The sequence below is a fragment of the Oncorhynchus nerka genome, linkage group LG18 (genome assembly GCF_034236695.1).
Source record: "Oncorhynchus nerka isolate Pitt River linkage group LG18, Oner_Uvic_2.0, whole genome shotgun sequence".
Taxonomy (NCBI): domain Eukaryota; kingdom Metazoa; phylum Chordata; class Actinopteri; order Salmoniformes; family Salmonidae; genus Oncorhynchus; species Oncorhynchus nerka.
The window spans coordinates 37606877-37811290 of record NC_088413.1 but is presented as its reverse complement, the minus strand read 5'-3'; the positions used below and the strand labels follow the sequence as shown (position 1 = coordinate 37811290).

Genomic DNA, 204414 nt, shown 5'->3' with positions numbered 1-204414 from the left:
AGGGCTGTTTGCAGCATACTGTAAGAGGCAGAAGAAAGCTGTTGGGACCACCCCAGCTAAGTCACTACCTTGACATGTGCGAAGGACAGAATGCCCTCTTGTTCTGGGCAATGAACATGAAGGCTCTTTCTTCACTGTCCCGAGTGGCCATCAGGGTCTTGGTAGTGCCTGCCTCCAGTGCTCCAGTGGAGCGTGTCTGCAGCGATGGTGTCATTGTGCACAAATGACTGACAGACTTTTATCGATTTGGTCTTTTGCAAATGCAATGCATCATAGGGCGCGGAGATAAAGAGGAAAAAATGAAACGTAGTCTCCATGTTCAGGATTTATCTCCAATCTTTGGAATCTGTATTTCTCTGACATTCAGGCCAGTGTTCAAATTGTAGGCCTACTCAAAGTTCAGTAGCAGTTGTTTTGATGTACCTTTTAATAAATGTATGGCAGGATTGTTTTAGGTGCCTAGATTAAATCTGGAGAGGGAAAGCACTACAATATTTTGTTATATTGATGTCCTTCTCATGGCTACCCATGTATTTCCATGGAAAAGCATTCATGATTTGTATATACTAACTTACTCGTTACACATAGACTTCTTTAGGACTCGAAACTTGACTTGTCGGTTTTTACTTCAGACTTGACTTGGGACTTGAGTGCTAAGACTTGAGACTTACTTGACTTGTAAAACAGTCCCACCTCTGCCATTTACTGAGGTAAAAGGTATGAGACTTCAAGGATGGAATACTTTCAACTTGGCAGTAGAAGACTAGCCATTACGTTTACACCCAAGACACTTAAAATAATTGTGACAGTCACAGCACATAGATACCAATAGCAGAACATCTTGAGGCCTATTGAAAGTTTATTTACAGTTTGACTAATTCCCATGAAGAGTGGTAGAATTAAACCGATTAGAAAACTCTAGATCGTACAAATGGGGTAAATAACTTTTTCCATCGTCAGTTGAACATAAAGAAGTATGCCATACTACAGAAGATAGGATGATTCAGATGAAGAACCACAAGGCCAATGTGCATTTTATGAAATGGAGATGAACATGCATCATTACATCATTATTAAAAATGAATATAAACAAAATAGTGTAATATTTGGCAAGTATCTTTCAACTATGCTAATGTAGAATACAAAAACATTTCATTATTCTAAAATGGACCAATATGCACAAAGGCCTATATGGTTCTTCACTGCGAGGATTCAATTAGGCAACATGAATTATAGCTTCAAACTATCTTATTTCGTGACCTTTGGAAGCAAAAAAAAGCCAAGACAGCGGGTGTTCAAAACCTGCTAATATACAAACACTTTAAAAAAAAGTCAGTGACAGCATCCATAGCGCTTCCAAAATCTCAATCTAAGGGATTTAACCAGAATTGTATTTCATCCACTCAGGCACACGATCCAACTAAAAGGCAGCCAAGTCGCATTGGAACGTAGATCCAGGTATCGGGCCCAAAGGACCGCTTCAGCACCACAGTTAGCATTGTAAGTTAAGAGAATAAAAAATTAAAGATGCAGATTGTGCACGTTTCCGGAGGGGCCTGGGGTTAGAGGTTGGAGTGAGGTGAGGGGGTCTTATGAGGTCTGGCACTGGACCCCACCAGCAGACGGGTAGTCATCCTCCACCATGTAGTGGTATTGACTGCGTCTTACTCTGGCCGGGTCACAGTCTTCCAGGTCGGCGTAGATGTAGAGGTCGTCGTCCATACTCTCGGGCTGCTCCGCCTCACTCTTGGAAGGAAGGTAGTGCTCTAGCTCCTTCAGCTTGTGCTTGGGGAGGAAGTTGGCTGTGGGGAATACCACCTTTGTAAAAAACAAAAACAAAAAAGGAAAATGGTTTTAATTTCTACACCATAACTTTTTCTTTAAATGTCATGAAATTAAGAACCAACTGAAACATTCACAAAGCAACGCAAAACACAGCCCGAGTTACACAGGTTACAAAGTGCAGACTTTATAGTGTCAATTACATGATCAAAATAAAAGTGCTATGACAAAATGGCCACTGGCCAGTAGTTTTCCAGTGGTTTAATAAAACAACAATACTGTCTGTGGCAGTTTAAAACTGAGGGAGTGAATTAATATATATAAAAACCACCATCTGGGTCTCCAATCCCAGTATTGTCCAGACCCTGTGTTCTCCCCAAATTTGGTCCCTTGGCTCATCTCTGCAAGTTCTCAATGGGCTCGGGAGAAGCGAAGGTCGAGTCATGCGTCCTCCGAAACATGTCCCGCCTGGCCGCCTACTTCTTATCACACTGCTTGCTTGATCCGAATGTCATCCACACCAATGTGTTAGAGGAAACACCATTCGACTGCGACCGAGCGGAGTCAGATCGCAGGCGCCCATCACAAGGAGTGGCTAGAGCACGATGAGCCAAGGAAAGCCCACCGGCCAAACCCTCCCCAACCCTGGACGGCGCTGGGCCAATTGTGCGCCATCCTGTGGGTGTCACAGCTTAATTAGGACGCCATTTCAATAAGATAACCCAATATAAACTCAGCAAAAAAGATACGTCCAAAGAACGTCAAAGATAACTCGTAAAAATCCAAATAACTTCACAGATTTAAGCACTGTTTCCCATGCTTGTTCAATGAACCATAAACAATTAATGAAGACACAGCTTACAGACAGTAGGCAATTAAGGTCACAGTTATGAAAACTTAGGACACTAAAAGAGGCCTTTCTCCTGACTCTGAAAAACACCAAAAGAAAGATGCCCAGGGTCCCTGCTCATCAGCGTGAAAGTGCCTTAGGCATGCTGCAAGGAGGCATGAGGACTGCAGATGTGGCCAGGGCAATAAATTACAATGTCCTTACTGTGAGATGCCTAAAATAGCGCTACAGGGAGACAGGACGGACAGCTGATCGTCCTTGCATGGGCAGACCACGTGTAGCAACATCTGTACAGGATCGGTACATCTGAACATCACACCTGCGGGACAGGTACAGGATGGCAACAACAACTGCCCGAGTTACACCAGGAATGCACAATCCCTCCATCAATGCTCAGACTGTCCGCAATAGGCTGAGAGAGGCTGGACAGAGGGCATGTAGGCCTGTTGCAAGGCAGGTCCTCACCGGCAACAACGTCGCCTATGGGCACAAACCCACCGCCGCTTGACCAGACAGGACTGGCAAAAAGTGCTCCTCACTGACGAGTCGCGGTTTTGTCTCACCAGGGGCGATGGTCGGATTTGCGTTTATAGTTGAACGAATGAGCGTCACATCAAGGCCTGTACTCTGGAGCAGGATCGATTTGGAGGTGGAGGGTCCGTCATGGTCTGGGGCGGTGTGTCACAGCATCATCGGACTGAGCTTGTTGTCATACAGGCAATCTCAACTCTGTGCGTTACAAGGAAGACATCCTCCTGCCTCATGTGGTACCCTTCCTGCAGGCTCATCCTGACATGACACTCCAACATGACAATGCCACCAGCCATACTGCTCGTTCTGTGCGTGACAGAAATGTCAGTGTTCTGCCATGGCCAGTTTAGAGCCCGGATCTCAATCCCATTGAGCACCTCTGGGACCTGTTGGATCGAAGGGTGAAGGCTAGTGCCATTCCCCCCAGAAATGTCTGGGAACTAGCAGGTGCCTTGGTGGAAGAGTAGGGTAACATTTCAAAGCAAGAACTGGCTTATCTGGTGCAGTCCACGAGGAGGAGATTTAATGCAGCTGGTGGCCACACCAGATACTGACTGTTACTTTTGATTTTGACCCCCCGTTTGTTCAGGGACACATTATTCTATTTATGTTAGTCACATATCTGTGGAAATTGTTCAGTTTATGTCTCAGTTGTTGAAGCTTGTTATGTTCATACAAATATTTACACATGTTAAGTTTGCTGAAAATAAACGCAGTTGACAGTGAGAGGACGTTTCTTTTTTTGCTGAGTTTATATACACACACTGGTGAGGATGATGAGCATGCGGATGAGCTTCCCTGAGACAGTCTCTGACAGTTTGTGCAGAAATTCTTCAGTTGTGCAAACCCAGTTTCATCAGCTGTCCGGATGGCTGGTCTCAGACAATCCCGCATGTGAAGGTCCTGGGCTGGAGTGGTTACACCTGCGGTTGTGAAGGCCAGTTAGAAGTACTGCCACATTCTCTAATATGACTTTGGAGGTGGCTTATGGTAGAGAAATTAACATTCAATTCTCCGGCAACAGCTTTGGTGGACATTCCTGCAGTCACCATGCCAATTGCACACTCCCTCAAAACTTGAGACATCTGTGGCATTGTGTGGTGACAACTGCATATTTTAGTGGGCTTATAATGTCCCCAGCACATGGTGCACCTGTGTAAAGATCATGCTTCTTGATATGCCACACTTGTCAGGTGGATAGATTATCATGGCAAAGGAGAAATGTTCACTAACAGGAATGTAAACAAATTTGTGCACAAAATTTGTGAGAAACAAGCTGTGTGTGTATGGAACATTTCTGGGAACTTTTATTTCAGCTCATGAAACATGGGACCAACACTTTACATGTTATGTTTATATTTTGTTCAGAATAAATACTAAATAGTTCAACATCTACAGTATCAAGTCCTGAATGGTGTGTGTGTTTTACCGAAAAGAGGATAATGAGGCGTCCCTTTTCAAACGGCCGGCGGTGTATGGGCATCCCCTCATTCAGGACACACTTCTTGTCGCCAGGTTTGATCAATTCCCCTGCAAAGGTAAAAATGAGATAGAAACTATTTATAAAATAGAAACTATCAACTGGTGCGGTCACAATACCAACATTTTACTAAACCGAGTAAGTAGTATAGCGATACCATTGGGAAAACAGTTGAGTGGCCTAGCATCCTGTTCGCCCCCCCGGACACTTGTTCCCATTTTCTAAACATTATGCGCTACCCAAAAACCCTGTCACTGATATTCACACTTCTAATCAATACAACACATAAGGAATTGACTTCACACTGTTCACTGCATAATAGAATTCTGCGTAGAGTGTCTGATTATCTAATCTGTCTGGAGCAATGGGAGGAAGGAATATACTGTACATGCATAATGATGTGCATGTCAAATAAAATCTAATATTATGCAGTTCAAGAAATAGTTCAAACAAATATTTACTAAATAAAACAGAAAATAAATAAACAATAAAATGACATATCAGTAACGAGGCTATATACAGGGGGTACCGGTTCTGAGTCAATGTGCAGAGGTACAGGTTAGTCGCGGTAGTTTGTACATGTGGGTAGGGGTAAAGTGCCTATGCATAGATAATAAACAGCGAGTAGCAATAGTGTAAAACAAGGGGTGGCCAATGTAAATGATTCAGGTTAATTGTTTAATTGTTCAGCAATCTTATAGTTTGGGGGTATAAGCTGTTAAGCCTTTTGGACCTAGACTTGGTGCTCTGGTACAGCTTGCCATGCGGTAGCAGAGAGAACAGTCCGACTTGGGTAACTGGAGTCTTTGATAATTCTTTGGTCATTACTCTGACCCCGCCTCGTATATAGGTCCTGGATGACAGGAACCTTGTCCCCAGTGATGTATTGGTCTGTACGCACTACCCTCTGAAGCGCCTTACGGACGCCGAGCAGTTGCCATACCAGGCGGGGATGAAACTATTTGACTTTCATACTCTAGAACATTTGTATCTCTTGACTTCTGATTTCTGAACGAGACATACTGAGACAACTACTCTCCACACTCCCCGTGCTGAATACATCCACCTCCTAATCGAAGTGGATGAATAGCAACAGTGGCGTTATAATTTTTGTTGTTGTCTCGAACCGTTCTCTTCACTAATCAGTAAATCGGTACAAACTTAGTAGGAGAAACAGATACTAAGTGATTGGATAAGCCTCTGGAGGAATTGTGAGTGGAAGAACATACTCTTTGGGGACCAACCAGGTCAACCTGCGCGAAGGTAATTAACCGCTTGTTGTAATACATATATAAAGGCATTAATAGTAGTAAGTGTTTTGATGATTGTTGATGTTATAAATTAAGGACAAAGAAGAAACTGTAATAACGTGTAGAACTGTGTGACTTGCAAACATTGAGTAAAAAGTAGAAACTAGACCCAAAACCCTAGGGGAGAGAACGCCTCTGACACTGCCGTTCTAGGGGAACAAGTCTAGTTTCTACACAAAAGACAATTTAAAGGATTGGACAGCCAACTCATTTATATTGTAAAAAGCAAAGTTACTCTATATTAATATTCAAGCAGTATTAACCGACGGGTGTAGGAATTAAATTGTAAATTGTTTCTCTAGAGTGATTGGGAACCCTATAGAGCAATGGCGAGTTGAAGAGTCTACTCTTTGAGAACTAAAGATGGCTGGTAAAGGTACCACAGGGAAGAGGTCTGATTGATATTATCTAAGATCCCGAAACACGCCTAACGGCACCACATAAGGCTAATCTCAGAATAAAAGTGCAGGATACATAACCAGGCCAGTCCGGCGGGCCTGTGAGTCACCTGTTAGCCGGGTGACATAAGAACTTGAGTGAGACGACTTGTATCACTCTCGACAGGGGGTACCTTAACGGTCCTATAGCAAAATCCCCTACCGTGACAAGTCGTGGCCAAAAGTTTTGAGAATGAAACAAATATTAATTTTAAAAGTCTGCTGCTTCAGTGTCTTTAGATATTTTTTGTCAGATGTTACTATGGAATACTGAAGTATTTTTAATTTATATTTTATTTCATCTTTATTTAACAAGGTAGGCTAGTTGAGAACAAGTTCTCATTTGCAACTGCGACCTGGCCAAGATAAAGCAAAGCAGTGTGACACAGACAACAACACAGAGTTACACATGGAGTAAACAATAAACAAGCCAATAACACAAACAAGTCAATGACACAGTAGAGAAAATAAAGTCTATATACAGTGTGTGCAAAAGGCATGAGGAGGTTGGCAATAAATAGGCCATAGGAGCAAATAATTACAATTTAGCAGATTAACACTGGAGTGATAAATGAGCAGATGATGATGTGCAAGTAGAGATACTGGTGTGAAAAGTAAATAAAATAAAAACAGTATGGGGATGAGGTAGGTAGATTGGGTGGGCTATAATACAGCTGCAGTGATCGGTTAGCTGCTCAGATAGTCGATGAAGTCTCCAACTTCAGCGATTTTTGCAATTCGTTCCAGTCACAAGCAGCAGAGAACTGGAAGGAAAGGCGGCAAAATGAGGTGTTGGCTTTGGGGATGATCAGTGAGATATACCTGCTGGAATGTGTGCTACGGGTGGGCGGAGCTTTACCTAGCATAGACCTATAGATGACCTGGAGCCAGTGGGTCTGGCGACGAATATGTAGCGAGGGCCAGCCGACTAGAGCATACAGGTCGCAGTGGTGGGTGGTATAAGGTGATTTGGTAACAAAACGGATGGCAGTGTGATAGACTGCTCAGCAAACTGGATGCAGAGTGTTGGAAGCTATTTTGTAGAGGACATCGCCAAAGTCGAGGATCGGTAGAATAGTCCGTTTTACTAGGTTAAGTTTGGCGGCGTGAGTGAAGGAGGCTTTGTTGCGAAATAGAAAGCCGATTCTAGATTCGATTTTGGATTAGAGATGTTTAATATGAGTCTGGAAGGAGAGTTTACAGTCTAGCCAGACACCTAGGTATTTATAGTTGTCCACATATTCTAGGTCGGAACCGTCCAAGGTGGCGATGCTAGTCGGGTGGGCGGGTGCGGGCAGCGAATGGTTGAAAAGCATACATTTGGTTTTACTAGCGTTAAAGAGCAGTTGGAGGCCACGGAAGGAGTGTTGTATGGCATTGAAGCTCGTTTGGAGGTTAGTTAGCACAGTGTCCAAGGAAGGGCCAGAAGTATACAGAATGGTGTCATCTGCGTAGAGGTGGATCAGGGAATCGCCTGCAGCAAGAGCGACATCATTGATATATACAGAGAAAAGAGTCAGCCTGATAATTGAACCCTGTGGCACCCCCATAGAGACTGCCAGAGGACCGGACAACATGCCCTCCGATTTGACACACTGAACTCTGTCTGCAAAGTAGTTGGTGAACCAGGTGAGGCAGTCATCAGAAAAACCAAGGCTATTGAGTCTGCCGATAAGAATACGGTGATTGACAGAGTCGAAAGCCTTGGCCAGGTCGATGAAGACGGCTGCACAGTACTGTCTTTTATCGATGGCGGTTATGATATCGTTTAGTACCTTGAGAGTGGCTGAGGTGCACCCATGACCAGCTCGGAAGCCAGATTGCACAGCGGAGAAGGTACGGTGGGATTTGAAATGGTCAGTGATCTGTTTATTAACTTGGTTTTCGAAGACTTTAGATAGGCAGGGAAGGATGGATATAGGTCTGTAACAGTGTGGGTCTAGGGTGTCACCCCCTTTGAAGAGGGGGATGACCGCGGCAGCTTTCCAATCTTTAGGGATCTCGGACGATACGAAAGAGAGGTTGAACAGGCTGGTAATAGGGGTTGCAATAATGGCGGCGGATAGTTTTAGAAAGAGAGGGTCCAGATTGTCTAGCCCAGCTGATTTGTACTGATCCAGGTTTTGCAGCTCTTTCAGAACATCTGCTGTCTGGATATGAGTGAAGGAGAATCTGGGGAGGCTTTGGCGAGTAGCTGCGGGGGGAAGCTGTTGGCCGGGGTTTGAGTAGCCAGGAGGGAGGCATGGCCAGCCGTTGAGAAATGCTTATTGAAATGTTCGATTATCATGGATTTATCAGTGGTGACCATGTTACCTAGCCTCAGTCCAGTGGGCAGCTGGGAGGAGGTGCTCTTGTTCTCCATGGACTTTACAGTTTCCCAGAACTTTTTGGAGTTAGAGCTACAGGATGCAAATTTCTGCTTGAAAAAGCTAGCCTTTGCTTTCCTGACAGACTGTGTGTATTGGTTCCTGACTTCCATGAATATCGTGGGGACTATTCGATGCTATGGCAGTCCGCCACAGGATGTTTTGGTGCTGGTCATGGGCAGTCAGGTCTGGAGTGAACCAAGGGCTATATCTGTTCTTAGTTTTGCATTTCTTTTTGAACGGGGCATGCTTATCTAAGATGGTGAGGAAATTACTTTTAAAGAATGACCAGGCATCCTCAACTGACGGGATGAGGTCAATATCCTTCCAGGATACCCGGGCCACGTCGATTAGAAAGGCCTACTCACAGAAGTGTTTTTGGGAGCGTTTGACAGCGGACCCATAGCGGATACAGGCAATGAGGCAGTGATTGCTGAGATCCTGATTGAAAACAGCGGAGGTCTATTCCTTGATGATTTGTGTGAGATAGAGAGCATCTAGCTTAGATTGTAGGACTGCCGGGGTGTTAAGCATATCCCAGTTTAGGTCACCTAACAGAACGAACTCTGAAGCTAGATGGGGTGGCGATCAATTCACAAATGGTGTTCAGGGCACAGCTGGGAGCGGAGGGGAGGGGTCGTGGGAGCGGAGGGGAGGGGTCGATAGCCGACGGCAACAGTGAGAGACTTATATCTGGAGAGGTACATTTTTTAATTCGAAGTTCAAACTGTTTGGGTATAGACCTGGAAAGTATGACAGAACTTTGCAGGCTCTCTCTACAGTAGATTGCAACTCCTCCCCTTTTGGCAGTTCTATCTTGATGGAAAATGTTGTAGCTGGGTATGGAAATCTCAGAATTGTTGTTGGCCTTCCTAAGCCAGGATTCAGACACGGCAAGGACATCAGGGTTGGCGGAGTGTGCTAAAGCAGTGAGTAAAACAAGCTTAGGAAGGAGGCTTCTGATGTTGACATGCATGAAACCAAACCAATGCTTTTTCGATCACAGAAGTCAATAAATGAGGGTGCCTGGGGACACCCTGGGTCTGGGTTTACCTCCACATCACCCGAGTAACAGAAGGAGTAGGATGAGGGTACGGCTAAAGGCTATCAAAACTGGTCGCCTAGAGCGTTGGGGACAAAGAATAAAAGGAGCAGATTTCTGGGCGTGGTAGAATAGATTCAGGGCAAAATGTGCAGACATGGGTATGGTGGGGTGCGGGTACAGTGGGGGTAAGCCCAGGCACTGAGTGATGATAAGAGAGGTTGTATCTCTGGATAAGCTGGTTATAATGGGTGAGGTCAACGCATGTGTGGGAGGTGGGACAAAGGAGGTATCAAAGGTATAATGAGTGGAACTGGGGGCTCCATTGTAAACTAAAACAATGATAACTAACCTAAACAACAGTATACAAGACATATTGACATATGAGAGACATACAGCGAGGCATAAAGTAATCACAGGTGTTGATTTGGAGAGCTAGCTAAGACAACAACAACAGCTAATCAGCTAAAACAACAACAGGTAAAATGGCGATGAATGGGCAGAGGGTCGGTTAACTACACACAGAGCCTGAGTTCGCCGCTGGCGCCGGCAGATAAAAAATAAATAAAAGTAAATAAATATATAAACAGAATGGAGTACTGTGAATAATGGACAGTCCAGCGTGCATCAGCTATGTAGCCAAGTGATCATAGGGTCCAGGGGGCAGCAATAGATGGAACAGGGAGGCGGCGGAGTAGTCGTTACTACGCTAGCACGCGGGTGACGCAGCGTTTAAAGTTAGTAGCCCGGGGCTAGTAGAAGTGTCTGCTCCGACGGAGGCTGGTTGAAGGCACAGCGGATGGATTATTCGTCGGCAGACCTGTCGTGGCGGTACTAACGATCCAAGCCAGGTGGCGAAAGAGGTATTGTAGTAATTTAGTTCTGTCCAAGAGATGCGCCTGGCTCACGGCTAACTGGTAATAGCTTCTGCTCGATAGCAGGGGTGATCCGGTGCCACGGTCCAGAGCTTACGGCAAGGATCCGGTGGAGTAGTGTGTTCTAGCCGTGTTTGGGTAGAGCCCGGGTGAACAACTGAGTAGGCCGGGAGGTGGGCCTCAGGGATAGCTTCGGTACTGGGTAACTCGGTGGGTGCTAGCTAGCTGTGAAGATCAGGAGAATAGTCCAGGCATTACGGCAGGAATCCGGCGTTATATTGGAGAGACAGTCCGATACTGGTTGGCTGGCGAGTATTATCCAGGCTAAATATATATATATATTTTTTAAAGGGCTGGTACTTGTGCAGAAGGTAAAGGCCGCTAGCAGTGGCTAACAATGACTAAATAGCTTGTAGCTAATTAGCTGGTTAGCTTCTGATGGCTGTGGTTCCTGCTATAAGGTCTTAAAATGACATAATAGCGGTTCCGTATCACATTGGGTGAGGCAGGTTACTGGAAGGTATAAATGAACTAAAATGGAGAAGAGATTGAAAATAAAATTGAAATATATACCAAAAAATACAAAGTACACGAGAGGACGAACAAAACACGTCTGCACTGCTACGCCATCTTATAATTACAAGCATTTTTTAAGATGTCAAAGGCTTTTATTGACAATTACATTAAGTTGATGCAAAGAGTCAATATTTGCAGTGTTGACCCTTCTTTTTCAAGACCTCTGCAATCCGCCCTGGCATGCTGTCAATTAACTTCTGGGCCACATCCTGACTGATGGCAGCCCATTCTTGCATAATCAATGCTTGGAGTTCGTCAGAATTTGTCAGTTTTCGTTTGTCCACCCGCTTCTTGAGGAATGACCATAATTGTCCCTAGAATTTCTAAGCAAACAGCTGGAGGCAGGGCTTTCTCCTATAGAGCTCAATTTTTATGGAACGGTCTGCCTACCCATGTCAGAGACGCAAACTCTGTCTCAACCTTTAAGTCTTTACTGAAGACTCATCTCTTCAGTGGGTCATATGATTGAGTGTAGTCTGGCCCAGGAGTGGGAAGGTGAACGGAAAGGCTCTGGAGCAACGAACCGCCCTTGCTGTCTCTGCCTGGCCGGTTCCCCTCTTTCCACTGGGATTCTCTGCCTCTAACCCTATTACAGGGGCTGAGTCACTGGCTTACTGGGGCTCTCTCATGCTGTCCCTGGAAGGGGTGCGTCACCTGAGTGGGTTGATTCACTGATGTGGTCATCCTGTCTGGGTTGGCGCCCCCCCTTGGGTTGTGCCATGGCGGAGATCTTTGTGGGCTATACTCAGCCTTGTCTCAGGATGGTAAGTTGGAGGTTGAAGATATCCCTCTAGTGGCGTGGGGGCTGTGCTTTGGCAAAGTGGGTGAGGTTATATCCTTCCTGTTTGGCCCTGTCCGGGGGTGTCCTTGGATGGGTCCACAGTGTCTCAGCCTCCAGTATTTATGCTGCAGTACTTTATGTGTCGGGGGGCTAGGGTCAGTTTGTTATATCTGGAGTACTTCTCCTGTCCTATTCGGTGTCCTGTGTGAATCTAAGTGTGCGTTCTCTAATTCTCTCCTTCTTTCTCTCTCTCTCTCTCGGAGGACCTGAGCCCTAGGACCATGCCCCAGGACTACCTGACATGATGACTCCTTGCTGTCCCCAGTCCACCTGGCCGTGCTGCTGCTCCAGTTTCAACTGTTCTACCTTATTATTATTGACCGTGCTGGTCATTTATGAACATTTGAACATTTTGGCCATGTTCTGTTATAATCTCCACCCGGCACAGCCAGAAGAGGACTGGCCACCCCACATAGCCTGGTTCCTCTCTAGGTTTCTTCCTAGGTTTTGGCCTTTCTAGGGAGTTTTTCCTAGCCACCGTGCTTCTACACCTGCATTGCTTGCTGTTTGGGGTTTTAGGCTGGGTTTCTGTACAGCACTTTGAGATATCAGCTGATGTACGAAGGGCTATATAAATAAATTTGATTTGAAGTTCTCAATGATATTAAGGTCTGGGGGAGTTTCCTGGCCATGGACCCAAAATATCGATGTTTTGTTCCCCAAGCCACTTAGTTATCACTTTTGCCTTAGGGCAAGGTGCACCATCATGCTGGAAAAGGCATTGTTCATCACCAAACTGTTCCTGTATGGTTGGGAATAGTTGCTCTCGGAGGATGTGTTGGCACCATTCTTTATTCATGGATGTGTTCTTAGGCAAAATTGTGAGTGAGCCCACTCCCTTGGCTGAGAAGCAACCCCACACATGAATGGTCTCAGGATGCTTTACTGTTGGCATGACACAGGACTGATGGTAGCGCTCACCTGGTCTTCTCCGGACAAACTTTTTTCCGGATGCCCCAAACCATCGTAAAGGGGATTCATCAGAGAAAATGACTTTACCCCAGTCCTCAGTAGTCCAAACGCTGTACCTTTTGCAGAATATCAGTCTGTCCCTGAAGTTTTTCCCGAGAGAAGTGGCTTCTTTGCTGCACTCACACCTGCCTGCTGCCATCACTGAGCAAGCTCTGTACTGGTAGTGCCCCGATCCCGCAGCTGAATCAACTTTAGGAGACGGTCCTGGCACTTGCTGGACTTTCATGGGCGCCCTGAAGCCTTCTTCACAACAATTTAACCTCTCTCCTTGAAGTTCTTGATGATCTGATAAATGGTTGATTTAGGTGCAATCTTACTGGCAGCAATATCCTTGCCTGTGAAGCCCTTTTTGTGCAAAGCAATGATGACGGCACGTGTTTCCGTGCAGGTAACCATGATTGACAGAGGAAGAACAATGATTCCAAGCACCAACCTCCTTTTGAAGCTTCCAGTCTGTTATTCGAACTCAATCAGCATGACAGAGTGATCTCCAGCATTGTCCTCGTCAACACTCACACCTGTGTTAACGAGATAATCACTGACATGATGTCAGCTGGTCCTTTTGTGGCAGGGCTGAAATGCAGTGGAAATTTTTTTTTTTGATTCAGTTCATTTTCATGGCAATTAATTGCAATTCATCTGATCACTCGTCATAACATTCTGGAGTATATGCAAATTGCCATCATACAAACTGAGGCAGCAGACTTTGTGAAAATTTCTATTTGTGTCATTCTCAAAACTTTTGCCCACGACTGTACATATGGTCACTGTGGGGACGACATCATCAATGCACTTATTGATGAAGCCGGTGACTGAGGTGGTATACTCCTCAATGCCATTGGATGAATCACGGAACTGTACTGCAGTCTTGTGCAAGCAAAACAGTCCTGTAGAGTAGCATCCACATCATCAGACCACTTCCGTATTGAGCGAGTCACTGGCAGTTCCTGCTTTAGTTTTTGCTTGTAAGCAGGAATCAGGAGGATCGAATTATGGTCAGATTTGCCATATGGAGGCCAAAGGAGAGCTTTGTATGCATCTCTGTGTGTGGAGTAAAGGTGCATGTTTCCTTCTGTTTGCACGTGAAATGCTGGTAGAAATGAGGTAAAAAAGATTTAAGTTTTGCAATAAAGTCCCCGGCCACTAGGAGGGCAGCTTCTGGATGAACATTTTCCTGTTTTCTTATGGCCTTATATACAGCATTGGTTTGTGGCTACGGATAATATAGATGAGAACTCTTGGTAGATAAGGTCTACAGCTTATCGTGAGGTACTCTACCTAAGGCGAGCAATACCTTGAGACTTCTTTAATATGAGACATTGCGCACCTGCTGTTGTTGACAAATAGACACACACCCCACCACTCGTCTTACCAGATGCCGATGCACGGAAAATCCAGCCAGCTCTATATTACCGTGTCGTCGTCCAGCCTCGATATTGCAGTTAATGTCCCACTGGTAGGACAGTCTCAACCGTAGATCCTCAAGTTTTTTTCTCCAATGATGTTGCACGTAAGCCAATAGAACCGATGGTAATAGGGATTTACTCACTCGCCTACGAATCCTAACAAGGCATCCCAACCTTCTCCCTCTGTATCTACACCTTTTCTTCACGCAAATAACTTTGTCAGGTACAAGGTGAGTAATCGCCGTTCTGATGTCCAAAAGCTCTTTTCGGTCATGAGAGACGGTAGCAGAAACTTTGTGAAAAATAAGTTAAACAATGCGGGGGGAAAAAAATAACACAGTTGGTTAGAGGCCCGTAAAACGTCAGCCATCCCCTCCGGTGCCATTATAATGTCATTGTGGCAGTAAGGGGAAAACACTGCATGAAACCTTTACTCTTCAGTTAACACTCTCCCTCCCTCCATTTCCCTCTCTCCCCCAAGCGCTCCCTACTTTAAAAACATTAGGCACCAAACATAATTTAAGATGTAAAGTCCCCAGTTTAGGGGACCTGTGTGGTTCTGGTACCGGTTCTGACCAACATTTTCATTTAAATCGATCTGTGGACACCATAGATCGAAATGGCTTGCATTGAGCGTTCTTAAGGACACAGGAAGGAGTATGTCTCTTGCCTGTGTGAAGCAGGATGTGAAATCTGACATCACTTGAAGCTGGGATGTCCCTCCTACCATTTCATTCGCTCTTCAGACTGTCCATCAACTCCTGGCTGAACTCTATGTCACATTACATTTACATTTAAGTAATTTAGCAGACGCTCTTATCCAGAGCGACTTACAGCCACTAACAACATTAAACACTAACACCATATGCCTGAAATCCTTACATCATAACACAGGAGAGAGTGGTTTCATCGCTGTAGCACATTCAGAGAGATTTATAGTCAGTAATCAAAAATACTTCAGATTTTAAACAAAAAACACTCAGAGACAAGATTAATATGAGATGAAAGGCGAGTTCAGGAAGCAAGAGCTCTGAGAGATGTTCACAGCGATGGGGGCAGACATTTTGATCAAGAGAGACCTTTAGAAAATATGCACACTAACACTAAATATACAAATACGTATTTTACAGTTGTAAGGAAGGAGAAATCTTATAGTTGGTCGTTTTATGAATTGAATATACTATATTTAGAAAAAATGTAAGTAATTTCAAGCCTTATTCATAGAGTTGTCGAAATATTTCATATTTTCATACTTTTATCATTTGTACTGTACTTGAGCTTGTGTTCTCAAGTGACTACACCTAAGCAATTTATAGCAATTTTTTACCTGAAAGGTTAGATTTGAACCTTTTTTTGGAGTATGCAGCATTACTAGTTATTGTTTATGGCCCTTTCATGATAAATAATTACTTTTGGGGATTCCATTTATTTACATTTGAGGTTAATGAGCACCAGAAATATATATATTTTTATATATAGTTTAGGCTTACATTAGGCCTATATGAATCCTACCTTTGAAGCACATCTCATGAGTAGCAGAGTCTTTTCCTTTTTTCCTACACCTAGGGAATTTGCCTAGACTTACTGTAAAGTGAGCATGTTGTTAGCTAGGTAGGTAACTTGACAGAACGTTGTTTGTTATCAAACCAATAATTAACGACCCAGGATTAGTTTGAAACATCCCGCAACACGGTTGTGAAATTCTACCCAAATGCATGACCGCAAACTTGATATTGCATAGTATACTTAGACTGGCCTGTGCTCTTGATTATACCAGGCAATAAAATGCTCCAATGTATCAACTTTGCTCGCTCTGCTCCAATGTAACAGAAGAGTCATCAGGGTCTGCGTCCCCGCTCGCCATTAAATTATATATATTCTTAAACTGATGGAGGAATAGAGATGCGCAGGAAGAGTGGACAGAGACAAGCAGGTGATGTTGGTATAAGTATCATGACGTTTTGGTACCGTTATATTACGATGGCACCGGTATAACGTGCAATACGATCAACCAAAAAATAAAATGCATATTTATAAAAAATAATTGCCCAGTTTCTGTTAAGTGAAATAATCTAGGAAGTGTACCTGGGTGGCAGGTGATGAGGAGGCTTCGGTTGTCCAGAGTTTGAACAGGCTTCTGGAAACCACACAGGGCCTCCACCAGCTGCAGCTCCATAGTCATGGTCAGATTTTCCCCTTGCCTGGAAAATAGAGCACAGTCAATAGGGCTGCGATCGATTGCATTTCAATTCAGGAAGTGAAATTCAAGAACTGATTGGCTCTCAATTGGGATTTTTTGTTGTTGTTGAATTGGCCAAATTTTCATTTTGCTACATGCCTGGATGCATAGACCTTTTTTCCAGTACACGACACACTGACGTCACACAGATGCGTGCGACTCTTGGAGCATTAAGAAAGCCATCGCCATCTGTGCCCATTCAACAGCCTAGATTTATGTTTTTATTACTGCAAAACAAAATATCTTTTTGGGGTTCAAATGCGCTTACAATGATGTTTGGATCCTTGCTTGAACAGTTGCTAAGATTATATTTGGTTGTGATTTTTGCTAAATAACTTTAATCCACAGTTGTTAGCTAGAATGCCAACCCTCATTGATATAGGCTGAAGCAAAAGCTAGCCAGAGAGCCATTTTACTGGTTGACGTGTTTAAGTAAATCCTATTATAATCCAAGAGTAATGTGAAATGCACTCATAAGCAACATGTAAATAGAGGCTTTTTTGCTGGCATTCTATAAGAACTCCCCCTTGTTCTGCCACCAACTTCCGCGAATCCCCCTCATGCGGCAATGTTTGCAAACACAGAAAGAGTTCTATAGGCTAGTACAGAATACAGACCAATACAATACTGAAGAATATAAAAAGTATTGAGTAGAACAATGGAACTGCCAAATTTGTGCACAAACACATTTGTTGGTCCAATTAGACAATGTGATAATAGACATAGGGTTGAGGCTGGTAGTGAGTAAGGACTAGCATGAGAAGTTTCATATTTTACCTGGTGAAGACAGGATGGACTCTCTGATCCAGGACAATGATGATGTCACCAGGCTCTAGTTCTGGCTCCTGATCTCCCTCCCCATGGAAAACTAGCTTCTGTCCATCCTTCATACCTGCAACAAAAATGTAGGATTTATTTAACTCAACTGGCCCATATTTAACTGCATTAAGAGAAGACTGATCAGAATTATCTGGTAAACACCGTTGACACGCAACCATGCCTTGAAACATTTAGGGCACTTCCACATATCCCTAGATGATTTGGATCCTGGAGCGTTTGGTAACCAGATCCACACTATAAAGCAGATGTGGAAGTGCTAACCAAACCTGGCCCTGTAATGCAGTAGTGCTTGTCGCATGAAACTTAGTTACAGAAATGATATCCGGAATCTGTAAATTTCCATTATTGTCAAAGCAAACCTTTAGTTGAATTCTCAAAAATGCTCCAGGGTACCAAATTCATATGTGAAAAAGTCCTGACTGTTGCCTTGAACAACCAGCGCCATAGAGCCAAAGAGTAGGGGGACAACCAACCACAACAGAATTCACAGTACACACTACAGTTTGCTTCAGTATAGGGATGTCACTATGGCTATCCATTGGATAAATTCACAAAAGGTTTTAGTATCACAACTCAAGGATACACTAAGTGAACTTGCTGGATGAGCTTTCTTAAAAAGGGCAATTCCACCCCTTTTGATTATTTCCAGCACAATATCAGTGTCTACATGTGAAAACGTCACATTTCTACATTTTGTAGAAAAAAAAGTTAGTTCTACCGATGACATCAAAAGTTAACATTGATTTTCAAACAGGTTCGTGGGGAGCAAGAAAAGACCCTCCTTCTGGCTAGAAACTTGTTGCAGGTTTTGAAAATTAACATTTGAATGACTTTTAATCAAACCCTGCAATGTTATAGAAACATTTATTTTTACTTTTTAACTACAGATCATAGAAACACCATTTTCACATACAGGTAACTACCAAAATAAAAGAAAACGCAAACATAGTGTCTTAATAGGACGTTGGGCCACCCGAACCGCCAGAACAGCTTCAATGTACCTTGGCCTAGCTTCTACAAGTGACTGGAACTCTATTGGAGGGACAGTTCCAGACCATTCTTTCATAAGATATTCCATAATTTGTTGATGGTGGTGGTAACGCCGTCTCAAGCACCGCTCCAGAATCTCCAATAAGTGTTCAATTGGATTGAGATCTGGTGACTGACACACTTTAAACCCCCTATGCTCCTCTGAGAACCGTATTTTAAAATCACAGTTCTTTGCTAGCCATGGTAGGCAAAATAATGTGCAACTGGGCATTTTTATACATGACCCTAAGCATGATGGGATGCTTTAATTGTCTAACTCAGGAACCACACCCCGTGGAAGCACCTGCTTACACTTTGAATCCCTCATTTACTCAAGTGTTTCCTATATTTTGGCAGTTACCTGTATGTAGACACTGATATGGTGCTGGAGAAAAATGAAAAGGGAGGTTAAAAAGTGACCCTTTAAGCTGTGTGTGAACGTACAGTGCATTCGGAAAGTATTCAGAACCCTTGACCTTTTCCACATTTTGTTACATTAGTCTTTTTCTAAAATGAATTAAATAGTTTTTTCCCCCAACACACAATTCCCCAAAGCAAAAACAGTTTACATTTTTGGGAATGTATATAAAAAAAAATAGAAATATCACATTTACATAAGTATTCAGACCCTTTACACAGTACTTTGTTGAAGAACCTTTAGCAGCGATTACAGACAAGTCTTTTTGGGTATGACGCTACAAGCTTGGCACATCTGCATTTGGAGAGTTTCTCCCATTCTTCTATGCAGATCCTCAAGCTCTGTCATGTTGGATGGGGAACATTGCATTACCAAGGAGCGGCTTCCGTCTGGCCTCTCTACCATAAAGGCCTGATTGGCAGTGCTGCAGAAAGGGTTGTCCTTCCAGGAAGGTTCTCCCATCTCCACAGAGAAACTCTGGAGCTTTGTCAGAGTGGGGTTCTTGGACACCTCCCTGACCAAGGGAGGTCTCCCCCAATTGCTCAGTTTTGCCTGGCGGCCAGCTCTAGGAAGAGTCTTGGTGGTTCCAAACTTCTTCCATTTAAGATATGATGGAGGCCTCTGTGTTCTTGGGGACCTTCAATGCTGCAGACATTTTTTGGCACCCTTCCCCAGATTTGTGCCTCGACACAATCCTGTCTCGGAGCTCTGCAGACAATTCCTTCGACCACATGGTTTGGTTTTGTCTGACATGCACGGTCAACTGTGGGACCTTATATAGACAGGTGTGTGCCTTTCCAAATCATGTCTAATCAATTGAATTTACCACAGATGGACTCCAATCAAGTTGCAGAAACATCAAGGATGATCAATGGAAACAGGATGCACCTGAGCTCAATTGAGTCACATAGAAAGGGTCTGAATACTTGTGTAAATAAAGGTTTTGTTTATTTTTTTAAATACATTTACAAACCTTTCTAAAAACATGTTTTCGCTTTGTCATTGTGGGGTATTATTTGTAGATTGAGGAAACATTTTAATTTAATACATTTTAGAATAAGGCTGTAACGTAACAAAATGTGAAAAAAAGTCAAGGGGTCTGAATACTTTCCAAATGTCGTCACCTGTTAAATCCACTTCAAATCAGTGTAGATGAAGGGGATGAGACAGGTTTAAGAAGGATTTTTTAAGCATTGAGACAATCGAGACATGTATTGTGTGTGTGTTTGCCATTCAAAAGGTGAATAGGCAAAACAAAAGATTTAAGTGGTTTTGGACGGGGTACGCCAGGTGCACCAGTTTAAGTGTGTCAATAACTGCAATACTGCTGGGTTTTTCGTGTGTGTTTTCGTGTGTATCAAGAATGATCCACCACCCAAAGGACATCCACCCAAACTGTCAACTGTGGGAAGTCAACACGGACCAGCATCCCCTTTCGACACCTCAAGGCTGTTCTGAGAGCAAAAGGGGTACAACTCAATATTAGGAAGGTGTTCCTAATGTTTTGTACCCAAGTTGATATGTAGCCAGCATTTTGTCAATTGACTGCCATTCTACACTATAGGGTCAAACTGAGCTGTACGGGGCTGGCCTGGCTAAGGATCCGCCACACATCCTGGAAACGTTTTGGAAAGGACAATGTGAAAAGGAAATATGTGAGCCAACACACAGTATGTTTTCGTTGGCCCTGTATGGGGTAAATCAGGCACTGATATGTCACTCCCTATGTCATCTTATCACAATGCTCTTCATTCCTGGTCCTAGAAGACTGCAGTGTGTTGCATGCCTTTGTCTCTGCCCAGGGCTAGAAATACTGATCCAACTAATAATCAAGATTTTGACTTCATGAATCAGGTGTATTAGCCATGTAGCTCTCCAGGACCAGAAGTGAAGAAATGTAGGTTGTATCACATAACAGACATCAAAAACTCTGGTTAAATGGACAAACATCTAAAACCTCCTACATCCTCAAAATGGAGTAAGAAAATCTTCACAATTTTACCTGGAAAATTGGCAGTCGCTCTGCTAGCATTCCCATCCACAGGTAGCTTGGTCTGTCAACTAACGATGTCAACAGGGCCCAGGGCCATGGTGCATCCCGTGTCAACATGCTTAACCCCCCCCATTGCTAAACAGAAAATACATTGAAATAAGTATATGTAAATTGTAAGCTGTGGAAAGGCTTCTCTTGATGGACAACAACGAATCAACCGCCTCACCTTTATCAATGTGGACCTCCAGGATCTTCTTCTGCCGCAGGATCTTGCGTCCACTGCAGGCCTTGCAGCGGTCCTTGTGGCTGATGCGCTGGCCCTGGCAGCCCCCACACACAGTGGACACCTGCTGCACCATGCCCGGGCCCAGCTGGTGGAGGCGCACCTGAATGCCCGTGCCCCGACAGGACATGCACATCTCCACCGCGCCCTTCCTTCCCCCGCGACCTACCCCAAAACACAGCCATGTCAGTCCATATCACCCCGGTTGTTTGCAGCAATGACTCTATTATTACATCACATTTTACTATGCATGCATGTATGCGTTTTAAATGTATGCATTTTATATCAGAGCAACAAAAACAATGGAACCAAGCAATACAGTTTGGGCATCGTATGACGATGATCTTGGAAATGTTTTATCCTAGCAGAGGCATTTACCTCCCTCTAACAGTCAATTGTTTATAATGTGAGCTTGTAAAAACCTTAAATCACTACAACAAAGTAGAATGACATCCAATCCATGCACGATCACACAGGGCTATTGAATCCGATGACTTTAGGGTCACTACACTGGTCATTTTCATCCTTTTAATAAGGGACTGATCAAGACCTAGGTTAACCAACAATGTAACATGTGTAGTAATGTAGCACCTTCACATCGCTCGCAAATAACATTCTTCTGGACAGCAAGTTTCCTCGTGGCGCCATTGAAGAGGTCTTCCAAAGAGACAGTGAGCTGATGAACAACATTCTTTCCTAGGTTTGGAGAGCACATTGGGGCAAACCATTAGCTTTAGAGATGTTAAGAAGAACCACAGAAAACCAAAGGCCAGAATTTGGAGTCTGACTTCTGTGGAAGGTAATATTTGTCTCTGTACTATTCTGTCCTATTTTGTTTTACCTCTCCTCTCCCGGTGCATTCGGCCACCTCCTCCAAAGAACATGTCAAAGATGTCCATGGGGGATCCAAAACCCCCGCCACTGCCCCCTCCTTTTATGGCTTTCTCCCCACCCCGGTCGTACACCTCTCTCTTCTGGGAGTCCGATAGCACTTCATATGCCTGAGAGATCTGCTTAAACTGGGAAGAAAAAACGGAATTATCAATTCTCAGAGCACAAACTACTAATAGAAATCTCAACTAGTACTCAAAAATATTAATGTCTCACAGAACTGTAGAAACAATGTATGTATTTTCCATATTCATCTCATAAATTAACCTTGCACAACTGGTATCAGTGTGCTGGATTAGCATATAGCGGCCTCCCTGAACTTGCCTCCTTTACCTTGCCAACACACGTGACCACCCGCTCGATAATGTGCAAACCGTTTGAGCTATATAAAATTTACCAATTGGATAGTCTGCGACATTTCAAGCTAGCTGTGGAGTGAGTTTACTGTAAGTTCTTAATACCGCTACACTGGCATGCATAACTTTTCTCCACTCAACCACTGGTAATAAATCAGAACCTATTCACAGAAGCAGTCTGACATTGTTTATAACACATACACAGCTCAGAAAAGTTAAAGGTGGTATGGAAAAATTTACTCTGTGACTATGGTGGATGCAAAGTGGTTTTCTGAATACATCCACTCACTTTCTCCCCCTCCGTAGGGTTCTTGTCAGGGTGGTACTTCAAGGCCAGCTTACGATAAGCCTTTTTCAGCTCATCTGGAGTGGCATTGGGCTTAACACCCAACATTTCATAAAAGCCGGTTTCCTTCACCATTGTTGTTTGTTGCAGACTGCAGAGGGGGGAAAATGCTGTTAACACAAGTGTCCGTTTCTCTTCCTGTATGACATATAGTGCCGGGCCATGTACTTTGAGGTCGGTTCAGTTATGGCTCGATTACAAAGAAATAACGTTTTCGATAGAAGAAAAAAAAATGGGGAGGGGGGGGTCTGACGCAGTCTTATGAAATCACTATTTAGTAGGTCAAAGTAAATATGGCATACTTTTACGACTGCTGAATACCAACTATCAATCTCTATCCCTTTCGATCGTGCGTTCTTGTCTCTTCTCTCCGTCTCTTACCGGACAAGTAGGCGCGCAATTGGTTATGTTCATTGCAGTTAATTACCACCTGCTCTGTTCTAAACTATGTAGAATATTGGCCTGTTGGAAACATTGCACAGTTTGGGCTTGATCTGATCAAGAAAAACTGCAGATTGCACTCTCACAGAAAAACAAAACAAAATGGAAATCAAATAATTGAACCGAACTTAGACAATTAGTTGCTAAAAAAAAAGAAAAAATGGTTAATCGCTCAGAACTAATGACATTATTTGCATTTGAAACCACTTCTTGGTATGACAACTTCCTCCCCCACCACAGCAATTTGACAATAGAAACCAAAGTTGGTGAATAGCAACATGTATTTCAACATGAGGGGTTAGCTCTTAACATCTGATCTAACCAATACCACAAGAGTTTCTGAACCCAGAAGCGCAACATGGTGAGACTTCTGAGAACGCTTGTGAGACAGGTCAGAGGGGTGTCCTACAAAGCAAGCTAGATCTACTCAGGGTTTTCTAAAGCTAATCAGCTTCGGTTAGCTTCACATTCCACCCTCATCCGTCCTACAAAAGTGTTTATTGCTCGTCCACCTGCCACTACCTCTAGCAGGCATGTAAGTGCACATGGCTAGTCAAAACACTGACCTCTCCATTGAGACTATGCTGAAAAAAATCCAGGGGCAAGACCATGCCACATTCATTTGTGCCGAAATCAAAATGGGACAAATTATCTTGCAAATTTGGCAGGCTATGGTGTAAAATAGAAGTGCCGTCTTTATTTTTTCCCCTTTTACCTTTAATGCTGTCTTGCGCTTTTCAAAGCACAACAAGTATATTCCCCCCTCTCCTATCGATCAAATAATTGTATTGTCAAACAAAAATATTACTGTGTGTGAAGTTTAAAATGCATTCGGTCTTTGCTAAATGTGCAATGTGATTTTAACATGACTCTTTTTTTAACACAAACATTTGATGTTTCCCTACAGTTTTCAGTCGTCAGCTTCGCCCAGGACTGGTTCATGTGAACTACTACAATCCTGACGCTGTGTTTGAACCTCCATAATCATCCCTTGGGAAACGGCTTTCAAAACATATGACTTTCATCAGCAAGAAATAATCTTGAAATAAAGAGATACACTTACTGTATCAGTTATGCACAGATCCATACAGCTATGGTAGCCCAATATTGGACTAAAGGAGCCTAGCACTACTATTAAATAAAGGATCTTAAATGTTCTGTTTAAAGGGCGAATTGGCTTTCAGCCAAAACAGCCAAATATGCCATTTAAACGTGAATCGATTCTCAATTGCGGTATGCTTCTAGAAATATAAATAGCTTTACTTTCATATTAACAAAATAATTTCACAAATGCTAAAAACAATTACTGTACACTTTTAACACAATTGCAGAGGACAGTATTTTCAGTGACACATTTGGGGCCCCGAGAGGCATATCGGTCTAAGGCACTGCATCTCAGTGCAAGAGGCGTCACAACGGTCATTGGTTCGAATCCAGTCCGTATCACACCCAGCCGTGATTGGGAGTCCCATAGGGCGGCGCACAATTGGCCGTCATTGTAAATAAGATGTTGTTCTTAACTGACTTGCCTAGTTAAATTAAAGGTTAAATAAATACAGTTTTTTTTAAATGTGGCGTTTGTCTTCAGTTTACTCACAGGTAACACGTTAGGTGTTCAGAGACGAAGATAGCTAAGAAATTAGAACAGGTAGTCCACTGACTTGTGTCCGTAAACAAAAGCGCTATTATTTCTCTCTGATATCAAATACAAAATCCTCATGCTTCCAAAACCGTACCGCAAGCGATGCCTGTTAACGTTCAGAAAGGGCATTGGGGCTTAATAAAACATCCCTGTACAGAAGACGCATTCTTCCAATTACTCTTGTATGTTTATTGGAACTGTGTCATAATCAAGGGCTAGTAGTAATGGACTGGAACTGTGTCGTGATCAAGGGCTAGGAGGTGATCTCTCGTATTGGAGAAGCAGTTTCTGCCAATCTTCATACTGTAACGTTACTGTCTTTGCCAATACTCTAGAAGCGTTAACTAGCGTCGAGCGTTAGCTACATTAACGTTAGCGAACGCTGGCAAGCTACATTATTTTACAAAACGCTTAAAGGACAAGATACCAATCTAGCTAGTTTCCAGTATCCAATATAACATTAAGTTAGCTAGCTAGGTAACTTACCTAGGTTTGATAGCTAGCTAGCCTAACGTTAGCTGGCTAGCAATCCCCGACCTACTGAGAGTGATAGTAGTAGCTTAAGCTAGTAGTTTGTTACCAATTAGGAACACTACTTTTTTTGCAGAAAGAAAACACCATTATATTGCGATTAGCTACCTGTTACAATAGACGTCTGTAGAGAGAAATTATTATTATTATTTTTACTTAGACCCCTCCCTCTCGTCCTGGCGATGAACTTCCAGAACCTTCGACTTGCACCGCCTACTTTGATGCTGCTTTCAAGACAACTCGGGAAAAAACGAGGTCAAACCATGATGTTGGTAATCTTCAGGGCGGAAAGTCGGAGCTATAGAAAGATGCCCTAGTTTCCGCTTGGGATTTCCGAAGTTGATGGCCGTTCAAAACGATTTTTTCCAGTCGGAGCTCGTTTTTTTCTCTCCAGAGTTCCCAGTTGCCTGTAACTCACTAAAGTCGGAGATTTCCCAGTTCAGAGTTCCCAGTTGTTTTGATTTTCAAGGGAAGCCAGGCCTCACAAAAAAAAGGTGTTTCATAATTTTCCTTAAATTCACAAGAGGCTGAATGCATATCACCAGAAAAAGCATCCGAGCGGGTGAAACAGAGCCCCGCTGTCTCTATGTGTAGGCCATCTATCTGATGCTGGCTGGACCAAAAGAGTAATAGGCTGACCACACCGGTCGCGTCACGTGCAAAATATATTTAGAAATCAATGTTATTCAATTATTGCAACCACACTGCCCGCACGCACCAACGAGCATCTTCGTTACCAAGGGCTAAAATAGAAATCAGTTCTATTTCTGACGCAGATCACGCTGCAAGTCCTGCCTCTCCCATCTCCTCATTGGTTTGTAGAAGCAGGTACCCACGTGCCTTCTCCTCATTGGTTATACCCACGTGGGTGACCATCCTACCCTGCCTTTCTAAAGTCTTTCGAAAGCTAAGTTAACAAACAGATCACCGACCATTTAGAATCCCATCGTACCTTCTCCGCTATGCAATCTGGTTTCCGAGCTGGTCATGGGTACACCTCAGCCACGCTCAAGGTCCTAAAAGATATCATAACCGCCATCGATAAAAGACAATACTGTGCAGCCGTATTCATTAACCTGGCCAAGGCTTTCGACACTGTCAATCGCCGCATTCTTATCAGCAGACTCAACAACCTTGGTTTCTCAAATGACTGCCTCACCTGGTTCACAAACTACTTATCAGATAGAGTTCAACGTGTCAAATGCCTGTTGTCCGGGCCTCTGGCAGTCTCTATGGGGGTGCCACAGGGTTCAGTTCTCAGGCCGACACTTTTCTCTGTATACATCAATGATGTCGGTCATGCTGCTGGTGATTCTCTGATCAACCTCTACACAGACGACACCATTCTGTATACTCCTGGCCCTTCTTTGGACACGGTGTTAACAAACCTCCAGACGAGCTTCAATGCCATAAAACACTCCTTCCGTGGCCTCCAACTGCTCTTAAATGCAAGTAAAACTAAATGCATGGTCTTCAACCCATCGTTGCCCGCACCTGCCCCCTCGTCTAGCATCACTACTCTGGACGGTTCTGACTTAGAATATGTGGACAACTACAAATACCTAGATGTCTGGTTAGAATGTAAACTCTCCTTCCAGACTCACATTAAGCATCTCCAATCCAAAACGAAATCTAGAATCGGCTTCCTATTTTGCAACAAAGCATCCTTCACTCATGCTGCCAAACATACCCTCAAAAAATGGACTATCCTAACGATCTTTGACTTCGGCGATGTAATTTACAAAATAGCCTCCAACACTCTACTCAGCAAATTGGATGTAGTCTATCACAGTGCCATCTGTTTTGTCACCAAAGCCCCATATACTACCCACTACTGCGACCTGTATGCTCTCGTTGGCTGGCCCTCGCTTCATATTCGTCGACAAACCCACTGGCTCCAGGTCATCTATAAGTATTTGCTAGGTAAAGCCCCGCCTTATCTCAGCTCACTGGTCACCATAGCAGCACCAACCCGTAGCATGCGCTCCAGCAGGTATATTTCACTGGTCACCCCAAAGTCAACTCCTCCTTTGGACGTCTTTCCTTCCAGTTGTCTGCTGCCAATGACTGGAACAATTTTTTTTTTTTAAATCACTGAAGCTGGAGACTTATATTTCCCTCACTAACTTTAACTTTAAGCATCAGCTGTCAGAGCAGCTTACCGATCATTACACCTGTACATAGCCCATCTGTAACTAGCTCACCCAACTACCTCATCCCCATATTGTTATTTTTTTTGCTCCTTTGCACCCCAGTATCTCAACTCACATTCATCTTCTGCACATCTATCACTCCAGTGTTTAATTGCTAAATTGTAATTATTTCACCACTATGGCCTATTTATTGCTTTACCCCCCTAATCTTAAATTTGCACACACTGTATATAGACTTTGTGTTATTGACTGTACATTTGTATATCCCATGTGTAACTGTGTTGGTGTCACACTGCTTTGCTCTATCTTGGCCAGGTCGCAGTTTTAAATAAAGGTTCAATAAAAAATAAATATTATACAATCTCAATCGTACTCCACACTGCCCTTTCCCACGATGAGACAGCCTATAGGGAGGTGAGATACCTGGCTGTGTGGTGCCAGGACAACAACCTCTCCCTCAATGTGAGCTGATCGTGGACAACAGGAAAAGGAGGGCCGAACAGGCCTCCATTAACATTGACGGGGCTTTAGTGGAGTGGGTTGAGAGTTAAGTTCCTTGTTTGACAGTTCTGCAAACAATTTTACTTACAGAGTGCATCAACCATGATTCAGACCTTGTTTATGGAAAAGTGTTTATGTCTGTTTTTCATGGTTTCAACTTGCTGAAAATTGTCCACAGTGTTCCTATCATCTAATATAAACAGCACTATAAAAAGAATTACTTACAGTGCATCAAACATGATTTAGACCTTGTTTATGGAAAAGTGTTTATTTCTGTATTTCATAGTTTCAGCTTGCTGAAAATTGTCCACAGTGTTCCTATCATCTAGTTCAAACAGTTCTGCAAGCAAATTTACTCACAGAGTGCATCAAACATGATTTAGACCTTGTCTATTCAAAAGTGGTTATTTCTGTATTTCAATGTTGCAACTTGCCGAATATTGTCCATAGTGTTCCTATCATCTAGTTTCAACAGTTTTACAAAGAAAAATTACATCCAGAGTGCATCAAACATGATTTAGACCTTGTTTATGGAAAAGTGGTTATTTCTGTATTTCAATGTTGCAACTTGCTGAAAATTGTCCACATTGTTCCTATTATCTAGATTCAACAGTTCTGCAAGACTGTTGTTGTAGTCTTCATGGACTGTTGTCATTTTCATTGTCCATTTAATTATAGACCAATGCTATAATTTAGCGTTGTTGCCTTCCATTGAACAAGACTTGTATTCCCCAGTTAACAAAGACTAATCTCAAATCAAATGAATACTCACAGAAATGGCTGTTATTTAACCCAACACTATATCTGTGTCACAAATGACACCCAACTTCCTATGGTTGCACTCCTTTTGACCCTATGGGCCCTGGTTGAAGGTATTACACTATGTAGGGAATAGGGTGCCATTTGGGATGCACACTATCGTGGGAGGACTTTATTGTCAGTCATTAAGTCCATAATGTCCTTTGACATTATGGATCATCCAAATGCTCTCTAGCAAACTTCAGACGGGCCTGGACATGTACTGGCTTAAGCAGGGGGACACGTCTGGCACTGCAGGATTTGAGTCACTGGCGGCGTGGTGTGTTACTGATGGTAGGCTTTGTTACTTTGGTCTCAGCTCTCTGCAGATCATTCACTAGGTCCCCCCGTGTGGTTCTGGGATTTTTGCTTAACGTTCTTGTGATCATTTTGACCCCACGAGGTGAGATCTTGCGTGGAGCCCCAGATCGAGGGAGATTATCAGTGGTCTTGTATGTCTTCGATTTCCTAATAATTGCTCCCACAGTTGATTTCTTCAAACCAAGCTGCTTACCTATTGCAGATTAAGTCTGCCCAGCCTGGTGCAGGTCTACAATTTTGTTTCTGGTGTCCTTTGACAGCTCTTTGGTCTTGGCCATAGTGGAGTTTGGAGTGTGACTGTTTGAGGTTGTGGACAGGTGTCTTTTATACCGATAACAAGTTCAAACAGGTGCCATTAATACAGGTAACGAGTGGAGGACAGAGGAGCCTCTTAAAGAAGAAGTTACAGGTCTGTGAGAGCCAGAAATCTTGCTTGTTTGTAGGTGACCAAATACTTATTTTCCACCATAATTTGCAAATAAATTCATAAAAAATCCTACAATGTGATTTTCTGGATTCTTTTTCCTCATTTTGTCTGTCATAGTTGAAGTGTACCTATGATGAAAATTACAGGCCTCTCTCATATTTTTAAGTGGGAGAACTTGCCCAATTGGTGGCTGACTAAATACTTTTTTGCCCCACTGTATCTGCACTTTTTGAAAAGGAGACTGTGTTTCTTGGTGTGATGCATCTCAACTTGAAATTTGCAGGCAATGAATTCAATCTACACTTGTACAATTGCCCTTATTGGTACAGCTCACGCAATTCACTTCTATAAAAGCCTTCCCAGTCTGTCCATCCATCCATCACACATGACCTGATTCTAATTCCTCTAGATGTCTACTAGCCTCCCAAGCATCCTGGTAGTCATGCAGTACTGTCCAGAGCCGTGGTCAAGTGAGTAACACTCCTGGCCAGTACATGCCTCCTCACTGGAGACCAGGCTTCAATCTCGATCTACACTCTTCCTCCTGTGTCTCCTTTTTTAAAATCTCCCTATCGGTTTCATGCTATCTAAACATACTAAAGATAAGAGGTCAATTCTTGCCTGAGTACCAGTCTGTTTGTTCCATCATGCCACTCCTTGGCATGACAAGGAATTCCACTTTCCTTTTTAATCATAGTACTTAAGGACCTGCTCAATGAGGTGACAGTGTCACCCTAATAATGAATTAAGTGGAGAGTGGGATGAAACCTGGTGTTTCATTACGCAAGAGCAAAGAGGGTGGTTTGTCCCAAATGGCATCCTATTCTCTACATACAGTAGTGCACTCCTTTTGAACAGGAACCAGGGACTATAATAGAGAATGGGATGCAGCCCAAGTCTATGCAGAAGGCTTGAATTGTCATGTGCATACTGTCATTTTTCTGGATGCCATCTCAATATTTTGTAGCTCTTCACTGTAGGCTATGTTATCTAGGCAGAAGCCATCAGCTTTGACATATCTTAGTTTTTTTGTGATCAGATGAAGTGTCTTGTGATGTCTTCTAATGATCGTACTACATAGCGAGTTGCTGTTGCTGCTTAATTCCCTTCTGTCGCTGTTTAATGTTGACATTTGCATGCATGTGTGTGTGTGTGTGTGTCCGGCTGTGTCTGCGAGTCACAGTCTGTGTGCGTGTTTATCTATGCATGTGTGTCTATTTGTGTGTGCATGCATTGTGCCATTGAGGCTGCCTTTTTGATCTAGGCCGACTGGCAGCACACTTCTTCTCCATCTCTCTCTCTCGTCCAGTATTTCCCAAACTCGGTCCTCAGGACCCCAAGGGGTGAAAGTTTTGGTTTTTGCCCTAGCATTACTCTCATTAGTCAGCAATATGTGTATACACACGCACACTGCTGCTCCCTTTGATCATGTTAGTTTCTGCCTCATTGGTTGCCGAGCTGACCCACGCCGGCTACTCCCTGTCTCATTGGTCGCTCTTCAAGATGCCAGCCAATCTGCACGCTGCGGCTTACTGACGCTGCTGCATCCCTTTCCCAGGATCCCTTGCTAGCTCTTCTGCAGTGAGCCAGCATTAACTTGAGAGAGAGAGAGAGAGAGAGAGAGAGAGAGAGAGAGAGAGAGAGAGAGAGAGGGAGGGGAGGGGAGGGATGAGAGGGGGAGTGTGAGGGGGAAAAGAGGGGTAGAGGGTGAGTGGGAAACAGGGGAGGGAGACAGAAAGAGGGTGAGGGGAAAAAGAGGGGTAGAGGGTGAGTGGGAAACAGGGGAGGGATACAGAAAAAGGGTGAGGGGAAAAAGGAAAAGTGACAGTAAAGAGGGAGGAAGAGGGGAAGAGATGTAAGAAATTGATTGGCTACGAGTCCAGACATAGGTCCACACTGTTGGCTCTTGCAATTAATCCTGCTCTCTCACTCTCTCTCCTCTTGATATGTGCCGTCATCTCTTTTCAAGTTTAGCAGCTCTTTAAGCAGCTCATAATGTCTCTGCTTCCTGGACAGGAGCGTCTTTAGGGGGCAGAAGCATGCGCTGCGTTTTACTCAGAGGATGACTCAGCGATGGTAGGGCTCCTACAGAACGTGGTGGGTAAATGGCATGGTGGCACAGTCTTATGTTGGCAAGGGTAGCACTGGGTGGGTGACAGTGTCACTGACTATATCAGCTTGGTGGTGATGCCTGTTGATTGTTTCACAGATGCTGTGACTGTGTTTGGGATAGGGATTTTAGAGTGATTCATATAGTGTCTTTGCAATGTTGTCATATAGTCAGGGGATGCACTGTATATGCTTGAGTAATGGATTTGTGGTTTTGTTTATTGACTTGATTGATTAATATTGGGCATTTTCAAATAGGGTCATTGTTAATGCTGATAAGAACATTTAACAAATATGTTTGTTCATGTAAGTTGCACTCGGCTTCTCTGATTGGTCAAGATAATTTGACATCTTCAACAGAAATGTACCTTTGTCATCTGTCATCAGTCATCTTTTGCCCATGAGACTCTGCTCATGGTATGTTGATGGATTAATCAAGCAAGATTTATTTAGTTGCATTTCAAGCTGCCTTACATAAAGATTATGTAACAGCGAGACCTCCCTTTCTGAGACGACAGGAGTTTTGTATGTGTTCTGTATGTTGTTTTCGTTGTGTCCTTTGTCTGTTGTGTCTGACTTATTGTGCCCTTGTTGTGTCTGTGTGTCTCTGTTATGGCTGTGCTGTGTGTGTCTGAGAGAAGGATTTGTGGAATAGTTTCATAGATACATTCATGCGCTGCAAATCCACCTAGATATGCAGCTACATTTCATGGGAATTGATAAATTAGGGAAGGAGCTGGATTTTGATTCATCAAATCATCTATTTGATTGACAAGGAAATTGATGATAAAAAGCATGAGCTGATGCACACCCAAACATATTCCATATTCCTACATAACCTGGTTCAAGCATTCATTATGCAACCCTGAAGAAGGCACTGCGTTGCCAAAACATTGGTTATTAGGTTTACCCATTCAATTGTTGGGAGCATATAAGAGTGTGCGACTTTCTTTCTTTATGTTTGAGTGTTATGGTGTCATAAATAATCGGTGGTATCTCAATACACCATGAACCAGATTGTCATTCTCTGAAAGGTCCCCAGTACCCACATGTAGAGCGTTAACCCTTAGTTGACCCAGGAAGGATTGTGTAATGATGTCTTTCCAGATAAAGCTTTCCAGATAAATCTAGCTTGATTTGACCGCAAATCAGTTTTTTTCTAAATCTTTTTAAAATCTTTTTTACATCAATCCACCAATTTGGCTGAAACCCGCTAAGCTTCAAGGGCCGCACAACCAAAGTTATGTAAATATTGTAAGTTAGATAAACTAGCGACAGACACTATGAATGACTTGACCCCTGCTGTGTACTGTCGAGTAGTCAGCATTTAAGATTTAAACAAACTATACATAAAGGGTTAAACCAAGGGTCTCCATCCTGGTAGCTATGGCAATGGTATTTTTCCTGTCAAGCTATTTTCTGGCACATACTATACGAGACATCAGCAAGGGAAGGAGAGTCTCCCTCAGGGCCTTTTTCTACAAGCGGGCAGTGGCATCCTCTTTCTTTGCCTGTCTTAAATACATCCTGAGACCGCTGGCTAGCTGACACACATGCTTTGCTCACTCTGCTCACTCAGTCTTGTCTGACAAGTGTCCCCTATCCTCTAGCCAGCCTTGCAACATGTCAGAAAAATTATGCTTTTACTGACTGTGGTAAGAAACTACTATCCTTATGACTGGCACATATGAATCTGATGATTCATGATGACAGTCTACGAGAAAATGACAAACTGCACGTTGACAATGTAAAGTCCTATGGTGGTGGTAGCTGCATTACATTAATTTAATTTAATACACTTTATTAATAAAGGAATAAATTGGATTCTTCAAAAAACAGCAACAACATATACATGCATATAATACAGTAGGGTATTTCCATCGAAAAGGACCCATGAACACCAACATGTGAAGTTCATAGGAGCATGTCAAATTAAAGCATGCATACACTCAGTGGCCAGTTTATCTAGTACTAGGTCAGACCCCCCTTTGCCTCCAGAACATCCTGGATTCTTCGGGGCATGAGAACGTTGCTCAATTGGTATTAAGAGACATAATGTGTGCCAGGAAAACATTTCCCACTCCATTACGCCACCAACCTGTACCGTTGACACCAGGCAGGATGGGGCCATGGACTCATGCTTCTTACGCCAAATCGATGATCATACCACGTTCAAGGTTGCTACGGTCACTCGTTTTGCCCATTCTTATGTTGTCGAACAGTAACTGAATGTCTCAATGCCTGTCTGCCTGCTTTATACAGAAAACCACGGGCATGTGACTCACTGTCTGTAGGAGCAAACCTTTTTTGTTAACGGGGGGGTATACTGGTCAATGAGTCTATAATACTGCCATACCAAGCAAAATAGCAGTAACTCCACATTTGGTCAAAAAATAGGTTAACATTTTCTATCCATTAATGCATTTTTTTAAGGATCTGACCCTTTTTAAAATGTTCGCTTAAAATTACATAACCAAATCTAACTCCCTGTTGTCCACATGATAAAGCATGTACTTAACAGGATCGGTGTCCCTAAACCGGGATGGTTGTTGCTCAACATGCGATAATGTGACTAGAAAACATTTCCAGGACATAGACATGTCATATATGGGCAGAAAGCTTTAGAATTCTTGTTAATCTAACTTTATAACTCTCTCCACTGGCTTCCAGTTGAAGCTCGCATCCGCTACAAGACCATGGTGCTTGCCTACGGAGCTGTGAGGGGAACGGCACCTCAGTACCTCCAGGCTCTGATCAGGCCCTACACCCAAACAAGGGCACTGCGTTCATCCACCTCTGGCCTGCTCGCCTCCCTACCACTGAGGAAGTACAGTTCCCGCGCAGCCCAGTCAAAACTGTTCGCTGCTCTGGCCCCCCAATGGTGGAACAAACTCCCTCACAACGCCAGGACAGCGGAGTCAATCACCACCTTCCGGAGACACCTGAAACCCCACCTCTTTCAGGAATACCTAGGATAGGATAAAGTAATCCTTCTCACCCCCCTTAAAAGATTTAGATGCACTATTGTAAAGTGGCTGTTCCACTGGATGTCTTAAGGTGAACGCACCAATTTGTAAGTCGCTCTGGATAAGAGCGTCTGCTAAATGACTTAAATGTAAATGTATAACAGAATATTAGGATGGGCAGGGAAGGCTCCAGTAGCATCTCCAGCCCTGTGGTGCGACAGATCGACCAGCAGTTCCTGATCTGCAGCATATGCCTGGACCGCTACGACAACCCCAAAGTGCTGCCCTGCCTCCATACCTTCTGTGAGAGGTGAGTTGTGTGTGTGTGTGTGTGTGTGTGTGTGTGTGTGTGTGTGTGTGCGTGCGTGTGTGTGTGTGTGTGTGCGTGTGCTTGCTCCCACAAACATGTGAATATTCTGCCAATTAAGGGTGATGCTTGCTCATCCCACAGCCTTAGGTTAAAGGGATGGCTGGCCAAGTGGTTAGAGCATTGGGTCAGTAACCAAAAGGTTGCTGGATCAAATCCCCAAACTAGCAAGGTAAATGTCTGTCGTTCTGCCCCTGAGCAAGGCAGTTAACCCACTGTTCCCTGGGCACTGTGGATGTTGATTATGGCAGCCCCCTGCACCTCTCTGATTCAGAGGGGTTGGATTAAATGTGGAAGTCACATTTCAGTTGAACATATTCAACTGACAAGGTGTCCCCCTTTCCTTAAATATGACCTAACTGAACGTGTCTTTCCTTTTGTCATGGAACTCAGCTGAATATAGAAAGTAAATACTGTATCTTCACAAAATGTCTGTCTTTTCTGTGACTACGTTTGGTCTGTCCGTGTCACCCTCCTAGACCAGCTGTCTTTGTCCCTGAGAGAAGGGAGAGCTCAGTGCCTGTCTCATTGTTCTGTATAGCATCTAGAGCGTGTCAATACTCATTTAGATTGGATGACTCTGTTGTACCAAGATGTTCTCGCTCTTTCGCTTGTTCTCTCTCTCTCGTTCTCTCCCTATCGTTCGGTTTCTTTCTCCTTCTCTTTGTCTCGGATTGTCTCTCTCCCTTCTCTCCATCTTCTCTGTCTCTTAACTACCCTTCCTCTGTCTGTCTTCTCTCTCCCATCCTCAGTCTAGTCTCTCTCTGTTCATGTCTGACTCAGTGTGGTGCAGGCAACTGTGTGCTGAATATAAAAATTCAGTTTGTTTTTGAGGGGCGGAAAACTTGAACTTGATTGACATGTCAGGTTTTTCTTCCATTTTAATTCTGTGTTGACTTTGATAACCATCGGACAACTTAATTAATCAGTGAATTAAAGTGATTTAATTCATCAGCGTCTCTGAGTAAATTGTGTATGACTAAATTATATCAAACTAGCAATTCAGTAGACCATTTAAAGTGTTTATATATATATATATATATATATTTATATTTTGTGGGACCTTTTTCTGGGCTTTTGTTCTTTTGCCATGTATCAAGTACCCAAACGTATTGCAGGATGCTATCTAAGGCTAGGCAGTGTGTGACTGTGAATCCCACCCCTTCATAAAATGTGTTATAGAGTCACTCACTGGTATTATAAGTCAGTGTTGTTGCTGTATGGTGGAAATGACCCCATGTCTGCAACATTTTAGGATTTGATCTTGTAAAGCCATTGAATCTAATGAAAGCTATTTTTTTCCTGACTCAAGTAGGATTTACTAGACGAGAGTCATAAAAACATATGTATGATACAATGTCTGTTGTTGAATCCCACATGTCAACCTCTTCCTTAGTTAGGGCACTACTTTTGACCAGTTCCCATTGGTGCCAGTTGGGATGCAGGCATGTAGCCTGTATTTTCTGTCATGACAGGTATTAGGGCTGTGGCGGTATAAAAAAAGTCGAGAAACACTAGTAAGTATATCCACATCTCAGACATTTGACTCCACCCTTCTACCCTCCCTCTCCCCTATCCAGGTGCCTGCAGAACTACATCCCCGCCCACAGCCTGACGCTGTCGTGCCCTGTGTGCCGTCAGACATATATCCTGCCGGAGGAAGGCGTGGCGGCGCTGCAGAGCAACTTCTTCATAACCAACCTAATGGATGTGCTGCACCGGCCCCCCAGCGACAGCTGCAGCCAGGAGAGCGCAGTGTTGGGGACCATCAACTCTATGGCCACGGGACAACCGCTCTCTTGCCCCAACCACGTAGGATATAATGACAGACAGACAGACTCTCTCTCTCTCTCTCACACACACACACACACCTAATAATTTCCATCCATCACTGTCCATATAACGTTATTGCAGGAGTAAATTATTCTACCGATCGGTCACCTTGTTGAAATTACAGTGATGGTCGGGGGGGGGGGGGGGGGGTATTGATGGCAGGAGGTTCCATGACATTCAACTTTCTTGCTTATCGCTCTAGCTCATCACCATAGCAACGGGTTTATTTTTATGGGATACTGGCACGGGGCAATACCACATTGGCACTGAACTCCTAAGTGGTGATAATGACTTGCTTCAAAGCTTGACACAGAGTTTTAGTACAAGGAGTGATGTTTTGGGGAAATATTTATTTGAGATTAATTGTGGTGTTTTTTTCGTATATTTAATAGGAAATACATTTTAGGGTTAGTAGATATCTACAGTATTTTGTACCCTCATATAATCTGGGAATATTTGGGTAGTGCTTTCGCACACCTGCACAGTACGCATTTGTTAATCATGTCAGAGGAAAGGAAAAGGAGAGGAGAAAATGGATTCTCATACCGTTTCTTCACCTTGACCTTTAAACTCTTGCTTTGCTCTTGCCTAGGTGGTGGAGTTCTACTGTCCACCGTGTGAGCCAGCCATGTGCCAGGAGTGTACGAGTGCCGAGCACTCCACTGTGCCCCTCAAAGATGTGGTCGAGCAGCACAAGGCCTCGCTGCAGGACCAGCTTGATGCCGTCAAATACCGGTAGGGGCCAATACATACATACACCAAGACGTTATAAAACATATTTACATATTTACATATAACATATTTACAACAATAAAAACAAATTACAACCCCAAAAAATAAACATGTAATAATAATTATGACATCCAATTGCATTGGACAAAGTAAAAAAAAAGGTAATGGCCCAACACACACCCCTGGGAAAAGTGGGTTAATAGACTCAAAGTTCTTCATCTACCCAAGTATTCAGACCCCTTGACTTTTTACACATGTTCTTACGTTACAGCCTTATTCTCAAATGGATTAAATAAAACAAATTCCTCAGCAATCTACACACAATACCCCATAATGACAAAGCGAAAACCGTTTTTGGGAAATCTTTGCAAATGTATTAAAAATAAGTAAACCTTATTTACATAAGTATTCACACCCTTCGCTATGAGCCCAAAATTGAGATCAGATGCATCCTGTTTCCATTGATCCTCCTTGAGATTTTTCCAGAACTTGGAGTCCACCTGTGGTAAATTAAATTGATTGGACATGATTTGGAAAGGCACACACCTGTCTATATAAGGTCCCACAGTTGACAATGCATGTCAGAGAAAAAACCAAGCCATGAGATTGAAGGAATTATCCGGAGAGTGCCGAGACAGGTTTGTGTCGAGGCAAAGATCTGGGGAAGAGTACCAAAACATTTCTGCAGCATTGAAGGTCCCCAAGAACACAATGACCTCCATCATTCTTAAATGGAAGAAGCTTGGAACCACCAAGATTCTTCCAAAAGCTGGCTGCCTGGCCAAACTAAGCTATCGGGGGAGAAGGGCCTTGGTCAGGGAGGTGAGTTCCTCTGTGGAGATGGGAGAACCTTCCAGAAAGACAATCATCTCTGCAGCACTCCACCATCAGGCCTTTATGGTAGAGTGGCCAGACGGAAGCCACTCCTCAGTAAAAGACATGAAATCCCATTTGGAGTTTGCCAAAAGGCACCTAAAGACTCTCAGACCATGATAAATATCATCTCTGGTATTATGAAACCAATATTTAAGTATTTGACCTGAATGCCAAGTGTCACATCTGGAGGAAACCTGGATTGAGGTAAAGATGAACAGATCAAAGTACAGAGATCCTTAATGAAAACATGATCCAGAGCACTCAGGACAACGACCCTAAGCACACAGCCAAGACAATTTAGGAGTGGCTTCGGGACAAGTCTCCGAATGTCCTTGAATGGTCCAGCCAGAGCCCGGATTTGAAACTGACCGAACATCTCTGGAGAGACCTGAAAATAGCTGTGTAGTGACGCTCCCCATCCAACCTGACAGAGCTTGAGAAGATCTGCAGAGAAGAATGGGAGAATCTCCCCAAATAGAGGTGTGCCAAGCTTGTAGTGTCATACCAAGAAGACTCAAGGCTGTAATTGCTGCCAAAGGTGCTTCGACAAAGTACTGAGTAAAGGGTCTGAATACTTATGCAAATGTGATATGTTTTTTATTTTTAATAAATTAGCAAACATTTCTAAAAAAAAAAAATGTTTTGCTTTGTCATTATGGGGTATTGTGTGTACCGATTGATGAGGGACAATTTTAGAATAAGGCTGTAACCTAACAACATGTAAAAAGTGTAACCTAACAACATGTGTAAAATATGTGTCAGAGGCAACCTAAGAATTATCTCCAATGGCCCAATAGTTTGAGGGTCAAAACACTCCATCCTTCAGTCAGCTAATTTTGACCTATGACTGATCGCACCCACCCTCGGACTCCCTCCCTTCCTTCAGGCTGCCTGAAATCGACTCAGCTCTGCAGGTGCTGTCGGAAATCCTGCAGCAGCTGACCAATCAGAAGAGCTCCATCGAGGGGGACATCCACACAAGCAGAAGGCGAGGCCCCAATGTTTGATAAATGGGGGGGGGGGGGGGGGGGCGTCGTGTGAGTGGGACATTTACTAGAACCTTTTCTTGTGGGTTTCTGTTTCGTCAATTTGTTTGGTGCACACAGACAATATGATACGAAATTAGAGGCAGGTGGTCCATGAAAGTAAACAGATATATGATTAGGAGATATAGGAAAGACATTTCTAAACATGGGCATAGTTTTTAAACCAAGAATGAACGGCATTATACTCATGTGAACAAGAAAAATACTGAAAATAGATGCTACCCAATTTGAAAATGTAGTATATATTGAAAGTAATAGGTGGTAATTTTACAACAACTGAAACATTTTCTGATTCCAATGTGCCTTCCTAAAAGAGATTGTTTAATCTCAATTAAATTAAACCTGTACTAATAAAGGATAAATAACATAGAAATAAAGTTCTTAGTTAGTTCTACTATCCCACACAGCTGCAGAGGCTCTGTTTACAGTTTCTACTTTGCATGCCCGTGGTTCAGCTGTCGATCAGGCAGTTCTCTGATAAATTATTAAATAAAACATGGATTGGGGAGGGCTGGAGAGACGGACTGCCAGGGCAGAAAAGCTGATGCCTCACCCAGCCCAGAGAACCAATCATCATCAAGCCTAGCGCCCTCCCCCTTAGGGAGGAGAGCACCATCACATAAGAATGATTCACAAGTAGGACCGGCTGGCTAGAGCAGGCAGTGCTGCATAAAGGAAGGGAGGACTTTTATCTGTCTGCCCTTTCCTATAGGGTGTGGACACTTTCTACTTTTCTTTGGTGTTGTCATTATGTCTATGTAGTTGGTAATTTAGGCTTTGAAAGTGCTGTATCTTCTAGGTAGCTGAGCTGTTCATGTTTAAAGAGAGGGTGAGTCTTGGAAGCAGAGAGGGGTTATTCTGCCCTTGAGTTGCGTTCCCATGCAAAACTAGACCGATAGCTAACAACTAAGTCTTCAATAAAACTCCCAAGGCGTGACTTTTCTTGAAAGGATATATTGAAAACGTTTGTTGTGACACTGCAAATACAGAAAATAATATACTTTAGACATACTGTAGCTGTACATCATACATTTGAAGTTGCATAAATACAAAGCACGTGCTAAGGTACCATGCATATGGCATGATGTCAAACCATATAGCTAATTGTTACTCATATGGTAATTGGCTAACTCCTTTCATTACTCTAATGTACAACCATCTATGTAGAATAACAAAGCATGTTACACTAGAAACAGTAACAAAACTACAGTATTGTATATTTTACAATTCGTTTGCATGACGCACGAGCAAAGTAATACAGCTAACGACATACATGAAAGGCATTGCAATTTGTGTGAGTAAATGCAACCAACCAACATTGATATGTAAGCAACTCTATCAATAACAAGATTATCATCATTAGCTAAATGCTTGAATCGAATTTACAAACAAATATTTTCCAAGGCTGAAGTGTGACAAGAAATAACTACACTGAAAGACCTGCACCGTAGCGTTGTTTGTAGCTGCTTTATGCGTGCAGAACAAATTCTCTACTTCCTGTTTGCGTAGTCTTTCTAAGTACCAGAAAGCTCCACTAGGGGGGCGAATAACACCATGGAACACAATGAAAATACATTTGAACCATTGTGATAAAATAATCTGTTACCTTCTAACAGGATGACAGCACAGGGGTTGATAAAGTGGGTAGGTACAGTGGTGTAGGTTTCCACAGTCCACTGCATTAAGTGTGCACTGTATCTCCCTGCCTTTATGGCGTCCTCTTTCTCTATCTGGAATATATTTGTGTTAGTCTTTCAGAGTGTGAGTCTTATACAGTATGAAGCAAGGGTTGATATAGATAGTGGTGGAGAAAGTAGTTTTGGCTGGGGGCTTTGATAGCTCAATGGCCGCTCGTGTTGTTGAAGAGGATGAGTGTGGTAGCCAGATGCAGGTGAGTGTGTGTGTGCGATGCTCAGTGTTTTGACCCAACCCTGTAGCATTTTTGTGCTGTGGTGTTATGTTAACAAGTGATAACTATGATAGTTAGTCAACACTCTACCATATGCCTATACCAGTGGATGTGTCAAAAGTCCACTTAGCATATTCTGCACTTCTATGTTTATTCTTGTTAATGGAAAACGTAGCTTTATTCTCAATACAGCAAATTGACTGGTATTCATGTGGCATGTGGACAGCTGTCTAAAAGAAGATGTGTGTTTTAATTTGTTGTGTATGTTTCCAGTGCCCTGCTTACAGTATATATTTGCATGTCTGTGTCCGCACATTTGTTAGGTGAATGTGTTTGTTGATCAGATGTTTGTGTGTTTACATTGACAGATTGTGTGTGTACATTGACAGATTGTATACAATGTTTGCGTGTGTGTGTGTGTGTGTGTGTGTGTTGTCAGCCCCTCACACTGACAGATGTTTGCATGTCCACATGTGCATCTCCATTCACACCCACCTGACACCCTTCTACGCCCTCACCCTCTCTACTATCCCACCCCCTCACTCTTTTCCCCCTCTCTACATCGTGTTTCTCTCAGGTGCTCCAAGCCCAGCTGGACTCGTTATTCCAGGGCCAGGATGGCATCAACAGCAGCTGCAACTTCACCGAGCAGGCCCTGAGCCACGGCACCGAGGCCGAGGTCCTGCTCGTCAAGAAGCAGATGAGCTGGCCAGCCAAGGGCTCCCCCTCCAGCCCGGTGAGAATGACCAGCTGGACTTCCTGGTGGAGACAGAGGGCCTCAAGAAGTCCATCCACAACCTGGGTACTATAGTTACCACAAATGCCGTGGCGTCCGAGACGGTGGCCACAGGCGAGGGCCTGAGGCAGTGCGTGCCTGCCCACCTCTGTCACCATCATGACCAAGGACAAGGACCACATTTTCAGGATCGGTAATGGTTGCCTTATCATTGGTGTTTAACACATTTAAAAGGAACAGTTCACCTAAAACATTTAAAAGGATAGTTCACCTATGGTCTGGCAGACTCACTAAACACAAATGCATCTTTTGTAAATAATGTGTGAGTGTTGGAGTGTGCCCCTGGCTATCTGTACATTTTTAAAACAAGAAAATGGTGCCGTCTGCTTTGCTTATTATAAGTAATTCTAAGTTATTTATACTTTTACTTCTACTTTCAACACTTAAGCATATTTTAGCAACTTTTAATACTTTAAAACTTTTACTCAGGTAGTATTTTTCTGGTTGACTAACACTTTGACTTGAGTAACTTTCTATGAAGATATCGTCACTTTTACTCAAGTATGACTATTGGGTACTTTTTCCACCACTGCGGTATACCAAAACATCAGTACTTTTTCGATACTAGAACATGAGAATTGGTTTGGTACTTGAATTTTCGTTATGTTCAGTACTTCTGTCAAAATGTATCTCACGGATCAACTCTATCAGCTCAGCGATGTCCCGTTATAGTGTGAGGCGCGCACCGTGCCTGCTACACTTAGTCATTGCTAGCCTGCACTGGGAGTCTGGACTGCATCATGTTAGCTCCCCACTCTGCACAGAAGTTAACACACTTGAATAATGCGAAATGGCATGTTGAAATGTTGAAACTGTTAATTACTGTTCTCAAAACAATGTCCATACAGGCTGAACACTTTAAAATGCAAGAAGATACGGGTAGCATCAAGCTTTGTTGGCTAACTTTGCTAGTTTACAATGGAAGCAAACATCAATTTACTACCATAGGACTTTGTTTGTGATTTAATATGGAAACTATAATGCAAAATGTACTGATTTTAAAGCGGATTGCCACCAAAACTTTATTCATTCACTTTATTGGTCTCCTATTTATTATGCATTCACCTGTATTGTGAATAGGCCTAGGCTACATTTACATTTGAGTAATTTAGCAGATGCTCTTATCCAGAGCGACTTACAGAATGAGTACATACATTTTGGAACCAAACCCACAACCCTGGCATTGTAAGCTCCATGCTCTACCAACTGAGCTACACGGGGCCTAATTTTATCAATAGAGATTTACCATTTAAATTAATTATTACCATTTGTGTTATGTAGTTTAGATTGGTAAAAACAAAGTCAAATTGATTTTATGATTGTATAATTGATTCAAACATTTTGATGTAAAAAAACCCTCAAAAGATGCCAAATGATTGAACAGAGCACTAGCTGAGTTTCTCTGTCTGGATCAAGTGCTATTCAGTGGCTTCGGCTAATATACCTTTTTTTGTTGCTGTGGTATAATTCTGGTGTCGATTATTGTGATAGTATTGGGTATCATGATACTAAACCTGGTATTGGTATCGAAGTCAAAATTCTAGTATCATGACAACACGAATATGTTATGAGTTACTTGTCAAAGTTATACATGGGTGGAATTGGAAAAAAGTTTCTCCGGGAACTGACCAATGTAAGAAAAATACAGTTCACCTTAAAAAAAAATCATATGTCAAAATGTTTTCACTTTGGAAACTTAATCTACACTCATATGATGAATAAGCATTACGGGGGAATTTGACACTTGTTTATTTCATACCTTCCAGATACAAAGGGAAGAAACAAAGGGGAATTTACCAATCTACAGGGTGTGACTGCCTCCTCGGTAGGCAAGGTGTTGATAGCAGACAGCAATAACCAGTGTGTTCAGGTAAGGGAACTGGCTGGAGAATGCCAACTCTAGCTCCATTTCATAGATCATTTATTAAACCCATGTTATTGACGCGACTCAAGACCATGACTGAATCCCAAATAGCACCCTATTCCTTAGTGCACTGCTTTTGACCAAGGCCTGTTAAGCTAATGCTTTACTGTTAGAGCTAACAGAGGTCTCAAGGCAAGGTTACTTGTCACACAAATGTAGTTCAGCCAACTACCTCACTAAAATAATTTGGCTTCAAAAGATAACTAGCAGTCATATAATGGATTGCAATAATAGATTGAGTTTACATCTCAAAGTGGTTAACAATGTACAGTAGAATGTCTTATATTCGGATGATACCAGTTGTTCAGGGTAGGATCAACAAACACATTATGCTTCTTCTCTTGGCCTGAGGGAAATATCTGAAGGAATTGTGGGATGCTGGTAGGCTGAGCACAATGACTCATCATCGCTATTGATCATAATCAGCTTGGTGAGAGCTGCACTTTGTCATCATGGAGACCAAACATCAGCTGTCCGTCCTCCCTTTAATGCATTTGAGTTGAAAAGGGCTGAGAATATGTTCCATCAAATGAATGTAACAGTATAACTTTAGACCGTCCCCTCGCCCATACCCGGGCGCGAACCAGGGACCCTCTGCACACATCAACAACAGTCACCCACGAAGCATTGTTACCCATCGCTCCACAAAAGCCACGGCCCTTGCAGAGCAAGAGGAACTACTACTTCAAGGTCTCAGAGCAAGTGACGTCACTGATTGAAACGCTATTTAGCGCGCACCGCTAACTAAGCTAGCCGTTTCACATCTGTTACATGAACATACAGGCACTTTTGTCTTGAGTTTTTTGTTGTTGTAGATTTGCGATGTTGATCTGTGGATTTGCATGGCTTGAATACCAGATGAATAATAGAAATTGACAAAGGTTTTAATTTATTTATTTACTACAGCACACATTAATTTTGAGTGAGCACAATTTCTTATTTCATGTAATACAAGTTAGACATGGTAAAATACTTTTCTACTGTAGTTACTCTTTCATTCTAATATTTTATCCCATTTACAGTACCAGTCAAAAGTTGGGACACACCTTCTCATTGCAAGGTTTTTCTTTATTTTTTACTATTTTCAACATTGTAGAATAATAGTGAAGACATCAAAACTATGAAATAACACATGGAATTATGTAGTAACCAAAACAAATGTTAAACAAATTCTTCAAAGTAGCCACCCTTTGCCTTATTAATGACAGCTTTGCACACACTTGGCATTCTCTCAACCAGCTTCTTGAGGTAGTCACCTGGAAATCATTTCAATTAACAGGTGTGCCTTGTTAAAGTTAATTTGTGAAATTTCTTTCCTTCTTAATGCGTTTGAGCCAATCAGTTTTGTTGTACGGATGGTATACAGAAGATAGCCCTATTTGGTAAAAGACCAAGTCCATATTATGGCAAGAACAGCTCAAATAAGCAAAGAGAAACGACAGTCCGTCATTACTTTAAGACATGAAGGTCAGTCAATGCGGAAAATGTCAAGAACTTTGAAAGTTTCTTCAAGTGCAGTCACAAAAACCATTAAGCGCTATGATGAAACTGGCTCTCATGAGGACCGCCACAGGAAAGGAAGACCCAGCGTTACTTCTGCTGGCAGGAAGCTTGGCCCGGTGATGTACTGGGCCGTACGCACTACCCTCTGTAGTGCCTTGCAGTCGGAGGCCGAGCAGTTGCTATACCAGACAGTGATGAACCGCATCAGGATGCTCTTGATGGTGCAGCTGTAAAACCTTTTGAGGATCTGAAGGTGCAGCTGTAAAACCTTTTGAGGATCTGAGGATCCATGCCAAGTCTTTTCAGTCTCCTGAAAAGGGTTTTGTCGTGCCCTCTTCGCGCCTGTCTTGGTGTGCTTGGACCATGTTAGTTTGTTGGTGATGTGGACACCAAGGAACTTGAGGCTCTCAACCTGCTCCACTACAGCCCCATCGATGAGAATGGGGGCATGCTCTGTCCTCTTTTTCCTGCAGTCCACAATCATCTCCTTTGTCTTGATCATGTTGAGGGAGAGGTTGTTGTCCTTGCACCACACGGGCAGGGCTCTGACCTCCTCCCTATATGCTGTCGGTGATCAGGCCTATCACTGTTGTGTCATCGGCAGACTTAATGATGGTATTGGAGTCATGCCTGGCTGTGCAGTCATGAGTGAACAGGGAGTACGGGAAGGGGCTGAGCACGCACCCCTGAGGGGAGCCCGTGTTGAGGATCAGCGTGGCGGATGTGCTGTTACCTACCCTTACCACCTGGGGGTGGCCTGTCAGGAAGTCCAGGATTCAGTTGCAGAGGGAGGTGTTTAGTCCCAGGGTCCTTAGTTCAGGTGTGAAAGGGCATCATCTGTGGATCTGTTGGGGCGGTTTGCAAATTGGAGTGGGTCTAGGGTTTCTGTCACGCCTTGGTCTTAGTATTTTATGTTGTCTTTAATTATTTGTTCAGGCCAGGGTGTGACATGGGGTTATTGTATTGTCGTATTGGGGTTTTTGTAGGCATTGGGATTGTGGTTGATTAGGGGTGTGTCTAGTTAGGCTTGGCTGCCTGAGGCGGTTCTCAATCAGAGTCAGGTGATTCTTGTTGTCTCTGATGGGGAACCGTATTTAGGTAGCCTGGGTTTCACTTTGTATTTCGTGGGTGATTGTTCCTGTCTCTGTGTAGTTTCACCAGATAGGCTGTAATTAGGTTTCACGTTCCGTTTGTTGTTTTGTATAGTTATTTCATGTGTCACTTTGTTCATTAAAGTCATGAGTAACCACTAAAAAAAATATTTTAAAAAAGCCTGTTGCTTGCTTTTGTGTGCGTGTTCCAAAACAAGGACCAGTTGCAATCTAAGGTGGCTGATGTTGGTGGGTTTGGAGGATGATGGAGGCAACAGGGGAAAGAGCCTCAGATCCACAAAGTCCCTTCCACCAGGTGGCTGATGAGATGTGTTGGCATCTCCATCCCAAAGCCCTTGCTTGGAAGTGTACTTCACCAGACTGCCAAGAACCGAGACACGGTAGTGATGACACCATAGGCCTTGTTGATCTCTGCACCAGACAGGATTCTATTGTCAGCATACTTGGGGTTCAACATGTACGCTGCGGCATGTATGGGCTTCAAGCATTTACATACATTCAAGCAGACGTCTTCACGCTTTTTGATGTATTTCAGAACTGCAGTTTCCTCTGCTTGGAGCAACAATGAAGTGGGCTGGGCAGTACGGATTTATTTTTGTACATCTGCAAACAGAGTCTGAACATCAGAATAGATGGCATTGTTTCCCTCAATCCGTGCAATGGCTACTGCTATAGGTTTCAGGAGTTTCAGGCTGCTTACCGCTGTCTCCCAAAATACATCATCCAGGAGGATCCTCTTGATTGAGCTGTCCATATCGGCAGACTGTGATATGGCCATTGCTTGGAGAGACTCCTTCCCCTCCAGGAGACTGTCAAACATGATTGGGGCGGCAGGGTAGCCTAGTGGTTAGAGCGTTGGACTAGGAACCGGAAGGTTGCAAGTTCAAACCCCCGAGCTGACAAGGTACAAATCTGTCGTTCTGCCCCTGAACAGGCAGTTAACCCACTGTTCCTAGGCCGTCATTGAAAATAAGAATTTGTTCTTAAATGACTTGCCTGGTTAAATAAAGGTAAAAAAAATAAAAATGATGACAACACCACCCCAACAGGTGTTGCCAGGCAGCTTCAATGTGGTGCTCTTATTCTTCTCACTTTGCTTGGTGAGGTAGATTGCTGATTTAACTTGATGACCCTTCACATTTCCATGGCTCTCTTGTAGAGTGTATCCATTGTTTTCAGTGCCATGATGTCCTTGAGGAGCAGATACAATGCATGTGCAGCACAGCCAATTGGTGTGATGTGAGGGTAGTACTACTCCACTTGAGACCAAGCAGCCTTCATGTTTGCAGCATTGTCTGTCACCAGTGCAAATACCTTCTGTGGTCCAAGGTCATTGATGACTGCCTTCAGCTGATCTGCAATGTAGAGACCGGTGTGTCTGTTGTCCCTTGTGCCTGTGCTCTTAAAGAATACTGGTTGAGGGGTGGAGATTATGTAGTTATTTATTCCTTGTCCACGAATATTTGACCACCCATCAGAGATGATTGTAATACAGTCTGCTTTCTCTATGACTTGTTTGACCTTCACTTGAACTCTGTTGAACTGCATCCAGAAATTGAGTAGATGAAGCATGTCTGGTTGGAGGGGTGTATCATTGTTGCATTCTTTACATATTATTTGGCACAGTATTTGCAAATGTACACAGCTTTTACTTCTACATTAGCTGCAGTGAATTGTGAATTGTAAAAAAATAACCAAATACAATTCCATGTACAGATAAATAGTTAAGCAGTTAGATTAAACAACTCCTTTGTAAGATAAATGTTTTCAAATGAAACATGTATGGAAGCTAAAACCCACATGGTAGCAAAAACTAACTTGCAGAAATTGTTACGTTAGAAATGATTTAAACACACTTTGCTGTAGGCTACTATTTACTAGTTAACAAAAAATCATGTATGTCATAAAATATATTCACCCCGCCCAGTATTGTAATCAAAACTTACCAGAAAGCATGTAGTCCTTGGCTCATACAGTGTAGTAGTGTGGGTTCAATAGCATCTCATTAGTGTGCAAGATCTTGAGAATCAGCTGTACATGTGTACTGTGCATGCAGAGGGTTGCAATTCCATTGAATAGTTTAACCAAAATATGCCACAAGACCTAGAATTGCCTGCCTTGTGTATCCCACAAAAAAAGCTAACTTTTTAAAAATGAATTTAAGCAAAATTCCCAAAAGTTTACCAGAAAGTTTCCAACCCTACTTACATGTACATATTCTGATTCACCCCTTTAGATTTGTATGTATTAGGTAGTTGTTGGGGAATTGTTAGATGACTTGTTAGATATTAGAAGCTCAAGCATTTCGCTACACATTAACATCTGCTAACCATGTGTATGTGACAAATAAAATGTGATTTGATGTTTTTTTTTTTAAAGAAATGCTTTATTGAAGTTGCTTCATTTGTTTTCTTCTCCTGAAGTAATTGTCCTATATAATGTACTATTCTTAATTAATTCACATGACACAAATTTAAATGTCGAAATATTGTCGACATGAAATCCAATCATTTGGATTTACCTTAGTGGCAGCCATGAAATACCCAGCTGGAGCACCAATGGAAAGGGGAGGCCCTGGGGTTTCTGGGCCCATTTGGGAGCCATGTATGACAGAGCATACATTCTTGTGTTGTCCACATTGGTTTGCTGGCAAATCCTGCTGCTGATCATGTAAAGAAAAAAAAAGATATTGAAAAGTTTATGCTTTGGCTGTTGACTGATCGTTGCTCAAGATAACAATGCCTGGAAAATGAAAGAATCTCAGGTTTTGGAAACCCCAGAATGTCCTCGTTTGTTATGTCATAACGTAAGTCATGTTTGATACTCCAAGTCGATATTCGCGCCATAAGGAATTCCCCTCAACCACGCCCACAAATTGGAGAAAATAAAAATGATTTCCCATTGACCCCCATTGTAAAAGAGCCAACTTCATAGATTTTTTTTGTTATACTGAAATAACAAAACATGCCGAAAAGCTGCAATGTTTTTCAATGTACCCAGGTAAAAAATCCCAACCCACGGCTTCCTGAGTCACGCAGCAGTCTAAGGCACTGCATCGCAGAGTAGTCACTCCCGTCCCGGGTTCCATCCCAGGCTGTCGCAGCAGGCCACGAGGGGGCGCACATTCTGCCCATCGTCGTCTGGGTTAAGAGAGGGTTTGGCCGGCCGGGGATATCCTTATCCCATCGCGCTCTAGCGATTCCTTGTCGCGGGCTGGGTGCATGCACCTTTAATTCGGTCACCAGTTGTACTGCATTTCCTCTGACACATTGGTGCGGCTGGCTTCCGGGTTAAGCGAGCAGTGTGTTAAGAAGCAATATGGCTTGGCAGGGTCTCGTTTTGGAGGACGCATGGCTCTCGACCATCGCCTCTCCCGAGTCCGTACGGGAGTTGCGGTGATGGGACAAGATTGTAACTACCAATTGGATATCACGAAATTTGGGAGAACAAGCGGTAAAAAAAATCCTAACCTAAAGTAGGGAAATAGAACCTGCGAGAAGAGCTCGGTGGCTTCAGGCTATTCAGCGTGGGAGAGTGAAAAATGTGGTGACCCGGTGCTACAGCGTAGTTATGTGTAGAAAACATTTAATCACAGGTATGACATTAAACTTATTTAGTATAGTCCGTTTGTAACTCCACTCACTACATGTAGCAGTGTAGTCCGTTTGTTTGTGTTGTTGGTCTTGGCTAGCTTAATGTTCTTGTCGGTAGCTAGCTTGCACCATCATGAGGGAAGCCCTACAACATTACGTTTTTGTAAGTAGTCAGAACATTCAGGAGCAGGCAGTGTTGAAAAGTAATATTTAGGCATGTTGTACTTTTCTTCCATGTAGTTTTGTAATTGCTAAAACAAGCAGACAACAAGAACATTGCGTTTGAAAAAGGTGTGAGCTGTGAGCCAATGGGGGTAACCTAGGTAACCACAGGTTGTTTTCCCCGCTGGCGGCCTTGATGTTCTAGTACCAACTGGGACTATCAAATATAATATATACAATACTTTCTTTATTGCATCAAAATCAGAATTAATGATTTACATAATAAAATGTAAATTAAATTAAAAATAAAAAAAAATGAATGAAAAAAAACGAACAAACAAAAAAACACTGTAGGCCTAAGCATACACGTAAATAGCAAATAACCTGTCAAAACATCCAATACGGGAGAGTGGGGTAAATTGAGCCGGTACCCCCTGTATATAGCCTCGCTATTGTTATTTTACTGATCCTCTTTAATTGTTACTTTATTTTTGTATTTTTTTTGTATTTTTCTTAAAACTGCATTGTTGCTTAAGGGCTTGTAAGTCAGCATTTCACTTTAAGGTGAATTATTCGGCACATGTGACAAATAAAATTTGATTTGATTAGTTTTAAAAATATTTATCATCACTCCGTCAAGGGAAATATAGTATTCTTTCTACCAAAAATATCAACATATATTTCAGGATGTTGTGTATCCCTGGAAATAATCAGAATTAAAGTAAACATTACAGTTTTGAAAAGTAGTCTCTTGGCACTTGTTGAGCCGCGGGACAGGGTAAGTTACACATTTTCTCTACTGAATGAAATATGTGACCGACCGCCTTGATTCATTCAGTCTCATGTAGCAAAATTTAACATTTTTATTTTCATTTTTACATTGGATAAAAGCAGAGACAGAGCTAAAAAATGGTATATCATACACTGCATTTGAGGAACAATGGGAAAGTAATTCTGCTTTTAATGTTGATTGCTTTTGAATGTTTTGGTACCAACTGGAGAGCTCTTCTTTGTCTACACCCATTCAGCATCGTTCATACCCTCTTAAGCTATAGCCCAACCCATCTCTTTAAGGGTTGATCCGGGCGTTCTGTACTAACAACAGCAGTCATGCACCCAAGCTAACTGGCTAACTTGCTAGCTACTTCAAAATGAGAGAACAGCTCACTGAACATTACTCGCCCTAGCAGAGCTGGTTAAGCTGTTTTTATGTTATCCAGAGAGTTGGTGACTGCAACTGTTCTGTCAGATTGTTCATTCTTAAATTCAGAGCGTTTCGCTCTCGGAGCGTTCAGAGCGCACACTGGCCGATGAGAAGGGTTGATCTGAGCATTCTGACCTCACAATGGCAGTCAAGCATCCAAGCTAACTGGCTAACAATGTCTAGCTTGCTAGCTACTTCCAGACACAAATGAGAACACCCTACTCTGACCATTTTACTCGCCCTAGGAGAGCTGGTTAGGCTTTTTTCAACAATTTAACAGTACACTTTAACTTGAAATGAAAACGACTTTGTCAAAATTAGTAACATGTAATATATGAAAATTTAGCTAGCTAGACTATTTTACCCGTATACATCATGGTTGAACACTTTTCCCCGTCACGGATGCCATGTTTGCTCATAGTTTGAAGATGTAATCCGGAGCCAGGTGTTTTCTCCATCTCCTTAGCTATCATACTCTAATTCCACTGATTTCAAAACTCAGTCCTCCATAAAGTGGAGATCAACACTTATGCAGTTCTAAACAATATAATATATTGGGGCGGCAGCGTAGCCTAGTGGTTAGAGCGTTGGACTAGTAACCGAAAGGTTGCAAGAACGAATCGCCAGGGCTGACAAGGTACAAATCTGTTGTTCTGCCCCTGAACAAGGCAGTTAACTCACTGATCCTGGACCATCATTGAAAATAAGAATTTGTTCTTAACTGACTTGCCTAGTAAAATAAAAAATAAAAAGATTTTTAAAAGCCACATACCTACACATTCTAACCAGGTCAAATAGACAGAAGCTTGCTATATGGCAGACCAATCCAAACTAATCTCTCAAACTAAAAACTAATGTCCAGCCCACTCATTATCTTAGCCAATCATGGCTAGCAGGAAGGTTGCTAGCTTTTTCTGTGGCTAAACCAACTAGACTCGCCATTTTAACAATTTTATTTGTATTTACACATGGCATACACATTTGTTATTAAGGCACATGAAAGTTCACATGTCCCAGAAGGCATTTCTGCCAAAAAACGCATTTAGATAAAACGTTTTTAAAAATCCATTCAAATGGCTCCTGTGTGCAGCAGTGACCCGCAACATAGGCCTAGTTTCCTGAAATGGGTCACATATTACAATTACCTTTTTAAAACCATGTCTCTTTATTTCCCAAACACAATTTAACACAACTACTATCTCTTTTTTGTAAAATAATTAATACAAATTGTCACGAGTTCAACCGAGGGTGGCTCCCCTTCCCGTTCGGGTGGCGCTCGGTGGTCGTCGTCGCCGGCCTATTAGCTGCCACTGATTTTCTTGTCCTCCCCCTCCTTGTATGTTTATTGTTAGCACCTGTATGTTAGTAATTAGTTGGGCTTTATTAGACAGCCAGCAAGCCTGTTTCTTTGTTCAGGATTAATTATTGTAATCTTCGTGTATGTAGTAGACAAACGTGTTTGTTCCTGGTCGTGTATTCTGCTGTACTGTTTTCGTCCCCCGTGTTTGTTCCTGGTCGTGTATTCTGCTGTACTGTGTTCGTCCCCCGTGTTTGGGGCATTTGTTTTTGAGTACCCAGTGTTTCGTGAGTGCATTAAATAGCACAGTAGTGAACTCTCGGTTTCCTGCGTCTGACTCCACACCCACGACACCCGGAGCATTACACAAATAAAAAAATGGGACCACTTTTTCCATATGGTTTCTTCCTTTACAGACTCCATGAAATGAGAATCCTTCTTAAATATTTGGTCAAATTATGAATGTTGTTTATGGTTTCCTAGAAACAAGGGTGGCTCAACTTACCCTTTTTGCTCAATTTACCCCACTCTTTCTTATAGCTTTCCATTTCAGTTAAATACATGTCTTTTCATTTAAAAATGTGTTAATGATTGTAGTTTATTGTATTTGTTTACAGTTAAACATAATAAAATACAAACAGTCGAATCAGTTTCTACATGTGTTTTGGCATGTCTTTCATAAACATATCACATCAAATGATACATTGTTTTAAAGCAAGCCATTTTCAACTTTGTCAGCAGTGTCTTTAGTAGTAGTAGTTTTATTACATTTACATGTAGGACGTGGTATGCCAGCTTAAAGCTGAATTATGTATACAGCACAAATGTAATTAAACAAGGAAACAAAAACAGTAAATCAGGAAGTCCGGATGGGAGCTGAAGCAGTTGGTCTTGATTGTATCTTGAGCGATGGGAGGCAGCATCACAGGGATGTGGGTCAGGCCCAGACAGGTCCGGAGCAGTTTAGCAGCGCACCTCGACGTCCCCGATGTCCATAGCGTAGCCGCTTTACTTTTGTAGCCATTCCTCCATACAAAGAAGTAGCACCACTTGGGTGAATCCCTGGCGCCAAAAAGCTCACTACTCATTATTAGTCCAGAGTGGGCTATGACAATGCTCATGTCTCTGCCATCACCTCAAGCCATCTCTACTTTCCTCTGTTTTGTTGTTTACATTGCCATAGTACATGCATTTAACCTTGCTCCTATCTCTCTGTTTGATCCAGGTCCTCACTTTGCAGCAGTCAACCATAACAATGAGATAATTGTTACAGACTTCCATAATCATTCTGTGAAGGTAAGACCATCTCATCAATTACAAATTATTTGTACCCTTGTGGAAAAAGTATATATATTTTCCCATAAAATGTTTGTGTACCCTTCTGAAAAAAGGATGTGCACCTTTCTGAAAAAGGGATATAATAATGCATAATTTATTCAACTTCTATAGCGCTTTTCATTACACAAATTCTGAAAGCACTTGAAAAAGCTGTAAGATAGTGTATACACTTATTACTATGAGATTATTAATGAAGCACCAGTCCAGTATTGTATTCAAGAAGACCTGGATCATGAGTTATTTTACCAGTAACTCTATAAGACTAACATTTTAACAATAGTAATTATTGGCTTATATGAAGGTATGAATTCTCATGAGAATCAATTGGAGTTCTGTCATGACTCTCTCTCTCTCCCTTGGGTGAGGATCATAGGTGCCAGATCAGCTGGCACAGGGTGACAGCCAGACAACCCCCCTTCTCTCTCTTCCACAAGAGTTTTATGACTTAACAACCAGATCGTAAATACCTGGCAGAAACCCTCACTTCTTCTCTGTAGTATTGAGGTAAAAGTCCTTTGTGTGTAGAGAGAGACTCTGGCCTAAATACTTTAACATCGAAACAATATTTCTAACATAAATGTGGGAAATGGTCGGGAGGGACTTAAAGAACAATCATGTCAGATCAGTTATTGTTCTGTGATATCATTAAATAAACTTTAAGAGCTTTTACAATGTATATGTCAGAGTTGCATCTAAGTGTTGTAAAACTTATATGATTAAATATGATCCTATCTGTATGAAGATGAAATGTGATGTTAGCCTTCTAAATGAGAATTGTTTTCATGTAAAGTTTTACCGTCAGTAACCAAGCCCATGTGAGCACAGGCATTATGCAAAAAGGATGGATGGAACGCTTATAAAAGGACTCTTAATTAAATTTACATTGGACCAGTATACAGACGGTAAGCCGGACGTCACAAATGGTTTAAAACTACTAGACCAGAAAGCGTGGGGCTGTGGCTACACGTGTAAAACGGTTAGACACTACCAGAAAGTGAAAATGTAAAGATCCTCAAACTAAACAGAGAAGAAGACGAGACATGCACCGCCTGCAGCTCTGCATTTAACGTAGTCTAGGAAACTCGACCGAAGACGAGAAAATAAAATTTCCCTATCAAACTACCATTAGTACGTCTGATGTTTCCATTCTAACAGACACTTCCAGAACAAAGGAAACCTACTTACAACTACTAAGGAAATGGTGACCTCTGGTGGACAACCAGAGGCTTACACAACGAGACTTTCTGTCGAACTATTCACCACAGACTGATCGGCGAGTTCAACAGAGAGAGACAACAAAGACATACAAGCGTAAATATATACATTGCATTTCTAAATCCGAATGAGCGGTTGTTAGGGTGCCAAATATCCATATTTACGATGAGCGTATTATTCAACTGTATGTACGATAGTTGAATTATTTTGTCTCTCCTTCTCCCCTCACCACTTTCATTGGGTAACCAGCAATCATATCGGGGTTAGTCCACTAGGGACTTTTCATTGCATTATGTAATAATCAGTGTATAATCTATCCTGTGTATGTAATTCTGTGTGATTATTTAGTTAGTTAGTAAATAAATAATTCAGCCAATTTGTGTATCACTGAGTCATCATGTAGACTAGGGTTCGTGCAAATATAACGGATTATGCAACGTTCAGAATGAGACTGATATGAGGTAATAATAATTAATGAATGACTAAGAGATGATATATTCTGATATTCTTGAGTTTATTCGGGAAACAAAAACTCATTAAACTTTTTCCGTGGTGCCCCAAGATAGCTAATGAGTTAATTGTTACATGATTAATTTATTCATCGTAATAATTAAACATAGTTAATTGATTTGATAAAATAATCATCGCATTAATGGTAATCACGTCACGACAATTATTTACCAGAAAACCAAGACAAACACAATTCCTTTATACAATCAACATTTAATAATACTGATCAAAATATTTAAACATAATGAGAATGAAAAGGTAGTAAATAGATTTTTAAGACAACAAGTGAAGACCTTGAGATCCTGAACATTAAATGATGTACTCTGTCAGTGATCAAATTCTATTGTGGCTTCTTGATGGTTCAGGCTGCATGGAGGAGAACAAAGAAAGAAGATGGCTGTGTGTCCAGTCTTGCTGAATTGGGTTCCTCCATCAGGTTGCTCTTTTGGTCCTGAGTTGGTGTCCTTATGCTTGTTGCTCTTCTCTGTTGGCTCCTTGCTTGAGTTGCAGAAACTGTGCTCTAATTGTCTTCTCCTTCAAATCTGGCGTTCTGTCCTTGAGCAAGGCAGTTAACCCACTGTTCCCCGGGTGTCGAAGACGTGGATGTCGATTATGGCAGCCCCACGCACCTCTCCGATTCAGAGGGGTTGGGTTGAAGACTGTTAGCTTACGTGTACCGTTCAGGCTACGCTAGCTCTTTTAAGTCTTGTGTTTTCTTCTGAGACTAACTCTTCTTCTACGCCTATTTAGTGTGTGGGCACTTCCTTCCCAATGTCTGTACTGGATTACAGGTATTATTCTCTAAAATATACTTTCCCCCTAAATGATCAGTTACCAGTTCTGGCCATTAAAGGCAAAGGTCCAGGACCTATGGTCGGCCTGCTGGTGATGGAGGTCCAAAGAGAAGAGGGTAAGAGATAGGGGAGCAGAACTGTTATAGTCCTGCTAGGTCACATGGTATTACCCCTAGGTGTCGAGCCATTTGTACGACCCATTGTCTTGGGGGGAGAAAATCTAAAGTTGGTTAAGCTCAATTCAACATTGTTTTATACATTGTTCAACATATCAAATTCAAACGACATGGCTACAAAAAAATAAAAATAAATAAAACAGCTATAGGATAGAGTAGATCAGGAACAATAACTTTCAGACAGCGTTGAAAGTTGAGTGTTTCAAGCCTCCAACAGGTGGAGTAACAATCAAGATGGAACCACATGGCTTGAACAGAGAAAAGGAGGTCAATGGGGGATGAGCAGGTCCTCCGAAGGCTGGCAGGCAGACAGCACAGTTCACTCTCCATTGAAGGCATCTCACTGGCGTCTTGTCAGTGCTTGAAACACTCAACTTTCAACGCTGTCTGAAAATTATTGTTCCTGATCTACTCTATCCTATAGCTGTTTTATTTATTTTTATTTTTGGAACTCTGGGAACCACTGCTTCAAAGTCTACCGTTACCTGCAGTAGCCCTCGCACACTTAGTGCACACACACACACACACCATCCTCAGTACGGAGTAAATGGGTAGATTTGCACTTCCCCCACTAATTCAATCCCTCTCTCTAACCTTTCACCCTGACGTGTGCCTCTGTAGCCTCCTTCGTAACCTCTGACCTTTAAGCTTGTCCTCTACTGACCCGCTGGAGTTCACAAATACCCTGTATTTCCTCAGAAACCTTTTCAACTGTAGGCCATGGGGAAGAGGAAGAAGAGAAGGAGAATTGGTGATGTGATGTAGGTGGGAGGGAGGGACTATGATTGAGATCTCCGTGGATTGGAGGATGGAGATTTATTCGACTAGTTTCTGTCCCTGCCCCTAATGTGATATACAGAAGTAGTAGGGTGAAGTTGCCCCTAGAGATGCTGGTCTTGGGTCAGTTTAGCATTTTCCCCACCAATAGTTTAGGTTTCAGATTGGTGGTGTGGAAGCTGATCCTAGATCTGAACTTAGGGGAAACTTCACCCCAGAGCTGATATACATCCCTTGTGTTAAAGTTTCCCTTGTTGGGACGATGAGAAATGATAACTGGGTATCATGGTTAGGTTGGACCAATTCTTCCTTTCGTTATTTATTGTTGTGACGTGGCACTTGATGTAAAACTGGAAATGAAGGTTTATCATGCAAGTATGGAGGTTGTTGCTAATATTAGTCGACAGTCAATGTGTATGGAAGTGAGATTGAAAGGAAGTAAAAATTTAAAATAAAGTGCCCGGACATTTACATTTACATTTAAGTCATTTAGCAGACGCTCTTATCCAGAGCGACTTACAAATTGGTGCGTTCACCTTAAGACATCCAGTGGAACAGCCACTTTACAATAGTGCATCTAAATCTTAAGACATCCTATCCAGGTATTCCTGAAAGAACGGAAGGTGGTGATTGCCTGTCCTGATCAGAGCCTGGAGGTACAGTTTTGAGGCTGCGCGGGAACTGTACCCCTCACAGCAGGCCGTGGATGGCAAGGGCACAGAGCCATGAGGTCTTCACAGCTCCGTAGGCAAGCACCATGGTCTTGTAGCGGATGCGAGCTTCAACTGGAAGCCAGTGGAGAGAGCGGAGGAGCGGGGTGACGTGAGAGAACTTGGGAAGGTTGAACACCAGACGGGCTGCGGCGTTCTGGATGAGTTGTAGGGTTTAATGGCACAGGCAGGGAGCCCAGCCAACAGCGAGTTGCAGTAATCCAGACGGGAGATGACAAGTGCCTGGATTAGGACCTGCGCTGCTTCCTGTGTGAGGCAGGGTCGTACTCTGCGGATGTTGTAGAGCATGAACCTACAAGAACGGGCCACCGCCTTGATGTTAGTTGAGAACGACAGGGTGTTGTCCAGGATCACGCCAAGGTTCTTAGCGCTCTGGGAGGAGGACACAATGGAGTTGTCAACCGTGATGGCGAGATCATGGAATGGGCAGTCCTTCCCCGGGAGGAAGAGCAGCTCCGTCTTGCCGAGGTTCAGCTTGAGGTGGTGATCCGTCATCCACACTGATATGTCTGCCAGACATGCAGAGATGCGTTTCGCCACCTGGTCATCAGAAGGGGGAAAGGAGAAGATTAATTGTGTGTCGTCTGCATAGCAATGATAGGAGAGACCATGTGAGGTTATGACAGAGCCAAGTGACTTGGTGTATAGCGAGAATAGGAGAGGGCCTAGAACAGAGCCCTGGGGACGCCAGTGGTGAGAGCGCGTGGTGAGGAGACAGATTCTCGCCACGCCACCTGGTAGGAGCGACCTGTCAGGTAGGACGCAATCCAAGCGTGGGCCGCGCCGGAGATGCCCAACTCGGAGAGGGTGGAGAGGAGGATCTGATGGTTCACAGTATCGAAGGCAGCCGATAGGTCTAGAAGGATGAGAGCAGAGGAGAGAGAGTTAGCTTTAGCAGTGCGGAGGGCCTCCGTGATACAGAGAAGAGCAGTCTCAGTTGAATGACTAGTCTTGAAACCTGACTGATTTGGATCAAGAAGGTCATTCTGAGAGAGATAGCGGGAGAGCTGGCCAAGGACGGCACGTTCAAGAGTTTTGGAGAGAAAAGAAAGAAGGGATACTGGTCTGTAGTTGTTGACATCGGAGGGATCGAGTGTAGGTTTTTTCAGAAGGGGTGCAACTCTCGCTCTCTTGAAGACAGAAGGGACGTAGCCAGCGGTCAGGGATGAGTTGATGAGCGAGGTGAGGTAAGGGAGAAGGTCTCCGGAAATGGTCTGGAGAAGAGAGGAGGGAATAGGGTCAAGCGGGCAGGTTGTTGGGCGGCCGGCCGTCACAAGACGCGAGATTTCATCTGGAGAGAGAGGGGAGAAAGAGGTCAGAGCACAGGGTAGGGCAGTGTGAGCAGAACCAGCAGTGTCGTTTGACTTAGCAAACGAGGATCGGATGTCGTCGACCTTCTTTTCAAAATGGTTGACGAAGTCATCTGCAGAGAGGGAGGAGGGGGGGGGAGGGGGAGGAGGATTCAGGAGGGAGGAGAAGGTGGCAAAGAGCTTCCTAGGGTTAGAGGCAGATGCTTGGAATTTAGAGTGGTAGAAAGTGGCTTTAGCAGCAGAGACAGAAGAGGAAAATGTAGAGAGGAGGGAGTGAAAGGATGCCAGGTCCGCAGGGAGGCGAGTTTTCCTCCATTTCCGCTCGGCTGCCCGGAGCCCTGTTCTGGACAAAAATATGTCTCATTCCCCAATTTTAATGAATTAGATTGTTTCACTTTCTTGGCATCCATGATTATTATTTGGCATCAATGATCACCACAAAGTAATCTCTGGCTAAAGTAGCTTCTAGTCAAATGTTCTCAGTGAAAATGAGTTCTCTACCCACCTCACCTTCAATTTCATACATATAGGACCTCAAATATATCAGGGTATTTTTAAAGCATGGTATTTATAACAAGTGCATGCAACGCTGTCCAAAAACCTTTCCACAAACATTTGTAAATCATTCACCAACATCTGTTTGTCAAAGATTGCAGACATCTGCAGGAAGCTATCTAAGTTTGGTATCAGATGACACATTTTGTGACACTGCCCAATTGTTACATTCTGCTTAGGAGATAGTTCTTCGTGGGAGTGTTTTTTTCAATCTACACACCACCACTTGATATTTACATATATTAACAATAAGGAATTCACATACTGCTCAATGTATGATATAGTATCTTATCTCCTCTAGTGGTTTTACACTTCTTCTCTTCCACAATAATAACAGACTAGGTATTGTTGCTCAATGCAAAAGAGTGCGTGTGTGTGCGCACGTACGCGTGGTGTAAAATACAATAAGTGACAATTAACATTAAACTCTTTATGATACAACTTATGATGGCTCAAAGCATTCTGGGATGTTTAGTTCACTTTCAATGAGTCCTGGAAATTAAAAATGTAGTTATACAACGACGAGACGGCCTACAGGGAGGAGGTGAGGGCCCTCGGAGTGTGGTGTCAGGAAAATAACCTCACACTCAACGTCAACAAAACTAAGGAGATGATTGTGGACTTCAGGAAACAGCAGAGGGAACACCCCCCTATCCACATCGATTGAACAGTAGTGGAGAGGGTAGTAAGTTTTAAGTTCCTCGGCATACACATCACAGACAAACTGAATTGGTCCACTCACACAGACAGCATCGTGAAGAAGGCGCAGCAGCGCCTCTTCAACCTCAGGAGGCTGAAGAAATTCGGCTTGTCACCAAAAGCACTCACAAACTTCTACAGATGCACAATCGAGAGCATCCTGGCGGGCTGTATCACCGCCTGGTACGGCAACTGCTCCGCCCACAACCGTAAGGCTCTCCAGAGGGTAGTGAGGTCTGCACAACGCATCACCGGGGGCAAACTACCTATAGTCAATCACCATAATCCTGCCCCTCCAGGACACCTACACCACCCGATGTGACAGGAAGGCCATAAAGATCATCAAGGACAACAACCACCCGAGCCACTGCCTGTTCACCCCGCTATCATCCAGAAGGCGAGGTCAGTACAGGTGCATCAAACCTGGGACCGAGAGACTGAAAAACAGCTTCTATCTCAAGGCCATCAGACTGTTAAACAGCAACCACTAACATTGAGTGGCTGCTGCCAACACACTGACTCAACTCCAGCCACTTTAATAATGGGAATTGATGGGAAATGATGTAAAATATATCACTAGCCACTTTAAACAATGCTACCTAATATAATGTTTACATACCCTACATTATTCATCTCATATGTATACGTATATACTGTACTCTATATCATCTACTGCATCCTTATGTAATACATGTATCACTAGCCACTTTAACTATGCCACTTGGTTTACATACTCATCTCATATGTATATACTGTACTCGATACCATCTACTGTATCTTGCCTATGCTGCTCTGTACCATCACTCATTCATATATCTTTATGTACATATTCTTTATCCCCTTACACTGTGTATAAGACAGTAGTTTTGGAATTGTTAGTTAGATTACTTGTTGGTTATTACTGCATTGTCGGAACTAGAAGCACAAGCATTTCGCTACACTCGCATTAACATCTGCTAACCATGTGTAACATTTGATTTGGTATTCTTGCTACTCTGCACTGTAGGTCATTGTAGAGCTGTTAGAAACAATAACGACAATATTGAAACTGATATTACAAACCTGTCATCTCTTACCTCCCATCCTCAATTGTTGTGCCCTTTTGTCTGTTGCCACAACTATTGATAGTACTCAGGTGTAGTATTCTGAAACTGTAGCTGACACTGTAATAGTTTATCTAAAAAACATACAATAGCTTAATCTGTGTGAATAAATTGCGCTCTGTTCAAATGGGTAATTAGCCTACATCTTAATAGGTTCAGCCTTAAAAAATGCTCTCCTTATCTTTTTTTTCTTTCTTCATTCGTCTGTTTTGATCAATTTAGATTAGAAAGCACTTGAATCAATTCATTACTTTCAAGTACATAGTTTCAGGCAGCCATTTTGTATTTGTGCTTAAAAAAAAATGTGTCCTCGTGAATGTTGATACCCTGATGGCAAATGGAAGAATTGCCCAAATTCTGTATGTTTAGCTCTCAGTAATGCAGCAAGTGTGATATGCAATTTGAACATTTTTGTACAGAAACTACATTTTAGTGGCATTACAATGACTGTGCTGTTCCATTCCACCCCCAAAATGTGTATGTAAAACATTTTTGAAAATTGTGTATTGTTGCAAGTGTTATGAATGTCATACATTCCAACTTTACACAACACCCTGTTAAAAATTGCAGTGCTATGCCCTTTCACTGTATCTGAATATTCATATTTAAAGTCAGATTTCCCAAAGCCCTAATATGCTTGCAGTGTGTTAAAACATTTCCTCAAGTCTGACCATTCCATAATTTATGTTTATTTGCTCTTTGTGTACAGCACAGAAATAAAGTATTGCATTCCTGAACTAAGTGTTCTGTGAATCCACTTCTATGAATGAGAAAGAAATAGCCTGTAGATTAGAAACTTCAATGAAGAAACACTTATGTAATCAAGAAGGCATTAATAACCAACAAAGCTATTTCTGTAGACTTTTCTTGCAACCTCTGGTAAAATCTTGTCATTGGGGAATTGTCCAGTCGGAAGAATCCTAACCTTTTATTTATATTCCATTCACACACTCCTGGTACAAAGACACTTTGCTATTACTTTAGAGCAGTGGTTCCCAAACTTTTTATCGTCCCATACCCACTTCACACATTCAACCTCCAGTTCCAGCACCAGGGTCAGCGCACTCTCAAATGTTTTTTTTTTGCCATCATTGTAAGCCTGCGACACACACTATACATTTATTAAACATAAGGATGAGTGCGTTGTCGTCACAACCCGGCTCGTGGGAAGTGACAAAGAGCTCTTATAGGACCAGGGCACAAATAATAATAATCAATATTTTTTTATCTTTATTTAACCATCTTACATATAAAACCTTATTTCTTCATTGAAAATGGTGAACTCACCACATTGTTAGGGCGGAGACATGAGCATCTCAATTTTGTTCTTGAAAGATTTAATTAAGGACTGCTTCTTCTGGGGAGTACCAATATGGCCGAACGGTGGCTTCAAAGCCTATCATTGGCCAATACATAGCAACAGAAATCCAGGGTTATATACATCATTGGCAGTGGTGAAGTGCAGGGTGACCCAAACTTGGTCCTGGTGCACGTTTTGATTTTTGCCCTACCACAACACTATCTATCTGATTCAAATAATCAAAGCTTGATGATGAGTTTGTTATTTCAATCAGCTGTGTAGTGCAAGGGGAAAAAAGCTAAATGTGCACCCAGGGGGGACCCGGGACAGAGCTTGGGACAGAGCTTGGGAAACACTGGGTAGTGGAGGGTCAACTCACCTTTTTTAACACCATGCCATTTTTTAAACACCAAACCGGACAAGCCCGTGCGCATCGTATGCGCGAGCCTCGCAAAATATATTTACCCAGACACAGATCAACGAGCATCTGCGTTGCCAGGCGCTAATAGGCTGACCACACCGCCCGCGTTGCAAAATAAATTTAAAAATCTATGTTATTCAATTATTGCACCACACTGCTTGTGCACGTCAATGAGCGTCTGCGTTACCAAGGGCTAAAAATTGAAGTCCTTTCTATTTCTGACGCAGATCGCGGTGCAAGTTCTGCCTTTCCCCATCTCCTCATTGGTTTATAGAAGCAGGTACCCAAGTGCCATCTCCTCATTGGTTATACCCACATGGGTGATTGAAAGACAAACTGTGTTGCCGGTCGGTGTAGTAATACTATTAAAGTTTAGATGTCAATCACCATATATGTTGAAAGATGAAAAAGCCTGGAAGGAGAAGAGATGACTAGAAACGATTCAGTTGACAGTTTTATGTGCGGATTAGTTGTCGGAGTAGAGGACCTTGTGCATTCCAGGTAAAATAACAACTCAATGTTAATATCCCAGGACAGATTAGCTAGCAACAGCAAGCTAGCTAAATAGGACAAATTAGCTAGCAACTGCAAGCTTACTAGCTAAATTGCCAAAAATGTTTAATGCTTTTCGACCTGTTCCCGAATTAATTCAGAGTTTGTTTTGATATTTTATCCTGCATGTCATGATCGAGTTTGGTGTAGGGGGACCAAATAAATGTATGCACAAAGGCGCACGCCCGCAGTCGGTTTGGGTTCAGTGTAACATGCGTGCGCGAGCTTTGCAAAATAAATTTAGAAATCGGTTATTCAATTATTGCATCCACACTGCTGGAGCGTCTGGAGCGTGCCAACGAACGTCTGCGTTGCTAAGGGCTAACATAGAAATCAATTATATTTCTGACGCAGATAGCACTACAAGTCCTGCCTCTCCCATCTCCTCATTGGTTTATGCAGGTACCCACGTGCCATTTCCTCATTGGTTATACCCACGTGGGTGACTGAAAGACTAGGTCAGGGGCCGTAATGTGCCTAATTTATTAAATTTGCCAATCGCAATATAAAGTCAAGAGAAGAAAAAGCCTGGAAGGAAGAGAGATGACTACAAACGATTCGGTTGACAGTTTTATGTGTGGATTAATTGTCGGAGTAGAGCACCTTGTGCATTTCAGGTGAAATAACTCAATATGTATATCCCAGGACAAATTAGCAACAGCAAGCTGTCTATCTAAATAGGACAAATTAGCTAGCTAAATTGCCATAATGTTTAATGGTTTTCAACCTGTCCCCAAATTAATATAATTGGTTGAGTTTGTTTTGATATTTCAACATGTGTGATCGCGTTTGGTGTGGGGGACAAAATCAATTTGGCACTTGGGCATAGCACCCACCTTATGCAGAAAATGCATTGAAAGAATAGGGAGCGTTCACCGCGACCTGCGATCAGAGTTTACTCGCCACCTTTTTTCCCCACCACTACATCACTGATCATAACCATAGTCAGTCCCTCCAGGATTTTGCAACATTTTGGGAATTTCTGCAGCCAAAAATGCTTAATTTTTGCTGCAGTTTTTCTGAATTTAATTTAGCTTATTTTTTTAAATATTTTTTTTTCATGTTAATTTCACAAAGCAACAAAAGTCACATGTGATTTTAAGCAGAATACATCATACAAAAACAATTACAAACATCTAAAGTGCTCGATTCGGTTTATTTTCCTGAACAAACAGCTCTGTCATAATCCACTCACATACCTCTCCATCAGGCTTGGGGCTTGCTATCAACACGAGATGCATCTCCATTTCCTACTGACTCTCTCTCTCTTAAAAAACCCCAAATAGATTCAAAGCTGATCAATCACTTTCAATTTGAGGATCGATATTTCTTTCAAATAAGTTGTCTTCAAAATTCTTGATTGTGATTTTTCTTTTTTCTGAAAGGGTCGTAAGGGAGATAAAGAAGAGAACACGGAAAAATAGAGTTGTGGTTGATTGTTATTACATTTCTAAAAAATCCAGAAAGATTGTGCCTTCGTGATCCCTATTAAGTTTAAAACGGCAATGCTGACTAATTGCACTCAGCGCCTTGAGCAGCGCTCTCCATTGACAGACTGGGGAGAGCAGAGTGCCGACCACTCTACTAAAGCCAAGGTTAGCGGAGTAAAAGTTTGAGGAAAACACCACTCAACTTGATTCTTTCAGCGTTTGCCAGTCTTCCCTGCTACCACTTCAGTCATGGTGATCTGCCGCTGCTGTGGGAACTGTTCTAACATTCTCATATGCTTTGCTGATTTGAAGTGACTGTTGATTGTCGAGTTTCTATAGTTTCCAAAAACATTTGGAAATGGTTTTGCTCTGTCGTTTAGCTGTTATTTTTGTTGGTAAATGAGATTGATTTCTGTTCATTGTCAGCCAACAATAATCACCCATCTTCGCCGTGAATACGCTGACAGGCCAGGGGGAAAAACTTTGTTGACGTGTGGTTGGATTGGGCCATTTTCCACGGTAACAGTGCAGTAATTGGTCAAAATTACGAACTCGCTTTTGATTGGACCCTTTTATGCGCTGACAGTGCGGGAATTGGTCAAAATTGCAAGCTCTCGCATAATTTGCGCGGTTTGGTTGATTTTTGCTGTAGCTCTCCTAAAGTGACAACAGATGGCGCCAGGATATGAGAGGTGAGTTTAATATCCCGTTCCCCCTTCCCTTGTTGACAACCCTTGAACTACCGCGGGAAACTCATTGCTTGCACTGTATCACTGAAGCCGGAGAAACTCAGTCTGTGAAAGTTATTTACATTGCAAAATGGTAAGTTAGTTAGACCTTTTTACAGTCAACACCCTTGCTCCCAGTCAACTGCACACTGGCTAAATGGCATATCTAGATAGCCCGTTGAAGAAGCTTTGCTTGAACTCTAGCTAATGTCAACCCCACCTCTGTTTTGGTAAATGGCTGAGGGATGGGGATGGAGAGATAATTTATATTTATGTTTGATCCGAAATTGTGATCAGATGCTTCGTATGGAAGGTATGACGCAATTTGTGGAGGCTTGAAGAGGGCAAATCAAGCTCTGTACCACATCGCCGTGTACCCCTACATTTTTGTTATACTGTGTAGGGCTCAGAATTGACATGATTGGTTAACTGTAGGTGGGGACCGGAGGTCCAGTATAAACCAAACTCACTTCCTTAACAACTTCCTGTGCAATAGCTCGGCTCCGCTAAGCGCAAGAAGTATGAAAATCCTGAAATCTGCATAGGTAGCATCTCACTAAATGCTGAATGGCCGCTTCAGACGTCGGATGCAAGGACTGACCATTCATGAGATAAACATAGTTTTATCCATGTTTTAAGGCTAGACATTCTTTTTACAGTTATATTTGTGGTTATGATGGGGTATGACAGTTGAACTTAGATTATCAATTTTGAAAGTCAATGTATGTACCAATTACAGATTGCCACATTATAATTGACTTATTTTGTTTCTTCTGTATTTTTGTCTTGCAGTCCAAAAAAAAGGTCTCAGTCTTGAGGAGAAGAGGACTCGCATGATGGAGATTTTCTTCGAGACAGTGAGTTAAAAGGGTAGTTCACCAAAATTACATATTGGTGTCTTTGCTAATTGGTTCCATAATGTGAATGGGATTTGTACCACAAATTCTTAAACTTTAGCATGTGGAAACAGTACCAGGGAAACTAAACCAATGCATGAATTGCTAGGGACCCCAAGGGGTGCACGTTTCTGTTTTTCCCTAGCGCTACACAGCTGATTTAAATAATCAACCAATCATCAATCTTTGGTCATTTGAATTAGTTGTGTAGTGTTATGGCAAAATTGCTGGCCTGCAGGGTAAGGAAACCAATGTAACTTTGGTGAACTTTCCCTTTAATAATTTGACACTTACGTGTATTTCATAACACAAATGCCGTTTCACTTCAAGCTGGGTATGGAGGTCCAAGAGTGTCCATGGAGAGTAGCAAGATTGTGGGAGTTTTGAGTCAGTTGTTGAAACCGAGGACTGGTTCTGTGTCACAGTTAGAAAGCTGCCTCGGATGCCAGGATTGGCTATGACACCTGAGCTAAAGTAAACAGACCAAACATAGCACCTTGAGCGTGCCTCCATCTCTCTCTCACACACACACACACATTGGCTCTCCCTCTAGTGTGAAACAACCTCGGACATGTTGGGGCAGGGAACGTTTGATCATGAGTTATAGGCCTATACCGGTTTTTGATATCCTTTAACGTTTTCCATGCCCTCTTTGATTTGAAGCAAAACCAATAAATGTCGGTTTTCACTGTCTTTCCAAGAAACAACAAACTACAATCTAAGCTAGATGCCCTCAATCTCACACAAATTATCAAGGAACCTACCAGGTACAACCCCAAATCCGTAAACATGAACACCGTGATAGATATCATCCTGACCAAATTGCCCTCTAAATACACCTCTGCTGTTTTCAACCAGGATCTCAGCGATCACTGCCTCATTGCCTGCATCCGTTATGGGTCCGCTGTCAAACGACCACCCCTCATCACTGTCAAACGCTCCCTAAAACACTTCAGCGAGCAGGCCTTCCTAATCGACTTGGCCCAGGTATCCTGGAAGGATATTGACCTCATCCCGTCAGTAGAGGATGCCTGGTTGTACTTTTAAAAGTGCCTTCCTCACCATCTTAAATAAGCATGCCCCTTTTCAAAAAATGTTGAACTAAGAACAGATACAGCCCTTGGTTCACTCCAGACCTGACTGCCCTGACCAGCACAAAACATCCTGTGGCACAATCTACTAGCTTCGAATAGTCCCCGCGATATGACACTTTTCAGGGAAGTCAGGAATAAATATACACAGTCAGTTAGGAAAGCAAAGGCTAGCTTTTTCAAACAGAAATGTGCATCCTGCAGCACTAATTCCAAAACGTTTTGGGACACTAAAGTCCATGGCGAATAAGAGCACCTTCTCTCAGCTGCCCACTGCACTGAGGCTAGGAAACACTGTCACCACCGATAAATCCACTATAATCGAGAATTTCAATAAGTGTATCTCCACGGCTGGCCACGCTTTCCACCTGGCTACCCCAAACCCGGCCAACAGCTCTGCACCCCCCGCAGCAACTGGCCCAAGCCCCTCCCCCGCTTCTCCTTCACCCAAATCCAGACAGCTGATGTTCTGAAAGAGCTTCAAAATCTGGATCCCTACAAATCAGTTGGGCTAGACAATCTGGACCTTCTCTTCCTAAAATTATCCACTGCCATTGTCGCAACCCCTATTACTAGTCTGTTCAACCTCTCTTTCGTATCGTCTGAGATTCCTAAAGATTGGAAAGCGGTCGCGGTCAACCCCATCTTCAAATGGGGAGACATTCTAGACTCAAACTGTTAGACCTATATCCATCCTGCCCTGCCTTTCTAAAGTCTTCAAAAGCCAAGTGAACAAATAGATCACAGACCATTTCGAATCCCACCAAACCTTCTCCGGTTTCTGAGCTGGTCACGGGTGCACCTCAGCCACGCTCAAGGTCCTAAACGATATCATAACCACCATTGATAAAAAAAAAAAAAAAAAACAGTACTGCGAAGCCTTCTTCATCGACCTGGCCAAGGCTTTCGACTCTGTCAATCACCGCATTCTTATCGACAGACTCAACAGCCATGGTTTCTCTAATGAATGCCTCGCCTGGTTCACTAACTACTTCCCTGACAGAGTCCAGTGTGTCAAATCGGATTGCCTGTTTACGGACTTCTGGCAGTCTATGGGGGTGCCACAGGGTTCAATTCTCGGGCAGACTCTTTTCTCTGTATATATCAATGCTATCGCTCTTGCTGCGGGTGATTCTTTGATCCACCTCTACGCAGACGACACCATTCTGTATACATCTGGCCTTTCTTTGGACACTGGGTTAACAAACCTCCAAACGAGCTTCAATGCCATACAACACTCCTTCCGTGGCCTCCAACTGCTCTTAAGCGCTAGGAAAACTAAATGCATGCTTTTCAACCGAACCCTACCCGTACCCACCCACCCACCTAGCATCACTGCTCTGGACGGTTCTGACTTAGAATATGTGAACAACTACAAATACCTAGGTGTCTGGCTAGACTGTAAACCCTCCTTCCAGACTCATATTAAGCATCTCCAATCCAAAGTTAAAACTAGAATCACCTTCCTATTTCGGCACAAAGCCTCCTTCACTCATGCTGCTAAACATACCCTTGTAAAACGGACTATCCTACCGATCCTCGACTTCTTCGGCGATGTCATTTACAAAATAGCCTCCAACACTCTACTCAGCAAATTGGATGCAGTCTATCACAGTGCCATCTGTTTTGTCACCAAAGCCCCATATACTACCCACCATTGCGACCTGTTTTTCTCTTGTTGGCTGGTCTTCGCTACATTTTCGTTGCCAAACCCACTGGCTCCAGGTCATCTATAAGTCTTTGCTAGGTAAAGCCCCACCTTATCTCAGCACACTGGTCACCATAGGAGCACCCACCCGTAGCACGTGCTTCAGCAGGTATATTTCACTGGTTATCCCCAAAGTCAACACCTACTTTGGGCGCATTTCCTTCCAGTTCTCTGCTGCCAATGACTGGAACGAATTGCAAATATCACTGAAGTTGGAGACTTATATCTCCCTCACTATCTTCAAGCATCGGCTGTCAGAGCAGCTTACCGATCGCTGCAGCTGTACACAGCCCATCTGTAAATAGCCCATCCAACCAATTACCTACCTCATCCCCATATTTGTTTTCGTTTTTTTCATACTCTTTTGCACACCAGTATTTCTACTTGCACATCCTCATCTGCACATCTATCACTCGTGTTAATTGCTAAATTGTAATTACTTTGCCTCTATGGCCTATTTATTGCCTTACTACATTTGCACACACTGTATACAGACTTTCCATTGTGTTTTTGACTAGTTAAAAAAAAATCCAATGTGTAACTGTTGTTTTCGTCTCACTGCTTTGCTTTATCTTGGCCAGGTCGCAGTTGTAAATGAGAACTTGTTCTCAACTGGCCTACCTGTTTAAATAAAGGTGAAATAAATAAACAATTATTTAAAAAACAAAGAATGTTGACTCACTGAATGCATGCATTTGGCCTGTAGGGGTTATTTTCTCTTATGGCCCAGTTTCTAGAGTATTAGTTTAGGACAGGTTTGGCACCCTGTCTAACTTGCTCATACATAAAAAATTTAAAAATCTAATATATTACTATGGAGTTGTTTTTTTTGTCTCTCTCGCCAGAAAGAAGTGTTTCAGCTGAAGGACATAGATAAAATCGCCCCTAAGACTAAAGGAATAAGTGAGTAATGATTAATTGAGATGAACCAGATGGATCATTTTACAAGTGAAACCTGGGACTCGCAATTTATTTTCTATATAAAATAAAACTCAGCATTAAATAAAAAAATGTCCCTGCGGTGGCAAGGCATATGGATCCCAAATCTAAGACCAGTGTACTAAAATTTCCAGAGGTCTTTATTTCACCTCGTGAAGTTAAGTGTGTCCATGTTTTTGGGGCGAGCATTTTGCGTATGCCTGAAGTAGTTCTGTGTCATTTTCTGTGTCAACACTGAAAGTTGCCCTCATGCACCCATAACAACATAATGGTAAAATAGTCCCAACATCATCGTCTTGGAAACCGAGTCTAGCCCAAACCACTTTGATTCATCCCATATTTAGCCTGTAGTATGGAGTGGGACGACACTACTGCCAAAAGGCACTAACGTGTGTGTGTACAGGGAGAAAAACAATAGGGAAAAGCACATGTTTTAAGTGCTGGCCCCATAGAGAAACAGAGCTGTGCTGTTTTGGTACGTACCCAAACGGGACTTTATTTTCCTTTTCTTTTTTTACAGTGGACGTTACATTCATTTGGGGAAACTTGATCGGGCTGGCCGCAAATGATTAGAATCACATGTTTTTTAAAGGCCCTGCTCTGGCATCGTGATGTAGTTACGGGGGCTGGAGGGGGGGGGGTCTGTAAACTGCTGTGTTTAACAGTCACTTATCACACACAGCAGAGAGGGAAGGAGGGAGAGAATGAGAGGGGGACAGAGTGAGATCAGGAGCCCTCTTTGAATACGTTGAATATGCATCCATTCTTTTCTTTGATGTAGCCTGATCACTGATTTCAAATCATTGGATAAGCAAAACCAATGATTCAACTACATCGCTTTCCACCAATACAGCTATGTTATATCAGTGATTACTTGAGGGACAGGAGGGAATTATATACTTTCAAAAGGTCTCAGGAGAGAAATAGTGAGTGAGCGATGGAAGAGAGAAAGGCGGTGAGGCAAACGAGCAAGACCGAGACTAGCAAGTCCAGATGTGCCAGACTATCGAGAAATGTAAGCATGTTTGATACATGAGGCCCCTGAAATACTTGTTCCAGAGTTTGCTTAAACAGGGCCCATTAGCTTGATTCTCCCTGCTGCCCAACATCCTCCCAGTACTTAAAGGGGAAGTTCAGTGTTTTACATATACTGTACACAGTATATTGCTAAAGTTTGTAGTGGCTGTTTAGAGAAAACAAAACAATGGATTACAGTTTCTCCTGGCCATATACTACTTTCAGTATGTGGTGCCATCTACATTTTAAGTTGTAAAATACAGAATTTTTTCTATAACGCAGCTCGTTCCAAAACACACCAGATCAACTTTATTAGTGCTACGGCAGAGGAACAGAACAGTGCATGATGTGGGACTATCACATTTCACCAGCCGTCCTCGTTCCAGATGTTAGAACGTTCTATTACGCTTGGTGGTAAAGTTTCCCCTAGGTAGAGATCTAGGACCAGCTTGCCTTCCACAATCTATCCTTAACCATTGTGGGAAAAATGCTAAACTGACACAGAATCAGTTTCTAGGGGTAACTTCGTAAGCCCTCTATTACTCTCAGCTGATTTGGGACCAATTAAGAGAGGGAAGGAATACACAGGAGAGCCCTGGACTCTGTAAATTTAAATCAACGTTTTCCCTAATCGCTGTAAGAAATGTAAAGCGATTACGTGGCAGATGAGTGGACTAGGGCTGGTTCCTAAATTGCACCCTGTTCCTTATATAGTGTACTACTTTTAACCAGGGCCCATTAGCGCTTTGGTCTAAAGTAGTGCACTATATAGGTAATAGGATGCCAAATGGGATGCAGATTGATTCTGTTCTCGGTACATCTGGACCACAGAGTTGGAAGATTGAAGCTATATGAGCCTGGATAGTATAATGAGCTTTACTCGGTAATATGATGACTTGAAACAAATCCAGTTGTTTTGCTATGGAGTGTGAATGTACAGAGGCTTGCGAAAGTATTCACCCCCTTGGCATTTTTCCTATTTTGTTGCCTTACAACCTGGAATTAAAATAGATTTTTGGGGGGTTTGTGTCATTTGATTTATACAACATGCCTACCACTTTCAAGATGCAAAACATATTTTTTGTGAAACAAACAAATAAGACAAAAAAACATAACTATTCACCCCCCCCCCCCCCCCAAAGTCAATACTTTGTAGAGCCACCTTTTGCAGCAATTACAGCTGCAAGTCTCTTGGGGTATGTCTCTATAAGCTTGGCACATCTAGCCACTGGGATTTTTGCCCAAAACTGCTCCAACTTCTTCAAGTTGGATGGGTTCCGCTGGTGTACAGCAATCTTTAAGTCATACCACAGATGATCAATTGAATTGAGGTCTGGGCTTTGACTAGGCCATTCCAAGACATTTAAATGTTTCCCCTTAAACCACTCGAGTGTTGATTTAGCAGTATACTTAGGATCATTGTTCTGCTGGAAGGTGAACCTCTGTCCCAGTCTCAAATTTCTGGAAGACTGTAACAAGTTTCCCTCAAGAATTTCCCTGTATTTACCCCATCCATCATTCCTTCAATTCTGACCAGTTTTCCAGTCCCTACCGGTGAAAAAACATCCCCAGAGCATGATGCTGCCACCACCATGCTTCACTGTGGGGATGGTATTTTCGGGGTGAGGGGAGGTTTTGGGTTTGCGCCAGACATAGCGTTTTCCTTCATGGGCAAAACACTACATTTTAGTCTCATCTGACCCGAGTACCTTCTTCCATATGTTTGGGGAGTCTCCCACATGCCTTTTGGTGAACACCAAACGTGTTTGCTTATTTTTTTTCTTTAAGCAATGGCTTTTTCTGGCCACTCTTCCATAAAGCCCAGCTCTGTGGAGTGTGGTCCTTTGGGCAGATACTCCAATCTCCGCTGTGGAGCTTTGCAGCTCCTTCAGGGTTATTTTTGGTCTCTTTGTTGCCTCTCTGATTAATGTCCTCCTTGCCTGGTCTGTCAGTTTTGGTGGGCGGCCCTCTCTTGGCAGGTTTGTGGTGTCATATTCTTAAAACATTTTAATAATGGATTTAATGGTGCTCTGTAGGATGTTCAAAGTTTCTAATATTTTTTTATAACCCAACCCTGATCTGTACTTTTCCACAACTTTATCCCTGACCTGTTTGGAGAGCTCCTTGATCTTCATGGTGCCGCTTGCTTGGTGAACCCCTTACTTAGTGGTGTTGCAGACACTTTGGCCTTTCAGAACAGGTGTAAACAGTTTAAGTCGGAAGTTCACATACACCTTAGCCAAATACATTTAAACTCAGTTTTTCACAATTCCTGACATCTTAGGTCAGTTAGGATCCCTACTTTATTTTAAGAATGTGAAATGTCAGAATAATAGAGTGATTTATTTCAGCTTTTATTTCTTTCATCACAGTCCCAGTGGGTCAGAAGTTTACACTCAATTGGTATTTGATAGCGATGCCTTTAAATTGTTTAACTTATGTGTAACGTTTCGGGTAACTTTCCACAAGCTTCCCACAATAGGTTGGGTGAATTTTGGCCATTCCTCCTGACAGAGCTGGTGTAACTTAGTCAGGTTTGTAGGCCTCCTTGCTCGCACACGCTTTTTCAGTTCTGCCCATACATACATATAGAATTGAGGTCAGGGCTTTGTGATGGACAACAAAGTCAAGGTACTGGAATGGCCTTAAGCCATTTTGCCACAAGTTTGGAAGTATGCTTGGGGTCCATTTGGAAGACCCATTTGCGACCAAGCTTTAACTTCCATTTCTTGAAATGTTGCTTCAATATATCCACATTTTTTCTACCTCATGATGCCATCTATTTTGTGAAGTGCCCCAGACCCTCCTGCAGCAAAGCACCCCCACAACCTGATGCTGCCACCCCCGTGCTTCACGGTTGGGATGGTGTTCTTCAGTTTGCAAGCTTCCCCCCTTTTCCTCCAAACATAACAATGGTCATTATGGCCAAACAGTTCTATTTTTATTTCATCAGACCAGAGGATATTTCTCCAAAAAGTACGATCTTTGTCCCCATGTGCAGTTGCAAACTGTAGTCTGGCTTTTTTATGGTGATTTTTGAGCAGTGGCTTCTTCCTTGCTGAGCGGCCTTTCAGGTTATGTCGATATAGGACTCGTTTTTACTGTGGATATAGATACTTTTGTATATTCACAAGGTCCTTTGCTATTGTTCTGGGATTGATTTGCACTTTTCGCACCAAAGTACGTTCATCTCTATGAGACCGAGCGCGTCTCCTTCCTGAGCGGTATGACGGCTGCGTGGTCCCATGGTGTTTATACTGCCTGCTATTGTTTGTACAGGCATTTGGAAATTGCTCCCAAGGATGAACCAGACTTGTGGAGGTCAACAATTTGACCTGATTTGGCTGATTTCTTTTAATTCTCCCATGATGTCACGCAAAGAGGCACTGAGTTTGAAGGTAGGCCTTGAAATAGATCCACAGGTACACCTCCAATTGACTCAAATGATGTCAATTAGCCTATCAGAAGCTTCTAAAGCCATGACATCATTTCCTAGAATTTTCCAAGCTGTTTAAAGGCACAGTCAACTTAGTGTATGTAAACTTCTGACCAACTGGAATTGTGATATAGTGTCTAAGTGAAATAATCTGTCTGTAAACAATTGTTTGAACAATGACTTGTGTCATGCACAAAGTAGATGTCCTAACCGACTTGCCAAAACTATAGTTTGTTAAGAAGAAATTTGTGGAGTGGTTGAAAAATGAGTGTATGTAAACTTCCGACTTCAACTGTGTATACTGAGATCATGTGACAGATCATATGACACTTAAATTGCACACAGGTGGACTTTATTTGTGTAATTATGTGATTTCTGATGGTAATTGGTTGCACCAGATCTTGTTTAGGGGCTTCATAGCAAAGGGGGTGAGTACATATGCAAGCACCACTTTAGAATTTTTTGAAACAAGTAATTTTTTTCACCAATTTGGACTATTTTGTGTATGTCCATTACATGAAATCCAAATAAAAATCCATTTAAATTACAGGTTGTAATGCAACAAAATAGGAAAAACACCAAGGGGATGAATACTTTTGCAAAGCACTATCATTAGAATGTGCGAAATTGAGTCCCAGCTGGTGCACTTGACACTAGCAATGACAATGAGGTTACAAGAACCACATGTTTTGTTGTCCACTAATGACCAGGTTGAGAGAGGGGTACTGAGGTACAGTAACACATCCCCACTAAGTACACTTTCCTGCCACCCCAATCTCAATTCAGACATAGTGTACTTCCTAGGGAACAATTCACCTTTTTTTGTGATTCCTCACATCCTTTTCAATGTGTCATATTGGAGGAGATAGTCCAAGGTCCCTCCACTCTGACCTTTTTTCTAATGGGTTTTGAGAAGGTGAGGAGAGAGGATGCGACAAACCCAGGAAAGGTTAACTGAGAATGATCCCTTGCCTCTCTCCTGTCTGCAGCACCCATGTCAGTGAAGGAGGTTCCCCAGAGTCTGGTGGATGACAACATGGTGGACTGTGACAGAGTGGGCACCTCAGACTACTATTGGGCTTTCCCCAGCAAGGCCCTGCACGCCCGCAAGCGCAGGTTGGAGGAGCTGGACAAGCAGGTGATTTTAACGGGTGTATTGTGGCCTATGGCGGTCTAAGCCAATGCCTACAAAGCATACTGCTGCAGCAGGGGTTAGAATCTGACCCACTGCTACAGAAATTCTCTGTCTTCTATTTATCCTATCCAATAAACACAAAATATGTGTCTGGGACATCCCCCTCAATTGTGTGAGCTTCTCTGACACTGCGGGGTGGGGGATTTTCGTTTTCAATAGGGCAAAGTACACTGTCAACCCCCCCCCCCCATCTGACCTCTAACCTTAAGCTAATGCTGGGGGTCTACTGGCCTCTCCGCCCCTCCAGTTTTAACAGCTTGCTAGACTCTTTATCGAGTTCACGCTGGCGATTAATGTGGTTCTTATTACAGAAGATCACAGGCCTATAGACCTCACCACCTAGGTTGTCCCAAATGGCCCCCGATTCTCGATGTAGTGCAATATTTTTTACCAGGGCACGTAGGGTAATTTAGTTATGTGCCCTGGTAAAAAGTATTGCACTACATAGAGAATAGGGGGGGGGGGGCATTTGGGATGCTGCCCTTATCTGCATAGTCTCAAGCCCACAGACAGACCGGCGCATTTCCTGTCCCAAATGCGTTATCTGTTCTTAACTGTACTCTGATTTCTGTAGCTAGCACACCAAGCAGGCACACTTGTTTGCAGTAAAGCGTATGCTTTCACTGTAAGTGGGAGGTAAAGGAATTACTACAACATTCCCTGTGTAGTGCACTATTTTTGACCAGGACCCATAGGGAGACAGGGCCAATGTGTAAGAATACTAACCAGTGCAGAATAATTTTGGCTCATAGTTCTTTGCCATGACTTTTGATTGAGTGAGAAATATTATAGCTGCCTGCCTCTTGCCTTCTGTTACCATGGGGATGACCGAGTTGAGGAGTATCTAGATTTTCATACCGGCAACAGGTAGTTTGATCCAGGAGGGGATTGAATGTCGCTGCTGTAACCAAGAAGCTTGATCTTGACATCTAGCCTCTTAGTTAACAAACCAAATGCAAGCTGGAGCACTGAGCTCGATATAATTTATTTGACATATCTTAGCTTTCTTATAGTTCTACTTAACTGAGTAGTACGCACCCCCGCAGTTATTGAAAATCATACCGTTGGTATTTCAAAATATACATTATAAACGGTATACCGCCTAATGGCAGCTGTTTCATGCACACACGATTAAGAATTTGATAATGTGCTGTGTATGATTTAGTTATGTGCACGATTATTTAGTTCATATTTATGTGTGTGTGATGCATAGTTAAATGTGTGAAATTGAAGTTCAAGCCCACAAAACACAACATTGATGTGAAAATTAAATGTGTTAATTCTAAATATATTTTCTAGCCATAGCATACCGAGGAGAAACAAAGGAAGATGTCTCTGCAGCAGGCTGTCGACAAATCAAAAGTAGGACGTGAAGAAACCGTAAGTACATTTACGCACACATGCCAGCCTTAAAGGCCGGCCATTTTATTGTCCTTCATTTTATCACTGAATTTATCACTGTCTCACAGCAAGACTTAATGATGAGTGATTTGTTTATCTGCAATAATTTAGAGATTTTTTTTCTATTGTAAGATATAAGGACTAGAATCCACACCTAAGGGGGGTTGGGGTGTGTATTTTGTTGCATATACAGTGCATTTGGAAAGTATTCAGACCCCTTGACTTTTTCCACATTTACATGGCAGCCTTATTCTAAAATGTATTAAATTGTTGTTCCCCCTCATAAATCTACACTCAATACCAATAAGGACAAGGCAAAAACAGGTTTTTAGAAATGTTTGCTGATTTATTTAGAATAAAAAATGGATAGGGAGCGTTGCTGCACAGCTATTTTCAGGTCTCTCCAGAGATGTTCAAGTCCGTGCTCTGGCTGGGCCACTCAAGGACATTCTGAGACTTGTCTCGAAGCCACTCCTGCGTTGTCTTGGCTGTGTGCTTAGGGTCGTTGTCCTGTTGGAAGGTGAACCTTCGCCCCAGTATGAGGTCCTGAGCGACTGGAGCAGGTTTTCATCATGGATCTCTCTGTACTTTGCTCCGTTCATCTTTCCCTCGATCCTGACTAGTCTCCCAGTCCCCGCCGCTGAAAAACATCCCCACAGCATGATGCTGACACCACCAGGTTTCACAGTAGGGATGGTTTCCGGTTTCCTCCAGACGTGACGCTTGGCATTCAGAACAAAGAGTTCATTCTTTGTTTCATATCAGACCAGAGAATCTTGTTTCTCATGCTCTGAGAGTCTTTAGGTGCATTTTGGAAAACTCCAAGCGGGCTATCATGTGCCTTTTTTTACTGGTGGAGTGCTGCAGAGACTGTTGTCCTTCTGGAAGGTTCTCCCGTCTCCACAGAGGAATTCTGGAGCTCTGTCAGTGACCATCGGGTTCTTGGTCACCTCCCTGATCAAGACCCTTCTCCCCCGATTGCTCAGTTTGGCCGGGCGGCTAGCTCTAGGAAGAGTCTTGGTGGTTCTAAACTTCTTCCATTTAAGAATGATTGAGGCCGCTGTGTTCTTCGGGACCTTCAATGCTGTAGAAATGTTTTGGTCCTTCCCCAGATCTGTGCCTAGACACAATCATGTCTCGGAGCTCTACGAAAAAGTAATCTCTCCTCCTTCCAGGCTTTTTCTTCTTTGAACTTATATGGTGATTGGCATCTAAACATTCATAGTATTACCACGACGACTGACAACACAGTTCGTCTTTCAATCACCATAACCAATGAGGAGATGGCACGTGGGTACATGCTTCTATAAACCAACGAGGAGGCAAGACGCACCGCGATCTTTGTCAGAAATAGAAAGGATTTTTATTTTGTATTTTTTTTTAGCCCTTGACAACGCAGACGTTTGTTGATGCACACGAGCAGTGTGGGTGCAATAAATGAATAATATAGATTTCCACATTTATTTTACGACGCGAGCGCACCCAACGCGAGCGGTGTAGGCAGGGTATTAGTGATGTGGGAGATCAATAGTTACATTTTGGGATATTATTTTTGACCATGTATTATTTTTGACCATGTATTGTTTTGACTATCGCAATATTATTTTTGCGGTAGTTGGCTGTAACTCCTTCCTTCATAGCTTGTTCTCAATCTTTTTAAATGGGGAGCCAATTTTGTTTTCAACACATTTCCCTGACTGATCAAATATAATTTTCTTTTGTCTCTCTGTAGCAGACATGGTGAGCAGTATGTTTGGAACATCGAATCGCAAACAAATCAGTATCGAATCGCAATACATATTGAATTGTGAGAATTGCAATCCGTATCATATCGGCATCTAAGTATGGTGATAATATCGTATCGGGAGATCCCTGGCAATTCCCTGCCCTAATGTGTTTGCACACTTAGTGTGTGTGTGTCTGTCTTTTGGGTTTTCACCTCTGTGTGTGTGTGTCCACCTTCAAAGGAGGAGCGGGCCACTCTTCTAAAGGAACTGCAGGCTCTGAGGGAGAAGAGGAGTCATCTGAAGGCAAAGCTGGAGAAGTACAGGGAGTGTGACCCGGAAGTGATCGAGGAGATGAGTGAGTACCCTGTAACCAGCCTCTGAAAAACATGGAGGCTGCGTCTCAATAATCTGACCTTTTTCCTTAAGTGTGCACTCGTTCACTACTCACCACAAATTTACAAGCATTGGATTGGTGTAGGAATGAGCTAGAGGGAGTTAACACCATTTTCTTCTACCAGTCATTTCCATGAAGGGAAGTGAACACTTCAGGAACAATGATTAGGAGAATCATTGGGATACACCTGGAAATACACCCAGATGTCCCTCCAAATGTCAGGCGCTAACTTTAAAAAAAATCCATACTCCTTCTGGTTCTCGAGAAAGAGGCTATTTAGTATTTTATATGTCATATCAACAATGAGTCCTGCTTCAACCACAAGCTCATTTGACTGGATTTTGAACCTTGCCCTCATTTTGTCTATCTTCAAACCTTTGCCATTGTTGAAGCCTCCCCATTCAAATTCAGTTTGGATCTTATTAATAAAAGGAGGGAATCCAATGAAACACCAGGTGCCTAGTCTGGACAGATGGCTCAATCCACAGCTGTCCATCAGGCAGGTGGAAGCCTGGACAGCATCCAAGAGAGAAAGCAATCAAGCAGCCTCATTCATACAAGTAGCCTACTTGCTTACATTTCTAAAATCTGGATCTGCTCAAGTGGGTAGAAATATAATGGATAGATTGGACATGGACCCAGTCTAGCACAATGAAATAGGATCCATAGAACAGACACTCCTCATGATTAGTTATGGCTCATCCAAAATGGTGACGCCACCAGATTTGTGCAACTTGCAGTTGCGTGAAGCACGTAAAAAAGGCAAAGAAATGATGCACTGAGAATCTAGTCATCGAGCATTCCAAATATAGCAATTTTAAACAACTGCCGGTCCACCGCTACTGAACATGCCTTTAAATCGGAATGCCCGTTCTATCCCTCTACAAAACTAAGCTTCCCAGCTGTTCTAGTTCAGTGCCTTCCCCTCCTCGACTTCTCTGGTTTCACAACTTGCTCAGTTTAACCCATCTATTAAATCAGGAACTCCAACTAAGCCCATAGTTGTTATTGCATACACAACATGGCTGACCTCTTGGGCCTGCACAAAACTTAACCGGTCGGGATTGACAGCTTGTAACGGTCTGCCCGTGTCCTGATTTTATAGACTGTTTATTTTTACACACCTCTCAACTGGTATAGGCACGACAAACGATTGGCTATTTGGAGCCTAAAAAGGAATCGTTGTAGTGTGTGTGTGTGTCAAATCAAATTTTATTTGTCACATACACATGGTTAGCAGATGTTAATGCGAGTGTAGCGAAATGCTTGTGCTTCTAGTTCTGACAGTGATGTAATATCTAACAATTCCCGAACAACTACCTAATACACACAAAGCTAAAGGGGTGAATGAGAATATGTACATGTAAATATATGGATGAGCAAGGTGCAATAGATGGTATAAAATACAGTATATACAGTACATGTGATATGAATAATGTAAGATATGTAAACATATGTGGCATTATTTAGAGTGCATTGCATAAAGTGACTAGTGATCCATTTATTAGTGGCCTGTAATTGGGTCTCAATGTAGGCAGCAGTCTCTCAGAGTTAATGATTGCTGTTAACAGTCTGATGGCCTTGAGATAGAAGCTGTTTTTCAGTCTCTCGGTCCCAGCTTTGATGCACCTGTACTGACCTCGGGTTCTGGGTGGTAGCTGTGTGAACAGGCAGTGGCTCGGGTGGTTGTTGTCCTTGATGATCTTTTTGGCCTTCCTGTGACATCGGGTGCTGTAGGTGTCATGGAGGGCAGGTAGTTTGCCCCCGGTGATGCGTTGTGCAGACCGCACCACCCTCTGGAGGGCCTTGCGGTTGAGGGTGGTGCAGTTGCAAACACCAGGCTGTGATACAGCCCGACAGGATGCTCTCGATTGTGCTTCTGTAAAAGTTTGTTAGGGTTTTTGGTGACAAGCCACATTTCTTCAGCCTCCTGAGGTTGAAGAGGCGCTGTTGCGCCTTCTTCACCACACTGTCTCTGTGGGTGGACCATTTCAGTTTGTCTGATGTGTACGCCGAGGAACTTAACTTTTCACCTTTGCCACTGCTGGCCCTTCGACGTGGATAGGGGGGTGCTCCCTCTGCTGTTTCCTGAAGTCTATTATCATCTCCTTTTTTTTGTTGCCATTGAGTGAGAGGTTGTTTTCTTGACACCACACTCCGAGTGCCCTCACTACCTCCCTGTAGGCTGTCTCGTTGTTGTTGGTAATCAAGCCCACTACTGTCGTGTCGTCTGCAAACTTGATGATTGAGCTGTAGCCCCACCCGTAATCCTTGCGAGGGTTAACTCGGAGAAGGGGAGAGAGAGGGGGGGGGGGGCAAGTCCTTGTTAGCGGGCCGTGACGGTGTCACAGGGTGGGGTTGAGACCCAGGGCCTCCAGTTTGATGATGAGCTTGGAGGGTACTATGGTGTTGAATGCTGAGTTGTATTCAATGAACAGCATTTTTACATAGGTATTCCTTTTGTCCAGATGGGATGTGCCGTGTGACGGCGATTGTGGACCTGTTGTGGTGGTATGTGAACTGAAGTGGGTCTTGGGTGGACGTTAAAGGTGGAGGTGATATGTTCCTTGACTAGTCTCTCGAAGCACTTCATGATGATAGAAGTGAGTGCTACGGGACGGTACTCAGTTCAGTTATCTTTGCCTTCTTGAAGCATATGGGGACAACAGATTGGGATAGGGAGCGATTGAATCTGTCCGTAAACACACCAGCCAGCTGGGGTGCGCACGCTTGGAGGACTCGGCTAGGGATGCCGTCTGGGCCAGCAGCCTTGCGAGGGTTAACACGTTTAAATGTTTTACTCATGTCAGCCATGGAGAGGGAGAGAGTCCTTGTTAGCGGGCTGCGACGGTGGCACTGTATTATCCTCAAAGCAGGCAAAGAAGGCATTTTGCTTGTTTGCCTTGCGGCGGGAATAGCTGCGCTGTTTATATTCCCAGACCTCTTTCCATGGTAAATGTGGTGGTTCCCGCTTTCAGTTATGTGCGAATGCCGCCATCCATCCACGGTTTCTGGTTAGGGTAGGTTTTAATAGTCAGTGGGTACAACGTCTCCAAGTCGGCATATAGGTTGATGTTGACCGGAACATATTTCAGTCCGCGTGATCAAAACAATCTTGAAGCGTGGCTTCCGATTGGTCGGAGCAGCTTTGAATGGCTCTCGTCACTGGTTCATCCTGTTTGAGTTTCTGCCAATAAGACGGAAGGAGCGAGATGGCGTCGTGGTCGGATTTGCTGACGGGAGGGCGGGGGAGGGCTTTGTATGCATCGCGGGAGTTGGAGTAGCAGTGGTCGAGGGTATTCCGCATGCGCGTAGCTCAATCAATGTGTTGAAGGAATTTAGGGTAGACTTGTTCTCAAATTTACTTTGTTAAAATCCCCAGCTACAGTAAATGCAGCCTCAGGATATATGGTTTCCAGTTTGCATATAGTCGAGTGAAGTTCCTTGATGGCTGTCTTGGTGTCTGCTTGAGGGGGAATGTACACAGCTGTGACTATAACTGACGAGAATTCTCTTGGTAGGTAAAATGGCCAGCACTTGATTGTAAGTAGTTCTAGATCGGGTGAGCAGAAGGACTTGAGTTCCTGTATGTTATGATTACATCATGAGTCGTTAATCATAAAGCATATATTCCCGCCCTTCCTTTTCCTAGAGAGGTGTTTATCTCCGTCGGCCCAATGCATGGACAAGCAGAGTGCCCGTTTTTAGTCCATGCACCTTTGCGTACCCATGTGACTCTAATTTGTGACTTGATTCATCTAGTCATCCTCTCTCCCTCAATGCTACGAGGCCTCGCTATTGAGTTGTCATTTTTATAGCCCCAACACTGCGCTCCGCTAGTGTCACTGAAGAAGCCAAAACAGCCCATTTCCCAATGCTGTACTCACACGGCTAAACCACTACAACAGCTGTGGCTCCCGCGACAGGGAACTCTTTTAGTCTGTTCTTTTATGGGTTGAACGGGTTCGATTAATTTTGCCTGTGCAATTGCTCTGCGCATCAAAATAATAGGTGCAAGCGCACCAGTGAAGGCCCTTGCAGGTGTGTATTTAAGTTTCTATTAGTGGTATGTACGGGATACGGGACATATACTGTCCAACGAAATGCTTACATGCAGGTTCCTTCTTGACAATGCAACAACAATAACAAAGAATACGGACAAGGTAAAAGGCTCACTAGAATAGAATAAACATTTTAGCATGAGTGCCTTCTGAAAGTATTCACCCCCCTTAACGATCTGGCATTAATGGCTGTGTTCCTAGGTTCCCTTTCTAGGGAGTTTTTCTTAGCCACCTTGCTTCTACATCTGGATTGCTTGTTTGCTCTTTGGGGTTTTAGGCTGGGTTTCTGTATAAGCACTTTGTGACATCTGATGTAAAAAGGGCTTTATAAATACATTTGATTGACCCCTTGATTTTCTTCCCACATTTTGTTACAAAGTGGGATTCAAATGGTTGTGTTGTAATGTTTTGTCAACGATCTACACACGACACAAAGAACTATTAACATTTGTAAAAAGAAATATGAAAAATAAAATGCATAATGTCTTGATTTTAGATAATTATTTAAACCCCTGAGTCAATACATGTTAGAATCACCTTTTGGCAGCGATTACAGCTATGAGTCTTTCTGGTTAAGTCTCTAAGAGCTTTCCATACCTGGATTGTGCACCATATGCCCATTTATTTATTCAACCATTTTCAGGTTTTGCCATAGATTTTCACTTAAATCTGCTTGAAAATCTAACTTGGCCACTCGGGAACAGTCACCATCTTCTTGGTAAGTAACTCCAGTGTAGATCTGGCCTTGTGTTTTAGGTTATTGTCCTGCTGAAAGGTGAACTCATCTCCCAGCGTCTGGTGGAAACCAAATTTTGCTCTAGGATTTTGCCTGTGCTCAACTCCCTTCCGTTTTTTTATTTTATATCCTGAAAAACTCCCCAGTCCTTAAAAATTACAAGCATACCCATAACAAGATGCAGCCACCACTATGCTTGAAATGTGTTGTATTGGATTTGCCCGAAAGATAACACTTTGTATTCATAATTTCTTTGCCACATGTTTTGCATTATTACTTGTTGCAAACAGGATATATTTTTTATTCTGTAAAGTCTTCCTCCTTTTCACTCTGTCAATTAGGTTAGTATTGTGGAGTAACTACAATGTTGATCCATCCTAAGTTCCTTATCACAGCCATTAAACTCTAACTGTTTTAAAGTCACCATTGGCCTCACGGTGAAATCCCTGAGTGGTTTCCTTCCTCTCCGGCAACTGAGTTAGGAAGGACACCTGTATCTTTGTAGTGACTGGGTGTACCTGATGATCTTCTTGGCCTTCCTGCGACACCTGGTGTTGTCTGTGTCCTGTAGGGCAGGCAGTGTACACCCAATGGTGCATTCAGCTGCACGTATCACCCTCTGAAGAGCCTTGCGGTCCGTGAAGAGCCTTGCTGTACCAGGCTGTGATGCAGCCTGACCGTATGCTCTACATGGTGCTCCTGTCGAACACTGAGGGCCCTCGGGGACAGCATCCTGAGGTTGAAGAGTTGCTGTCGTGCCTTCACTACGGTGTCTGTGGGGTTAGACCATTTCAGCTTCTCTGACATGTGTACGAAGAAGAATTTGAAATTATTGACCGCCTCAACGATGGCCCCGTTCATGAGGATGGGAGCGTGTCCAACATGGTTCTTCTTGAAGTCCACAATTAGCTCCTTTGTTTTGCTAACGTTGATGGAGACGTTTACCTGGCACCATGCCGTCCGAGTGCCTACCTCCTCCCTGTAGGCTGGCTCTTCGTTGTTGGTGATGTTGATCTTCGTTGTTGTCTTCAGCGAACTTGATGATGGAGTTGGAACTACCCATGCAGTCGTGGGTATGCAGAGAATGCAGGAGGGGACTGAGGATGCACCCTTGTGGGGCCCTCGTGTTGAGGATCAGTGTCGAGGTAATGTTGCCTCCCTTCACCACCTGGGCGCGGCATGTCAGGAAGTCCAGGACTCCGTTGCATAGGGAGGAGTTCAGACCCAGAGCTGTGAGCTTTGTCGTCGATGAACAGCATCCTTCCATATACATCACACACATATTCCTTTTGTCCAGGTGGGTAAGGGCAGTGAAAAGGCGAATGCGTCGTCCATGGATCTGTCAGGGCGGTAGGCGAATTGGAGAGAGTCGGGGAGGGAGGAGGTGATATGGTCTTTGACTAGCCTTGAAGCATTTCATGAAAACTGAAGTGAGTGCTTACTGGTCTTTAGTCTTTCAGTTCAGTTACTTTCACTTTCTTGGGCAACAGGGATGATGGTATAAATCTTGAAGCAGGTGGGTATAGAGGCCTGAGCTAGGTAGAGATTGAAAATGTCAGAGAACACAACAGCCAGCTGGTCTGCACATGACAATTCTGTGGAGTTGATGAGAGGAGGATGGCTCATAATAATGTCTGGAATGGAGTCAATGGAATGGTATCAACCATCTGGTTCCACATTTCAGCTTTTCTTATGAGCCGTCTTTCCCTCAGCAGCCTCCACTGACACAATACCTGTTAGCAAAGGTGTCAGCTAAAGGTGACCTGCTTGCAGGGCTTTGTAGTCTTGCATGATGTCTACATTGAGGCTAATTAGCATTTTTGAATCAGAGTGAATAGAGCTGAATATAGTCACCTTGTCCGAGAGATTTACATGGTTATCAAAACATCACGACAGGTTAAACCTACACAAAACACAGCACTTATTTGAAGTGTTCCTAAAATCCCCTATGGGAAAAATGAATGGTGGAGAAATTATTGGAACCATTTCCCTGTTTTGACCACTAGGTTTTATGGGTATTATGACACCTCCACTATGGGGCTCTATAACAAAGGGGTTGAATACTTATTGACTCAAGATATTTCAGCTTTTCATTTTTTATTAATTTGTAAAAATGTCAAAACATAATTCCACTTTGACATGGAGTATTGTGTGTAGACTAGTACCCCAAAATCTCAATTTTATCCATTTTAAATTTGGGCTGCAACACAACACACTGTGTAAAAAGTCCAGGGGTGTGAATACTTTCTGAAGGCATTGTAATACAGGAAGGCACAATTTAATATTTACACTTGTGTTGGGTAAGGGGGGATTGGGGAACTGTCAAAATTGTGCAGTATTTCACAATCATAGTAAGAGTGTGTGTGTGTGTGTGTGTGTGGCATGAATGTATGTGTGAGCAATTGCATGTGCGTGTGCATTGCAACCACTGAAGGCATCCCCCATCACTCACTTATCTTGACTGGTATCTGAACCCCCCCCCCCAAAAAAAGAAGTTTTCTAATTGTGGCCCATCTACTGTGGCTCCCTGGTGAAAGTGGATGCCCACCGCTCCTCCTCACCCTAGCCCCCACAGCCCGTCCCCTGAGCTCTGAAAGACAAGGACACGGCAAACTGTCATACCCTCACCCGTGTGTGTGTTCTGCTTAAGCCTGAATGATGAGGAGTGAAAGTCGAATAATGTGATCCATATCCTACAGATGCATGGCACTCCCAGATGGATGGCTGGAGCGAGGGAGGGGGGGGGACCTCCCCTATTCTGGTTCACCCTGCTAGTGGGTTTACCCACATGTCCTTCAGGAACTGATTGATTCTGGTGACACCGTTGTCGGCAGTGTGGAGGCCAAGGCGCAGGCGGAAGCCAAGGATGTCTCCGCCCCTACCGCTTCGCCCTTCTCTCTTTTTCACTACCATTTACAGTGAGGGAAAAAATTATTTGATCCCCTACTGATTTTGTACGTTTGCCGACTGACAAAGAAATGATCAGTCTATAATTTTAATGGTAGGTTTATTTGAACAGTGAGAGACAGAATAACAACAAAAAAATCCAGAAAAACATGTCAAAAATGTTATAAATTGATTTGCATTTTAATGAGGGAAATAAGTATTTGACCCTCTGCAAAACATGACTTAGTACTTGGTGGCAAAACCCTTGTTGGCAATCAGAGGTCAGACGTTTCTTGTAGTTGGCCACCAGGTTTGCACACATCTCAGAAGGGATTTTGTCCCACTCCTCTTTGCAGATCTTCTCCAAGTCATTAAGGTTTCGAGGCTGACGTTTGGCAACTCGAACCTTCAGCTCCCTCCACAGATTTTCTATGGGATTAAGGTCTGGAGACTGGCTAGGCCACTCCAGGACCTTTAATGTGCTTCTTCTTGAGCCAATCCTTTGTTGCCTTGGCCATGTGTTTTGGGTCATTGTCATGCTGGAATACCCATCCACGACCCATTTTCAATGCCCTGGCTGAGGGAAGGAGGTTCTCACCCAAGACTTGACGGTACATGGCCCCATCCATCGTCCCTTTGATGCGGTGAAGTTGTCCTGTCCCCTTAGCAGAAGAACATCCCCAAAGCATAATGTTTCCACCTCCATGTTTGATGGTGTTCTTGGGGTCATAGGTAGGATTCCTCCTCCTCCAAACACGGCGAGTTGAGTTGATGCCAAAGAGCTCCATTTTGGTCTCATCTGGCCACTACACTTTCACCCAGTTGTCCTCTGAATCATTCAGATGTTCATTGGCAAACTTCAGACGGGCAGGGGGACCTTGCGGGCACTGCAGGATTTCAGTCCTTCACGGCGTAGTGTGTTACCAATTGTTTTCTTGGTGACTATGGTCCCAGCTGCCTTGAGATCATTGACAAGATCCTCCCGTGTAGTTCTGGGCTGATTCCTCACCGTTCTCATGATCATTGCAATTCCACGAGGTGAGATCTTGCATGGAGCCCCAGGCCGAGGGAGATTGACAGTTATTTTGTGTTTCTTCCATTTGCGAATAATCGCACCAACTGTTGTCACCTTCTCAACAAGCTGCTTGGCGATGGTCTTGTAGCCCATTCCAGCCTTGTGTAGGTCTACAATCTTGTCCCTGACATCCTTGGAGAGCTCTTTGGTCTTGGCCATGGTAGAGAGTTTGGAATCTGATTGATTGATTGCTTCTGTGGACAGGTGTCTTTTATACAGGTAACAAGCTAAGATTAGGAGCACTCCCTTTAAGAGTGTGCTCCTAATCTCAGCTCGTTACCTGCATAAAAGACACCTGGGAGCCAGAAATCTTTCTGATTGCGAGGGGGTCAAATACTTATTTCCCTCATTAAAATGCAAATCAATTTATAACATTTTTGACATGCGTTTTTCTGGATTTTTTGTTGTTGTTATTCTGTCTCTCACTGTTCAAATAAACCTACCATTAAAATGATGGATTGAACATTTCTTTGTCAGTGGGCAAACGTACAAAATCAGCAGGGGATCAAATAATCCCCCTGTATCTGTCCCCCGCAGCTGCCTCGTTGCTGGAGGGGCTCCACAAGGCTGGGCTTTCAGTCCTGCACACATTTTCACATAATCGTCTCCATGTTACCCCCATGAAGCGCTAATTGTATTTCCAAAGCTGCTTGTGATTCTTGTGAGGTTATAGGACACCGTGTTGTCTAGGTTCAAATGAGGTGTGGATTCAGCCTGCAGAGTGTGCTAAGGTCTAGCAGAAGGCTGTGGGCATAGGGGTTCATTAAGTACCTACTATTAGACTTGCTATCAAGAGATTTTGACACTTGATAAAACTGAGTTGAACTGAATTAATCAAAGGTGTTACATTGAAGGACTCAGTCAAGGGAAACAATTAAATAATTAAAAGCAAATAGACTTCAAACCTCAGGGCATTTGTATAACAAATAATACAAAACCATCACGGGGGGGGGGGATGAACATTATTACTGTAAATATTATGCAGCTGAGCTATACTTTGCTGTGTTGGCGCCTACAGGTGAGTTTGCTTTGAGTTAACAATTAGCCAGTAGCAATGATATCCTCGTAGTTGGAGAAGCTTGCTTTGAGTTTGAGTTATGGATAGGCCAGGCCTCTGCTGTTTATGATCGCTAGGTATGCTCCTCTCCTTAGACAGTCTTGTCGGCTTTGCCCACAGGATTTAGTCTCAGTAGAGATGTAGTACACACTGGAGCTGAAATGGCTCCATCTAGAATATTGCTCTTGCACAGAGAGCTGAAGATCATCTCATCTTGCATCAGATCTCCTGGTCGGCTCCTTGGGGTGTTGGCCCTCATTATTGATGCTAGGACCATGACCCCTGAGGGTGTCTGTATTAACATAGAGCGCCATGATCTTTTCCTCTGCCTCACCACTGTCAGTGGTGTCCATAGATACTCAGATTTCTCCACTACTTATGTCACTGAGTTACCCCCAAAAAACAAATGTCTGCCCTATACTCTTATTTTTTTAATATATTTTTTTATTTCACCTTTATTTAACCAGGTAGGCTAGTTGAGAACAGGTTCTCATTTGCAACTGCGACCTGGCCAAGATAAAGCATAGCAGAGTGAACAGACAACACAGAGTTACACATGGAGTAAACAATTAACAAGTCAATAACACAGTAAAGAAAAAAAAAAGAAAAAAAGGGGGGGGTCTATATACAATGTGTGCAAAAGGCATGAGGAGGTAGGCGAATAATTACAATATTGCAGATTAACACTGGAGTGATAAATGATCAGATGATCATGTACAGGTAGAGATATGTGTGCAAAAGAGCAGAAAAGTAAATAAATAAAAACTGTGGGGATGAGGTAGGTGAAAATGGGTGGGCTATTTACCAATAGATTATGTACAGCTGCAGCGATCGGTTAGCTGCTCAGATAGCTGATGTTTGAAGTTGGTGAGGGAGATAAAAGTCTCCAACTTCAGCGATTTTGCAATTCGTTCCAGTCACAGGCAGCAGAGTACTGGAACGAAAGGCGGCCGAATGAGGTGTTGGCTTTGGGGATGCTCAATGAGATACACCTGCTGGAGCGCGTGCTACGGATGGGTGTTGCCATCGTGACCAGTGAGCTGAGATAAGGCGGAGCTTTGCCTAGCATGGCCTTGTAGATGACCTGGAGCCAGTGGGTCTGGCGACGAATATGTAGCGAGGGCCAGCCGACTAGAGCATACAAGTCGCAGTGGTGGGTAGTATAAGGTGCTTTAGTGACAAAACGGATGGCACTGTGATAAACTGCATCCAGTTTGCTGAGAAGAGTGTTGGAAGCCATTTTGTAGATGACATCGCCGAAGTCGAGGATCGGTAGGATAGTCAGTTTTACTAGGGTAAGCTTGGCAGCGTGAGTGAAGGAGGCTTTGTTGCGGAGTAGAAAGCCGACTCTTGATTTGATTTTCGATTGGAGATGTTTGATATGGGTCTGGAAGGAGAGTTTGCAGTCTAGCCAGACACCTAGGTACTTATAGGTGTCCACATATTCAAGGTCGGAACCATCCAGTGTGGTGATGCTAGTCGGGCAAGCGGGTGCAGGCAGCGATCGGTTGAAAAGCATGCATTTGGTTTTACTAGCGTTTAAGAGCAGTTGGAGGCCACGGAAGGAGTGTTGTATGGCATTGAAGCTCGATTGGAGGTTAGATTGTCCAGTGACGGGCCAAAAGTGTATAGAATGGTGTCGTCTGCATAGAGGTGGATCAGGGAATCGCCCGCAGCAAGAGCAACATCATTGATATACACAGAGAAAAGAGTCGGCCCGAGAATTGAACCCTGTGGCACCCCCATAGAGACTGCCAGAGGACCGGACAACATGCCCTCCGATTTGACACACTGAACTCTGTCTGCAAAGTAATTGGTGAACCAGGCAAGGCAGTCATCCGAAAAGCCGAGGCTACTGAGTCTGCCGATAAGAATATGGTGATTGACAGAGTCGAAAGCCTTGGCAAGGTCGATGAAGACGGCTGCACAGTACTGTCTTTTATCGATGGCGGTTATGATGTCGTTTAGTACCTTGAGTGTGGCTGAGGTGCACCCGTGACCGGCTCGGAAACCAGATTGCATAGCGGAGAAGGTACGGTGGGATTCGAGATGGTCAATGACCTGTTTGTTGACTTGGCTTTCGAAGACCTTAGATAGGCAGGGCAGAATGGATATAGGTCTGTAACAGTTTGGGTCCAGGGTGTCTCCCCTTTGAAGAGGGGGATGACTGCGGCAGCTTTCAATCCTTGGGGATCTCAGACGATATGAGAGAGAGGTTGAACAGGCTGGTAATAGGGGTTGCGACAATGGCGGCGGATAGTTTCAGAAATAGAGGGTCCAGATTGTCAAGCCCAGCTGATTTATACGGGTCCAGGTTTTGCAGCTCTTTCAGAACATCTGCTATCTGGATTTGGGTAAAGGAGAACCTGGAGAGGCTTGGGCGAGGAGCTGCGGGGGGCCGGAGCTGTTGGCCGAGGTAGGAGTAGCCAGGCGGAAGGCATGGCCAGCCGTTGAGAAATGCTTGTTGAAGTTTTCGATAATCATGGATTTGTCGGTGGTGACCGTGTTCCCTAGCCTCAGTGCAGTGGGCAGCTGGGAGGAGGTGCTCTTGTTCTCCATGGACTTCACAGTGTCCCAGAACTTTTTGGAGTTGGAGCTACAGGATGCAAACTTCTGCCTGAAGAAGCTGGCCTTAGCTTTCCTGACTGACTGCGTGTATTGGTTCCTGACTTCCCTGAACAGTTGCATATCGCGGGGACTGTTCGATGCTATTGCAGTCCGCCACAGGATGTTTTTGTGCTGGTCGAGGGCAGTCAGGTCTGGAGTGAACCAAGGGCTGTATCTGTTCTTAGTTCTGCATTTTTGAACGGAGCATGCTTATCTAATATGGTGAGGAAGTTACTCTTAAAGAATGACCAGGCATCCTCAACTGACGGGATGAGGTCAATGTCCTTCCAGGATACCCGGGCCAGGTCGATTAGAAAGGCCTGCTCACAGAAGTGTTTTAGGGAGCGTTTGACAGTGATGAGGGGTGGTCGTTTGACTGCGGCACCGTAGCGGATACAGGCAATGAGGCAGTGGTCGCTGAGATCCTGGTTGAAGACAGCGGAGGTGTATTTGGAGGGCCAGTTGGTCAGGATGACGTCTATGAGGGTGCCCTTGCTTACAGAGTTAGGGTTGTACCTGGTGGGTTCCTTGATGATTTGTGTGAGATTGAGGGCATCTAGCTTAGATTGTAGGACTGCCGGGGTGTTAAGCATATCCCAGTTTAGGTCACCTAACAGAACAAACTCAGAAGCTAGATGGGGGGCAATCAATTCACAAATGGTGTCCAGGGCACAGCTGGGAGCTGAGGGGGGTCGGTAGCAGGCGGCAACAGTGAGAGACTTATTTCTGGAGAGAGTAATTTTCAGAATCTTAATTTTCAGAATCTTACATGGGTCTCTACTCAAATCAAATAGAATTTTATTGCTCGCATACACATTTTGCAGATGTTATCGCGGGTGTACCAAAATGCTTATGTTCTTATCTCCAACAGTGCAGTAATACCTTAAAATACAGAAGTTCTGTGACAATACTGGCCAGTTACATGCTGTATTACCTATCTCCCTCAGTAAACAGGATGCTATGATAGGAAGACAGACTTGCAAAAAAGAGCTTTGACCTTTGAAAACAATGGCAAAAAAAAAACTCGCTCTTTTGAAAAAGGTCATCAGTGTGTCGTCGGCTAAGTGAAACACTTCTCTGCAATGGCATTTTGACTTTCGATACAAACTCGGGCTTGAGCAGAGTTTTTTTCTTCTTTTTTTTTCACATTGATCAAAATAACAAACTCATTCTTAAAAGCTCATTCTTTCTATTCAATCATATTCCAATATGCCTGTGACTTCCTAATAGAATGTGAGCTCACTTTCAGGGCTGTACAGTGCGATCATTTTACTCACACGTGCCTAAATATTTGAATGAAAGTAGTTTTACCTTTAAGTGGTGAGGCAACTTGGGAGTGTAGCTTGCTAGCTGACTGACTTGACTGCTGACATTGATTGAGAAACCACTAATGTAATGGAAAGTAACAGTTTCCAGTTTTTAGAAATGTTAAAAGTATTGAGAATGAAATAAATAAATAAGTATTCACACCCCTTTGCTATGACACTCCGAATTGAGCTCAGGTGCATCCAATTTCCCTTGATCATCTTTGAGATGTCACTACAACTTGATTGGATTACACCTGTGGCCAATTCATTTGTTGGACATGATTTAGAAAGAAAACACACCTGTCTATAGAAAGTCCCACAGTTGACCAAGCATGTCAGAACAGAAACCGTACCATGAAGTCCAAGGAACTGTCTGTAAGTCTCCAACAGAATTGTAATGAGGCATATCTGAGGAAGGGTATACAACTATTTTTATAGCGTTCAAAGTTTCCAAGAGCACACTAGTCTCCATCATTGGGAAATATGGAACTACCCAGACTCTACCTACAGCTGGCCCTCTGACCAAACTGAGCAACTGGGTAAGAAGGATCTTGGTCATGGAGGTGAAGAACCCAATGACCACTCTGACAGAACTACAGAGTTTCTTGGCTGAGATGGGAGAACCTGCCAGAAGGACAACAGTCTCTACAGCACTTCACCAATCTGGGCTTTCTGGGAGAGTGGCCAAACTGAAGGCACGACGGCATGCTTGGAGTCTGCAAAATGGCAAGAGAAAGAGAGATTGATCATAAGGCAAAAGATTCTGTGGTCTGAGACACAAATGTAGCTCTTTGGCCTGAATGAAAAGTGCTATGTCTGGAGAAGGCACAGCTCATCACCCATCTAACACCATCCCTACTGTGAAGCATGGTGGTGGCAGCATCATGCTATGGGGATGCTTTTCAGCGGAAGGGACTGGGAGACTGGTAAGGATAGAGGGAACAATGAATGGATCCAAATGCAGGCAAATCCTTGATGAGAACCTGCTTCAAAAAGCAAAACAACCTTAGAATGGGACAAAGATTTACGTTCTACCAGGACAATGACCCCCAAGCATACAGCCAAAGCAACGCTGGAATGGCTTCAGAACAAGAATGTGAAAGTCCTTGAGCGGCCCATGCAAAGCCCAGACTTGAATGCCATTGAAAATCTGTGGAAAGACTTGATTGCTGTTCACCGCCGCTCCCCGTCTAACTTAAGAGCTTGAGAAAATTTGCAAGGAAGAATGGGAGAAAATCACCAAATCCAGATGTGCAGAGCTGATAGACATAGCCAAGACGACTCAAAGCTGTAATCGCCGCCAAATGTACTTCTACAAAATGTATTTAACCTATTTTTTAAATTCAGGCTGTAACACAACAAAATGTGCATTAAGTCAAGTGGTATTAATACTTTCTGCACTAAGTACCCCAGCAGTTAGGTCATTTTATCTTTGAAAACTCAAACATTGAACTGATACTTTAAATTCAGCAATACAGTGTCTCCAATGGATGTGGGACAAGTAAATGGAGGTACATCAAACCTAAATTGACATTTTATAAGAAATCTTGACTCCATGTGAGCCTGCTTTGACTTAGCAGTTAGCCCGTTAGCACTGATGGGTTTGGAGTTTCAGTTATTGATATGCTACTTTCTCACAGATCCAGAGGAGCAATTCACTTCATTGTGTATTATGCTAGCTCTCCTCTGTCTATCACGCCACACGGTTCTTTTTTTCGTGCCCTGATAGCTGTTAGGCTCCCCTTGCACCCAGTACCCTGTGGTCAATGGGGTGCCGTCCACCCAATGAGGGGTCCCTTCTTCATCTCGGTCAGTGAGACCAATCCAGAATCCCCTGTCGACGTATTAATGGACGGACCTATTCCTCTCTGCTGTTCTGTGATCACTGGGTCTGTTCCTCTTCTTAACGGTCCTGTTTGCACTCCTCCCAGGATTTAGTATAAACACTACACTCACTATCATGAGAGGTAGTAGAAACTGGAGCTTAAATATCTCCATCCCTGTTGAGAGGTTTGCTCTCATTAATGGCACTCAACAGTTAAGAAGTGCAGCTGAGCCAGACATTGCTGGCATGGTTCCTACAGGTAAGTCTGCTTTGAGTTAGCCACTAGCATGGATTCCCTCATATTTTGAGAAGCCAACCTGGAACTTTTGTGTGTGGGTTGGCTACCATCTCACAGATCCAAAAGTGCAGTTCACTGCATTCTCCTCTCGGGTAGAAAAATGGGTCCATCACTCTGCAGTCTGCCATGAGAACTCGGGTTCTCCTCCTCTCTCCTCCCTGCAGACAGAGGTGTGTCATCCGCCCATGTTTATGATCACCAGGTCTGCTTTCCTGCCAGGATTTAGTCTCAGTAGAGATGAAGTACAAACTGGAGCTAAAATGTCTCTATCCCAGTTTCTCTAGCCCAGAGAGCTTTTCTTGTAGACTGACAATCACTTTATTATAGTGTACACTCAGGCCTATGATCTCAGCCAGCAGGACAACAGCCCCAGACACACTGCAGCAACTTTGTACGGTCTGGACTGCTGATCTTCTGCTCGGCTCTTTGGGGTGTTGCCCTTTTGTCTCATTGCTGGGATCATGACACCTGAGGGTGCCTGCACTGTTGTAGACATTGACAAGATGCTTCTGTATGTATTCATATTTACTCTTCTCTGCTTCACCCCTGTCAATGCTGTCTTTGTTGTCATAGATACTCTCAGACCTTTCCATGTACTACCTATGGCCTTCCGATTCAACCAGAATGTCTTTACTGCTGTCATAATACATGTCTCTTTGTCTGTGACAGTTCTGTTTAGTTAGGGACTTCCTGTCAAACCAGGAAGAGAAAGGCTTCTATATGTGAATGGCTGCAGTGCGGTTATTTTAAGTTCAGGCGGACAGATTGCTCCGCCAAAAAAGCATGAGGCGTGTCCCTTTGGTTGAGGAGTGGGCCTAGCATATTCATCATTGAAAATTATGGCAAAAAATATACTAGTTCAGTAACTTCCAGAGTGAGACTAACTTATTTTTATTAAAATGTTTTATTTAACTAGGCAAGTCAGTTAAGAACAAATTCTTATGTAAAGTGTTGTTCCCATGTTTCATGAGCTTAAATAAAAAATCCCAGACATTTTCCATAAGCACAAAAAGCTGATTTTTCTCTCAAATTTTGTGCACAAATGTGTTTACATCCCTGTTCGTGAGCATTTCTCCTATGCCAAGATATTCCATCCACAACAGCATGTTCACTACACAGGTGCACCTTGTGTTGGGGACAATAAAAGGCCACTCTAAAATGTGCATCTTTGTCACACAACACAATGCCACAGATACTTAAAGTTGAGGGAGCGTGCAATTGGCATGCTGACTGCAGGAATGTCCACCAGAGCTGTTACCAGAATTTTGTTAATTTCTTTACCTTAAGCCTCCTCCAACGTTGTTTTAGAGAATTTGGCAGTACGTCCAACCAGCCTCACAGCCGCAGACCACATGTAACCACGCCAGCCCAGGACCTTCACGTGCGGCTTCTTCACCTGGGGGATTGTCTGAGACCAGCCACCCAGACAGCTGATGAAGCTGTGGGTTTGCACAACCAAATAATTTCTGGAATAAAGTGTCAGAAATCGTCTTGGGAAGCTCACCTGCGTGCTTGTCGTCCTCACCAGAGTCTTGACCTGACTGCAATTTGGCGTAGTAACAAACTTGAGTGGGCAAATGCTCACTGTGTGTATGTGTGGGCAAATGCTCACTGGCATGCTGAAGAAGTGTTCTCTTCAGCGTTTCAACTTTACCGGGCAGACCGAGATCCTGAGGCCCATTGTTGTGCTATTCATCCGCCACCATCACTGCATGTTTCAGCATGATAATGCCCCATTTTGAAAAGATCTGTACACAGTTCCTGGAAGCTGAAAATGTCCCAGTACTTCCATGGCCTGCATACTCACCAGACATGTCACCCATGCGAGCATGTTTGGGATGCTCTGGATTGCAGTGTACGACAGCGTGTTCCAGTTCCCGCCAATATCCAGCAACTTCGCACAGTCATTGAAGAGCAGTGGCACAACATTCCACAGACCACAATCAACAGCCTGCTCAACTCTATGCGAAGGAGATGTCGTGCTGCATGAGGCAAATGGTGGTCACACCAGATACTGACTGGTTTTCTGATCCACACCACTATATTTCAGTCAGTTTTTTTTTTAAGGTATCTGACCAACAGATGCATATCTGTATTCCCAGGCATGTGAAATCCATAGGTTTAGAGACCATTTATTTTAATTGTCTGATATGAACTGTAAGTCTGTAATATCTTTGATTGTTGCGTTTTATCGTTTTGTTCAGTGTAGGTGAAACTCCGGGCAGATTTACTTTTAAAAGCCTGTGTCAGTCAACACTCGTCCATTTTTAACCTGAATTTCAGTTTTTTTAAGCTCAACTAGCTTCAGCAGTTTTAAATTGATCTACACTGCTGCTTGTCTTAACTTGCCATCCTTTTAGCAGCATCGGAGACATCAAGGATCGGTAAACAACTCCCTTCTAAAGCACAGCAACTCTTGTCGTTGTTGCCAGGGACAACATTTGCACACAAGCGCTATGGATATACTGTAAGTCCGCAATGGATGTTTAATCTTGGTTATAAATTCAGGGTTTAGTGTTAAGACTGACATGAGTGCTTTGTTGGGTGTCTAAGAGCTATGATAGCTTGGTGCTTTGTAAAGAATAGAGTTCAGTTAAAGTTGGCCCTTGTCTTTCAGCTTCAATCAGATTGCTTAAGTAAAATGTTTAAACAAAAATCCTAGACCAGCATTAAAACTGTGTGGACATAAACCTTGACTTATGCTTACTTATATTATACATTTTATGCTTACTTAAACACTTGATCATTTCAAGCTTTTATTTCTTTGCACATAACTTTTTCTTGTAAATTTGAGTTGCCAGTGAAATCCAGTTGAGCAAGCAAGAGGGGAAGTGGAATTTGCAATTCAAAGCGCGGCCTCTGAAATGTCAAGTTTGTTCCCCAAAACCAGTTTTAATTTTTGTATCCTCTCTCTCTTACACGAGAATCACTTATTGTTACTCATTTGACCATTTCCCACACAGCCTTTGTGATTAAACCTGTGTAAGTACGTTGACTTGGACATAGTTACTGTTATGTATTCTTTGGTCTCAATGGGTTTGGTTAATTAGTTGTAGTTTTAAGAGAGCGAAACAGTATAGCTCTATCATTTTTCCTGATTGAGCTGTATTGAGTTCTTCTTTGTGGACATAGGCCTGTGTGTGACAAAACAAAAAAGGCCACAAATGACATTTTATTTAATTTAGATGACTCTGTTGCGTTTTGTTTCTACAGCAATGGCTACAAATCAAGTTACCCTCTGCCTCTACTTGCTGATCCGAGGCAAGATTTCCTTTCATCTAATATCATCACCGGTGTCGAAAATCTGATCCAGGAACCGCTCCTTCGAGGGCATCTTTTCCCTGGAGACGGAGGTGTTACTTGGCTTCCAGCGACGAATGCAGCTTTGGCCAAGCTTATGCGGCCCACCTCCCCCTTGGCTGGTGCTCCCGTGCCCCTCTGCCAAGAAATTAGGGCCCCGGCGCTGCACTCTCTCCTCAACGCTAGGTAGCATGTTACACTGACATAGCAGATTGACTTGCCATCTCCGCCGCGGCTATTCATAAAAGGCTGTAATGGATGGCGCACACAGGGTAACTCTCACTTTGGAATTGAAAGTGGTTGGTGTGCGCTCAACGTGATGGTTTGGGCTTGTAAAGCGGCGTCGGGGCTGGGGTGTCGGACTGTGATTTCTCTGGTCAGAGCATTGAAAAAGAAACGCACTCCAAAGCATAATGTACTGTGGAGGTAAAGGACTCGACGTAAAACTGGCACTGTAGTGGTTATGTAGTAGTGTATAAACGTACCTTTTTTTGTTTCCTGTAGTCAAGTGATATGTACAAATGTTCTACTAAATGCATCAACTATTTCTGATGAAAGACTGAGGCTTGTTCTCAGACCCAGATTACTGCAGGACTAAAATGCATGCTCAAAGCCCTTTCCAGATACATTTGCCATTAAGGCCAGGACTAGGCACTGGGTCAGGGATACCGGCCATCAATGTCTGATTTTGTTTTTGGTCTTTGTCTAACATTTGCAGACAGTTGCATAAGTACAGTAACTATGTGTTGATGGTAGGTTTGTGTCTTGCAGGAAAGTCCAATGTCACAGCTAAAGAGGCGGTGTCCAGACGGACAGGTAAGTCAACTGAAAGACAAACCTGACTAACACACACACGAACAGGCCACCAGACTGTATGGACATTACACTGGGTTGGATGATTCAACATGGTGTAGGCAAAGGCCCCACACATTCACCATTACTGGCCATTTTCACACACACGTTTTCTTCCCCTGACCTTTTTTTTGAGTCGTGTAGGAAAAGGCACATCCATTACAAAGTGGTATTTCTCTGGGAATCCCATTCTGTGATGACAAAGCCTTTTTTTTTTTGCCTTCACTGAAAACGCAGTACCTACTAACTAACTGCAGCCCTAAGCACTCCCAGCATAACCTGCACAGGATCCCTGTGCACTACGTGACCCCCGGCAGTAACCTGGGGTGACCAGTGACCTCAGGGTGATTATGGTCGTGGGGAGGGACTACAGGGAGTTAGGGGCTACTAGGTGGAGTTTAGTGAGGAGCAGGATTAGTATTTACATACCAATTATCGTGTTGCAGTGGATAACTCGCCTTTAATTTACGGCCTTTCACACTGGGTGAACACACAGGCTTTCCCTCTCACTATCACACACAGCCTTGCATGCGCACACACACACACCCAAGGGATCACACCACCACCCACTCTGTAAATAGTGTCATTGCATGACGTTAGCGAGTGAATGTTATCCGGTCTGGGTTTATTGTTAAGCCTGACAAGTCACTTAAAGGTGCAATTAGACCTATCCATTGATCCCATGGAGTGAAAGTGCTCTGCTAACCTTCTCATAAAGGATCAACTTTTACTCACAACAAATCTCTATTTGGCAACATTGACGTCAGAATTGTTTAAATGTGACTTAAATTATTTTTGTTCTGTTTGATGAATAATGTGACGCATCGGCGTGAGAACACGACAATATGCGGTGATCCAATTGTTCTAATTTTACTTTTGTGAGTCAAATTAATTTAATTTCAGTCAGTTTTGAACGAATGAGATCAGTAAGAAACATGAGTTGTTTAATAAAGTAGTTTTCTAATCATTGAATTTTTGTCTCCAGATAACGTCTTTGCCATCAAGTCGTGGGCGAAGAGGAAGTTTGGTTTCGATGACGGACACATCGATAAAGCCTTCGGGATACCTATTAATTGTTTTTGTTAATTGAGTGACAGCCATTGCACACATTGCAACGCAAGTCAGACATGTTACTTAAATCCACTCAGGCAAGCCCCTCAAAAAAACAGCCTTGTGCTTTTCGTAGTTGACTTGGAGCAGCTGCCATTTTGACGCTCGCTCATGGCCCTCGCAGGTGCAAATGCTGCTTCTGTGACACTTGAGAAGGCGCTGTGCTAACCTTTTGGCTGTTCCGTCCGTGGTTGGGGGAGGGCCTACATTTGGGACACCTTTTTGCATGAAAATCAAGAGCCCAGAGTCGTTGACGGAAATTTGTTTTGTCCAGCACCCCCCCCACCACACACAGAAAAAGAGGGAGAGGGTCATTGTGGACATAACGTGCTTGGTGATTGACAATGCAGTGGAGAGCAAGGAGCACCGAATCACAAATAGGAGTGCCACTGAAATATCGTTGAGGATGCTTTACAGTGGGGATATGTTTAGAATTCACCATTTAGAAGAGCCATAAATTATAACTCCCTGTAAATATGCTTTATAGTTCTGTGGCTCTGTAGACTCGAGACAGGATTTCAGGTTTTGTTGTTGAAAACATGATGGATGATTTGTTTGAATGGAGAGGTGAATGACAGGTAACATTTCAAAGTCTTTGTGTTGTATTTTCATAACTGTTGTCTTTCCACAGGCCTACATGTGCCTTAATTGATTTCATATGCCTTGAATTTCCAAGCAACAGGGTGAATGCATCACCTTTCATTTTCTGTCAACTGGAATGTGGCGAAAACCTCTCAAACATAAAGGGCAGCACTTTTCTATTGTACTCTGGGATTTATTCCAACGTGGTAAGAGCAGAAGGGGTATTGTAGTTGTGATCGGTTCAGAATTATTTTTGTGCTATTGCTGACTTGTAGTTTTGACTGTTTTTGTCAAACTGCACAAACAATGGGTAGAATTGCTGTGCTCATGGCGTTGACTCCAGATGCCATTATACTATTAGGGGTGAAATGTTAACCCATTTGTTCAAAATTAAAGTATCCTACCCACCTCTTCACGTTGTTCAAACTGTACATGGATTGTCACTGCAATTATTTACTGCTGTAACCTTGTGCATGTTCTTCAAAATGTTCAATGTATTCCTAATTCCATGCTCCCATTACAGCAGATTCAGCATTATTGTACATCGGGAAAGGGGGCCATCTAGTCAGTTGTAAAACTTGAATGCATTCTTCTGAAAACTGTCTTCCGCTTTTAACCAAATACCTCTGAATCAGAGGCGTGTAGGGGGTGGCTTTATTGACATCCATGTAATCAGTGCCTGGGGAGCAGTTGTTGTGGGAGGTTAATTGCCGTGCTCAGGGGCAGAACGGTAGATTGTTACCATGGCGGCTCTTGAGATTTGATCCAGCAACCTTTCGATTACCAGCCAGGCTCTTGCCGCCCAGTAGGACCTGCTGCTACAAATATACTAATACTTTAATGAACAAAAATATAAACGCAACATGTAAAGTGTTACTTACATGAGCTGAAATAAAAGATCCCAGAAATGTTCGATACACATGAAAAGCTTATTTCCCTCCAATTTTGTGCATAAATTTGTTGACATCCCTCTGTGTGCATTTCTCCTTTGCTAAAATAATCCATCCACCTGACAGGTGTGGCATGTCAAGAAGCTGATTAAACAGCATGAACATTGCAAAAGTACACCTTGTGCTGGGGACAATAAAATGCCACTCTAAAATGTGTAGTTTTGTCACACAACACAATGCCACAGATGTCTCGTGTTTTGAGGGAGTGTGCAATTGGCATGCTGTGACTGCGAGAATGTCCACCAGAGCTGTTGCTAGTGAATTTAATGTTCATATCTCTACCATAAGCTGCCTCCAATGTCGCTTTAGATAATTTGGCAGTACGTCCAACCGACCTCACAACCGCAGACCATGTGTAACTACGCCAGCCCAAGACCTCCACCCGGGGGATCGTCTGAGACCAGCCAACTGGACAACTGATGAAACAGGAGTATTTCTGTATGTAATAAAGCCCTTTTGTGGAGAAAAAATCATTCAGATTGGGTGGGCCTATGCGCGCCTACACCCATCCATTGCTGCACACCTGCCCAAGTCATGTGAAATCCATAGATTAGGTGCCTAATGACTATTTAAATTGACTGTTTCCTTAAATGAACTAACTCAGTAAAAGTATTGCATGTTCCATTTACTTTTGTTCAGTATACTTTACCTGAACCCAGTGGGCAGATATTATTTCAAGCATAACATACCTAGTCTAAACACGTTAAGCCTAAACGTTTGAACAATGACACCCACCACGGAGAGTATGTGTGATATTTGTTTGTGAACCTGCTTAGCCTGTCCATTCTGATTCATGAGGTTGACCTGAATGTGCCAACTTTGAAGTCTGCACCCCAAAAAACCTGTTCACCCTTGGAGCAGTTGTGTCCCACGTGTACTTAATTTAGATATAGGCTATTGACTTTTATGTATGCAACTAATTGTCTACCAACCATTGTTGCTAACCTAACACTGGCCTACAGCACATGGCCTGTTTCAATGTTGAACTTGAATACCAATGTCCTTTATAACTCTTGTTTATAAAGCTAGTATTAGATAAAGTGCAAGAAGTGTGAAAGGGTTCTCATGGCATAATTTGAGTTTGCAGGAACTTCAGATGTTCTAGCACTATGGATATGGCAGTTTGATTATTCTATATGGGAACCACATGATGGAATCTCCCTTAACCTTTGGAGTGATGACGTTATTGACTTTGTTCGTGATCCTTTGATTGGCACAATGTTTTTCAACCTCAGTAGTAGTTGGGTAGTATAGGTAATTTAAAAACATTGGGGTCCACAAGCACATCAGAACCTAGATTTGCTTTGGGTTGACCGCATGACAGTTGTTTGCCAGCGCGGAGAAGCAAAACAAAAACGAAATAGAATGTTTCCCACAAACTTTGTTCTCTGCAAGACTTACTTGCGCATAGGACTGGCCACGCGATATTCCCATGAGTTTTTATAATTTGTTGCGTTTAGTTCGTCATGTTCTGGTCAGCCTCATTGTGCCAAAATCAGCCAACGGAGGCAGGCAGATGAATGCAACCGCTTGGCTGTAGTCGGCGCATACTTTCCACACACACAGCGAGAAAGAGGGCGAGGGTTGAGGAACGGAACAGAACAGAACAGGGTGGGAGGGTTTGCGAGACGGGAGAGAAAGAGAAAAGCCAAGCGTAGCACAAGGCAGGCTGTTAGATGAACAGGGCAGCATGGTGGGGGTACGGGAGTTCCAACAAGGCAGCCGCTGTCACAGAACAACGTGGATTAATGTTATACTTGGAATTCTACCGCTACTTTTGCCCTGCGTACAGCATGGAGGGGCTCAATTACAAGGTCTGGAGAAGTACATTTTCCCCCCTTCAATAATTAAACACCCATTGCGAAAATGTCGGCGAGAACTGCCCGTAACGTAACAGCTAACGTTACTGAGTTGACAGTGAAGACAAGTCGCTGTACGAAAACGGGAACGCTATTGCAACCATCGTATTGTGGATTAAAAACGATAGTGTCGAATATGTTGGATGTATGCAGACATGTAGCTAACGTTATTCACTTATAAGGGCTAAGACTTATTTTATTTAGTATTTTTTAATTTTTTATATATCAGTGGCCAGTTTCCTGTGCTGGTTCATGCAAGCGATAACGTTGTTTCAGTGAAGTGTCGCGTTTACAGTAGCTAGCTAACTTAGCTACAATGGAACTTCGTTTAATTATTGTTAGCTAGCCGAATGCCATTGCTTTGACTTTGTGTTTTAAACGTTTCCATTTATTGATTGTTATACATTTATAGCTCGGCTTTTATAAACGTTAAAGCTATGTGTTTACAAGCTAACCTAAAACCAAGCTAGCCAGTTAATAATAATAATCATTTGGCGGGTGCTTATTGGCCTATTTAACACATGTACAGGTGTGTATTAATAATGTGAATTGACAATGTAATTTCTTGCATATCCCAACTCTCCCTGAGACACCCTCGGGGAGTGGGATCACGGACAGTTGAATACACACCTTTGTCAGTCATGCATTTGCCCAAGTTTATGCTAAACGTTGCGCTGTCCACGCTCCACGGTAATACACTGGGGTAACGCATTTTTATCTAGACAGTATTTCTTTAACCGCTATCTGATGTGTTTGACAGCGAGTTTCTTGTTCTTGTAAGCTTTTCGTTGTTTACCTATTTCCCCCTCTCTTCCTCCCACCAAGCCCTGAGTCAAATGTCCAGCGTGGTCGAGGTTTGGCAAGCTGAGGATGCTGACCCAGTAGTCCCAACTCAGGTAAATTCAGTACCCAATTTATCGAGCTGGCATAAACCTTAGTTGCAGATTACATACAGACAGCCAGCCATTTACAGTACAGTTCAAAAGTTTGGGGTCACTTAGAAATGTCTTTGTTTTTGAAAGAAAAGCACATTTTTGTCCATTAAAATAACATCACATGAATAAGAAATACAGTGTAGACATTGTTAATGTTGTAAATAGCTGATTTTTTATGGAATATCTATAGGTGTACAGAGGCCCATTATCAGCAACCATCACTCCTGTGCAAAACACCAGTCTCAACTTCAACGGTGAAGAGGTGACTCTGGAATGCTGGCCTTCTAGGCAGGGTTCCTCTGTCCAGTGTCTGTGTTCTTTTGCCCATCTTAATTTTTTATTGGTCAGTCTGAGATATTTATTTTTCTTTGCAACTCTGCCAAGAAGGCCAGCATCCCGGAGTCACCTCTTCACTGTTGACATTGAGACTGGTGTTTTGTGGGTACTATTTAATGAACCTGCCAGTTGAGGACTTGTTTGTTTCTCAAACTAGACACTAATGTACTTGTCCTCTTGCTCAGTTGTGCACCGGGGCCTCTCACTCTTCCTATTCTGGTTAGATTCAGTTTGCGCTGTTCTGTGAAGGGAGTAGTACACAACGTTGTATGAGATCTTCAGTTTCTTGTCATGTTCTCACATGGAATAGCATTCATTTCTCAGAACAAGAATAGACTGATGAATTTCCCCCCCAAAATGTTTTGTTTCTGGCCATTTTGAGCCTGTAATCAAACCCACAAATGCTGATGCTCCAGATACTCAACTAGTCTAAAGAAGGCCAGTTTTATTGTTTCTTTAAATCAGGACAATTGTTTTCAGCTGTGCTAACATAATTGCAAAAGGGTTTTCTAATGATCAATTCGCCTTTTAAAATGATAAACTTGGATAAGCTAACGCAACGTGCCATTGGAACACAGGAGTGATGGTTGCTGATAATTGGCCTCTGTACGCCTATGTAGATATTCCATTTTTTTTTTATCAGCCGTTTCCAGCTACAATAGTCACTTACTACATTCAAAGTCTACACTTTATTTCTGATCAATTTAATGTTATTTAAATGGACAAAAAATGTGCTTTTCTTTAAAAAACAAGGACATTTCTTAGTGACACCAAACTTTTGAACGGTAGTGAACATTTCTTCACACAAAGCCCACCACCTGCATGGGTATATCACCCTGTCTGAAATATCTACATTTCATACATATCTAACACATTTTATTTAGCGGAATAGAAGCCTTTGAAATGCTTGGTTAAGGGCGTGTCTGACAAATATGATTTAATTTGAACTCCATCTCATACATATCTAGCATTACTATGCTACAGAGAAAATAACCTAGCTATTCAAATCAATGAAGTTGGCTAAATAGATGAAAATATGATTTAATTCTCCTGCATTACTGGCACTATGATGCAAGAGTTTCATGATGACACCTCACAAACTTCCCACATTTCAAGTAATGAGTTTTCAGTGCTGCGATGTGCTTTGCATTTTGGCCAAGTCTGCATTGTATGCTGTGGCTGTTATGTTTGACTAGTTATGTAATCCAGGAACACACTACAGTTTTTGTTTTACTGATTGTCAGTGAAGCTACGACGGACTGTCACATTAATACCTGCAGACAACAGAGGCTTCTTTTAATTGAAATTAGGATAAAATATATTTGAAAAGCTTTTAAATACCTGGTCGTTTAGGTTGTGTACACCTCTTGACAGTTGGCGCAGAACTGAAACATTATGCTTTCAATTGTTTGATTTGAAGTAGAATTTGACTAGTTCCATTTTTATGTAGAAATTGTGTCCATTTCAGAGCCTTACCCTGGCATATAATATCACTTAATTGGGGGGGGGGGTTGTATTCCCACCAAGAAAAGGAGGTGTACTGGGCATCACAATTTACTTAGGTGTACATCTGCTCAGTGCAAAGGGGAACCAAGTTAATTCTGCATGGTTTGCAAATTATTGGGACCTGTTGATGGCAAGTTAAAGTTACTGACCGAATGCTGAAATTGTTTACATTCTTCAGTATTTGTCAGGCTCAGGTAGGCAGGGCTATGCTGTGAATGGACTAGCTGTGTCTCAGGTTTATGGGAAATGTTTGCAGTGATTTCTTACGTAATCTGCCTGCACTTGGCTGTGTTCACCGAAGCAAAACGTTTCTTATTAAATAAGTCCAGGTAGTCCTTCCCTATTTCAGTTTATTTTCTTCCGTTTGGTGCCTAATGTACACAGTCCAGGTTTAAGTTTGTTGTTGTTTTTGGGTGGAAGATGTTAGCAGCTCACTGAGGTGATTCGGTGCAAAGATATTACGGCTTGTTTTAGCCACGCCATAAAAGAACACTCCCTCTGTTAACCATAACTGGTTTATCTTGGTGTCGACAATTACAATGGAATAGTCAAATAGATTTTTAAAATCAGGATGGTTGTTCAACCAATTCTGTGCATTTTGAGGAGTGCAACTTGGTCCCAAAAAATAGATTTCACATAATTGTAACATTGTCATAAAGAGCACGTGTTTAACTTAATTTACGTTTTCCCATCACACGAGGTTAAATAAATGACTAGAGTCAGTGCCTATTATGTGCCAAATAAAGTTACATGGTTGACTGTAACAGGGTTGATGATTTCATCTTAAATCAGCCAGAAATCCCCTTGTCATGGGGAATGGAAGCGTGTTGTGTGCAACAGGGAGTGGCAATTGAATGCAAGCTTCACAAACATTTTTAATTGTTAAAACAATTCCAGCCTCTATGGGGATCCGGGTTGACGTGTTATGCTCGACACGGTCAGTTTTCAACCAGAAAATGGCCAAAAAGAGTAGAAACAGCTTAACTGTTAAACATTATACTTTTTCATTATTTTTTTCCAATAAAAGACATTGACATTCATTGTACTGTTGAATGGATGGCACATTTTAGAGGACAAAACAAAACTTAACTCACACAAGAAATAAAACTTAGGTGCTGCACTCGAATCAAAAATAAATATTGAGTGGAGTGCAGCACAGAGAACCAGCAGATTATCAACCCAGTTATGAAGCGGGACGAGACTATTTATCCAGTATCGGCTGACATATTTTGTGAAACATTGGACTTCTATTGGAGGTATTGTATCGAATCTTTTCCATATGCATTACATTCCCTAAATCCCGTAACCACATTTCAAAGGTAGGTGCAGTCTCCAATTTCCAAAATTACAATATGAGCCTTTTGGCTAATAGAGCACAAAGACAGACAGCCTTCCCTTCCTGGTTATTCCCATCAACTGAGCGATCAATGGGTCTGGGGCTATAACTCTATCAAAGGCTTTAGATAAGTAATCAAAAATGAGAGCCCAGTAGGCAGGTAACTTAGGACCTGTCCAAATTAAGTTGGTCAATGTCCCCTCATCCTGCATGCACCTCTCACACAGTGGTGAGGTGTCCGGGAATATTGTATGCAGTTTCACTTTTGAGTAACGTAACCTGTGTATCACCTTAAACGGAACAAGGTTGTGTCTGGCATTCACTGAACTGTGGTTTATATTCCTGAGAGCTTCTACCCAGTCCTCATCTGAGATTTCTGAACCAAGTTCCTGCTCCCAAGCCCTTTTAACAGTGTCTGTAGATACCTCTATGTGGGCCTGTAGCACATCATAAAGTCTAGAGACCGACCCTTTTGAATGAGGTTTGACAAGGATAAAGCTATCTAATGTAGGATTATTTGGCTTAATGCCATACTGTGGGATATGTGTCCTTAAGAAATGGTTGATTTAGAGGTATCTGAAAAAAATGTTGTTGGCATGTCAAACTTATTACACTGTAATTGTTGATGAAGCTAACTGGCCATCAATGTATAATTGTTGTGAGCCCCTTCTCCCTCCACTGTGAAAACACACCAGGTCTACTCTGTTCCCGGTCACTATGTGGCATTTCCTATTTTTGAGCAAATTGTTGCTGTCATACCAAACTCAAAAGAAAAACATCCCTCCGTGCAGGAGCTTATCATGCCACCTGTATTAAAAGTGATCATAAAACAGACCCCACACACCCCGTCCCATTACTGAGTGACTTGCCCAAACAAAGCACTCCTTGACTAACGCACAAACCATTGTTCCGGCTTTATGTCTAGGCACCCTAACTAGTCATCTATAGATGCTCTGCATATAAACTAATATTATATAACACTTAACTCTCACGTTATGGGGTGAGTGGTGCTAAAACATGATAGGCTAAACAATGCTATATAAGCAATAACATCTCACCCATCATTATAAGTCCCAATTTCTGATCGAAAAGACAGGCAGGAAATTCAAACACATTCCTGGCCTGTATTTGGCCACTTAGCCGGTTGACACAGCAGTTCTGTATCCTCAGCCAGGGAGCATGCTTGACAAGAACAGGTCAGCCTCTTTTGGGTTGTTAAATGTACGTGTTGATCCCATCATCTGTCACCTTAGACCGGGCTGGGAAGAGGAATCCATATCGGATGTTGGCCACCCTCGACCCTGCATTTCTTGCGCAACTCATCATACTCTTTCTGTTGGTTCCTCACCTCCAAAGGAAGATCTGGGTAGAAAGACAACCTGGTAGTTGTAGTTAAGGGGGAACCTTTGACTAGCCAGCTTGAGGATGAGATCCCTGGTCTGGGGATAGTTCAGCCGAACGAAGAATGGCCTTGGCGCGCCCTTGGCTGGTTTCGTTGCCAGTGATCTAGTCATTTTTGAATGTTGTGCACTGTTACTTTATGTCCTGTAGCCTGGCCTCGTGATCGACTGTCGTCTGCTCGATCTCATGCACCCTGCCCTTAGTTGCCGTCACAGTTAAAGTCCAAGTCCAAATACTCTGAGATATCAGCCAACCTTGTGTCCACCTTCTTGCTTAGTAAGTTTATAGCAGCCAGTAGGTTGGAGTAGGTTCTTTGGGGAGCTCTTGGGAGCTAGCATCTTCAGCTAACACCTCATGGGTCGGCGATGTTGAAATTGGTTCGTTGTCTATCTCATCCAAATGATCTTGTTTAGCGCCCCCTTTTTGGTTAATTTCACGTAAGAGGGTTGAGCTTAAAATGAGGGACAAATGTAAATTAATCATTAATCAAATTAAGTAAATAATAATCTTCAGAAAGGACCTTGTCAAAGCAACAAAATAACTAAGGCTTTACAATGATGGTAAAAACTTGGTGAAATGTTGGGGTTAAGTGGGTTAAACTCTTCTTAGAAGCCAGCGTGTATTTATTAAGGATCCCCATCTACTGCTGCCTAGGGGGTCCAGCAATATTAAGGCAGTTATATAAAATTAAGTGATAATGCCAGAGAAGCCGGTGTTTGGAGGATATATTGGCACGGGTGTTAGGCCCATAACGGATGTATTCAGAACCCTTAACTTTTTCCAAATTTTGTTACGTTACAGCAGTATTCTAAAATAGATTAAGTTGTTTTCCCTCATCAATCTAAAAAATGGACATATCTAATTTACATAAGTATTCAGACTATTTTCAGTACTTTGTTGAAATACACTACCATTCAAAAGTTTGGGGTCACTTAAATGTTTCTTATTTTTAAGCCATTTTTTTTTTGTCCATTTAAATAACATCAAATTGATCAGAAAAACAGTGTAGACATTGTTAATGTTGTAAATTACTATTGTAGCTGGAAACGGCAGATTTTTAATGGAATATCTTCGTAGGCATACAGAGGCCAATTGTGCGCCGTCCTATGGGACTCCCAATCATGGCCGGTTGTGATACAGCCTGGATTCGAACCATGGTGTCTGTAGTGATGCCTTTAGCACTGAGATGCATTGCCTTAGACTCCTATATAAATAACTATATAAATAATCAAAATAACTTCACAGATCTTCATTGTAAAGGGTTTAAACACTATTTCCCATGCTTTGTCAATGAACCATAAACAATTAATGAACATGCACCTGTAGAACGGTCGTTAAGACTAACAGCTTACAGATGGTAGGCAATTAAGGTCAGAGTTATAAACACTTAGGACACTAAAGAGGCCTTTCTACTGACTCTGAAAAACACCAAAAGAAAATGCCCAGGGTCCCTGCTCATCTGCATAAACATGCCTTAGGCATGCTGCAAGGAGGCATGAGGACTGCAGATGTGGCCAGGGCAATAAATTGCAATAAATAAATAAAATGCAATGTCCGTGCTGTGAGACGCCTAAGACAGCATTATAGGGAGACAGGACGGACAGCTTGTCATCCTCGCAGTGGCAGACCAAGTGTAACAACACCTGCGCAGGATCGGTACATCCGAACATCACACCTGCGGGACAGGTATAAGATGGCAACAACAACTGCCCGAGTTACACCAGGAACGCACAATCCCTCCACCAGTGCTCAGACTGTCCGCAATAGGCTGAGAGAGGCTGGACTGAGGACTTGTAGGCCTGTTGTAAGGCAGGTCCTCACCAGACATCACCGGCAACAATGTCACCTATGGTCACAAACCCACCGTTGCTGGACCAGACAGGACTGGAAAAAAGTGCTCTTCACTGACAAGTCGTGCTTTTGTTTCACCAGAGGTGATGGTCGGATTCACGTTTATCGTGGCCTGTACTCTGGAGTGGGATCGATTTTGGAGGTGGGTTAGAGGCGGTCTGTCACAGCATCATTGGACTGAGCTTGTTGTCATTGCAGGCAATCTAAACTCTGTGTGTTCCAGGGAAGACCTCCTCCCTCATGTGGTAGCCTTCCTGCAGGCTCATCCTGACATGACCCTCCAGTGTGACAATGCCACCAGCCATACTGCTTGTTCTGTGTGTGATTTCCTGCAAGACAGGAATGTCAGTGTTCTGCTATGGCCAGTAAAGAGCCCGGATCTCAATCCCATTGAGCGCGTCTGGGACCTGTTGAATCGGAGGATGAGGGCTAGGGCCATTCCCCCCCAGAAATGTCCTGGAACTTGCAGGTGCCTTGGTGGAAGAGTGTGGTAACATATCACAGCAAGAACTGGGAAATCTGGTGTATTCCATGAGGAGGAGAGATGATGCTTAATGCAGCTGGTGGCCACACCAGATACTGTTACTTTTGATTCATTCACTTTGTTCATTATTACACATGTTTGTGGAACCTGTTCATATCTCAGTTGTTGATTCTTGTTATGTTCATACAAATATTTAAACATGTTAAGTTTGCTGAAAATAAACTCGATGTCGGAGTCGGACTCATCTGAGGAGCGATTTGGACAAAGAATTTAAACTTTAAACTTCGAGAAGGATTGGCTCCATTTAAGATCTGTAAGTAAATTATTTTCATTACTTTATATCGCTAATTTACTATGTATTTTGTTTTATGAGTTGTCTGCTTTTTGTGCTTTGGATTTAGTTTACATAGGTCTATGTAATTTCAATGTTATATAATTCCAAAGTAGTTATTGTCTTTCATATTAGTTTGTTTTCTTTCATCCTTGTATCTTTGGAGAGGCCACTGAACTCTCACCGCCATTGGTTATTTGTGGTTCTCACCTCTGCCTCAAGTGTTACTGTTTGCATTGTGTGTTTGCTTCACACCTATGTGCATCACTCTACAGATAAGGTTTAGGCTTGGTGTTTTTACTTTACAGTAATGTCATTTTATACATTTTATACATTTTTAGTCAACTGTAATTCTGTTTCATATAACAATATCTTTATTTTATTCACCTCAGAATGGAGGATGCAGATAATTTGGATGAAGTTTGGGAGCCACCCCTCCCCAGCAAGCACCCCGCCGGTCAAGGTATTCAATCCCCCCCCACTGCTACGGCCATCACCCCATCTGATGGTTCTACATCCACCACTCGACAGAGGCCCCACTCTTCTTCAACCACCCCCACTGCAGTTTCAATCACCACGCCTACGCCTGATGGTTCTACATACACTTTTCATAGGCCTTTTGAAAAAGAAAATAGGGGCTTGTGGCACCATTCATCCTAACAGAATAATTTCCCCCAAAACCAAGGTAAACGACATGACAAAGACATCGGCGAGGGGGACCATACATTGGATCAGGACTAACAAGCTGCTTTTTGTGAAATGGAAGGACACTAGCTAAGTAACCATGCTCACCACACAGCATAAGGTATTCAATAATGACCATGTCTCAAGGAGGGTGAAAAATGCCAATGGGGCATGGGTGAGGAAGAATGTCCCCCTTTCTGTGAAGGACTACAATTCCAGCATGGGGGGTGTCGACCTATCTAATGCTCTGATAGGCTACGACCTGGTCCTCCACAAGACCAGGAAGTGGTCGAAGATGATTTTTTTCTCTTTGTGGACATAGCTACAGTAAATGCTTTCATTCTCTGAAAGCAGGTGGCCAAAGCAAAAGGTCAAACTCTCTCACCCAGTTCCGAGTGCAGCTGGTGTTGGAAATTGCAGAATTGGAGGCCTAAAGCAACCTCACAACCATCGCAAGTCCCCCTACTTAAAGTGAGCGCCACTATCCAACACGCATGCCAAAAGACAAAAGAACTCCAAACGTTGCATAAAACACGGGGGGAGGTTGAAATGCCACATCTTCTGTCTGAAATGCCAGTTTTCCTTTTGTTTCCTGGCAGAAAGGGACTGCTTCAAATACTATCATGACATGCACAAGCTACAGTGAAAGTGAAATCTAATCATCTACACCTGGGATGGAAAAGGAACACGAAGGCCATTTTTGTAAATAGTTCAGCTTATTTTTATTTTTGCACCTCTTTTAGTGAAGGACACATGTGTATCCAAGTTTGTTTGATAAGACATTTAAAAAATATATTTTAAAAAGTATATATTTTAATATTTTTGTAAATAGTTCATTTGTATGTGGGACCAATACATTGGATATGCGTAGGCTAAACGTTCAGGAACTTTGGAGATGTTGAAAAAACACTTGGATATCCCCTTTATGTCCCCTGACACCACCACAATGTTTGAGAGAGGTTGGTGTTGTAGAAATTCGTTTTTTATAGTGAACAATAGGCACTTCCAGTGAGCAAAAACAGTGCAATTAACCACATTCGGAGACTTTGGAGAGGTTGAAAGGACACTTTAATGTACCCTGGATTCCACATAACACCAGCACACTGTTTGAGTGAAGTTGATATGGTAGAAATTGTTTTTATACTGAACAAATAGCATTTAGGGATTGCAAATATGTAATAGCACTGGAATTATATAATTTAGACAAATGCCACTTTGGAGAGGTTTAGGGACACATGACCAAATGTCCCGTGACCACACCTGACACCACTTACTAAAACATCTGCCCATTTCTAGTTGTTAGGTCTATCAATCCCATTTTTTCTGATATTGTTCACATGTGGAAGCCATCTGTGTTTCCAGCTCTGGGCATCAATAATTAACTTATTGCTTGTCAATGAAAGATGACTTTCAAAATACAAAAACAAAAAAAGGTTATTTTGTGTGCTTGTTCTTGTTTATTCTGAATTTACATAACTCCTATCTCCTGATCATTTCTTTATAATCTCTCAGATTATACTCCCACGTTTTGGCATGTCAGAATCATGAAATTCTACATGAATAGCAGTTACTTTTGGGTATGTCTATTTAGGTGGAAATCTACATTTTTCATTTCAAGAAGTTAAGCTGTTTTTTTATAGTGACATTTATTTGGATACATCGATAACGATGAGCTAATGAGGCGCGAATTCGGCTGGCATTGAAAATGTGTTCTCTCGAAAGGACACTGATGTTCAGAGGTGCAAGCCAACAACACAGCTAACACAATCACTTCAAAAATGATGCCAGCTGATTCATGATTTCAACTGGCTGAGAAACGCTGCCTGCCTGTCTCGTCCCGACACCTTCATTACTGGAGATCGAATGTGAATATTGAAAATGTCGGAGAGACAGACACCAAGGTTTATACGAGTCTCTGCTGTTAGAAAACCAAATGTTACACGGAACCCAAACCGGCTGCGCGTGTGCGCCATCGTGCATACATTTATTTTGTCCCCCCACACCAAACGCGATCACGACACGCAGGTTAAAATATCAAAACAAACTGAACCAATTACATTAATTTGGGGACAGGTCGAAAAGCATTAAACATGTATGGCAATTTAGCTAGATAGTTTGCACTTGCTAGCTAATTTGTCCTATTTATGTAGCTTGCTGTTGCTAGCTAATTTGTCCTGGGATATAAACATTGAGTTATTTTACCTGAAATGCACAAGGTCCTCTACTCCAACAATTAATCCACACAAAACGGTCAACCGTATCGTTTCTAGTCATCTCTCCTCCTTCCAGGCCTTTTCTTCTCTGGACATTATATTGCGATTGGCAACTTTCATAAATGAGGTGCATTACCGCCACTGACCTCGTTCATCTTTCAGTCACCCACGTGGGTATAACCAATGGGGAAATGGCACGTGGGTACCTGCTTCTATAAATCAATGAGGAGATGGGAGAGGCAGGACTTGCAGCACGATCTGTGTCAGAAATAGAACTGACTTTTATTTTAGTCCTTGGTAATACAGACGCGAGCGAGCAGTGTGGGTGCAATAATTGAATAATATAGATTTATACATTTATTTTGCGTAGTCAGCCTGTTAGTCTAAATGAAATGTGAGATGTAGTGGAGATCAAGTTTATAAATTGCCTTGCTGGGCTGATGAGAGAGACGGTTGATTGCACAATCAGATGGAATAGAGAAATTAGGCATTTTAACGTCATATATTTAGCCGGTGGTAACTTGTGGAATAGACACTGTCTGGATTGCGGTTTTAACCCATCAGCATTTAGGATTAGACCCACCCATTGTAAAACGAAATATGTTTAATTCTACAACAGGTGTGTGTGTCCTCGGGCCACTACTCTACTACATTTACATTACATTTACATTTAAGTCATTTAGCAGACGCTCTTATCCAGAGCGACTTACAAACACATCCTTAACATCCTTATTCATGTTACCATATTATAACTGAGTGTATGGAAATCTACTGAGTGAGAAAGGGTAGTGCAGAAAGATTACATTCTGTCAGAACATGTTATTGTTAAATCTCAGTGTGTCTTGTTAAAAGTTCATTTGTGGAATTTTTTTCCTTATTAATGTGTTTGAGCCAATCAGTTGTGTTAAGGTAGGGGTGGTATACAGAAGATAGCCCTATTTGGTAAAAGACCCAGTCCATATTATGGCAAGAACAGCTCAAATAAGCAAAGAGAAATGACAGTATCAGTACTTTAAGACCTGAAGGTCAGTCAATCCGGAAAAGTTCAAGAACTTTTAAAGTTTCTTCAAGTGCAGTCGCAAAAACCATCAAGCGCTATGATGAAACTGGTTCTCATGAGGACCGCCACAGGAAAGGAAGACCCAGAGTTACATCTGCTGCAGAGGATAAGTTCATTAGAGTTTACCAGCCTCAGAAATTGCAGCCCAAATAAATGCTTCACGGAGTTAAAGTAACAGACACATCTCAACTTTTCAGAGGACACTGAGTGAAATCAGGCTTTCTTGGTTGAATTGCTGCAAAGAAACCACTACAAAAAGGACACCAATAAAAAGAAACACGAGCAATGGACATCAGACCGGTGGAAATCTGTTTTTGAGATTTTTGGTTCCAACTGCCGTGTCTTTGTGAGACGCAGAGTAGGTGAACAGATGATCTCTGCATGTGTGGTTCTCACCATGAAGGAGGAGGTGTGATGGTGCTTTGCTGGTGACACTATCTGTGATTTATTTAGAATTCAAGGCACACTTAACCAGCATGGTTATCACAGCATTCTGCAGCAATACACCATCCCATCCGGTTTGCACGTGGGACTATCATTTGTTATTCAACAGGACAACAGGCTGTGTAAGGGCTATTTGACCAAAGAGTGATAGAGTGCTGCATCAGATGAGCTGGCCTCCACAATCACCCGACCTTAACCCAATTGAAATGGTTTGGGATGAGTTGGAGCGCAGAGTGAAGGAAAAGCAGCCAACAAGTGCTTAGCATACTACCACATATCTACAACACACAATCCATATGTACTTGTGTGTAGAGTGCATGTGTTAGTATGTGTATGCGGACTGCAAGGGGTGTACGGATTGCAAGTCTGATTTATTCAATTCTCCATGTCTATAGTAAAGGGAACTTCAATTTAATATAACAGGCTTAAATTCAACAATTTCTACTTAAAATGTCAGACTGGCGCAAAATGCACATTTCATGGACCTATCTATTATCTGTTGTAAGATCTTCTCTTAATGGGAAGGAAATACTCCTGTTTCCCTGATAGCTTTTATGCCTAAATGCGCTGATGTCCAAACTGGTTTTACAATAGATAGGCCTAGACTAAGTCTTCCATTGGAATTGTCGTAACATCGCAGTTCAAGATGAGTCAACTAGGTCTGTCTCTTTGGCTGTGTTTAGATAAGCAGCCCAATTCAGTTTTTTTTTAATTCTCTCCACAAATTGGTCTTTTGACGAATCAGCTCTGAAAAAGATCTGATGTGATTGGTCAAAAGTCCAATTAGTGGAAAAAAGCTCAGACTTGGGTTGACTGTGTGAGCACAGCCCCAAAAAACAATCACAATTTCCATGCTTTGTAAAATGTTTAAATTGAGTTTGATCCATGAGTGACTAGGCCTATATGCATACAATGTCATAGATAGATTAACCTACACTAAAGCACCCTGCCCTTCAACTATACTGAACAAAAATGCAACAATTTCAAAGATTTTATAAGGAAATCAGTCACTTGAAATAAATTAATTAGGCCATAGTCTATGGATTTCACGTGACTGGGAATACAGATACCTTTGAAAAAGAATGCCTCACAATGGGCCTCGGGATCTCGTCACGGTATCTCTGCATTCAAATTGCAATCGATAAAATGCAAATGTGTTTGGTGTCCGTAGCTTATGCTTGCCCATACCATAACTCCACTGCCACCATGTTCACAACTTTGACATCAGCAAACCGTTCGCCCACACAACGCCATACACGTTGTCTGCGGTTGTGAGGCGGGTTGGACGTACTGCCAAATTCTCTAAAATGAATATTCAATTCTCTAGCAACAGCTCATGGGACATTCCTGTAGTCAGCATTGTGTGAAAAACCTGCACATTTTAGTGGTGGTTGATTTTAGTGGTGTCCCCAGCACAAGGTACACCTGTGTAATGATCATGCTTTTTAATCAGCTTCTTGATATGCTTGTCATGTGGATGGATTATCTTGGCAAAGAAGAAATGCTCACTAACAGGGATGTAAACAAATTTGTGTACTAAATTGGAGAGAAATACGCTTTTTGTGCATATGGAACATTTATGGGATCTTTTATTTCAGCCCACCCACTTACGTTTATATTTTTGTTCAGTGTAGATTGGCACTTTATCACAGTTGTGTGTCTTGGTTGACCCCCCCCTCCTCCCCCCTTTTTGTTTTTACACTGCTGCTACTCGCTGTTTGTTATCTAAACATAGTCATTTACCCCTACCTACATGTACCAATTACCTCGACTAAACTGTACCCCCACACGGCACTGGTACCCCCAGTTTATAGGATCGTTATTGTTACCATTTTATTTTCCACTTTAGTTTATTTAGGAAATATTTTCTAAACTCTATTCTTGAACTGCATTGTTGGTTAAGGGTTTGTAAGTAAGCATTTCACGTTAAGGTCTACACTGGCGCATGTGTCAAATACAATTTGATTTGATTGCCTGGTCAAGGCTTTCAATTAGTGACCCCTAGGCATGCATGAAGACCCACGTTGCAGTGAACAAAGGCCCTATCAAGAAACTGCACCTATATTAACCCACACTAATGTAGCCTAGATACAGAATAATTGCATAGGTTGGCCTATAAGCACTATGGAAGTACCTTCTCCCTTCCCTCTGATAAGCATGATGAAATTAGTTATGTTTTGTACACTCCGTGTATATGGTAAAAATAACACCTGCTCTTTCCATGGCATAGACTGACCAGGTGAATCCAGGTGAAAGCTATGGTCCTTTATTGATGTCACTTTTTAAATTCACTTCAATCAGTGTAGATGAAGGGGAGAAGAAAGGTTAAAGAATAATTTAAGCCTTGAGGCATGAATTGTGTATATGTGCCATTGAGGATGAATGGGCAAAACAAAATATTTTAGTGCCTTTGAACGGGGTATGGTAGTAGGTGCCAGGTTCACCAGTTTGTGTCAAGAACTGCAAAGCTGCTGGGTTTTTCGCGCTTGACAGTTTCCCGTGTGTATCAAGAATGGTCCACCACCCCAAAAGGCATCCAGCCAACTTGACAACTGTGGGAAACATTGGAGTTAACATGGGACAAGCATCCCTGTGGAATGCTTTCGACACCTTGTAGAGTCCCTGCCCCAACAAATTAAGAGAAAAAGGTTCTGAATGGCAAAAGGGGGGGCTGCAACTCAACATTCGGAAGGTGTTCCTAATGTTTGGTATACTCATTGTATATATTGCATATACCTATCCTACCCTTTTAGATTTACTCAGTGTCTAGAGATATAGGGACTATGGGTAGTGTCAGGACAGGGCCTGTCAATCAACACAATGCCCTTGCACACACAAGATTTGCATCAGGAGGACATACAATAGTCATCTATGACCTCTTGCGCACACCTGGTCCTGCTGGTTATGGAGTGGCTACTGAAATTTTATTTCAAAATGTTAGGTATATGATCACTCTGGTAATATACTGGGGAGCCATTTCCAGCCAATCAGAATGGGTTTTTCCCCCGCAAAATATATTTATTACAGACAGAAATACTTCTCAGCACAACCCCTAACGCCTCAGACGATCTCGCAGGTGAGGAAGCCAGTTGTGGAGTTCCTAGGCTGGCGTGGTTACACGTGATCTACGATTGTGAGGCCAGTTGGACGTACTGCCAAATTCTCTAAAACATAAGCCTATATGTTAGAGAAATGAACATTCAATTCTCTGGCAACAGCTCTGGTGGACATTCCTGCAGTCAGCATGCCAATTGCACACTCTCAAAACTCAGGACATCTGCAGCATTGTGTTGTGACACAACTGCACATTTTAAAGTGGACTTTTATTGTCCCCAGCACAAGGTGCACCTGTGTAATGACCATGCTGTGAAATCAGCTTCTTGATATGCCACACCTGTTAGGTGGATGGATTATCTTGGCTAAGGAAAAATGCTCACTAACAGTGATGTAAACAAATTTGTGCACAACATTTGAGAGAAATACGTTTTTTGTTGCGTATGGATCTTTTTATTTACTGGACTGATAGCCTGCATCTGAGGGGAGGGATGGAGCATCGGTGAGGCTGCCTGTCACCCAACTCACAATCTCTCCGCTGAGAAAAGGGGAAACCGTCTTCCAGCTGATAGCAAAACAAATTTAAGTCGCACTGCATTACTTCTGCATCATGCACCAATTCATGTTGTTACTCCTATGACCAGAGAAAGTGAAATGTTCCTCAATATTAAAAAAGACAAGCCGCAAATAATAATAAACTTATCGAAAAACTTTGCTATAGTTATTCATTGCAGCTGCAGTGCTGGTTGTAGGCTAGCATTTTATGGCTTATGAAACTGTTGAACAGTGCTGAATAACAACTTAAACATCAACTTAAAAACAGCAGCTCTTTGCGTTATTCGTTGAGTCTCTCTAGTCATGGTTTTTAAATCTCACATAATCAACTTTGCTGTCAGAGGCTTCTTTTTACAGTATGGTGCAAGGAAACTGCAGACACGATCTGAGCTATCTGATTGGCCAGCAGTAGGTCTATAGGTGCACTTGATTTGCTCTGTGCCTGCCGGGTAGGCAGAGTTCTACCTTAAGACACATTAAATGGTTCAAAATGAGAACACTTTGCCTTCCTGGCGCTAGGGCTGCTGAATCAAGTGCACCTACCGTCACCAGCACACACAAATAATAATAGGAACGCAAGTCTTTATTGTTGGGTTTTTACATAAGAACATAATGTACCCATCTACCTGCTTTGAGCGTCAGTCTTATCATAATGGGCCACCACAATTAGGCGCATTTAGAAAGCTGGTCATTTTGATGTTTTTTTTTTCATACTGAAACAGAAATGTTTTAAATGTACAAACTTAGACGGCAGCTAATTTGTTGATACATTTGGATTTATGTAAGCCTAACACACTTGATTAGTTATATTTCTCCATTGTTTATTCATGATCAAATGCTGAAATACTACTAATGCACTAAAATATAAATTTGCACTATAATACAATGACTCAATATAGAAACGATTAGGCTAAACTGTAATTACAAGACAAATATACATTCTTTAACCTTCTATGTCTTGATGTAGTTGTTTTGTAATTTAGTTGCTTTGTTTGCTTGTCTACGCAGGTGGAAGAGCGCAGCAAAGACAGTCTTCCACTGGAAGAGAGGTACGATCTCCTAATCCCTGATATCCCTTGGCGACCAGAAACCAACATCCTTGTTATATGTTATTCATTTGTTTCACTCACACAACACACAACAATCATAGGTGAGAAAAATTGCAGAGAAATAATATCCCGCCATCATCAGAAAGGATTTGCTACGAGTGGAGAGAACAGTCCACTTTCAGCGAGAATTAAGAACAGAATATTAAAATGTAGGTAAGTTAGAACTATGGAAACAAACCACTGCAGCAGTATGCAGTTTAATCGAAGCTCAGACTATGACAGGTGTGCATCTTTCAGATGAGAGAACCAAAGTGGGCAGAAGACAGAAAATTGGGGGTGGTTGTGCAGAGTGGAATAAGATGTCATTAAATCATGCATCATTTGGACTTGTCACACACATTCACATACACTGTAATGTGTAGCCTATAGCCTACATATTCCGATGCATTTATATTGTATCTATGTTGTGTGCGTTTATTCATTGTGTACTGAAGGCTGTGCCTAGCCTATATGTTGTGTTAGATACTCGAGTTTCAGGGGGGGTTCTAAGAGACCCTTATTGGGGTCTTTTCAATATGGTGTGGCGTTTATGTTGGAATTAGTGTGGGTGCGTGAACACGAGTAGGAGAGTGGGGAGAGAGCGAAAGAGTGGCACAGTACTGCATTCCAGACACATTTTAGTACTCCTTTAAAGAAAATGCAGTAGAGGTCCATCTGACAATACTTTTTTGTTTCACTCCAGAATGGGCAGTGTCTCCTTTCTTATCGAATAGAACGTTGATATGCTATACATCTTGAAGGCAGTTAAATGTGTTCTTGTTACATGAAAGACTGGAAGCATAGATGCCAATAGCTTATTTGAAGTGTTGACCATGGTGCTGCGTTTTAAGATAACAAAATGAACTGGCTTGGCAATGACTGAAGGAGTGAGGACATGGACTAGTCTCCTAAATAACATTCCACATTCAAGCACATTGATACTGTTAATATAGGCCTATTTTGTGTTTTCTGGTTAGCCATCGCACTAGTGACTAGAGAATGACATTACAAGAGTTGACGACAAGTCTGAACTGGGACTTCTTTTGCTATTCTTCTAAAGTTCTTTCTGATCTAACATATAGCTGGGATTGTCATGGCAGCCACTGCTGGCAAGCTGCGTACTTTCTGGTTAGTGTCAGCTTCTTCTAAAAGCCCCCTGACAGTCAAGAAACAGCTCTGAGTCTCCTGTGTGTACTCAACTTGTCACTGTGGAACTGTAAGTGACTCCAGTTGCTTGCTCACAACACCCTAAAATGAATGATTGTTTTGTATGGCATTTGATTTATTTTTATTTAACCTTTATTTAACTAGGCAAGTCAGTTAAGAACAAATTGTTTTTTGCAATGACTGCCTACCCCGGCCAAACCTGAACGACGCTGGGCCAATTGTGCGCCGCCCTACGGGACTCCCAATCACGGCTGGATGTGATACAGCCTGGATTCGAACCAGGGACTGTAGTGACGCCTGTTGCACTGAGAGCAGTGCCTTAGCTGGTAAAGCTCCTGAGTGGTGCAGCAGTCTAACACGTAGCTAATCTAGCCTACAACTTAGGCAGTTGCTAAAAATGTCCCCCAGTACAAACACACTGGGAAGGTGTTGATTCCTTGGACAGGGCTAACATTCAACAACACTAAATTGAATTTGATACTAAACAGTGCCTCAGCGCATTGGTAGCAAAATGCAGTGGGGTAAAGTACTTAAGTAAAAATACTTTAAAGTACTAAAGTAGTTTTTTGGGGTATATGTACTTTACTTTTATTTCACTACATTCCTAAAGAAAATAATATACTTTTTACTCCATACATTTTCCCTGACACCCAAAAGTACTCATTACATTTTGACAGGAAAATGGTCCAATTCACACACTTATCAAGAGAACATCCCTGGTCATCCCTACTGCCTCTGATCTGAAGGACAAATGCTTAGTTCGTAAAAATATATATATAAAAAAAATTGTGCTGTCTGGTTTGCTTATTAATGTAAGGAATTTGAAATCGTTTATATTTTTACTATTGATACTTAAGTACATGTTTAGCAATTCCATTTACTTTTTATACTGAAGTATATTTAAAACAAAATACTTTTATACTTTTACTCAAGTAGTATTTTACTGGGTGACTTTCACTTTTACTTGAGTCATTTTCTATTAAGGTATCTTTATTTTTAATATGACAAATGAGTACTTTTTCCACCACTGGCAAAATGCCCATTAATGACTTCTTACAATCGCCCTATCAGTAGCTAATACGAGCTAACTGGATGCACCGTTGATTTCCTCAGGCACAGTCCCTCTAGACCCAGTGTGGAAGTGTGTCTGAGCCCAGAGAAGTGATAAAGTGGGGACAGGTAGGGCTGGTTGAATCCCCTCCAGGACTGAGGCTCCAGGGCCTGGATTATTGTACCTCTTGACACAAGGTGCTATCACTCTTCCCTGAAGAACAGGCTGGAGATAGGGGCAGCGTAACGGGGGCCAATGACCTTGTTGTTTGTGTGTGTGTCAGGGTTTGCGTTAACAAACACTTGCCGGGTTTTGCCACAAAAATTATAATGAAAAGCTCATAGATAAAACTGTTGCCGGCCAAAATGCCTAGGAGAAAAAAAATCCCATCGCAAGATGATTTTTATTAATTGATGAACATTTGACCGTCATGCTTATCGGTCTATAGGTACATTTGCGTAATTTAGTATTTAAATTGGCCTGTGTATATTCGTTAGTCATCATGCATCTTATTTATCCAACACAACTATCACACGTGTCCTCTGGAAAGATTTGTAGCAGTGGGGGGGTCCCCTCCTATAATTTCTATGTAGAAGGACTGAGGAGATCAGTTCTGGTAAAGGACATTCTACTCCAAAATGAATTAAAATAAGGTATCTAAAATAGAATTTCCCCCTCCCAGAAATTTGCCCAATAACACATTGGTAAAACATATTGGGCCATGTACAGTATATAGCCTATACATGGTCCATATTATCAGGTATGCTATAAATAGGCTGAAGCATGGGGTTGCCTATCTGAATTTACCCTATTGGGCTTATCATTAGCCAAATCTCAAATGTTATCTTTTAACTAGCTATCATCTCTATGAATTGAATGTCCCATAAACACTGAATATAATGTAGACCTGTTAGGGTAACTCGCCACCTGGGGTAAAAAGCCTGTACTTCTCACAGAAACCGTTTCATATCACAACCTTTCCTGCAACACTTTCCCTGGTGTCCACTACTCTTGCTCAACCAAAAATATTATCTGTCTCATCACAATTCAAGTCATTAAAAATACATTATTTCAAGGTAGAGGCAATTGTACCCCAAGTCACCCTACAATTGACCGGTGTTATATTTAGCCCTACTCTCCCCTATGCACTCACTGCGAATTGTGGAGCAGTGCTAAACCATGCTTCTATTAAAAGACCTGGGTTTAAAATGGCGCAGTTCACGCATATTTATGAGTTGAGAAATAAATAAAGTAGGAATGGAAAGCTGGCATTCCCCTTTTTTAACAAAGCCATTTAAAACGGCTGTTTTCGCAATTGCAAGAATTGTTGTGCATTGACTGCTTGTCAGATTGCATGTTTCCCTCCCTATGGCACTTATAACATGAATATGCCACGAGGAATATTTATCTACACAGTAAATTTGAAAGTGTTACATTTAACACTGTCAGCAAGTACATATGGTCACACTCTGTGTAGAGTACAAAGTACACTAATCAAAGTGTTACATTTCTAGTGTTGATTTAACACTGAGTGCAAAAAGTTAACACTGCACTGGCCGGTGTTGATCAAATTTAACACTGAGGTAATCAACACTGAGTGCTTATAGTGACACTCGCTAGTGTTGATTCAGGTTGACTCCAATTAGAGTAAAAATGTGTTTACTCTATTCAGTGTTCATTTATTTACTCTTCCCCCATGTAAATGGAAATGATATTTTGTAAAAGCACTTGGAATTTAACAAACTCAAGCAAAGCTGTTTCAACATTCAAATGTTTATTATGACCAAACCATAAGTCTCAGCCCTGGCTTAAACTGTTATCAAGTGACAGTAGAATGTAGTCAAAAGAATCCCTTGCTCCATATGACATGAGCAAATCAAAAGGTTTGTGGCATATGATGTCATTTACATGAAATACCTTGCATGGTGGACTTCGCTTCAAAACAACTTTTAAATGCATGCAAATGATCATCAAAATATCAGGTTTCAAGAGCTGACCCAACCAAGAACAATATCCTTCATTTTGTAAAATACTGGCATGGTGCTTAACCCATTTAACTGACTAAACATTTGTGTGCACTGAGACATTCAACTTGGCAGCAATCTCATGACCTTCTTTCAGGTCATTGAGCCCTGACATCTTTCTTGGACCTAAAGATAGTTTATCCTGGCTGAAAGTTTCCCAATTATATGCCATGTAATGTTGGTGTTTCTTCTAAGGTCATAGTGACCTTCTTAAAACTCTTCAGTTGCTTCATGAAGAAATTGTGTTTTGAAAAGTGCTTATTTCATACAAAAATGAGGAACATTTCAACCAGTTAACAAAGTCATTGGTGTTAGATTTGACAATAGAAGAAACAAAACTACTGGAACTTATGATCAAATAGTCATAACTGATCAATTCTCTTACGTTCCAATTCTCGAGACATTGCAATCATTGGTGTTAGATTTAAACACACAGCCTACATACAAGCCCTCAGTCCAGCCTCTCTCGGCCTATTGCGGACAGTCTGAGCACTGATGGAGGGATTGTGCTTTCCTGGTGTAACTCAGGCAGTTGTTGTTGCCATCTTGTACCGGTCTTGCAGGTGTGATGTTCAGATGTACCGATCCTGTGCAGGTGTTGTTACACATGGTCTGCCACTGCGAGGGCGATCAGCTGTCCGTCCTGTTTCACTGTAGTGCTGTCTTAGGCGTCTCACAGTACGGACATTGCAATTTATGGCCCTGGCAACATCTGCAGTCCTCATGCCTCCTTGCAGCATGTCTAAGGCACGTTCACACAGATGAGCAGGGACCCTGGGCATCTTTCTTTTGGTGTTTTTCCAGTCCAGTCCTAAGTTATTACTGTGACCTTAATTACCTGCCGCCTGTAAGCTGTTAGTCTTAACGACCGTTCCACAGGTGCATGTTCATTAATTGTTTATGGTTCATTGAACAAGCATGGGAAACAGTGTTTAAACCCTTCACAATGAAGATCTGTGAAGTTATTTGGATTTTAACTAATTATCTTTGAATGACTGGGTCCTGAAAAAGGTATGTTTCTTTTTTGCTGAGTTTACATGTAAGAGGGGTTGCTTTAGCTTGACCCTGTAGCTCTTGAACTGCTTCTTCCATGGAAGATGAACTATTTACAGTCGTCTGACCTACACCTGCAGCTGTGCAATAGCAGATGCACACATCATGTGTGTTCTTGTTAGATATTGGAACATGGTTACAACTACAATTTGAAGGAAAATCACAATTACTTGGCTGATTATCAACAGCTGTATTAGCATCCAAGTTAAGTTTAAATTTGACAAAATACATGACAACAATCTGCTTGACCACATTTTAGTCAGTTCTATAAGGGCACATTCCATGCCTCACGAGCAAGTTGGTACTAGCATGGCAAACAAAACATAAGTTAATCTGCATTAATGCAGGAGTCTAGCTTTGAGCTCAGCAACTGTTGGAGTCACCTTAACCTTCCCAATGTCTAGGTTGTATACAGTTGTCTGTATGAAGGTGTACATGTTGCACAGCATTGTATTGTAAGCAGTACCAAAAGCAAAGTGAGTCTTGAAAAGCTCATCGAAGGCACCAAGAGCGCTCGTTGACGTGCAGGGCTCGCTTGTCCAGGATGATGAAGTAAGCATGGATGCTGCTTTTCCTGGTCCCGACTGCAATAAGATATGTTTGGCGGCTCTGGTCAATCGCATCAAGGTGATCCTGGATACTGATTCCTGCCGGAAAACGTCAAAAACGAACATCATTAGTTCATCATAACGGCTGCAGCATGATCCAAGAATAACCTTTTGGAATATCACAAGATGCTGTTCAGCTTGGGATGCGGACATCTTGCCTGGTCTTTTGCGGCCTTGTGATGAAGGATGAATCAAATGGAGAAGGATGGAGGAAAGGTCACCGTCCCATTCTAAACAAAGAGATCCTGATTTAAAATGGCAAATTCCATCATCAGTTACATTAACATTTCAAAGTTAGATGATCATTTATATTTCAAATAACTGTCAGCGTCTAACATAACTCTTTGCTATGAGACTTGAAATTGAGCTCAGGTGATCATCCTTGAAATGTTTCTAAAACTTAATTGTAGTCCACCTGTGGTAAATTCAATTGATTGGACATGATTTGGAAAGGCACACGCCTGTCTATATAAGGTCCCACAGTTGACAGTGCATGTCAGAGCAAAAACCAAGCCATGGGGTCGAAGGAATCGTCCGTAGAGCTCCGAGACAGGATTGTGGTCGAGGCACAGATCTGGGGAATGGTACCAAAAAATGTCTGCAGCATTGAAGGCCCCCAAGAACACAGTGGCTTCCATCATTCTTCAATGGAATAAGTTTAGAACCACCAAGACTCTTCCTAGAGCTGGCCGCCTGGCCAAACTGATCAATCGGGGAGAAGGGCCTTCGTCAGGGAGGTGACCAAGAACCCAATGGTCACTCTGACAGAGCTCTAGAGTTACCTTCCAGAAGGACAACCATCTCTGCAGCACTCCACCAGTCAGGCCTATGGTAGAGTGGCCAGACGGAAGCCACTCCTCAGTAAAAGGCACATGACAGCCCTCCCAATGTAAGAGTGGCAAATGGCACCTAAAGAATCTGACCATGAGAAACAAGATTCTCTGGTCTGATGAAACCAAGATTGAACTCTTTGGCCTGAATGCCAAGCGTCACGTCTAGAGGAAACATGGTTTCATCCCTACAGTTTTTTATTTTATTGATTTATTTTACCTTTATTTAACCAGGCAAGTCAGTTAAGAACAAATTCTTATTTTCAATGACGGCCTAGGAATAGTGGGTTAACTGCCTGTTCAGGGGCAGAACGACAGATTTGTACCTTGTCAGCTCGGGGGTTTGAACTTGCAACCTTCCGGTTACGAGTCCAACGCTCTAACCTACCCTGCCGCCCCGTTAAGCATGGTGGTGGCAGCATCATGCTGTGAGGATGTTTTTCAGCGGCAGGAACTAGGAGACTAGTCAAGATCGAGGAAAAGATGAACAGAGCAAAGTAGAGATCCTTGATGAAAACCTGCAGTAGTGGTAGCCCTCTAGTAAGACTATCTTGTTGGGGCATTGAATATGCCTGCCACCCAATTCAACTGCGTGCGGATACATTTTTGAACCGCGACAGCGACCCCTATCCAACGCAGGAGAAAGCCATTTGTTAGAAAGTAATATTTTGCACCATTGTTCTTACATAATAACCTTATACAATTTCAGAAGCACGTCAGAGTGATGGACTGTGCCATCCCCCCACGGCTTCCACAATGGATCAGTCAACTCAGACAGGCTCGAATCAGACAGGTATCTTGTACATCAGGATTTTTTTTTTTTTTGCTACTACTCGACTAAACTCTCTGTTGACCAACAGCCTATCGACCAAACAATCGACCAGTCAACTAAATGGGGTCAGCCCTAACCCACATCCATCATTTTAGGTTCTGGGTAAAAAAAATAATGTTTAATGCATAGTCTCAGCTATCTTACTGCATTGCGCATATTGCAATTGCCAGGAAGATTTTTGTTTGTTAGCTAGTTTGGTTATTATTAAATGGTGGTATTGACCAACTTGACCAACCTGTTGCATCTTGCCGTGTCAGCATCTGAGGGCCAGGAGTTTTCTGAACCCAAGTGATGTCTTATCAATAGGGCCTGGAGTTTTTCCCTCTTCAGTTCTTCCTGATCAGGTCATGTGATCAGGGAAACCTGTCTCTGTTATACACTCTACAGCATCTCTACACAAGGTGGAGTGTCTTATGAACAGCTGACCAATTTTCTCAGCTGGTCCTCACCTCTTTCCCTAGAAGCATGTTTGTCAGGTTAACTGGTTCAAATAAGGGCACCGCTCATGTTTGCTTTATTCATGGTAGATCCAGGGATCAAATGACAACCAAACATAACTTATTTCTGCACTGTGTCTGTGGACAAAACATGGTCTGGGGCACACAGCATGCTTGCTGAGAAGGGGAATTTTGCCAGGGGCTGTGGCTTTTTATTGAAAATAAACACACAGCCTTGTGCAAGGGCAGCTCTGAGTTCTCCTCCTTCAACAAACAGTAGACCTATATAAAGCCACCTGACTGTGTTTCTCTGAGAGTGAGGGAGCGCGTGTCGTCATCCTGAAAGGTTTGCTTGTCTCATATTCGACCATTGTAAACCAGTTTACACGTTCTTTAGGGAAAGTTAGATTTGCATTGCTCCTCTTTATAACTTAATAGCCTACATTCATAGCCATAAACACATTTGCTTGTAATTTGTATCAAGTAGCCTATTACATAAACAAAACCTTTTGCTTCAATGTTGACTAACCCCATCTCAATTACTAGTTTTTTGTTGACAGATGGATAGTGGATTGAGATACTGGTAGTTCAAAGAAAGAGGGGAGATTTGGCTCCCTCCTTTCAGACGAAAAAGTGTAAGGCGATCAACAATGCCCGAGTTTGATCTGTCCCTACTCCTTTTCAGAATCACATATTAGCTGTCAGCCACCATTGCAGAGTCAAGCGTCCAAACGCTTGATGCCCCTACCACAGCTTTTTCCTCAGTTGAGGACCTCGTTGATCTTTCACCAAAAATAATATTGCGATATTGTCAAAACGATACGATATGACAGGAGTCTCCAACAGATTGATCACAAGCTACCAGTAACTCGCCAAACAATTCTGAAAGTGCATGCAATTTTTATGCATTCCACCACAAACTGTCAAACAAATCTCACAAGTATCAGACACCGTAAACTCCCAGCTACCATCTAATCAACTCAACATTATCCCACGCCTGTTAGCCACTATTGGCTTAAAAATCCAACCTTACACAAATGTCTGCCAATTACTTTCACGCAATATTGCCCGTCTGTGTGATGCGCGCATTTGTTTAGCACTCCGTATGTAGCCAGTTGGTGTGATAAGTATTTTGGGTTGACAGAAATACTTTCGTCAAAACCTTATCAATTAAATGTTAACTGCATAATAGGCTTACCTGATGGAAGTATATCATGAGTAAGTATATAATTTGTAACAGAACCATCACTAGTGTCACGTATACTCCCTCTCCGGAGCTCGAGGTCGTCAGGCTACTCATTTTTACTCACACATGTCACCATCGTTACGCGCATCTTCAGACTCACCTGGACCCAATCACCTGCCTGATTACCTTCCCTATATATGTCAATCCCTTTGGTTCTTTCCCTAGGTGTTATTGATCCTGTGTTTGTTAAGACGCTACTGTTATGTCGTCTCGTTCAGTGTTTGTTATTTTTATTAAACGTTTCACCTGCTTCTCGACTAACGCCTCACCAAAGGGAAGCATCTGAGTTATTTTTGTTGTTTTGTGAGTGTATGTGACGTCGGGTCCGGGTGCCGCTCCCGGATTAACAGGGGATGCCTCCGCTGGCTCGTCAGGTTTACAATACCCCGTTATCCCGTCAAGCATCCGTTGCCGAGTCTACCAAGGGTGCGTCAGCGAGCTCGTCAGGCTCCCGCAGCCCCGGTCGGCTCGTCAGGCTCCCGCAGCCCCCAGTGTTTCTTTCCATGTTTTATTTATTATTACATTTTCACTCTCTGTACTTGCTTCCCAACTCCCAGTGTACACGTTACGACCGGCACATTAGACAGCACTTTCCTCACTCGCTATGTATGCCAGGGGAATCATGAAAAAAAATCGACATTGTTATTCTCCACCTTCCAAAGACAATTGATATATTCTGATGGGATTTAAGCATTGACAGAACATCCCATTTTGTTTGTCTATGAACAATTGTATTTTTTTTTAAACAAAACTGAGAACATTTTTTAAATAAAAAACAAAAAAATTAACGACAAGTTTAACTTTAAAAAAAAAGAAGCTCTCATGCTAGAAAAGGTTGGAGACACCTGCAATATGATTTCTCGTCAAAGATAATATCCCGATATGTAACTATCGATTTTCCTCCGCACTACTTTCTACCCTTCATACCACTGGCAAAACCGTCACATTCAAACATAATCTGTTTTACTCTGAAACCAGTGGAGCGTTGTGCTATAGGCCTAAACCTGTATTGATATGACTACTAACCTCAATGTCAGCTAGCCTCACCCTTGCATGTGTGGTACTTTTGAGCGTTTGGGCAGGTAGACATCGCTATTTTTGTTTTAGCATGATAATAGTCACTACGGCTCAGAAATGATCTAATGGCTTTCTCTGCATAGCAGCTGTTGCTATGAGTCCATTATGCTAAAGTGCTATCTAAACCGATAGGCCTAGATGTATATAGAGCTGTATCAAGCCCTTTTTAGGATAAGTGTGTGTATGTGGTTTTGCTTGCAAGTCTCCCTTTCCCTATTTATGCCCGCTCGTCTCTCTCGCTCCCCATCAGGGATGACCCAGTGCAAAGCTGGCAAATGAGGGGTGGGGGAGTGCTAATTTCCACACCTCCTACGGTTTCTGCACCCACTCTCGTCTCTGCTCCTCTCCAGCGTCCCCAGAGCCAGCCAAGCCTCCAATTACTCACCATGACGCAAATAGACCCACCACCAGCAGACCGTCTGTGCGATATTTAGACCCACTAGCCAGCGGTTAACCCTTAAAATCTCAGTACAAATTGAGATTTTAAGGGTTAAAGGTAAGGGTATAAAATCATTTAATTTGTTCTGCAGGTAGTTTTACCTGCTCAATCTATGCTGAAGTATCAACATTATTGAAATAAAAAAATCATTGCTGTTTGTTGTCAGTGGCCAATTACGGCTATTCATTGCTATTCAACCTCAATATCCACTTCACGTAGAACAATAGGGGTTACTAGGATATAATTACATCGTCCCCCACCTTTTATTCTACAACCTCTCATCTCCTACAGCGGTGGGGAAAAAAGCTTTGTCTCACCATAATAACACATTGTATTGGTGAGAACAGGAGGGAAGCTAAAAAAAACTAGTGCTCTAGCCACACTTTCACATTGTAATGCACGCTTACGATAGCTTTGATTCGCCTGAGCTATATTTAGAAGCTCTCTTTCTCCTCTCTTTCTTCCTCTTCTCTTTCTCACCTCTTCTTTTAATTAGCTAGCACACAGCGCTAATGCCAGAGCTCTCCCCTACAGGCAGGTCATTGGAGCCGTGAAACAGACACCCAATCATTGCGCTCGCACAGATTAGAGAGTTGGATACAAAACGGTCGCCAACGGAATTAGCCAACTGCCACCGTGTCGAATTCTTATCTCTGAGTTTCACTCTCTTGTCTTTGTATGAGAGTTGGTTCTGCTGTACGACCACAAACATCTTCAACTCAGTTTGTTTGAAGGGGTGTATGCGAGTTTTGCTATAGCCTTTGTTTTCTTACTTGGCTATCATCAGACGTTACTGGATGTGTACTTGCGTAGTGTAATTTTGGCAGATATTAAGTTGAGCAGGTGTTTAGGACACTGTTTTGGCCTCAGACTTTTTCTGATTCAAAATATTTTGATATGCAACCTAATGCAGTGATTGTGATTATTTTTGGGTTGACAATTGGGCTTTTTTTTTGTTATATTTTCCTGTCAAAGTGTTCAGATTTTTTTTGTTCATTCGATATTAACTTGCCTTTATCTTTATGTGCACTAATATTATATTTAGGCCTATGTATTGATCTAACAGTAAATGTAATGTCCTAAAAAATAACTGCAATGTGGCCTCGCGATGGCCGATGTGGAATTTGCGCGCTCCGTATTTCAAAGCAATATCAGATATCATGATTATAAAACATTGTGCTTTGAGCTCAATGATCATTGAGAAATAAAATGTATATCTACAGAAAGCGGATATCTTTAATACCCGCAATTGCATTTTGAAATGTTATACAATCACGAGGGGCACATGAGATTGAGGCTCGCTCATTACAGCAGCCGCCCCAAGTGAAACAGGCAGGCAACAGCGGCAGGGTAGACACTTTTGTTACAGGAAGGATGATGCACTTTACTGTTTAACAAATCATGGTTTCATCTGCCCAAACAATAGGATGATTGAGGTGATCAGATAGAATGTGCAGCTCACACCAGTGCAACCAATAAAAATGTTAACTTGCAAAACTAAGTCCAAAGGTCGCAAAATGCAACTAAATGGTCTCAATCTGGACATTTGTGAATGTGTTTGGCTGGGTACATCTCTGGCTGTAGAGGAAACCAACTGACAAATTGTTTGTTTATCCTTATAATGAACCACACGGTTTGGGACATTAAACACTGAACAGGGTTCAGAGTTTATCTGAGTTCATCAGTGTCAGAACATAATTAGCATGGTCATGTTCATTAGGCACCAAACATGAGAAACGGACTAAAACGGGGAGGGACTTCCTGGGCTTGTCCAACAAGAAACGGTCAATGTCGTTTTCTGTTGCTTGCCCTAATGAATACAACCCATGTCCGCAGAGACCGTCCTTTATGTAAAGTCTGTTCTCCGTCAACAGTCTGCGCTGTGACAAAATCTGTTTGGGCCGGGAGGGCAGAGCGAAACAGTGGGCCCCGCAATATTCAAATGAACCCCAACCTGTTGAAACCAGGTAATACACTCTCTCTTTGTCTCTCTCTCTCAGGGAGATGCTTTTTTAGGCTCATTGCTGTTTTTGTGACACAGGGAGATTTTAGTTGACTGAAGTTATTACACTAAACAAAAATATAAATGCTACATGTAAAAGTGTTTAGTTACATGTTTCATGAGTTGAAATAAAATATCACAGAAATGTTCTATACACACACAAAGCGTTTTGTCAAATGTTATGCACAAATTTGTTTACATCCCTGTTAGTGAGCATTTCTCCTTTGCCGAAATGATCCATCCACCTGATGTGGCATATCAAGAAGCTGATTAAACAGCATGATCATTACAAAGGTGCACCTTGTGCTGGGGTAATAAAAGGCCAGTCTAAAAAGTGCAGTTTTGTCAGACAGCACAATGCCACAGTTGAGTCAAGTTTTAAGGGAGCATGCAATTGTCATACTGACTGCAGGAATGTCCACCAGAGATGTTGCCAGAGAATTTAATGTTAATTTCTTTACCATAAGCCGCCTCCAACGTTATTTTAGAGAATTTGGCAGTATGTCCAACCATGCTTCACAACCGCAGACTACATGTATGGCGTTACATGGCCGAGCAGTTTGCTGATGTCAACATTGAACAAAGTGCCCCATGGTGGTGGTGGGATTATGGTATGGGCAGGCATAAACTACGGACAATGAACACAATTGTATTTTATCGATGGCAATTTGAATACACAAAATACCGTGACGAGATCCTGAGGCCCATTTTCTTTTGAAGGTGTCTGTGACCAACAGATGCATATCTGTATTCCCAGTAATGTGAAATCCATAGATTAGGGCCAAATGAATTAATTTTTATTGACTGATTTCCTCATATGAACTGTAACTCAGTAAAATCAATGAAATGATTGAATGTTGCATTTATATTTTATATTGAGCAACAGCTTCACACTGTCCATGTGAACGTGTAGATTAGAGGTCGACCGATATAATTGGAATGGCCGATTTAATTAGGGACGATTTCAAGTTTTCATAACAATCGTAAATCTGTATTTTTGGACACCGATTTGGCCAATTATTATTATTTTATTATTTAACTAGGCAAGTCAGTTTTAAGAACACATTCTTATTTTCAATGACGGCCTAGGAACGAACGGTGGGTTAACTGCCTTGTTCAGGGGCAGAACGACAGAATTTTACCTTGTCAGCTCGGGGATTCATTCTTGCAACCTTACAGTTAACTAGTCCAATGCTCTAACCACCTGATTACATTGCACTCCACGAGGAGCCTGCCTGTTACGAGAATGCAGTAAGAAGCCAAGGTAAGTTGCTAGCTAGCATTAAACTTATTTTATAAAAAAACAATCAATCAATCATAATCACTAGTTAACTACACATGGTTGATGATATTACTAGTTTATCTAGCGTGTCCTGCGTTGCATATAATCGATGCAGTGCGCATTCGCGAAAAAGGACTGTCATTGCTCCAACGTGTACCTATCCATAAACATCAATGCCTTTCTTAAAATCAATATACAAGTATATATTTTTAAACCTACATATTTAGTTAAAATAAATCCAGGTTCGCAGGCAATATTAACCAGGTGAAATTGTGTCACTTCTCTTGCGTTCATTGCACGCAGAGTCAAGGTATATGCAACAGTTTGGGCCGCCTGGCTCTTTGCGAACTAATTTGCCAGAATTTTACGTAATTATGACATAACATTGAAGGTTGTGCAATGTAACAGGAATGCCACCCGTTTAGACTTATGGATGCCACCCGTTTAGATAAAATACGGAATGGTTCCGTATTTCACTGAAAGAATACATGTTTTGTTTTCGAGATGATAGTTTCCGGATTCGACCATATTAATGACCGAAGGCTCGTATTTCTGTGTGTTATTATGTTATAATTATGTCTATGATTTGATAGAACATTCTGATTGAGCGATGGTAGGCACCAGCAGGCTCGTAAGCATTCATTCAAACACCACTTTCGTGCATTTTGCCAGCAGCTTTTCGCTGTGCTTCAAGCATTGAGCTGTTTATGACTTAAAGCCAATCAACTCCCGAGATTAGGCAGGTGTAACCGATGTGAAATGGCTAGCTAGTTAGCGGGGTGTGCGCTAATATTGTTTCAAACGTCACTCGCTCTGAGACTTGGAGTAGTTGTTCCCCTTGCTCTGTATATGGATAACACTGCTTCGAGGGTGGCTGTTGTCGATGTGTTCCTGGTTCGAGCCCAGGTAGGAGCGAGGAGAGGTACGAAAGCTATACTGTTACACTGGCAATACTAAAGTGCCTATAAGAACATCCAATAGTCAAAGGTATATGAAATACAAATCATATAGAGAGAAATAGTGCTATAATTCCTATAATAACTACAACCTAAAACGTCTTACCTGGGAATATTGAAGTCTCATGTTAAAAGGAACCACCAGCTTTCATATGTTCTCATGTTCTGAGCAAGGAACTTAAACGTTAGCTTTCTTACATGGCACATATTGCACTTTTACTTTCTTCTCCAACACTTTGTTTTTGCATTATTTAAACCAAATTGAACATGTTTCATTATTTATTTGAGGCTAAATTGATTTTATTGATGTATTATATGAAGTTAAAATAAGTGTTCATTCAGTGTTGTTGTAATTGTCATTATTACCAATTAATCGGCCGATTTAAAATACAAATACTTTTATTTTTTAAATTTTTTTTTTGGTCCTCCAATAATCGGTATCGGCGTTGAAAAATCATAATCGGTCGACCTCTAGTGTAGATACCATACATTTACCTCAGTATCTGAAGAGATGGGTGGTTTTGAGTTACGTAAGAGCCTTGCCTTTTCAGGCACATTCTGTCCGTGGTGCATTTCAGGTGTTGGCAACCTAACCGTTTTCTCCCCAAAACTCTTCATTCCCACGAATGTCTCTTCCTTCTAGTCAAATTGCAGATTATGTGAAAATGGAGATGGCTGAACTTTCTTGTTACGCCGGATGACAGATTAATTGTTTTAACCTTCAACTCCATGCAAATTCTGCAACAATTTTTCCTGCTTTGTAAAACATGTCTCAGCAAAGACGGTACTTGTCAGACACTACCCTATAGCAGCCATCTATAAGCCTAGATCATAAGGGCTGGAAGCCACAAGCCGCTCTCTGTTTTCTCTTTCATACATGTAGCCTAGGTACATATGTGTCATGTCGATTGCACATTATGTTCTCAATTCTCATAAAGCTTCAACATGAGATCCTGATTAGATCACACTCTGGACATGTTAAAGACCACCTTGAAGGGTTATTAACAATGTAGCCTATTTTGTCATACCAAAAACTTGCAAGTCCTGGTTGTGTTGGTTGTTAGTTGTCCTGGTTGTGTTGTTTTCGAGCATTGGCTTGTACCTTGTTGTACATCCATAGTCTACATGTGGCTTGATGTCAATGTAGCAGTTAATGCCGCAAGCTAGTTGTGAGTAGGTTAACTTTAGGGCAGTATGTAGATTTCATCATTTTGATTTCATCTCTAGGATCAGGCTGGCAAAGTGAATGGCCTTGGGCTGTGCTAGGCTATATATTTTTGACACTGGCTGTGGCAAGCCTCCTGACTCACTGGGTACTCATCAGTCAGTGTTTTTTTTTGGAGGAATGTAGCTCGCATAAGACATCGCCTGTCTCACTTTGGAGCAGGGTTTTGTTTAGGGAAATGTGGCGCCAGACATTTGACCGGCAACATTTTAATTTACAGGACATTTCAGAAATGTGCCGGCCTTGCGCTATTGCGCAATCTGACAGATTTTCCACTCAAAGGCTCTGTATCTGTATGCGTGTGATAAGACAGTTTACATAATGAATATACTGTACACACGCACCAATTTAATTCCAATAAATGATACTAATTAATCTATAGACCGATAAGAATGACCAGTCAAATGTATTTCCGTAGACTGATATTTCCATTCATTAATTGGCTATAAAGCATTATTTCGTAATTTTTTTATTCTTCTCCTGGACAATTGGCCAGCGGCAGTTTTATTTATTGGCCTTTCAACAAAAATGTACAGACAAAAGCCCGCTATTGGCTAATAGTAATTATCTACCTCAGATCAGCCATCTTGTTTGTGTTTATAAATCAGTGGTGTTTGGGTGTGAACTGATTAGGCCTGTGTATTTCTTAGGCTTGTCCTTCCAAATGCTTTTAGACAATTGTCGCAAGGCACATATCCAGCAGTGTTCGACATCCACTGCAAACAGCCTCTCTTTTTCCAAGCCCTTCATGTACTTAATGCCCTGTGACCACAGCATGCACTTTCTCCCCTTCACCTCTCCCTCCTCCCTTCCTTTCCCGTTGTCCTTTTATACCTCTACACAGCACACCGCATTGCAGGCCAGCGATGCAGATCTCTAGGATGCTATAAGCGGAGGCAGCAGTTGGCTGGCGGTGACTGGTATGAGAAGCTGTTAATAATGTGAATAACCACCCCTAGCCTGAATATATTCATGGCCTATTTTATTCTCTCCCGTTAATGACTGGGGGAAGCTGCCAGTGTACAATGCCTCTCAACTCGTAACCACCCGCAAAGAGTCTGTTTGAACTAAATTCAGAACCTGTGCAGGTGGGATAGCGGGCTTCAGGGATGGTATATGTTCAGTCTCCTTTTTTTTCTTGGAAAATGGTGTGTGCGTTAGCGTGTGTGTCAGACCATTGAAGAATAAGGCATTTTAACATACAAGTCTTTTTGAACATGAGTCTGGAGTAGGACAAGGGTTTTATGGCAGAAGATGCATATTATAATAATTTGAATGTTTATCATGATAATGATATGAAGTGCGATGGATTGGATTATATTGGACACGTTGAGTTTATATAGCTTCCACTCGAATCCATTATATCTCATTAGGAGCCTATACTGTTGGCTTCCATCATTAGCAGGGTTGGGGTCAGTACCATTTCAATTCCAGTCAATTCAGAAAGTAAACAAAATACCTATTCCAAATATGACACCACACGATATATCGCTCATCCCTACAGGAAGTTGGGCCCAGTGTAGCCTGTTACTCAGTGAGGGACAGTGTAGGACACCAGAACTGAAAGGACAGCAAGCAGTGTTTCGGGTCTGCTTTATGATATGAGTCACCTCAACAAGCACCACCCAAAAAGACATACAAACATTCTGCGGTCCATAACATTCGCTACATCTGTACACACTGTACAATCCAGTAAGTCCCCAGTAGTAGCCATCCACTGTGCCTCTTTCAACTCTCTTTCCCACACCTCCCTGAGTATGTGAGGCGGGATCCCAGCTGTTGAAAGCTTGGACAGGAAACTGACAATCTGGAACTGATGGAGAGACCTCGCCAGCTTCCAGCTTACCCTCGCCATCCAGCATGTTATCCGTCCCGAAGTGTGAAAACATGGCTTCTTCAATGTGTTGATTTGATTCTTATCACCCAGGGAGGGGTGTGTGTGTAGGATAGTCTTTCAGCCCATGTGTTGCGTTTGAGTTGCCATGTGTGTTCTGGTGATGTTAGTGGGAGTTGATGTATACTTGGGTCTGTTTTTATTGGATGATGATTGGAGTTGATGTTGATGACACACTTAAAACCCAGAGCTCCCTTTTCTGACTTCAGCATACTTGAGCATGCCAACTTCATGTATCATTGCGAACCCCTCAATCTACACCTATATTGTTAAAGCTAGTTAGGGTTCCATCTCTGTCTCTGCTGTCAACTCACTGAACAGCTGTGTCGGCCCTCTGTCAACGGGGCCAGATCAGGTTCTCCTCCTCACACACTACAGCTGCCGGCTCCCTGCTGTGCAGCCCTCTTCATAGTGCTCATTAGGATGGGACGTGACACACACACACGGCCACCACAAACAACACACTGGTCGCAGCAGGGTGGCAGAAATGACCTCATACTAGCCATCATATAGTGTGTCATTGAGAGAGAAAGCACAAGTTCACTTGTTGATTTTTGGTGAGAGTGGATGTGAGAGAGTAAGGGATAGGGTGTGTGTGCATGTGTACTAAACGAGTTCCCATTACAATATGTTGTAGGCTGTGTGTGGGTTTCTTTTTTTAAATGCTACCTCTATCTCATATCGGCTTCTTTTTCACCATAACCACTCGTCTCTATTTGTGCAACAAATCCGTTTTTAGAGCGCAAATCTGACTGTCTGACGCAGGTGACAAGACAATGTAACCCACTCACAGTCTCAGGTAGATGGAGTAGGGTGAATGTGCCCTAAACTCTGATCTTGGGTCAGTTAAGCATTTTCCCCACAAATGGTTAAGGCTAGGATTAGGGGATGGAAAGCTGATCCTAGATCTGGTGGATGTTGCCATGGTCTCAGACAGACTACCCTAACTGATGTACATGGAATTGTCAATGTTCCAGCCCACTCACTTATAGCCAGGGCCCAGTGTTTCTCAATACTGGTCCTGGTGACCCAACTGGGTGCGCAATGCACAGTTTTGGTTTTGCCCTGGCAATAGCACACCACACTAACCTACCTGATCCCACTTATCAACTCATCATCAAGCCATGTGATTAGTGGAATCAGGTGTGTGCACCCATTTGGTTTCCCAGTTGTGCTGGGAATTGCCAGGGACCTGTATTGCGATGCTGGTGTCTCTCATGATTCTATATGTATTGCAAGTTGATATTTAGATTGTATTGTGATTCAATGTTCCAAACAATATTGATCACTGCTTCAGAGAAACGAGAGCACGTAAGAAAACAAGTTTTGATCAGATAAAATTGCTGAAAACAAATGAGCTCCCTATTTAACCTTTTCACACGTACCAAAAAAAAGGGTTTGATCATTCTACAGCATATGCTTAAACCAGTGTGATTAGAATGTTTATTTAGAACGCAACAGTCAGCATTTGATTTAGCCACACAGTTTTTTTCACAGAAACATTTTGCACACAGTCCTTACAAAGTTATGTCCTGAATGTGACCAGTTTATTTTTGGATGCAATGTTCAGACACTCACAGAAATAGCACAGTATACACAATCATCCAAACCGGAAAATGTAGGCTACATTAGTCCTAGCGTTTACTAAGAAAAGATTGGCGTAACACAAGCGGTCATATTTGGAGAACTTTTGGCTGACAGAAACCACAATATGAATTAGCTAATAGCAATGACTATTTATAGTTCATCACATCACAGGTGAGCTCAAAGTTGATCGAAATAATTGAGTAAAACACTTTCAAAAAATCAAAAGTAATCCGGCGATGGGTAGCTCGTGCGCGCTGCCATTTTTGTTTTTTTCGCGTCAAACCAAAGATAATAAAAGGAGACTATGACTTTGGTCCGTTTGTTGTATGCATGTTCAAGGGGAGGGGGGGGTCAATGATCATTCACTTCTGGAAGTTTACTCGAAGATTAGTGAACGATTCCTTCACCTCATTTTGCTCTGACAGATGTTTACGTGACACCCAGAATGCATTGTATAATGGAAACAAACATGGCGCCACACATAGCTGACAAATAGCTTAGCATTAGCTCATTATAATAAGTACAACAAAATACCCCAAAACTATTATACACACATCCTAGGTTTCCATTACAATCTATGCAATAATCGGAATGCATTACTTGTCACCAGTACTTGAAAATGTGAATAAAACTACATACATTATGCTCCATACTAGGGTTGCACATTTTGGGGAATATTCAGAGGTGGAAACTTTCCGTGGGAATATATGCAAGTTAATATTAATACCATTTAAATATAGATGTCTTTTGCAATGGATATATTTACCACATCATATGGAGACCGAAACATACACATTTTTACCTTATAAGTAGACATAATTGCAAATGATTAAATCCTAATGAATAAATAAAACAATTTAGTTACGAATTGAACTTAAATTAATTGAGTTGACTCTTCACATGGGATGATTTCACTGAACAACAAAAGAGAATATCGAATGATCCATCGCATCTCCCAAAAACGTTTTCAACATAAAATGATAACTAAAGCTTTAGTTTCTAGACTGTCTTCCTCTCAGGCTTCCATGTCTTCTCCCTGGACCTCCTCAATGTCCACATCCTGAACATCAGACTCTGAGGCCTCATCTTCACTGTCACTTTCCAACCTGGTTGAGGATGGCTCGTTGTCAGGCTCAAAAAGCCTCAAATATGCCCAGATGACCACCAATTTTTCAACCCTTCTATTGGTCAGCCAGTTGCGTGCTTTGGTGTGTGTGTTCCCAAACAAAGATCAGTTGTGCTCTGAGGCGGCTGATGTTGGTGGGATTTGGAGGATGGAGGCAACAGGGGAAAGAGCCTCAGATCCACAAAGTCCCTTCCACCAGGTGGCTGATGAGATATGTTGGCACGACTGCCATATTGCATCTCCATCCCAAAGCCCTTGCTTGGAAGTGTACTTCGCCAGACTGCCAAGAACCTTACCCTCATCCAGGCCAAGGTGGCGAGACACGGTAGTGATGACACCATATGCCTTGTTGATCTCTGCACGAGACAGGATGCTCTTGCCAGCATACGCTGCGGCGTGTATGGGTTTCAGGCAGAAGTCTTCACGCTTTTTGATGTATTTCAGAACTGCAGTTTCCTCTGCTTGGAGCAACAGTGAAGTGGGCAGGACAGTACGGATTTCTTCTCTTACATCTGCAAGCAGCGTCTGAACATCCGAGTGGATGGCATTGTGTCCCTCAATCCGTGTGATGGCTACTGCTATAGGTTTCAGGAGTTTCAGGCTGCTTGCCGCTCTCTCCCAAAACACATCATCCAGGAGGATCCTCTTGATGGGGCTGTCCATATCGGCAGACTGATATGACCATTTTTTTGGAGAGACTCCTTCACCTCCAGGAGACTATCAAACTTGATGACAACACCTCCCCAACTGGTGTTGCTGGGCAGCTTCAATGTGGTGCTCTTATTCTTCTCACTTTGCTTGGTGAGATCGATTGCTGCTATAACTTGATGACCTTTCACATACCTAACCATTTCCTTGGCTCTCTTGTAGAGTGTATCCATTGTTTTCAGTGCCATGATGTCCTTGAGGAGCAGATTCAATGCACAAGCAGCACAAACAATGGGTTTGATGTGAGGGTAGGACTCCTCCACTTTAGACCAAGCAGCCTTCATGTTCACAGCATTGTCTGTCACCAGTGCAAATACCTTCTGTGGTCCAAGGTTAGGGTTAGGATCTTGAGAATCTGCTGTGTGTGTGATGGAAGAGTGCACTGCACACGTGATGGTAGAATGCACTGTGTATGCAGAGGGTTGCCATTGAATTGGGGATAGTTTAACCAAAATATTCCACAAGACCTAGAATTGCCTTATGTGTATCCCACAAAAAGGTTCACTGTTATAAAGCTAACTTTTTAGATGAGTTTAAGCAAATTTCCCAAAATGTATGGAAAAATTCCAGAAATTTATCAGAATTTTTCAGATTTTTTGCAACCCTACTCCATACATACATACATACATACATACATACATACATACATACATACATACATACATACATACTGTATGCTACAGTAGAAACAACAACACGGTATACAGAAAATAAGGCACTTACTTTGATAGCAACGTACACATGTCCAAAGTTATTATTTGTAATGAATACAACAATGCGAGCGCCAGTCAGAAAATGTGCCAGTTCTTTCAAGACTGCTCAAATGTCCTCATACTTGATGTGCGGAAGAAATGGAGTAGGGCTGTCCTCGAAGAGGTAAGTTTGTCCAGCTCAGTAAAGTCTTAAACATAAATTGTCCGAAACACTGGAATGGACTACTTCTGTGTGAATTAATGAGGAGGCAGAATACACTTCAATTCAAACTGTTAGAAAATCATTGGAAATTGACAAGTTGAAACAGCGCGTGTTAACTGTCCTGTTGCGTAACAATCACATTAAAGATATTTGGAACAAGCTATGAAGGAAAAATAATGGTGTTTTTGTGCAGGGACAGCAAACTAGCGGAAAAATAATATTGCGACATCAATACGATATCGTCAAATATGATATATGTAACAATCGATTTACGTTTGATAAATAAGATGCATAACGAATATACTATACACCCGCCAATTTTACAACATTGAAGTCTCCTTGACAACATTGGATTCAGAACTCTGATAGTTCAGAGTTTCAGATATGAAACTGAAGTAGATGTGTGTGATGTCTGACGTCCGAGAGCTATTCTTATTGAGCTCAGAATTAGAAACGACCACTTTCTGTTGTAACGGTGTCACTGGCGATTGGCTTCGTTGTTTTTGCCGCGTGCATCGACGCTCACCTGTAGTGCAATGCAGGGGCATGTTCATTACGGCATCGGAAAACTTTCTAAAACGTTATGCACTTTTTTCTTCGTTGCAAATCCATTTTTTTTTTAACGAGTAGCACGCTCAAGTGTCTCACAGAGGAGTCTAAATTTCGCCACCACTCTGGCTGCATTTTTAGGCAGGAGAGTTAACATTTGCCAAGTCGCCCAAGCGCTCACTTTTTTTCGAATGAAGGTCCCATTGGAACTCATTGAGGTGATAGGCGTACGTGTATATAAATGTGTTCTTCTCTTTTTGTCTTTCTTTCGCCAGCTCCTCGTTCTACTTGCCGGAGAATGGAAGGCCGCTGCGCTTCCAGCCGCCATCGCTGGAGTTTGGGACACAGTGAGTTTTTCTCTCACTTCCTGATTTCGAAGAAAAGGATTCATAAACATAAGCCAATGTAAAGACATGGATAAATCCCGTGTTTGGAGCTGCTATAACCAACCACCTCGTTATCGAGTACACATGGGTGCAAAAGACACCGACTCCAAATCACAATCCGACAGTTATAAGAGTAATGTGGAAAAAGCATTTGGAATAGCATCGTATGACAAAATCAACAAAATATCTGTCATCTTTACCTAACCTTGTCTGGATTATGTCACCGGAAGCCCCCAAGAAGAAGCAAAGCCATAGAAAGTTATGATAAAAAGCCGTACAAGTGTAAAAGCTCTCTGTATAAAGCGGAGAGGGGCCTTTTAAATGCAGAGGAAGCCAAAGGAACAGACAGGCGACGACCATGAGCAGCTCTCTTCCCATCACCCGAGCCGAGACTGAATAAGAGAGAGGGTCAGACCCAAGGGGAAAGGTTTAGAACTCTGCTGTTTGGCTCCTTGCTCCCACCAGATTAGCGAGACTCTTTGTTGTGCTTGGACAGCCACTGCTACTATTTGCAGCTGAAAAAATGTATCCCATGACATATATTTATTCATTATTTTGAGCCACATTCAACCCCCCCCAAGGTCTACGTTTATTTCCATTTCATTTTCTTTATCTATTGGTCCAAGTGTCCAAGATATCTATTCGTTAATTAGTTCTGTTGCTAAATCTGAGAAATACCCCATTCCCTAACTTTCTGTGTAGATTATAATGAACAAACTAGGAAACACTAGGTCCGACCTAGGATGTATCCTCATCCATACCTTATTGCTACAGACAACGGTTGCTATATTACTGAATTGTTTAAACATTAAAATCCCACGCCCTTGTTTTGCCACAGTGGCATCAAGCAAAGCAGGCATAACATAACACAAGCACACCAGCGCAAGGTGTTAAACTCAACCTCATCCCTGCCCACTAGCCTTGCTAGCCTCTCGCTAACTAGGCTAACCCAACGACCCAGTCATTTCAGCACTGGCAATATACAGTGTTGATTTGCAACATTAGCACACCCTCCTCTCTCTGTTTGCCTGGCAGTGCAGAGGGACCCAGGCATGCCCAAAGAGACCCTTATTGACTGAAGTTTTGTCCCAAATGTCACCCTCTTTCCTATATAGTGCACTACTTTGACCAGAGCCCAATGGCATCCTATTCCCTATATAATGCACTACTTTTACCAGAGCCATATGGACACACTATTCACGATGTGTAGTGCACTACTTTCGCAGTATTTACTGTCATCCCGTTGTTTAAACACACAACAAACCCCCTGTCCCCACTACAATGCAGGTCCCCAGTCATGTGTTATGAGTGGATAGGACAGGCAGTAGCGTCGCACAAAGTGGATGGAATTCTTGTCATTGCCATCAGCATTGATTTGAGGAAACATACATACATTTTATATAATCTATTATAAAATAGGCTAAAACGCATCTACAGTTGAAGTCAGAAGTTTACAACTTGGCCAAATACATTTCAACTCAGTTTTTCACAATTCCTGACATTTAATCCTAGTAAAAATCCCAGGTCAGTCAGGATCACCACTTTATTTTAGAATGTGAAATGTCAGAATAATAGTAGAGAGAATGATTTATTTCAGCTTTTATTTCTTTCATCACATTCCCAGTGGGTCAGAAGTTTACATACTCTTAACTAGTATTTTGTAGCATTGCCTTTAGATTGTTTAACTTGGGTCAAATGTTTCGGGTAGCCTTCCACAAGCTTCCCACAATAAGTTGGGTGAATTTTGGCCCATTCCTCCTGACAGAGCTGGTGTAGGCCTCGTTGCTCGCACACGCATTTTCCCACAAATTTTTCAAATTTTGCCCACAAATTTTCTATAGGATTGAGGTCAGGGCTTTGTGATGGCCACTCCAATACCTTGACTTTGTTGTCCTTAAGCCATTTTGCCACAACTTTGGAAGTATGCTTGGGGTCATTGTCCATTTGGAAGACCCATTTGCGATCAAGCTTTAACTTCCTGACTGATGTCTTGAGATGTTGCTTCAATATATCCACATAATTTTCCATCCACATAATTTCCCACCTCATAATGCCATCTATTTTTTGAAGTGCACCAGTCCCTCCTGCAGCAAAGCACCCCCACAACATGATGCTGCCATCCCTGTGCTTCACAGTTGGGATGGTGTGCAATTCTCCCCCTTTTTCCTCCAAACATAACGATGGTCATTTTGGCCAAACAGTAATATGTTTGTTTCATCAGACCAGAGGACATTTCTCCAAAAGGTACGATCTTTGTCCCCATGTGCACTTGCAAACTGTAGTCTGGCTTTTTTATGGCGTTTTTGGAGCAGTGGCTTCTTCCTTGTTGAGAGGACTTTCAGGTTATGTCAATATAGGACTCGTTTTACTGTGAATATAGATACTTTTGTACCTGTTTCCTCCAGCATCTTCACAAGGTCCTTTGCTGTTGTTCTGGGTTTAATTTGCACTTTTCGCACCAAAGTACGTTCATCTCTAGGAGACAGAACGCGTCTCCTTCCTGAGCGGTATGACGGCTGCGTGGTCCCATGGTGTTTATAGTGGCATACTATTTTTTGTACAGATGAACGTGGTACCTTCAGGCGTTTAGAAATTGCTCCAAAGGATGAACCAGACTTGCGGAGGTCTTGGCTGATTTCTTTTGATTTTCCTATGATGTCAAGCAAATAGGCACTGAGTTTGAAGGTAGGCCTTGAAATACATCCACAGGTACACCTCCAATTGACTCAAATTATGTCAATTAGCCTATCAGAAGCTTCTAAAGCCATGACATAATTTTCTGGAATTTTCCAAGCTGTTTAAAGGCACAGTCAACTTAGTGTATGTAAATGTCTGACCCACTGGACTTGTGATACAGTGAATTATAAGTGAAATAATCTGGCTGTAAACAATTGTTGGAAATAGTACATGTATTGTGCACAAAGTAGATGTCCTAACCAACTTGCCAAAACTATAGTTTGTTAACAAGAAATTTGTGGAGTGGTTGAAAAATCAGTTTTAATGACTCCAACCTGAGTGTATGTAAACTTCCGACTTTAACTGTATCTGTTTAACTTAATCACGTTAGGAAATTGAGTTTGACCTATCCAATGACTTCACATTGTACAGTAGCTCTAAAGGTTACTATCACGTATATATATGTTTTGCTAGAATGAGGAAAGCTTGCACCTGCAGCTATTTACTTTTTTATCTGCAAACCTAGCCTTTAAGAGTGACATTTACAGAACTGTGGTGACACTGACTATGGTGGTCCCCTTTTTATTACAAACACATCAAAATATTAAAAGGCTAAACAGAGAGCGCTAAGCGTAGCTCCAAAGGTCACCATAGACCTTTTTAATACCAGCCTGCGCTCGGTTTGTTTTTTTTGGTTGATTTGTACTCCTTTGATGTCGGCCCCAGAGAAGTGTCAGATGAGCAAAAGTGCCTTCCTCGTTTCCAGGAAGTGTTAACTTGTCATCAGCAAAATGTTGTAGGGTGAAGTTGCCCCTAGACACAGATCTTGAGTAAATTTTGAATTTCTCCCACAAATGGTTAAGGTTAGAATTGGAGGAGGGGAAGCTGATCCTACCTAGAGGAAACATTACTATTAAGGGACAGTTCTACCTCATGCGTTGATGCTATGTCAATGTTGACACAACCGGAAACACTTTGCATTGAGTCGCACAGTTATGCCCTGAAATTACTCTGTAACTACAGTAGTAACTAGAATGTAATCATGGTAAAACAGCAAATGTGGTAGCAATGTCTAAATTGTACTTAAACAAAAGTTAGTTTCATAGTAGTTTACAAATGTTACTTTGTCGATGTCTGAATGCTAGAAAGTATTTTACACTGATTAAACAGTATGATCATTAAACAGGTGCACCTTGTGCTTGGGACAATAAAATATACTCAAAAATGTGCAGCTTTGTCACACAACACAATGCCACAGATGTCTCAAGTTTTGAGAGAAGCGTGCAATTGGCATGCCGACTGCAGGAATGTCCGCCAGAGCTTTTGCCAGATAATTGAATGTTAATTTCTCTACCATAAGCCGCCTCCAATGTCGTTTTAGAGAATTTGGCAGTACGTCCAACCGTACTCACAACCGTAAACCACATGTATGGGCGAGCGGCTAGCTGATGTCGACGTTGGTGACGGGGAGGTTATGGTATGGGCAGGCATAAGCTACAGACAATGAACACAATTAGCATTTTATCGATAGCAATTTAAATGTACAGAGATGCCATGACGAGGTCCATTGTCGTGCCATTCATCCACCGCCATCCCCTCATGTTTAAGCATGATAACGCACGGCTCCATGTCGCAAGAATCTGTACACAATTCTTGGAAGCTAAAATTGTCCCAGTTTTTCCATGGCCGGCATACTCACCAGACATATCAACCATTGAGCATGTTTGGAATGCTCTGGTTCAACGTCTACGAGGCTCTGGATCGATGTGTTCTAGTTCCCGCCAACATCCAGTAACTTCACAGAAGAGGATTGGGACAACATTGCACAGGCCACCATCAACAGCCTGATCAGCTCTATGCAAGGGAGATGTCTCACTGCATGAGGCAAATGGTGGTCACACCAGATACTGACTGGTTTTCTGATCCATGCCCCTTCAAATTGTTGCATGTTGCTTTTATATTTTTGTTCAGTATAGCTTGATGTTTACAATGCCTGGATAGAACAATGAGTGGTGCTTGTTATGTCCATCTCTCTCCATCTCTATCTCTCTAGGCCACTGGGGCTGCCAAGAGCTGAAACCATATACATACACAACCCCAGCCAGGAACTCCCAGTGACATTGCTGTCAATGTTTACATCCAGCAGACATTTTCACATGCCTTCGTTCCACAGAAGGGTGAGTGTGTGTGTGTGTGTGCCCTTCCTTCACTCAGACACCCTCTCCCTCTCTCACTCAACCACACCCACGTTCATCCAACTTCTCCCTACAATCTCTATTTTGCTTCCCTCTCCTCTTTCTCTCTGTTTGTTTCTCTCCCTCGCACTCTCTCTCTCTCTCCTTTTCTCACTCACACTGTTTTTCTCTGCTCTCTCTTCTCTCTACTCCCCCCTCTTTCTCATGTCAGTCCCTTGGGCCACCAGTACAGCTATTTAAACTCTCAAACTGCCATTGAAACCCACAGAATTTCCCTGCTCTGCTTAGAAAGTATACCAAGCACAACTGCATTGCATCACACTCTGACAACAGTGCATGTTACAACATTGCATATCACATTTTCTCCTATCGATTTCACGTTGAAATTAGCTCACGATTCATTCACACAAGGCCTCATTCTCAGCATGATTCTTCAATATGCTGAGCTCTGCGCTCCCAAGTGGGGCAGCGGTCTAAGGCACTGCATCTCAGTGCAAGAGGTGTCACTACAGTCCCTGGTTCGAATCCAGGCTGTATCACATCCGGCTGTGATTGGCAGTCCCATAGGGCGGCACACAATATGCCCAGCGTCGTCCGGGTTTGGCCGGGGTAGGCCGTCATTGTAGATAAGAATTTGTTCATAACTGACTTAAGAACAAATATATATAAAGTGTTGTAAGTTGTGTGCTCACCAGCATACCACTGAGAGTGAAGTCATGTATGAAGTCATGCTAGTATGGACATTGTAACATAGTCGTTGCCTTCGGTGAACCCTGACCCCGTGTCCTGTCTGCTTTCAGGTAATCCCACCCCGAGGGAAAGCCTCATTTAAACTCGTCTTCCTCCCGACAGAGGAGGGCTTCATAGAAAACTCATTATTTATAAACACATCGGCCCATGGGGTGCTCTCTTACCAGGTCAGTAGTCATACGAGCATATGATACTAACACTACCCGTTCTGCTTCACAAACGGCTCCCTATTTAGTGCACTACTTTTCACCAGTGCACACATGACTCTGGTCAAAAGTAGTGCACAATAGACTAGGGTTCTATTTGGGACATATGCCCTGACCCACAACCAGTTTTTTTTTAATACGGTCTAAAAAAGAACATTGTGTGCCCGGTGGAAGTTAGTTTTGCAACAGTTTTGCAACACAGGAAGTAACTGCTATGATGTGATATTTGGCACCCTTGACCCCTGACCTTTTAAATACGCATCAAAGCAGATGGGTGTTAAGAGTGACATAAGCACTATTAATAGTTAATTAAGCATTAGTTCATGGTTCTTGGTAGGGAGATAAGGGTGCCTATGCCTAAATATATAGTGTTTATCAGTGAAAAGGGACAATTTACCCAATCATTAAATTACTTATGTTTCCATTAAATAAGCTATGGGTATTGTGATATTAAGATGATCCACTCTCTAGGGTTGTATACTTCATGGCCTCTATTAGCATAAGCAATATTAGCATGCTACGTTGGATTCATTCACACTCTTTGTTTTGTGATTTAATATTCTGTGGTCTAATCAGTCCCTTTAAAATGGCCAAGTAAACAAAACTCCACTTTTGAATTGCTCTCTCTTCTGACACATTAAATATCTCTCAAGGTAAAATAAGTAATTTTAGTAATTTATATGAACGGTCCCTTTAATAGTGATGTCCTTTCATTCAGGTTTTGGGGTTGGGTGTCCATCGGGGCTCTTTAAAGGGGGTCTATAGGAAGGACAGCGTCCTCATATTCCCCCACATCCAGAGCATCAAGCTGAGCCAAACTCAGGTACGTCCATTCCATTCAACTTGATACACTTTATTTATTTCCCAACAGGCAATTGTTCCTGGACAAGAAAGTCAACAGACAACATGTGGTAACAGGATAGATATGTTTACCTCAACATGTACCATAATGCCACACACATATCAATCAAATGTATTTACAAAGCCCTTTTTACGTCAGCCGATGTCACCAAGTGCTCTACAGAAACCCAGTCTAAAACTCCAAACAGCAAGCAATGCAGATGTAGAAGCACGGTGGCTAGGAAAAACTCCCTAGAAAGGCAGGAACCTAGGAAGAAACCTAGAGAGGAACCAGGCTCTGAGGGGTGGCCAGTCCTCTTCTGGCTGTGCCGGGTGGAGATTATAACAGTACATGGCCAAGATGTTCAAACGTTCATAGATGACCAGCAGGGTCAAATAACAATACTTACAGTGGCTGTAGAGGGTGCAACCGGTCAGCACCTCAGGAGTAAATGTCAGTTGGCTTTTCATAGCCGGTCATTCAGAGTTAGAGACAGCAGATGCGGTAGCACTTCCGGTGAACAGGTTAGGGTTCCATAGCCGCAGGCAGAAGAGTTGAAACTGGAGCAGCAGCATAACCAAGTGGACTGGGGACAGCAAGGAGTCATCAGGTCAGGTAGTTCTGAGGCATGGTCCTAGGGCTCAGGTCCATCGAGAGAAGAGAGAAAAGAGAGAGAGAGAGAGAGAACAATTACATTCGCACAGGACACCGGATAAGACAGGAGAAATACTCCAGATATAACAGACTAACCCTAGCCCTCCGACACATAAACTATTGCAGCATAATTACTGGAGGCTGAGACAGGAGGGGTTGGGAGACACTGTGGCCCTGTCCAACCCACCCACATTGCCAAAGCACAGCCCTCACACCACTAGAGAGATATCGTCAAAGATATGGCGGAGTATAGCCTACGGCGGAGTATAGCCTACGAAGATAATCCCCACGGCACGTACCCAAGGGGGGAGCCAAATCAGTGAAGACCAAATCAGTGAATCAACCCACTCAAGTGACGCACCCCTGCTAGGGACGGCATGGAAGAGCACCAGTAAGCCAGTGACTCAGCTCCCGTAATAGGGTTAGAGGCAGAGAATCCCAGTGGAGAGAGGGGAACCGGCCAGACAGACATCAAGGGCAGTTCGTCGCTGCAGTGCCTTTCCGTTCACCTTCACACACCTGGGCCAGACTACACTCAATCATAGGACCTACTGAAGAGATGAGTCTTCAATAAAGACTCAAAGGTCGAGACCGAGTCTGCGTCTCTCACATGGATAGGCAGACCATTCCATGAAAATGGAGAAGAGGAGAAAGCCCTGCCTCCATCTGTTTGCTTAGAAATTCTAGGGACAGTAAGGAGGCCTGCGTCTTGTGACCGTAGCGTACGTGTAGGTATGTATGGCACAACCAAATCGGATAAATAGGTAGGAGCAAGCCCATGTAAAGCTTTGTAGGTTAGCAGTAAAACCTTGAAATCAGTCCTAGCCTTAACAGGAAGCCAGTGTAGATAGGCTAGCACTGGAGTAATATGATATGGTTCTATTCAAGATTCGAGCAGCCGTGTTTAGCACAAACTGAAGTTTATTTAGTGCTTTATCCGGGTAGCTAGAAAGTAGAGCATTGCAGTCGTCTAATCTAGAAGTGACAAAAGCATGGAGGAATTTTTCTGCATCATTTTTGGACAAAGTTTCAGATTTTTGCAATGTTAAAAAGCTATCCTTGAAACAGTCTTGATATGTTCGTCAAAAGAGAGATCAGGGTCCAGAGTAACGCCAATGTCCTTCACAGTTTTATTTGAGACGACTGTACAACCATCAATATTAATTGTTTGATCCAACAGAAGATATTTTGTTTCTTGGGACCTAGAACAAGCATCTTTGTTTTGTCAGAGTTTAAAAGTACAACATTTGCCGCCATCCACTTCCAAATGTCTGAAACACAGACTTCCAGGGAGGGCAATTTTGGGTCTTCACCATGTTTCATTGAAATGTACAGCTGTGTATCATCCGCATAGCAGTGAAAGTTACATTATGTTTCTGAATGACATCACCAAGAGGTAAAATATATTGTGAAAACAATAGTGGTCTTAAAACAGAACCTTGAGGAACACCGAAATTTACAGTTGATTTCTCAGAGGACAAACCATCCACAGAGACAAACTGATATCTTTCCGACAGATAAGATCTTAACCAGGCCAGAGCTTGTCCATGTAGACCACTTTGTGTTTCCAATCTCTCCAAAATGATGTGGTGATCGATGGTATCAAAAGCAGCACTAAGGTCTAGGAGCACGAGGACAGATGCAGAGCCTTGGTCTGACGCCATTAAAAGGTCATTTACCACCTTCATGAGTGCAGTCTCAGTGCTATGATGGGGTCATAAATCAGACTGAACCGTTTCGTATACATTGTTTGTCTTCAGTAAGGCAGTGAGTTGCTTTTAACAAAAATGTTTTGACAGGAATGGGAGATTCGATATAGGCCAATTTCTTTTTTCTTTTTCCTGGGTCAAGGTTTGGCTTTTTCAAGATAGGCTTTGGTACACATCTGGTGGATAGGGAGCCATTTATTATGTTCAACATAGGAGGGCCAAGCACAGGAAGCAGCTCTTTCAGTAGTTTAGTTGGAATAGGGTCCAGTATGCAGCCATAAGGTTTCATCAGTGTGTCGAGAGATATAGGATTAAAGAATGATAGTGTCTCCCTTAATCCTAGGTCCTGGCAGTGTTGTGCAGACTCAGGACAACTGAGCTTTTGAGAAATACGCAGATTTAAAGAGGTGTCTGTAATTTGCTTTCTAATGATCATGCTCTTTTCGTCAAAGAAGTTCATGAATTTATCACTGCTGAAGTGAAAGCCATCCTCTCTTGGGGAATGGTGCTTTTTAGTTAGCTTTACAACAGTATCAAAATTACATTTTGGATTGTTCTTATTCTCCTCAATTAAGTTGGAAAAATAGGATGATTGCTCAAGAAATGTGGGGTCTTCGTTACTGCATGGTACTGTCTTTCAAAGCTAGTCAGAAGACTTCCAGTTTGGTGTAGCGCCATTTCTGTTCCAATTGCTACAGGGCTCGGGTATTTTCTGTATACCAGGAAGCTAGTTTCTTAGGGTTGCGACTAGAGGTCGACCAATTATGATTTTTCAACGCCGATACCGATTATTGGAGGACCAGTTAAAGCAGATATCGATTAATCTGACGTTTTTTTACATTTTAAATTTATTTTTTAAATTTATTTGTAATAATGACAATTACAACAATACTAAATGAACACTTATTTTAACTTAATATAATACATAAATTAAATCAATTTAGCCTCAAATAAATAATGAAACATGTTCAATTTGGTTTAACCTCTCTAGGGTGTACCACCTGGCCAACATCCAGTGAGATTTCAGAGCGCCAAATTCAGAAATACTCATTATAAAAAATTCAGAAAAGATACAACTATTAAACATAGGTTTAAAGATGAACTTCTTGTGAATCCAACCACGGTGTCAGATTAAAACAATTATTTACGGCAAAAGCATACCTTACAATTATTTGAGAACATAGACCAGCAGACAAATCATTACAAACAGTAACCAGCCAAGTAGAAGAGTTACACAAGTCAGAAATAGACATAAAATGAATCCCTTACCTTTGATGATCTTCATATGTTTGCACTCAGAAGACATTCATTTATTCAATAAATGTTCCTTTTGTTCGATAAAGTCTCTCTTTATATCCGAAAACCTCAGTTTTGTTCGCGTTTTCTTCAGTAATCCACAGGCTCAAACGCAGTCACAACAGGCAGAAAAAAATCCAAATTGTATCCGTAAAGTTCATAGAAACATGTCAAACGATGTTTATATCCACCCTCAGGTTGTTTTTAGCCTAAATGATCTATAATATTTCAACCGGACAATAACGTCGTCAATATAAAAGGTAAACAAGAAAGGCACTCTCTCTGGTTGTGCGCATGAAAAAGCTCTGTGACACGGCAGGGTCCATTCATTCAGACTGCTCTTACCTCCTCATTTTTCAGAATACAAGCCTGAAACAATTTCTAAAGACTGTTGACATCTAGTGGAAGGCATAGGAACTGTAATTTGAGTCCTAAGTCAATGGATACTGTAAATGGCATTGAATAGAAAACTACAACAACAACAAAAAAATCCTACTTCCTGAATGGATTTTTCTCAGGTTTTCGCCTGCCAAATAAATTCTGTTATACTCACAGACATTATGTTAACAGTTTTGGAAACTTTAAAGTATTTTCTATCCAAATCTAATTATATGCATTTCCTATCTTCTGGGCCCGAGTGGAAGGCCGTTTAATTTGGGCATGCTTTTCATCCAAAATTCCAAATGCTGCCCCCTACCCTAGAGACGTTAAATAAGGCAAAAACAAAGTGTTGGAGAAGAAAGTAAAAGTGCAATATGTGCCATGTAAGAAAGCTAACATTTAAGTTCTTTGCTCAGAACAGAACATATGAAAGCTGGTGGTTCCTTTTAACATGAGACTTCAATATTCCCAGGTAAGAAGTTTTAGGTTGTAGTTATTATAGGAATTATAGGACTATTTCTCTCTATACGATTTGTATTTCATATACCTTTGACTATTGGATGTTCTTATAGGCACTTTAGTATTGCCAGTGTAACAGTATAGCTTTTGTACCTCTCCTCGCTCCTACCTGGGCTCGAACCAGGAACACATCGACAACAGCCACCCTCGAAACAGCGTTACCCATTGCTCCACAAAAGCCGCGGCCCTTGCAGAGCAAGGGGAACAACACCTCCAAGTCTGAGAGCGAGTGACGTTTGAAACAATATTAGCGCGCACCCCGCTAACTAGCTAGCCATTTTACATCGGTTACACCAGCCTAATCTCGGGAGTTGATAGGCTTGAAGTCATAATCAGCGCAATGCTTGAAGCATTGCGAAGAGCTGCTGGCAAAATGCATGAAAGTGCTGTTTGAATGAATGCTTACGAGCCTGCTGCTGCCTACCACCTCAGTTAGACTGCTCCATCAAATATCAAATCATAGACTTAATTATAACATAATAACACACAGAAATACGAGCCTTAGGTCATTAATATGGTCGAATACGGAAACTATCATCTCGAAAACAAAACGTTTATTCTTTCAGTGAAATACGGAACTGTTTCGTATTTTATCTAACGGGTGGCATCTGTAAGTCTAAATCCTTCCTGTTACATTGCATGATCTTCAATGTTATGTCATAATTACATAAAATTCTGGCAAATTAGTTCGCAACGAGCCAGGCGGCCCAAACTGTTGCATATACCCTGACTCTGCGTGCAATGAACACAAGAGAAGTGACACAATTTCAACTGGTTAATATTGCCTGCTAACCTGGATTTCTTTTAGGTAAATATGCAGGTTTATAAATATATACTTATGTGTATTGATTTTAAGAGAGGCATTGATGTTTATGGCAAGGTACAGTCGTGCAACGATCGATTGAGCTTTTTTCGCAAATGCGCTTTTGTTTCATCATCCCCCGTTTGGCGAAGTTGGCTGTCTTTGTTAGGAATAAATAGTCTTCACACAGTTCGCAACGAGCCAGGCGGCCCAAACTGCTGCATATATCCTGACTCTGTTGCGTTAGAAGTGACACATTTTCCCTAGTTAAAAGAAATTCATGTTAGCAGGTTTAAATATGCAGGTTTAAAAATATATACTTGTGTATTGATTTTAAGAAAGGCATTGATGTTTATGGTTAGGTACACGTTGGAGCAACGACAGTCCTTTTTCGCAAATGCGCACCGCATCGATTATATGCAACGCAGGACACGCTAGATGAACTAGTAATATCATCAACCATGTGTAGTTAAGTAGTGATTATGATTGATTGATTGTTTTTTATAAGATAAGTTTAATTCTAGCTAGCAACTTACCTTGGCTTCTTTCTGCATTCGCGTAACAGGCAGGCTCCTCGTGGAGTGCAATGTAAAGCAGGTGGTTAGAGCGTTGGACTAGTTAACCGTAAGGTTGCAAGATTGAATCCCTGAGCTGACAAGGTAAATATCTGTCGTTCTGCCCCTGAACAAGGCAGTTAACCCACCGTTCCTAGGCCGTAATTAAAAATAAGAATGTGTTCTTAACTGACTTGCCTAATTAAATAAAGTTGTAAAAAATAATAATAATACTAATAATAAATCGGCCAAATCGGAGTCCAAAAATACCGATTTCCGATTGTTCTGAAAACTTGAAATCGACCCTAATTAATTGGCCATTCCGATTAATCGGTCAACCTCTAGTTACGACTGCATCTAGGGTATTACGCAAGGTTAAATTTAGTTCCTCAGTTAGGTGGTTAAACGACTGTTGTACTCTGACGTCTTTGGGTAGGTAGAGGGAGTCTATAAGGGCATCTAGGAATCGTTGGGTTGTCCAAGAATATATAGCACATCTTTTGTTGAGCCTCGGTTGGGGTCTGAGCAGATCATTTGTTGTGATTGCAAACATAATAAAATGGTGGTCCGATAGTCCAGGATTATGAGGAAAAACATTAAAATACACAATATTTATTCCATGTGACAAAACTAGGTCCAGAGTATGACTGTTGCAGTGAGTAGGTCCGGAGACATGTTGGACAAAACCCACTGAGTCGATGATGGCTCCGAAAGCCTTTTGGAGTGGGTCTGTGGACTTTTCCATGTCAATATTAAAGTCACCAAAAATTAGAATCTGCCATGACTACAAGGTCCGATAGGAATTCAGGGAACTCAGTGAAAAAAGTGATTGAGTAGGCTGCATTGATTTCATGACTAGAAGCTCAAAAGGCAACAGTCATCATTTTTTTTGTAAATTAAAATTTGGTATCGTAAATGTTAGCAACACCTCCGCCTTTGCAGGATGTACGGGGGATATAGTCACTAGTGTAACCAGAAGGAGAGGCCTCATTTAACAGAGTAAATTCATCAGGCTTAAGCCGTGTTTCAGTCAGGCAAATCACATCAAGATTATGATTAGTGATTAGTTCATTGACTATAACTGCCTTGAAAGTGAGAGATCTAACATTAACGTGGCTTGCGAAAGTACTCACCCCCCTTGGCATTTTTCCTATTTTGTTGCCTTACAATCTGGAGTTAAAATAGATTTTTTGGGGGGGTGGGTTGTATCATTTGATTTACACAACATAACAAAATATTTTTTATTGTGAAACAAACAAGAAATAACACAAAAAAACAGAACTTGAACGTGCATAACTATTCACCCCCCAAGTCAATCCTTTTAAAGCCACCTTTTGCAGTAATTACAGCTTGGGGAATGTCTCTATAAGTGTTACACATCTAGCCACTGGAATTTTTGTCCATTCTTCAAGGCAAAAACGCTCCAGCTCCTTCAAGTTGGATGGGTTCCGCTGGTGTACAGCCATCTTTAAGTCATACCACAGATTCTCAATTGGATTGAGGTTTGACTAGGCCATTCCAAGACATTTAAATGTTTCCCCTTAACTTCTTGGAGACAGGGGGGCAGTATTGAGTAGCTTGGATGAATAAGGTGTCCAGAGTAAACTGCCTGCTACTCTGTCCCAGATGCTAATATATGCATATTATTAGTAGTATTGTAGTATCGTAAAACTGTTTGAATGATGTCTGTGAGTATAACAGAACTCTTATGGCAGGCGAAAACCTGAGAAAAATCCAACCAGTAAGTGGGAAATCTGAGGTTTGTAGTTTTTACAACTCTTTGCCATTCCAATATACAGTATAAATGGGTCATATTGCACTTCCTAAGGCTTCCACTAGATGTCAACAGTCTTTAGAACTTTGTTTGAGGCTTCTACTATAAAGGGGGCTGAATGAGAGGGGATTGAGCCAGGTGTCTGGCAGAGTGCCACAGGCTCGTGACGCGCGGTCACGAGAGAGTTAGCTCTTGTTCCATTGCTTTTCTACAGACATAGAAATTCTCCTTTTGGAACATTATTGAAGATTTATGATAAAAACATCCTAAAGATTGATTCTATACTTAGTTTGATATGTTCCTATGACCTGTGATATAACTTTTTGAACTTTTCGTCCGAAGTTCGACTGGACCTGCACGCTCGTTTGGATTTGTTTACCAAACGCCCTAACAAAAGAAGCTATTTGGACATAAATTATGAACTTTATCAAACAAATCAAACATTTATTGTGGAACTGGGATTCCTGGGAGTACATTCTGATGAAGATCATCAAAGGTAAGTGAATATTTATAATGCTATTTCTGGCTAATGTTGACTACACAATATGGCGGATATCTTTTTGGCTGCTTTGTTGTCTGAACGCTGTACTCAGATTATTGCATGGTTTGCTTTTTCCGTAAAGTTCTTTTGAAATCTGACACAGGGGTTGCATTAAGGAGATGTACCTCTCTAATTCATGTATAACACTTGTATTTTCATCAACATTTATGATGAGTATTTCTGTAAATTGATGTGGCTCTCTGTAAAATCACTGCATGTTTTAGAACTACTGAACGTAACGTGCCAATGTAAAATTAGATTTTTTAAATATAAATATGCACTTTATCGAACAAAACATGCACGTATTGTGTAACATGAAGTCCTATGAGTGTCATCTGATGAAGATCATCAAAGGTTAGTGATTGATTTTATCTCTTTGTGCTTTTTGTGACTCCTCTCTTTGGCTGGAAAAATGGCTGTTTTTCTGTGAGTTGGTGGTGCCCTAACAAAATCGTTTGTGGTGCTTTCGCTGTACAGCCTTTTTGAAATCAGACACTATGGCCGGATTAACGAGAATTTTATCTTTAAAATGGTGTAAAATACTTGCATGCTTGAGGAATTTTAATTATGAGATTTTTGTTGTTTTGAATTTGGCGCCCTGCACTTTCACTGGCTGTTGGCGAGGTGGGACGCTACCTTTCCACATATCCCAGAGAGGTTAAACCAATTGAGTGTTGATTTAGCACTATGCTTAGGGTCATTGTCCTGCTGGAAGGTGAACCTCCATCCCAGTCTCAAACCTCTGGAAGACTGAAACAGGTTTCCCTCAAGAATTTCCCTGTATTTAGCCCCATCCATCATTCCTTAAATTCTGACCAGTTTCCCAGTCCCTGCCGATAAAAAACATCTCCATAGCATGATGCTGCCGTCACCACTATGCTTCACTGTGGATGGTGTTCTCGGGGTGATGAGAGGTGTTGGTTTGCGCCAGACATAGTGTTTTCCTTAATGGGCAAAAAGCTCAATTTTAGTCTCATCTGACCAGAGTACCTTCTTCCATATGTTTGGGGAGACTTCCACATGCCTTTTGCTGAACACAAAACGTGTTTGCTTATTTCTTTCTTTAAGCAATGACTTTTTTCTGGCCACTCTTCCGTAAAGCTCAGCTCTGTGAAGTGTACGGCTTAAAGTGTTCTTATGGACAGATACTCCAATCTCCGCTGTGGAGCTTTGCAGCTCCTTTAGGGTTATCTTTGGTCTCTTTTTTGCCTCTGATTAATGCCCTCCTTGCCTGGTCTGTGAGTTTTGGTGGGCGGCCCTCTCTTGGCAGGTTTGTTGTGGTGCCATATTCTTTACATTTTTTAATAATGGATTTAATGGTGCGCCGTTGGGTGTTCAAAGTTTCAGATATTTTTTTATAACCCAACCCTGATCTGTACTTCTCCACAACTTTGTCCCTGACCTGTTTGGAGAGCTCCTTGGTCTTCATGGTGCCGCTTGCTTGGTGGTGCCCCTTGCTTAGTGGTGTTGCAGACATTTTTGCCTTTCAGAACAGTTGTTTATATACTGAGATCATGTGACTCTTAGATTACACACAAGTGGACTTTATTTAACTAATTATGTGACTTCTGAAGGTAATTGGTTGCACCAGATCTTCTTTAGGGGCTTCATAGCATAGGGGGTGAATACATATGCACGCACCACTTTTTTTCCATTCGCTTTAAAAATATATATTTTTTAACAAGTTATTTTTTTAAATTTCACTTCACCAATTTGGACTTTTTTGTGTATGTCCATTACATGTAATCCCCCCAAAAATCAATTTAAATTACAGGTTGTAATGCAACAAAATAGGAAAAACGCCAAGGGGGATGAATACTTTTGTAAGGCACTGTAAGTAGCCCTATTTTGAGATGTGAGATATCACAATCTCTTTCAATAATGACAGGAATGGAGGTCTTTATTCCAGTGAGATTGTTAAGGCGAACACCGCCATGTTTAGGTTTGCCCAACCTAGATCGAGGCACAGACACGGTCTCAGTGGAGATAGCTGAGCTGACTACACAGACTGTGCTATGCTAGTGGCAGACTCCACGAAACTGGCAGGCTGGCTAACAGCCCGCTGCCGGGCCTGCACCCTATCTCATTGAGGAGCTAGAGGAGTTAGAGCCCTGTCTATGTTCATGGATAAGATCGACAGGGCTCTAACTCCTCTAGCTCCACAATGAGCATTCCAGGCTCACATCATACCTACAAACAAACACATTTACCACAACATACACCGGTTGTTGTATTGTGTCTGACATCTGATAGCCATCAGCAGCTGACTTCCCCTATTTGCCAGTCCTGACACAGAGATAACCCAACACATAAAGAGACACACACACACACACACACATACACACACGAACAAACCAGAGGCATAAACACACATTTACATGAGAGGCGTACGTACGTACACAAGGTATATACACATTCATGCATGCGCACACATGATCAATCACTTTTATATTTGTGTATACAGAATCACACACTTGTGTCTAAACAAACACACACACACACAAGGAGCATGCAAATAGTCACATCACACACGTACTCTCACCCACTTTTAAAAACATCAAGGGAAGGAGTGAAAGCGGCACGAGGCTTCTTCGGAGGAACGTTACCCACGGCAACAGGAAGCGGGTTGCAGTTTCAAAATGTCAGCCTGGCTGGCGTTCCCACAATCACTCAGACTGGCTTCTAGTTGTTTTTTTTGGGGGGGGAGATGGTCGTTGTTATTTCACAGTATGGTTTACTTATATACTCAACCACTTATTTTGAACACACTTCTTCTGTTACAGCTATGAAAGCACTATATGGCGTGCAAAACTAAAGTTTTACAAGACAACATATGGGCTGCGTTTTAAATAAATGGCACCCTATTGCCTATATAGTGCAGAACTTTTGACCAGTGCACTATATAGAAAATAGGGTTTTGGTGAAGAAGTGCACTATAAATGGAATAGGGTGCCATCTGGGACACAACCATTGTTTCTTCACTGATCTGGATATACTTTTATGAGAGGTTTCGTTATTATTAGACAGGTGTTGTGAGAGTAAAGTTGTTCCTGTATGGTGTTTGTGGTTTGTGTCTCTGTAACATGGCCTGTTGAGCTGCTGAACACATAAACAGGTTTAGATATAGACCGAGCTTGAGCAGACAGATTCAAATTTAGTTCCCCCTTCTCTTTATTTCTTTACTCTCTGTCACTTTATTTCTCTCTCTTTCTTTCTCTTTCTTTCTCTCTGTGGCTCTCTTTAGTGGAGAGGTTGAAATTGTCTCTCTCACTCTCTTTTTGTCTCCATCCCCCCCCCCTCTCTCTGACCAAGTCATTGGATGAGGTAACTGTTATTTCTACTGTGTGTAGCTTTGAGCTCACCACCACTTTTGATATTAAATAATGCACTATGCACCAATCCAAATACACTGTCATGTATAAATACTGTTACCGAAGTCGAAGGTCTTGACTGGTGAATACTTGTGTTATAATAGTGTAAAAGAGATCTGCCTTGTAGTTGGGATAACCTACAGGTCATGTTAATAAATCAATTAATCAGTTTTGAATTTATAAAAGCCTTTTTACATCAACAGTTCACAAAGAACAACCCTGTCCAGAACCACAAAGGTCATAGGGTTCAATGACTGAGATGGCAAATATGCTGTTCATGTACAGTTGAAGTCGGAAGTTTACATACACTTTGGTTGGAGTCATTAAAACTTGTTTTTCAACCACTCCACAAATTTCTTCTTAACAAACTATAGTTTTGGCAAGTCGGTTAGGACATCTACTTTGTGCATGACACAAGTCATTTTTCCGACAATGGTTTACAGACAGATTATTTCACTTATAATTCACTGTATCATCACAATTCCAGTGGGTCAGAAGTTTACATACACTAAGTTGACTACCTTTAAACAGCTTGGAAAATTCCAGAAAATTATGTCATGACTTTAGAAGTTTCTGATAGGCTAATTGACATCATTTGAGTCAATTGGAGGTGTACCTGTGGATTTATTTCAAACTCAGTGCCTCTTTGCTTGACATCATGGGAAAATCAAAAGAAATTAGCCAAGACCTCAGAAATGTTTTTGTAGAACTCCACAAGTCTGGTTCACCCTTGGGAGCAATTTCCAAACACCTGAAGATACCACGTTCGTCTGTACAAACAATAGTACGCAAGTACAAACACCATGGGACCACGCAGATGTCATACCGCTCAGGAAGGAGACGCGTCTCCTAGAGATGAACGTACTTTGTTGCAAAAAGTGCAAATCAATCCCAGAACAACAGCAGCGACCTTGTGAAGATGCTGGAGGAAAAAGATTACGGTTTGCAAGTGCAGATGGGGACAAATATCGTACTTTTTGGAGAAATGTCCTCTGGTCTGATGAAATAAAAATGTTACTGTTTGGCCATAATGACCATCGTTATGTTTGGAGGAAAAATGGGGAGGCTTGCAAGCCAAAGAAACCATCCCAACCATGAAGCACGGGGGTGGCAGCATCATGTTGTGGGGGTGCTTTGCTGCAGGAGGGACTAATGCACTTCACAAAACAAATGGCATCATGAGGTTGTAAAATTACGTGGATATATTGAAGCAACATCTCAAGACATCAGTCAGGAAGTTAAAGCTTTGCCGCAAATGGATTTTCCAAATGGACAATGACCCCAAGCAGACTTCCAAAGTTGTGGCAAAATGGCTTAAGGACAACAACGTCAAGGTATTGGAGTGACCATCATTATGCCCTGACCTCAATCTATTTGAGGGCAGACCTGAAAATGCGTGTGCGAGCAAGGAGGCCTACAAACCTGACTTAGTTACAGGAATGGGCCAAAATGCACCCAACTTATTGTGGGAAGCTTGTGGAAGGCTACCTGAAACGTTTGACCCAACATAAACAATTTAATGGCAATGCTACTAAAAACGAATTGAATGTTTGTAAACTTCTGATCCACTGAGAATGTGAAAAAATAAATAAAAGCTGAAATAAGTCATTCTCTCTACTATTATCCTGACATTTCACATTCTTAAAATAAAGTGGTGATCCTAACTGACCTAAGACGGTGAACTTTTACTAGGATTAAATGTCAGGAATTGTGGAAAAACTGAGATTAAATGTATTTGGCTGAGGTGTATGTAAACTTCTGACTTCAATTGTATGTTACCAATGTTTTGCTTAATATAACCTCACATAATTAGTTTGTTATTTATGCTACACATGCCTGTATTTATTTCTTCACTAGTCAAATCAAATGTATTTATATAGCCCTTCTTACATCAGCTGATATCTCATAGTGCTGTACAGAAACCCAGCCTAAAACCCCAAACAGCAAGTAATGCAGGTGTAGAAGCGCGGTGGCTAGGAAAAACTCCCTAGAAAGACCAAAACCTAGGAAGAAACCTAGAGAGGAACCAGGCTATGAGGGGTGGCCAGTCCTCTTCTGGCTCTGCCGGGTGGAGATTATAACAGAACATGGCCAAGATGTTCAAATGTTTATAAATGACCAGCATGGTCAAATAATAATAATCACAGTAGTTGTTGAGGTGCAACAAGTCAGCACCTCAGGAGTAAATGTCAGTTGGCTTTTCATACCGCTCCTGCTGTCTCTAGAGAGTTGAAAACAGCAGGTCTGGGACAGGTAGCACGTCCGGTGAACAGGTCAGGGTTCCATAGCCACAGGCAGAACTGGAGCAGCAGCACGGCCAGGTGGACTGCAAGGAGTCATCACGGAGTCATCATGCCAGGTAGTCCTGAAGCATGGTCCTAGGGCTCAGGTCCTCAGAGAGAGAAGGGGGGGAATACTTAAATTCACACAGGACACCGGATAAGACAGGAGAAGTACTCCAGATATAAGACTGACCCTAGCCCCCCGACACAAACTACTGCAGCATAAATACTGGAGGCTGAGACAGGAGGGGTCAGGAGACACTGTTGCCCCATCCGATGATACCCCTGGACAGGGCCAAACAGGCAGGATATACCCCACCCACTTTGCCAAAGCACAGCCCCCACACCACTAGAGGAATATCTTCAACCACCAATTTACGATCCTGAGAGAAGGCCAAGTATAGCCCACAAAGATCTCCGCCACGGCACAACCCAAGGGGGGGTGCCAACCCAGACAGGAAGATCACGTCAGTAACTCAACCCACTCATGTGACGCACCCCTCCTAGGGACGGCATGGAAGAGCACCAGTAAGCCAGTGACTCAGCCCCTGTAATAGGTTTAGAGGCAGAGAATCCCAGTGGAGAGAGGGGAACAGGCCAGGCAGAGACAGCAAGGGCGGTTCGTTGCTCCAGAGCCTTTCCGTTCACCTTCACACTCCTGGGCCAGACTACACTCAATTATATGACCCACTGAAGAGATGAGTCTTCAGTAAAGACTTAAAGGTTGAGACCGAGTCTGCGTCTCTCACATGGGTAGGCAGACCATTCCATAAAAATTGAGCTCTATAGGAGAAAGCCCTGCCTCTATCTTTTTGCTTAGAAATTCTAGGGACAATTAGGTGGCCTGCGTCTTGTGACCGTAGCGCACGTGTAGGTATGTATGGCAGGACCAAATCGGAAAGATGGGTAGGAGCAAGCCCATGTAATGCTTTGTAGGTTAGAAGTAAAACATTGAAATCAGCCATTGCCTTGACAAGAAGCCAGTGTAGGGAGGCTAGCACTGGAGTAATATGATCAAATTTTTGGGTTCTAGTCAGGATTCAAGCAGCCATATTTAGAACTAACTGAAGTTTATTTAGTGCTTTATCCGGGTAGCTGGAAAGTAGAGAATTGCAGTAGTCTAACCTAGAAGTAACAAAAGCATGGCTAAATTTTTCTGCATCATTTTTGGACAGAAAGTTTCTGATTTTTGCAATGTTACGTAGATGGATAAAAGCTGTCCTTGAAACAGTCTTAATATGTTTGTCAAAAATGAGATCAGGGTCCAGAGTAACGCCGAGGTCCTTCCCAGTTTTATTTGAGACGACTGTACAACCATCAAGATTAATTTTTCAGATTCAACAGAAGATCTCTTTGTTTCTTGGGACCTAGATCAAGCATCCCTGTTTTGTCTGAGTTTAAAAGTAGAACGTTTGCAGCCATCCATTTCCAAATGTCTGAAACACAGGCTTCTAGCGAGGGCAATTTTGGGGCTTCACCATGTTTCATTGAAATGTATAGCTGTGTGTTATCCACATAGCAGTGAAAGTTAACATTTCGTTTTCGAATGACATGCCCAAGAGGTAAAATATATAGTGAAAACTATAGTGGTCCTAAAATGGAACCTTGAGGAACACTGACATTTATAGTTGATTTGTCGGAGGACAAACCATTCACATAGACAAACTTATAGCTTTCTGACAGATAATATCTAAACCAGGCCAGAACTTGCCCTTGTAGACCAATTTGGGTTTCCAATCTCTCCAAAAGATTGTGGTGATCGATGGTATCAAAAGCAGCACTAAGGTCTAGGAGCACGAGGACAGATGCAGAGCCTCGGTCTGACGCCATTAAAAGGTCATTTACCACCTTCACAAGTGCAGTCTCAGTGCTATAATGGTATTTATAAATCCTGTTAGACTTTAATCTAAAAGAGTGGTGGATGTAATTTTGTTATTTTATCTGGATTAATTCAACTGTTTTTAATTTGTTTAGTCTAATCAACATGACTTTTCAAGCTATTTGTCTCATCAAAGAGCATTGGGATGAAGGCTGATTTATCAACCTCTGGATTGTATGTTTCTGCCATTGGATCTTTGTTCTCTGTTTTTGCTCTTCCAGGAAGATTCTTCCAACATCACTATCCTGGGGCTACTGCTGGAGTGCAGTTTACCCAAGAGCATATACAGCCAGCCGCAGGTACTGGGCATCTCATCACTTTTTTAAACCGCCCCCTTTTCACTACAATTTCATCAATATGTAAATTGTTTATCATTTTTAACAGACTAAAATATACTTTACATTAGTTTTAAAAAATGTACACGAGATAAAAATATAAACAATGCTAAACTAAACAGATATGCATGTGTATGACCACTTTATATTTTCAAGACAACCTATTTGCGTTTTATTAAAGGGAAAAACATTTCAATGACAAAGTCCTTATTCCATGCTAACTGTAAGAATAACTTTTCATAGCACTTATGGCCCTATACTATTTATTTAATTCTTTTTTTCAACTATTGTCAACATGAGTGCTGAATACTCCTTAATTAACTGTGTGTACTCACTATCGTGTTGGCTTCACGGTAATCACAAGGGTTATTCTCCTGTAGTCAGTTATAAGACCTATGTTACGTGAATTGTGGCTGTAAAGTTTACTGCAGAATCATTGCTCGTGATGAAATTGTTTGAAAGGTTGTGTACGGGACGTCTATTGAGTGAGCTGCAGTGTTATGATATCTGACTGCAGTCTGGTTCCTCAAGAAGCCCCAAGGACAGTGAAACCACTTTCTAGGCGCATAATTGCTTTCTCACAAGTCCGTTAATTGGCCGGGAGCTTCCCTAAACACAGGTGGCGCAATCACCGCCATGGTGCAAGCCCCACCCACCACTCTATCTCCCAAACCTAACCCAACTTTGTTTTGTTTGTTTGTTCATAATGACTTGTGAATACTACTAGTATGGTATAGCCTGGTCCCAGATCTGTTTGTGAAGTATAGCCAACTTCTATGGTCAGGGGGGATAAGTACTAATATGGCTTCTTCAGGAAGTGTGTGTATCTGTTGTATTCACAGGGGCTTGGTGTTTGTTATTTTAGGCCGAGGCCCTGTCTGGGGTCTAGCCAGGGATAGCGAGCTGTCTGTTTCTTAAGTCCAGGCCTGAGTCACTCCTCCTCCTAAGATGACAAGATGGTTTGCGCTGGTTTGCGCTGAGCTTTGCACACCTCAGATGCTGGTCTTGTCAGCTTAAGGCAGCGTTTGTGGGTTAGGTACAGTACAGAGGGACTGGAGAGAAGCAGGTTGATGCCCATAGTTTTACCTCTAGCTGGCTGTGTGTGTGTGTGTGTGTGTGTGTGTGTGTGTGTGTGTGTGTGTGTGTGTGTGTGTGTGCGTGTGTGCGTGTGTACAAGCATGCACCCACACTCTTAGTATTCTCCCACTCTTCATCGCTTCCTCTTTTCCTTTTCTTACACAATTTGACTCATTTGTCTCTCACCCTGTCCCCCTCTCTTGCCCCCCAATCTCTCTCCACATTCCACTGATCGCTCCTTCTACATGCCTCTTCATTCTCTCTTTGCTCTATTCAACCAACCCCCTCCCCCTTTCTCCCTCCTTGCTCCCTCTGCATAACTGGTATGCCTTTCCTGCCGTATCCCCAGGGGTTGTGCTTCCAGAGTGTTGAGGACAACGCGGCCAGGGTGGAGCAGGGACTCAACCTCCAGATCAGGCTGTCGGAGCACACAGAACGTCCTGCTGACATGGACAAGCTCAAGCCCTACGTCATCGAGCACATCCTGGTCCTGTTGGTTGCCCCAGCGACGCGCTGCTGCTCCGCCAACGGTGGGTGTCGGGGGCTAGGGGACTAGTCTTTGGGGGTGGAGGTGGGGTAAGGCATGAGAGCTATAGGAATAACTTCAAATATTTTCGGATGTTGGTAGGTTTCAATAGAGAATGTTGGTGTTCTGCTGGTTTAGGGACCTCTGCACCCCGCCTAAAGAAAAATCTGAGAGAAACACTGATTAGGATTTGGGAGCCTTACCACTTACCATTGAGCATATTTTTTGTATTGTATTGAACCTTTATTTAACTAGGCAAGTCAGTTAAAAACACATTTGTATTTAAAATGATGGCCTACACTGGCCAAACCCGGACGTCGCTGGGCCAATTGTGAGCCGCCCTATGGGACTCCCAATCACGGCCGGTTGTGATACAGCCTGGATTCGAACCATAGTGTCTATAGTGACGCCTCAAGCACTGAGATGCAGTGTCACCTAGTCAGCTGTACAACTGAATGCATTCAACTGAAATGTGTTTTCCGCATTTAACCCAACCCCTCTGAATTCTAGAGGTGCGTGCGGGGGGCTGCCATAATCGATATCCACATTTTTGGCACCCAGGGAACAGTGGGTTAACTGCTTGCTCAGGTGCAAAACGACTGATTTTTACCATGTCAGCTTGGGGATTCGATCCAGCAACCTTTCGGTTACTGGCCCAACACTCTAACCACTAGGCTACCTGCGCTACTCGGGAGCCAAGCTAGTTGTAGAATCAAACAAATTCTCATCTTAACCATTAAAGGGGAAACCGCAAAACTGATCTTAGATCAGCAGTGCGAGTTCGTCCTGTATCCTCATCACCATCAAACCCCATATTACATACACATGGCCATTAGCGCTCCTTAATCAGGACTAGACTATATTGTGTAGAATAGACTACATCTCCCTGCTCGAAGATCACAATCACACCAGGCATGTAGCCTATAGATTGATGGTAGATTAACATTGGTTTTGTCCCAAATGGCACCCAATTCCCTACATAGTCCACTACCTTTTACTAGGACCCTGGTCAAAAGTAGTGCACTATATAGGGAATTGGGTGACATTTGGGATGCAGATTTGTTTACAGTTTGGACATTAGATGTTCTTCTGTCCACTGACTCTACATCATAAACAACTAAGGGATGTTTCCTGGCTTTCTCCATTTACATTGTAATAGTAGACTTACACTAGGGTCTGTTTCCCAGACCCAGATTTTTTTATTTATTTTTTTATTTTACCTTTATTTAACCAGGCAAGTCAGTTAAGAACAAATTCTTATTTTCAATGACGGCCTAGGAACAGTGGGTTAACTGCCTGTTCAGGGACAGAACGACAGATTTGTACCTTGTCAGCTCGGGGGTTTGAACTTGCAATCTTTCAATTACTAGTCCAACACTCTAACCACTAGGCTACCCTGCCGCCCCAGATTAAGTGGCACTATGGCTGTAAAGTCAACCTTTTCATTTGTGAAAGAAAACATGCATTATTTGACATTAGATAGAACATTAGATAGAATATTTTATTTCTGTGAAACAGTGCTAAAACAGTGAACTTAGTGACCCCTAGTGAACGGGTTGGTCATGATGCGTGAACCGTAGCACAGGCACTGTTCATCCACAGTCTCACTTGCAGAGAAACCTGAGGTTGAAAGGAATTGCCAGAGCCAAGGAAATCAGCCCCGAAGTGTCAACTCAGCACTTTCATCCACCAAACTGCTGCAATGCTGCTGTAGGCTAGGGCACTCAGTTTTTATGATTGCAGTATATTTTAAATGTAATCACCTCCTTTCACTTAATGCTACTGTGCAGGTCATACCAAAGTAGCACCGCTTTTACCTAGTGAGTAACATTAGATCTAATTTTAAGTTAATTGTCACAGTCATCTGACCTTATATGAGGAGTTATATCAGTCATTTTTTGTCTTCTGTACAACTGATGGGATTGGCATGCATGAATGGGATAGATGGGGCATTTACCTTCTACCTTGAAATGGGCATCATAGAGCATCAGCATTACGCTCTTAGATTATGTGCATGGAATATAGTCACAGTACCTAAAAGGATGAGCTCTCAATCATGTCAAGTAGCCCTGAAGATTGCTTTGTTATTGACTGTCTGTCTAAAGGTGGATGTATCCATTTTATGTGCATAGTGACACCTACTGGCGGCAGAGAGAAGTGTAATTTTCAGTGTTTTGGTTGGGCAGCAATACAGTATTTATTCGATCCTGTCATTTATGTTGATAACATGTCATTAACCGATTGTGTTTTAATTGTATCCTACAGGGGAGTTAAACATTGGAATTTGTATGTTGAATTCAGGAGGAAAGAAACTTTATGTGAAGGTAAGTTTCTGTGCAAACTCATGCATAGTACTCAAATGGAGTCTATTTAATATGTCTTCAGTATTACCCATGCAGGAGTTTATATTGTATCTAACAGCAGTGTTGTTCTTTTTTTCTTAGGAAATGCAGTTGTTATCCAAAGTGGACAGCGCTCTGGAGTTCAGCCCAGTCCTGCTGAGAACATCAGCGACAAACTTCACACAAGTGGCTACTCTAGCCTGCAGAGGTACATTTACATGGCAAAGTAGAGGAATACTGGGTCTGTTTGCCATTGGTGGTAATAATGTTGATGTCTTAAAAGTAAAGGAACTTGCGAACTGCTCTTAATATGTCATCATCAAATTATTCCCAAGCACCTGCAACAACCAAACTCAGCTGCGCGAGATATTTTGCTAATGAGTTGATAGCATGTGTGTATATGTATATTTAAGCAATAAGGCCAAAGGAGTTGTAGTACAGTGCCTTCAGAAAGTATTCATAACCCTTGACTTATTCAAAATTTTGTTTCTACAGCCTGAATTCAAAATGGATTACTTATTTTTTCCCACACCCATCAATGCACAATACATCATAATGAAAAACTGAAAACATGTTTCTAGACAATTTTGAAAAGTTGTTGAAAATGAAATACAGAAATCTAATTTACATAAGTATGCACACCCGAGTCAATACTTTGTAGAAACACCTTTCACAGTGATTACAGCTGTGAGTCTTTCTGGATAAGTCTCTAAAAGGTTTCCACACCTGCCCATTATTCTTTTCAAAATTCTAGACCATTTTCAGATCTTGCCATAGATTTTCAAGTAGATTTAAGTCAAAACAGTAACTCAGACACTAAGGAACATTCACTGTCTTCTCCATTGTAGATGTTGCCTTGTGTTTTAGGTTATTATCCTGCTGAAAAGTGAATTAAGCTCCCATGGTTTGGTGGAAAGCAGACTGAACCAGGTTTTCCTCTAGGGTTTCGCCTGTGCTTGGCTCCCATTACATTTATTTTTTATCCTGAAAAACTCTCCAGTCTTTAGCGATTACAAGCATACCCATAACATGATGCAGCCAACACTATGCTTGAAGATCTGGAGTGTGATACACAGTACTACTGTATTGGATTTGCCCCAAACATAACACTTTGTATTCAGGACAAAAAACTGATTGCTTTGCCATATTGTTTTGCAGTATTACATTAGTGCCTTGTTGCAAACAGGATGCATGTTTGAATATTTGTATTCTTTACAGGCTTCCTTCTTTTCACTTTGTCAATTAGGTTAGTATTGTGGAGTAACTGCAATGTTGATCCTTCCTTAGTTTTCTCCTATTACAACCATTAAACTCTCTTTTAAAGTCACCATAGAGTACGAGTCATAATACCCATAAATGCCCATAATACCCCATTATGAATCATAATACCCATAAAACCTAGTGGTCAAACAAGGAAATGGTTCCAATCGTTTTTCCACCAAACATTTTTCCCATAGGGGTTTTTAGAAACACTTCAAATAAGGGCTGAGTTTCATGTAGGCCTACCCTGAGAGAGATTTACATGGTTATGAAAACATCTCACCAGGGTAAGCCTACATGAAACACAGCCCTTATTTTAAGTATTTCTAAAATCTCCTATGGGAAATATGAATGGCGGAAGAAACGATTGGAACCATTTCCCATATTGACCGCTAGGTTTTATTGGTGTTATGACACCTCCACTGTGCCGGAGTGGTTTCCTTTCTCTCCTGCAACTGAGTTAGGAAGGACGCCTGTATCTTTGTAGTGACTGGGTGTATTGATACACCATCCAAAGTGTAATGAATAATTTAGCCATGGTCAAAGGGATATTCAATGTCTGCTTAAAAATATATATATGTTTTACCCCTTTACCAATCTTCTTTGAGAGACATTGGAAAACATCCCTGGTCTTTGTGGTTGTATCTGTTTGAAATTTACTGCTCGACTGAGGGATAATTGTATGTGTGGGGTACAGAGATGAGGTAGTCATTCAAAAATCATGTTAAACTATTATTGCACACAGATTGAGTCCATGCAACTTTTTATGTGACTTGTTAAGCAAATATTTACTCCGGAACTTGATTTGGGCATGCCATAACAAAGGTATTGAATACTTATTGAGTCAAGACAATATAATGTTTTATTGATGTGTAAAAATGGCAAAAAACATAATTCCACTTTGACGTTATGGGGTATTGTGTGTTGGTCAGTGTCAACAAATCTCCATTTAATCCATTTTAAATTGTGGCTGTAATACAACAAAATGTGGAACAAGGTGAGGGGTGTGAATACTTTCTGAAGACACTGTCCTGTATATGGCCAAAATGCCATGGCTATAAGGGCTGTTCTTATGTACGACGCAACGTGGAGTGCCTGGACACAGCCCTTAGCAGTGGTATATTGGCCATGTACCACAAACCCAGAGGTGCCTTACTGCTATTATAAACTGGTTACTAACATAATTAGAACAGTAAACAAGTTATTTTGCATCACACAGGCAATCAGTATCCAAGACCAAAACTGTGTGTGTGTGTGTGTGTGTGTGTGTGTGTGTGTGTGTGTGTGTGTGTGTGTGTGTGTGTGTGTGTGTCTACAGTGCCTTCAGAAAGTATTCATACCCCTTGACTTATTCCACATTTTGTTGTTACAGCCTAAATTCAAAATGGATTAAATTGATTTTTCCCTTACCCATCTACACCAAATTTCCCATAATGAGAAAGTGAAAACAGGTTTTTAGAAATGTACAAAAAAAATAAAAAAGAATACTGAAAAATCTAATTTACATAAATGTTCACACAAATGTGCTATGACGCTCCAAATTGAGCTCAGGTGCATCCAATTTTATTTTATCATCCTTGAGATGTCACTTCAACATGATTGGAGCACCTGTGGCCAATTCAATTGTTTGGAAATGATTTAGAAAGAAACGCTCTTGTCTATATAAGATCTCACAGTTGACAGTAGTTTTGTATACCATATAGCTGTGTATTTGGAAATGGCCACAGAATGATTTTTCAATACCGTTAAATAGTTCTTTCAAGTTTTTTTTTTCATTTGAATTTTTTTATGTAAATACCTGCAGTCAACTTGTGCAATATGTTAGATCGCATTTTCCATTTCACCTGTCACAAGATCTTTTATTATGAAGCTTACCGATAGTCCTCAGTCACTCACTGTTGTGCAGCACGCGCCAGGTCATCTAGTTACAGTATGGAATTCAACAACTTAATGTTTGCCAGCTAGATATCATGTATAAAATGTTCGCTATGCACTCAATAGCATTTAGTTAGCATTCTCTATGGGATTTTACATGTACTTGTTAACATTGCTAACCTTTGGGTTTACAAATAGCCACCTTGTGTTCAGTGCCGGTATTACTGAATATCCAGGTATGGCACAAGGTTGGTATGACAATCTGGATATCACCCAAACCTAGTTGACAGTCTCGATGGTGCAGCTGATTTTGGTCCTCTATTGACGCTTTGCCTGAATGATGGTTCATCAGAGGGCATAGCGGGATTTCTTATAAGCTTCCAGGTTAGAATCCTGCTCCTTGAAAGCGCAAGCTCTAGTATTTAGCTCAGTGCGGATGTTACCTGTAATCCATGGCTTCCGTTTGGGGTATGTACATATAATCACTGTGGGGACGACATCATCGATGCACTTATTGATGAGGCCAATGACTGATGTGGTGTACTCCTCAATGCCATGAGAAGAATCCCAGAACATGTTCCAGTCTGTGCTAGCAAAACAGTCCTGTAGCTTAGCATCTGCTTCATCTGACCACTTTTTTTATTGATCTTGTCACTGGTCAGATTTGCCATGGAGGGCGAGGGAGAGCTTTGTATGCGTCTCTGTGTGTGGAGTAAAGGTAGTCCAGAGTATTTTTCCCTCTGGTTGCGCATTTAACAAGCTGATAGAAATTTGGTAAAACGGATCTAAGTTTCCCTGCGTTAAAGTTTCCCGGCTACTAAGAGCGCTGCCTCTGGGTGAGCTTTTTCTTGTTTGCTTATGGCGGAATACAGAATACAGCATTCAATGCTGTCTTAGTGCCAGCCTCAGTCTGTGGTGGTATGTAAAACAGCTACAGAAAAGGTAGATAGTGTGGTCTACAGCTTATCATGAGATACTCTACCTCAGGTGAGCAATAGTTCGAGACTTCCTTAGATATCGTGCACCAGCTGTTATTTACAAAAATACACAGTCCACCACCCCTTGTCTTACCAGATGCCGCTGTTCTATCCTGCCGGTACAGCGTATAACCAGTATGTTGATAGTGTTGTTGTTCAGCCACGACTCCGTGAAATGTAAGATTATACACTTTTGAATGTCCTGTTGGTAATGTAATCTTCTGCATAGTTCATCAATTTTATTCTCCAAAGATTGCACATTTGCTAGCAGAATATAAGGAAGTGAGGGTTTATTCAATCGCCAACAAATTCTCAGAAGGCAGCCCGCCCTCTGGCCCTTTTTCTCTGCCTCCTCTTCACGCAAATCACTGCGATCTGGGCCTGTTCCCGAGAAAGCAGTATATCATTTGCGTTGGGCTCGTCAGACTCGTTAAAGGGAAGAAAAGGATTCTGCCAGTTCGTGGTGAGTAATCTCAGTCCTAATGTCCAGAAGTTATTTTCGGTCATAAAAGACGATAGCAGCAAAATAAGTACAAAATAAGTTTTTAAAAATTAAAATAAAAAGTTACAAACAACGCAAATAAACAAACAAAAAACACGATCGGTTGGGAACACGTAGAATGTCAGCCTTCTTCTCCGGCTCCATTTTACATTTTGTTCGTGCGTATACGAAGTATTGACTCGTGGGTATGAATACTTATGTAAACGAGATTTCTGTATTTCATTTTCAGTACATTTGCAAAGATCTCTAAAAACAAACACATATTTAATACATTTTGGCTGTAACACTATGTAATAAGTCAAGAGGTATGAATACTTTCTGAAGGCACATGTTATATTTATGCCACTCTAGATATGTTGTTAGCTGCTATCACTATGAAAAATACAACTGTCCCGGAACGTAACTGCTATCTACTGAGAGGAACCTCCTCCTTTAAAATCCAATGTTATGACTGTGTTCAGCAGGGTCTCTGTCAGGTCAGGGTAGAAGATGCTCCAGTCATATTAGCCTACTGGTCCTGGGGAATCACACAGTGAACACTTTCCCTGGCTTCCACAGCACACACAGGTAAGACCATACAGATACTCTGCTCAAATGGAGATTTCAATTGTATTTTCTGCCCTCAAGGTGTGTTAGACGACTTTTATGTTCTGTTTTCAGTTTGTATTTACAAAGTATCAAATCCAGATAACAAAAAATCACTAGAAAATGTAGTGAATGTGTATCAACACAATTGAAGAGACAGAGTGCCTCTCACTCTTATAGGCCACATGTAAATGGTTGTCCCTCCTCTCTCTAGGGGGTTGGAGCTGTCTAATCTCTTCCAGGTGAGACAGAGGCAGAAAGGTGCAGACCACGTGGACCTGTGGCTGACCAACACCCTCCACTTCCCCCTCACCGTCCAGGATGCCATCCTCTCCCCGGAGTCCCAGGGCTTACTCAAGGTAGGGGGGTTGGTATTTTTCTGTAGTTGCGCTGAGCATCTCAGAAGATAGCTACATCATACAAATGTGGTTCCATGAATTCCGTTGAGATTGCAATGAAGTCGACCAGAAGGTCAACTCGATAGAAATGTCAAAGTTCAGCCCGAAAACTATGTGCAAAAGTAGTTTGCCTTGTTTTTAAAAAATACAGATTGGTACAGGCGCACAACTCGGCCTCTCAACATTTCACAGGCCTGGTTTCCCAGGTTGAAATCAGTCTCTAGTTAAAATATGAGAGAATGAGATCTGCGTAGTTACAGTTAAATATCCTGCTATCGGTATGTCCGTGCTGTGACCGTCTGTCCCCGTGTGTCAAGGTGGTCAACTTCAGTGGGGCAGTGTCAGTGCCCCAGGGTGGCTGCTGGCGGATCCTCTCCCTGCAGCTCCTCAACAGGAGCCTGCCCCTAAACCTACTCTCCACCCTCTCTCTGACCACTGGTTTGTGTCTCGCCCTGAAACTACCCCTCCACTTTCACTCCACCCTAGCCAAGGTAATACTACCAATGACGCCAGTCTGCATACACATTATGTACACTCCACACTGGCCAAGGTAACACTCCAAATGACTGTGCATACACACTCCTCCATACTCGATAGACCAGCATTTCTTAAGAAAGGAGTGCACGTTTTTGCCCTAGCACTGCATGCCTGATTCCATTAATCAAAAGATTGATGATGAGTTCATTCGTGTAATCAGGTAGTGCTAGGCCAAAAACAAAGATGTGCACCTCTTTGGGACTCCAGGACCAGGGCCATGCCCACAAAGAGTAAGATCTAGGATCAGTTTGGCCCTTTAGGTCATAATGAACAAGATTATATGGACAGATCCTAGATCAGCACTCATAACCACACTTTACACTATTACTGTACATTGTTCTGATCTCTATACTAATGTTTAACATCTGCTCACTCACACATTTGTTCTGATATAGTACAGTACAGTGTGTGTTTATATATATGTGTATACATACAGTGGGGCAAAAAAGTATTTAGTCAGCCACCAATTGTGCAAGTTCTCCCACTGTAATTTTCATCATAGGTACACTTCAACTATGACAGACAAAATGAGGAAAAAATTTCCAGAAAATCACATTGTAGGATTTATAATGAATTTATTTGCAAATGATGGTGGAAAATAAGTATTTGGTCAATAACAAAAGTTTATCTCAATACTTTGTTATATACCCTTTGTTGGCAATGACAGACGTGCTTCAATTCCATACAACACTCCTTCCGTGGCCTCCAACTGCTCTTAAACACTAGTAAAACCAAATGCATGCTTTTCAACTGTTCGCTGCCTGCACCCGCACTCCCGACTAGCATCACCACCCTGGATGGTTCCGACCTAGAATATGTGGACATCTATAAGTACCTAGGTGTCTGGCTAGACTGTAAACTCTCCTTCCAGACTCATATCAAACATCTCCAATCTAAAATCAAATCTAGAGTCGGCTTTCTATTCCGCAACAAAGCCTCCTTCACTCACGCCGCCAAACTTAGCCTAGTAAAACTGACTATCCTACCGATCCTCGACTTTGGCGATGTCATCTACAAAATAGCTTCCAATACTCTACTCAGCAAACTGGATGCAGTTTATCACAGTGCCATCCGTTTTGTTACTAAAGCACCTTATACCACCCACCACCGCGACCTGTATGCTCTAGTCGGCTGGCCCTCGCTACATATTCGTCGCCAGAAATGGTGGTGGCAGCATCATGCTGTGGGTATGTTTTTCAGCGGCAGGGACTGGGAGACTAGTCAGGATTGAGGGGAAGATGAACGGAACAAAGTACAGAGAGTTCCTTGATGAAAACCTGCTCCAGAGTGCTCAGGACCTCAGACTGGGGTGAAGTTTCACCTTCCAACAGGACAACGACCCTAAGCACACAGCCAAGACGACACAGGATAATCTTCGGGACAAGTCTCTAAATGTCCTTGAGTGGCCCAGCCAGAGCCCGGTCTTGAACCCGATCTAACATCTTTGACCTGAAAATAGCTGTGCAGGGACGCTTCTGCTTGTAGTGTCATACCCAAGAAAATTCAAGGCTGTAATCGCTGCCAAAGGTGCTTCAACAAAGTACTGAGTAAAGGGTCTGAATACTTATGTAAATGTGATATTTCATTATTAAAACAATTATACATTTGCAAAACTGTCTAAAAACCTGTTTTTCTTTGTTATTATGCAGTATTATGTGTAGTTTGAGGGGGGAAAAACAATTAAATACATTTTAGAATAAGGCTCCGTAACAAAATGTCAAAAAAGTCAAGGGGTCTTTCCAAAAGCTCTGTGTGTGTGTGTGTGTCTTGATAGATAGATACACTTTTATTAGAATACTCTTCCTGCACAACCACTCCAATCTGTAGAGGGAAACTCTCTCTTCAAGCTGACACAGTCAAACGACATTATATTGATATGACATTCTTCCAGCCAAAAATAACTGAGAGTGTGTTTGTGTGTTCCCTCTCCAGCAGGGTAATGTTGTGTTTGAAGCGGAGGGGGAGTATGCCCGACCATGTCCTCTCAGACTGTCAGAATCAGGTGAGACGTGCGCACTCGCTTGTGGCGTGCATGCATGAGTCATTGGTCTCTGCTGTGTTTGACTGATATGTGTGCGGGTGTGTGGTCCACTCAGGCTGTGTTGTATGGGTGTTTCCAGGTCGTGTCCAGTGGCAGCGCTCTCTCCTTCCAGACTCCTCCTCCTGGATGCTGGACAGCAGACTGGCCTCGGAGCTCTGCGCTCGCTGGCAAATCCGCAAAGACCAGCTGCCCTGCAGGTGAGACACACGATTGTTCACTTCACTCCTTTACTCTGTCTAGTCACTCCTACACATACACACACGTATTAGGGTGGGTGGGCCACACACATACACCATTTTTCACTTCACTCAGTATTATCTAAACACTCTAACACATATCACTTATAATGACGTTGGGCCACACACAACACACTTACAGTTCCTATTTTCTTCTGTTCGCTGAAGGTGGCCCAGACTACCAGCGGAGACCTCGTCCCCTCTAGACTTTGGTGCTGTCCCTGTCAATGAAAGCAAGGTAACCCAAACATGTTTTTATCACACAATAATAGTTGAATAGCTCTGTGGTACACAAAGTCAACAATTCACCTGCAGCAGTTTGAAGACTTCTGATATTTGTAATAAAATACAAAAAATGTAGCTCTACAATCTGCATTTTTAACATCAGTATGCTTTTCCATTACGCTGTCTGTGTAATGCAATGTCTTGTTATGTTATATGTCAGCTGTGAGCCATGGAAACCAAATGTCAATGCACAATACATATTTTGAACTTTTCCCCCAGGTTAAGCTGCTGACTCTGAAAAACCCCTCCTCCTCTGTGGTCTATGTGGAAATCAGAGCCCTCTCCCTGTACCCGGCCCCCCTGGAAGCCCTTGACCTCCTCACCAAATGGTACGAACCCAAGAACACCTTCCCTCACCATTAGTTTCACACGAGATGCATTCCCTTGGGTAGGTTTCAATAGTTTATTGTGGCTTCCTGTCCTCGTCTCCTTTCCTTCATCTGCACTGAAGTGAAATAACTGGACAATATTGCTTTCACCCATCCTACGCGTTTTGAGATCAGAAAGGAATGGAAAGTCATTTCAGACTATTATAACAAATTCCTTCGCTTTAGTTTCCCACTCCTTAAAGGGACAGTTCACACAAACATGAGTTGATTTTAGATAGAACTGCCCCTTTAACATTGCAGTTTCGTACCAGTTAGTTCTGAGCGTCCCTTGTAGGTGTTATTGATGAGGCGTCTCACTGTTTGGCCACTTACTCTCTCACCTGTTTCTCCAGGTTCAACATCAGCCCCCTCTGTCAATATCAGCACTACGGAGTTCACTCTGCTGCCTGCAGAGCACAAGGTAAGGATGCTGTGCATTCTGGGAAATGTAGTTTGTTGTCTGTTCTACTGTCTGACTATGGGACTTGGGCTGCTCTAATGTATTAGGTGTAGGGTAGGGATGGGGGGGGGGAATCAATACAGTTGAGTATAGAGATATTATTTTTGCTGATTTTATATATACATTTCTAGGTACTGTGGTTCTTCCTTTAAAAGTTGCATCATACTGCAGCACACCTGGCAGGCTGCTGCATAATTCTATGGCACTTTATTTAAGTTTCAGCCATTGTTGCCATTAATGCTAGTTAGCCCTAGTTTGACCACCATAGTACCCGCAAAACACCAGTCTCAACGTCAACAGTGAAGAGGTGACTCCGGGATGCTGGCTTTCTCGGCAGAGTTGCCAAGAAAAAGCTGTATCTCAGACTGGCCAATAAAAATAAAAGATTCGGATGGGCAAAAGAACAGACACTGGACAGAGGAACTCTGCCTAGAAGGCCAGCATCCCGGAGTCGCCTCTTCACTGTTGACGTTGAGACTGGTGTTATGCGGGTACAATTTAATGAAACTGCCAGATGAGGACTTGTGAGGCGTCTGTTTTTCAAACTAGACACTCTAATGTACTTGTCCTCTTGCTCAGTTGTGCACCGGGGCCTCTGGGTGCAACCGGTCAGCACCTTAGGGGTAAATGCCAGTTGGCTTTTTATAGTCAAGCATTCAGAGGTCAAGACAGCGTGTATGTGTGTGTGAGAGAGAGAGAATCGAAACCACGCGCAGTAACGTGGAATATAGCAATAAGAATGTCCGTTTAATATATATTTTTTCATTTAAACTTTATTTAACCAGGAAAATATGCAGATCACCTCCTATTACCCTTCTGAGAGTTTGAAGAATTGTGTGTGTTCCATTATTTGTGGCATTTAAAGCATATTGAAGAAAGAAGCAATAGGATTTGAAGCAATAACCTACCCGCATGTGGTCAACTATTTCAGCACCGTTTCGCACTGCTCTGAGACAAGCATGGGGGCTGATCTTGATAATTCAATGAGATTTTTAGTTTCACTGAATCTCCGTTTGGGTATTGGTTAGACTACAATTAGGGTGTGGGAATATTAGGATTATTTTGCTCTTAGTACTGTAGCCTACTACTGGTCACGTTGTACAGCACCATTTTTCCTAACGGAAACACTGAGGATTTAGTTTTTCTTGGAATAGAAACACCATAATATTAAGCAAATTAATTAAGCAAATTTCTTAAAATCAGTCTCATATACTATGTTATTACTTAAATTCTCTAGTACAGCCAAACTAGCATTAATGGCAACAATTGCTGATACTTAAAATAACGTGCCCTAGAATTCCAAGGTGTGCTGCAGTACGGCGCAACTTTTACAGGAAGAACCTCTGTAGGCATGGTGCCAGGTTTCCCCCAGATGTGATTCTTGGCATTCAGTTTCATCAGACCAGAGAAACTCCAAGTGAGCTATAATGTGCCTTTTCCTGAAGAGTGGCTTCCGTCTGGCCACTCTACCATAAAGGCCTGATTTGGTGGATTGCTGCAGGAGATGGTTGTCCTTCTGGAAGGTTCTCCCATCGCCACTGGAGCTCTTTCAGAGTGACCATCGGGCCCTTCTCCCCCAATTGCTCAGTTTGGCCGGGCGGCCAGCTCTAGGAAGGGTCTTGGTGGTTCCATACCTCCATTTAAGAATGATGGAGGCCACTGTGTTATTGGGGACTTTCAATGCTGCAGAAATGTTTTGATACCCTTCCCCAGACCTGTGCCTCAACGCAATCCTGTCTCGGAGCTCTACGGACAATTCCTTCAACCTCTGCTTGGTTTTTGCTCTGACATGCACTGTCAACTGTGGGACCTTAGACAGGTGTGTGCCTTTCCAAATCATGTCCAATCAATTGAATTTACCACAGGTGACCTCCAATCAAGTTGTAGAAACATCTCAAGGGATTATCAATGGAAATGTATGTAAATGTTTTAAAAAAAGGATATTTGCAAACATTTCTAAAACCTGTTTTTGCGTTATGGGGTATTGTGTGTAGATTGATGAGAAAAAAATAATTTTGATCCATTTTAGAATAAGGCTGTGACGTAACAAAATGTGGAGAAAGGGAAGGGGTCTGAATACTTTCCGAATGCACTGTACAGTATTGTGTATCCTGATAATATCGTATCGTGAGGTCCCTGGCAATTCCAAGCCTTAGTGTAGGGTGATGTTGCCCCTAGATGCGGATCTTGGGTCAGTTTCACATTTCCTCCATTAATGGTTAAGGTTAGGACTGGCGGAGGGGAAGCTGATCCTAGATTTGTACCTAGGGGAAATTTCACCCCATTACAATGAAATGACAGGAAATGTTTGCTGCTCCCAAGTGTGGTATTTTATTGACCTATGGTGGATCGCTGGCTAAGTCACCAGCCTTGCGGCAAACATTGAGCAGACATTTCCTGCCTTTTTTTTGCATTATTCTTTGGTCCTAATTGCATTTTGATGCATGTGTTTTAGTAATTCCTTTCTTTTGACACTCCAGCTCAGATTTGTTCTATCCACTCCTAGGGAATCCAGGTTAGTCCTGGGCTAGCACAAATATGTGAACCCCCTGGGGGCCCACCCCCCCAGGAATGGATTGAGATACCCTGCTCTAGTTATGGGAAACCAATGCGGTCTTCAATCATTAGCCTCTCACCTGGTGTCCCAGGTCTGAATCGGTCCATGATTAGTAGAGAATGAAAGCCAAGCGTCTCAGCCCTTTTAGATCAAAATGAATAAGGTTTCATGGACCGGCAAGACCTGATCCTAAATCAGCACTCCTACTCTTGATATGCCTGATACAGACAAACCCAGAAGTTTTTCAGCTGTCCAGGAGACTGCAGTTGAAAAATACTTGCTATATAAAGTGTGCTATGCAGTGATATATGAACCATTTCCACTAACCCACGCCCTCTGTGTTGTCTGCAGGGGGGTGAGGGAGTCCTGCGTTTCCTCCTCCAGCCGTGGGAGAGCAGGGAGGTGGCCGTGGTGTTCACCCCCTCCGAACACAAACCCACCACCACCATCCTACTCATCAGGTACACTATAATTGTCACCTCTACATTATGACACGTTTAGAAATAGTCTTCTGATATTCATATTTCATATGAACTAACAAAGACAAAATGGCCACATAAACAGTACTGTGAATAATTCCCCCCAATTGTTGCACACTGGTACCAGTAGTTGCAGTCTTTCGTGCATGCACGATTTTGATATGAGCACTGATATTACAGTGGTTATTTGCAGTACTATGCGAACATAGATTTGTACGTGATGTTTTTCCACATTTGTGGTTGTTTTGGTCAATAATGTAGCCAAACTAGATGGCACCAGGTATTTTAATGACATTTGACAGATTTGAGTATGGTGCCATGTGCTGTGTGTCTGGTTTTGGTGAATCACAGCATTGGTGACTGTCTAGTGTTGAGTTGCCATTCTGTTCAAGTCTTGTCTGTCACTCTGCTGTTAGAGCGTGAGGAACAGGAAGTCGGGGAGCTGAGACTTGAGCCCGTCTGACTCTCTTTCTCCTTTTTTCTTTCTCTCTTCCTTGGTGTCTCTTTGTCTCAGGAACAACCTGACAGTGTTTGACATGGTGACGGTGCGGGGCCATGGGTCCAAGGAGCTGCTGAGAGTGGGGGGCAAGCTGCCGGGCCCCGGGGCCTCATTACGCTTCAATGTCCCTCAGTCCACCCTCATGGAATGCCGAGACGGTGAGCCAACCACTCGGTTCATTTTATATTTGTAATTTATCCACCTTTCTCTCATTGAGAGAAAATCTAGTTTGTGCTCCTAGTGGCAATAACAACAACCAGGGTTTGATTATATTTAATTTAAGTGCGGTATATGTAGGGCTGGGTGATATGGCCAAAATATCATATCACAATATAAAAAAAGGATGGGATTTTATATTTTTGAATACTAAAAGTTCTACATTTGCTGTATGAGTAATATGTGACCCTAGGCTGGCAACACAAACATTCTAAGTGATTCCAATGGGTCTTTCTCCATTTTGATTTGTTTTATGCTGTTCAATTCAACCAAACATTTTCATACATTTCTGTGTTTCCTGCACTTATTTGAGATGATTTCCACACTGCCACGTAGGGCTGCACGATATGGGCAAACAATCTAGGCCTTATTTTTTTAACCAAATGTTGCAATTGTGATTTGACATGTGATTTAGAGTACAACACTTGGGTGAACTAATGATTATTTTAATTCTATAGTTAGAATATAATAGTGGGCACTTTGAATACAGTGTTGTTTGACATGACAACAAGTTAAAATGCCAGGGAGGAGTTATTGTGACAGGGTAGGAACCAAAGTGTTAATAAGTGTTTCCTAGGAGAATCTATAATCTTTGGCTACATTTAATATTTTCTCTTAGCTACTTCATTAGCTACTTCATGTATCTAACATAATCATGCTTTGCGTATTCCTCTTTGATTTAGAAGAGACTGTTGCACAAACAACATGCTGATTTAGGTTAACACCATCACTGCTATGTTGGTATGCTAGCCAGCTAACTATCGATTAGCATTAGTGGCTAACAAGATTAAGACCCAACTTGCTAAGAAAAGACAAACTAGCTGTTTGCAGATGTAAGAAACACAAACTAAGTGTAATTATAGAATGCTAGTGGATTTATATTAAGAAGCAAAGTGAAAACAGCATCGTTGTCATCAACGTTGTTGCTGTTGCTGTGCTGCATGCAGACTAAACGCAAGTGTCTCGTGGTCGAGGAACAGCAAATGCGCTCCATGAGGGAAAGGGAGAGGGGCTAGGTGTGGAATACCGTTATATCGTAAAACACGGTATACCGCCCAACCCTAAGTGTATGCACTGTATGTAGCTAGATCTTATTAGATGTTTATCAATATTTGAATGCATTACTAATACAATTCATTAGTCAAGGCAAATGACGATGCTTTGTGGTATTGGAAAATTGAATGCAATGCCTTTCAGGTTAATTGTTAGGATATCAAATTTGGAATTCAAACTCAAAAGCCCTTGAATTTGAAACTAGGCTGCTTAATCATTGTCTTCAACTCCTTTTAATGGCATAAAGCAGATTTATTGTAATTAAACAGACAATAAAGCGTGTCTTATCTGTGTGTTCTCCTACCTAGGCTAGTTAATCCTTGGTGGCATATCAAATGTCACCCTATTCCCTTTATAGTGACTTACTTGTTCAAAAGTAGGGACCCTGGTCAAAAGTAGTGCATTATAGAAGGAATAAGGTGCCATTTGGGACTCAGCCCTTGTCTTGCTCTACTGTTCTTAAGAGTGTGTGGCTGGCTACATTCATCTATTTCCTAAGTTCTTTATGCATCAAACAAAAAATGCTTCCTCCCATCTACCTCCCAGGCCTGCGCGCCAACAAGCCTCTGTTTGCCATCCGGAAGAGCTTCAAGGTGGAGAACGCCGGGGAGCTGCCCCTTACGGTCACATCCATGAACATCAACGGTTACAAGTGCCAGGGCTTTGGCTTCGAGGTGCTGCAGTGCATGTCATTCAGCCTGGACCACAACTCCTCGTCCGAGATCACCATTGCGTAAGTCAAATGTCGGAAGAATGGACGCAGATTGTTGTTGAACCTTTTTTTATGTGAACATGTTTTGTATTAACTCAGCAGTAGTGTACATGCTTCAGGTTACTTTCAAGTGAAGGGTACATAAAGTAATGAAAGAAAAATGGATGTATCATTTTTGTATTCAGTCCGAACGTATCAAGACGTTTGTGTTGTTCAGTCGATCATTTGTTGTTATACGAGACATATCAAGTAATTGTTTTTGGACATTTGTATCGCTCATTGACCTTTCATCTCCTTCTCTCCTTTTCCCCCCACTGTCTCAACTTATATTTTCTCTATCTCCACTTCCCCCTCTTTCTTTCCTCTTTGGTTGTCTACCCTCTTGCCCCTTCTCGTAATCTCCCCCACTTCCTTTTCACCTTCCTCTTTTCCCCCTTCATCGCTCGCTTGCTCTCTCTCCTCTTACTCCACCTTCTCCCTCCCCTTCTCTTACTCCACCTTCTCCCTCCCCTTCTCTTACTCCACCTTCTCCCTCCCCTTCTCTTGCTCCACCTTCTCCCTCTCCCTCCCCTTCTCCTGCTCCACCTTCTCCCTCCCCTTCTCTTGCTCCACCTTCTCCCTCCCCTTCTCTTGCTCCAACTTCTCCCTTCCCTTCTCCTGCTCCAACTTCTCCCTTCCCTTCTCCTGCTCCACCTTCTCCCTTCCCTTCTCTTACTCCACCTTCTCCCTCCCCTTCTCTTGCTCCACCTTCTCCCTCCCCTTCTCTTGCTCCACCTTCTCCCTTCCCTTCTCTTGCTCCACCTTCTCCCTCCCCTTCTCTTGCTCCACCTTCTCCCTCCCCTTCTCTTGCTCCACCTTCTCACTCCCTTCTCTTGCTCCACCTTCTCCCTTCCCTTCTCTTGCTCCACCTTCTCCCTCCCCTTCTCTTGCTCCACCTTCTCCCTCCCCTTCTCTTGCTCCACCTTCTCCCTCCCCTTCTCCTGCTCCACCTTCTCCCTCCCCTTCTCTTGCTCCACCTTCTCCCTCCCCTTCTCTTGCTCCACCTTCTCCCTCCCCTTCTCCTGCTCCACCTTCTCCCTCCCTTCTCCTGCTCCACCTTCTCCCTCCCCTTCTCTTGCTCCACCTTCTCCCTCCCCTTCTCTTGCTCCACCTTCTCCCTCCCCTTCTCTTGCTCCACCTTCTCCCTCCCCTTCTCTTGCTCCACCTTCTCCCTCCCCTTCTCCTGCTCCACCTTCTCCCTCCCTTTCTCTTGCTCCACCTTCTCCCTCCCCTTCTCTCTTGCTCCACCTTCTCCCTCCCCTTCGCCTGCTCCACCTTCTCCCTCCCCTTCTCTTGCTCCACCTTCTCCCTCCCCTTCTCTTGCTCCACCTTCTCCCTCCCCTTCTCTTGCTCCACCTTCTCCCTCCCCTTCTCCCTCCCCTTCTCTTGCTCCACCTTCTCCCTCCTTCCTCCCTCTCTTTCTCCACCCCCCTCTCTCCCTCCTCCAGGTTCACTCCAGACTTCACGTCGTCCTGGGTGATCCGGGACCTGACCCTGGTGACGTCGCGCGGCTCATTGTTCCCCTTCACTCTCAACGTGACGCTGCCCCACCACATGCTGCCCCTCTGTGCTCAAGTGGTGCCCAGACCCAGTTGGGAGGAGACATTCTGGGTGGTCACCCTCATCTTCACCTGGTCAGTGCCACCCCGAGACGCATAGATCAGTACTAACTTAGTGCCAACGCTGTGTGAAGAAAAGCCAATGTCGTACACAGCGTCATGATTTTTTTTTTGTTGCATTAAAGAGGTTTCAGGTTGAAAGACAATGGACTTTGACTCCCCAAGCAGATTACCGGTGTCTACTTCTTTCTGTCAATTTGTTGGCACTGGTATCACCAATGAATAACCAGCCATATCCTCTCTCACTCCTCTCAGCTTCTCCCTGGCGGGTGTTTGTCTGATGGCTTTCCACCAGGCCCAGTACATCCTGTCTCAGTTTTCCAGCCCCACCACCCGGAGCATCTACAATTCTGCCCTGTCCCGGGACAACGGCCCCGTCAACAACATCACCCCCAACGGAGTCAAGTAAGACCCGTTTCCAATCAAATATTTGTACCCTACATCAACAGTTTTACATGGTTAATTACCCATATAAAACATGATTCAAGTTAGATGTTTTAGTGGTACTTGATATAACACTCCAGTAAAAGTGTTCCATCAACCATGTTGTAAAAGTAGTTGCATGTTATCTACATAAACCTGAACTAATTTTGTTCTTTAAATGAAGCTTATCACCCATTTGATTAGCTGGTGATAATGCACTGGTATGGGTTTACACATACACAGTCTCTAACTGGTTGTTGTCCGTGTCCAGTAAAATGAAGGGAAGCTGCAAGACGTACGTGGAGACCTGCCACAACTCCGACAAAGGAAAGGGGCGTGGCTCCCCGGCAGTGGTCAACGGCTCCACCCCCCGACCACAGCCCTTCTCCTCTTCCTCCTCCTCCAAGAAGGGTGCCTCCACCACCCCCTCCCAGCCACAGAAGAAACATAAGGTGTCCGTTTACTACGGCAAGTACAAAACCAGCTCCTCCGCCACAGCGGCGACGGCGCCCGAGGAAGAGCGGGAACTAGACCTAACTCCCGACCTGGGAACCCTGGAACCTTACCTGAGCACGGACGCCTGCAACAACAACGAGCCCACGTTCCTCTGTGAAATCGACGTTAAGAAAACGACACAGCACTTTAAGGAAGTTCCCCCACAGAGCGCCGCCCAGGGGGAGGACAGCAAGGGGCCAGCGGCGGTTATGTTTCCCGTGGAAACACAAGCCGGCTTCCCCGACAATGTCACTGTGGGCCCGGGCCCCCGACCTGGTCTCCTGCTGTGCAGCCCCGTGACAGAGAAAGGGTACGACCTCGGTACACATTCGCAGTTTGCAGAGAAGAGGGACACAACAGAGAAAAGGGACAACTCTGAGCTGGAGGTGATACACAGGGTGATCAATTGGTTATTACTTGGTTTTATTTGATAGCTCGCTCTGATTGATGCTTGTAGCCTGGTTTCTCCTACAGCTCTGTCGAGATTTTTTTGTGTGCAATCTAAGTACTTCAGTGCAGCGTGTGGAAATGTGAATGTAATCTTTCTCTCGTTCTCTGTCCCTCCAGACCAAAGAGGATGGTAAAAGCCAGAGGAAGAAGGCAGAGAAGGCGGAGGCTGGTGTCCCAGCCGGGAACAACAAGGCAAAAAAGAGTCGCAAGAAGAACACAGAGGGGATTTCTGGGTACCTGGCATCTTCAAATCGATAGACGGCGATAGACAGCGTGCTCACTTACAAATTAATCTTGACAAATGGTTTGGTGCAGAATTCCATTTTGTAAAATCTATAGAGAATGAAATTGACAGCACTCAAAGCACTTAATATTTTCTAACTGGGTAGAAAGTGAAATGGTGAATTTGATTATTTCGATTTGGGATTGATTTAAATTTAAGAAACAACCTTTAATTAGCTATCCTCAGCAGGCGTTTATAGTAGAACATTCAGCTGTGTTGAAGGTTTGTAACCCTGTTGATTGTAGGGGCGGCAGGGTAGCCTAGTGGTTAGAGCGTTGGACTAGTAACCGAAAGGTTGCAAGTTCGAATCCCCGAGCTGACAAGGTACAAATCTGTCGTTCTGCCCCTGAACAGGCAGTTAACCCACTGTTCCTAGGCCGTCATTGAAAATAAGAATTTGTTCTTAACTGACTTGCCTAGTAAAATAAAAAAAAAATAAAAGTAGGATCACTGCAGGAAATGAAAGACATTGAAAAGGGACATTGGTCTTTGCTGTTCCCACAGGCTACCTGAACACAGCGTGGTTGTGATGTCAGTGCAGGAGAGGGAACCAGAGTGGAGAACGGGAGAACAACAACAGAATATGAACGGAACCCGCACTCGGAACCGCTGCTCCACAGGAAAAACAGACGCACCAAAGCCCAGCCCCAACCCCGGCAGCCCCCTCAAACAGAACGGTGGGTACATATACATACACACACCAGGGTTTCCGTTAGGAAAATGTGGCGGCGGAAATTTGACCAGCAACCTTTTAATTGACCGGACATTTAAGAAATCTGCCTGACTCATGCATTGGGTGCGTAACTGATTAGGGCGCCCACCCATGGTTCGCAGAATGACAGAAATCACATAGATGGTGGTAATTCATATTAACAGAATATGCAAGTCGAGAATGCAACGTGCGGAATACCGAATCCCGATGGCACTTTGAAGATGTTAGAAGAACTGTCCACATGTACTTTTCCTCAGCCAAGAAGAAGAATAACGAACAGCAAAATCACTAGCCTATGTCAATTACTATCCCCCATGGTATAAACGTTTACCTATTCTATTGGTCAGCTTATCGAGAAAGAAATGGCCTATTCCAAACATACTCTGGGACAGTTGTGAGACGATGGATCCCAAATTCATACAACCAGTAGGCCTAGGCTATATTTAAAAAAAATAATCTGTTAAAAAGCAATGAGTTTGACTCAACAGATCACAACGTTTAGCTTAAAATGGTGATCAACTATTATTTCTTCACATTATACGCGCAGCGAAGCGCACAACTCAGTAGGCTACGCACAAATGTTCGTTCCATAACGCAACTGTCAGCACACATGCGAGCAGTTTCATATTTTATAGGCCAAGAACAGGCTATTACCGGATAACGGAAACCCTGACAAACTCAAACACACACATACACTCAAAAAGATGGGACATCTATGGTTACACCCCTCAGCCACTTGATAACCTGTGGCTATATCTGCCAGTCTGTGGTTAACTTCACCAAAGTTAAACCCTACCCCTCACCTAAACCACCATCCTGTTAAAAGCATTCTGCTGTGTCTGTGATGATGATATGGACATCTCTAAGTGTCTTTACACCCGACTGACCACAAGAAGGTGCCAAAGTGCCTTTTTTCTTTTTCAACACATTGACATGGTAGATGTTACAGTACATGTCCAGTTTTGCCACTTTATCAGAAACATTGGGAATTCCCAATTAAATGCGATGGCTAATGACGAGAGTGAATGACATTTTATATTGAATATTGGACAGTCCTCAGCATCTCTTTCTTTCTTTACATTTTACATTTTCATTTAAACAGTTGGAAACAGAAGGGAAGATATGCAAGTGGGAGAACCTTAGGAAGGTTGGCCATGGGGATTGAAGGGATTGAGCGGTATATTTGACTGGCCTTGGAGTGTTACTGCATCGGCCACAGGCTTTACACAGTCCTCAACATCTCTTGCCCTCCTTCCTGTTCTATAGGTGTGTGTCTGGTGCGGCCACGGCGGAAGTGTGTGGAGCGGCGCGTGGCTTGCGAATCGGGCTCAGACTCGGGCAGCTCATCAGGTAGCGTGCGGGCTAGCCGCGGCAGCTGGGGCAGCTGGAGTTCTGCCAGCAGCGTTGAGGGAGACAAGGACCCCGACGCCCCGCACCACCGCACACACCACTGCACTACCTCAGCCAGGAAAAGTATGAACGCACTACTGCAGTATGCACGCTCACACACACATACACACACTGCACTATATACAACACACACAAGCACACTTTTATCTATACACCGAGTATACAGTACATGAGGCTCTTTCCATGACATAGACGGACCAGGTGAATCCAGGTGAAAGCTATGAACCCTTATTGATGTCACTTGTTAAATCCACTTCAATCAGTGTAGATGAAGGGGAGGAGACAGGTTAAAGATGGATTTACAATTATGGATTATGTGTGTATGTGTGCATTCAGAGGGAATGGGCAAGACAAAAGATTGAAGTGCCTTTGAAAAGGTGTATGGTGGTAGATGCCAAGCGCACCAGTTTTGTGTGTCAAGAACTGCAACACTGCTGGGTTTTTCACATGTGTGCATCAAGAATGGTCCATCACCCAAAGGACATCCAACTGTGGGAAGCATTGGAGTGAACATGACCTTGTATCTCTGTGGAATGCTTTCAACAACTTGCAGAGTCCTTGCCCCGACGAATTGAGGTTGTTCTGAGGGCAAAAGGGGGTTGCAACTCAATATTAGGAAGGTGTTCCCAATGTTTTGTACACTCAGTGTATACACATTCTCCCCACTCGCTACTGCAGCACCTTGGACAGGGAAACACTGTCACAACCACTGCGCTGCTCTTATCAGGAAACGTGCCCCTAGAGCAGGGCTCTTCAACCCTGTTCCAGGAGAGCTACCGTCCTGTAGGTCTTCACTTTAACCCTAATCTAGCGCCACGGTTAGTTAATAACAATAGTTTTTCACATAGTTGGCTTGGGGATTTGAACCAACGACCTTTCGGTTACTGGCCCAACCGCTAGGCTACCTGCAGGAAGGGTTGGAGAACCCTGCCCTAGAGTCGCAGATTAACTTTAGGGAATGTGTTTTTTCCCCCTGGTCCCTACATATTGCACCTTTACTATTCCCAACTCTCTCTCCGTCTCATCTGTTGCTCTGTCTTTCATCAGCATAGCCACGTGTCTCCATTCCATCCCGCACATGTGCTTCTCATCAAAATGTCCCCTTTCACTCCAGAATAGTAGGTCCGGACCTATGCTCTGGAGCTCCGAGGCCTGGGGGAAGGGGGGTGGGGTTGGAAGTGGGACTGGAGACTCTACAGAGCACCGTGGTGCTGGGTTAGGTTAGGCCAGATGTTTTCTTGTCCTTTGGCTCTGAGTGACTTTGTCTGTCTTGTTTAGGGCTGAGATTCTCAAATTCCCCATCTCTGAATCCACCTCAGTGTACACCTCATCAGACATGGAAATGTTGCATCCATCTTTCACCTCACCTGTTCTCCATCTCTCTTTTTCTCTGCCCATTTTTCTCTCTCCCTCTTTCTCTGTCTACAGCACTCTCTCTCAGCCATCTATTTCCTGTGTTTTGAGGGGTGCAAAATCCACTTGTCACTTAAATCTCTTACTCTGATGACTCTTTCTCACACTTGCTAGTGCCATTGGTTTTTTCTCGTTGACGTAAGGACCCCAGAAATGTTTCTAATGACCTGCCAAACCCACTCTGGTAATGGCTGAAATGGGCTCAATGGAATACATTGGTTTTCCTGTGCATCTATAAGAACGCTTAACACAACGTCTGGGATTTAACGCACCGTCTCGACAGTTACATCACAAGAAAGATAATCTTATTTTGATCGGTTTAGATTTATGTGCAATCGAAGAAGAAGAAAAAAAGTAATGATTTAGTTCAAATGTTTGCAAACTAGTGGCACTGAAGTCAAAGCAACTTCTGAAAATGAAAGCTTCGATTATAGTGATATTATGTCTGATCTCGCAAACAATGGAAAGCAGGTATAAATAGGTGTAATCCAGAGCTAGTGTTTTTATTTGAAAAACGCATGGTTATCCTTCTCTTGACACACTTGTTGAATTATGCAAGAGAACATGACAACAATAATGAATCATTCATGAGGCTGTCTAGACAGTGCAGGTAAGTGCAGGTAGGCCCTTTATATAAATGTATTAATGAATGCAAATACACCCAGGCAAATGAGGCACGTAATATTGTTAATTCTATCACAAAGTATTAAAAAAATACCTGGGAATAAAAAAAAATGTAATACCTGAATTCCCACCAAAATGCCTGAACTCCATTCGTTATTTGTCCGTGCCAGTTCAATGTTTTATGTGCAAAAATTCAGTCAATATCTGATTGATTAAACTAAAAATCTAAAAGTTAATATTTTTTTTACTGTTGCATTTATTAGAATTGTTATTTAAACGTTTGAACAATTTCGATTAACATTACTACTCCCACGCTCTCTCTCCCTCTCTGACGCAGATATAGTAGAAAAAGGATGAATGAACTAACATGTTTTCATTAGAAAGCAGGGTCAGAGTTGTGATTTGTAGCTGTGTGTCTGTGTCCACAGGGGACTCCATGCAGTACGGCGTCTACCCAGCTGAGAGGGACTGCTACCAGACCATGAACTCCACCTACAAGGCCCAGAGGTACACACACACACACACACACACATTAACTGATTTAATCGCACAAACACAGACAGATAAATACACACATGTGTTTCAAGAAGTGTACTATCATTCTAAAAGTCCTTACTGACAAAGACACTTTGATCCTATCAACCCTAATGGAGAAGTCAAAGTTCCAATAATAATGATCATTATTGATGTACATTTTTTAAGTGCTTTTCATTACACACATAATCTCAAAGTGCTATATATGTCCCCTGGTGTGCAGCATGAATAACCTGTACAGGAAGGAGCCTTGCCAAAGCCCAACAGAGCCCGCCCCAGTGCCCCCCAGCTTTGCTCCCTGCTTCGCTTCTGTAGAAGCCCGCACGGACAGCACCATGGGTGAGTGAAGTGCTCAGTCAATAAATGTTGACATACCTGGACATCAGAATCTGTGTGTAAAATGTCTTGTCTGTTATAAATAGAAAGTTGATCTCAAAAAGGGAAGTGCTATAAAATTAGCATGCAAGGGTATTGTTTTGTTTGTCATTGCATAAATGTGTTTCACGAATGAGTGCGATTGCTGTAAATGTTTGATGTCATAAATCGGGGATGACCAACCCTCTTTCTGGACAGCCAAGTATGCAGGCTTTTTCTCCAACCCTACTATAAAGCCTGTGTTACTGCTTACCTTGTTATAAATGCTCTATGTTAATTGTTTCCCTCTTCTCTCTCAGATGTGGCTGGCCTGTATTTTCCTGAGGAGACTTGGTCGGCTCCCTCTGTGCCCCTCACCAATGAGTTCAGGTACAATGCCTCAGAGGCCGTGCCCTACGTACCTCAAGCCTCAGCCCCCTTCAATGGGTATGTCACTAAGCCGAGAGGGAATTTACAAATGGTGTCTTTTCTACAATCATGTTGTAGCTTAGGAAGCCATTTTGATTGTCAGGCCATGTCGATCATACAGCTATTGTATACAGTAAGCATTTGCCTATGAACCAGAGTTTATAGACCTGAGGTGGTGTGCCCTAGTAGGAAGTCGACTGTGTGCAGCTCACCCTGCACTATTACCTCAAAGATTTAAAAAAAACATTCTCATGTCTACCTACTTCTCATAAGCTTCCCAGTAAAGCAATTAAAACAATCAAGAATGCCAGGAGAGTGCTAAAAATAGCCCACATTAACATATGCATCCTAAGAAACAAGGTTCATGAAATAACTTGCTAATAATAGATGACATTCATATTCTAAAACTCACTTAGATAATACCTTTGATGAAAGGTGGTAGCAATACATAGTTATAACATCTACAGAAAAGACAGAAATGCCAGTGGTGGAGGTGTTGCTGTCTATATTCAGAGCCACATTCCTGTAAAGCTTAGAAAGGATCTCATGTTAAATACTGTTGAAGTAATATGGCTTCAGACTCACCAGCGTCACCTAAAGCCCATTCGGGTGGGAAGCTGCTATAGACCACAAACTGCTAACAGTCAGTAACTGGATAATATGTGTGAAATGCTTGATAATGTATGTGATATCAATAGAGGTATATTTTTCTGGGTGACCTTAATATTGACTGGCTTTCATCAAGCTTCCCACTCAAGAAAAAGCTTCAAACTGTAACCAGTGACTGCAACCTTTATTTAACTAGGCAAGTCAGTTTAAGAACAAATACTTATTTACAATGACGGCCTACCCAGGACAAACCTGGACGATGCTGGGCCAATTGTGCGTCGCCCTATGGGACTCCCAATCACGGCCGTATGGGATACAGCCTGGATTCGAACTGTAGTGACGCCTCTTGCACTGAGATGCAGTGCCTTAGACCGCTGCACCACCCCCACTCTGGGTTCATCAGTCAACCTACCAGGGTATTTACAAACAGCATAGGAATGAATTCATCAACATGTGTTTATCACATCTTTACTAATGCTGCAGACATTTGCTTTAAAGCAGTATCCAAATCCATCGAATGTAGTGATCACAATATAGTAGCCATATTTAGGAAAACCAAAGTTCCAAAGGCTGGGCCTAATATAGTGTATAAGATGTCATACAAGACGTTTTGTAGTGATTCCTATGTTGATGATGTAAAGAATATTTGCTGGTGTGTGGTGTGTAATGAAGAGCAACCAGACGCTGCACTTGACACGTTTATGAAATTGCTTTTTCCAGTTACTAATAAGCACGCACCCATTAAGAAAATAACTGTAAAAATGGATAAATCCCTGTGGATTGATGAGGAATTGAAACATTTTATGGTTGAGAGGGATGTGGCAAATGGAATGGCAAATAAGTCTGGCTGCACAACCTATTGGCAAATGTACAGTACTGCAAACTGAGACATCATGTGACTAAGCTGAATGAAAAGAATAAACTATCCTATGAAACAAAGATAAATGAAGGATGGTAAATACGCTTTGCAGCACCTTGCCAGCTACTTTAATGATTTGTTTTCATCGGCAAGATTAGCAAACTTAAGCATGACATGCCAGCAACAAACGCTGACACGACACGTCCAAGTATATCTGACCAAATTATGAAAGACAAGCATTGTCATTTTGAATTCTGAAAAGTGAGTGTGGAAGAGGTGAAAAAATCCACCTGGGTCTGACAACTTGGATGGAAAATTGCTGAGGATAATAGCGTACAATATTGTGACTCCTATTTACCATATTTTCATTCTAAGCCTATAAGAGAATGTGTATCTCAGGCCTAGAGGGAAGCAAAAGTCATTCCGCTACCCAAGAATTGTAAAGCCCCTTAACTGGCTCAAATAGCCGACCAGTCAGCCTGTTACCAAATTGTGTTCGACCATATTTATTTGTATTTATGCTACAATGCTATTTTACAGTAAACATATTGACAACAGACTTTCAACACTTTATAGGGAAGGACATTCAACATGCACGGCACTTACACAAATGACTGATTGGCTGAGAGAAATTGATAATAAAAAGATTGTAGTAGTTGTTTTGTTAGACTTCTGTGCGGCTTTTGACATTATCGATCATAGTCTGCTGCTGGAAGAGCGTATGTGTTATGGCTTGACACCCCCAAATATATTGTTGATAAAGAGTTACCTGTCTAACAGAACACAAAGGTTGTTCTTTAATGGAAGCCTCCAACAAAATCCAGATAGATACAGAGAATTCCTGATTCCATGTATGCGGATGACTCAACACTTTACCCGTCAGCTACTACAGCGAGTGAAATTACTGAAACGCTTAACAAAAAGCTGCCGTCAGTTTCAGAATGGGTTGCAAGAAATACGTTTTTCCTAAATATTTCTAAAACTAAAAGCATTGTATTTGGGACAAATGATTCACTAAGCCCTAAACCTCAACTACATATTCTAATGAATAATGTGGAAATTGAGCAAGTTGAGGTGACTAAACTGCTTGGAGGTGTTGATGCAACAGTAGCTAAGATGGGGAGAAGTCTGTCCATAATAAAGCGCTGCTCTGCCTTCTTAAAACCACTAAGTCAAGAACAGACTATGGGAGGCGCGAACAGACTATGAGAGGCGCGAACAGACTATGAGAGGCGCACAGTGCTACATAGAGCCATGGCTACATGGAACTCTATTCCACGTCAGGTAACTGATGCAAGCAGTGGAATCAGATATATATATATGCATTTTTAAAAAGAAAAATACACCTTATGGAACAGCGGGGACTGTGAAGAGACACAGGCATACACATAACACACGCACTCTACACACGCGTATGGCTTTTGTATTGTTGATATGTGGTACTGGAGTAGTGGCCTGAGTGCACAGACTTAATGTGTTGTGAAATGTAATGTCATTTAATATTTGTAATTATATGTAAATGCCTTAATGTTGCTGGACTCCAGGGATCCTTAATAAATGCAAATGTGTTTACCCCTGTGATGTGGTTACCTGTCAAATCATATACTTTTTTTATTGTGAAATTATGTGTGTTAGCTCAGTTACGATTTTGTGTTTTCGTTAATGTATATTTGTGTTCTTGAACAGCTTCCCTTGGAACAGTGCCAACAGCCAATGTAACAGCCCGTATGCATACTCTGGCCAGGGCAACTACATGTCAGCAGGTAGGCGTCAAATCTACTGTGTTATTGTGTGTAAAATGTCTTATACAGGTCTCCCTTGAAAAGGGCGTTTGAGCTCAATGGTACAACCTGGTGAAATATCATGGGAAAAACACTTACCATTGTATCTGTACCATCGGTCCACAGGCAACACCAACTTCCACAACAGTTTCCCGTGCCAGCCAGAGAGCCAGGCGGTAGCCTACAGCCACCGGCCCAGCTGGAGCGAGGAGTGTTCCCAGGAGGCTCCCTCATCCTGGGATACAGCCGGCTGTGTGGGCAGCAAGGTAAACCCCCGGGACCCGCTGCTGGCTCCATTCAACCTAATCCCCCTAATATCTATCATTACTGTCCCCGTCTGCCTCAGTCAATGACCTAGTCCTAACCACGACTTCGTGCAGGTTTACTAAGTGTCTGCACCAAAGAAAAAGCTAAAACAGGAAACTGCCTTCATTTACACTTTACATTTTTCTTCAAACCTTTATTTTGCCCTTTTGATCCGTCCGCAATGTTTAACTCCTTGTTGAAAAAGGCACGTGCAAACACTTAGTAAATCTCTCTCAGTTAAGCTTATTATTTAATATGATATATTTATGATTTGAATATAAAGTATAAAGGATTGTTTGGAATTATTTAAGTGGAAAATGAATGTAAGTGTTATTGTAACTCATCTGAATCTGTGGAGCTACCGTTTTGTTGACTGTCTGTTTTCTGAAACGCCCTTGGCCTCTGTAACCTCTGTTTTTCCCTTGTGGTGTGCTGTCTGTGGTTACCAAATTTAACATCACAATCGAACTGTGTGATTTATAACAAAGCAAATAGAGCTTATAAAATAGGAACTGCAATCTCTGCGGTTTGATGGGAATCTAAGGAGTGAGGCTTTGTCTTCTTCTCTTGAGTGGAAAACGTCCACTTTTTACAAACTACCCACCGTGGTTCTCGCCTCAGCATGGGTCAATACAATGTTGATCATAGTCTTTTTGGCTGTACTCATTGACAGTCTCTCTAGTCATTTTTGAAATCTCATTTTGAAATCTCACAGTATCAACTTTACTGTAGCTTTCTTTTATGCTTGCTACGTTACTGCAGACACAGTTGTCTGTGCCATCCGATTGGTCAGCGGTAGACCTATAGAGCACTTGATTTTCTCTTTGGGCCCGCTGTGAACGCAGAGTTTGTACCTTCAGACACATTCAAACATAGCTTCTCATAAACTTTACTTTTAGATTTTTGCCATCAAGGAAGTGTCCAGCAACATTTAATACGATCATTTCTTTGTCAAATAAATGGTGCCATATCTTTTCTAAACCATATTTTGTTTCTCTCTCTCTCTCTCGCTTTGTTTCCCCTGTAGCCATATTTCCCTGGCACCAGGAGCCTGTCCCCCATGTCCAGTCTGTTCGGTTCCATCTGGACCCCCCAGAGTGAGCCATACCAAAGCCACTTCCAGCCCGAGCGCTCAGTCCCCATGTCCCCAGTGTGCCCCGTCTGCCCCATCACCCCACCTCACGCCCCCTTCAACCGGGAGCCCGGGGGCATGTGCCGCCCCAAGCAATACTCCAGCTTCAACCCTTTCGGCCCCCACATGAACCTGGACATTTGGAACACCTCATCCAACCGCAGCTCAAACTCGCAGCTGTCCAACGACTCAGGCTACTGCGGCGACGTTTAATAAAAACCTGGCATAACCGACGACAACAAACAAAAACGATGCTATAAAATAAAGAAACAAGAAATGAATGTGCTTTTATCGATAATGGGGGAAAAATGTGAATATTCCTTTACTTTTATGTTCCTTTTTTTTTCAAATGTTCAATGTTGTGAAAAGTTAAGCATTTGTTGTATATTTTTCTAGATGTTTTGCAGTTTTGATCATAGAAAATAAAAAAAGTAAAAAAAGTTTTGTACTTGATGTCTTGTTTGCTTTGTCCCCCATGCTACAACTATTTAGAATATGGCAGTAACCGAAGGACCGCGTAAGCCTGTTATCTTTGCCATCCATCAAAATCACTTTCATACAGCAGTGTAAATTGCTTTTCAAAAACAATTATAACCAGAAAATGTCACAGAATTCAAATGTACAGTCGTGGCCAAAAGTTTTGAGAATGACACAAATATTAATTTCCACAAAATTTGCTGCTTCAGTGTCTTCAGATATTTTTGTCAGATGTTACTATGGAATACTGAAGTATAATTACAAACATTTCATAAGTGTCAAAGGCTTTTATTGACAATTACATTAAGTTTATGCAAAGAGTCAATATTTGCAGTGTTGACCCTTCTTTTTCAAGACCTCTGCAATCTGCTCTGGCATGCTGTCAATTAACTTCTGGGCCACATCCTGACTAATGGCAGCCCATTCTTGCATAATCAATGCTTGGAGTTTGTCATAATTTGTGGGTTTTTGTTTGTCCACCTGCCTCTTGAGGATTGACCACAAGTTCTCAATGGGATTAAGGTCTGGGGAGTTTCCTGGCCATGGACCCAAAATATATTTTGTTCCTCAAGCCACTTAGTTATCACTTTTGCCTTATGGCAAGGTGCTCCATCATGGTGGAAAAGGCATTGTTCGTCACTAAACTGTTCCTGGATGGTTGGGAGAAGTTGCTCTCGGAGGATGTGTTGGTACCATTCTTTATTCATGGCTGTGTTCTTAGGCAAAATTGTGAGTGAGCCCACTCCCTTGGCTGAGAAGCAACCCCACACATGAATGGTCTCAGGATGCTTTACTGTTGGCATGACACAGGACTGATGGTAGCGCTCACCTTGTCTTCTCTGGACAAGCTTTTTTCCGGATGCCCCAAACAATCGGAAAGGGGATTCATCAGAGAAAATGACTTTATCCCAGTCCTCAGCAGTCCAATCCCTGTACCTTTTGCAGAATATCAGTCTGTTCCTGATGTTTTTCCTGGAGAGAAGTGGCTTCTTTGCTGCCCTTCTTGACACCAGGCCATCCTCCAAAAGTCTTCGCCTCACTGTGCATGCAGATGCACTCACACCTGCCTGCTGCCATTCCTGAGCAAGCTCTGTACTGGTGGTGCCCCGATCCCGCAGCTGAATCAACTTTACTTTCTTGGGCGCCCTGACACCTTCTTCACAACAATTGAATCGCTCTCCTTAAAGTTCTTGATGATCCGATAAATGGTTGATTTAGGTGCAATCTTATTGGCAGCAATATCCTTGCCTGTGAAGCCCTTTTTGTGCAAAGCATTGAGGGCACATGTTTCCTTGCAGGTAACCATGGTTGATAGAGGAAGAACAATGATTCCAAGCACCACCCTCCTTTTGAAGCTTCCAGTCTGTTATTCGAACTCAATCAGCATGACAGTGTGATCTCTAGCCTTGTCCTCGTCAACACTCACACCTGTGTTAACGAGAGAATCACTGACATGATGTCAGCTGGTCCTTTTGTGGCAGGGCTGAAAAGCAGTGGAAATGTTTTTGGGGGATTCAGTTCATTTACATGGCAAAGAGGGACTTTGCAATTCATCTGATCACTCTTCATAACATTCTGGAGTATATGCAAATTGCCATCATACAAACTGAGTCAGCAGACTTTGTGAAAATGTATATTTGTGTCATTCTCAAAACTTTTGGCCACGACTGTACAACAGGTGATGCCCTAATAATATACAGTGAAACTAAGTGAAATAGAGACCAAACCAAGTAATCAATTGATTCAAATCACTGTGCACAATTGATATCAATCAATTAAAAGTATGTTTATAAAAGTCAAATTTTTAAGATATGAGGATATTCGTTGTTGATCTTCAACCATGAATTGAACTATACTGAACAAAAATAAACGCAACATGTAACAATTTCAAGTTCATATAATGAAATCAGTCAATTTAAATACATTCATTAGGCCCTAATCAAGGGGCTGGGATGGCATAAGCCCACCCACTTGGGAGGCAGGCCCAGACAATCTGAATGAGTTTTTCCCCACAAAAGGGCTTTATTACAGACAGAAATAGCTGTCTGGGTGGCTGGTCTTAGACCATGTGGAGATCTGTTATTGTCCCCACCACAAGGTGCACCTGTGTAATGATCATGCTTTTTAATCAGCTTCTTGATATGCCACACCTGTCAGGTGACTGGGTTATCTTGCAAATGACAAAATGCTCACTGACAGGGATGTAAACACATTTATGCAAAACATTTGATAAAAAAGCTTTTTGTGCGGATGGAACATTTCTGGGATCTTTTATTTCAGCTCATGAAACATGGGACAAACAATAATACTTGATAAAACCAGTCCCCATGTTTCACTCTGGCTTCACTTCCTATTTTGACTCAATGTACTGTTCCATATGTATTGTTGGACAGAGAAAAGGGAAATACTACATTATGCTCACTATTTGGCATCATTTCCCTGGCTACCCAAACTCCTTGCTACGGCCAAACGCTACGCCACGCCATTCCAATGGACAGTATATTGCTTGCAAGAACAGGCGCCAAGGGAATTTGGGACAGTCAAATTGTCACTGACCGGTGAGGGAGACTCAGAACACATTTTAGAAGACGGACCACTCTTATGTTTGTTTGAATCAAGGAACCTAGTGGTTTATTTTGCTCTACATTCCTCAAGTTCTAATCATTTAAAAATAATTGTCATAGTTGTATAAACACTGTGGCCAGTTTATTAGGTACACCACCCCGTTCAGGAAAATGGTTCGCTCCTACAGACAGTGAGTCACATGGCAGTGGCTTGCTACATAAAGCAGGCTGAAAGACATTGAGGCATTCAGTTACTGTTCGATTGGGGGAAAGGACTGACCTAAGCGACTTAGTGCCTGGCACGCCGGGTCCAATATCTCAGAAACGTCCGGCCTCCTGGACTTTTCACGAATGACAGTGCAAGGGTTTACCGAGAATGGTGTGAAAACAAAAAACATAGTCAGTGGCAGTCCTGTGGACGAAAA

The 204414-nt window shown here is 42.6% G+C and overlaps 3 protein-coding genes, 2 long non-coding RNA genes and 1 pseudogene across 8 annotated transcripts; 4 read left to right on the top strand and 2 right to left on the bottom strand.

Moving 5' to 3' along the window:
* Nucleotides 1-841: 841 nt before the first annotated feature.
* Nucleotides 842-25730, bottom strand: LOC115145820 (dnaJ homolog subfamily A member 1-like). Of its 3 annotated transcripts, none has more exons than XM_029687367.2 (9): nt 25634-25730; nt 22807-22954; nt 22112-22289; nt 21862-21966; nt 21214-21435; nt 17485-17599; nt 16554-16669; nt 4593-4693; nt 842-1818 (listed from the first exon to the last, which is right to left on the bottom strand). In XM_029687367.2, exons 2-9 carry the CDS (start codon nt 22936-22938, stop codon nt 1591-1593), a joined length of 1197 nt encoding a protein of 398 aa, XP_029543227.1. In that variant the 5' UTR covers nt 22939-22954; nt 25634-25730; the 3' UTR covers nt 842-1590. The 3 variants fall into 3 exon arrangements, with proteins under 3 accessions (XP_029543227.1, XP_029543225.1, XP_029543226.1); XM_029687365.2 differs by having other exon boundaries at nt 25586-25700; XM_029687366.2 differs by lacking the exon at nt 25634-25730 and adding an exon at nt 25433-25579.
* Nucleotides 25731-41449: 15719 nt separating this feature from the next.
* Nucleotides 41450-44294, top strand: LOC115146748 (tripartite motif-containing protein 2-like; annotated as a pseudogene).
* A 5845-nt stretch (nt 44295-50139) lies between these two features.
* LOC115145821 (uncharacterized) lies at nt 50140-56196 on the top strand. The gene is made up of 3 exons (XR_003866054.2): nt 50140-50445; nt 54332-54402; nt 55600-56196. It is a non-coding gene; the product is annotated as an uncharacterized LOC115145821 (long non-coding RNA).
* Nucleotides 56197-57039: 843 nt separating this feature from the next.
* On the top strand, nt 57040-102676 carry LOC115146749 (meiotic nuclear division protein 1 homolog). Its single transcript, XM_029688802.2, has 6 exons — nt 57040-57079; nt 76822-76970; nt 78333-78407; nt 80396-80510; nt 100473-100517; nt 101539-102676. The coding sequence occupies exons 1-6, from the start codon at nt 57040-57042 to the stop codon at nt 101637-101639; spliced, it is 525 nt and encodes a 174-aa protein (XP_029544662.1). The 3' UTR covers nt 101640-102676.
* A 2146-nt stretch (nt 102677-104822) lies between these two features.
* Nucleotides 104823-201389, top strand: LOC115145823 (transmembrane protein 131-like). The gene is given in 36 exon segments (XM_029687370.2): nt 104823-105009; nt 105880-105950; nt 122253-122293; nt 145616-145687; nt 150456-150579; nt 151398-151514; nt 152272-152376; nt 168378-168455; nt 169918-170098; nt 172360-172418; nt 172539-172644; nt 177512-177617; nt 177850-177994; nt 178351-178524; nt 180503-180572; nt 180691-180808; nt 181016-181085; nt 181352-181461; nt 181854-181868; nt 181870-181921; nt 183826-183876; nt 184869-184978; nt 185511-185653; nt 187311-187497; nt 188964-189149; nt 189390-189539; nt 189829-190438; nt 190620-190735; nt 191290-191462; nt 192764-192970; nt 195373-195451; nt 195702-195817; nt 196153-196279; nt 199416-199492; nt 199637-199776; nt 200844-201389. Coding segments are annotated over 36 exon segments (4728 nt in total). The 5' UTR covers nt 104823-104885; the 3' UTR covers nt 201162-201389.
* LOC135561880 (uncharacterized) lies at nt 126308-163160 on the bottom strand. 2 transcript variants are annotated; one of them, XR_010459725.1, is made up of 3 exons: nt 152804-163160; nt 128394-128465; nt 126308-128274 (listed from the first exon to the last, which is right to left on the bottom strand). It is a non-coding gene; the product is annotated as an uncharacterized LOC135561880 (long non-coding RNA). The 2 variants fall into 2 exon arrangements; XR_010459726.1 differs by lacking the exon at nt 152804-163160 and adding an exon at nt 131533-131621.
* Nucleotides 201390-204414: the final 3025 nt, after the last annotated feature.

Bases quoted from the DNA above. Each gene is read 5' to 3' on its own strand.
- LOC115145820 (XM_029687367.2), bottom strand. From the start codon at position 22,938: ATGGTGAAGGAAACCGGCTTTTATGAAATGTTGGGTGTTAAGCCCAAT. The intron at 21,436-21,861 runs GTGCTACATTAC...GTTTTGGGGTAG, and splicing joins TATTTGCGAGCGATGTGAAG to GTCGCGGGGGAAGGAAGGGC. The intron at 17,600-21,213 runs GTGAGGCGGTTG...TTTTTGTTGCAG, and splicing joins GGAGGTCCACATTGATAAAG to GTATGAAGGATGGACAGAAG.
- LOC115146749 (XM_029688802.2), top strand. From the start codon at position 57,040: ATGGTCGGCCTGCTGGTGATGGAGGTCCAAAGAGAAGAGG. The intron at 76,971-78,332 runs GTGATTTTAACG...TTCTAGCCATAG, and splicing joins TGGAGGAGCTGGACAAGCAG to CATACCGAGGAGAAACAAAG. The intron at 78,408-80,395 runs GTAAGTACATTT...CCACCTTCAAAG, and splicing joins AAGTAGGACGTGAAGAAACC to GAGGAGCGGGCCACTCTTCT.